Raw genomic sequence first — 286,223 nt, forward strand, 5'->3', positions numbered from 1 at the left:
AAAAACAACTAAATCAATTCTGCTGTTTCTAAAGGAGGGACAATTTTGAGTTCCCTCACTTGAGTCATCATAAACTCAGATCGTTAAAAGCGTGGCAAGAATCACAAACCTCAGTTACTAAAACCAATGATGCCGGTTTTCATCTGACAGAGAAGCACCTGCCAAGAACAGAGAAATGCTGTCTGACATCCTTACAGCATAGAAAAATACTATACCAAATACAAATATATTAATATATGTAAGAATCTAAGTATTATGTATAAAGACCTACTTCAGCTGTTGGCTTACAACAGGTGACAAAAGGCATCATTTCACACAATTGCTGAGTGCCCTTTCCATGAGCTGCCCCTGAAGGTTGCACCAATTGGGTTTTTGATGCTACCCTCCGTGTAGGCACCAAAACACTTTGTTCTGATCACTGGGAGGTTCAAAGCCAGCAGTGAACAAGCAAAAGCTTGGTACAATCTTCATTCAAGTATGGTGATAAGTGGAAGGTGTTGCCACTTGGTTGAGATAACATTGCAAGTGTAAACTTACTTTGGTACATGATGGACAAAATGAACAGTGAACATCAAGCATTGCCCTCTGCAGCATATGGCTACCAAACAATACCCAATATAATCTACTTTATTACCAAAGTATGGACTGCAGTGGCAGGCACAGTTTTAAAAAATCAGACTTTCCGTTTGATATGTGTATTGGCTATAATCGGAAATGTGAAGTCATAAGAAATTCCAAAAACCCTAATTAGTTTATTTTGTGTAATTGAACTTGTTTAGGAACCTTACAAATGGAAGTTTAAAAGCTGCACATTCTCAGTGTGAAGAAAAATACATTTAACATTCTTGAGGTTTCTATAATAAATAGAAATGAAAAATACTTAAGATGGCAAAACCAGAATATGAAAGAATGGCTGCAGATTTAAATGGCCCCACAGATCCTGTTATGTTAACAGAGTTTCATGCTGTACCTGTCTGCAAAAGTCACCAGTCAAGGCTTTTAGTACTAGCAAGGCAACTTATGCCCTGCTGTCATGTAGTTTCTGTCTCTTAACCTGCAGCAATAGAAGAGTTAGCAGGCTCTGCATGACTAGCACACACAGAGATACAAGGTGGGAGCCCCTGTAGAAGCCCCTGCAACTAGCCATCCATTTGATTCTCTGCAGGAGCAAAGGATAGCCTCCTTGCTGCTGCTTTTACCCAAAATATAGTGTATAGTTGAAAACCTGTGCTTCTAATAACCAATTGTTTTATACTAGGTGGTATCCTGAGATGCTACCCTTTTATTTCTCCCATATCCAATATACCTCCTAGAAACCTGCAACCTTGAGATTACATGTACCAGATGCTTCCAGGCAAGTAGCTCTACCTTTTAGGAGGGAAACTTCCCCCTACCATAGGAAACATGATCCATAAGTTTCAGGGAACAAGCATCTGGCTGAGGTTGCCCTGGAAACAAGAACACATGTACAGCCAAGGCCTCCAGGCTTGTACCGGAGAGCACGTTGTTTCTCAGCAAGTGGATTCTGGCATGACTACTGGGTGAAAATTCTGCATCCTGAGAATATCTCAATTTTTTTTGAACAAAGTTGTTTCAAGCCTTCAAGTGTCTCCTACACACTTTAAAGCCTCTGTCTGATGGAAGTCTCAAATACCCAGGCTGGTTAAGTAGCATTTCCAGTGGTTGGGACATGGCAGCTTCTGTGTGCTATTTTCTCCTCCCAACCAAGAGAAGCAGAGCAAACTCTGCAAATAATCTTTAGATTTGCTTAATTAACATAGTGCATATAGATCAGAGATATTAACTTTTCATGTGCAGAATTTGAAGGAATCTGGCTTGGTGTTTCTCCCCCCACCCCACCCCCCGCAACTCTAATGGTTTTACTTCTAATTATTGGTCAGTAGCTAGTGATGATAAGTGCAAACTACTTTTTCTCTGCAAGAATAAGTTAGATCAAAAGTGTCTTTGACCAATTTGCAGCTCTATTGTCCAGGGTCTAGCATAAAAACTATCAAACAGGGATTTGGAAACATAGCAAGAGAAGGTACTGTCAGCTTAGTTTATTTTAACTGCCTAGATCTTAAAGAGCCATCTTATTTCTTCTGATGCTGTGGCCCAGGCCTAACCCCACCTGAGCAAATAATCTATAGCACTTGCTTTGGAAGCCTGTGCTTCAGCATTTATTGCAGGCGGTGGCTGATGTACCCAACCCCACAACCTATTACAAGAGGGCAATGGTAATTTGTGGGTGGGCCTGGTGTATGAAGAGTAATGCTACAGTAAACTGAGTGCAAGAGACACATGCAATTCATTCCCCCCCTCCCGTTCTAAAAGGCAGGTGAAAGTGAGCATGATGGGTATGAAAATGATTATTCTCGAGTTCACAGACATTGGGTTGCAGAACAGGCACCACTTTGAAAATATCCAGACTTTTCATTACAGCAAACCAGATGGCATTTGGGCAGGAGACCGATTTTTGCGGTGTAGAAAGGCAAGGATATAGGCAGAATCAGAGAAAACTACGTCTGTCCCTGTTGCTGCCCTCAAATCATGGAGATGGCTGGCTTTATAACTGGGGACATGAAAGTCTCCCTGTCCCATCCAGCAGAGGTACAACAGGAAGACTGCTAGCCAAGGTTTCTCCAGCCCTCATGCAACAAGATCCTACACATGCTTACTTGGCAGTTAAGTCTCATTGTATTCAATGGTGCTTACTCCCAGCTAAGTGAGTATAGGATTTCAAAATTAGGGAAGTGGTGATAAGTCCTATTAATGCTGGTGGATCATTCAATGTGGAGCAAGTGTGGCTCCTTTTTGCTATTAGTTGAGACCAGACTGCAGCTCCAAGGTTAAGCTGTTTTTAAATACCATTACCTTGCAACCATCCGGTATAGGAGGCAACTGTTCATACAAACGCTTCCCATTCACCTAAGGGATTTTATCTTTGCTAATTCTGCAGCACACAATCCTCCTGCCTTTGCCCGGGTGCTGCCTCTGCATTACTTGCAATTTAGTCCTATAAACAGAAGATGAGGTTGCAACGAGCAGCCAGTAGAAATAGGAACAGGTGGGTATTCAACAAGAGAAAAAGCAAAACTGCCAAAAGAAAAGGGGGGGAAAGACAGACATGGTGCAGGATAGCAGGGTCTAACACCAGGTAAAATGACAAGATATGAAATGGCAGGATCCCGTGTCTAGGCATGAGCTGTGGACATGGCCTCTCAGGGCACCACACTGGGCAAAACAAACAGGCATGGCCAGGCTTGCTAAGAATCCGTATTGTGCACAAGTAGTGGCCCCAGATAGAGTCTGTGCTGGATATAAATACATCTGTTGGGCTGGATTTCCCAGCAAAAGTCTTCTATCTACACCTTTGTCTGGTCCATCCAGAAGAGCCATTGTCACCATGCCAAAGGAGATGCTCCGTTGCCAAACTGAGAGCCCTGCCCCACCCCTCTTCCAAGCAGCAACAGGGGCAAGAGGAGATGGCAAGGGTGTTCCCAAGGCCTCTGCCAGGGCAGGCCTGGCCCACTTGTCTCTGGCTCCGGCCTGTCCCTTGCTGGAGGCTACATGCACTGGGAACAGCCGCATTTGCTGGGTTTTTCCACCTCCTCCACAAAGGAAGAGCCATCGCTGCACTCAAAGGTGTATTTCCTGCGCTTGAGGCGCAGTCCTGCACAGCATCCTGGCCCTGGGCACGATCCCCGGCACTCCACCCAGGAGACAGGCCGGGTTGTCTGGCAAATGGCATAGCCTCGCTGGACCTGGTGGAAGTCTCGCACGGCCTCACCCCGACACTCCGACTCTAGGGAAAACATTAGGAAGAGGCAAGTTAGGCAAGGAGGCTCCTCTGCGAAAGCCTTCATTATACATTATGCTTGGGGTTCTGGTAAAGGTCAACTCAAAAAACTGGGCATTCTAGTATGTATAAGCATACTATGACGAATGATCTTGCCTTCTGAATGGTTAGGGTCAGGTAGAACAAAATCTTATCTGTCCCTTATCTGGTTGGCTGGGGGTCCTGCGAAACTGGTCTTGCTTTTTGTCAATGGAAGGAGAGGACAGAGAGGCAGGACGGGGTGGGGTGGGGGATGGGAATCAAGAATTTGTGGCTCAGTTGCTCATGCTCCCTTACCAAAGTTGTGGCCATAGTGTCTGGAAGAAGAGTGCAATGGTATTGTACTGGGATGTACAACACTGGCTGTTCTGTGGGACCATGGAATTTCAAATTCCCATTTATAGCTGGTGCAACAGAAGGGATGGAGGTCTACAGTTGCTAGAAAACATACTAGGGGAAGAGGCTGGGCAAGAAATTGCATCTAAGGACGCCCTGGCTGGGGTTTCTTCTGCCCACGGTGGGCATACCTGGCTTAACACAATACTGGCAGCTTAGGTAGAGGCCTAAGCGTCTTATCAGGGGAGGGCCCTCAGGGGTCCTTAGCTATGGGGCACATGGGAATGTAAGGAAGAAAGGGAGAGGTGCCTGACCTTGGTCACAAAGGTCGCCATCAAATCCCCCGTTGCATTCACAGAAGGCCTCGCCTGTGTCTGAGATCTGGCACTGACCATGAACACACTGCAAGCTCTTGCATGGGTTGTGGAGTTCCCCTTGCTGGTTGCACAAGGCTCCCTTGTAGCCATCCTGACACTGGCAACTATAGGAGAGGGCATCAAGGGGCATGCAGATTCCATGGATGCACCTGTAGAATGAGTGAAACATAAAGCTAAATATATCTGAATTCAAAAGGTTGCAGTTAGGCCACCATCTTCTAGAAGCATCATTTAACATAGGAAGGACCTGCAAGATTCTCTGTGCACCCTGGCTTCTCCAACATCATCTTAGGAATGCAAAGAAGTGAGAGAGGAGGAGCGTTCTCACTGACTCCTCAACTTTCCTTATCCTCCAAACACACAAGTACAGCTTTATTGAGGCTGCTTTAAAGGTGAAGGAGGAGTTGGCATTTGGTATGTGCTGTTGTTCTTGAACGCTGTTCCCAAACCTATGCCCCTGTGCTGGGCTTTAAGTAAAAGTAAAGGTACCCCTGCCCGTACGGGCCAGTCTTGACAGACTCTAGGGTTGTGCGCTCATCTCACTCTAGAGGCCGGGAGCCAGCACTGTCCGCAGACACTTCCGGGTCACGTGGCCAGCGCCAGAGCAGCAGACAGAAACGCCGTTTACCTTCCCGCTATAAAGTGGTACCTATTTATCTACTTGCACTTAAGGGTGCTTTCGAACTGCTAGGTGGGCAGGAGCTGGGACCGAACGACGGGAGCTCACCCCGCCGCGGTATTCGAACCACCGACCATGCGATCGGCAAGTCCTAGGCACTGAGGTTTTACCCACAGCGCCACCCACGTCCCTTATGCTGGGCGTCCCTTGTGCTGGGCTTTAGAGGGAACTAATTTCTGTTTTTGTTGCTTCAGTCATAAATGCCCTGTCTGCCCCGCCTCATCAGAGATGAGCAAACAGGAGAGGCAAAATACTGCCCATCAGAGCCCACAAGATGCAGTTCCAGTCACACTTAGGAGCACAGGGAGCTGCCTTATACCAGGTCAGACTATGGGTGCGTCTAGCCCAAAATTGTCTGCTCTGACAGGCAGTGGCTCTGTAGGGTCTCAGCCAGAGGTCACTCCTGATCCTTTCAAAGTGGAAATGCTAGGGATTGAACTTGGCCCCTTCTGCGTGAAAAGCACATGCTCCACCACTGAGCTGCAATCCCTCCCCACACGCTCTCCATCTTGCACACAGCACTGCAGTGAGAGAAGAAGCCCACAAGGAAAGGGTGGATTCTGCTGCTGTGTACTCACTTGTGGCCCTGGCAGGGGTTGCTAACGGGCTGGTCGCAATGGGGCCCGACCCAGCCTGGATCACAGTGGCAAATGGGGCCATGAGGGGTGTTGGGTTGGCAAATGCCATGCAGGCAGTAGAGCTTGCGGCAAGGCTCACACCCGGGCACCACCCCTGGCTTCATCTGTGTCTTAGTGAAGTCCTGCAGCTCGTTGTTGATGTAGAGGTTGCGGATGCAGCCATGGAAGCTGGAGCCATTCAGGATCTGCCAGAGGCGGAAGGCGGCAGAGTTCACATCCACGGGCATCCCTGCGAAGGGGAGAGCCAGAACAGCAAGGTAAGGGACTGGAAGAGGAAGGAAGAGCAAGGTCCTGGGGCAAAGAGAGATGGTGCTGGTGGAAGGAAAAGAGCATTCCTTATTCTGGAATGCTGTGTGGAATGTTAAGAGCCACATTCTTCCATTTCTCTCCCCTCTCCCCACTGCCACAGCACCCGTCGCTCCTCCTCAGTTTGGCACGTGGCTCTTAGTGCCCTGCAGTATGAGCTCAGACACCCCACCCTGGAGAGGAGAACAGAAACATTCCTCTTGCATCACTACTATCCAATGGACATGAGCGAAGAAGAGTGAAGGAGTTCTCCATTCAGTTAGTGCCCTCCAGGTGCAAGTATGTAGGTGACAAAGATACCAGCCTCTCTCACCCCCTTCTCCCCAACTGGACTGGGCCCAAGTCACAGTCCTACCCCCAACATAGAGTGGAGCCTCAGAGTTCAGCGTGTGGGCCTTGCCAAAGCCGTCCATGGTCATGGGGTCTCCTCCATCGATGGAGAGGTTTACCATCCGCTCAAAGGTCACCAGCTCTACAGTGTGGAACTGCCCGTCATTGATGGTCTCTGCACTAGGGAGAGAAGGGAGGTGTGGGATGGGAAAGGCTGGTGGCACCCAACCTTTGGCCTGATATCTGGCATCCACAGCCATCTGGACCCATCCAGCATGGAAGTGCAGCACCCGTATCCACTTTGCCTTGTGTTCCTTGTCACTTCTGCACTAACTCCCCACGATCCAGACCCCCGAAACCTTCCTTTTGCCTTCATGGTCAATGTGCAGCTTTGCTCAATGACTGAGGGTACTCTGAGCTGGAAGGAGAAGCCAAAGGCAGAGGGCTACCTGTAAATGGCAGAGCTGGGGTAGGTGCCTGGATCATAGCTGACGCGCACATGGCCTTGGTACAGCTCCACCGCCATGTGGTCAGTGTCCCCATTATATAAGAGGATCCCATTGTCTTCAGCCGTGGAGACCTGCAGAGAATGAGGGAATGAACAAGCAAGGGGCAGAAACATGAATTCTACAATCCAACCAGTCCCACAAATGGCATGGATGAAGAGTGTGGGCAGATGCCCGCTCTTGGGGTGGCGGAGGCGGCAGCCTTGCTCATCAACACTTACCTGCAAAGTGATGTTGGCACTGGGCCAGTTTTGCAGGTCAGTGAACTGGAGGTATGTGTCCCTGTCCACAAAGTTGACACTCAGCAGCTTCTCGCATTTGGGCCCCCCAAAGCCAGGAAGGCACTGGCATAAGGCACGACTGCCTAGCTCCACACAGTTGGCCCCATTCTGGCATTCTGCCCTCTCGCATGGGCTGGGTTGGAGGGAGCCATGGGGTGGAATCTCACAGAGCTGGCCGCTATGATAAGAGGGAGAACACAACAAGGCACAAATTGCGGGAGGCAACTTGGGGATAACACCACAGGGTTTTAGCAGGACCACAGCTGGACCCTGCGGCACTCATACAGTTTTAAGGCAGTGTGCACTCTCCTCTGATTTTCCTCTTCCCAGAGACTGAGTAAAATGTGCCTGGAATCACATGCATGTGTGTTGCCCCATGATCTTTCCTGGTCCTTGTTTGTGCCTGCAGTAAGAGCACTCCAGTTCACTGAACTGGGGCATCAAGTGAATGGGACAAGGCAAATACTCAAGTGACATACAAGTCATCACACTGCCCTGAATCCCAAGGGAAGACTGACACACTTTACTCAGTTTGCTTCTTCACCAATAAAGACAACCAGAATATCTTTGGCCAGGGGTGTCCTTATGGGGTGGTCCAGCAGACAGGGCCAGCCCAATACATTTTAGCACCTGAGGTGAACCACAAAATGGTGTGCTCCCCACCAACCAGGGAAGAAAGGGTAAAGATCTGCATCAGGAACATAGAGAGTATCAAATCAACCTTACTGGACAGTTGAAGTGGGACTCAAAGGCCATTGTGGGGGAGGGGCTCACTCTGAATCATGCCCAGAGGGCAGCCCCCACTATTTTCTCCCTAGTCACTGTAGAGGTGGCATGTGGGGGGGGGGCTGTTGAGGAGGTGGCAGATCTGCCCTCCAAGGAGTACACCATAGCTGTTGCTGCCACCACAGCATCCCTTTGAGGCTGAATCCACTGCCCTGTGGATCCGGCCACCTGAGGCATTTGCCTCACTTTGTCTCATGGGCAAGCTGGCCCTGCCACCCTCTTAATTTGCCCAGAGGCATTCTACATTTATGCAGGTTTATGTCATGGGCATGTGCCCCAAGTCTTTTAAGCTGTCCTCAGCTGCAGGACAGAGCTATGTTGCATATCTCTGTACATTACTTCCCTATATACAGGAACTACTTTTGCCAGGATGTTCAGAACAACTTGTCTCGACTCCTTGGTGGGCAGAGCAATTCACACTAGGCATGTAACTCCTTGTGTGGTACAAAGTCCCAGCAAATGTGAGATGCATTCTTTTAATCTCATAAGCACAGTCAAACAACTCTGGAAACAGCCAGGGTCTTAAAACTAATCACTGTTTGACACTTCTGGTAATAACTGATCACTCTTTTCATTGTACCTCTTTCTCCCAGCCACCCTTGTGGAAGAGGAACTCTTCCAGTAGAGGGCAATCCCAGGTGTTGAGATTTTCAGGTAGCTTAGAATGAGCTGAACTGGTATATACTCCTGCCCATCTCACAACCTTACCTGTAGCCTCCGGTACAAAGGCAGGAATACCCATTTGGCTCATCAAAGCACTTGGCGTTGTTCTGGCAGCGATGGTCTAGGCAGTCGTCATAGTCTACACTGCAATTGTCTCCCACAAAGCCGGGCATGCATTCACACCTGTAGGCAGGGACAGGGAGAAGCCACTCACTGGCTGTAGCTGCATCCCTTTCCTATCCACTTTAGAAGTCTGCAATTCCCCTGGTTTGCTGTAGGTTTAAATTTTTCTGCTTCCCCCCATGCCACCAAGGTAGCTGCTAAATCACTCACTTGGGCCCATCAGGGGTAGCCCTACACACTGCATCATGTTGGCAGGGGCTAAGCTCCAGGGAGCAGACATCCATTAGCTGCTCACAGTAAGTCCCTGCAGGAAGGAGAGAAAAGTAGAGAGAGGCAGGCTCAGGCCCCATGTCCCCCGGGCCCAGTCTGCATGTGGCTGAACCAGCTCCCCCAAGGAAAGAGCAGGGAAGGGAAGGAACGAGGAAGAACAACCTTTGCTGTCCCATCACTTGCATCCGTGTAACAGAACCAATAACTTATGGGTGGGTTTCCATATCCGGACCGGCAAAGTTATTGAGCTTTTCTTACTTTGCCCAAAGTTGTTGAGCTTTTTGGGCAGATTCACATGAAGTTTTTAAGTTACTTTTTAAGAAAATCAGCAAAAACGATGCTGCCAACATGGGCTGCCATACGTCCAAATTTTCCCGGACATCTTAGCAGAATGTACTACAATATTCCGGATATGTCCAGGAAATTCCAGACGTATGGGCAGCCCACTAGAAACACTGTGAGATAAGGTATGGCAAACTTTCATTCATACAATAGGTGCCAAACTACTTTGAGGGGTGGTTTTTCTTTTAACAATAAATTTTATGAAATAATTTAAAATAAAATATTTATAGTCTCATGCTTCAGCCCAGAATGCTGTTATTTGTATCTGACTCCCAAACCCATGACTCAATATTCAACCAGAGTATAGGTGGATCTCCTTCTATTGTTCAGGGAAAGACACTATTGTTCATGGGCTACGTACTAACCTGGCAAGGAAGGGGGAACTACTACTTGGGAAGCTAATGCATCAGGGTATCTTCAGGTATTGGTGGAGGAGAGGTGCTACCACTAAACTAAAAAAAGTAAATGTTGGGCACTGGAGTCAGATCCTTAGGATAAACCTGCCTCTGGCACTGACCAGCTTAGAAGTTTGTGCTTTGCTACCTTAGCTCTCTTCTGCTTCTCTTCAAGTGCATCTGCCTCCATTACAAGCCTGGCCCTACCTGTGAAGAACGGAAGGCATAAGCATGTGTAATTGCTGGATCCATTAATGCATGTGGCACCGTTCTTGCAATTGTTATTGTTGCAGTTGTTGGTCCTTAGGCTGCAGGTTGGACCTTCAAATCCATCCATGCAGGAACACCTGTCGAGAGGGAAATGAGGGTTGTTTAACAAACTGAGAGGTTAGAAGCTGCTCGCTTTGGGGCATTTCAGGGGTTTTGTGGGTGGTTTTTCTTTATCATTCTCGAAAAGAGCCCAAAGAAGAGTGAAAGGAAGTCAGGGCTTTGCCAGAAAAACATTCAATGCTCCGCCAATGGTTCTGAATATTGCACTGTCTTGAAACTGAGACACTTTCATCTCTGATTGGCAGGATGTAGATGGATCCACTTTGGAGGCCACTCGGCATAGAAGGGATTAAAGAGATTATTGTTTCCAGGAGAGTTCTGGGGCAGACACACTTGGAGCATAGCTGTCAACATTTCCCTTTTTTAAAGGGAAATTCCCTTATTCCGAATAGGATTCCTCACAAGAAAAGGGAAAAGTTGACAGCTATGACTTGGAGGGGCTTTAAGTTGAGTAGTGGAACAGGCAAGGGAGGGGAGGGGTTAAAGAAGAAGAAGAAAAGAGGACCCTTGGGATGGGCAAGAAAAGAAGGCTATGAGGATATGAGACTCAAGGTTAAATGAGCCTAAATGTTTGTTTAAGTATTGTCACTTAACTGTTTCTTGCTACTCAGCAGTGGTTTCGGGTGTGTTTACTGTATTTTTCTCTGGTTGTTGAATTTTTTAATATAAACCACCCTGAAATCCATTTTCATGAAGGGCAGTATACAACTATTTTAAATAAAAATGTAAACCAGCAAATAGGCAAATAAAATCAATTTTCAAAGCTATACCTATGGCTGCATTTGCATGCCCAAGCTAGATCAGTGTGTGTGCTGTATCTACAGTTCTATGCACATAATGCATGTGGTGCTATGTATGCATGCATGTGCCTGGTTGTGCACTGCGTGGGTCTGAACTTGAGATTCATTTACGTACACCATGTCACATCTGTGCACACATCAGGAAAGGGACACATTGCATTCACATATATTTGCATGTTGGGGGGGTGGTGTTGTACTAAAAGCACAGGTGAGTGTGTGCTGCATATGCTGTCATTTCCATTTATACTGCCTGTAGCCTATTTAGCTGGAAGAGGAAGCAGAGGTGGAAGAACTGATGACCTTCCGTCTCTGGCATATTGAATTGCTCTGCAGGCTGAGGGTCCTGATATCCTTTCCTAGAGGGCTCATCTCCCTGCCTACTACCTTTCCCCAAAGGCAGAATCTAGTCTGGCATGTGCAGGCAAACAGCTTTGTCAACCCCCAAAGGACATTATGTGCTGGCTTTGAAGATGCTGGGTTGTTATGGTGACGGGATGAGAGGCCATTTAGCATCTTGGCAATTTGGGTACACAGAAAGGGCTAGGGCCCCATTCTCTCTCTACTGCCTGTGGTTTATTTTCAGCCACTAATTATGGTCTGTTTCCCAGAAAGCCACCCACACTGTACTCTGGAGAGTGAAGTGGGGAGGAGTCCTGTGCATTGAGGCCCAACTGCAAACCAGAGCTATAGCTCCCCAAGAGGCTGTAAACGTCTTAAAAGGTTTCCCCTGCTGGGTCCCAACCCATTTTTACAGAAAGAAACTGACTACGGCTTCCAGGATTAGTGATTGTGGTGGTGGACAATCTTGGTGGAGGGTAAAGAATGCCTTTTTGCACAGTATCAACAGAATGCTTCCCAAATTTCCCCCCCAAATCTGTTACAAAGCACCCCTAAAAACATCCAGCTTTTGTTATGATGGCCTGCACCTCAGAAGGACGTTGGTTTTAGTCTGGAGAGGCCTCAAGAGAGACTCCATTACAGAAAGCCAAGCTCACATGTTCCAAGCAAGCTGAGCTGCAAAAGCCCCTGGCAAATTCATTGTCTCCTTTCACTGTAAATCTCTGCCATTCCTCCCTTATAATTTGTAAATTTAGAAGTAAACGAAAGAGCACCATAAACAAGGATATGGCCAACAAAATATCACTCTCACGATTACTAATCAAGAAGTTTTGATCGCCTGAGGCTCTTGTCTGCAGAGTCCAAAAGATACATTAATCTCTTTTCTCCAACTCATATAAGCAGCAGATTAAGATGCATTTGTAAGAAGCCATTTTGCAAACATCTTAGACACCATTTTAATTTCTTTATACTCATTCACTGGCAGGAAGACAGGTTTTGCCTTCTTTGCTTTTATGCTAATTTTTAAGCCCAAGGTAAGCATAAAAGGTGATGCTTTTTGCCTTAACAATTAGGAATCCTTTGGATATCAAAGAGACCTCATCTCTTTGGCTATCCTTTGGATATCAAAGAGACCCAGTAACATCCCTAATGGACTCCCACATCTCATCCTCCTCCTCTTCCCTTTTTTTTACTGCTGAAGAGGTGCTCTCATCTCCACCACATACCACCAAACCCTCACAGAACAAGGTATGAAACTCTCTCAAGCCCATCAGCCGGCCAACCCCCACTCCCCTTCCCCCTATTTTCTCCTTTCAAGCCCCATCAGGTTCCTCTTTCCTAGGAAGACCTGCTCTCTTTATTCTCCTTGTCATGCCTCAAACTCTTCCTTTTGCTTTCTTCTAATTCTTGCCCTAAACTCTTCCCCAAAATCCCTACCGAAATCTCTACCATTTCCCCCCCATTTGAGAACCTGAGCAGCCACTCACGTGAAGCTGGCTTCACTGCCTTCATGAGACAGGCAGGTCCCACCATTCTCACAGGGCCTGCTGGAGCAGCCATCCACAGAGAGTTCACAGTTTTGGCCCTGGAATAAGACAAGGAGAAGTAGCAGCCACACTACAAAAAACAAATTATAAAGCTCTGGCCAGGACGTGAGGTTTCTCAGTCTTAGGTCCTTGCTCATCAGCAATAAAAGAACAAAAAATAATAATAGGAGTTGCTGCCTATACATAATGCAGGCTGTCCTTTTTGGGATTGCTTGTTTTCGCCACCAGGATTTCCTTTATAGCTATTAGTCAAGAGCTGCCTTCCCAACCAAGCGTCCTCTGTAAGTTTTGAAGTTCAGTTTCCATCATGATCAGGGACAATGGGTGCTCTAGTGCAAAACATCTGGTGAACATTCAGATGAAACAGCGAGTTCCACATTCTCCACCCCACCCCCATAAATAGTGGCAGCTCTAGGTCCAATCAGTAGGGACTGAGAGTGTATCTCGCCCATTCCTGATGGCAGTGATAAACTAGGCTGGTTGTCAAACTGGAGAATGGGTTCCTTCCACCATGTCTTGGTCCTTCTCTGAGTCTTTTTCTTTTGGTCGACACAAGCTGTCAGAGGCTATGGTCCCCAAAGCAGGGAGAAAGCCCAATCCTTCCCTTTGTCAATGATCCCTTCACCCTCCCTAGTCACCCCTCTCCTCCTCCCCATCCCTCTTCTCACCTTGTAGCCACTGGGGCAGATACAGCGGTAGGAGTCCAAAGGGTCTTGTTGACATGTGCCCCTGTTTTGACAAGGACTGGAGAGGCAGGGGTTACACTTGGCTTGGATGATGAGGGGAGGAGGCCCTGCATAGATGAAAGAAACCAGACAACTAGGAATTGGGGTCAGAGCCAAAGAATCATTGAACGGGAGGGAGGATTTCCACACATCCTCCTGTGAAGACTGTCCCCCTTCTTGGCCAGAATCTTTTGCAAGGCACTTGCCAGAAACATAGAGGAGATCGCAAACGGATTAATGGTGGAGCTGAATATATATTAACAGATGGAGGAGTTCTGAAACGAGAGCCTGCCCACCCCACTCTGTGGCACAAAGCCAGGTTGTGCTTGTTTTTCTTTTTTAAATAGTAGGCCCTGTAGTTCAGTGCTGGGACACATGCACTGCATGCAGAATTTCCTAGGTTCAATCCCTGGCTCCTCCAGTTTTTAAAAAGGGGGGCTGGGTGGCAACTGATGGGAAAGACCTTTGGACGATGAACAAACAGTCGAACGTGGTTAAGTGAAGTGGCTTGATCATTCCAGCCCTACATGGAACACCTGCCCCTTCCTTTGCCAAATAGAGAGGCCAGGAACAGGCTGGAAGATGCGAACAGTTGGAGTGCTCCTGGATTTGGCTTTAGTGACTTAGTTGGATGAGAAGGCTATGGAAGGAGGAGGCAACATAGCCTCCAGCCTGTGTCCTTCCTCCAGGTCTTCATTCAGAGTCTGACCACCAAGACACTCATCTTACCTTCTCAACACTATGGACCAAACATGATAGGAGTAGCACAGGTGTGGGCCAATGTGGTGAGACACAGAAGTTGCACAAGCCTTGCCACAGTTCCAATCACTAGCAAAAAGCCCTTCCTTTCATCTCCCCCTCCTTGCACATTAACAACCCTCATGCTCCCTCACTATGTGCCTCATGCTCAACCAACAGGCCCAAGCCCTATAGTACTTGGAGTTACCCAAACTGTTCGCCTGACCTGCCTTGGAGCTAAGGTGCCTCAACCTTGGTCCCAGTTTGGTTGGGAAAGGGAAGAGGGCCAAAGAGCAAATGGGCAGGGTAGGGTGGACCAGAAAGAGCCATTGTTTGGACAAAGCTGGTCTACAAAATGAATAAAGTATAGAGTATCCTATGAAGTATTCACTTACCTAGGCACTCAAACTTCTTGGCAGGAGTGGTGAGCAGCAGTTTGCCCTCCATATCTGCAGGGCCAGCACAGCGGGCAATGCCAGGCTCCTTGTAGCCAGTTTTGACCCAGCCTGAGAGCCAGCGCATGTGGCAGTCACAGTGCAGTGGGTTGGCACCGATGGCTCTGTGAAGCAGGGAGAACCAGAATCTCTACATAACTCCTTAAGGTCTGGAGGGGGGGGGCTGTCATTCATTGCATTTGATCTCTCTGGCTGCCTCTAGTGGCCCTGGAACTGATTAATAAGTAAGGTTTCTATTTTCAGACTCTGAAACTGCCCTCATAGAGCAACATAGCTGCAATCTGAGGTAGTCTCTCTCTTTCTTCATAATGTTCTTAAAGGTATGATTCACACATGCTGGCTTGCAACTTGCTATCTCAGTTCCTGATGACATCACTCAATAAGATGCAGCAAAATGTGCAAATTGCGGCCACCGAAATGCCGGGTTTTGGTACCACTCATCACTTCAGGGTGCGGGTGCTGAGTGATGAAGACACATAGAGGTAGTCCCTAGGGTTGCCGCCTTTCCTGGAGGTGCTGCTTATTAGCATATCTAAAATCTTTTCAGATGTATGTAAATTGAGAAACAATTTACTCTGAAGGCTGAAATTGCTCTGCAGGCTGAGGGTCCTGCTGGGGGAAAAACCCCCTAAACAAAAAACATACCCTAGTCTTCCCCCAAATGTACCTTTCCCCATCCTTCTCCTTAGATTCTAACCCAGGTAGAGTCTGTTGCAGTGCTTTATAGTTCTGAGCATTGGGGTGCTGGTCTACGCTGGTTTCTCCTGCATTATTCTGAAGTGCAGTAGAAGACAAGCGGCACAGCACAACTTCCTCCCCAACTTCCTTCCCCCACCCCACCCACAGTCAACTGGGTATTAAGAGCCACTACAGCCTGGTGTGGGTGGGTGTGTGTGTGTGTGTGTGTGTGTGTGTGTGTGTGTGTATGCATGCTAACTCCTTTGCCTTACTTAAGAGGTGCAAACTACAGGACTGCATGCTAACTCCTTTGCCTTACTTAAGAGGTGCAAACTACAGGACTGCAAGCTTAGTTGCTGCCTCCTGATAAAAGGTGCCAGGAGGAACTTCAGCAACATTGCAAGAAAGCAGAACCAGACCAGTTCCTGCTGCTGTTCAGCATACAGAGCACACTACGTCTGCCATCATGTCAGCCAAGGCAGCCATCACACCAAAATGAAAATAGGCTTTACCCCTGCCTAGCATCATTCTCTGAACTGGTGGATAAACAATGGGAAACAAAGGATGCTTTCTAGCTTTTGCCTTCCAAGTACTGTCCCACAGAGCATCAGGTAGTAGTGCCAAGCTGGGATTCTCATGCAAGAGGAAAGAATGGGTGTTCAAACTGATGCAAATACTCACAGGTGAGATAGGGAGATGACGTCAGCAAATATCCCCTCAGGAAGTGTAGCAATATCATTTCCATGGAGGGACCTGTGCACAAAACACAAGTAGCATTCTCAGTGTCCTGGACCGTGAGACCCACCTGTCTTACTTGTTTTGATGGACCCTTTAAGAAGGTTAGGGGAGCATGATCTGCCTAAAACCAGGGAAGTCAGGAATTGGGGTTTTTAGACTCCTCCCCCCTGTATCATCTGCATCATATGTCAAGCACTGGATTACGAACCCGCAGACTTATGATAGACTGCCTGCTCTATGCCCAGATGATGTGTGGCTGAGCCCTAACTGTCCAAGGAAACAAGGAAAGCAAAATGAATGTCCATATGACACATAACACACACAAACTAAGCAAGTGGAGGGTCCCTCAGCCCATTGTTCTCCCTCCACTACCAATTGCCTGGCTGCTCACTTCTTAAAGTAACAGTTTAAGGAACAGTTTAGGCCAAAGTCAGACTCCAGTGAGGGGATTCTCCTTGAACAGGGGCATAGGGGAATACATGAATACAAGGTACCTACAGCAGCCGTAGTGAACGGAGACCCTCAAAGGCCAGGGGAGGGATACACTGCAGGGCATTGTAGCTGAGGATCCTGAGGGATGGGGAAGAGAAGAAAGAGTTTGAATCATCACACATTCCTAAAAAAAAACCCCAGCCCACATACTGTCTGATATCCCTCCCCCAGCCCCATATTAGTTAAAGGAAGGAAAATTTCCTCCCTCCTGCTCTCTGTGCCCATCAAAAACACTTTTCCTGCAGGTGGGGTGGGGGGTCTCCCTAAAATTGGACTCAGATCCTAAGGTAAGCTATGAAAATTCACAGAAGGAAACCCTCCTGGCCTTTCCGCCCCCAGCAAACCACTGTGCCCAAACCCCCATTGTTCAGGAGACACACCCACCAAGCCTACCAACAGGCTTTTTGCAGGGCACAGTGGGGGGGGGGGGACAGGAAAATTTCCTTCTGTGAAGTTCCCTAAGTTAGCACACCTTAGCAGCCAAGCCATTGTTTCTTTCAAGATTCTCTAATGGGCAACTCACATAAACTGGGGCACAGTGTGTTCTTGGGGTATGGTTGGATTCCACTCAATGACGATGCTAACAACCCATGAAGTTCATACTCTCTCCAGATTCGTCAAATAGTTGGCACGAGTCTAAAATTGCAACTTTGATGGCAACACAGAAAATAATAGGGTCTGCTGGTCAATGAAGGATTTTTACTTTCTACATTACTTCTATTCAACTCAGTTCAACTATTCAGTTCAACTTTTTTTTTTAATGGCTAGGTGTCTTTCAGTTAAATAGCAGTGACATTCTATTTACTGCTAAGATGATTTTAAATATATTATCAATCAACAATATGTGTCACCAGCCCCCTTTCAATTGGGATGACTGAAATCCCACTAAAATCCTGTTATTTCAAGGCTCTGGCTGCCAGAAAACAATTTAATTGTATTTATTGACTGAGGCGTTCAGTCCTACATTTGTCTTTTAAATGAAAATAAGTTTCCAGCCCTTCTGGTTGACCCTTAAGCTTGGAACTCAGAAACCGAACACCACAGTCAATAGAACAGAAAGAAACCTCCTAACCTAACGTTTATGATGATGTAGCAGCTTTAGGATTTATAAGCTAATATCAGAATGGGAACAGACGAGTACATGTGTATGGGTCACATGGATTTAAGCAAATTCCAGATTATAAGTAGTTGTTGTCACAGAACACCTTGTAGACAAGAATGAACTGCAGGAGGCATGCATTCCTGTTTAGTTAGTTGGAACCAGCAACTGACACCCCATCAATTGATGTTCTCTTTGGCCAGGCAGTAGACCCCAGGGATCAATGGCATTTCTACCCTGCTTTGCACAGTATAAGCCAGTATACTGTAACATCAGTCATTTAAAAAGGCATTTCTCTCCCTGTAGAGGAGGCCTCTTTTTGCTGGAGGCAGTAGGACATCCTCCCTTTCTGATCTGCTGTTCAAATGCTGTATTGGGCACTCACAGAGTGGTGAGCTGGCTCATATTGGTGAAGGATGAGTTGCTGAGAGAGCTGATCTTGTTGTTGCTCAGATCCCTGTAAGACAAAAGCACTGTGCAAGCTCACATCACATTTAACTCTCTCTTCCTATAGAACAGACCCTCCAAGTGTCCCTATTTTCCAGGGAAGTCCCTGATTTAGAAAAGCCGTCCTGGTTTCTGATTTGATCCCAGAATGTCCTGCTTTTCTTTAGGATATCCCTATTGTCATTGGAGAAATGTTGGAGGGTATATGGAGTTATCCAACCCCCAGGCCACTGGAAGGCAATCCTGTACAGGGAAGATTATTTTTTAAAAAATAATGTTTTATTATGGTTTTATGTATGTTGGAAGCTGCCCAGAGTGCTGGGGCAACCCAATAAGATGTGTGGGGTAAAAATAGTAAAATAATCATTATGGAATGGGATGTCCCTATTTCCATTGGAGAAAATAGGGATGGAACAATTCTGTCCTTCCCAGATTTCTGCATTCAAACTCTACAGTCTTTTGCATATCTAAGGACACTCTCATGTGAACAGTGGCTTCACAGATTGAACATCCAGCAGATGCAGCGCTGGTGGCACCTTCAAATCTGCCTTCTCCTTTGGCAACAGCTCTGGGCTGATGACTGCATGTCCTCAGCTAATTCTTCTAATCTCTTCTCTGTCTGGTGCTGCTAGAAAGGAATCTTGATAAACTGTATCATGTAGGAAGAAGGAAATCTAGCAGTGCACATGCTCTGAAGGCCAGGGAAAATCACAAGATGACCTGCAGAGCATGGAGTGAATCTTGGAGTCAGTGTGCTTAAGACTTAGACTCAGCTGCATTTCAACAGCCAGCAAATAAAATAAACTGCAAAGGGTCCTTTGGAATTCCTTAGGCAGACAGTAAACAAACATTTGAGATGAAAAGTCAGTGAGGTGGGGTCAATGGGGCAGGGGAAAAGGCTATCATTCAGAAAATTCCAGGAACCACATATGAGAGAGATGCCAGAAGGGTAATCTACCTCTTTGGGAACTGAAATCAGTTCCTAAAGGACTCACAGTGCCTTAGCAGAAAAGCAAAGCTATTCTAATGTCCAGGGAAACCAAAGTAAATAGAGAGATGGATGAACTCCAAATCCAAAGTCAGATGGACTAGATGGCGTTTTTAGAATTATTTACTTCACCCAATATCCTGAGCTGAGTTAACTGCACCTTGCTCAAGAGAATCCAGCTTTTTTAGTTGTACGGCATTTGCATTTTAGCGACCCCATAACCAAGGCGGCTAAAATCTAAAAACATTTAATGGTTAATTTTAATGCTTTATGCTTCTCACCTCCTCTTCAGCTGTACAAGCTAATATGTTAAGCATAATTTTATGTAATTCAGAATGGGTCCTATGCTTCCTCTCAAATTCTCCCTTAGACAAAAAATATTTCTTATCCTCCATGCTAGCTTCTTTGACCATCCTCTTCTTGTTTTTCAGAAGCTTCTCTGTTTCCATATAGCTCTATGGTATGTGTGTGTTTTAACGAAAAGGCTTTTTTTTGCATTTTGATGGAAGAACCAGGTGGGAGATACAACATCTGGGTGCCACTCAGCCTTTCTGCACCTGCTTTATTCTCTTTGGTGCTCTCCTGGGAGCCTGAAAACAGAATGGCCACCTGATTCCACAAAGATCTCCTGTACCCCCAACCAGCCCCTCTGTACTGGTGAAAGGCTGATACCATGTGAGCCAAATCAGTTGATCAGCGTCCACTGAGGGATGAGTTGCACCACTCCCCACCTAGGCCTGGTCTAAAAATTTCCACAGACATGCTGCACAAATGTCTGAGAAAAGGCCACAGCCCACAGCCCATCTCCTGCCTCTCTGAAAAAAAGACTATGGCAAGCTCTCGGGGACCCACGCGAGGCCACTTCTTCTCAGATACTTACACCAGCTGTAGGTAACGGAAGGTGGAGAGCTGTCCAGGAACCAGGGTGAATTGGTTGCCATCCAAGTAGCTGCAAGGACAATGAAGGATGCATCAGAGGTCACAGCAGCAATACAGGAGAGGACTGTTAAACTTCCAACAATGGTGTTCAAAGGACTCTAAACCTAGAAGCTATAACTAGTGATAAGCACTGTCCCTGCTCCTCTGTTAATGGTGCCAGCTAAGGGAAAACCATCAGAGTTATCTTGTAAGTGCAAATGCCTGTATTTCACGCCTGTATTTCTAACAGGGTGGCATACGTGCTCTCCTAAATCTGAAACTATGTTTGTCTCAGGCTGCCTTGCTTTCTTCCAGTTTTCCAGATGTTTGATTCTAGGGTATCAACATTGGATTCATTAACACTGCAGAGTAATATAACAGTACCACAGGCCCCTTCCACCTGCCACAGAACTCATTCCCCTAAATAAAAAATCCCTTCAGAGTTCAGTGGAATCCAGTTTTGAACCCACAGAGAATGTGGCATGCACTGGATCAGTGTTTAGCTTTTGAGGATGATCTGCTGAACAGTGCAAGGTATAAAGCTGCATGCCTCTCACTAGGCTGGTCCCAGCCCCTTCATCCACGGGTGCAACTTGCCAGTGCCCACATTGCCCCTTCTTCCCGGATGCAGCGTCAGCAGAAGGGCCCAGGCAGCATTACTCACAGCTCTGTGACGTTCTTGGGGATCCCTTTGGGGAGGGATTTCAGGTGCTTGTTGCTGCAGCGAACAACAGTGTCTAGGCAAGTGCACTCCTGGGGACACTGAGGGCGTGGGAAGCAGCTTGTCTCCTCCTGACCTGCCAAGGCACAAGCCAAAGGGTTCAAAGTGGAAAGAGACGGCATGGTGATGGAATAGGAGATCTTGAAAGCAGACATTATCCTATGTTTCTCCAGGGAAATCTAGATTTCAGTCTGCCCTTATATCGCCATTATAAAGTGTCCCACTTTATCAAAGGGCCAAAGGCATCAGCAGCAATTAGAACTGAGAATATTAATCAACTGGTGTGATTAATTCATTGCAAATAAAACACCGCTCTTAATTGGAAAGAGTGTGAAAGGTCCCTTTGACATCTATGTCCTCCTATTGATTTACACAAGGGTTTCAATTCTCAGAAGCACATGGGAAAAGCTATGGAGCTGTTAATTCCCCCCCCCCCGAACAGCAGCCACCCCTCCACACCCTGCATAGATGCACCATATCAGAAGCTGCTGTTTGGACCAGGGCCAGTGGCTTAAGATGATTTGCTAGACAGTTAATGATTTACCTATTTAGTAAAGTGACGCTGTGTTAAACATCTCCAAAAATATTTCCTGCATTAAGATACTGTACTTATTTATACTGAGTGGTTAAATAGCTGATTAAATTGCCTTGCTTTTAACCAATTAATTGACTTTGGGGGGGGGGACCTTGAGACCACTCCTAACCACGGCGGCACAGCCCCTTACGTAAGTGTGGACCTGCTGCATGCCTGACAAGATTTGTGCTATGTTTCAGTTTATGTCTATAATAATAATAATAATTTATTATTTATACCCCGCCCATCTGGCTGAGTTTCCCCAGCCACTCTGGGCGGCTCCCAATCAGTATTAAAAACAATACAGCATTACATATTAAAAACATCCCTGAACAGGGCTGTCTTAAGATGTCTTCTGAACGTCAGGTAATTCTTTATCTCTTTGACATCTGATGGGAGGGCGTTCCACAGGGCGGGCGCCACTACCGAGAAGGCCCTCTGTCTGGTTCCCTGTAGCCTCACTTCTCGCAATGAGGGAACCGCCAGAAGGCCCTCGGCGCTGGATCTCAGTGTCCGGGCTGAACGATGGGGGTGGAGACGCTTCTTCAGGTATACAGGACCGAGGCCGTTTAGGGCTTTAAAGGTCAGCACCAACACTTTGAATCGTGCTCGGAAACGTACTGGGAGCCAATGCAGATCTCTCAGAACCGGTGTTATGTGGTCCCGGCGGCCACTCCCAGTCACCATGGGCACTGGTCAAGCTCAGCAGCAATTACATTGACATGCCTAGCAGTTTTTGTATTGCCTGGTGCCTTCAAACTAGACATGGATGACCACTGCCTACAATCAAGGTGGGGTAGCAGACACCATGTAGACAGCGCACCTGGTCCTTCAGGGGCACAGTTACCCCATTCAGGACCAGGGAATCCTCCACACCTGCCCGCCTCCTGACCCCCAAAAGCAGTACTTCTGTCTTGTCAGGATTCAACCTCAATCTGTTAGCCGCCATCCAACCTCCAACCGCCTCCAGGCACTCACACAGGACCTTCACCGCCTTCACTGGTTCTGATTTAAAGGAGAGGTAGAGCTGGGTGTCATCTGCATACTGATGAACACCCAGTCCAAACCCCCTGATGATCTCTCCCAGCGGCTTCATATAGATATTAAAAAGCATGGGGGAGAGGACAGAACCCTGAGGCACCCCACAAGTGAGAGCCCAGGGGTCTGAATACTCACCCCCCACCACCTTCTGGACACGGCCCAGGAGGAAGGAGCGGAACCACTGTATAACAGTGCCCCCAGCTCCCAGCCCCTCTAGACGGTCCAGAAGGATGTTATGGTTGATGGTGTCAAAGGCCGCTGAGAGATCCAGCAGAACCAGGAAACAGCTCTCACCTTTGTCCCTAGCCCGCCGGAGATCATCAACCAGCGCGACCAAGGCAGTTTCAGTCCCATGGTGAGGCCTGAATCCCGATTGGAAGGGATCCAAATGGTCCGTTTCCTCCAGGCGTGCTTGGAGTTGTTCAGCAACCACCCGCTCAATCACCTTGCCCAAGAATGGCAGATTTGAGACTGGGCGATAGTTGGCCAAATTGGCCGGGTCTAAAGATGTTTTTTTAAGAAGCGGTTTAATGACCGCCTCTTTCAGCGGGTCTGAAATTCACAGAGGGAAGCATTCACCACCCCGCAGATCCCATCGCCCAGCCCTTCCCGGCTCGCTTTTATCAGCCAGGATGGGCAAGGATCAAAGAGACAGGTGGTCGGTTTCACTCGTCCAAGCAGCCTGTCCACATCCTCGGAGGTAACAGATTGGAATTGATCCCATGTAACAGGACCAGACAGAACTCTAGCACTCTCCCGCCCTGGCCCTGCTCCCACGGTGGAGTCTACCTCCTTCTGAATCTGAGCGATTTTATCTGCAAAAAACTTTGCAAAAGCATTGCAGGAGATCTTGGGGTCCCTACCAGGCCCCGGTGGTACAGGTGGTTCTGATAGATTGCGAACCACCTGAAAAAGTCTCCTGCTGCTGTTTTCTGCAGATGCAATGGAGGCGGTGAAGAAGGCCCTCTTCGCCGTCGCCATTGCCACTTGGTAGGCTCGACGTTGAGCTCTAACCCGTGTCCGGTCTGATTCAGAATGAGTTTTCCACCACCGGCGCTCTAGCCGTCTCAACGATTGTTTCATCACCCTCAGCTCCGGGGAAAACCACGGGGCTGTCCGGGCTCCATGCAATCGGAGAGGGCGCTTCGGAGCCAGACAGTCAATAGCCCTGGTTAACTCCGCATTCCAGCGGGCCACCAGGGAATCAGCTGAAAGGCCATCAACTTGGGATAAAGCATCCCCTACCACTCTCTGGAAGCCAATTGGATCCATTAAGTGGCGGGGGCGGACCATCCGAATCGGTCCCACCTCCCTGCGGAGGGGAAGGGTTGCGGAGAAGTCCGGTTGCACCAGGAAGTGATCTGACCATGGCACTTCTTTTGTTTCGCTTTTAGTTAATGTCAGATCACCAGCATCCGTAGAGGTAAACACCAAGTCTAAGGCATGTCCGTGGCTATGAGTTGGGCCAGACTTATTCAGGGACAGCCCCATGGAGGCCATGCTTTCCACGAAGTCCCGAGCGGCCCCTTGTAAGGTCGTGTCGGCATGGATGTTAAAATCCCCCAGGACAACCAAGCTAGGTGTCTCCAGGAGCATATCCGCCATGACCTGAAGCAGCTCGGGCAGGGAATCCTTGGTGCAGCGGGGAGGTCGGTACACCAATAGGAATCCTGTACTGCCCCTATTGCCCAACTTCCAGAACATGCACTCAGAAAACTGGGTCTTCCCAATAGGACGCCTGGTGCAGACTAATGACTTCCTAAAAATCACTGCAACCCCCCCTCCCCGCCCACATGACCTGGGTTGCTGTGCGTAAGAGAAACCTGGTGGGCAAGCAGCGGCAAGGACAGGCCCATCTGCTTCATCCAACCAAGTCTCTGTTACACATGCCAGATCAAATCCTCCATCCATGATCAAGTCATGGATGGCAGTGGTCATCCATGTCTAGTTTGAAGGCACCAGGCAATACAAAAACTGCTAGGCATGTCAATGTAATTGCTGCTGAGCTTGACCAGTGCCCATGCTGGGACAACAAAAAAGGCCATCCCAACTGAGGAAACAGTATGAGAAGAAGAAGACTGCAAGACATACATGCATGCATACATAAACACACACACGCACCCTAAATCTCCCACAACTTTTCAGAATGGGGCGACCACATCATTTCATTAGTGGCTGCAGTCTTCTTTGCCCTTTACAGCAGCCTTTGGGTTCCTCCCACTTCAGCTGATCTGTGTGAGGAAACTCATTTCCATGTGTGAACTGCGACTGCAAGATTTGAGGGCTGAGGCAGTTTACACACACAGTGCAGCCTGGGCTAATGGACATTCAGCGTTTTCAAAATCTGGCTTAATACATGGCACTCCCATTTCCCGTAATGACTTCCTGTGTGCCCTCTGTTGGTTTAAATTCATATTGCAACAACTCTGGACAGGGAAAAGGGTTGGACATTTATGGCTTAATGGGAATATCAACCTCGTTCAACCACAACAGCCTTCCCAACTATACTACACTGGTCTGCTAGCGGAAACTCAAATAGGGCCTTATGTGGGTCTGTGGGAAGATACACCTGCTATACAATCATAGCCTCAGTTTGCATAATTGCTCCCTCCCCATCTTCCTCATCCCCACAGAGAGCCTGTGAGTTACCTTCCTCACACCTGAAGTCGGGGAAGGCCACATCCTGCAGTGGGATTTGGCGTAGGAAGTCCGGATTATTGCAGCGGGGGTTCCCAGTCACAATCTTCCTCCTACGAAGCCAGTCGCCTAACCAGGCCAGGCGGCAATTGCAGTTGAAGGGGTTAGCCAGCAGGTTCCTGGGTGGGAAGGGTACAGGAGGGAGATAAATAAACTGGGCAAACACAGGATAATCTAGCAAAGGCTTGTAGGTAGCAGCCCTCCAAGGTCTTAGGGACAGATTTTTCCAATACTGCTACATAGGAGCGCTTTTGAGAAGCCAAGGATTAAAGTAGGGACCTGCTGTATAGAAAGCGTGGGTTCTACTCCTGAGCTATGGAGCCTCCCTACAATCAAGGTGGGGTAGCAGACACCATGTAGACAGCTCTCACCAAGGGATAGAGGACTGAGCGTGTTCAGAGGTTAGTTAATAGGTTAGAATTTCCCCGCCTCGCAACTCACAGTGTGGAGAGCGACTGCAACGTGTCAAAAGCCCCAGGTGAGATGGTGCTGATCTGATTGTCGTACAGTGAGAGGAGGCGCACATTGCGCAGTCCCGTGAAGCTGTCATTGTGGATGCAGTTGATGCGGTTGTTCCTCAGCATCCTGGAAGGAGGACAGAGAATGGGAAGAAGCCCGTTCTACAAACTACCCCTGGAAAGCCAAAGGAGACTGACAGCATTCTCCACCCTGCTACTCCTCCTGCATACTGACAACCCACCACTGCTGCTCTCTCCTATCTTCCCTACCCCAGTTAGGCCAACAACCCCCGTTAGGCCAACTTACAGGGTCCGCAGCCCATCGAGGCCCCGGAACATGGCGCTGCGCACTGACTCCAGCTGGTTAACCGTCAGGTGTAACTCACTGACTGAAGCTGCCCCTTCAAAGGCCCCATCCTCAATCTCTGACACCTTGTTGTTGCTCAGGTTTCTGGGAAAGCAAGGAACATGAAGTGATAGTGGAACACAGGAGCAGGCAGAAAGTTTTCTCAACTCAGTGCGCAGCCTACAAGGAGCATTTCTCTCCAACAGAGACAAATGAAGAATATTTGTAGTAGTTCCAACAGCGCTGGTTTTATTTTGCTGTCTTTAATTCTTCTGCAACCTGCGCCTGCTGAACCCACTTTGAATGTATGCCATATGTTTACTCTGAAGCCTTTGACTTCCTCTAAAAAAATTGTTTCTGCTTCTGAAGGCCCATCGAGTAGCCCCTGGCAGTCTTGATCAGAATCTTCTCCCTCCCGTGCCTGCTCTTTGCACTGAAAGGAAAGCTCCCACTGATGTCAATGGAAGCTTTATTCTCCTTGTAAACAGCAGTTGAGGTGGGGCGGGGGGGGGGCAATTCCAGCACTGGGTCTAAGCTCCCCTCACTCCACACCATTGTCCTGATCTGGTTGGCCCCCCTATGCCAGCTGTTCAACTTTTAAAAATCAACTATGCAACACCAAGCAATGTGACAAAGGTCATCTCTAGTTTGGCCTTTCCATTCTAGGCATACATGTCAGCCTCTTGCATTAGAAATATCTGGCTCCTGTTGGAATACTCCTGCACTCTAAGCCCTGTTCATATTGCCGCCTCCTTTCCCCCAGATCTTGTGTGCACAAGAGGTCTTTGGAGTATCTCCTCTGCTATGAGAACCCCTTACCCACACACTCACATTTTCTTTAAGTGTGGGAGCTTCTTAAAGATGCCTGTGGCCTCCAGCACTGTGATTTCATTGTTGTTCAGCCGCCTGCAACAGAAATAAAGGATTGTAAGCATACAGCTCGGAAAGCAAAGCAGTGAATAAAATAAAATATATGTGTATTCTAGGCCCATCTCTGAAAACTAACTTTGCATTGCTTAACACATTCTTTCCACTCTGTACTGAGTTAATCCCTGTGTATAAAAATGTGCATATGTATCAGAATATAAAGTGTAATCCAAATGGATTGTTCTGCCAGGAGTAAGTATATGGCTTTGAAAGCCAATACACACCAGCTTTCGAAATCAAGCATCTGCAGCCACTTGTCCACATGAACAATGTGCCCTTTTCCTACACACAGATAATTTCAAAGTATATTCTATATAGAATAGAAATAGAAGGTGAAATGGCCCAATGAAAGACTCAGTACTGGATAGGGCCAAGGGCCATTCCACTGTGCTTGCATGGAGAATAAATGCTTCATATAAAAGGCTTCAGATACCCGTTTAGTAAACAATATGGGATGCTGGGTGCAGTGCAGTGCACTACAGAAGGGAGAGGCACTGGAATGAAATACGCACCAGAAATAGAAGTTCTAAGCTTTGTCAGTGTGTAAGATGAGCACTGGGTACAGAAGTTAGGAATCTTAGATGAGTGGCTGAGGCAACCCAGTCAGATGGGTGGGGAATAATAATAATAATAATAATAATAATAATAATAATAATAATAATAATAGAAGAAGAAGAAGAAGAAGAAGAAGAATTGGACATACTGCAGTGATTCAAAGTATGAATTAAGTATGAGGAGAAAAAACCCTTAGACAACAAGGAGTTTCCCCCTCACTTCTATTTTCACCTTAAGAAAAAGAACTGCGAGAATTGTTGGAAAAGGTAATAAATATTATTTTTTTTAAAAGAAAGAAAAAGAACTGCGAGTTTCATAGATTCACGGTTAGCAGCAAGTATGTAGGGAACCTTTTAACCTTTACCTCCACTGTCAGAGGCAGCATTCTTCCAAATACCGGTCCCTGGGAATTACAAGTGGGAAGAGCACTGTTGTGTCAGATCCTGCATGCAAGCTTCCCATAGGCACTGTGAGAACAGAATGCTGGACTAAATGGACATTTAGCCTGATCTAACAGGGCTCTTCTTATGTTTGTTGGGCTCTATAGAGTTAAAATGAAATCCTGCTTCACAGATGGCAGCCAGTCTGGGAGGTCAGGTGTGCCTCAGCAGGGGGAGCCAAACAGCAGGCAGGTCCTTCCATCTCAATGCATGATGGGGGAGGGGGGAGGGCAAACCCCAAAACCATAGAGAATGCCTCCGTGTCCCTGCCACAGAGATCAGTCCTCAAAACCCCAGCAACCCTACAATAGCAACATTTGCTATCCACAACTGTGTAAATAAAGCCACACGGAAAGCAAATAAGAGTACTTGGTTTTTGATAGTGAGGAGGGAAGTATGGTTCTTAGATATGGCCAAAGCATGCTGACTTACAGTTCAGCTGTGGCTTGAGGGAGGCGCTCTGGGATCTTTGTCAGCTTCAGGTTGGAACACTCGACCACGTTGGCTTCACAGCGGCACTTGGGGGGGCAGACGACGTCACTGTGACATTCACTGTTCAACTGGTAATCTTCCGTACCTGCCACCAAGAGAAAGCAATGAGAAAGAGTGCACACAGAGGTGTGTGTGAATACTTGGGACTGTTGAATAAGCATATTCTCTAAGGGGATTCCTTCTGTCTGGGGGCATGAGGCCTCACTCTTCTCCCAACATTCCTGCTCACCCAGTCCCAGACCTTCTCCTGTTGAAGGGAGCTTCTACCATGGCTGCTTGAAGGTGAGTAGAAGCCACCAGGCAATTGGGAACTCTGCTTTATCAGGGATCCCAGTTGAATGCAGAACTCATAAATAAAAATATATAAATCCTCTGGCCAGCATAATTAAGCCAGAAATTTCTGTACATAGAGTAAGGCTCCAATAAGTGGCACCACCATCAAGTAGCCAGAAGCAGTGGAGACTTGACAGATTGAAACTGGCTGTGAACCACCTGTGGCCTGTTGAGTTCACCACTCCTGTGCTACAGCAAATGGAGAAGGTAGATATGAAAGACAGAGACTGGTTGATCTTGTTCTGAGCCTCTGGAAGGACCACAGTGCCTGCAAACAGTCCATGCCACCACTGCTGGATCTAATGCAAGCCATTAAAAACACATCATAACAGCAATCCTGCAAGGCTGCAACCTCATTCTGCCAGTAGTGCAAACATACCACGAACATACGCATGCAACTCACGTGCAAATTCTAGCATCTCCATACTGGCTCCCTTACCTGGGATGAAATACTGTTCTTTGGCTGTGAACAGAAATATGCGGAGTCTTAATTTGAATGAAGCAAACTTAAGATATTAAAGGCTATGCTGCTCATAACTTCCTCAAACATGTATGAACAAGTATATATACAGCAGTGTGAATGAAAACAGAATGCATATTTCTATCCAGATACATATGCTTAGAAATGACATCATGCATATTAACTTAATATGCATTTCTGATGAAAAATAGACATATACACCACCAGCCATCAATGTGTGCACAAGATGTAAGAGTTAATTTTTAAAATAAGAGAACAGAAACACTGCAGTTTTTCAGTGGGGGGGGGGTGTTTCTACAATATCTTCCCCTAGATTTCACTGAGGTGCTAATGTCAGGATCCCTGAATAAGTATGCAATGAAGTGCTAGGGAAACATCCAATATCTGCTCTGTCCTGATCCCCAAATCTATACGCAGCCCTACAGAAGAAGATCATTCGTACGGGAGCAGCGGAATTTCTTGCTCTTGATCTGTCCAATGCGCTTGTTGGCGAGGCGGCGGGGGCTGGCACAGCGAGCACCACTTGTTTCAATAGGATTGGCACGCAAGAAGTCTGCCAGCCACTTCAGGTTGCAGTCGCAAATAAAGGGGTTCTGGGCCAGATGGCTGTAGAGGGAAAGAAACAAGAGCAGCTTGAATTTCAGAGTTGTTCTGGTGGCTGCTGTCAGAGCAACCTTAAATCTAGCAACCAAGATGCTGCTTCTAAGCTGGCATAATGCTGAATGCTCTTGTAGGCACCCTGAAGGCAAAGTGGTCCATTTCCTTGTGACTTCACTTTGGTGCCAGGATGCTGGGCTCTGCCAATAGCCCTGGGCCAGCCTCTACACTCTAGGGCAGTCTTCCCCAACTTGGTGCTCTTCAGATATTTTTGGAACAACTTCCATCCTTCCATCAGCTCCAGTCAAGTTATGGGAAGACACCCAGTTAGGGAAGGCTGGTTTTGAACATGGTTGCAAAGGCATGGCCTTGCAAGGCTTGTGGCTCTCTTTCTATGCCCCTGTGGTAATCTCCTGCCTTGGCCACAGAATCTTACCTGCCTTCTCAGTGGGACCCCAGTGTTCCAAGGGCGTTTCCTCCCTTCCTCCCACAGAACCCTGTTCTCATTGGACATATCTTCAGAGAAGCCAGCACTCACAGAGTCTGGATGGCTCGCAAGGTGGCAAAGGTGCCCTTGGCCAAGGTCTGGATCTTGTTGTCGTACAGCGAGAGCAGCGACAGGTTCTGCAGGTCAGCAAAGGCATCTGCCCGAATGCAGTTGATCTTGTTGGCATTCAGGAGCCTGGAGTGAAGGAGCACAAAACACCATATCAGAGTGTGTGTGTGCACGTTGTGGTAGTTGTAGTGGTAGTGTCTGTCACACACACACAAAATATTCTTGGCCATTGCTCACAGTAGGGGATTTCGCAGATCCCACCCACTCAACTAACACCCAGCATGTTACTCACACAGCCCAGACCAAGTGACAGTAGGTCAGAGAACAAAATGGCCACAAAGAAGACAGGTGAGGAGACAGGATACCCACAACCCTTCCCTGAATCTGAGGTGGACAGAAGGGAGGGATAGCATAGATCAGGGGTTGGCAAGGTTTACCTCGCCTGGGATGGTTCACTCCCGTGAAGATTGCTCCATGGGCCAGATCGCGCCTGCGCAGATGAGATTTTTGGCATCTGAATCTGCACAGACGCGATTTCTGGCGCAGCAGAAGCAAGTCCCCACTCCGCACTGCTCCAGTTTAGCACAGTGCACAGGGACTCACCGAGCAGGTGGCTCGTGGGTTGTTTAAACAACCCCCATGGGCCACTTGTGGCCCATGGGTTGCAGGTTGCTGACCCCTGGTATAGTTGAGGAATATAGGCAGATGAGGAGGGAAGCAAAGATTAAAGCTGGGGAGAAGACAGTAACTCTAGATGGGATTGTGGAGTAGAAAGACACAGGGGACAGTGAAGCAGGCTGTGTGGAAGATGAAGGCAGGAAAGAAGAAAAGGCTTGTTAAGGAGAGTTGCAGGTTCCAGGGAAGAGATAAAGGGCTGTCAGGTTTGTACATAAGTATGCTGAAATTGTATGGGAGCCAGATGGGAGGTCTGGAGCCCCTTTGCCATCTGGATCAAGGTTTCCACACTGCCACTCGCCCCCTGCTATAGTGATGTCCAAAGGGCCCTCTAGCTATCCCTCTCACTTGTGCTTACAGTAGTTGCAGTGCATACAAGCCCCCGAATACCCCTTTGGGCAGCTCTGTGATCTTGTTCCCGTACAAGACTCTGGAAAAGAAACAAAACCAGTGCTCGAATTAGTAGGGTCTCTCGGTGGTTAAGTCCTGATGTATCTTGAGGAAAGAGGCCATCTTGAACAACTGAACCCAGGCTCACCCTTCATACATAGCAGACGTAACGATAATGAGACTGTGAGGTGGCAGCTGGCTTATGATGCCAGCGTCAGGGAATCTGTGATTTAAGTCCCCACTGAGGCCCAGTTCATATATGCAAATGGCCATATGCAGCCACTTGATACAGCTAGGTAGGCGCAGCTCCACATGGCAAGCTGCCTGTGTCAAGTGGCTCCCCGCAAGGTTGCAGCAGTTTCGCTCATTCCATTGCAAACCTTCAAAAGAGAAGGGTTAAAATGGTGTGACTGAAATTGCCAAAGGTCCATGGAGAACTATTTCATGCAAACACTTGCCATCTGGAGCTGTGCCTGCAAAATTGCATTTCAAGAGACAACCATGACACAGATTGCTCTTTGGAATGGAGCCACATTAACTTGCTAGTGCAGTGGGTGGTGGGGGAGTGTGGTGGGTGGGGCAACTCACATGCTAACATTATCGGCAGCAACTGGGAATTAGAAAGGCTAAGCAATATGTTGGCCAAGAGGGCAGTGAGTTGGAATTGGCATATTCAGGAAGCCACAGCGCATAGCCAGTGGTAGAGCTATGTGTGTGGAGCTTGTGCAAGAACATTCTCATGCTGCATGCAAGTGGCATTTCACTTCCCCACCTAGACTAATGTCTGCCATGCTTGCTCCTACTGAGGCTACTCACAGAGAGTTGAGTGAGCGCAGGCCTTGGAAGGCATCAGGCGCAATCTCCAAGATCTGGTTGTTGCTCAGGTCTCTGAAAGGCAAAGACAAAGTTAACGCTCCTACGCATGTAGTCACAGCTCCTTCCTTTTCTGAAGGTGCCTCTCCCACCTTGTGTTCTTTATAGAGTATAATAAAGGCTTCACTCCTGTTCCTTAGCAGGACTGAGATGAAGGTGCACATCAGCCAATACAACTCTGTGCTCCCTCGAGTACACCTTGCAATGCAACACCTGCTTCCCCTCTGCCCATATCACATCTGGACAGAAGGTATTGCCTTAGGCCTGCACAGACTATTTGTCCATCAAGCCCAGCATTGTTCACTCTGGCTGAAGACACTCACATCCTTCGTAGCTTCTTATATGATGAGAAGGCTCCAGGTGGGATAGACTTGATGCCATTCAGTTCTAAGCGTCTGCATGGGAAACAGAACACAAGAAAGCAAATCAGCTTGACTGCACCATGGGAGTAACTGAAGTGCCGTCTCTTCCAACAAGGATGCCACAGAGATCAGGCAGGAGGTAGTCCCCAAGAGTAGGCAGACAGCTGTATTCCTGGATTCACTTTGACACATCTCCCCCAGTTCTCTGGAAGCAGAAATCTCTGATCCTGGTACAGCTTTTAGCCACAAAAGGGACTGGCAAAAACTAGAGTCATCTCCGCATAAGGGAGGAGTGGTGAAGCTTTATGGACCAGTGGACCACATCTTTATCTCCCCCTACCCTTGTGGGCCAACTTCAACAGTCAGTAGGGCCACCCATATGCCAGTCACCTGACACATAATGGCATCAGGTGATCGACACCTGTCAAAGCTTTGCACAGCACTTCCCAAATGCCCAAACCAGGTGATTGTCAGATGTTTGGGAAAGCACTGTGCAGAGTGCTTTGCTAGTCACATGCTTGGTGCTTGGGAAATGCTGGACACACGCCTCTCAAAGTGCTTTGTGCTTTGTTTCCCAGACACATGGCAACTGGCTGATTGTGGGGTGTTTGGAAAGCCCCTTTCAGTCATGCCCTGTCCTCACATCATGCATATGGCTTGAGTGAAATGGCTTGGCAGGCCAAATCTGGTCCATGGGCCAGAGGTTCCCCACCCCTGACATAAGGTCACAGTTGAGAATTGCCCTATGGTACTCCTTAGGCAACAATATATTCCCTGTTCCAATACCAGCCAAAGGAGACAGGATCACCCAAGCAGAGTAGATGTGATTAGGAAGGGTGCTAGTGCTCAGGTCCCACCACCCCCTGCCTTCCCACCATGTTCCTAGTATCCACTCACATCTCAGTCATGGTCTCAGGCAGGTTGGCAGGGATGGCTGTCAGCCCCTTGCCGCGACAGTCCACAATGCCATTGCTGCAGGTGCACATGGCGGGACAGGAACCTGATGAAAAGCTGCAGATTTGGGTCCTGGTAGCATCCATCTGGCCTGCAGAGAAGAATGCAGAAGCTTAGTGCATCCTCTTTGCATAGGGCTTGCAACCCACGGCACTGCAGGGCATCCCTAGCCCTGCCTACCTGTTCTTTGCTTGTGGAACATTGTGGTCTCTTGGGGTTTTGGAATGTGTACTTTCTTCAGGGCAGCTAGAGAGCCTTTGGGCCACAGCATGCCCTCCTCTCAGCCCCTCTCCACAGATGTTTACACGTAGAGATAAATACATATGCAGGCATATACATATGCAGAACTGCTACACAGGTTGATAGTTCAAATCAGCAGAGACAAGAAACGGACAGTGTGATGGGGAGGGCAAGTGCACAAATGAGCATGAGACAGAAAGGGCAGCATGGTGCACCATTTCACAACGCTGAGGAGGAAAACTGCATAAAGAGCACAGGCTGGTGCAGGGAGCAAGCGGGCATCTTTCAAGATGGCAGCTTCCAGCACTAATGGTTTGATAGCTTCACACTGTCAGAAATAGAAAAATGCAGGATAAAAGGAGACAATGCTTTTAAAAGAATTTCTGTAGAATGAAAAGCAATTTCTGCAGTCCAGGCTGCAGTCATGCAACCACCATGGCCTGCACACGAGACACAAGAGCTCCCGAAACTAATGTGTCGTGGTAAGAGGGTCTGTGTTCATTTGAGAGACCAATGGTCTCTTGTGGCAGGTTTCACTTTGGTTCCAGGGCTGATATGCCTTGAATCTGAGGGCAGAAGGGGCCTCTTTCTGGTGATTCTGGGGGTCTGCAAAGCTTCCTGGAACCCCATAGATGCCACTCACCTGAACAGCTGAATTCATTCTTCTGAATCTCTGCAACATTGAGGCCACGGAGGGCAGCAGGGCCGGCACACTGTGTGAAGAGCCCAATTGTGGGGCGCTGGCGCAGCCACTGGGAAAGCCAACCCAAATGGCAATCGCAGAAGAGCTGGTTGGAGTGCAAGCGGCTGTAGGGACCCAGGGGAGGAAAGGTTGGGGGAGGGGGAAGAAACATCAATCACTGTCTTTCCACAGCTACCTCTTGAGACACCTGCATAGATACTGCAGGTAAAGCCATTTCTAGAGAGACAGACTTAGGTTTACTGAGCTGGAATGAAAATGTGGGGACATTTCCTGGGAAGGAGAGTCCAGTCCAATAGGGATCTGAAGCTGTGGGATTTGGGCCTTAGTACTGTGCATTCTGGGATACGGGTGGCACTGTGGTGTAAACCACTGAGCCTTGGGCTTGTCGATCGGAACGTTGGCAGTTCGAATCCCTGCGACGGGGAGAGCTCCTGCCAACCTAGCAGTTCGAAAGCATGTCAAAGTGCAAGTAGATAAATAGGTACTGCTCTGGTGGGAAAGTTAACGGCATTTCCGTGCACTGCTCTGGTTTCGCTAGAAGCGGCTTAGTCATGCTGGCCACATGACCCGGAAAAACTGTCTATGGACAAATGCCGGCTCCCTCGGCCAGTAAAGCAAGATGAGTGCCGCAACCCCAGAGTTGTTTGCGACTGGACGTAACTGTCAGGGGTCATTTACCTTTACCTCTTTTTTTACTCTGCATTCCATGGACTGGATTGCTCTCACCCAGTGTCCTGCCCACCACATTAATGCCACCCCTTTCTGTCCCATGATACACCTTGTCATTAAAGGAACCAACAACTCTATGAACAGAGCTGTGGCTCTTTCTGCCATTGGGGGGGCAGCATCCCACATCTTTGTAGGGCCCCAGGTTCTTGGGATCCTGGGCACAGGGTTAGGCATTACCTACTATGAAAACACCAGTGCCAAGAAGGGAGATCTGCAGGACCTAAAAGTGAAAAGTTGCCACCAGGATTCCTTGTATGGACTGGTAGCTCCCAGCCCACCATGCTTTATGAAATGTCCAGTCTGCGGTCTTCCACCCCACCCCCAATCCCACCCCACTCTTGGGCTGCTTCATCATGTGCTCACAAGGTGCGCAGTTTGGGCATATGGTTGAAGCTGGAGATGGGGATGGTGCTGATGTTGTTGTTGTTCAAAGTCCTGCAGGAAGGAGGAAGAGGAAGAGCATCAGTGAATGCTGGAGAGAAACATCTTGTCCTTTCATCTGGCTATGTGTGCAGTGTACACACAAACAAACAACGCTCACAGAATGGCATGTGACACTTCTCAGATTGACAGCACATCTTATTTTCAAAATCATTTGCAGCATGGGAGAAGCAAGGGCCAGTTCTAACACACCCCTACAACAGAGGATCTTAGAATGACAGCTCAACAGGTGAATTTTAGGGCACCCCTTAGCAAGAAAAGTTACAATGACTAATAGGCCAGCTTCCCCAGGATTGCATACATATTACCTTCATCTGACCCAACACTCCCCTCAAGCTTGGGAGGAAGGCCCCGCTGACATTTGTAAGCTCAGGACCAGGCTCCAGTGGTTTGCACAAGGGGAGCTACTGGGCTTTGGGTGGTCACTTGATCACTTTTGAAACCAGACCAGGTATAATGTTATTTGTTTTGCTTTGTTTTCACCACTGGGATTTAAAAAACCCTGTTAAGCTACAATCCTATGCACAATTGCATAGTAATATGGTAGGGCAATTATTACTAATTATTACTGTTGTTGTTGTTGTTGTATTGATTTATCACCCGCCCTTTGAAAACAATTTAAAATTCAACATTAAAAACAGTTCAAAACAAATTAAATACTGAAGCTAAAGTGACCTATCAACACTTCTCTAGGGAGGGTATCCCATAAAGTAGGGGCCACCACTGAGAAGGCACTGGTTCCTGGTTCCCACCAATCTAAATGATCTCAAATGCAGGCCAACAAGTAGGGCTTCTGATATCCACCTTAAAGCAAAGGTAGGTTCATACAGGCACAGCTTCTCCTTCTAATAACTTAGCCCCAAACCAATGAGGGCTCTAAAGGTGGAAAATAGCACTTTCAGTTCTGCTGGGAAGCACTGCGACTGATACAGAATCGGTGTAATACCAAAAGACCTCCATCTTTCTGGGGAGATGGAATGCTACCTGGACCCTATATGTTACCAGCATGGGTGGGAATCTCAGGATATAACACTCTAAGTTAAAAACATCTCTGGTGTGGCCTGGTGCCTACAAATGAATAGTGGCCAGGAGTGGGGTGTTGAAGGGGAGAAGGCTATGGCCACCTGAGCCAGCAGATCATACACCAGTGATAAAGCTATAGAGAAAAACAGACTCTTTGCCCACATTTAGGGGTGGGCACTGTTTCTTGTGAAGAGTTAGCCCTAACCCCAGGGTGCTTCCAGACCACCCTCCCATCAACTGAGCTGGATTCTACCACAGTCATGCTTCTCTAGGCAGGCTCTCCATCCAGCCCGATGGGACAAACGTTCTACAGAGCCCTCCCAGAGACACTTACAAAACTTCCAGGCCACGGAGAGCACGGAAGGCCCCTTCCTCAATGCAGCTGATGTGGTTCTTGTCCAGTTGTCTGAGTGATGAAAGAGGAGATTAATATACCTGTTCTCAATAGCTGTGCTGGCAGACCAATATCTAGGAATCTCGACACAAAGACCAATCTGCTGCACTCAATGAAAGGAGAAGAAATGCCGGAGGACTTTGTGGTATGCATAAGTAGCACTGGAGAACGGCAAGTAGCCAAGAGGAGGAGAGGGATAGGTATGGGTGGGTGGGAAATATGATTTGGGGCACAACAGGCACTGCATTGTATCTGTGGGACACGTTCCCACTGCTATTATCCTATTAGTATTTGCTGTTGTAGAAGGAACTTTTGAGATCTTCCTCTACGCAGTTGCTAGCCCTATGACCTCAATATGTGCATGCATGAAACATAATGCCAATCTCTCCAGGCCAATGTGGCATGCTGTGCTTCCCTATCCACTGCCCTGCTGGGCCTGGTCACTCACAGGTTCTTGAGATCAGTAGCTCCGCGAAACGCCTTCCTGGGAACAGCCAGAAGGAGGTTCTCGCTCAAGTCCCTGCAGATGATAATTTTAAGAGAGCCATCTGTCAGTGGAGAGACAATGAAGTACGGGGGGTTGGCAAGGTAGTGAGGCATCAGGTTATGAGGACTAGCAGGGGAATACTAAGCAGCAATGAAGAAATATTCTGCACATGTTCAGATGCATGACCACCCTTATTGTTTTATATGCACCAGAGTGAGCTCTGGCACTGAAGAGGTGCTGTGTTTGGCCCAAAATACTGCTCTTTTCACCAAACACCCCCCAGGACACTGGCACAGCAAACAGCATTATATTCTGTGCCCCGTTCATATAATGAATGGTTCATCTCATGCCACTTCTGTCATGGCAGCAAGATGAGATGACTGATTGTGGTTTGAATACCTTAAGCAATTTAAATAAGAATGCATGTTTTCAAACATCCAGTGTCCACCTGATTTACGGCAAGGTACAAAAGCAATCCAGTAGTCCATTTTAAAAATAGCAAAGGAGGTGACCTAATGGACAATGAAGATGCATATTCCAGTCTCTGGCATCTGCATGCAAGAAACAAGGTGAGTCACACCGCGGTCTTATCAGATGCAAAACCTCTTCCAGCTCTTCATTCCACAGCATGCCTCATCCAGTATCCCTGCTGGCCCCTTGTATCTCACCAAGAGTCATGAAGGGGCTGGGAGAAGGGAGTGGACAGTTGACACTTGCCTTTCCCAACCCTGGGAGTAGAGGCATCCTCAGAACAGAAATGCCCAGTGACTGCTGATTTATTAACAAAGATACTTGGCAATTCTATGCATCACACACCACACACACACACACACACAGAGAGAGAGAGAGAGAGAGAGGGAGAGAGAGAGAGAGTACCTGAGTGGAAACTTAAAAGAGCACAAGCTGTGATGGTTTTTAATTGCCTTGCTGCCATTTCCTAACTTCCAAATTGTTTCGTGCAAGCCTGTAATGGCTGATGCTTATCAGTGAGGTGCCTTCTGATAAATTTCTGTATCATGAGACTAACACACACACACACACACACACACACACACACACACACATGTGCACACACGCTATTGTGGACACAAACACACAGCCTGCTCCACCACCCTTGCAAACCTTTTTTGAAAATAACAGCTGCAATCTAAGAGCAGGAAGAAAGTAGGATTGCCACAGTACAGCTCAATCCTAACCAGGAGAGGGCAGCAGAAGCTCTTTCATTGCTGACTGATGTCACCTCTTCAATCTGTTACCTCTGAGACAGAACAGCAGTTCTTCAGACTTGACACATAGCATTGGGGAAAGGAAGTGTGCATGACATCCTGGTTTCTTCTCCACACTTCTGCTAACAACCAACCTCTCCAGCTAAGTGGCATCATTAAAAACCCTCCACTGTTTATAATGAGTGTCCAACACTCCTTCAGACTGGACCCTTGTGTCGCTACAGGCAGCGGCTGTGCAACTTTTGCCCGCAGAGCCATGTTTCTCTCAGAGGACGTGTTTTGGAAGCAACTTTCTTCAGCCTCCCTCCCTCTGGCCCACACCCCAAGATCCCACTACAGTGGTACCTCTGGTTGTGAACAGGATCTGTTCCGGAGCCCCGTTCGCAACCTGAGCAGAATGCAACCCGCATCTGTGTGTGCGCGGGTCGCGATTGGCTGCTTCTGCACATGCGTGTGACGTCATTTTGAGTGTCTGCGCATGCGCGAGTGGCGAAACCCAGAAGTAACCCTTTCCGGTACTTCCGGGTTGCCGAGGGACGCAACCTGAAAACGCTCAACCTGAAGCAAACGCAACACGAGGGATTTTTTTTTAATTTATTTAATCATTTTTTCGATACAAACAACCACAAAAAACTACAACAAAAACCATAATAACAATAATAACACAATTTGACAATTCAGATTTAAATACACTGATATACCTATGACTGCTCCCTTTTAACAATATTTTCCAACCTCTCTCTCCGCCCCCACTTCCCTCCACTATCCACCTTATCACTTAAATATTCATTCCAGATTTCTTCATATTTATCCATTCTTAATTTGCGTCGACATACAATTCGTTCATATGTAGCTAATCTGTCCATATTATCAATCCATGTGCTCAATGGAATCTTTTTGCCGCTCTTCCAATTCATCCAAACAAGGTGTGTTTTTTTGCTTGTAATATAGCATGGTACATCCATTCCTAATTTTTTTTAATGACTGTAATAATAATAATAATAATAATAATAATAATAATAATAATATATTATTATTATTATTATTTGTACCCCGCCCATCTGGCTGGGTTTCCCTAGCCACTCTGGGCGGCTTCCACAGAAACCAAAAATACAGTAAAATCACACATTGTACTCCTTTTCTAAGGAGCATGAGATGAAAAGGCTTACAGCTGAGAATATGTTCATCTTCGTATTCCTCTCCAATTCATCTCTGAAACATCTCTCTAACCCAGGCACTGTGGGGTTATCAGAGGCTTGACAACTTCCTGGTAATATGTGAATGTTGGGGGCGACCAAAACACTTCCAAAGATTGACACATTTATTTATCTATTCATTCAGTTTATTCCACATGTGAATGGTGTATGCTATAAAGAGGCAATTTACTATTAGGAGGTGCTAAAAATAGCACTATCTCTATGTAGCAGCAGCAGCAGCAGCAGCAGCAGCAGAGACCATGGTGGGGCCTTCCAACAGTTCAATTGCTGCTGCCAACTGGGAGGGGTGAGGCAGTGAAGAGGCTGACATGGTGCAATCACATCAGCTGTGCCAACCTGGTCCTACTGCTTTGGAGCCAATCTGGGGTTTGGACCAAAACACCTGGTAAGCAGCAACAACAATTCAGCTGTTGGGAGGTGAGCATCAATGCCCCACCACACCATCTGCCTTTGATATATAGATCTATTTACCTAGGCAATTTAAAAAAGAAAAGAAAATCCAGGCTCCATTATCACTTTTCTAAATTTCTTTCAGGATCACCTTAATGGCAATTTTTGACAACTAGCTAGTGAGAAGTGTTTGTTAAACTTATTCCCATGTATTCCCTAAGGGGAATTGTTTTTCCCCCCCATTTTTTTTATTGATTTTCACAAAATTATAGAAAAACAGACAAATACACAAACAAACAAACAAACAAACAAACATAAATCATAGCCTTATTAAAATTACACTTATTAACATGGTTAAGTGACTTCCTCGCTTCCCCTTGGTTGAGTTTCCATGCATATCCTTTTAACAGCTTTCCAAACCTAAGGGGAATTGTTTCTAGGGTCTCATATGTCTGATTCACATGTGATGTTTAACATTAACCATAGTTAAAAAACAAAAACAAACCATAGTTAAAGCTGTTTTGCCACTTTACAACTGCAGATCTGTAGCTTTTGGGACACAATAGCTCCTTAACCATATTTAAGACAGAGGTCTAAGATCACATACAGGACTAAGCTTAGTCACATACAGGACTAAGCTAAGGCTAAAACTACAAACCTTGGTTAAGAAGTGACCTTAAACCATCAATGAAGCGGCTGGACTAGGTTCACACATAACACTAAGCCATGGCTTAGCATTGTATATGAACTAGCATTGTATATGAACTGGCCCCCATTCACACAATCCTATAAAACATCCATTAGGTGCATTTGGCCAGAGGCACTTGAAAATCCAAGGAAAGAACCTTTGGGAACAGGGAGCCAACATTTCTCCTTTGAAAGAGTGCATGATCACAAAACTGTTAGAACAACTATGCCCTTGTGAAAATGCCAAAGCACAAATAACATTCCCATCTAATGAGGACTTTCAGAGTTCTAGACAACTCAACATTCTGTGTTGTACCGTCCCATCTCCCTTTTAAATGTGGATTACAAAATATTTGCAGATGTTTTGGCAAGTAGATTTTAAAAAGTTCTAAATGAAGTAATTCATAAAGACCAGGCAGGCTTTCTCCCAGGTAGACACATGTTTGCTAACACAAGGAACATTATTGACATCTTGGAACTTTTGCAAACAGACATAAACACAAAAGCAGTGCTAATCTTCATAGATGCGGAGAAGGCCTTTGATAATATCTCTTGGAAATTTATGAAGGGAAATTTAAAAGAAATGGGAGTGGGACGAGGTTCTGAAAATGGGATTGAGGCAATATATTCAGAACAAAAGGCTAAATTGATAGTTAACAATGTGGTTACAGAAGAGTTCAAAATTGAAAAAGGAACACGACAAGGCTGCCCGATTTCCCCTTTGTTATTTATCTCGGTTCTGGAGGTGCTCTTAATTATGATTAGAGGGGACCGGTTGGTGGAAGGGATTCAGGTTGGAGCGAAACAATATAAACTTAAAGCTTTTGCAGATGACCTAGTTCTGACCCTGCAGGAGCCAGAATCTAGTACAAAAAGATTATTACAATTGATTCAAGACTTTGGTCGGGTGGCGGGATTCAAACTAAATAAACAGAAAACTAAGGTGTTGGGAAAAAACTTGACAGATACAGAGTCGGAACGGTTTCAGAGAGAGACAGAACTAACTGTGGTTAAAAAAGTAAAGTACCTAGGGGTAAACATAACAGCAAAAAATCTGAGTCTATTCAAGGATAATTATGAAAAATGCTGGTCTGAAATTAAGAGAGACTTAGACAGTTGGACAAAACTAAAACTTTCTTTGCTAGGCCGAATTGCCACTATTAAGATGAATGTATTGCCAAAAATGTTATTTTTGTTTCAAACGTTACAGATTGTGGACAAGACGGAGTGCTTCCGGAAGTGGCAGAGAGATATTTCTAAATTTGTCTGGCAGGGCAAAAAGCCCAGAATTAAGTTTAAGATATTAACTGATGCGAAAGAAAGAGGGGGCTTTGCCCTGCCAGACCTAAAGCTGTATTATGAAGCCGCAGCTTTCTGCTGGCTAAAAGACTGGCTACTTCTCGAAGACACTGATGTACTGGACCTGGAAGGTTTTAACAATGCTTTTGGTTGGCATGCATACTTATGGTATGATAAGGTTAAGATCAATAAGACCTTTAAGAACCATATTGTCAGGAAAGCAGTGTTTAATGTCTGGATAAAATATAAAGACTTATTGGAAAACAAAACTCCAAGGTGGCTCTCACCTCTGGAAGCTAAGGCCCGAAAAAGACCCAATATGGAGGCCAAATGGCCAAAGTATTGGGAAATACTAGAAAAAGATGGAGACAATTGGAAATTGCAGAGTTTGGAGAAAATGAAGGATAAAGTGCGAGACTGGTTACATTACGCTCAGATTAAAGAAGTTTTTAAAAATGATAAAAAGTTAGGGTTCCAGGTGGAGAAATCGAAGTTGGAAACAGAACTGTTAGAACCTAAGACTAAGGTACTTTCAAGAATGTATAACTTGCTGTTGAAATGGAACACACAAGACGAAATGGTTAAATCGGCTATGATAAAGTGGGCAAAGGACATTGGGCATAACATTATGTTTGAGGACTGGGAAAGGTTGTGGACCACTGGGCTGAACTTCACTGCATGTAATGCTCTGAAGGAAAATGTAATGAAAATGATATATAGATGGTACATGACCCCAGTTAAACTTGCCAAAATATACCATTCGTCTGATAATAAATGTTGGAAATGTAAAGAAAATGAAGGAACATTCTTTCACCTCTGGTGGACTTGCCCTAAAGTGAAGGCCTTCTGGGAAATGATATATAATGAGTTGAAAAAGGTATTTAAGTATACCTTCACTAAGAAACCAGAGGCCTTCCTTCAGGGTATTGTCGGCCAGAAGGTACTAAAGAAGGACCGAACATTTTTTATGTATGCAACAACGGCAGCAAGGATACTCATCGCTAAGAACTGGAAAACTCAGGATCTACCCACACTGGAAGAGTGGCAGATGCAGCTGATGGACTATATGCAACTGGCCGAGATGACTGGCAGAATCCGAGACCTGGGAGAAGAGAGGGTTGAAGAAGACTGGAAGAAATTTAAGATTTATTTACAAAAATATTGTAATTTGGTTGAATGTTAAGAAGGATGCTAGATCATAAATAATTGTCCACCACTAAATTAGATTTGAATCTGACGATAAGTGAGATTAAGGAAAATATAAACCTTTTGGAGAACTGCTAGATTCTATTTAAATGAGCGGATATAAGATTGTAAACAAGATGGTAATTTGCTTGAAAAAAATAATTTTTAACGATGTAAGTGGGAGCGGGAGACGTGAGGGAGTCCAAAGAAGTGATAAAATTATGTTATGATATAAGTAATGTTGTTTATTATTTATGTATCGGTATTCAAAAAACTTTAATAAATATTTATTTTTAAAAAAAGAAAGTTTTTAAAACCCTAGTTCTTCAGAAAGTAGGAGTTCCAATCGCTTCATCCTCAGAATTAAAAATCTGGGAATATTAGAGATTATTAGGAACTTCAAATCTTTCTATAACATTGTTACCACAAATGACTAGGTTGGAGTCCACCAGCTCTTCACAGTGACTGATTCTATCGCTATTTTTATTCACTTTTGGTTCTTTTCTTCTCCATAGTCTGGTCTGTCCCCAATCAAGAGGACTAGCAACCTGCTGCACAGATGTTGAGCCAGAGCATACTTTGGAGTAATGTAACCTTCCACCCTCCCTGCCTTTGGAGAGTTCATATTCACACTCCTCTCTTCAGGGAGGCAGCTGCCCTAGAGGTGAGTGGAAATAATGGAGAAAATCACCCTGTTCTCTCCCTCTTGTACATGTATGGACCTGTTTTCATTCAGTATCACAGTAACTCCAAGGAACATTAAGCTGCCAGTTTCCCAGACACAAATTGCTCCAGTCTTGATGAATGACAGCTTGTAGCAACAGCTTTGTCTGGCTTTAGAGGAACGTTCTGACCATTACTTGCACCATCCTGCCATCCATTTATGCTGAGTCAGATAAATTGAGACCCCCAAGAAAAGCAGCCTTATGAAGGTTCATCTCTTAGTGAGTGAAAACTAGGGGACCCCATAACCAGTATGCATACAACAAAGTTATGTTTCAAGCAATGCAAATACAGAGCAGGGCAAATATCCCCCAGGCTCTTCATCTGACTTTGAACTAAATGCCCTTTAATAGCAACACAAATATGTTACTTTTTACTGCTCAATGTTAAATAGGCAATAAACAGGGGTGGGTGGGTTTCCACATGTGATGGGAATGCTCAGTTTGGACAAGGGTGTTCCAAGAAACCTCTTCCATTCTACCACAAATAATTCCAACAGAACCCCAAGTCAGCCTTATTGTTTATATTTCCTGATACAACGTGAAATGCGATGTGCAAAGACTTAAACCACTTTGTCCAGAAAACATGCTGATTTCCTTTAATTATCTCTGCATTTAGTTTAGAAAAGATTAGCTCATCTCTTTCACCTAATGACTCCTTTAAAACAGGCATGACCACCAGCCTCTCCAGGGCAATCTGACCCAATTTCCAGTTTCAGTTGTGGTCGCATCCCATCACCAAACAAATCATGACACCGAGAGAGTTTTCCCGGCTAGCCTGCACCCTTAACATTGCATCCTCTCTTTGGTCTTTGCCTCAGCCATCCCTCCTCCCCTGTGTGCCTTGGACATGAGCCACTTGGAGGGATCCCTCGCTGGGATTGGTGCCTCGATTGTGGGAGCAAGCGAGGCCTCCCAGTGTGAGATCCTGGCCAGCACTCAGCAAGTAACTAAAGCCAAACTGTCTGACATCCATAGGACACAGCTTTCCCAGTGGGGAGCCCACTCAGGCAGACAAGCCAAGCACTTAATCTCCTGCCCTATGGGCCAGGCCGAGCCTGGTGCAAGCAGGGGGTGCAATGGTATTATGAGGCTCTCATTCTCTTGGCTAATCCCAACTTCACACTTTAACCTGATTGAGGCGTGTTTGGCTTGCCAGCCCCTCGTGCTGTTTGAGGGGATTAGGGTTCGGCTCAGCGGGATGGTAATTGCTTCCTACTGCTCCAGACCATCTTGCCCAGCCTTTAGCCATGCCATGGAAAATCCTGTCTTCATTGCCCAGTCACCAGCGGGGAGATAATGAACCTGCAGTGCAGAATTTGCTCCCCAGACTCCCCGCTTCCATCCATACCATAAGGAGGTATGAGGCACATATATATTGCACCCACAGAGGAAGGATCTGCCAGTTTGTCATGCCTGGATTGTGTCTGCTGCATGCTGTATGTTGGTGACACTCAACTCTCTCTCTCTTTTCCATCTTCCAATCCAAGAGAGGTTCCTTCGCTTGTCACACTGGGAAGGAGGAGGTCTAGCCAACTGAGGCTGAATCAAAGAAATACAGAGGTCCTGTGGGATGGGAGACTGACTGCTCTGGAAGGAGGTTTGGAGCTGGTTCTCAATGGGGTGGCGCTCCCCTGAAAGACTGGGTACACAGTTCGGAAGCACCCCTGGACTTGGTGTGACCTATGTATGTTCAGGTGGTGCTGGTAGCTAGGGGTGCATTCTTTGGCTGATATGCCAACTGCAGCCTTATCTGGATAGGTCTAACTCAGCCAAAACATTTTGTGCCCCGCTCGCATCCAGGCTTGACAAGTGCATTATGCTCTTTGTGGGACTGCCCTTTGAAACTTAAGTTTTGATAGGCATAAGGATGTCAGCTTCAGTAATATATCAGCTAGGAAGTATATAAATAAAATCATGCCCAGCCCATTCTCTGTAGAAACATTGACTTCAGAAGAGATAAGCAACCTTACAGATATACAGGGATGGCATGGAAGTTTTAAAACACAAAACTTTTGCCCCTTTACACCAGCCTTTCTGAACAGCCACCACAGTGCCTGGACACAGTTCTCTTGCTAACAAGTGAGGAGATACCAACAACCGCATTCCTCATGTTCAGCCTCTAAAAACTTCCAGACTGCCAAAGTGATCGCCTGTGTGCAAGTGACTGTGTTTTTCTCTCTCACTCCCACCTCCATTTCCACCTCTCTTTATCGCCTTCTAGTTATCTCCTTTGCTCCATTCAGATCTGCTTCTCCTAGAAGACAGAATTCTGATTCCTTATTAGAGTCTATTGTCGGCCTCATTTTCCTCTGGAGACTACATAGCTAAGTGCTGGGCTCTCTCACGCCACCGTGCTATAAGTTAAATGGCATTAACCCTTCAACCAAGTGCAGGTTCTACAGATGAAAGCTTGTTGGTGTGACATTCACTAGGTAGGCTTCCTGAGGAGTGTTTTTGCTTTAATTTATCCATGTCACATAAGTCTTGAGCCAGTTGCAATCAACTGCTGGTGCTAAGCCTAAGCCTTTCCCGGCAAACAGAGGTTTTCTGGGACTGAACATGGTGGCTCCCAGACCTATGGTGTACTGGGCCCAGCTTGCTCTGACATCTGCTGCCACACCTCCAGAGCCTCCCAGATCTGTCTTTATCCCAGCCATCCCTGACCTGTCAGTCTGTGATGTCCTGTGGTGCACTAGACTCCAGCTGCATCTTGCCAGGGTTGGGAGCAGAAGAAACTCCTATGGGGCCAAGTAGGCCCCGTGGATTTTAAATGGCACCACAGCCACTCCCACCAAGCTGGTCGCCAGCACCACCAACACAGCATGCATCCTTCAAACACCTCGCCCACCATCCCTCCCTGTTGCTTGTGGGCAGTAATTAGCACCAAAGTGGCCTTGGATCCGGCCCCTGGGAGTGACGCTTCCACAGCTGCTGGCCTTGCTGTGCCTGCTGGAGGCATGCAGACAACAGCCAGGAGACAGGTAGGATCAGCCGACAGCCAGCGGGTGGTGAAAATGGATCGCATTTCCCAGGGGAATACCCTGCACTTGTGCCAAAGGGAAGCACACTTGCAACTCGGCTCCCCTTTGACACACTTATTTAGATTCAAAGCAGGAATCTACACCTGTGGGTTAAGAACATTGCACAAAGCACACTGGATGGCATAGAATCAACACCAGTTGTTTTGTTCTGGCCTGCCATGGGGTGGCAGGCTCTTGGAGGGCATATTAAAGATGCTACTCATTATATCGGACTGACAACACAGACTCCGGAGGTGTCATGGCAACACTTTAAAGGTAGAAAGAAAGAAAAACCCAAAGGATTTTAAGCATCACAGTGTTCTGAATGGGCCTTTTAAAAAAGTAATCTCCCTCTGTCTCCCCCCAAAACACATTCAAAACTGCAGGCCAGCAGGCAGGTACTTGTAAATTCAAATGCAATTTACTGCAGCAGCAGTTGCCTCCTTCCTCTCCCGCTGTGACTGGAAAGCTGAAATGTATTTAGCCCCCTGCATGCAAATGAGATACTCTGGCCAATTCAATCTCTGTGGGATGGAATATCAGGGAAGGATCCTCAGACCTTCACCCATGTATCCCCCCCTCCCCCCCGCCATCACTGCTCCATTTAGAAATTAGATGAGAGAGCCTGAGAGTCACAGACAATAAGGGTTCAAATCTGTTTAATGTCTTAAAGAGAAGGGTGCAATGGAATTAGTGCATTGGCAGATACCTTCCCAGGGAGAAGAAATTGAGCACTAAAGAGCGAAGGAAGCACAACAAGAACTGACAGCTGGGAGGTGAAGCATGACACATCCCACTTGGGAACAACAATGGTTATGAATTGGATTAAGCACTGGAATAAGCTGCCCAGGGAAGGGATGCATTTACCATCACTCCTAGGTTGCAAAGCAAAACCAGGAGCTTTCCTAGAGGTGACACGTGTAGCCAAAGACAAGTTTTAAAAAAATAAAAATAGAATGGGCTTAGTGTTAACAAGAGGAAATTCCCTGGCCTGTGCCAGGAGGGTGGGTGAGAGAAACCCTTCTCATCTTGCAATTCTTCTTTGTGTTTTGAGACAGCGTTTTGTATATTAATTTGGTTTATTGTTGCTGTTTTCTGACCCAAGGACAGCTATGTTTTACAGTGTCAGGCTTAGAGGCAAACTTCAAACATCCAGACTGAGCATAGACAATACTGGCTCTGGAATTTGTAGAGGAAGACACTCACAACAAGCCCTTTGATCATGATTCTAATCAATTCAGGGCTTCCTGACAGACAGGATACTGCAAGGAATTTGATGGGTTTCACATATTCTCCCATTTCCTGGTTCCCAGATTTGATAAAACCCTACATATTAAGTTTTCTCTGTAATTTGAAATGGTGCAGAAACACACTTGATTTGCTTCCAGAATAACAGGACTCAAGAGATCACTAACTATATACAACACCCACCCACCCTGCCGTGTGTTCCGTGAAGGAACAGCAAATAGGGCGACTGGATTGCACAATACCAGGAGCTGTACAGAGCAGCTTCAGATGTGACAGAGATGCAAAGAAAATAGGAAGCCTCTGCACCTTGTGCTTCTGAGGCAAGACCAAGACGTGTTTGCATGCTGCTTATTGTACCAAGGTCTTAAGAACACCCACTACAATGGGTGGGAAAAAAGTCCAATACCAGCTGCAGGGAAAAGAAGAAGCACTTTAGGTTATGTGACCCAGAAGAAATGTCACAGCTAGGCAGTGCTGCATGACAGGTTTAATCCAATATAAGGAATGTCTGAAATTCTTTGCAGGAACTTTATCCACCTCCCTGACCCAGACTGCACGTACAACCACTAACTAAATTCCAGGTGAATAAACAATGAGTTTCACTTCTCCAAACACAGTACTGCTGTTAGGGACTATGGTTATTGACCATATTATGAAGGAGCAGGAGCTGTCAGAATGGTAAATGTGAGGCCTAAGAAGAGTGCCATGTTCTAATGGAAATCAATAGGGCAATTAGCACCTTCATTAGGGATGAAAACCTCAGAGAGGATAACTTGCTTTCAAAATTTCTGCGTTACTTCTCAACATGGATTTTCAGAAATTCACAGGCCTGCTCAACTATGTGTGGTGTGAAACGTGAAGCATAGGCTGTGGATGTGGCTGCCACCAGGTCTTTCAGGGATGTTTGCATGAAGAGTACCTAAAGTCTGCCCTCTTGCTCACCAGGATCTCATTTTTCATTAAGGATAACATTTAAACCATTGGCTTCTCATGACCTGCCACAGTGCCAAGAAGTTTTCTCACTACATTCTCAACAAAGCCCAATGCACCTTGTCCCTCTGTTTTTTCATCTTGCCAAGAGAGGCAATGTGAGTGGGCATGTCCTACCAGGGCCATTGAGACGGGTGACTCGTTGCAAACCGTCTGGATCACAAGATTTATAAAATTAGCACACAGAGCAGTTCCTGGTTTCAATCATTTCTTGTTTTCTCCCCAGGGCACAAGTGAGAGCTACTTACAGAAATCAATGGAGAAATCCAGAATTTCAGTGCAGCTGTGACAGAAGACCAACGTGCCACCTCCTAAACAAAAGAGGCACTGCTAATGTACTGCTCTTTATTGTTGTGTTTGTAGGGAGCCATCCTTGCACTTGGGGCCAGGGTAACAGAGGTGACACCTACAGTGGTACATGAACTATCCTGAAGTGGGTCTGCCCCATCCAAATCCCATCTGCCATGTATCCTTCCTCGTGTATCCAAATCTGGAACAAAAAGTGTCATTGGCGAGTGATTGAGAGAGAGGAAGTAGTGAGCCCATTTGATGCACCTGAAAAAAACCCTAATTTTCCTTTCCATCTACTGCTCCCCTTGCAGTATTTCTCAATATAAACTGTTACCAGCATAACACTTCCACCACTGCTACCACTTTGCTCCCCGTATGTTAACTTATTATATATTTATATCTTGCATTTACACCTCCAAGGAGCTCAAGGTGGTGTACATGGTTGCTTCCTCCCCAATTTACCCTCACAACAGTCCTGCGAGGTGGGCTGCCTAAGATACTGTGCATAGTCCAAGGTTACCCAAAGAGTTTCATGGGGACTGGGGGTTTGAACCCTGGTCCTAGTCCAACACTCGAACTACTGTGCCACACGGGCACATATGAAACAGCCTTATCCTGAGTCAGACCATTGGTCTGCCTAGCTCAGCATTTCATACCCTTGGCCAGCAGTGCTCTTCAGGATCTCAGAAAGAGGTCGTTCCCAGCCTGCTTCCTGAAATCCTTTAGCTGATTCTGTGTTCAGGACCTTCTGTATGCAAAGCATGTGCTTGAGCCATGGCCCCTCAAAAATTCAGCGCTGTCTTTCCTGACTCCTCACTGCCAATAATCACAGCCATCCATTACTGGGCAGCTGCTGCCACTGCCAATTATGTGCTGAGTAAATCAATGGGCTGTAATTGCACTATTAAGATCTCATTACGCCCCTGACTCTGCAGCCCCAGCAGCTTGCACTGCGCTGTGACAATTTGGCTCCCACTGCCAAGCGGCCACAGCTGCTGACTCAATTGTTTTTTTGTGGGTTGTTTTTTTTTTACCCACTTCTGGCCACCACATTATAAAGATACAAACAAACTGGAAAGGATTCGTACTAAAGAAACAAGGACAAATAAAAGGTTTACAGAATGCACAACCTATAAAGGGGAAATAGGACAGGCCACATTTAGCTTACGGAAGAGATGGGGACAAGAGGCACTGTCAAATATCTTAAAAGGAGTCTTATTAAAAGAAATATAGTTTACCAGGGAGTGGTTTAACCTTGCTCACGTGATGCAAGGTTAGCATGAACGACAAGGGAAATATGATTCCGGAGACAGATTCATAGAACTGTTGCCTTCTCTTCTGCACCACCATCACAGTAAATTGTATTCTTCTAATCATAAAGATCTACTTGGAATAAGGTTTTTTGAAGGACACACTCCTGTTGGGATCCCAGACAATGAGGCTCCAAAGCCCAGCGCTTGGTGGTCACTTGGCACAACCAAGTCCTAGGTGGACCACCATCACCAAGGGCCTGAAAAAGGCTTCCACTCTGGGAAGTGCTCACTATGGGAAAAAGGGGGCGGGTGATTCCCAGAGTTGCTGTGCTTTCTGCCTCTGATTGGTGTTGTTGCTAATTAACTAATTACCCCCTTATCTAAATATCTTGGGAACAGCCATTTAATTATGGTTCTGAGTCATCATGGATATCAAGATCTCTCTCACTCTCTTTGTTTGGGAGTAAATGACTTTCTACATATCTCAATCCATCCATGTGTTTCTGTCTATCCATTTCTGGTGCAGGAGAGGTGAACACAGCACCTCCCATTGGAGATAAGCAGATTGCTTGTTGTAGTGAAGCCTGTTTGGCAATACAGGGTGCTTCCAGACAGGAGTTTATTGTGAAATGGGTACTGTCATGCATACAAGTCTTTTTTGTGTGATGTCCACATAAAGCTGTAATCATTAAAATACCAACTCATACATTATTTTTTTACACTTAATCTAGATTTCCCCTTATCACATAAAATCCTACAAGTAAAAAAATAACCTGTTCTATATCTTCCATCATTGTTGCTGGTGGTTGCTGGGAATCGCAAGTGGGGAAAGTCCTGTTTTGAGCTTCCCATTGGCATCTGGCTGGTCACTGTAAGAAAAGGCTCCTGGATTGGATAGACTATTGGTCTGATTCAGCAGGCTATTCACTGGTGTGTAAGCTTATTCATGTGTTTGTTGTTGTTTAGGTGGACAGTTTGTCACATTAATGGTGCTGTTTTCGTAAGCAGACTTTAGCACTACACCCCCTTACTTCCATCTGCTCTTCACCTGAACAGAATAGTCATTTTGTTTCTGGTGGCCCAAATGATATTTCCATCAGTTGCTGCATGCTGAAAGCATTCTTGAATGTTAACAACCCAGTTAGAGGAGGCATTCTCTCATGATCCCCACACAGTACATGTGGGGAATTGTTACCTTGGAGGCTAGAATGGCAGTACGTACATTCGGCTTTCAATAATAATAATGATGATGATGATAAGTCTTTCGCAACAATCCCCCTTTGTCAGTCTTGTGCAAGCTTTAGTCAGGTAATTTTCACTCTTGCATAAGACCGCAGTATTAAAAATTAATAAACAAACACAGGAAAATTGATATTGCCCTCCCTCACTTCATTTTGCCCATTGTGAAACGTGGTAACTAAACTTTTGGCTGTTGGGCTCTTGCACACTTCCTGCAGATTCTTTTTTTCTAAGGGACAATGCACAGATTCAGAAATACCTATGTGAATGCCCAAAACAGAAATCTGTAGAGGGTGTGGTGGAGTAATGGAGGAGAGGGACAAAAAAGCACAAGAGCCCAGATATATCCCATGAAGCACCACCCACTGGTATAGACAGCAACAGCAGAATATCAATTGCTATCCATGACTTTGGGACAAAAAGAGGAATGTGTGGAAGCTACAGTGCCTAACATGCACAAATGGAATCTGAACCACCCACTTTTGATAGAAGGCTCCCATCTGGAAGCACCCCTAGATTCAGTGCTATGGATCATGCCTTAGGCCTGGAAGGCTTTGCACCTAACAGAATCCTCATTTGCCTGACCTTCGCCATCAAAGGGGAAGTGATAACCTGCACTGCTCCAGAAAGGACTCCAGGAGGCACTGTGTCTCAAGAAGACCAAATAACTTTGCACTCTGTGGTTATGCATAATAAGTTTCATCATTGTCTCTTCTTCCAGCCGGATAGGATAGCTGGCACTAGGCATATCCCTGTCAGCATGGAGCTCCTTGTTTTTATAGACACTCATCCAAGGTGAAAATGAGAAAGCTATGGTCTCTTTCTTCCGTGCTGGTGCTAGTTCCCACAGGGGGCTTTTCAGGGATGGTGTTGTGCTCAGAATTCATTTTACTCCCACTGCGATGGCTTTACTTCACTAATAAGTGTGAAGTGGGCATTCTCACCTGTGCAGATCTGAGAAAGGTGAAGATAAAGCTAAGCCAAGCTGAGAATTGAGTCCTGTTTGTACTGGGATTCTGCAGTCAGCCCACTAAGAGGCAGAGAGGCACAGGCCTGCAACACTCACTTTATAATCTATTCAGTGTGTTATACAGGTTTGGCTGAATCCTATGGTTTGCGAAAGTACACCCCCCCCAATATCTTCAAGGAAAAAACCCTGTGGTGGTGGGGAATCCTTCCCCTACAAAAGCCCAATAAGTAAGAGAGTGCTCAGTAACCGCAGAATGCTGACTTACTATTAAGCAGGTGAAATGGAGGGTGGGAAACTGGATGGGAGGGGGAATGGATTGGGTTATTGTGGCACTGGCTGGCTGGCTGGAAGAGTGAACAGGAGGAGCAGGATACAGGTCCCACTCATGCAATTCTGTGACTACACTTGCAACATCAGATCACACAGCAACAGAAGACCACAATATCTTTCACTGCAAGCCTATGTCATTCTTATCTTACAATATGTTATTACGGACTGAGCACAAAGCTCAGGGTTTTTCAGGGCATTAATAAAAATTACCAGAATACATATTTTGTACAAATGAGTTCAGAAACTGCGAATTCTGTCCATAAATTGCTAATTTAGTTACATAAATTAAACATGAGAAATTTTGATCATGTTTAAATTCTCATGTATACGATGGCCCCGCGTTTTAAAATGCCTCCTTTTCAAACTATTGAATTGTTAAGGCTGTAGACGACAAGTGCATTTTCAAGTACACCCAAGTAGGAAATAAGTGGGGCCTGTGGGATAGCTGGGTCAGTGGAATCAGGTTTCTCAACATCATGAAAGCAGAATTTAAATTTGGCTAGGAAGATGGGGAGGGGGAGTTAATGGGTGTTATAATTAGGAATTTGTGGCTTTCGGACATTGCCAGCCGTGTGTGTGTGTGTGTGTGTGTGTGTGTGTGACACAGATGGAGGGCGTTGCAGGGTGGTGGGAATTGAGTGCAGGATGCAACACAATACAGTTTCTTATCAGCAACAACAAAGATTGGTGGGTAGCTCTATTTGTAGCCTGAATCAGCTGTATGGTGTGCAGCAACCTGACAATGTAACCTGAGAACAAGAAGACCTGCATCAGATAACTTTGTCCTCCTTCACCTTGCGGGGAAAATTCCTTTTATGAACCCTCACATCATACAATGGTTGGGACAGTGACACTTTAAAGAGAGAGAACTGAAATGCACTATAAATGTGAAAGAGAGGCCTTGCTATTAAAATAGTAACCTTCATTGCTTTACTCATATCCCACCTCTGATTAAAACACTCCAGACAAATGTTTTACATGTGATGAGTTTCTGATTAGCACACAATCTATGCATATCATACAGTTTAAGGAACGACTCCATTCACCTTCTGCATTCCCACCAATGGAAGTTAGCTCATTTTTTTTTAAAGGAAGTCTTCATTTGCACAAAAACCAGAGGTTGCACTGAAAATCTCTAGGACCCAATGGAAGAGACACCTTCTCAGAATGAATATCCTGAGAAATGAAAGCCTGGTGGGTTTATTTTTATCAGTTTTGACTGAAGCTGGTTTTCTGTTGACATTTATACTCCTTCCTCATTATCGGCTCCCTGCCTTCCCACAGCCAAGATGAAAGTGAGGAATGAGATTTCTGAATGGTGGGGCCCTGGGTGCAAAAACCTGCACGGAGAAAATGTGTGCCAAATCAACCACACTTACACACACACACACACACACACACACACACACACACACACACACAGAATAAGTGTCTAGGTAATTGCTTGGGTGCAGAGAGGGGTTGCAGGGGACAGTGCTTAGAACTTCTGAAATCAGTGTTAAGAGGTCAGGTATCAAAAGAAACAAAAGCGTGTCCTGCTGCAGAAAGTGTCTCCTACAATGCCTTTATTCTCCATGTGTTTCTCGTCTTCAGAGTCCTGAGGGACTGTTTCGGAGTGAGTGTCAGAGGACAGGAGCAATTAGATAGTTGGATACGAGAGTTCCTTCCTTCACTATAAACATCTCCCAAAGTTCCTTCCTTCTCTATTATCCTCCCAGGTACATAAAGAAATGCGGACAATCAAAGATGAAGAGGACACAAGCACATCAGGACCAACTCTCTACTTTCAAAACTAGGCTGTCAGCCAGTTCCTGTACTAACAAAAGGGCAAATTATACATTACATGCAAATGCACGTAACAACTGCTTTATTAAATGCACAGCAGCAATTTTGAGCAAAGGCATCAGGGTGCTTATGTTCTTCTCTGCTTGGCAGCTTTCATGATCTGGAAACTCTACAGGGGGAAAAGGAAGCTAAGGGAAGGAAATTTTTAGTGGAAAAATTAAGCACTCCTTCCCAACTGCTGCTCAAAAACTGCAGCTTTCCAAATGCAGTCACGTGGAACATGAATGGCTTCCTAGAAAGAGAGGAGGCCAGCCATGTCTTTCTCCAAATAATTGTAGCGCATGTTACCAGCATCCCAAGGAACTGGCACTAGGCATTTGAATAAGAGCTGGCATCGCATCTCCTGCCAAGCAGACAGCAGTTGGCAGGCACAGCATCATTTCTTTGAGACTAGTATCATAGCCTCCAGTCATAGGGTAGGTGGCAGCAGTTCAGACCTTGGTATTAGCATGTCCAGTCAGTGCCTGGGTCTCTGCCACCCAGACAGCCAGACAGCGACCAGCCTTTAGTTAACCAAACAATGATCAAAACACTTCCATGTAAGCCCTTACTCTGCTTTCCCCACTACGGCTTGCTATGAGACACACATCACTTTGGACATTTCCTGAGCTACAATAACCACACAAAAAATGCCTTGCTCATGTTACAAAAACTGCTCCTGATCCCTTCTTATTCCTTTGCAATAATCATTCTACAAGTAGCTCCAGTGAAGAGCAGCAGGAAAAGACCAGGAAAGCTAGATGAGCCCATTTCATAGTCACATTTAGTGGTTGCTTCAACAGGGGCTGCCCAGTTCCCCATGTGTGCAAGACACCACAGGAACTAATAGAGGACATCTCTATTCTGTACTCTGTATTCTGTTCCATGCCTGTTGGGATATCAAACATCCCAACAGGCATGGAAGTAAAGAAGAACTCTGCATTCAACATGGGAGCAATGGAAAAAGCAGGCAGGCAGCTAACAAATATATGGCAAGCAATGCAAACCCATGACACAGAAGAAAGGTCATCTGCAGCACAGATATGATCTAAATATCTGAAGGACTCTGATGAATCCAACACTCGGGGGGTGGGGGGCTAGGATTGCTTCAAACATGAAATGATTTCAGCACCAACAGTACTTCCATCTAGGAAAAAGAATGCAACCCTTGTAAAGACATGTGACGACTGCATATATGTGGCAATAAGAGACAAGTCAGTGAGTATCAGTGGCAGGGAGGGAAGAGCAATGTAGACTGTTGCCCTCACATGTTGTTTGTGGCTTCCTAGAGGCATCTAGTTGGTTGCTGTAGAAATTTATTTATTTATATTTTTCCTCACCAAAGCAACTTGCATATAATTGCCATAAGAAATCAACAAGAATGTCAAGGCAGTAGCAGTGGAGCAGAATGCTGGATTAAATAGATCAGTGGTATGTTCTTAGGATACATGCAACATGTGCTTTCAATGTAGACAAACATTTTTGTTTGAAACGGGCCTGAGATCAGGGATAGGCCATTCTGTGGGCATTCAGTAGCTGTGGAATTCCCAACTCCCATCAGCCCCAGCCAGCATGACCAGGGTTCAGGGTTTATGGTGCAACTATATCTGGATTCCAGCACCCTACAGCCAATGCACATAAGGTGTGAAAATGTGTGTGGGGGTGCAATGTGAAAACGAAAAGACTAAGGACACACACACACCTCTACTTCAACCAAACTGGTGCAAGTTATCATTTTATCAAAGGAACTCTGGAAATTGTAGTTTTAGTTGAGTTCTCTTTATAGATCACTCACTCCTTCACAGAACAAGCTGATGTTGTAACTGGAGAGATGCCCTGATTCATAGGCAAAATTTCTCATTTCTTTTAACTCCTTTAAATATTGATGTGCATGTATTGTACACTTTTGCCACTTTAATTCTCTCTCATTGAAAGTTCATTTCTTAGTGTCCACTTTGGGTGAGAAGAAGGGAAGTTCCACGTCACGACCTAGGAATACTTGGTGTTCTCGCATCACCATAAGATGCTGCTATAAGGCGCCCAGTATGAATGCACACCAGCCCCACAGACATGCAAGACCCAGCTGGTAGGAAGTGGAATACATGCATAGAAATGAGGAAGGGATTCTGCTTTGGGCACCCGCCAGGCATTCATTATGTTCCTGGGTATGAAATCAACAATGTCTAATTAGCAAACACATTTCCTGCCTGGCGCTCAGAGAGCTGTATGCTAATTAAATATTGCAAAGGATCTCAGGGCATTTCTGACACTGCGTTAGATACGGCAGGCTCAGCAAACTAGCCCCTTGTCCACTGACACTGCGGCAAGGAAAGCGTGTCTTTTTGGCTGGGTGAGCAATCTTCATACATCTCTCTTTTCAGACAGGAAGCAGGGCCCCATCTGCCTTCTTGCAGCCATTTATTAGGGTTGGAGATTCATCGAGGGACAGAAAGTGATCAGCTCGAAACGCTACCACATATCACACACACACACACACACACACACACACACACACACAGAGTGTTGTAGCCCTGACACAGCCCAGTGAGCTAAGCAAACACAGTGAACTGTTTGGAGTTTGATTCCTGGCCTCAAGCACTGCATGGCTATTCTCTGAGGCACAGCAAGGAAGGAGCTGTGAGTGCAGCTCAGAGAGCACAGGCGGTTGTCTTTTAGCCTAGCAAGACAGAGGTGGCACATGAAACCACTGCAGGTATACTGTTGTCTGGTACACAAAAGCGCTTCTCGGGTTATCACTCACCTCATAGTTCAGACATGCAAACAAGCAATATACGCACATGTGGCGATGCTTTTGACCACTCTAGTTCCAAAGTTTTGTAGCAGAAAGCTGCACTGAGGGAAGCAAGGCAGAAGCATCAGTGAGGTTGGTGGGGGAGTGGGAGGTAGGAGAGGTACCCCTTCCTTATTACCCTTCTAGCCTGGCTTTTCAGCAGGGAGCAGAGAATCAGTGCTGAGAAAGAATGCAGTGTAATTGCCTGCAAAGTGATAGGGCTGTGGAAGTGAACCTGGAAGTGGCAGCCTTTGAAAAGCTAAGCTGTTTCATCTCTCGGCACTTCTTCCGCTCTCCTTGTCAGGCCCAGGCGAGATAATAAAAAGGCCACGAGGGTTTGAAATTCACACTTCAAAGTCAATATTGGAATAGTCTTGCCCTGTGCTGCCTGCCAGATTTGAGGCAGAGTGAGACTGAAGAAAAGGGGGGGGGGTCATGGCGGATGGAGACGAGGAAAGAATTAGGCTCTCTGGCCTTTGTGCTGCAATCAATCTCTTGCAGTTTTCCTTCTTTTTGCTGCCAGAGATTGCAGTTTGCTCTGGGCTCCAGCTGCCCCCTCACCCCACCACACACTGCAATTAATGGCTATCCAGGCCAATCTCCGGTATAAGATTTTTAATAGGAAATGCACCATTAAATTCAACAGCATTGCATGTAGTCAAAGCCTGCAGTCACCTTTGCTCCAGCAAAGCAGAAGCGAGCAGTGGAATAGCCCCAGGGAGCAATTGTCACAGTCGTTAACTATAACTACTTTTATACATTTATCAGTGGTGCCCTGAGTATTGTACGGAAAGGTGTGTACGACATGGTCTTTCTCCGTAAGGGTCATATAATATCTGCAATAGACCAAAAGGGCAGGAATGGAGAAAGGGCAGGACTATCCATGAGGTTGGTGTAAGGAGTTTGGATTTGATATCCCGCTTTATCACTACCCAAAGGAGTCTCAAAGCGGCTAACATTCTCCTTTCCCTTCCTCCCCCACAACAAACACTCTGTGAGGTGAGTGGGGCTGAGAGACTTCAGAGACGTGTGACTGGCCCAAGGTCACCCAGCAGCTGCATGTGGAGGAGCGGAGACACGAACCCGGTTCCCCAGATTACGAGTCTACCGCTCTTAACCACTGCACCACACTGGCTCTCTAAGGGTGGCTCGGATGGCAGGGAAAGAGCAAACGCAGCTCCCCTTCCCAGGTTGTACAGGCAACAGGGACTAAAATCCTCAAACTTCTGACCATGCAGATACATTCACAAAAGCACAACAATATTAGTACTGTACTTAGCGATAAAGACAAACACATTCAAACCAATTCAGAATAGGCACCTCCATTTACACTTGCGTCTTGCTTATTCGAAGTAGCAAGTTGGCTCCAGTCACATCAAAGTTGAACCATGAAAACACCAACATCAGTTAGGCCATGGCTTCAGTGGCATCAGGGATGGGGGATCTGACACCAGATCTCACTTCAGAGCACTGCCAGAGAGGATATCCAGTCTATGGCTCCTGGGATGCCCTCCCAGGGTCATAGGGTTGTGCCACTGAGTTCCATTGTGTGACACTGGCTCATGTCTTTTTTACTACTCTACACCGCCTTGAGATGATTGCATAGAAGGCAATTAACAAAGCAATAATAAATTATGTATTTTTTCCTTTCATACTTTTGTCCAGATAATATATATAAGCAAGGTTATTTTCCTCCACAAAGCTGGAGTATACCATCCTACCTCCAATTACCATCGTGTAACTCTAAATAGCATAACTCATGGGTAGGCAAACTAAGGCCCGGGGGCTGGATCCGGCCCAATTGCCTTCTAAATCCGGCCTGCAGACAGTCTGGGAATCAGCGTGTTTTTACATGAATAGAATGTGTGCTTTTATTTAAAATGCATCTTTGGGTTATTTGTGGGGCATAGGAATTCGTTCTTCCCCTCCCCCAAAAAATATAGTCTGCCCCCCCCCCCCGAGTTCAGAGGGACAGTGGACCGGCCCCCTGCTGAAAAAGTTTGCTGACCATAACTGATCGTGGAAAAATGATCAAAATATTCTGGTAGGCATTTCACGAAGCTGCTACAATACCCTGCAGTGAAAACATGGCACACAATACCTTTCCCCCAATGCTCACATCCCATTTCAGACATGCATATATATTGTCACTTCGAAAATAATTTTCTAATAAGGCCTGTCTTCAGGGCCAACCTCAATTCTCCCGCTGCCTCCAGAACACACATGTCTCCTTTGCTTATCTACATATTGCTGAGTTTAGGGAGGCAGAACTGCTTTCAGCTACCAGTTTCTACACACTTTGGGGAACCAGGGACACTTCACGTTTAAATATTTACCATCTACTGCATTTTTAAACAACCATAACATTTACACACATTTCAAGAACCACAAAGGCTGGTTTAGATTCTGGAATTCATGGTTATGTATGGAGCAGAGCTGTGAGATTTTGAGCACAGCCTGCTGGAAACATGGTCAGTGCATGAGTGTGCACTGAGGACAGGTCCAACTCCTTTCCCTCTATCCAAAATGTATCAGAAATGAAACAAATGCCCCAATGCCATCCTGGTACTCACCAGGAAGTTAATAACTCAGCAATTCAGGGGCCTCACATTGGTGGTAGGAACCTGGAAACTATAGGCTCTACCTCTGGTGGCTGATAAGAATCCATAGGCCAGGCATGGGGGACCTTTGGTCCTCCAGCTGTGGCTAAACCACAACTCTGATCAGCCCAAGCAAGCATGGCCGATGGCCAGGGATGATGAGAGTTGCAGTTCAGCAACAGCTGGAGGGCCAAAGATTCTGCACACCAGCTGCAGGCTTTTGGACTGCCCTTGGGAAGTTTTCAGAATTAAGACTCAGAAAGGGAACAAGGAATGACAGGCTTTCGGCTAGCGTGAGTCCACAATGGGCTTGATATTGATACACTGGAGGCAGAGCCAGTGAAGGTATCTTTGCACTTGCAGTCTGGGACTTATTTTCATCTGTGTGGTGCTCCCTACCACTTGGGGGTGGGGGAAAAGGATTTAATTACATTGTAATAGTCACTGTAATTGTAAGGTCATTGTAATAATTCATCCAGGGCTGCTTTCTGAGTTGCACAGTCTCCAGAGTCATATTACAGGAACTAGTAGAGTTTACCTCTTCCAGAAGCACATATATTGGTGTAGAGAAGGTAGCTCAGTCAATGGAGCATGAAATTCTTAATCTCAGGGTTGTGGGTTCAAGCCCCATGTTGGGCAAAAGATTCCTGCATTGCAGGGGGTTGGACTAGATGACCTTTCTGGTGCCTTCCAACTTTACAATTCTATGATTATATATGTACAAAAGCAGCACATTAACAGATTCCCTGAGGAATTGCTCCTTCAGACTAGGGAAAAAGCATTTCCACTAGTTGCTGGCTTTCCCTTGGATTCTGCGCCAAATGTGGGCCAACCCAAACATGGATGATTGGAATGCCTGCTGGATCTGTGCCTTCTTCAAGGTCAGTGGTTGGCCAATACAACCCTCGTATGGGTAGTGTGTGTGTGTGTGTGTAGGGGATGGACTGCCCAGACTTCATACCAGACGCCTAGCATCATCCATGAGAGAGAAACAGCAAGTAGATCTACATATTCCAAGCTTTGTGAATTCCTGAACTGACATGCAATGCCTACTATTCCATTTTTCAATTTTTTTTCCAGGAGTTGAGGGTTTTATCCACACAACGCCCCCTTTTATCCTCACAACAGCCCTGTGGGGTAGGTTAGAAGTGACAAACGTCCAAAGTCATCATTTCAAACTGGGCCTAATTTACAAAGAAGAGACAGAACACAAACCAGACACAGCCTTCTGCTAGGACATGGCTTTTACTAATACAGTGGTACCTCGGGTTACATACGCTTCAGGTTACATACGCTTCAGGTTACGCTAACCCAGAAATAGTACCTCAGGTTAAGAACTTTGCTTCAGGATGAGAACAGAAATCGTGCTCCGGCAGCATGGCGGTAGCAGGAGACCCCATTAACTAAAGTGGTGCTTCAGGTTAAGAACAGTTTCAGGTTAAGCACGGACCTCCAGAACGAATTAAGTACTTAACCCGAGGTACCACTGTAATGAACTCCGCCCACCAACAGATCTCCAGAAGGCAAGGTGTTAGTTGCCTTAGCTACCGCAGACAGGCGATCTGAACCCAGGCCTGCCCACTCCTAGCCTGGTACATTAATCACCACGCCATGTTGGTTCTCATCTGATGGAAGTGCTTATTCTGACCAAGCCCTGTATTATGACACCACACTCAAGTGAGACACCTGATCCAAACACAGGGATACTGCGTTACAATAGCTTTTGTTGCAGCTGAGCACCAGTGAGAGGAAATCTTCCCTTGGACCGCTCCCCCCCCCCCACATACAGCAGAGGGGCAGCCCAGCACCTTTACCATCCAAGCAGCCTGTCTCTTCCAAGACCTGGGTTGTCTGATAGCTTATCAATAATTCACAGGTACAAATGATAGCTTGAGCTGTCAGGGTCCGGGAACCACATGCTGTCCCGAGGAGGGGCATTTAACAACTAATGCGCTTCTGAGTTACGGGGGTGGGGGAGGAACAGCGCAGGGGATAAATATTTAACCAAGTGTCGCTAAGCAAACACACCATGACGGAGTCCTGGACATTACCTTACCCTGAGACGCTCCTGGAGAACTGTTAGTGCAAGTGGCAATGGGGACTCTGTTTTCCTGGCCTATGTAGTTTCGTAGCATATTCTGTTTAAGTGCAAGCAACTCCCCAGGATGCTGAGTTAAGACATAAGGTTTTGTTGCTGTTTAGTCGTTTAGTCATGTCCGACTCTTCGTGACCCCATGGACCAGAGCATGCCAGGCACTTCTGTCTTCCACTGCCTCCCGCAAGACATAAGGTTAGGATGATTTAAATGCCAAGAGCCAAAGAAAGGAAATACTGAATGTTAGCAGCCTGTACTCTGAACAGTGAAAAAGGCACTAAAAGCAATGTTAAGATCTCCATAATTATCAATATAAATCATTCATTAACTGGATGCCACTTTTAAGGTTTGCAGATGATAGCATAAAACTATGAAACAAAGTTATACAATTTGTCCCCTGCACGCGCGCGCACACACACACACACACACACACACATGGATTTTAGCTTAATTAAGTATAATACTCTTATTTCCATGTTTCCATTTCAGCAGCTGCCCTCTCTTAATTTGATGCAAACCTTAATTTCTTTTATCCCACATTTCATCAATCAGTCGCCCTCTAGTTCCACAATAGGAGATATTCTCATGAGAAAATGCCAGGATAAAATTGGTTTAGTGCTAAAATACATCTGGGACATGAAACCAAATGGCTGTATATTATATGAAAGAACACCTGGCATGCTTTCTAGTAAGCACATTGATTTGAGATGAAAGAATGCTCTCTGCAAGAGGACTGCTGGGCAAGAGGATTGTTTGACGCCAAGCGACTCTGTTATGCAAAGTGGACAAATGCCATTCTCCCTCTCCTTAGCCTTGACTGCAGCCTGTTTGTTGATGGGAAACAATGCATAGTAATGGGCAACTGAACACAGCTAGAAACCCTTTGTTCCAAGCATCTGTAACATGCATTGGATGGGGAGTCACATCCATCCCTAAAAAGCGGGTTCCAGCTGGGATAGCTGGAAAATAAACATCTGGGGCTGCATGAAACCAAATGACAATTAAAAGAAACTGTAAGGTAAAGAGCTAGTTTGGATTTGGGAATGCTGAACTGAAATAGCAAAAGAGCAGGTACTGCCAATATGCTTGCTTACCATATATCTCCTTCAGCAATTGAATGCTGAATGCATTTATATAATTTTACTTTCTCTGCACTTGAACTTTTACACAGTTAGACTGACAATCCAAGGTGAACTGGCAAACCAGCCAGCAAAGCACTGTAGCCAGTGAGGAGATTTCACCCCTCCCATATCCAAGAATCTCATGATGATCTCTGCTGATTCTCCAGAGAGGAGGGGGCGTGTTCTGCTCTCCACTTATTCAGCTCCAGCACCACATCAGTCAGTCAGTCAGTCAGTCAGTCAGTCAGTCAGTGTGTCGGAGAGAGAGAGACTGAGTGTTAGAGATTGTGTGTATAGATAAGGTTGCTGCTAAGAGCAGCTGCAGGCACTCAGTGTGGTTCAGCATTTTTGCTTAGACCTCATTCAGCTCTGTATATAGTTGTATAATAGTTGTAGATAGAATAAAGAAGATATTCTACAGAGCTGCTCTCCGAGTTGTTTATACTCTGCTATACTCTGCTGTGCGACGACTGTCTTCTTGTGGGAGTGAATCCGGTGCTCACAACACTAAGCTGTGAGTCCACAGCACTTTGACCTGTTCCTGTGCAGAAGGTGGTCTCTGGAAGTGCTACCCAGCTCGCCTAGCCCAGTCGGGGCTGAAATGTATGAGTCCAGTTGGTGGCACTGGCTCAAGGGCAATGCTGACAGCCAGTTCAGCAAAAAGTTCTGCAGGTGCCCAGTCTTAAGAGGCTGGGCAAAACAGGGTTGTAATTTGCCAAGTTTAAGGGTTCGATTGTGTGAACGGTTCATTATATCCATGGGATGGCAGAGCTGGTGATAGCCTGCCTGAGACAGCTTGGTGCTTAGAGGTCCTGTGGATGAGAGAGTCACAAGCTTGTGACCCCATTGGTTGAGAGCAGGACCACCTATATTCGGGGCTGCAGAAGGGGGATTAAATTAAATGGAGATAGAAACAAGCTGGGATATTTCAGCTGAAACCTTCACTTCCTCGAGACTCACATTTAAAGACTTGGATCTGCCACCACTCTGTGCAGTTTGGGATGGTGACAGGCAGAATGATGACAAGTGAGCTCAGTAGCAAAAGAGTGAAGCACTCGTGCCAAAGAGGTGGGGGCTAATAATGACAGACCGCGCCTGTCACCAAGGCCTATGCACTTTAACTTGGGTGGGCAGTCAGGGGCAGTTCATTGTGACAAAGAATTACAAAAGGGACACAAAGGAGCCGCATGCTTCACTTCCTGTGACCTTCCCTGCAGACTGGGTGAGGTCTAATTCTTCTCATGAGCGTAGAGGCTGGGCTTTCTGTGCAAATCCCTTAGCCAGAGCAGCAGAATAGGTGTATTTGTTAGTGGCAGCCTGAGGGGAAATGCCTATCATCAAATGCAAAGATTTTTGGGAAGAGGCAATGAGGAGTGTGTGTGTGTGTGTGTGTGTGTGTGTGTGTCTGCACACAAATACATGCACATGAGGACAAATATATATGAGGACTTCTCAGCTTTCAGAAGCAGGTGTTGGGATAGCTTAGTCAGTAGAGCATGAGGCTCTTCATCTTAAGGTTGTGGGTTCGAGCCCCATGTTGGGCAAAAAGATTCCTGCACTGAAGAGGGTTGGACTAGATGACTCTCACGGTCCTGTCCAGCTCTACAATTCTATGATTCTACTATGCCAAGTGCTGACCCTAAAAGTCAGCAGAGGAAAAGGAATACCCCAAACATCAAATTTTGAGAAATAGCAGCAAACTGCCAGTTATTTAATCAATTTAAATATTTGCACTGTATTTGGGGAGAGGGTGCCACTTTTTCCCTAAGGAGAAGAAATACTTGTGTGCATGTCCAGAACAGGAAAAGGTAAGTGGATGACAAGCGAGTAGTTACTGAGGTGGGGAGCAAAACCACAGAGCATGGGAACATTCCCCACAAGAACGGCCCATTGGTGTAAATGGGAAACTGCTGTATAGCTGTGGAAAGCATAGGACTTAAACTGTGCCTATGTTGAACCTCATATGACAATAGCACAAACAGAAAAATTGGATCAGAATGACTAGTTGCAAGTTATTGCTTTGCCTAGAAGCCCCTTACCACAGACGAACATGGGTAGTACCAGAAGTTGTCACCTGACAACAACTATTAAAACCGCCTGAGAAAGATCCAGCTAGCCTACCATAGTTTGCACACATAGCAGTATATATTAGTTATTATAGCTAAGAATGCAAACCTCACATTCATCTGTTTACCAGACATTGGTGATGCCCACCACAACTGGGGATGACCAGCTGTACCCTGCCCTAGTTGTGGGTTTCTCAGGTGCATGGAGTGGCCATTGCCAGGGCCAGACCAAGACATTTTGGCACCTGAGGTGAACCACAAAATGGCACCCCACTCGCTGCCATGGAAGGAGTGGAGATCTATATCAGGTAACAAGGTGGGGGTGGAGAATAAAGTTCTGCATTGGGAACAAGGGTGGGAGAAGAGCAGCAGCTCCTCCTATTCACCAAGAGGCCACTGTAGAAGAGGCATGGAAATGGCTGCCCAAGAAAATGGCAGATCCGGCCTCCAAGGAGTGTGTCGCAGTCATTGCTGTTACCGCAGTGGCGGCAGTGGGCAATGCATTCCTTGGAAGCTGGATCTGCCATTTTCTTGGGCAGGAAATGATTTATAATGAACTGAAAAAGGTATTTAAATATACCTTCCTTAAGAAACCAGAGGCCTTTCTTCTGGGCATGGTCGGCCAATTGGTGTCAAAGAAAGATAGAATTTTTTTTATGTATGCAATTGGTATCAAAGAAAGATAGAATTTTTTTTATGTATGCAACAACAGCAGCAAGAATACTCATCGTGAAGTATTGGAAGACACAAGATTTACCCACTCTGGAAGAATGGCAGATGAAGGTGATAGATTACATGGGACTAGCAGAAATGACCGGCAGAATCCGAGACCAGGGAAAAGAGTCGGCGGAAGAAGACTGGAAGAAATTTAAAGACTATTTGCAGAGGCATTGCAAAATTAATGGACATTAGAGGGATGTTGGACAGAAATTAAGTGGTTACCAGCTGTAATGTAAAGGTTGAGCAATAAGTTATAATAAGTTATAATAAGTTATAATAAGGATTTGCTGAGTTAAGAATTTGAACTGGAATACAAAAGGGGGAGGTGAGAGGAGGTCTGGGAAACAAGTTAATGGAAATAAGTAATGGAAACTATATTTGTTTTAACTGTTTTTTAATTTTGTATTTGTATTTTTGTTACTTTTTGTTACTTTTTGTTTTTTTCTTCTTTTTTCTTTTTTCTTCTTCTTTGTATAAATTTGGAAACTCTAATAAATATTTATAAAAAAGAAGAAGAAGAAGAAGAAGAAGTTGGATCTGCTGAACCTGTGGATACTGGAGATGGTCGCCTCATCTACCCCATGGGTAGGTCAGCCCTGGCTGCTGCAAAAGACAGAATGTTGAATGTTGACCTGGCCAAAAACTGCTTTTCCTGGGGAGTCCTTCTGAAAAGGGTCTGAGGAGCGATGAGATAATGCCACACAGCCCAGCCCTTCAAAGCTGCCTGACAGCAAATCCGGTTACTCCTGTCACATCTTTTACAACTCCCTTTCATCTGGATTGAATGCTTCCTTCTGAAAGCCTGAGCCAAAGGGCTTCCTGTTTCCGATCCTAATCTATGGCCTTATTTAGCAAGGCAGCACTTATGCTCTTCTTCACAACCGTGTGATGCTCCCTGCCACAGTTTCCCAGTCATGTAAGCATGCACCACCTTATTATAATTCTGAATCTATAGAGAATGTTGAAAAAAGGGACAGAGCTTGTCATTGTTTAAAAAGTTTCTTAGGGGATGTAACAAGAGGAGTTCCGTCAAATCTGGGTGGTCGAAGCCTCAGGTCTCCAATGCAGTCCCCACATCCTCCCCCCGCCCCACATATATATGGGTTGAGACAGCCAGTGTAAAATCTGAGGAGGCCAATCCAAAGTCATTCACTCTGTGTGGGTGATTACATTTCACTATTACATATACTCAAGGGTTAGATTTAAGTTGGTTTAGTAAGCTGAGATAGGTTTGCATTTCCTCTCCTCAGCTGCCCCCGTAATATCTCAGTAAATCCCCTATTTATGTCAGGAAAATCTGTTTCGCTTCTGCTTATCCAGAAAGCACAGCTTTTTCATGCAGTCCTTTGACCCTGAGCATCAGGAGCTCAAACCTTCACTGGCACCGACAGTCTGTTCAGCTGAGTAGCATACTGGCAGTGGGGGGTGGGAGAGCCACAAGGGCAAGGCAAAGTAGCGACTATGCCAAGAGAACAAGGCTATAAAAATGTGGAGATGGGCATATTCATGATGTGTTCTGCTAGGAGTCGCCCAGCAGCCTTTGAAGGCTCCGTGCAGGGCCAGCTGGAGGCCTTGTATATATCCTTTGCTCTTTGTCACAGATTTCCTGCCTGACTTGAGCATTGCCCCAAAGTAGCCAAGCACCTTCACCAGCCACTGTTGCCTCTCCTAGTCAAAATATTCATCACCCTGACCCTCCCTTGCAGCACCAGGTGGCTCAGTCCTACATCTGCTATACATTACAATCCCGAAGCCAAGAGGCAATTATGTGCACACTATAAAACTGAGCTGGTGTGAGGTCCTGTTCCAACTGGAGTACTGTTTAAGCCCCTTATGGAGTCCTCTTACTTGTCTTTAGTTCTGAGTCAAAGAGTACAGTTTTCAAAATCCTGGGGAATCTCAAGACCCACAAATGAGATTTGGGCAGTAACCCATTAGGGACTGTCCCCTACCCAAGGGGCTCCTATGAAAAAGGTTTGGGAGTATTTCTTCCAGATGTCCTGTGTCTGAGCAGGTATCCTATTGTTTATCCCTTAATTAGGGATGTCACCACTCTATAGAACAAAATAGGTTCAATTTGGATCTGACAACCCTGTCAGTTTATTAAGGCACGCCTGAGGCACTCCCAACAATACTAAAAGACATAGTTTAAGCAAAGTATTATGCTCAGCGTAGACTCCTTTATCTGAAAACACTGCTTTCTCCCACTGCCTCACCATCACTGATGACAGCCACCACCCACAAGGCAAACCTCCAGCTACACCACTATGGAACAAGCCATTATCAGGAGCTGAGCAAATCAGAAAGGTTTGCCTCTCTGGTTAAGGGTGGGATAACTCTTTCTGTGGAGACCACCCATCCTGCAGCCACAAGGCCAGTGCAAGTGCTGGCTAGGAGCGGAGACTCCACCGCCAAGGCGTAGAGGAGAGCGAATGTTTGCTTTTTCTCAGGTTAAGGCCCCCAAGCTGCCATGGAATGTCAGGGGTCAGCACCTGTGTAAAGGAAAATGGGCCGAATGAGGTCGGTAATCTATCTCCTGCTTCACCCCCCCCCCCAGTCCTCTGCAGCCCTGCCTCTTCATTCTGCACTATTTATTTTTTTATCATTTATGGAAGGAAATGAGAGAAAGTAGGAAACATGAATCCATGCAACCAGGCAGGCAGCCCAGCAGCAGAATGTCTGGAGAAAGCCAACAGGTGGGCCTCCCTCCAGCCTCAATTTCACCAGCTAAACCAGCCTTCCCCAAACCTAGTGCCCTCCAGAAGCAGTGGCAGACCTAGGGGTTGGCGAAACCACCTGCCACTAGGGGGCACAGGCTGGGGAGGGCCCACAAATGTCACCTATCAGGCATCCTGTATACCTGAAGGAGCATCTCCACCCCCATCGTTCAGCCCAGACACTGAGATCCAGCACTGAGGGCCTTCTGGCGGTTCCCTCATTGCGAGAAGTGAGGTTACAGGGAACCAGACAGAGGGCCTTCTCAGTAGTGGCACCCAGCCTGTGGAACACCCTCCCATCAGATGTCAAGGAAATAAACAGCTATCTTATTTTTAAAAGACATCTGAAGGCAGCCCTGTTTAGGGAAGATTTTAATATTTAATATTTAATGCTGTATTGTTTTAAACACTCAATTGGGAGCCGCCCAGAGTGGCTTGGGAAACTCAGCCAGATGGGCGAGGTATAAATTATTATTATTATTATTATTATTAACATCCTCCCATGACACCTGGAGCACATGCCACCTCAGCTCAGTGCTACAGAAGGAATCCACCAGGATCTCCAATAGGAGAAGCTGCTGCTGCTGCTGCAAGAGGGGACAGAAAGAGGTTCTTGGAGCAGCTTCCAGGCAGGGAGCAGTGTGGGCACCCCATCCAACCCTGAAGAGGCATGTTCCTCCTGTCCAGGCAGCCTTGCCTGCTTTTTAGATTTGGGGAGGGGCAGCACAGATATAGCTCCCTATCAGAGGATGCAAGGGACCCTAGGTATGTCTCTATCCAGAAGTTTTGGACTACAACTCCCAACAGCTTCAGGCAACACATGTGTTGGCTGAAGCTGACAGAAGTTGCAATCTGAATCATCTGCAGGGCACCAGGATGGAGAAGGCTGGGCAAGAGTGAGCCAGAACAAATGGTCCAAACCACCCATTTGTGGTGCTATTTTCTCAGCTAAAAGGCAGAGCCCTGTAGCATCCAAATCAGTCTTCCCAAAAAGGTAGCATTAGCCTTTTTCTTCCACTATATGCTCAACTGTACATTGGCCTAGTACCGTGTACAACACTCTGGAATCTGGCACAGGTTTGGCTCCCTGAGATGTTCCGCTTTTATTTAAGTTGGGTGTGTGGGGAGAAAGCATCCAGAGCTCAGGATGAGAAGAACAATGCAGATTCCATTCTGAAATGGAAGGCAGATTCTAAAAAGATGCTCTTTGATGAACCTTCCATGAATCAAGAAACCATGCAGTGATACAGTGCTCTATTTCTCCTCATATGCAAACCAACAGCAGCCTAAATCCCTAGGTATCAGCGCAGTGGTCAGAGACCAATTCAGTTTGTACACAGCCACAGACACACCAGTTCTGATTTACGGCACCAGAATGTAAAAACTTTATTCTTCTGCACATTTCAGATTTTGGATTTTCTTGCAGACACAGATTCTGAACAGTCTTTGGCACTGGACCATAAAAGGCTGCCCTCCCCCCCCCCAAAAAAAAATGGGGTGGTGGTGCCCTCTACCAATTGGATTGAGATAGCCAATGTGCAGAATGAGGAAGACGTTCAATGACACACTTTGTATCACCTGGTACTTTCCAACTGGATACATACAAATATGTTCAGCTTGTAGGATTATGTTTATGAGATTCACTAGCAAACATGACTTTATGAGTTGAACGCTTCAAAAATACATAAGCAGCAGTTGCCAAGGCAATGTGGACAGCCAATGATTAATACATGAACCTGTCAGATCAGGTGGTAAGATAGGTGGTGATGGGGTGGTAGGCAGAAAACAAACCAAATGGTGAGCAGCAGAAGAAACGACAACAGAGGCAGAGGAGATGCAACAGGGGGCTTTTGAGTGCCACTGTTTTGGGGTAGGAATCAATCACATACAGTACTGGAAACCCCTGTTTTAGGTGTGACTGATATGTGTGCAATTGCACACATGTGCACAGGGCCGAACCCAGAAGTAACGCAGAAACTTCATAAAAGACGTCTCTAAAAGGGCAAGGCAACGGCAGCAGCAAGAGCAGAACAGAGTGTTTCAATTGTATGTGATTTCATGCAAGCGCACAATGACCCGGAACGCAACCCCCGCGCAAATCAGGGGTTGCCTATAATTAATTGGGAGGGCTTGAGCCAAAAACCCACTTCCTCCCAAATACCCCCCCTTTTTTTTACATTAATGGAAGTGACGGGGGCAAAGCAGTGGACTTGCTTTGATGCAAAGTCATCTAACCTCCCTGCAAAGAAATCAGAATGAATGCTCATTATATAGTCACCATCATCTGAATTTCCTGCAGAGAAATAAGGATAAACAAATAGTTCACATGGAAGCACCAACAGAGGCAGGTGAAATAGGCCAACAGCCTGGCAATAAAGAAAAACCAACCAAATCATAAAACAAACAACTTGTTTTTATACTGTAAACGACGCTGTGATGGCAGTATATAAATTTAATAAATAAAAATAATATATACTAAAATACACCACCAAATAAGTAAGGCAGCTAAAAACAACCAAGAAGGTAAAACAATAACCAGTTTACAGAACTTAAAATGCCTGGGCAAAAAAAGCACGTCTCATACCCTCCAACATGTTGAGTCCCAAAATTGGGATGTGCGACTTCCCATCCATGCTTGCACTCAAGTCATGCGACCTGCGTAAGATCACAGACCCTCCAAAAGCATGCTTTTTTGGGGCTGGGCTGTCATGGTGCCCAAAAACAAACAAAATAAAAGGGCACATTCTACTTATGTAAATACAGACCAAATACAGACGAAATTCCTGGACCATCCTCAGGCCGGATTGAGAAGGCAATTGGGCCGGATTTGCCTACCCATGCCCTAGGGCAAGATGGTCCTTCAGACATCCCTGTGGCAGTTGGGGGAGGGACTGGCTTTCCAAGGTCTCAGGCAGAGGTCTTTCATATCTGCTACCTGACAGCCTTTTCTCTGGGGAACATGGACCATGCAAGAGCATATGACTGGCTTTGCCTATGAAAGGAAGACAGAATAATGCATCAGATGCAGGTTGAATAGCCCCCCACCCCTTCCTGGTAAAGAGGCAGAGGGAGGGAAAAGGACTTTGGTTTTTATTCTGTGGCTGCTTTAAATTTGTTTTAGATTTTATGGTAAGTTTTATTGTTATAGTCTTGTATTTTATAGCTTTAATCTCTTATCTTGTGTACCACCCAGAGAGCTTTGGCTGTTGGGCACTATAGAAAAATAATAAGCAAGGAGTTTGCTTTTCTAGTAGAAGAAAACCATTTCGGGGACTAGGATTGGAAGCTGCCAGATGTGTGCCAAAGGTGGGGGTGGGGAGCCCTTTTCAGCAGGAAGGCTGTGTAAATTCTGGGGACACATGACAGTCAGTTGTGATGCCGGGGCAAAGGCAAAAGTGGCCGGAGCAATGAATGTGAATCTTAACTTTGTAAAGCAGGCCAGTTTCTGCACATACATATGCAAACGACAGGCATGATCAGAGTTCAAGGATACATTCCAGTCAGGCAGAAATACTCTGTATGTGATGTTCTCAGGGCCCTGGAGTACCTCATCCAGCCCCCAGGCCTGATGTTTCCCTATGCTGGCCTAGGTGACCCAAGAAGTCTACAGGATACAAGCCAGATACTTGTTTCAGATGAAACAATGGGTCAGTGCACCTGACTGTTAACCAAAAGGCTGGTGGTTTGAGCCCACCAAGGGATGGCTGTGAGCAGGATTCCTGCATAGCAGGGGGATGGATTAGATGACCCTCAGGATCCCATCTCTACAATTCTATGATAGGATATTGACAGCAAGGGGAAAGGATGCCCAGCAGTGCATTTGCCATGGAGCCCAGGCAAATCACACACTGCTCAGGGGGATGTCAGGTGCGTTAACAAACTGGCATAGATCCCAGACTGGCAGGCAGTCTGCCCAGTCTTTCTCTCTTGAACACACACACATAAACACACACACACAGAGAGAGAGAGAGAGAGAGAGAGAGAGAGAGAGAGAGAGAGAGTATTACATGCACAGGGAAAGAGGAGCAGCTGACAAATGACAGAGGAGGACCCAGGACGCCCAGGCAGTTCTGCCGCCTTTATTGCGGCTGACCTAAAACCAAATACCCAGGCCCTTGTCTCCAGGGTGACACCTGAAGGGCCCTGTTCCTTAGCAACGAAGAACAATAGCCCATGGGAAAAACACATGCAGCTGTTTCTTGGCAAACTGCTGGGTCCTGTTCTGGCTCCAGGTCCCTGCTGGCAAAGAATGGGATCCTGAGGACCCGGAACTGTCCTGAGATGAACAAACTAGTCCAGAGAGGCCCTCTTAGGAATGATACCCTCCCGACTCCTGCGGGACATGCTAATCCACTCTTAGGGGCCATAAAAAAGAGTCAGATATGTCCATTAGTTTTTTTCTTGCAGCCAAGTGTGCCAAGCATCTGGGGGTGCAAGGCAATTCTCACGCATAGATGTTTCAGGCACTCCTCAGAGGAGTCACGCAATGCATTTGCAATGTGTACGAGAACAGGCAGAAAGCCAGGACTCCCATGTTTCATTCATTCCCATATCTGTGAGAGGAGTAGGAAGGCGGGGGGTATCAGTTGTGCAAGAAGAGTGGGCTAATATAATGGATTGGGGAGCGGGGAGGATCAGAAGTAGGAGTCACAACTCCTGCACTGACTTGTTTCTTACAGTTAATACACCTTTGAAGAGAAGCTACACATTTACTGAGTGTGTAACTAGTCCACCTACGCCCTCAATAACTTAATAAATCCCATCCCCTTTTCCAGATTCCAAGTAAAGGGGATGGAAAAATTTGTGTCTGCCAGTCAGCTAGGTTTAGTCACTATTCTGAGCCTACTAACAATGTGTTCGCATTTCTGCTCCTCCATGTCCAAGGAAGTATCAGCAATGCAACAGAATCCTCCACACAAATATGCACACATAAAGCTTCAGGAATGTGTTGCAGAACTGAAAGAACAGTGTGCTATTTTTCACAGCAGCCATTCTCTTTATTAGCACTACTGTTTATCTTGTTCCCAGTGCAAGAACTCTGTACATCCAGCAGCAATTGCTTGGGACTTAGGGCTTTAGTTTACTACCCAGATTTCAAGAGATTCATCCTTATCCAGAGCTGTCTATAATCTACACCTCTCTCCCCAAAATTCAAACCCCCTCCCATGAAAGAAACTCACATTTGTACCAGGGGAATTCAAATTCAGCACACAGAATAAATTATGAAAATGGGTAAATATGTAAAATATTTTACCTACGTGCATACACTCTTGAGCTCACTGTTTGAATGGTAAGAGTTGATTGGCAGTGGAAAAGACGCTCACAAGAGGAGGTGGACTCTGCTTCCTGGGAGGTTTTTAAGCAGAGGCCGGATGGCCATCTGTCATGTATGCTCTAGTTGAGATTCCTGCATTGCAGGGGGTTGGACTAGATGACCCCACCAGGGTCTCTATGGTTCTGTGAATATGAATATATATATATGGTTCAATTTCTTTCTTGATGGGAATGATGTAGCAGCAGGAGGAGATTTATGTTTAACTGAGGAAAAGCTATTGGTAGAGGCAAACTTGCGGGTCACAGGTTCCTGGATACTAGAGCCTTTTATAAATACATTGTTGACGTTTCAGATGTATCACCATGACCCCAAGGCATTGAAACATGAAAAATGAGGTTTTGTCACAAGCACCAAATTTTGTATCACATACTAGATTTCATGAGAAATACTACACATATTGAAAGTACAGGTGTTAAACAAGTATATTAAAGGTAAAGGTAAAGGGACCCCTGACCATAGGTCCAGTCGTCACCGACTCTGGGGTTGCGGCGCTCATCTCGCTTTATTGGCCGAGGGAGCCAGCATACAGCTTCGGGTCATGTGGCCAACATGACTAAGCCGCTTTTGGAGAATCAGAGCAGCGTACAGAAACGCCATTTACCTTCCCACTGGAGTGGTAGCTATTTATCTACTTGCACTTTAACGTGCTTTCGAACTGCTAGGTTGGCAGGAGCTGGGACCGAGCAACGGGAGCTCACCCCGTCACAGGGATTCGAACCGCCGACCTTCTAATCGGCAAGTCCAGGCTCTGTGGTTTAACCCACAGCGCCACCTGCGTCCCAAAACAAGTATATTATCTGGTGGTTATTCCAAGACAGGTATATATATCCATCACTTAGGTCCTGAGAATCCTCAGCTACCCCATCTGCCTGAAACAGAAATAAGCAAGTCCCATTTGCATTTACCTGTGTAACCTGCAGCTGTTTGGGAGTAACCATCAGTTCTGCCCATGTTTCCCTGGACCAAACAACAGATATATTCCAAGGATCCAACACTCACTTGGAATCCATCAGAATGACCACAGATGTGACTGCAACAATTCCCATGATACCGTGCATTTCCTCTTCTGCTGCAATTACATGAATTGCTGTCAGCCTTATCCTTGATGACATGGCAGCACACACATGACATTTGTCCATACAACTGCATACCCAGAGGCAACTGGGACTATGTATGTGGATGAAAACAGCGCTTTGTGTGCGAAACTGCCCTTAGAATCCAAAATAAAAAAATTATTTCCAGTAGCTACTGGAAAGCTACTTCCATTAGCGAAAGCGTGCCTCAGGATAAGAACGGTTTTGGGTTACAAACGGACCTCCAGAATGAATTAAGTTCATAACCGGAGGTACCACTGTATATGGTTTATCTTTTTTTTTTTTATAATAATTTTTATTGATTTTACAACATAAAGAAAAAACAAAACAAACATAATGCGACTTCCCCAAACCTCCCCTTCACTGCATCCAAATTTCAAAATTTTTAGCAATTCTTCATCCCATTTTTATATTTAATTCTCTTTAAAAAGAGTTTCTGCTTTATAAATTTCGATTTGTAGCTGTAATTCTTAGTGTCCAATCCCCTGACATCTTAACATTCCGAAATTTTACAACAATTTTTAAGATAGATTTTAAATTTTTTCCAGTCCTCCTCCACTGTCTCTTTCTTCTGGTCACGGATTCTGCCGGTCATCTCTGCCAGTCCCATAAATTCAGTCACCTTGGTCTGCCATTCTTCCAGAGTAGGTAATTCTTTAGTCTTCCAATACTTCGCCAAAAGGATTCTTGCTGCTGTTGTTGCGTACATAAAAAAGGTCCTATCTTTCTTTGGTACCAATTGGCCGACCATGCCCAAGAGAAAAGCCTCCGGTTTCTTTACAAATGTCCACTTAAGGATTTTCTTAATTTCATTATAGATCATTTCCCAGTAGGCCTTAATCTTTGGGCAGGTCCACCAAAGGTGATAAAAAGTTCCTTCACATTCATTACACTTCCAGCAATTGTTATTGGGCAAATGATATATCTTTGCAAGCTTGACTGGGGTCATGTACCACCTATAGATCATTTTCATTATGTTCTCTTTCAGGGCACTACATGCCGTAAATTTAATACCTGTGGTCCATAACTGCTCCCAGTCAGCAAACATAATATCATGACCAATATCTTGTGCCCACTTAATCATGGCTGATTTAACCGTTTCATCTTGTGTGTTCCATTTTAGCAGCAGATTATACATTCTAGACAAATTCTTAGTATTGGGTTCTAGCAATTCTGTTTCTAACTTTGACCTCTCCTTCTGAAATCCTAGTTTTCTGTCCTGCTTAAAAGTTTCATTAATCTGGTAATAATGTAACCAATCTCGGACTTTAGGTTTCAATTTCTCAAAACTCTGTAGTTTCAACTTTTCACCATCATATTCTATAATTTCACAATATTTTGGCCAGTCTGTATCCATGTTCAATCTTTTTACCGCCTTAGCTTCCATTGGTGACAGCCACCTGGGGGTTTTACTTTCAAACAAATCTTTATATCGATTCCATACATTATACAATGCTTTCCTAATAATATGATTTTTAAAATTTCTGTGTACCTTTACCTTGTCATACCATAAATATGCATGCCAACCAAAACTATTATCATAACCTTCCAAGTCCAGAATATCTGTATTCTCAAGAAGTAGCCATGGTTTCAGCCAGCAAAAAGCTGCTGCTTCATAGTAAAGTTTTAAGTCCGGCAGGGCAAAGCCCCCTCTATCCTTTGCATCAGTCAAAATCTTGAATTTAATTCTGGGTTTTTTGCCCTGCCAGACAAATTTAGATATATCTTTCTGCCACTTCTTGAAACAGTCCATCTTATCTAAAATTTGCAATGTCTGGAACAAAAACAACAATCTCGGCAATACATTCATCTTAATTACAGCAATTCGGCCTAACAAGGAAAGTCTCAATCTTGACCATATATCGAAATCTTTCTTCACTTCAGCCCAGCATTTCTCATAATTATCTTTAAATAGATTCACATTCTTAGATGTTAAGTTCACCCCCAGATATTTTACCTTTTTAGTAATTTCCAAACCCGTTTCTCTTTGAAAACTATCTTTTTCCCCCACCGTGAGATTTTTTTCCAACACCTTTGTCTTGTGTTTATTCAATTTAAAACCTGCTACCTGACCAAATATTTCAATAAGTTCCAAAACTCTTTTTGTGCTAGTTTCTGGCTGTTGTAGTGTCAAAACTAGGTCATCTGCAAATGCTCTTAGCTTATAATGTTTAGTTCCGACCTGTATACCTTTAACCAGCTGGTCTCTTCTAATCATGTTAAGGAAAACCTCCAGTACCGATATAAACAATAGAGGGGAAATTGGGCATCCCTGTCGTGTCCCTTTCTCTATTGGAATTTCATCCATAACCATACCATTTACAATAAGTTTGGCCTTTTGCTCAGAATAAATTGCACTTATACCATTTTCAAAGTTCTTGCCTACCCCCATTCCTTGGAGATTCCTCTTCATAAAACTCCAACAAATATTGTCAAAGGCTTTCTCTGCATCCACAAAAATCAAAACAGCTTTTCTATTTATGTCAGTTTCCAAAAGTTCTAGAATATCTATAATATTCCTCACATTGTCTGACAAATGTCTGCCTGGTAGAAAGCCTGTTTGGTCCCTGTGAATCTCCTCTAACAGCACTTTTTTGAATCTTTTTGCTAGAATGTCTGCAAAAATTTTATAATCCACGTTCAAAAGTGATATAGGGCGGTAATTCTTGACTTGATGTTTCTCAGTTTCTGTCTTTGGTATAAGTGAGATGAATGCTTCCTTCCACGATTCGGGAGCCTTTTTCCCCTCCAAAATTTGGTTGCAGACTTCTTTCAATGGTTGTATTAACCAATCCTTCAATACTTTATAATATCTCGCAGTTAATCCATCTGGCCCTGGTGATTTTCCCAGCTTCATATCCTGGATGGCACTCTCTATTTCTTGGTCTGTAATTTTCTCGTTTAAACTCCTTCTATTGTTTTCAGAGATTTTTGATAGTCCGTATTTTCCAATAAATTCTTCTATCTCCTGTTCATTTTTTGGCCCTTGTTTGTATAATTTCTTAAAGAAACTTTGAAAACAATTACTTATCTCATTTGGTTTATTAATAGACTTCCCATCTACTTCGAGTGATGTCACTGTGTTCAATTTTTGTCTCTTTTTCAGTTGCCAAGACAGTAGCTTCCCACATTTATCTGCAGATTCAAAAGTCTTTTGTCTCATTTGTTTAATTTTCCATTCTATTTCCTGGTTCGTCAATTCCATATATTGTGTTTGATAAAATTTTATTTCTCTTAATATCTCCTGGGATTTAGGCTTAGATCTCAATTTCTTCTCCCCTTCTTTTATTAGATTCCAAATTTTCTCTTTCTTCTCATTCTGCTTTTTCCTCTTTATTGAATTCTGTTGTATTAGGAAGCCACGCATCACGGCTTTACTTGCGTCCCAAATGATTCTTTTTTCTGTATCTGATCTCAAATTGATCTCGAAGTAGTCTTTAAGTGTTTCTTGGGCCTTTTTACAAATTTCCCCATCTCCAAAGAGAGTGTCATTCATTCTCCATCTGAAGGTTCCAGCTGTTGTCAGCTTCATTTCCATCTTGACAGCATTATGGTCAGAGCAGGTCTTTGGGCAGATTTCTGTTTTTTTAACCTTTGATGCCAGATTACTAGAAATCCATATTTGATCAATTCTAGTCCATGTCATTTTTGCTTCAGAGAAGAAAGTCCCCTCCCTTTCCAGAGGGTTCCTAGTTCTCCAAATATCGATCAGATCCATAGTATCAGTCAGGTCAAAAAAAGTCTTTGGTAGTCTTCCGTCATTAGATATTGTTTGTCTTTGGGCCTTATCCATGTTTGTAGAGACGACTCCATTCATGTCACCCATCATTATAATTTTAAAGTCCAAAAAGTCCATTAAAGTCTCATGCAACTTCTTAAAGAATTCAGCCTTCCCCTCATTTGGTGCATAAACTCCGACAATCAATATTTTTTCTCCATAAATTTGGATTTCCACTGCCAGGTATCTTCCTTGGTCATCCTTAAAGATCAATTTTGGTTCAAATTTTTCCTTGACATAAATCACAACTCCTCTTTTCTTGACTCTATCTGATGATATAAATTCTTGTCCTAATCTCTTGTTTGTTAAAAGTTTTCTATGTATCCTGGCAATGTGAGTTTCTTGTAAACAGATTACATCTAGTTGTTCCTTCTTTAATAAATGAAATACTTGGCCCCTTTTTCGAGGGTGGTTCAAACCATTGCAGTTCCAGCTGAAGAGTTGCAGAGACATTTTGGTTACTGGGTAGACCTTCCACCGACTGCACCAAGTTGTTGTTCCTCCTCGGTCGGTGCTCGGTTCAGTCCAAATGATAGATTTGAGATGTCCGGTACTTCCTCCTCGCTGACAGTTCCTTTCTGAAGATCCTCTTGATTTCTTTCCAAAAAGATCTCTTTATCCTGGTTTGTTTTTATTTTAATTTTCTTCCCTTTGTAGCTAAAGGACAGCCCTTGTGGAAATTCCCACCTAAATGGGATGTTATTCTTCTTAAGTAGATCAACTAGTTCTTTAAATTGAGATCTAACCTCCAAAAAGTATTTAGGAATATCCTTGAAGATTTGAATCTGAGAATTTTTAATGACCAAGGCCTTCTGGAAATGTAGGTTTAATATTTTGTCTCTTTGTTCCTTTGATCCTAAGGTAATTAAACAATCTCTTGGCTTCTTCCCTTGCTTCCTGCCAATCCGAAAGGCTGAGGTTATCATAAATTCATCTTCCTCTCCATCTAGCTCATCATTCCAGAAGTCTTGAAATTTGTCTGTAAGGAATTCCCCGAGCTTGTCCTCTTCCTCTTCTGGAACCAGTCTTAATTTCAGATTCTTACTTTTCCTTTCCAGTTCTAGTAGGGCTAATGCTGAATCATGTTCATGTACTTTTTTTACAATAGGCGCAAACTTTCCTTTGGTTTCTTCAGCAGTGAACCTAGCACTCTCAGCTATTTTCCTTGTTTCCGTAGATTCTTGAACCAAACGGTTTATGGAATCTGTATTAGATGAAATTGTTGTTGTATTCAGGTCTAGTCTTGTTGTCAACTCCGTCAATTTCTTTGAGTTCTCTGTAGACTGTTTAGTGAGTTCTGCAGATTGCTTGGTAAGTACTTCTAGTGACTGATTTATTTTAAGCAGGGCCTGTGTCATTGACTCCATTGATGCTGCTGTTATTTTTTCTTGTGCAGCTGCTGCTCCTGATAAGGAGCCTCTTTTTTGAGCTTGTTTTTGAGCCTGCTTTGTTTTACTTCTTGTTGAAATCTCTTCTGGCGGGTTGCTCATAACTCAAGGTCATTCACACAGGAAAGTTGCAAGTGGAAAATCCCACTGGATACTCCGTAATGTAGCTAAAGCCCTCTAGAGGAGGAAATTGTAACCATCCAAAGGCACCCAGAACAAAGAAACAGAAAGTCCAAAGGCAAAAGTCCCATTAAAAGTCTTTAGTTTGTAGCACTTTACTGTTGAAATTGTAATCCACCAAAGTCCCGAGTATGTTTCAAAATAAGTCTTATTTTGTAGCCGCTGTCCTTTGACAGCTGACTTGACAGTTCCTTTTTTCAGGCGATCGCTGCTCCGGCAGCCTGACCAGAAGTGTCAGCAGCAGAGGTTTTTTATTCCTTATCCCTTTCTTTTGCAGGTTAAATTAATTCTGTTTCCTCCCCCCCTTCTCCTGCACTACAGGGGGGAGATCCTTTCGATGTCTGGTTTAATAAGAATTAAGAGGAAAGTCCGTTTAATCACAGCTCAGTCTTTCATTGCTCCGTTAATCATGCAGATCCGGGAGGCTGACTTCCTTAATTTTTGCCTTCCCGTTTTCAGCCAAATCTTCTAGATTTTTAAGTCCCGTTTTTAATTTTGCGTTCTTACTCACGGGTATTGTTGTTGCCAATCTTTAGTTTCAGAAAGGAATCGGCGCTCTCCGTTAATGGCGACGCGGCTTCACTCCGTAAGCTGGGTAGCGATCCTCAGCACCGCGCTCACCCCGATGCCGCTCCGGAGCCTTTAAAAAGGCTCTTTCACGATGCCGGGGGGGCGCAAAGGTGCCCACCGAATCTCCTTGCTCACAGGCTTCAGCGCCTGTGATTTTAGGGGTCCCCCGCTTGCCGTAGCGGGTAAGACCCGAACTTACGGAGCAGTCCTGCCTCGGAGCTCGAGGCTAGGACCGCCATCAAACGCTGGCGCCGACCGGAAGTCTGTATATGGTTTATCACACTGTTTTACATAGAGCAGAATAGGTCTGCGTTCTGCACACTGTGGTATTAGAAACTCCTCATATTCTGTTCATAAATAGATTAGGTAGAAAAGCTTTACTATATGTTGCATGCAGTTAAGATATTGTGCTGCCATTGTAAGGAGATGCGCAAGTCTATCATGAAAAGATTAAAATTTGCATGGGGAGACCCCTTCACTGATAATTTGGAAAGGCCCTTAGATTCCTAATCCTGCAGCTAAACCCAGCTCAGTGTGCTAAGCCCAGGACATGCCTTGGAATCCTCTTAGGAATCATGCCACTGGCTTCTGCAGCAGTCTGCCTCCCATCTGAAGTACTAAGAACCCCTTTCCAATGCAATCACATTTTTTTCTTTTTTACATGGTCCCCTTTGGATTATCTCAACCCTAGAAAAGTCAACGTGACTCTCTGCTTCTCTGTACGTCTGCAAAATGTTTCTAACCCCATATCTCTCTCAGACTTTCTCCACTGCCTCCTGTCCTACCATGAGGCTACCAAAGGGCAAAGCCACTTTGTCTCCTTAAAAGCTTCTCCATTAAAAAATACTTGGGGGGGAGTAACTAGTTGTCAGCAAGAAGAAGAAGAAGAGTTTGGATTTGATATCCTGCTTTATCACTACCTGAAGAAGTCGCAAAGTGGCTAACATTCTCCTTTCCCTTCCTACCCCACAACAAACACTCTGTGATATGAGCAGGGCTGAGAGAATTCAGAGAAGTGTGACTAGCCCAAGGTCACCCAGCAGCTGCATGTGGAGGAGCGGAGACACGAACCCGGTTCCCCAGATTACGAGTCTACCGCTCTTAACCACTACACCACACTGGCAATGGCACCTTTCCTCCTGTGCCAAATATTCTTTTCAGGTGGCAACTTTCATTGGGACTACCGTACATCACAGGGCAAAAGTTAAACCTCTTCCCTATGCTTCATGGTCCTGCTACACTTAAAAGGAAAAAAAGCCATGTAAGGACAAGTTATGTGATTAATTATGTAGCATGGAGTTTGGCCTTGAGAGAAAATTGGGTCAGTTTTAAGCCAGAAAGAAACAGCCAAAGTGAAGCTGTAGTATAAAAATGAACAGAACTCTCAGTATCACAATATGTCTTCCCCCCTGCCCAAACACAGGCACATTCGGCCCCATATAACACAGCATGAAAAAACATGGAAATGGAGCTCCCCCCCTTTTAAATAACTTTTTAGGATCTTATAAACAAGGATCATAGCAATACTAAATGACACAAATAAAGAGACCAAGTCTTTTCATGTCATTTGCACATCACAAGAATAGCTATTAGTGGGCAATGCATAAGTTCCTGGTTTGTGAATTGGTTTAAACAAAAACAAAGGGGAAACAGGATAGAACAGAGTTAACAGGTAACATTCAAGATCACATAGCTAAACACCTAATTAGGAGCCCTTGTGATTGTGCTTAGATTAAGTATGAGTAATAGTCATTTTTCCTCTTACGTTACCAATGAAACAGTATATACACATGGAGCTTTCTAAAGCCTATCCTATTCTGGTGTAACACTTGATTCTCACATGGTAACTTTCTGAAACACTCATGAGCATATATACACGTGGGAAATCCATGTACATTTTCTCTGAGTAGGACTCATGGGGAACCTGAGATCCTGTTTATGGAACAATAACCACAGAATTATGTAAACCAGATCAAAACATAATTCTTCTACATAAATCGCATTGCAGACAACAAACATTAATTTAGTATCATATTTTTGTTCCCTTATAAATTTGCACCTGTGTAAAACTACTGTACAAACAGGCATGCTGCCAACCTCCTTGCTTAGAGAAACTGAGATGAAGACAGACAGTTTAAGGTGTGGTGGAAGTAGTCTGAATAAATATGGATACCTGGAGTTAGGGGAGGAAAGATATCACAGCAGGCAGCAGCTTTGCCCCCTCTCATTTAAAAAGCCAAGCTTGACTGTCAGCTCTCTTCCTGGCAAAGTCCAGAGTCAGATGTGAGAGAAGGACAGGGAGGGGGTGGGGGATGCAGATTCAGAGCTATATATTGCAAGCCATCTCTACTGCTGCTTCCTACCACCCAGTGCACAGACAGTGAGACATCTTTAGTTACAAATGGCTCCCTTGGGCACAGTAAAAATTAATCCAGCTTTTCTTGTCTTTAAGAAAAACATGGGCGTAAAATGAGATTGAAGCCTCTAAGGGGGGGGGGGGGAGAGGCAGCCGGTGATGAGACATGCTAATCCAAAGACTGTTTAATTGCTCAAGCACTCTAGTAGACTTTAGGCAAGGGGTGGGGAAGTTAACCACAGACGTCTCAGTCTAGGTGCCTAAGAGCAGATAAGCATGGAATGGTAATTAGCTTAACAGAGACGAGAGGAATGAACCCCCCCCTTTTTCTCCCTAAATAACTGTGGCCCATGCTGTTAATGACAGGGTGTGTGTCTTTGAACACACATGTGCATGTACCCATTGTGGACAACTCGTCCACGAATGAGACACTTCTTAAGAGACACTTATTTTCTCAACATTTATTGATAGCCAGAGCGATTCTATGATCTTACCCTCCTGGGATCCCTTGCACTGCCACCGGCAAAGACAGAAACACGGCAATAGCACGAGAAGCAAAAGCTTACGCAGTGAGACCAGCAGTCACTCCCCAGCACCCTGACAACTCTTGGAGGCAAGTAGCTCACAGAGAGAATGCTACATAACTCCTGGTATTTGCAGGAAGGGCTGGGAAAGGCCACCGTATGGAATCTTTTAGAGCTGCTGCCAGTCTGTGGAGACAATACAGAGCTAAATGAACCCACAGTCTGGCCCAGCATAAGGCAATTTCTTTGTGCCACCATCAACTGCCAATTGTGACGATGCTTGCCAATGGTGCCCCAATATTAGCCATGCACAGAAGACAATAATGCAATGGTTGCTTCCTGGAGCAAGCACATCCCTCCTTCCAGAGGCAATGCACACAGCCATGCTCACAGGAATAGAGGACAATGCTTCCCATATAATGCAGAGGATTCCCAGAAGTCTTGCTGGGGTACCAATGATTCCACACAGCCAATACCAACAATACTGCACATAACACATTTGTACTGGGTCTGAGTGAGAGGGGAAATCTTTACTGAAGGGAGGAAGGACAGTGCTGCGTAATGGTTAGAGAGTTGGTCTGTGACCTGGGAGGCCAGGGTTTGAACCCCCACTCAGCCATGAAGCTCACTAAGTGACCTTGGACCAGTCACCATCTCTCAGCCTTACCTACTTCACAGGGTTGTTGTGAGGATAGAACGGAAGAGGGAAAGACCCAAATGCACCACCTTGAGCTCCTTGGGAGAAAAGGTGGCATATAAATGTAATAAATAAGGCATGATGGACAGTAACAAAAGCAGGGTCATGGGAGGTAATATATCGCCTGGTAACTCAGTGGGAAAAAGCAATGCAATAGGAAACAGAGATGTGGGTGCAACTTTAGGGAGAAAAAAATGTGTCTATCACAGGACAAAGCTTAACTTCCTGGGGCTCTAATGGCAACAATAATTTTAGGTGGAAACATGGAGAGGGAGCAGGACAAAAACTCAAAGAGCAACAGCTTAGCCATACAACCAACCGCTAACATCTTTGCGCTTGTCCAGAGGCCACGTCCACGAGTACACACCACCTGTCACCCGCCAGCTTACCTGTGCATGGAACCAAGAGATTCCAGACCTGTAGTCCAATACCAAAGGAACCCTAACTGGAGCCATGGATCAGTGGAAAAACACAGTGGAAAAGCACAATCTTCTTCTAGATGAAGATTGGGGTTCAACCTTTGGTTAAAATCTCACAGGACAAAGTTCTGGGGCATGTATTCACACCAAAAAGAGTGAAATGTGATAGCCAACCAGAGTGTCTGGTACATAAACAAATATCCCAAGGTAACCATCTGACTCGTCTGTGTCACAGGAAACCTTTCACTTTGCTAGCCTCCTTCATTCTATTCTGCAACATGCACTTGTTGGGATGACTGCCTGTGCCTGCCTTTTATTTTCCTAGGACATATTGCTATCCACCCAACATTCCTCATCCAACCAGCTGCACTGGTTCATCTACATCTGAACAGTATCTGAAGGCAGGGGGTGAGAGATGTCAGCACTGTGCTACTAAGACCTCCATTTTCCCTTGCTAGTGTCCCACTGGGAAGGCTATAGGCAGGCTTCTGATCCCTGGTGTTGTGGTAGAAGATTAAAGATACTTTTTCCCATTAGTGCGTCCCATTCTAGGGTGAGAAACATGCAGGTTCCCCATCAATTAAAGAGAACAGAAGCACAGCTAAAGTGGTCACAACTTTTATTGAAGAACATTGGTTCTGTAGTCTGATCTGGCTTCATCACAGAAGAATGGAGGGTTGGCATCATCCTTTATCTTGCAAGGCCCCAATGCCTTTGGAAGCTGCATGGCAGACAGTAGAGTGAACTGACATACCTCTCTCCATCACAGCATCTCTACCCTGGGTAATGCAGCAGTTTATACATTGCTGTGCATTGTACACTCTGGAAAGGCACAGGAGCCCTACTAGAAATAAAAATATGGTAGCCCCACAGAGAAACTTCTTACTGGTTACTGCTGCTGAGGCTTTGTCTGCCTAGCACAGGGAATCTGCCTCTTGAGTGTGTTGAATAGCTGCCTTGTCGCCTGCAGAGAGACAAGAGACTTGAGGATGGTAACAGGCATTAAATTCAAGCAACCATGTGCTACTTTGGGACTGTCAAATGAATAAAGGAGGGGAAAATATCACCCTAGGTACTGTTCATGCCTCACTCTGGTCTCCCCAATTTTCCACTGGCAATCCACTTGATAACTGCATCTGGATGTTCACTTCTCAGGGCAGACAATATTCAACCATCCACTGCAGGGAGATGCAATGAAGTGCCACCTGTAATTTCTGTTTTCTGTGCTCATGTGCCCTGCAAAGAAAAACAAGCTGTGTTTGGCCAGCAGTAGCAAGAGGCCAAGCAAGAGTGCCTTGTATTCACCAGCAGAAGTAACTATATTTCCCATTGCCCTCTCCAGAGCACGGCAAGCATCCCCTTGCATTTGGGGAATTTAGGAGGAGGGATGGAGGAGATGCAGGTGTCAAGCTTTAAAGCAAGGACCTTGCCCTCCAGGTGAGTCCTCCCTCATTTGCTTACCTGCATGGGGTGTCTTGTCCCTTTAGGCCCAAATGCTGGGGTGGAGGGAAGGATCTTGGTGTATGTTTGTGTGCAGATTCCCAAGAGACAGAGTACCTGTAAGGGCTTTGAGAATACAAGTGTTATTCATCTGACCTTCCTATATCTATTGCTAGCCTCAAGGTCTGTGCAAGTACCCATCTGCTAAAGCTTTGTGAGAACAGTACTGTACTATAGACACAAGGGCACAGTGGTGTATCCCTGTGCTGTCTTAATGTATCAGCTCTTAATGTATCCTTGCTAAAGTTTATCTACTCCTGCTAATATGCCACAATTGTCTGCAGAGTTAGTTAGAATCCTCCCCTCCATTATGGCTAAGGTGGTGGAGGAGCAACTGTTTGGAGCTGTTGAATGACTTGGGTGTTTTTAAATTCACAACACCACTTTCACAGGTATTGTGCTTCACTGTCATCAGGTGTAGCATCAACCCTTGTGAGCACATGATCCCAAATAACTTCTACTTGACTTCATGGCTCAGAGGTGAGAGCACTGGTCTTATAAACCAGGGGTCACAAGTTTGATCCTTGGCTGGGGGCTCCATGTTTCTCCCCAAAACAGCCACTTCAGGAGCACCTGAAGGACTACCTTGCCCTGAGGAGGGGAGAAGAAGCAGTAACAGCTCCTTCTGCACAAACATGTTGTCTTACCTATTCTATTGTGACTTTTTAAATGCATTGCTTATTGTTTTAATAATCTTTTGTAAACCATTTTGTGAGGTCTGCCTGAAAAGTGGTATATAAATACTGCAAATAAGTACTTCTGCAAAGCCCCCCAACTCTACTCAGTTTCCTTCAGCTAATAGTGTTTTGGGGTCAATGCAGATTCCTTGTTTGTGCCTCTGTGGCCTCTGCCAATGCTAAGAGACTTTGGAGTGACCTTATTCACATCTAGCTAGTGTAAACTGGAAACAGGACCACATACTTTATCAGGTATTTCTAGCAGTGTGTGAATCAAAACCAGACTGTCTTTAATGATCCCCGCCCCATATCTTTCATCATAATTATTTAACTACATTAAGAACACATATCACATACACAACAATAATGTAATGTTAGACTGACATGAAGCTAAATCTCTTCCTTTCTCAATATTCAACCATATTCAGTTTTCTAAAATGTGAGGTGTTGTGGGACACAAACCTGCTGCCATGACCACTTGCAATGAGCCCAGACTTGAGCAGATACCCTCCAGCAGTGGAATGCGAGTGATTAAGCAAGCACAATTGATAGGGATTTGCCTAGACACTGACATGAGTCCCATTGCAAACACAGGCAGGCATAATTGGAAATGTCACCGCATGTTCAAAACTACAGGCAGCACAAACAGGGTGGGAAAGAATAGTACAAGCAGGGTATGCACAAAAAGAGACAGCAAAATCAACAAAAAGAAGGGGTTCTTATTAAGGGTCTGCTGGAACAAAGAAGCCACAGGTTTTGCTCATCAGAAGTGGATCCAGCAGAGATAAATCAATGGACAAAAAGCAACTAGGGCAAATGTGCTCAGTATTAACGCATAGCTATAGGGCAGCCTGTCATCTCCGCAAGCTTCATACCTACCAGCCATTCCTAATAATCCCCACTTAAAAGCATCCAGTAATAGCCTTTACTTCTCTATTTTCCACAAATCGAATTATCCCAGATTGATTTGCTTAGTAAACCATTGGCAATTTTATTTACTTCTGTTAATTGCTTTGACTTATTTTTATTATATGGATTGAGCTAAACCACATTAGGAGGATGGTCTTTTTAATTCTGCTAATAGCATCTAAACCCTCAAAAGGATTATTTTCTGTGGCTCTGCTGGTGAAATAACATTGACCAGCTGGATAGATGGAATTCTCAGCAGTGTTCAAGGGTAGTACTCAGAGCTCCAAACTTTTGCTTAAAAAAACATGAATTTTGGAAACTGATAAATGGTGGGCTATTTGCACTGACACAAGAAAAGGGTGGGGGAAGGAGAAGCTGCCTTTTTCTACGCAATGAAAAACAATAAAAGTTACCTTATCAATATCTGGGAGAATTGCTAGGATCCCTGCCCTTCTTCCAAGGAGCTCAGCGTGGTGGCAAATGGGTATTGTCCAATTTTATCCATTTTGAGATGAGTGAAGCTGAGAGGTGGGCTGTCCAGTGAGCTTCCTGACTTAAGTAGGCATGTCTACTCAGAAGTAAGTGCTAGGTGTGTACAGGAGTGCACCATGAATGGGAATTTGAGCCCATTCATGCTCAGCACTCCATGCACTACAACATACAGTATAGGTCATACCCTAGGCCAGGAAGTGTAACACCAGCAGTCTCAGTCCTGGAAAATGTTTCTGCATTCTGTGCTCAGTGGTAGAGTGTCTGACTCGCATGCAGAAGGGCCCAGGTTCAATCCCTGGCATCTCCAGGTAGGGCTGTGAGAGACCCCTCCCTGCAACACTGGAGAGCTGCTGCCTGTCGGTGTAGGAAATACCAAATGAGATGGACCATAATAAAGTTGCTTCCTCTGTTCCATTCGTTGATTGGCTATTCATGCAGAAAATTAATTTCATCATGCACAAGGACAAAGTTGAAACTTTTATGCACATAAAGCAGGGGTGCAGATTGAAGCCTCTTCCACCACACAGCCAAGTATAGCTATTTCATGCCAGCTCCTTTTGGACTAAGTACTCTGGTGATCCTCCTCACCCATTAGCACCTCATTTGTTATCACTGTCACCCAGCCACACTGACTCTTTGTTGCTTTGAGCTCACCCCCCCCCCATCCCATCCCATTTTCCTGTTGATCACTGTTGACATTAACCCTGCATCCACAACTCTCCCCCTCCTTCCAGGCTGAGTTGCACAGACCCAGACACACACTTTCCCCCACCCCACCCCACCCCAACCATTTTGGCAAAGCAAATTTCTCCTCCTTATTGGTATTCGGCAAATCACTCTCAGCACCCAGCCTCTTGCCTTCTTCCCACAGAAGGGTCTTTTGTCAGTTATGCCATTTAAGCACACACACTCCCCTCCCCAGCCCTGTGGGGTTGTGGTAGAGAATTGCAAATGGTAAACCCTGACATGTCTGGTGACAAGACTTGCCCCCTCACTAGGGGGGGAAAGCATAAAGGCAGGACAACTCTCACCTCCCTGGAAGCACTTTGCAGGAATGTTACATCCAAGAAAAAGAAAACAGGTCAGGTCCAAACCAGCACCAAATCAACAGGTTGTCACTGTTCAACTGGGGGTTGAAATGCCTATTCACTGCATTCCTGATGGCATGAGATAGCTCAGCTGCTTAAAGAGTGGTTGCAGATTCAATCACCATAAGGGAAAGCTGCATATTCCTGCACTGCAGGGGGTTAGACTAGATCAGCGGTTCTCAACCTGTGGGTCCCCAGATGTTGTTGGAATACAACTCCCATCATCCCTGAGCTCTGGCCTTGCTAGCTAAGGGTGATGGGAGTTGTAGTTCAACAACATCTGGGGACCCACAGGTTGAGAAAGGATGGATTAGGTGATCCTCAATATCCCTTCCAACTTTACAATTCTGTGATTCAATGATACTAAAATGGGAAGTAGTCATTAGTCTTATGAGGAGCAGTTGAGGGAGCTGGGTATATTTAGCCTGGTAAAAATGAGACTGAGAGGAGAAATGATAGCCACCTTCAGAAATCTAAAGGGCTGTCACATGGAAGATGGAGCAAACTGGAATTCAAGTTACAGGAAAGGGGATTCTGACTAAACACCCAGAAGAAACTTTCTGATGGTAAGAGATGCTTAACAGTGGAGCAGACTTCCTCAGAAGGTGGTGACCTCTTCTTCCTTGGAGGCTTTTAAGCAGAGGCTGGATGCTTTAGGTAAGATCTCTGCATTGCTGGGGACTTGACTAGAAGATCCTCAGGGTCCCTTCCAACTCTACACTTCCATGATTCTATTACAGTGGTACCTCGGGTTACAGACACTTCAGGTTACAGATGCTTCAGGTTACAGACTCCGCTAACCCAGAAATAGTACCTCAGGTTAAGAACTTTGCTTCAGGATGAGAACATAAATTGTGTGGCGGTAGCAGCTGTTCGCCCCATTAGCTAAAGTGGTACCTCAGGTTAAGAACAGTGTTAGAACAGATTAGGTGGTACATGACCCCAGTCAAGCTTGCAAAAATTTACCACTTATCAGATAACAAATGTTGGAAATGTAAAGAAAATGAAGGTACATTTTTTCACCTCTGGTGGACATGCCCAAGGATTAAGGCTTTCTGGGAAATAATATATAACGAAATGAAAAAGGTATTTAAATATACCTTCTTGAAGAAACCAGAGGCCTTTCTCCTGGGTATGGTAAGCCATGTGGTGTTAAAAAAGGACAGAACTTTTTTTATGTATGCTACTACAGCAGCAAGGATTCTTATTGCAAAGTATTGGAAGACACCAGATCTACCCACCCTGGAAGAATGGCAGATGAAGATGACAGATTATATGGGACTGGCAGAGATGACTGGCAGAATCCGAGACCAGGACAAAGAGACAGTGGAAGAAGATTGGAAGAAGTTCAAAGACTATCTTAATAAACATTATAAAATTAAGGAAGGCTAAAAAGATATGGGTTTAAAAATTAGTGGTTTGCAGGGGCGTTGATTAAGGAAAAAGAATAGAATTATCAAAAACTATGGGAAATATGGGAATGGATTTGCTGATAAGATAAATGAGATTAGAATACAGAAGGGGGAGGTGTGAGGAGGTCGGGGAAATTAGGTTTAGAAAATAAGGTTTGAATTTATACTTGTTTTTGGTTTGTTGGTTTATGTATGTTTTTATTGTTGTCTGTGTTTATATGTGTTTATTCGAAACTTTAATAAATATCATTTTTTTTTAAAAAAGAACAGTGTCAGATTAAGAACAGACCTGCAGAATGAATTAAGTTCTTAACCCGAGGTACCACTGTATTCATTTATCTTTAAGAGCTCACAAAGAACATAGCTATGATAACATGCTTATGTATTATATTATTTATTATATCCTACTTTCTCCCTTAATTCAAAGTATCTTGGACCCAATGGGTTTTGTTGTTGTTGTTTTTTTAAAAAGGAAACTTGGTGTAGATCTGATTGCTCTGACAACACATAAAATGACTGACACCTGCTGCTTCCACAGATGGTCCTGATTTGTGGCACTACATGGAACACACTGCTGGGGGTCTGTTCCAAGTTTGGAAGATGCTCATTGCCTCATCAAACATACATATTTGCAACCAGGAGAGAAACTATGCATCTCCAGCAAGTAGTCAAAGCACTGAAGGGTGTGTGGGGGGGGGGGGACAGGACGGACATGCACTGCATCTATCCTAAGGCAATAAGTCAAAATCTGCAAATTAGGTCAGTTTGTATGCCACTCTAGAAAGCCTTAAACATGCATTGTCAAAATGCAAATAGCCTTTGTTGATAACTTTGTTAATGAAATATACTCAGAGTCGCAAAGTGATTTCATGCTCTTTATTCAGCTCATAGTGGTGAGGAAGAATGAATGAATGTCCCCTCAAAGTATCTGCTTTATATACATTATTTACACAATGGGCTGCACATGATTGGCTAATTCCAGGATTCTACTGTAGGCCAATCAGGTTGTGGATTCACTTCTATCTGGAGCATGATTGGGTGGTTCCTGCTAACCAATCATACTGCTGCATTGTTCTAGGACCAATCAGACTGCTGCATTCTGAATCCTATTGTTCTAGGACCAATCAGACTGCTGCCTTTTGGAGCCTATTGTTCTAGGACCAATCAGACTGCTGCAGTTTGGATCCTATTCAACTCAGTACATAACACCCCTCCCCTCTAAGTTCCAGTCCTGCCCGGAAGGTCGCATTCATAGTCCTCAAGGTACGCCGGTGGCCTACGTGTGCGTTGCGGCCTGGGGTGTTCCCTGGTCCGGGGTTCAGGTTCTGGCTCGTGTTCCAAGGATGGGGCTGTTTGGTCTGGCGCAACCGGCTCGCTCAGTCGTGGTTCTGGTTCCGGTGTCCTTTCGGCCTCGCGGGTCCTCTCTGTATTTACTGATTCTGCCTCTCCTGCTTGCCCCTGCTGCTCTATGGGCCTCACTGCCCCACTGTTCCCTTGGGACTCCTCTGACCTGTCCTCCTCCTCCTGGTTTTCTCCCGGGAATCGTCGCCGTATCTGGTCGCAGTGGCGGCGCCAGCATTGCCCCCCATCTGTTAGCACCTCGTACGACACGGGGCCCGTGACCCTGGTGACTGTGGCAGGTACCCATGCAGGGCCTGCCCCAAAATTCTTTGCGTACACTGGGTCCTGGGCCTCGAAGGTCCGGGGGTTCCTGCCTTCCCCCACCACTACCTCATCCTGAGCTCTATCGGGGTGAAGGCGGTCCAATCTGATTGCAAGGCGCCGACCCATTAGTAGTTCAGCGGGGCTCCGGCCAGTCGTTGAGCTGGGGGTGCTGTGCTGTGCTAGAAGGAATGTGGCAAGGCGGTACTCCCAATCCCCTTGCGTCATGCGGCGAAGGGTGTCCTTGGTGGTCCGCACCATGCGTTCTGCTTGGCCATTGGTGGCAGGGTGGAATGGCGCCGAACGGATGTGGCGGATGGCGTTCTGCACTGTGAAGGTTTGAAATTCTCCTGATGTAAATGCAGTCCCGTTGTCTGAGACGAGAGTGTCAGGGAGCCCGTGGGTTGCAAACAGCCTGCGTAGTACCCGGATGGCTGCGGACGTAGAAGTGGACGGTACCAGTGCGACTTCCAGCCATTTGGTGTAGGAGTCCACCACTATGAAGAATGTTTTCCCCTGAAAGGGGCCAGCGAAGTCCACATGCAGGCGTGACCATGGTGCTCGGGCGGACTCCCAGGACTGGACTGGGGCCCTTGGGGGATCTGGGCGGGATTCCTGGCAGGCCTGGCAGTGTTTGACCCAGGCCTCTATCTCTCCGTCGATCCCCGGCCACCACACATAACTCCTGGCAAGGGCCTTCATTCTTACTACCCCTGGGTGTGTCTCGTGTAGGGCTGTGAGGACCCTTTTGCGGAGGGGCTGGGGAACAACGACCCTGCTTCCCCATAACAGGCACCCCTTGTGGGCTGACAGTTCATGTTTGCGGGTTGTGTAGCCGGCGAATTCTGGCCCGGGGCTGCGGCTGGGCCATCCCCTCCACACCCAGTCCAGGACCCGGGAGATGACCCTATCTTTCTTGGAATGGTGTGCAACTTCTTGTGCCTGAATGGGGCGGTCAGGAAGCAGCTCCAGGCTCATAACCTCTTGTGCAGGTGCTGGGTCGGGGCCTGTTTCCGGTAGTGGTAGCCTGCTGAGGGCGTCTGCATGGCCCATCGCCTTTCCAGGGCGGTGAATCAGTGCATACTGGTAGCTGGCAAGGAAAATTGACCACCTGAGGACGCAAGGAGACAGCACTTGGGGGGTCTGCTTTTCGGGGGCAAACAAGCCAAGCAACGGCTTGTGGTCAGTCACCACGGTGAAGGGCCGCCCGTACAAGAAATCATGGAATTTTTTTACTCCCTTCACGATTGCCAGACCCTCCTTGTCGATTTGCGAGTAGTTCCGCTCGGTTTCGTTGAGTGTCTGGGAAAAGTATGCTACCGGTACCTCTCTTCCATCCGGGAGTTGGTGTCCCAGGACAGCGCCGATGCCATAGGGCGAGGCGTCGCATGCTAGCACCACCGGCAGCCTCTCGTCGAAGTGTGCCAAGACCGAGTTTGAGACAAGCAAGTCCTTGACTGCCTGGAATGCGGCCTCCTGGCGCTGGCCCCACACCCAAGGGGCCCGCTTGTCCAGGAGTCTGTGTAGGGGCTCCGCTACCGCCGCCTTGTGGGGAAGGAAGGAATGGTAAAAGTTCAATAATCCCAAGAAGGCCTGAAGTTCAGTCTTGTTCTTGGGCGCTGGGGCATCACAGATGGCCCGTACCTTGTCCCCAGTCGGGTGAACCCCTTCTGCATCCACCATAAATCCCAGAAAGTCCACTTGAGGCACTCCTAGTAGACATTTTTCCCGCTTCACCTTGAGACCCGCCATCTGGAAACGGTGCAGAACAGTGCGGAGGCGGTCCTCAAACTCCTCTGGTGTGGGCCCGGCAATCAACACATCATCAAAGAAGGGGGTGACACCAGGAATCCCTTTAAGGAGAGAGTCCATTAGATTCTGGAATATGCCTGGTGCCACGCTGACCCCGAATTGCAGCCGCTTTACCCTGAACGCTCCTCTGTGCGTCACAATCGTCTGTGCCTCTGCTGTGGCCTCATCTACTGGCAGCTGTTGATATGCTTGGGCCAAGTCCAGCTTGCCAAAAATTTTCGACCCAGCCAGGGTGGCAAGGACATGGCTGACCACTGGCACTGGGTATGCATGGGCCATGAGGGCCTTGTTTATGGTACATTTGTAGTCTGCGCAGATGCGGACCGAACCATTAGGCTTGACGGGTGTGACGATTGGGGTTTCCCAGGGGGCATTAGGCACCGGCTCCAGCACTCCTTGCTCCACGAGTCGGTCCAATTCCTCGTCTATACGGGGTTTCAGGGCGAATGGGACCCGGCGGGCCTTGAGCCTGACTGGTCGTACTGCGGGGTCAAGCTGTAGAGCAATGGGGGGGCCCGTATACTGTCCCAATTTCCCATCGAAAACCCCCGGAAACTCCTTGCATATGGCGTCCACGTCCACTTGTAAGCTCATGTGGTTCACCCCGGTGATGGCTAGTCCCAGTGGTCCAAACCATGCCAACCCCAGTAAGCTAATGTAGGGGCCCTTGACCACAAGCAAGTCCAGTTGCCGCGTCCGCCCTCGGTATTGCACCCTGAAGGTCCCCACCCCCATTGTGGGGACCTTACGTTTCTGGAAGTCCCGGAGGGTGAATGGGGCCGGCCTGAGTTTGGGACCCCCAGTAGGACACAGTTTCCTTAAGGTCCTTGCCGAGATTATGGATAGAGTTGAACCCGTGTCAAGCTCCATGCGGCATGGGGCCCCCTCTATCTGTACCTCTACATAAATTTTCTCTACGTTGGGGTGGGGCAACTGGTATACCTGGAAGTCTGTGAGCTCCGTCGAGTTGCCTTGGTGCGTTGGGCCCCGGGACCTGGGGCTCTTGGATTGGTCATCTGATGCCTGGCTTCGGGTGGGCCGAGCCCGACACACCCGGGCGATGTGTCCCAATTTTCTGCACTGCCTGCACTCTGCGTTGCGGAAACGGCAGGTCCTCCTCTCGTGACTTTCTCCACAGCTTGCGCAGTTCCCTCCTTCTCGTCGAGGCAGCTGTGGTATGTGGGCTGCTTGAGTGCGCTGCTGTACTCGGTGCACCTCCTCCCTGTCGGATCCCGAGTCGTTGGTGAGGTCTTCGTGGTGGACCCTCGGTTGGGACGGCTGGCTCAGCCGTGCCTCTTGCGTCGACCTCTCAGCAGCTTCCGTTGCCAGGGCCTCCTCCAGAGCGACCTGGAACGTTAGGTTCTTCTTAGCGTAGAGGCGTCGTTGCAGCTTCTCATCCTTCAGGCCACCGACGAGGCGGTCACGAAGCATGTTCTCCAGCTCTGAGAAGTTGCAGAACCGGGCAGCTTGGCGGAGAGAGGTCACAAACCCAGTTATGGTTTCCCCAGGGGCTTGCCGCTTTGCGTAGAAGGCATTTCGACGAGCCACCACTGAGGGCTGTGGCGAAAAGTGCCCCTTCAGCTGTTCCATTATTGTTTTGTATGGAACAGTAGCGACGTCTTCAGGCGCAAGGAGAGCCCAGGCGATTTCAAATGTCTCCTCTCCGCAGACGCTGAAGAATATTGCCCTCTTCTTGGCGTCTTCTTCATCGGTGACCCCTTTGGCTTCTAGGAGGAAGGTGAAACGGGAGGCGTACGCTTCCCAGTCTCCAGATGCTGGGTTGAATGGCGAGAAGCTGCTGTCAGTTGCCATTCTGAGTTCCTTGTGTCCCGGAGCTGAAGCCTGGATACACGGTGCGAGGCAGCGGTGCGGCAGGTGGCGGTGCTGCGGTGCTGTGTGTGGCAGTCAGCTCAGCGGGATCCCATCCTCGTCGCCAGTGAAATATACTCAGAGTCGCAAAGTGATTTCATGCTCTTTATTCAGCTCATAGTGGTGAGGAAGAATGAATGAATGTCCCCTCAAAGTATCTGCTTTATATACATTATTTACACAATGGGCTGCACATGATTGGCTAATTCCAGGATTCTACTGTAGGCCAATCAGGTTGTGGATTCACTTCTATCTGGAGCATGATTGGGTGGTTCCTGCTAACCAATCATACTGCTGCATTGTTCTAGGACCAATCAGACTGCTGCATTCTGAATCCTATTGTTCTAGGACCAATCAGACTGCTGCCTTTTGGAGCCTATTGTTCTAGGACCAATCAGACTGCTGCAGTTTGGATCCTATTCAACTCAGTACATAACAGTTAATAACCAGGATGGCCAGCAATATATTGTCTCTTCATCTATTACTTCTTTATTGCCTAGAATACATTTCATATGTGTGCTATGGAAACTGCATGCCAAAAGAGGATTTGTTATGAAAAGTGATGGAACTGGAGATTAATGGAAAGAGATTCTTCGACTGCTGCCTGAATGAAAGTTGGCAAGAGAACCATCACCATATATCCCATGCTGTTGTTTTTAGTTGAAAGCAGTTGTGGTATTTGGGGGTGGGGGGTGGGGAGGCATCAACCTGCCTATTCTTTCCTGCAGAAATGATGAGATGGGGTTCGAGGCAATCTGCCATTCAGGAACTGACCAGACCTGCTTAGCTTCAGAAAAGTGGCTATATTGCCATGTGTCCCCAATTCTACAATAAAACTATATCCTCTTAATGGAACTGGAGGTTCAGACATTTGGTATACTAAACCAATTGAAATGGCAGCCCAGTGACATTTATAGGCTTAGTTAACCAGGTTTCCTATTTGCTTCCTTTAAAAGGAACTCATTCTGGTCATGATAGTGACAAATTGTATGGATTCCAGAACAATAATCTTAGAAGTCACACAGCAGACTGGGTTTGTTTGTTTTTAAAGTAAAAGAATAAAAAGGAGTCAGAGGCGGCTGCAATCTTCAGTGAAGATACAGCAAGGGGAGGGAATGCTTCACCCTTTGCCCTCCAGCCATTTTCCCCATTCAAAATTACCTCTCCTGTGATGAAAAGAGGTATCTATGTCCTTTCCCCCTAGGTGGCAAAGCTGCTGAGGAAGGGTGAATCTTGAGCAGAGGGAGAAAAGATTAAGCAGACCCCGCCTTGCCAGTCCTTTGCTCGAACATGAAGTCTCCGTGGTTGATATAGCTATATCCATTCTATCTGAGAGAAAGTGACTGTTACGCAAGTCTGTGGTATAATGAGAGTTTGATCCTTATTTGGAAGACTGTGAATGTGGACAGCAGTGCTGTGAGTGTCCACAGAGATGGAGGCACGGTATTGTCCTTCACATGGTGTGGACGAAAACAGTAATGCTGCCTTGTATAGAGTAGCTGGATAAAACAGCTGTAGAGTCAAGAGAACAAGGAGACAGACGATCATACTCTGTGGCCAGGCCGGCAAGGAATAACAAGCAACTTGTATCTTGAAACCTACATTGTTTTACCCCCACAATTTTCTCTCCCTGTCACCACTTTCGCCTATCTTTCGGACATCACTGTGGGTCACCAACTATATGCATAGCAAGGAGGAGAGCGATGGAAATGTATTTGGCTGCATGATTGCCAAGGTCACCTTCCCGCCTTGGTAATTTTCCTTGATGGGAAACAAGATTCATTTTTAACAGCTCTTCATTTTCACAGTGACACTGCCCTCCTGCTAGTGTGAGACTGGGGGGAAGTGGGGGAGGCCTGGCCCTTTGTTCCTCCGTCCAGTGCTGACAGTTTAATTAAACCCCATTTGAGGCAGGGTCAGCAAGGTCAGGTGCTCTCCAGCAAAATATCAACTAAGCACCATTTTCAGGCACCAAGGCTACTTAATGAGATACTCTCCAGAGGACAAAGAGCATAGGTTTAAGGACACCTTTGGTAAATCACCACCTCTCAGCCTAACCTATCTCACAGGTTTCCTGTGGGGACAAAATACCATAGACCTATATATGCCATCTTAAAGGGAATGAGGGACCTAAATCAAAACAACTACACCACACATAAACCATGAAGATAGTCAGTGGTGCAACAGCAGTTAGGAAAGAGCAACTTCGGGAGAGGCAGCCATGATAGTTTGAGGCATGGAAAACGACAAGTCTTTATAGTGCTACAGGACTCTCTGGCTGTGTCCAAACAACAGTGTAAAGTGGATTTGATGCACCCCACGTGTCCATATCTTTTGCGTCATCCATACAATGTTGCTCTTATTCAAGTAGTATTCCATACTCTCCCCACCCCACCCCATTTAATTTGGATTTTCCTAAGGAGGGAAATCCAACATAAAATTGCATGTTACCCAGCTGTGGATGTATGGAAGCACATTGTGTGGGTAGGGTGTTTTCCATCACCTATCACCACACCCCCTGTTGGTGAGTCACTTCTTTGTAGGCTGTTGGTGGGGCTGGTCAGGACAGACACATATTTACTTTGTATTCTTTTACCCACTATTTTGTACCCATGATACCTGTGTGCACACCCACAATGGACTTCAGGTTTCCAGAACTCAGAGAGGGTGGGGCCAGGTCAGGCTGAACATACACATGCACACATAAACAAAACAAAACAAAACAAAACAAAACAAAACAAAACAAAACAAAACAAAACAAAACAAAACAAAACACAAAACACAAAACACAACTGTAACCCAGTATTTTGGGCAAATCTGGTATGTTGGAAAACCTGTATCTAAAAAAATAAAATAAAAATTAAAGTATAGATGAAAACACATAAACAAATGCCTTCATGCACGCCCACAATGGACCTCAGGTTTTCAGAACTTAAGGAGGGTAGGGAAATACTAACTGAGGGGAGGGAACGGCAACATCATGTAAATACACCTCATCAAGCACAGTCCACTAGTGCAGATTTCAGTTCAAAGCATTCATGCATATGCAGAGATGAATGTACGCAAAAGTTCACATGGAAAAATCTGTGCAACCCACATGGGCATTAGCACTAGATGAAATATGCCTTGTAGAAAGAATGCCCAAAAAGACATGTCCATATCCAAATCCAGACATGCAGACTGGTGAATTCTGAGTTCAAATGCAGGTTACTGATCAACATTAGTAGGTACCCTTCCTTGGAGCTGATGACTTGAGTCCTGCCTCAGATCATTTCCCCCAAACACCATCTTCTCTTCACACTGTGCTTTTCCCACTGAAACTTTTCCTTTAATCTAAACACGCCACTGTCTTGCCCATTAGTTGACACAGCCTGCTCCCCCACAGTGGTACAGCCTTATACAGGGTGAGTCCTTTAAAAGGGGCCTCATGGATACAGAGTACAGATGTTCCACGGGGCCCTCTTTTAAAAGACTCACCTGGAAATGCCCCCTTGGAAGGAAGTCCCATTGAGTTCTAGTAAGTGGGTAGTTGACTGAAGTCTTAGTCCTTTTACACAAAGGTCCATGAGGTGGAGAGAGAGAAATTCTCCACTGCCACAACACGCCCTCTCAACCTGCCTACCTGGCCACAGCAAACAATCACAATTACAGGCCAAAGGCTTAGAGCAGACTTCAACTAATGGGAGCCACATACACCAGTGCTTTTTTTCTTTAAAAAATATGTTTAGGGGTACTCTCATTTTCCTACTCATATTGAGGCCAAACTTAGATTCACAAAATGTTTAGGGGTATGTGTTCCCCTGCATTCCCCCCCAGAAAAAAACCGCTGCCTAGGACTGATTTTTTTTTTAAATGTCATTTGCAAAAGAGATCATTAAGATTACATTACAAATCTCAACAGGTTTTGAACTATCATGATTTCTCCTGTGAAATGTAATTTTGTATAGATGCTGGGAATTCTTCAAGAACACCCCGAAGGTTTCTTGAGGGAAACTGTTACAGTCAAACCAGCTTGTTTGCCACTTAATAATAGCCTTGAGAAACATTTATAACTGAAAAAGGGGGCATCTTTTGTATTCAAAGAGACTGTGAGGATTAAAGGGCCATCCTCTAAAACGAGACTCGTAAAGGGCATGGGAGGACAGCTGGCTTGTAGGGTGACACCACTTCCAGCTGTGCGACCAAGATTTCCCATGCAAGGCATTGTAACCGCAGTTTAAGGCTGTCATTCCTGCTAGTGCTCAGAGTTGATTTAAATGCACCAGACTCGGTTTCACCCTAACCGAATTCATCATCGTCATGGTGGGAAAATACTATTTGTGTTATAGGAGAAAACAATAAACTGCAGAGGGCATTTTATGACTAGTACGGGATATTAAGGCTCGAATGATCCATAGGAGAGGAGACAGGACTAAACATCAGAGCAGAACTCCATACACAACTCACTGAAAGTCAGAACACAAGGAGTCACTCCAGGCTTTGAGCCTGGCAGCACATCGGGGTCAGTATTATCCTCCTCATATTATAAATGCGAGTTGGGGGACAGTAGCGTTTCAAACTTGGAATATTGTAGTGGCCTGCTTAACATTACCCAATATATTCATAGCTGCGTTGTGTGCTAAACTAATGAATTTCTGGGCTCACTGCTCATTTTCTTACCACGGTCTATGTAGGACGTTGCTTTTCTCTCTGCCCAGCTCTAATATGTTGGACAGCTTGTCCTTATGACGGTCCCAATTCCAAGGAGGATTTCCACACCAACAGCAAATACTTGCAGAAACATTCAATTAAAGGCATGGATACTCTCCATGTAGTCAGGAGAAGTCAATATAGAAGTTCCAAGCACTGTACATAGTTGTTCTGTGTAAAAGAATGACACATAGCTTAAAATGTGACAAGGAACTAAAGGTGATGTGGGAAATGGTCAGAAACTGTGAAGAGCCAGATCTTCTAAGACTAGGATCCCTCCCCTACCATCCACTCCCCCTTGCCTCTGTCTAGCTGTTTCACCTCTTGGCCAACAAAGGAAGGAAATACGAGGGAGTCTCCTAAACATTCCTCCCTCCCACATCCATCTTCTGTTGATGAGATTTGGGTTTACAAGGATGGCATTAAAGATAGAGCCGATTAAGGGAGGGGGCAGAATTCTGCTCTACAATAATTATCTTAATTGTTTATTTCTAATGTAAAAGCCAGAGGTGACCTTGATGCAGCATTAGTTCCAGCAGCATATACGGTACTTGTGTGCCATTTCCACACACATCTATGACCCAAGACCTATAGCAATGTCTGTAACTTAATTTTAAAGAGGTACCATTACCAGACTGTGGGCATGCTGTCGCACAGCTTATGCATTTGGTTCCTCTGACTGGTTGAGCCTATGTCCTGAAAGTGGGAGACAAGGTGTGGTAGTTGTGGGGAAGCTACTCTGTGACCAGCCAGAGAACTGGGCAGTGTTTCTCCACAGGCCACTGCCTACAGCATCCCTGGCATCCTTCTTTCCAAAGCGACTCACTCAAGTTCAGTGACTGAACTTAAATATCCCACAGCACCTAAGACACGGGGTCCAGCTAAATATACATCAGCTAATGAACTGGTATTGCCACCAGGCCTGAAATGCCCAAAGGCAAATAATGCACCACACATGAAGACACACATACTCAAAGCCTTTTCTACATTTGAACATATATCATCATTAATCTCTCAAGACTGGATGTTTTTCCATCTGCAGTACTTGAGGGTCGATTCCAAAAGATCCCACCTGAGAAACGTCTTTGCCCCTGTGGAGATCGTAGCACCGAAACAGCGGCAGACGTCCTCCTGTCTTGTACTCTCTACAAAGACCTGAGGAACGAGATCATCACTCCACTCATACTAACCATCCCAGGGCGCTCAGCCCCTGCCACAATGTCCTTTCTTCTATCAGATCAAAATGAGCAGATAACAGCAAAGGTTGCTAGGTTCATAGCAGGGGCAATCAGAATAAGGGCCACTAACTGACAGCTGATTTAGGACTTTAAATTGTGCTCTTATATCAAATTTCCTTTTCTGCGTATATTGTAATGTTTTACTGTTGCTATGGCCATTGGTTAATGCGAATAAAGTTTTATCGTACCTATCATTAATCTCATTTGGGGATCTAGTTGGACTGTTTATATTAATGTTTAAAGCAGGACTGACGACTTATTATTTTTTGCTAATGTGAGCTAATGGTGTTGGTTTTTCTTTTTCTATTTGCATTTTTTAAGAGAGAGAGGGACATAATTACAAGTCTGTTCTGTGACATCCTTAATATCTGAGACTGAAGCATATACAAGAATGTCCTATTTTTTTTAAGAACTCGCCTCAAATTGGTAAGATTTTGTATTCCAGAGATACCTTAAACACAACAAATACGGAAGAAATACAACAACCAAAGGAGTCCTTCCAGGGGAGGGAGCATCATGGCCGAATGAACAAAGGTTCTCAAAGAGCTATGAATACCCGAAACACCTAAAGAAAAGTACCCATATTTATGAAAGACACACTTCTGGCAGCATCAGTTCTTGTACAGCACTTCCTAGTGTGATCTGTGTGTCTTTTTGGAAAATTATCAGACTGTGAAATATGAATGTTGAGTTCTACAGTTGTTCCATGGCAGCAAACATTACAAAGTCCTCCAATACTGAATTTGAGTGGCCCTGTGCCAATGACTATGAAAGCATAATGCTTCTTCCTACAAACAAATCAAAGGTTACAGCGTACCCAAGGGAAACTTAGGTATGTGGAAGCTCATGATACTTAACATTTGCCCCCCAAACAGGGACAAAATCCCCCCCCCCCAGGTTGTATGTGCAATTCTCAGCTTATTTGACCACTTGCATTCCTTCATTCTAGACCAAGGGCTTATGCATGCACATCATTTTTTAAAAACTCAGAACCAGGCAGACATGGCTGGCCCACCCCTACAATAAGGGAGGGAATCCTCTACCTCCCCCGTCACCATTTCCTTGACACGGGGCACCATAGCCAGCAGCTCTTCTATTTCATCCCAAGTTTTTCAGAGCTTTGTAAATTAATACAAGAACATTGAACCTGGCTAGGTAGCAGATAGGCAGCTTCTGCAGAGATTTTAACAACAGTGTAACATGTTGTCACCTATCTGCCCCCATCAGCAGTTTAGCCACCACAGACGAGGCCCAAGGGCAGCCCCACGTACAGCATATTGTAGTAATTAAGACTTGAGGTTACCAACATATGAACTACAGAGGTCGGCTGTCCCTGACCAGGAACGGCCATACCTGGTGAACCAGATGAAGCTGGTAGAAGGCACTCCTAGCCAGACAGGACACTTGAGCCTCTAGGGACAAAGATACATCCAGGGGTACCAAAAGAGCCTCCATCTTCTCAGGATTCCAACACAATTCATTAGCCCTCCTGCAGGTCCACCACTGCATCCAGACACTGGCCCAGAGCTTGCACAGCCTCATATCTGATTCAGATGTCACCAAGAAATAGGGTTGTGTGCCATTGCCTTTCACTGAAATGCCTTGTGATATGATATAATATAATGAAATAATATAAATATTGTGTGTATCTGCTACATCTAACAGAAGGTTGAAAATTAATCACATCCAGGCCAGATCAGGTAGGGAAGAAGTAGCTTTGCACTGCAGGGTTTAATCCATCCAGAACTTCATAGTTAGCGTGACACCCTGGTTTTATGTGTGGGTTTGTGAGTGTGCACTTGTGTGCACATACGCTCTGGAGCCCCTCATGCAAACTCACAAATGTCTACATTTTTATTTATGGAAATTTGCATCCAACTAACCCATTCTCAGAGTAGATCCACTGAAATCAATGCACTTGCCTTAGTCAAGAACAATGATTTCAATGGGTCTGTTCTGAGTATGACTTGGGGATACATCGTTCTGGGAGGGGGGGGATACACAGTTGTGGGGGCACACTGTCCAACAACAGTGAATAACTGTTTAACAGCTTGAAGAAGCAAAGTCGACAGTCAATGGCAATAAGCTAGATCAAGCCATCAGCTGCCATGGTAACGGCTGCCTCAGAAACCGTGCCTTTTAGGGGGCTTGGCACAGGCCTATCCCCTCTCTTGTCCTTTTATAATCACATATAAAACAGAGGAAACCATCTCCTTGGTACTTCCTTTCACACTCATTCCTAAGGTCTTGCATCTGGATGAGAAGCATGTCCCGGAGAGCAGTGGGAAATATCTGCACATGCCTCCTGTCCTTGTTCTTGGGATTGGAGCCCCGAACAAACCAGGCCAAGCTGACATTCCTCAGGAATAAACCTGGCACTCCTTAAAATGTTGGGAGAGGGAAGGGAAGCAAACACTTATTCTCTGAAACCTCTGCTTCCCTTACACGGCTGTGCTCTTTCTCTAGTCACAGAATGCCACCCACTGGCTGAGGATACTGTGCTATGATCGTGTGGGCTTCCCCAACTGGGCTTTTTTCCTCTTCCCAATATAATTCCAGGCACTCTGCAGAGTCTGGTTTGCATGGGTAAAAATGAAATGACAACATTACTGTGTCCAATGGCTTGTCTTCCTTAGCTCTGACAGGGGTCCATTTCAGACACTTGATCGGAAGAATATGGCTTTAGACATCTGTACCCTGCCACATATTCATAGCCTCCAGCAAGGAACAATGTAAGTAAGCATTTGAAGCTAATATATGTTGATTTTCTGATCTTCATGAGTTTTTAATCTCTCTAAGAAACTCATATGTCATTAGAAAGGCCATTTGTAAGTGAAGGATACAAAATGAAGATAAAAATTACCGGTAACTACTCTCTGATGCACTGCAGCCCACCCCTTCCCCTTATAACTCAGGTAGACAAAATGGCACCTTCCCAATGTTACCATACTCCAACTTCTACCAGCCCCAGCCAGTGTAGCTAATAGTCAGGAATGATGGGAGCTGTAGGCCAGAAATATCTGCAAAGCATCACATTGGCTACCTCTGACACAGTAAGGACCCTCATTCTCTGTGTGGGTAGGGAGAATGTATACCAGTATATAATTTTTACAAGAACACTTGTGATGATTTAAAATCTTTTAATTGTGGTTGTATGAACTTCTGTTCTTAAATGAGATCTGAAAGTTCTTCCACCAGCCTCTAGAAAGTGGTCTTTAAAAATCAGGCAAGCCTGGATAAGTGAAGATGGGGAAGGGAAATAAGACAGGAAAAATGAAATGACTCATGGTTATCCGCCAACCTCTACAAAAGATAAAAAACAAAAAGTATTCCAAGCCAAAAACTCAGCTTAAGTAATTCATTTGTTTCTACTAGTAGTTCTCCTATTGCAAGCTGTCATCTCTGCTAATGCTTCTACCTTCTGTGTTTGTGCCCACACACACACACACACACACTTTAACAATGCAAGTGCCTTTTTCTGACTAAAAAGCTTTGCCAGAAGCCCTTTTTGAATCCCTCCAACATGTGATAATGAGCCTTGGCAGGTGCCCACCCCCTATGATTTTGATAATGTTTTGTTAGCAGCTGCCGGTGCACAGAGAAGAAAACATGTTATGCAAGTCATTGTTACTTTTGTATTTATAGAAGCCATAAAGAAATACATAATTATAAACACGTTTTATGGGCAACTGCATATTTCAACTTATTAGCACGAGCTTTTAAGGAGGCAGGCCTACAAAGGAAATGTTATTTTATACTTCCTTTTATTAATTATTTTACATGAACATTTTATCTTTAATCTTTATTTTTAAAAGACACAGTTGTTCATTTTCTGTCTTTCCTAGCTCTTGGTAATTAGCAAGGGAGGATAGAAGTGATTATATATTGTCTGTTCAGCTAGGGAGACAAAATGTTTAGATTCACAATCAACTCAGCAAAGCAAAAATCTAAAGAGCTCTCTTGCATCAGTCATCACAGCCCTTTTTTGTGGAGTATACAGGTGTACACAGACACAAACGGATGCTTAATGGTACCTATGCAATTTGGGACGTAGAAACCTCTGACTTCTGCATGTCTGGAATGAAGCCCACGGTATACAAAGGGAGCAGTCACATCTGCTTGCCCACCCACTTTCTGCCTCTGGCCCTGTCCAGCACCAGCAAACAACCCCTTTTGAACATGGCGCTCAAGCTGAAAAATATTCCCCACCTCTTTTACAGGAAAGCTTTCTAGATAAATGTTCAATGATCAACTTCCATATCTCTGCTGCTATTCCGTGTAGGCATTCAGCAGGATTCAGTCCACCTAAAATCTGCAGTTCATGGTGGATTGTGGTCATCTGTGTGCAACACATGACCTTTGAAATGCCCAATACATATAATGTCCTCAGCTTCCAAGTGATATGTATGAAGATCTCAAGAACCCACTAGTCTTTCCATACTGAGGTGGCAATAATACCAGGCTGTGTACACACAACATTTTATTCTGGAATCAATGGAGACTGAGTACTTGTTTCTTCTATGTAGTCCGCATGCAATCTAGATCTATTGCGTATTCCGCCTTCCTTGAAAAACATTGCTTGAGAAGCTGGTTTAATTCAGAGGGGACTGGGACCTCATTGCAGATTGTTTCCATTTTAAATGCAGTGCGTCCATTTGAAGAGAAATGTAAGCAGACCCATGAATGGGGGAATGTATCAACACCTGCCCAATAACACTGTGGGTGGGTGTATACCAAGGCTGCAGTCACCACTTCCTACTTAATTTACCTGGGGCATATGCAAGAAGGAAAAGGCATAGATAACCTAATCAAGGTGAGGGTTTTCAAATGTGTATCAAGTAACCACACACCTCTTGAGAATGGCAGGATCTAGAATCAAAGACCGAAAGCGGCATGTTGATGATGAGGATGAATGATTCTGGACTGAGAAAAACTACATTTTTTGTGTTCTACGAACAGGTTAGGGTGCATGCAGCCTCAATTTGTACCATGCCTTAAAACTCTTGTGATCTGGATCTCAAGATGTGGCAGTTGTGGACTGGACAAAGGTGATCCGTTTCTCATTCTACACATTCAGGGCACACCGCAGATCCACACCTTGATGTTCTGGTAGCCCCATCAGCCAATTCCAGTACACAGCAATTGGTGCACCACACCCAAAACCATTTTCTTGCTGCTTTCCCATTCAAGATTTGCAGTACTCCCTCAACACCATTCTTCAAAAGGGCAGAAAAAACAAAAGCAATATGCAATATATTTCCAGGTACTTACAGCCGAGACAATGCTTGGTTGTTCTGGAATAGGAGCTCTGGCAAAGTGTGCAGCTGGTTCCGATTCAGACGTCTAGGAAAACAGAGGGGAAGGATTCATAAGCATTCACAGACTCCCATCATCCCTGATCACTGGTCATGGTAACCTGGGTTGATGGGAGTTGGGAGTCCACAGGTTCTGCACCTTATTATATGTCCTACAACAATAGCAGCTGTGCTTAAAGGTCACTTGGTTTTGTTGCTGCCACTAGTAGTTTTGTGCCCCAATGATCTCACAGCTTAACTAGAATACCTCCCTAAAACCTTGACCGATATTTTTCAGCCAACTATTCCATTTGCTTCAGCACACCCTTACAGATCAAGAACATAAAAATACTTGTGATAAAAGGTACAAGTGTGTATTTTCAAGAGAAAAGAGGGGTACAAATCCTGTCAAAGGTACATAGGAATGTATAGGTAAACTATACAGATGTGTCAAAATAAAAATAAAAATGTCCAGTAGCACCTTAGAGACCAACTGAGTTTGTTCTGAGTATAAGCTTTCGTGTACATACACACTTCTTCAGATGCACACGAAAGTTTATACCCAGAACAAACTTAGTTGGTCTCTGAGGTGCTACTGAACTTTTTTTTTTTATTTCGACTGCGTCAGACCAACACGGCTACCTACCTGTATACAGATGTGTGCAGTTTTAGTGGGGGGGGGTTTAAATTCAGATTGCAAACTACATGTGTTTTAAAATATAATTTAGTATTGTTTTTAAGGAAGGGGAAGAACAAAGAATCTGAATGGGCAACTGATACAAAGGACCAAGTATCAAGACGCAACTAGATAGAGGTCCAATTGTGGTGTTTGCAGATTTGTACAGGACATGGATAACGGTCAGAGAGTGGCCACAGATTAATGAAAAGGCAATGCAGCCTAAACTTCCAATAATAAATTACCCATGATGCTTTATGGATGAAGATTGGGGTTTCTGTATGATATCTCTATACCGATGAAAGTCCATTTAGCCTGGCATTTGCCAATTAAAGGGGTAGCATGTTCTGCACAATGCTAGGCATGCCAGTCTGATCCAGGACTGCACTGGAACAACCCTTTCCCCCTGGCAGTGGCAGGACAAGGGAAGGATATATTCAGAGACAATAGAAGCACATTTCGCAGGTGACAATTTACAGCTGTTGTGTGGAAAGGAGGCAGACACAGCTTGGGTTGATTTGAACACTGCCCCTCGTTGAATACACACTGCTGAGAATTATTTTAGATCTGAAAGAAATGGTGAACAGACTGGGAAGCATCTGGGTGTAAATGCCAGCCAGGCTGTTCATGTCTGGGTGTAAAAACACTTAGTGTTCACACCATCTGCCTGTGTCAGCAGGAGGGTGGGGGTGGAGAAGCACTGGTTCTTGGTGTAGGTACTGGAGCTGACTGCTTTTGAGCTGTTCTCTCCACCCCTGGCCCAGTCCCACCTCTGAACTTCCTAGGACCAAGAAACCCACCAAGTGTATGATCCTAGGCCTGTGAATGGCCTGAATGGAGGGGAGAGAGAAAACAGGGTTTCTGTTGGGAAATCTCTACCCCCCCCCACCGCGTGCCACACACACATCTTTTCCCTCTGTGTGTATACTTCCCCCACCCACCGCTTCTGTAGTTTGATCAGTTCCCTGAGACACTCACAGTCGCTCCAGCTCTTTCATGTCGTCGAACACCCCTCGCTCCACCACGCTGATCTGGTTTTCCATCAGCTGCCTGAAAAAGGAATAAGAGCATCAGAGCTGGGATAGCAGAAGGGAAAAACAAGAGGATGAGGACAAAGGGAGCCCAGCATCCTAGCAGATGGGAGTTCCTCTTTGTTGGGCTGACTGTGCACAGGATAGGGAAGGGTGTGTGAGTGTTTGTTGAAGGCAAGTTGCTGTACAAAGGCATAAATTTGCCCCCTTTGCTCCTGGCCCTGCCCACTACTACTGGCATGCAGCCCTCAGAAGGTTGCCCAGAAAGAAATGCAGTCCCTGGGATGGAAAAGGTCCCCCACCTCTGAATTAAAGGGAACACACACACACACACACACAGCAGCCCCACTTGGCTTCCGTAATAACAGGGGTGGAGACATGAGGATAGTATCGCTTTGGAGGCAGCAGGGAGAGGCCACTCACAGAACTCGCAGCTGCTTCAGCCCAGCAAAGTCATTTTTGTGGATGCGGGTGATGTTGTTCCCATTCAGCTCCCTGTGAAGAGAAGGACAGAAACACTATAAGTTAGGAAGTAGACACATGGTGCTAGGCTTCAGCCAGGACCAATTAAAACACATTCAGCTGCCTGAGGCAGAGGACAAAATGGCGCCTGTCCACTGCCATGCCATGTAGAGGCTATGACTGGACTAGCAGTTGAATCTTATTCCAAGACTCGTGATGGGACAGTATGCTCAACCGCACCTGAGGGCAGCAACCTAGCTTAGAGGCTGCAGGGCAGGTTATGTGCACAATGCGGAGCTCTCTCCTCTGCTCAGCACCTCCACCTGAGGCGGTCACCGCACTTTACCTAATGGTAGGACCAGCCCAGTGCCAGATCCGTAGTCCCTAATGCAAGAGTGCTAGCCTCCTATGTACTATTTCCACACAAGCAAAACAGAGTTCACCTGTCCTGGACACCTTACTATGCTTTCCACATAGTTAGCACCATATTTCACAAGAGTTCATCTATTGAGAAGCAGGGGGTTGTGAGCCTTTCACGCACGCACATACAGGTACGCATAGATAGGCAGACAGGCAGGACCCATTTTATTCTTCTGACTGTAAATTATTTTAACTAATTTTAATCCTATATGTTATAGCGCTGTAACCCATTCTGCAATCTTGTGGTGAAGGGCAGGTAAGAAATTAAATGAATGGAATAAAAAACAAAATAGCAGCTTTTTCACAAACTTGAGATGGGTCTGAATTCTGACATTTCAACAGCATCTCTTTTCCCTGCCTGCTTCACTGCAGAAAACACGGGGGGGGGGGGATATATATATTCCTCCTCAATCCTTTGCCTCTTCACTGGTATGAAAAACTAGCTCCATGGCCGCCAGTTGCAGTGCATTGATGCCCCTCTCTGACCTTCAGGTCTCTGTGCTACAGCTATTCAGTTTCAAGTTTCATTCTACAATTACTGAGGATGAGAAACAAACTACTCCCCCCTTTCCTCCCCCCTTTTTTAATTGAGCCCCAAAATCAGAATCAAAAGTAGCCAGTGGGAGGACTGGTAAGGTTCACCAACAGAAGAGAGGAAAGGAAAAACCTGACTGGTTTGAGCAGGAGTGAAAACCAGAGCCTGGATAGACCAGGGAGAGATTTTAGATGGGATCTGGGATATACAAAGAGTCTGTGTTGAGACAGCACTAAATATGCAAAACTTTAGGTGTGTAATGTAGAGTGTGGAAGTGATGGCTTTTTGGTATGTATTTAGGGTTCTGGGTGTTCAAAGATATCTTTTCTAGCCCAATGTGGTGGCAAAGGAGACTGACACACAGGGAACCACTAATTACTTGCCATGGCTGGAGGAAGCGCCTTTGTGTGCAATGCCAACTCTCTGTCCTTCCAACTGTGATGAATGTGGAGTTTTGGATGCGTCAGAGCAAACATACACAGCACCAGCTTTTCTTCCCACTCTCAGCTTCAACCCACTGCCTACTGATAGGAGGGTCCTGGGACAATTTCTTTGCAATTCCACCTCAGCCAGACTGTTCCACAAACGGATAATTTGTATGCTTGGCTTGCGTAGGGTCAAGACTATGCATGTGGCTTCGCCCATGAAACAAGCAAGCATCATCCCTCGGAGAGACCTCATTGTCCAGCTGAAATGGCAGCTAATTGCATCCATTCGATCACAAAGATTGCTGGCCTCCTTTCATTATGAGACTGCTTGGTGCGGGTGGAACGGGGAAGCACGTTTCCAAGACACCAGGAAGGACCACCCTGAATGGATGGGGTGAACAAGCATTGCTCCCTGCCCTTTTGTGTCAGGCTGAAACCTACACTCATTCCTGCTGCAATTATGCAAGCTACAATGACAAACATGCATGGCATAATAAGAACCTGAGGCAGCTAAAAGGCTAATTGCGTACCCACCAATACATAGTGGCTCCAATCCGGGACACCATCTTCCAGGAGTGCACTGCTGAGCAAGTCACATGACCCACATGACATCACCCCCCCCAAAAAACCACTTTTCCCAGGCACGGCACCCCAAAATGCACATTTTGGGGTGCCATGCAAAAGCGCTGCCCCGATAAGCGCCTTTTCAGGGTGAGAGTGTGGCCCAAAATTGTGGCGGCCAAAATGGCTGCCGTCCTCTCGTGAGAAAATATGGGATGTCCCATTTTTTTCCAGGACAGTTGATGGAAATGTAATTGCTCAACAACCTGAATAATTTGGAGCTCGATCTTCTCCACAGAAATAGAGAGCAAGATGCAAAAACTTGCATTTTACAACCATCTTTCCTTTCAGTTCCTGAAATAGGGAGCAGCTAAAAGTAAAGGTATCCAAAACAGGGATAGTCAATGTGGTGCCTTCCAGTTGTTTTTAGACTACAATTCCCATCTTGCATAACCAGCATGGCCAGTGAATGGGAGTTGTAGTCCATCAACATCTGGGAAACACCCCTGTTAGCTACCCCTGCTCCAAAAGCGGAAAGACTTCTGTTCTTTTAAGAGTTCTGAGGAAAACATAAGTCAGACAGGTGCAACTTCTCCCATCATTGACATGGAAAACTACACCTACTGATTTGTTGCCTCTTGCTTTTAATGGGGAAGAACTCCCAGTTCTTTTAGGGATATTGTCAATCTAGTGAAGGATGAAAACATACAAGTTGAACGCAGATCACCAAAGGAAAGAACAGCCTATGGTTTTTAAGGCCATGTTAAAAATCTAGCTAGCCGTCGTCGCCGTCACTCCCGCCCCCCCGCCCCGCAACATTTATAAGGCAGGGGAAACTGCCAAGGTAATCTTGTCCTCAAGCGCACAGGATCATAATAACAGTGTTTTGCTGCATGCTGGCATGTTGTGAAGAGAAATTTAAACCGTGCCAATAAAAGGCTCAGAACCTCCAGAGACAGGGAAATCGAAAAGGCCATTCAAGAGAACATCACAGCAGTCAAGACAACTGCCAGAAAGAGAGAGAGAGAGAGTTTGTTGCAGCTGTTGAAACTGTTCTAATGTTTATGCGCCTCAGTGGGTGCCTCGACGCACAGCCCTATGCTCAATCACATATGGAAGGAGGAATAGCAGTTAGAAATCAGGGTCATGTGTTCAAGGGCTTTCTGGGGTAAACCAGCCACTCCAAACAAAATGACTTCATCAGGAAATTACCATTTATATTGCTTGTGGTGTCTAGGGGCCATCTAGGAGATGTGCCTATTGTCTTGGGTGCCACATGTGAACTCAGCTGCAGGTGTGCAGGCAGAAGCATAGACATGTACACACACACAAATGCCAGAGTAGATCATAAGCCGCAACGTTAAGAAATTTACATTTTCAATTACAAAAGCGCAACCTTTTGGCTCGGGGCTCCCAGCTCGGGGCAGCCAGTGCTAGAAGGGAATCAAGTGCTTCCTGGTATAGCTGAATCTTTTTGTTTTACCCCCTCAGTGCAGGCTACCCCCACCCCTCTGCTCCAGTTTCCTATCTCAATGTGACTATTAAGTTACTGGTGTCAGAGTGCATTTCTCTGAAAAGCACCTGATTGTCAATTCAGTAAGGATGCCAAGTGAATGCAGCGCAACTCCTTAGTTTTAGCATGCTAAGGGGGAAGCATCCCATCCTACAGCTCAAAAGGGAGAGGGGATTGTATTCAATGTCACGCTAAAGCACGCTAAGGCATTCTGTCACTAAAAGCATTTCTGACCCTTCAGAGCAGATTTGGGGATGACATAGGGATGCAGGATCCAATTGCACTTGCATCATTGTGCTGGTTTTCACTAATGAAACAATCTGGTTTAATACAGCCCTGGATGTTTTGCTTGTCACTTTCCTTGCACACTGAAATGTCAAAATGAACACCTTTGACAGTAGATTACATTTTGCCAATGATTAATTAGCTATTTCCCGGCTTTAAATGCTTGGGTGAGTCTTCCAGGCCTCAAATATATTTGATGAGAGGCACATCAAATATATTTGCCTCTCTATATAGAAGGCACCTCAATACATTTAAACATTATTACCTCTACAGACATACAAGAGGGATATAGACTGTGAATTCACTGGCTTATTCCTCCCCATCAGCAAAGAGTGTAGATGGATTAATGATATATTTTAGGCTTCCTCCCTATTCTGTGAGCTCAGAACAGGTTACAGTATTTTCAGTTATGAATAGATAGTACCTGCGCTGCTCCATTAATATATCTTTAGACCAGATGTTTCTGTTTAGATCAAATCCATTAGAAGGGACAGACTCTCCAACCTGTGTACAAGACACAGTTTGCCCTTGAGCTGGCCAGTGTCCCCCCAGCTCATTCACAATTCTGTGTCCCTCATATGTGCCCATGACTGCCCTAGATCTGCAGCTCCCATAGCTTCTTTGTTCCATTGAATTATGGCCTTGAGAACACGGAAAGGAGTTAGCAGCAGGTGAACGCTTATCTGCAATGATGTTACAACAACAGGGCTATTTAACTCAATAGTGGTTCTTCTGCCTCCAGGTCCCCATCAATCTCTCAGATATTAATTATAGTCCGTCAAAGTCATACCTCTACCACATCACGAATTCTCTGCCTTGACCAAAGGTGGAGGGTGGGTGGAGGAAGCCTTTTCTCAAAAACATGTAATGAGATTCAGGAAGCTCACAGACACATCGAGAGCCTGGCAACTTTGGTCTTTGGCTATGAAACGAAGCAACAACTTCTCCATAGAAGAAAAGGATGTCAGACTTTGCTGTCACTAGTGGTAGAATCTTTGCTAACTGATTCAGAAAACTACCTCTCAATATGCTGGCACTGGCTTGGCTTAATCTCTTATGCTCCAAAGGGAAATTGGGAATGAGAAGGGGTTGCAAGCTGTAAAAGGAACTTGCCCTTTAGCATATGTAAGTCCATTTCAAAATGCTTTTTGTAGTGGCAGCATCATTGCTAGCCCTATCAAACCCTTGTGTATAACTCAGGAGAGTCTTCTTATAACAACCATTATTCTTGATATTTCTCAAGAATACCAAAGCAGCAACCAGTCAGCTGCTTCCTAAAATATAGATGAGCTCTCCAAAGGGCACTGAGAATTTTCCCATGGATCAGTTCCCTCATTATTATTTTTCTCTGATGACGGGGCTGGTTCTTCCTCTCTAATTAACCATCAAGACCATCTTTCTAGCTGATTTTGATGTAGCCCAATTTGCTATCATCCAGAATATTAATAATTAATAACAATAAATGGTTTTATTTACAGAACAGCCTTCTATTCATGGCACTTTAAAAACCCCAACATACACAAGTTGAAACCTTTTCAATGCCATTTTAAAAAACATTTAAATAAGAGAAGGGCACGTGGCACAGAAACCAGTTGCAGCCACAGCAAAATTACCTGATTATCGAGTAATCAGGAAGTGCTGCAAGCATTTCTTCCAAGAGAGAGAAATAAATGAGGCAGGATGGTGGTGAAAATGTGCTTCTCCCAAATAAAACAATATTCACAACATTTGCTCTTGCATAAAGACCATTAGCCCTATAAGGCAGTGTCTGTGGTTAATATCAAAAGTAAAGGCTTCATGATCCAGGGCAGGAGTTTGCAGGAATTTAAGCCCCAGACAGAAAGAGCAAAGATAATAAGAATGAACGTGTGTAAGGAATGAATGTGATGCTGTGAAAAAACTGCAAGAAGGGGGTTACTGCTTTTAGGGGGCTCACCTTTGCCCGCAGTTCACTCACTTGTGAGGGAAGTATCCCTAGTTACAGTATCCCACCGTCCCACCCCCGTATATTACCAAATTCACAACCTTCACTAGCTGCAAAGTGACAATGGGCAAGCAAATGGTAACTGGCAACCACTGAGTACGAGCACACAACACTCCATTAGGTTTTATGAGGTTATTAAACTGTTCCAGCTCTGCCATAAAACATTAAGCCTCAAAAACTGCACCAAACTGTGAGAGCCATAATGGGAGGCAGGCAAGACTTTCTGGTCTCTACAGCTTTTACTACCGGGTTTTCCCACTGCGACTGCAATGCTCTCTGGTGTATAAAGTGACTGAATTAATGACTCTGGCAATTGAGAAAGAGGGGAAGTTGGGGCACAAAAAGGGGGAGTTACTGTGAGACTGATGTTGGCTAGAATTTGTGCACCTGACAAGTTGCCCTGGCGATTGTGGCAGCTCTGAATTCTCCTGCAGGTCCTCCCAAACTCTTGCATTCAAACAGAGACGAGCAGTGATAAGCACAGCACAGACCTTTGGATACACGCTTTAAATAAATCATGAAATTAGCATATTCCAGTTACCCAAACCCATTTAAAATGCACCCTAAGACATGGATGATTAATGAGGAAGGCCTGCAAACCCGCCGACTAACATTACACCTAATATGCAATGAAGCAAAGATCATTCAGAAGTGATAGGTATGAAAAATAGTATAGAGCAAAATAAGATGAAGTGGAGTGTATAACTACAGGAGAGGGAGAAAGGTGACAGAAATTGTCAGCACTCTGAGTGACAGGGAGTCAACTTCACCCCCCAAATTCAAGCTTTTCCAGCGTAATTATTTTAAAGTCTGAATTATAACTGTGCAGCTTTTCATGTGCATACTTTCTATTGTTGCTCTTTTCATCTTAAATTTTTGTAATCTGCCTTCGACTCCTTGGCTATATGGTGGCATAATAATCTTTTCAATTAATAAGCTTCATAGTCTCCTCTGGTTACATTGTACAGCTTTCTGCAAACCGAATAATGTAGTCTAATATCCTTATATCATTCACAGTACTTCTCCTGAAACCACATTAGGATCTGTAAAAAGACTAACATTTGTATCAGTCCATGTCATCCTTTGAATGTGGCAGAGAACAATAAGGATTATCAAGTACACTTCTACAATATGATTCCTGGCAATGAAGTTCTTGCCTTTAGCCTTTCTTTGACTTCAGGGCTAAATTAGACACTATGGTGGACTACCCATGATTGGATGGCTGGTTATATGTCCTACTTTCCACAAGAGAGTCCACTATTTAAAGGGTTGTCAGAGGATAGCGCTCAATTTGAAGGAGTGTCTGGCTGAAAATCCGGTTTGAAGATAATGAGCCATAAGAAGAGAGAGCAAAAGATTCAAAGTGACCCATCAGCAGCTAGCATCTGGACAGCAGATTGAGCAACAACTGAGAACCCAACAGTGCTAAACAGTATCCATTCCCACATAATGCTTGGGAGAGTAATCTTTCTGTAGGAGGATTCCACACTACACTAACTACAACAAATTGATGCAATGGCTGGAGAGAAGAATCCTGATACTGTGGTTTGAAAACTCCTAAGTGAATACTCAGAAAAGAAGCACTTGATGTCTGGATTCCACAACAACTGTGCAATGATAGGGGTAAGGCTCCCAGATAATTCTGGAGGACTGATCAATGTGCACTAGGACAAGCTTATTTGATCCTCTAGTCGAGGGAAACACAATGTGATGCCTTCCAGATGTTGTTTGACACCAGCTCCCATCAACCCCTGCCAGCATGGTGAACAATAAAGAATGATGGGCAGTGGCGTAGCGTGGGGGGTGCAGGGGGGGGCCGGCCGCACCAGGCGCAACATCTGGGGGTTAGGGTTAGGGGGCGCAAATCCACGGATTAGGGGGCGCAAATTACTTGCCTTGTCCCGGGTGCTGACAACCCATGCTACGCCACTGATGATGGGAATTGGAGGGCACAACATTGGCTGTCCTTACTATAGACATTCCAACATCCAGCACACCAACTCTTAGGCATGTCACTAAGCATCAAACTTTTCTAAAATGTGATACCAAGAATTGGCCAAACTAAACATGATTCAGGAGAGTCATTTTTTATTTATTTATTTATTATTAATTCAAGGCAGCTGAACATGCTTTCTTTTCAGAGGTAGTGACTGGCCCAAGATCTCCAATGAGCTTCATGGCTGTGAGGTTCTGAACCTGGGTCTTCCCGGTTCTAGATCAACACTCTAACCACTGCACCACAATGGCTCCCATTTGCCTGGTGCCGAGGGAGGCGATGTTATGTCTTCAGTCTCCAAAGAGCAGCAAGCATAACAATCTCTGTCTCTCTCTCTTACACGCACATTGCTGTCCTATGCTGTACAAGGGAGGCATGCTTTGAAATAGCTACCCTTCCCTTACAGCCCACTGCCATTCTCCCCCAACAAACCCGGGGATTAAACCAAAGGTGTTAACAAAAGCCATTGTTCCTGCTCCCTTACCAAGAGAGGTTGCATTCCAGGAAGTAGATTAAGCAAGATTATATCAGATTTGGTTGTCTTCTTGATCTCCCTATCATTAAGTAACTGCAGAAATGTTTGAACAAGTATCATTCACAAAATGCAAGGAATTTTCAAGACGGCAGATTGTGAACCATTTTTTTAAAAAAATGGATGCAGTTTATAGATTCATCTCGCCTGGATCACTTCTGCAAACTCACTGAGCACTGGTGCCTCTGAAGGAAATTGCACTTGCAGAATAATTTCTACACACATACGCACGCACGCACGCGCGCACACACACACACACACACACACACAACCTCCCTAGCCTACATTCACACATGCAAGAGTTACTATCAGAGCTCAAAGATACAGACCTTGTGGGCATTTGCAGAATCAGAGTTCACAGACCTCTGCTGAAGCTGAACGTTGAAAAATTCGGGGCAGATAAAAGAAAGAACTTTTTTCTGCAGTACTAGGGAACTTGCTCCCACAAGAGGTGGCTTTATAAGAGGATTAGGCAAAGTCATGGAGGACAAGACGATCAATGGCTACTAGCCATGATGGCTATGCTCCACTTCCAGGGACAGATGTCAGATACCTCTGAGCCACTTGCTGGCAACTGCAAGTGGGCAGAGTGCTGCTGCTGCTGCTGTTCTCCATTACTTGTTTGTGAGCTTCACACAGGCATCTGGCTGGCCAGGGGACTCTTCTTACATTACACTTCAACCAGGTCAAAGCACTTCGGGAGTCAAGCAGGGCCTGTGAGGCGTGTGGCCTGGGGAGAGTTCCAAGGGCCAGATAGACATGCCTGGAGGGCCACATTTCACTCCTGGGCCTGAGGTTCCCTGCTCCTAGTTTAAGAGAACAGCAGCTCTACCCTTGTCTCCTGAGGACTGAATGACCCTGTCCCTATGGCAACGAGGCCCTAAGAAGAGAAGACCCTTAGGACCCTTGCATGTTTTGCCCTGCATGGGAAATGGCAGGTTCTGTTCCTTTCTCTCCACCTCAGCACATTTTGATCAGGAAAATGGTTCCGGGAGGGCATTTTTTAAAAAAACACCCTTCCAGAGCACCATGATTTCAGTCCCCTCCCCAAAACAAACATGCAGAGCGTCTTTGATCTTTTTTCTTTTGAAACCCTCTCAAGAGATCCTGTTCACATATTTCCTGCCTCACTTCTCCTTTGGCCCTCTATCTCTGTCCATATCATGAGAAAGTGGCAGAGTTAAGAAACACCCCATCCAGAAAGCCTAAAACTATCCTTCCAGAGCTCTCTTTGTTCTTCCTTCATCTCACACATCTTCACAAGGAAAACTAATGCTCTGGTTAGCTTTTGTTTCAGAGCTGGAGTCATCCACATGCAATGGGGATGCCATCAGTTGAGCCCAGACACACAAATGCTATAAGGTATAATGGGTCTCACAGCTATGCCTCTTTCCTCTGTTGCTCACCTCTGGCAGTTCTCCAGGGAACAGATAAGCCTCCAGTAAACTCTGCATCTGTTCCTGTCTCCTGCCTAGTGACACCAGATGCTTAAAAGCCATTTGCACTTCCCCATCTGGCCAATGAACTTGTCTTCCCCTTGACTGCTCGAAAAGATTCCACCTCTCCTTCTGATTTTGGCAGTTGAGACTGAGTCACTCTCTGCGTACAACGCTACTGCTCTATTTAACTGGGGTTGCTCTTCTGAAGTGCTCGCTCCACTACCAGAATCCCTAATAGAAAAAAGCCACTGCATGTGACAAGTGTCTGGAGTTGCCTCTTTTATGCTCAGGGCATGACTGAGCAGCAAGGACTTCAGACATTGTGTTTAGTTTTTGGTGCTGTTTGACACCAGACAGAGAACCACCCACATGCACCTGGGCCTTCTTATAGAAGCTAGTTGATCTCTTTCTGTCCAGTGATTTTGTCCTTAAGTTCAAGTAGAAACCACTGCTCTAAACCACATTGCAGCAGACCTGCTCTCAGCCCAATAATTTTTCACTTCAACAACAGAGAAACTAAAGGTTGCTATGCTTCAGGTTTGTTGGTCTTCTCAATCTAGACTGAAGCTCCTTTCTACGGCTGGCTGCCTTTTTGTCTGTCTGCTCTGGGCTAACAGCTACAAGTACAATCTCTAGAAGAGAAGAAGAAGAGTTTGGATTTGATATTCCGCTTTATCACTACCCGAAGGAGTCTCAAAGCAGCTAACATTCTCCTTTCCCTCCCACCCCCACAACAAACTCTCTGTGAGGTGAGTGGGGCTGAGAGACTTCAAAGAAGTGTGACTAGCCCAAGTTCACCCAGCAGCTGCATGTGGAGGAGCGGAGATGCGAACCTGGTTTACCAGATTACGAGTCTACCGCTCTTAACCACTACACCACACTGGCTCTCTAGCTTTGTCCAAGGGCCTGCGCCAACCAGCTAGTGTCAGAACCCAGAGTTATTTAGAATGACTCCATCAAAGGTAGTTGGTGTGAGGAGTAAAAAGTAGGGAACAGATCACATCCAGGCAAGGAACACTCTCCTTGACTTTGGAGATATTGTTGTCACCATGCCGACCTAAACTTCTGCCCTTTTTAGAACGTTACCTGGAACTCAATGTCTGCAGGTAAGGAGGGAGCAACACTGCCATGGCAGGCAGCTCACCAGACCTGTGTGCGTCGTGAGCTCTGCACATTCAGCTGCACATGTGAGGCTCTCTGCACATGTTGTAATGAACTTATAATAGAGAGCCCTGCTTATACAGCTGCACTCTCAGGACGCACATTATAATGAACACACCTAGGTTGGGAGAGCTGCCTACAAATAGTGTGAGTCATTGTCTCACACTAACCTACCTCACAGGGTTGTTCAGAAGATAGCATGGGGAGAACCACCACGTGCACTGCCCAGAGATCTTCTGAGGATGGACGGACTATAGATAAAATATACTAAATAAATGTCAGAAAGGGGCTTTTGTAAAGCAGAGAGATAAACACATACAGTCACACCTCGGAAGTTGAACGTCTTGCAAGTCGAACGTTTTGGCTCCCAAATGTTGCAAACCTGGAAGTGACTATTCTGGTTTTCGAACATTCTTTTGGAACCCGAATGTCCGACGTGGCTTCTGCGACTTCCAATTGGCTGTAGGAGCTTCCTGCAGCCAATCGGAAGCCATGCCTTGGTTCCTGAACATTTTGAAAGTCAAATGGACTTCCGGAACGGATTCCGTTCGACTTCCGAGGTACGACTGTATAGGGATTCTACACACTCCACTCCCCCAACATCCAATAATTATATTGTATATTATAATATATTATAATTATTACCCCTGTATTGGGAAGTTTCTAATATTTGATGTTATATTATGTTTTTATATGTGTTGGAAGCCACCCAGAGTCGCTGGGGCAGCCCAGGCAGATGGGCGGGGGTATAAATAATAAAACAATTTTTTTATTTATATAGAAGTAGGGAGTATGGTAACGGGACACGGGTGGTGCTGTGGGTAAAACCTCAGTGCCTAGGACTTGCCGATCGTATGGTCGGCGGTTCGAATCCCCGCAGCGGGGTGAACTCCCGTCTTTCGGTCCCAGCTCCTGCCCACCTAGCAGTTTGAAAGCACCCTTAAGTGCAAGTAGATAAATAGGTACCGCTTTATAGCGGGAAGGTAAACGGTGTTTCCGTGTGCTGCGCTGGTGCTGGCTCGCCAGAGCAGCTTCGTCACGCTGGCCACGTGACCCGGAAGTGTCTCCGGACAGCGCTGGCCCCCGGCCTCTTAAGTGAGATGGGCGCACAACCCTAGAGTCGGACACGACAGGCTCCGTACGGGCAGGGGTACCTTTACCTTTAGGGAGTATGGTAGGGATAATTGCTTTTCTTCCAACTTGTTATTTCTGCTGCAAGCGGCAACTAAAGTCCCATTCACTGAGAAGCTCAAAATCATTGGATAAATGCCTGGTAGTGTTGCTGTAAGAAATGGTGTAGCAAACGCACTCTGCAGCAGTGTCACAAACTGCCACGTCTGGGGACCACAGTATCTGCTTTGTAGGTAGAACAGCAGACAATAGGTCCGCAATATTCACCAAGGGCTAATTTGGATGAATGAAATGTTTACTGGAGCCATAGGTGCAATAAAATCCATTACTGATACAAATAAAAGTTTTATTATTTGGTAATGGTACCATACATACATGCGAGCATACACATACACATGCACTGAGAGACAGAGATTATGACCGTCCACCCACAGAAAGCTCCTTCTCTGTTGGCTCTCCCATCACAGCTGCTTCCCCTTGGCAATCCCTCCCTGGAAAGTGATCACTGTTACCACCCCTCCACTCAAAATCCATCCAGATCCTCTCCCTGTGCAACACACACACACACACACACACACACACACACAAAACCAGGCTAAGTAGCAGCATTCCCTCTGCCAACATGTGCTTTGACTAGCTGTCTTGAATGGCGCAGCATGGCCAGTATAGAACTAACAGATTTTCTCAGTTTGGGGGGATGCAAATGGAGCTGAAACAGGCAGTTTAAAGAACCAAGCTCCTGCTTCGAGAAGTTGAGCTGGGGCAGGTTGTGTGTTTATTTACCTGCCTATGTTGATTTTCTTGTATGTTTTCAGAAAAACTGACAAAACACATTTCAAAAAAGAAGAAGTTGGGGGAAGGCTTGTTGATCTATTCTACAAGCAACTTTTTTTTGCTGAAATGGAACGAGCACTGAAAAAACATTTAAGAAACAATGTGCGGTTCAGTGGCTAAGAATTCTGTTGGCTCATCACTTTGCTCAGCTATAAAACCCAGTGGGCAACCTTCAGTCTATGATCCCTATTTATCAGCCCAGCCTAGCCCAGAGGGTTGTTTGTGGGCTAAGAAAAATCCTGTTCTGAACTCCCTAAAGAATGAAATACAAATAATAACTAAACCCCTTTCACACTTACTCAAAGTACTTGCAGCTAAGCTACATTTACAAGGGCCACTGTGGCACACTTAAGGCAAGTATATATCTATATTTTAAAATGTGCCATAAAACAGAGGGCAGAATTGTATTTGTAGGGAGCCTCTCGACCTGCTGCTGGGAAGTGTCCCCTGGAGGCAAATCCTGCTGCTTTATGGCCCATTATTGGGGCTTCCTTCATGCCTGGGATGATCCATCCCTGCTAACAACCTCGGCTTCCATCAATACAAACACTGCATAGTTTTTAAACTAATATTTTTCCAGCATGCAATTCCATGGAGAGGCGAACACAGCGTTGCCATGGCAATGCATAGACAGCATCTGCCTGGGAAGTAGCTGAAGGGAGAAACTGGAATAGAATTGCAAATTCCCCACAACCCAGGGAAGGATCTGAAGGAAAGGAAATGCAACATGACTGCCAGTGTGATCCACCACAAGCCTACCACGCTGTTTCAACACAGGAGCACCTTCTGCCAAGCTAGGAAGCTCCCTGGTGGGATCTGAACTCCCATTTCAGCTAGATAAGCTAGATGTACTTGCCTGCCTGCCTTGTCCGTCTGTCTCACTCACTCACTCACGCACGCACTCACTCACTCACTCACTCACATAAAGTCCAATAAGAAACCAGAGGGCCTGTTATTCATTTGCTACTTGCGATGCCTAGCTTACTGCAATACATCAATGTGAACATATGTGAGCGAATACCGGGAAAGGGGACCTTCTCTTGGCTCCTAACCATTGCAATACAAACTCTCCCCCTCCCCAGTAGTACCACAAAGCAACAGAAGGGAAAAATGAGGAAATATTTCCCTTGAAATCTGATCCATTTACCTAGGCGCACAATACTAACAAGCACAGAAATTCAGAACTTGCGGGCTGTGGCAGTGCTAGCAAAGCAGGAGCCCAATGCACCTCAACCAACTCTTTCCCCCCAAGCGGCTTGTTTAGAATTGATGCCAGCTTAATCCCTAGGCGGCTGGCATGCCATTGGCAATCCTGTGCCCAGTTCCAAAGCAATATGAGGAAAGGGCCAGAAACCTCAATCATCTGGGAGGCTAAATGCTATCCAAGCATGCTCAGCCTTCACACTCCCCTCTCTCTATACACACACACAAAAAAAAACCCTTATTTCTATGTTTTAGGTTGCAGGCTGGAGTCTGATAGCTGCCAAAGCTGTGAAACACTTCTGGGTTCGTTCCAGCGCCACACCTGCCATTCTGCTCTGTACAGCACGGCTGGCATTAAATGTGGGCAGAAGGCAGTTTTTTACCATTTCAATTTTTCTTCCCATGCTTCCCTTTTGAGCAGTATCCTACACTCTGTGGATTTCTTGCCTAATCCACCCAGAGATGCTGGATTAAGGAGACACTCAACCCTCCAAGTCTCTGCAGCAGCCCTTCACTATTCAAACAGCAAGCAACTTGGAATGGAACATACGGGGATCGGTGAAGCTGCACGATAAGAGACAGCTTTACTCTGACAAAAAGGGAGAGCGGGAACATACTGCAACTGTTGCCTAGATCAGGGGATGGCTGTGGCAGCGCACATATTGCACAAGGGAAGCAACATGCCATGAAGCAGGGACACAAGACAAGAGGAAAGGGTAGGAAAGAGAGCTTCGCTAGACTATGGAAGTGACAGGTGTGAATCTTGGGGAAGAGGCTGCTCAGTTTTAAACTCTTGAGAAAACATGAAGTGAGATCATAAGAAGGTCCCTGCTGGATCAGGCCAAAGGCCTGTCGAGTCCAGCAGTCTGTGCTGATGGTGGCCAACCAGGTGCCTGTGGTAAGCTTAGCAGCATCATGGCACTTCCAAAGGGCCATCCCTTCCATTAGGCAGACTGGGGCAATTGCCCTGGTCAGCAGTCATTTTTCATCCCTCAGACGCTTGCCTTGCTACCTGCCCATCACTGCCACCCGCTTTTCTTTTGGGGGGCTCTCCAGAGTGCCCACCGCATCCCTGGACTTTGCACTGAGGCCACGTGCTCCAGAGGGATACATTCAGTGTAAAACAGGACAGAATGGGGATGAGTTCAGAAGATACATAACACAGATATGTGGACAGGGCAGAAGAACCTACGTGCTTAATTTTCTATGGCAGTGGTTCCCAACTAAGTACAGAGAACCCCCCCCCCCCCGTTTTTCATAAGCCAAGCTATGGAACCCCTACTTTTGAAAATGCTGATCTCTCTGTGATAGTTTCTGTAATGTGAATGGTGCCACCATACCCTCCAACACATCCTAACGCAAAAGCAGATCGTGGGTCTTCCAGACTACATTCCCACATGAGTCATGTGAGCCATACAAGAACATGGTGCCCCAAAATGGGATATCCTAGCCAGTTGATGGGCATGTGCCACAGACCTATTGGGGTCCTCAGACCGCCAATTGGGAACCACTGGTTGATGGCATAAGGTCGCTTTAGGAGAGAATTGTTATGTATTTTTATTCTTGCATTATATAAAGAACATCTATATTTGATGTATCCCAAAAAGGTATCCTTTGGTATGCCTGGCCGATTTCAAATGAGAGTCTTTGTTCTGACAAGGCCATCTCTTCTACATGAGGTTTAATTTCCGTAATGTACAAAACCTAATTTACACATGTGGGCCATTTCAACATTTAAATATTCAAGTCCTCTCAGCAGGCTGCCATGATTTAGAGAACAATAGGCATCAAGAACAGGCCTCAGTTAGACAAACACCTTCCGTGTGAATCACAGTGAAATTTGAAGAATTTCTTATCTTGAAAAGCTTTTGAAGTACACACAGCACGATGATTTACATGAACAAAGACAGTCCAGGGCTGAATAATGGTTCAATGTATATTCTTGTCCTAACAGTATGGGGACATAGGAGTCACTTGTAGCCTGGTCATTTCCCACACCTTTCTGGCAACATGCAAAGAGAAGAAATGCATGCACAGGCCGCCTGAAAAATGGCCACTTCCCATTCTGACATTGCTCTGCTGGTGACGCCGCAGAGGAAAGCTATCATGCCCATTGGCCTGGTTGTTTCCTTTCCACCACTGCCAAAGCAGCATGAGGAGCACCACAGCACAGTGGGTCTGCCTCCTGTCCATTTAGGTTTTAAAAGAATTGGGCCTTTCACAATGTTTGGGTTTTGTTTCGAACAAGGGTTCATTTTTCACTTGATAAGTTGTCAACTGACCATGTGTCATGCATGCCATACCTCTAAGACCAAAAATACTGTGTCACAGGCTCTGCTTCTGACCAGAACTTCTAGACTGAGTGTAACTTCCCACACCATCTGTGTCCTGCCATTGTGCCTGCCAGTGGTGGCTAAGGCTGCACTCCTAGGTCCAACCACTGGGGATTAAGCCCCACTGAACTCAAAGGGACTTACTTCTGAGTAGACATGGATAGCTTTGCACTGCTAAGTCAAAACTTAGGGTGGCATTCAATGCTACTCTTACTCAGAAAAGACCCACTGAAGTCAATGAACATGACTTTCTTAAATACAACCTAAGAGGGAAGAATTCAACATTGCACTAAACCAATTTCAACCGCACAAGTATTTTTGCTTGCCCAGCAGAAGAACCTCCCCCCTCCTCCCCCTGCACACTGTTCAATGGATTATCCTGACCCCAGCAGGACTGATTTGATGGAGTTGCCACACAGGGAGAGAGTGGAAAGCCCTACTGCTCTAGGGGGAGCCCTTGCGAGGGCTCCTGCTAGCAAAACTACTCATTTGAATCTGGTCCTTAGTGTTTAGCCAATAGCATATGTTTGCATTATTTTATTTTCTGTGCCTGGTTCGCTGCATGTCAATCTGTGTGGGTACTGGGTACTAAATTTAATTTGGTTTTAGTATCTTACAGAATGTAGTTTGTTCCGAACGGCATGACAACATCCTGAGTTTGTTGTTGCTTCTCACATGCATTGCTTTCCTGCCAAAATATTGCCCTTCACACACCTTTACAAGCTTGAGATTTATTTATTTCTAAAGACAGACAACATGATGGCACACAGTTTTAAAGAGTGGATCCCATATATTTTCATCACTAGGAAACAGTCAAAGAGAAACAAAAAAATATATATGTAAGCGGCACTTAGAGATCTAGCTTCAGTGATCAGAAGCCATTTCTCTCAAAAATAAAAATAAAACGTGCACAGTGCAACATTTTAGCTGCCCAGCAATATCCAAGGCAGGACAACAGTGGCAACTGCCCAAAGAACTAGAGAAATATAGGATTTCAAATCAGGCAAAAGCAGGGTGGGGTGGAGAGGAAGTGAATTTTATCTCATAGATGGTCAAAATTAGGAAGTGTTTGCTCAAGGCTCAGCAGCTTTCTAAATGGTGAAGAGCCATTTTTAGTCAAACTTTCAGATTGTCACCATTTAGGGAAGATTGTTCCTCCGCTGCAAAAATGCAAAACTTGGACCAAGGGAAACCAACTTAAGAGTTATTGGTTCCGTTCAGATATCACTCCAAACCATTGATTGTGCTTACCATAGTTTAGAACTCAAACTGCAGTTCAAACTTCAAAATGTACAACAAGCAAATCATGATGTAGAAATGCTTGTCTCCTTTTGTTATCCCCCCCCCCACACCCCGACACATACACACAGCTTCATAAATTCCTAAGTTCACTCCTGTCTCCATAATGCAGCAAACTCTCTATAGACAGACTGATGACCATAACTATGGTTTGTAAATATAAATATGCCAGGCCATGGTTTAACAGCCCACTTCAAATCATTGTTTCTGATTCTGGTTGCTGACAGATCACAAGCCATGGTTTGTCCAGTAGCCGAGTACATGCTGAGGTGGAGCTTTGAAGCCACCATCTAACACTAGTGCTGTTGCTTTTTGCCAGGACAGAGAGGCAGTGAGATTGGGAATGTGTGGCTGCAGCTGAAGCAGTCTGAGATGGGTGGCAGTAGTCCCACTGATGCAACCACATGTCCTCAGCCTCACTGCCAACCCACACCAAACCAAATAAAGCAGTAGCAATGCCATCATCAAGAGGATGGTTCTTCCCCACCACACAAGCTGCTACCGAGTTTGTAAATTCAGACATCAAGACAAACCATGGTTAAACTTCATTAAGCATGGCCTGGCATGATGTCTGAATTGTGCCACCATACCTTGAGCCTTGAGCCATCTTTTCATCGCATCAGACCAAGGGCTGATTTCTACAACACATTTCCTTCTCAGAATAAACACCTGCATTCTTTTTCAAAGTATGAATCTGCATGGGCATTATAGCATGTTAACAGGCCTCTGCAGATTCAACCAGCAGCAATTACAGCAACTGGGGAAAGTGCCACTGTGATCACAGGAATTGCTTCCAGCTGTATCCATTATTACTAAATTTATACTTTACATCTGCCCACGTGGTGGTGCTTTTTGTTTCTGTTTGAGAAGAAAAAAATGCTTTATTTCATAAGCATATTACAATAAATTACAATGCATTTAACAGTTAAATATTAGATTTAGCATATATTAAGAATCTTAGGATGGATTGTATAAATATATAATAAAGTGAATAAAGAAGCCATCATTTTTCATCCAAACCTTTCATGGATTATGAACACCTAATTAACTAAATAAATGTATAAAATGTACACCTTGCCCTGAAATGTGTAATTTTCTCTTCAGATATTGAGTTACCAGATATCATTTGTCCAAAATTGTGTGACAAAATGATTTCTCTGCACATACATCATTCCACATCGTTCAGTTAACTGTGTTGTGTTTCAATCCTCTGTCTTGACAAAGGATCCTTAGAAGTTTGAACATTTACAGCAAATCAGAACCAACCAACTATAATCCTGTCTGCTATGGTTGTGTACACACACGTAGCCTTTGAAGTGCACAGGGATTCCACCCCCCACCGCCCACCCCACACAGTGGACTTTTGTACATTACGGTTCGCAATTGTACAAACCTTCACACAACAAATGTTATCTAAAGTGGCAGTTATCATCTGTGCTATTTGTACAGTGTTAGAAACTCAAATATATAAGCTAGGTGGCAAATGGCTCCTTAAACCAGGGTTACAGTCACCAAAACAGAATGCCTAGTTGTTGTTTAGGGCTAGACAACTCAAAAGTTGTATTTTTCAATACGACTTTTTGGTTCCTGAAATTCATTCTGATTGTGTGGATAAAATATAACAGATAGAATTCTACAGGAAATGTTGCTAGTGTTTGAAAATAGTCATGACCCAAGGATTCCCAGGCATGCGCCTCCAGATGGTGGAGACGTCTAGAGACATCGTAGCGCCCAGGCACCTTCACTTCGTCACAAGTGGCTGATACCCAGGTGCAAAATGAGTTTGGTGCCTGGCAAATTTTGAGTGCAGGTTGGGCACGTTTTCAGACTAGTGCTCAGTAGTGTTCTCTACACCCCTCCTGTCAATTAAGTTTTTCCACAGACCTTTTTTCAAAGAATAAATATTTTTAACCGCCTTTTGAAAGAGAGGGGCTGAACGCTGGTATGATGATATTCAGAAGATATATAAGTGTATAAAGAGACAGCTAGGTTGCTGTCCTGTTTCCTATTTGCTTCTTTCATTCATAGACAAGGTGAGCTTGATGAGGGGGAGGCAGCCCTGCAACAGCAAGTAGGCCTGCCCCAACAGGTGGCCTGAGAAAGCGCTCTCTTGTGCACACATGCATGCTGCAAGCACTTGAGAAGCGCATTCTTGGTACAAAACTGTTTATAGCCATTCTGGTAGAATGTGCTTTAGGTTGCCATATAGTATGGGACAGGGATGGCATTGTAATGTGCAGCATTACGAAAAGGCACTTGCATCCAGCATTGAATGCACATTATTGTACAGTGTGTACACACCCAAATCTTTCATTGGCTAGGATCAACAGGGCAAGGTAATGCCTCTGGATTAGAACCATAGACTCTGAGTATCATCTAGTTCAACCACCTGCAGTCCAGGAGGATGCAGCTGCTACATATGGGGACCGAGCCTGCAACCTTGGCGTTATCAGCACCACACTCTAACCAGCCGAGTTGGAGATATCTAATGGTCAGATTTCTCATCAGATGGTGGAAGGAAGTTTTCAGTGCTTTTGTAATCCTAACACCGTTCCCCATCCCATTTCTTTCTCAAGGAGAGATGTCGGTAAAACTTCTGGGGCCAGTCTATGTGTGGGGTACAGGGAAGATGTATTCCTCTTTATGCCCATACAGAATGGGCAGGTCTTACCCTCTCAATGGGCTGTCCTGCCCACCTGTCAAAGTTAGTCCATGGAAGAGTGAGACAGATAAAGAATCTGGCCCTCTTGGCCAAAAAGATTCCCCACCTCTGAAGTAGGATGACCATGAGAAGTAGTGCTCCAACTGCGAGTGGCAATTGAGGTCCCTCTTGTCAAAACAGGAATGGTAGCCCTTCCTGGTGTTCTGGCATTTTCAGATCTGAGCCAAGTTTCGTGCTTGTGGGCAGCACACTCATTCTGTACTCACAAAGCAGCTCCCCATGGCTGTGCCATGATAACAACTTCAATGAAGGTAATTAAGGTGCCAGAGAAGGAAATGCCGTTAAAGAAGGTGCCCTTTTAAAGAAGGTGTCCCGCGGTGCTACTAACTGAGTTCACCAAGCTTGCTTTGTTGTGCATAGGAGCATCTACAGGGCCCTGACCTAATTAGGCTCACTCTGAGGGGACTAATTGGTTTTTAGAAGAAATGATAATAGGAATGGGTGGATTGCCTTGTAGGAGATCCTCACGACACACAACGGACCAGGCCCGCCTTAGCACTTGGGATATGGCTTCTGAAACTCTTAGAATCTGCAGTACTTCAAGGGGAGGGGGGGACTGTTGTGCTCCCACTGCACTGATGCACTTGGAGCTGGGTAGATGGATCATATCTCCATGCCTGGTCCAATAATGAGCTCAGACGAGAGCAAAGCAGATGATAGCCAGAAGCAGGAAAGCTTGGGTGCCTTGATGTGGAGTTTTCTTGTACCATGCTGACCAGAGACAAGATGTTACCCTCACAAGAGACCAGGAAAAGGGCTGCATCTAAATAAAACTGCTATAATTACCCGCTGCGAGAATATTCATGGTACTGCCTTTTATGCAAAGTTGCTTAACTTCAGGTTCAGCATCTCTCTGGGTAGCTAGGAGAGCACCCCCTGCCCACCAAGTTTCTGCTGCACCTGATGCTCATAGGAATCTTCCACATTCACATTTTACACCACATGCCATCCCCATTCTTTTCTAGGTTACCCTGCAGTCAAGCATAAATCTGAAAGAGTATCCTACACATGAAGCCCTGTCCCAGCCTGTCTGGCGACAGAGGCAGACATTCCTCAGAGGAGATCAAGAGACAGCAAATTGGGTGGTGGTGGTGGGAAGAGCAGTAGGTCAGCCTTCCTCCCCCTCCAGATGTTTGGGACCGCAACAAGCTGTACTTGTCCGGGGCTGACGTGTGTTGTAGTCCAAGCCATCTGGAGAGCGCCAGGTTGGGGGAGGCTGGAGGGAGGCTAGGAACAGAGACTAAGGGGCTTGAGCAGAGGCTCTGGGGGAGCCCAGACAGCAATCGCACAGGAGCTGCAAGGCAGGCTCAAGGGTCCTGAATCTCTCCTACAGACTTTGTCCGTTCCGTTTCAAGCTGCTTTCTGCGTAAAAGCAGAAAAGAAACGGAAAGAATCGCAAGGCCTTAAGAGGTGCAAGGAGGGAATATCCTGCTTGACTGCAATAAATCCAACCACTCAGCCCCCTTGTTTCCCCCCAGCCTAAACAGCACGTTCCAGTGCTGCATTCTGGTGAATTATTTAGCATCTCCTCCAGCTTTTTACTTCCCTTTGCACCCCCCCACCAAAGCAATGGACACCCTCAGGCTGCTGCTGCTGCGGAGGAATGAGGAGCATTCCAGCCAGCAATAAGTAAGTGTGTAATGAGGAGGGGTCTGTGTGTGCGTTAATGATCAGCCCCTGTTCCAGTTGAGCTCCCATTCCCTCCCCTCCCCTCCCCTCCTGCCTTTATTCTGGATAATTCAGAACCTCACATGCAGAGATGAAAGGCACACAGTGCCTGAGTTGCCATTCCCTTGTCTGTCTCTTCCACCCCGTGTTCAAACCCCTCCCCAATTGATCTCCCCTTTATCTGCCTGGTATTCTGCTTTTGCCATGGATATTGCCTGAGTGGGAAGGGTCTTCCCACTTCCCATGGATCCTCTTTCTTCACCCCTCATTAAACTGTCGAAAGAGGGGTAAGAGGGAGAGATGGGAAAGGACAGCCACCAGGGCTGCAGGCTTGGCTAGAGACAGCAAGCCCCCTCCTGTTGGAAGAGGCGGCAAGGGACACTCAAGACTCCACGGTCCAGATTCCATCCTCCACACCCACCTTCTCTGGCTCCACAGAGCTGTCTCAAAGGTCGCATCCTCAGTTCAAGCCCATTTCTTCCCTCAAAGAATCCTGGGAGCTGTAGTTTGCTAAGGGTGCTGGGAATTGTAGCTCGGGGTATGCAATTTGCAGTTCCCATGATTGTTTGGGGAAAATAAATGTATAGCGTGGGTGCACCCTTATCGTGTCAGATACACTTATGTGGTGTGGCCAGTAGTTATACAAGGGGTAGGAAAGGAAACTCTCCTAAAGAGGACTTGACCCTCTCCTCTCACTCGTAAGCTCCCATTTCCAAGGACGGGCCCCCCAAAAGCATCCATCCATCCACAGAAGAGGAGGCAGTTTCCCCAGACAGTCTTACTAGAGCGGACAGAACACGAACACACACACACACACACTGCATGCAGATAAGTGGAGAAAATAAGCAGCCCCCGCCAGCCGGCCCACAGGAGATTCACACCCGCGTGAACGCGCCAGCACACGCATACACGTGCACGGTGCGTGCTCCCCGTTTCTGGAACCTAGCCGAGCAGCCAGCTCGTGCAGCTAAAGTTAGCCTGGTCCCGGGCATCTCACGCGCTGCAAGGAGGCGCAGCGCAACGGCCGGATCGCGCCCAGCAGGAATCCCGCGCCCCCCCCCCCGACCCGCGCTGCTCTAATCCGGACCCGGACCTGCAGGCCACCGGACTCTGGTCCACGTGTGAGAGGCGGGGTGGGTTGACGAGACGTTACACACCCACCCAATGGTTTGGGAGGGGGGCACAGCCGCACGGGCGCGCGCCGCAGTTCCCTAACAAAGGCAATCGAGTGATTGTTCCCGGAGACTCCGAAGGGATCTGCGGCGGCTGCCTCAGCCCGACCCAACTCCCTCCCCACGTCCCGACTTCCCCCAGAGGGATCATTGTCTGCCCCCCACCTCGGACCGTCTGAGCGCGTCTCGCAGCGGCACATCCTAAGCGGCGGGGCTCCATTGTGAGGGCGGGAGAGGGGGTGTGGCGGCCGGCACCGGCGGAGCCCCTGCCCGAGAGAGGGGCCACCCCCAGGACCCCCGGGGTCGCAAACGTCTCCCCCTCCGAGGCCCGCGATCCGCCCCGCCCCCCAGCACTTACAGCCTTTCTGCGCTCCTCGGGATGTTCTTGGGGACGCTGCGGAGCCCCAGCCCGTGACAGTCGACGGTGGTGCCGCTGCAGGCGCACGGCGCGGGACAGGCGCTCGCCCGGACCCGGCAAAAGGCCGCCCAGGCCAGGAGGCAGGCTCCCGCCCGCAGCCACACGCCGCCCGACGCCGCTCGCTTCGCGGGAGCCATGCTGCCTGCGCTGGCTAGCGAGGGGCTGCCCCGCACATGATCGCACGGCGCGCTTGCCGAGGCGGCGTGGAGAGGCTGCCTTCTGGCGCAGACGGGCGACTCCGGCTCCTGCTGCTTCCACTTGGCGCCTTCGTCGCCTGTCCGGGTCGCAGGAGGAAGAAGCTGCGGCCGCCCGGGAGGGTGAAGCACGGGAACACGCGCTGCCTTCGCGTCTCGCTGCCTCGCTCTCAAAGACACACATCGGGAGCCCCCGTCTCATCCATCAAGCCCAGACAGCAGGAGCAGCCTTGGCTCCGCCCCCGTCCCCCCTTCAGTCTCCTCACCCGCCTCGGGCGCACAGATCTCTCCCCGCCACCGCCACCCACCCACCCTCTTCTCCGACAGAGGGCCGGGAGGGGGCGAAACGGGACAAGAAAGGCGCGCACTGTCTGCCCAGGGAGCAGAGAGGAGGCTCCCACATAACGCACTCGCGGAACCACCAGCCAATTGGCAAGACACCTCCGCGGAAGAGAGAGCTGAGAGAGCTATACACGCGCGTGTACACACACGTACGTGTGTATACACACACACCCAGCGAAGCACACGCTCTGAGAGTCTGTTGTGGAGAGACGCAGTCACGCGTCCTGTAAAGATGCACACACAGAAAAATTGGCGAAGAGCGTCCGAAAGTAGCAGGACAGACACACAGGCCCAGAGAAGAAGAGTCGCCCTCCGTACTCAAGACACACACACAATGGGATTGAGGGGTCCTTTGTGATAAACAGGTTTTTGTTTGTGTGTGATTTCTGCCGATAGGTTGTGTTTTGATGTAAAACTCTTTGAGGTCACAATCCGATCTATACAAGAACACAAAACAAACCATATTGCCTTTTTCCACCATCTCACCCCATCAATGAGTCGACCCAACTCCCCTTGAATAAATGAATGCTTTTAAAGGCTTATTAGCTCAATTGCCAGGGTGGTGTAAGTTTCAAAGGAAGACTCTTCGAAAGTGAATTGGCAAGCTAGGGTGCCATGCCCTTTGGGGAACAGAAGGGAATCTGAGAACACCCTGAGCTTTCAGTATCAATGGGCCTGAAAAACAAAGGGATGTAACCTTAAGATACCTGGAATCGCATCAGCTTCTCATGTGTAGTAGGGTGTGTGTGGGTGTGTTTAATCTACAGGAAACTAGACTATCCACAGCTGCTGGGGTTTGGAATTTAACTTGAAGGTGGTCAAACTGATGATGAGAGAATGGGGTCCACATATGTCCTTACCTTACCCTACCTATATATGACACTACCATTTGGATATTCACATGCAGATGATTGTTCAAGCCCAATATCAGACCACTACTGATTATCTCTTGTCTACTCCTATATTGACTGTTGATGTCTATTACAGACAGGTAACACTCCCACCTTGGCATGCTGGTGTCCCCCCAATAAGAGTTTCCAAGCACCAGTCTAATACCTCAACCTCCTCTCCAGATTCAAATGGACTAGAATCTGGTGCCATCTGCTTATTGATGGCAATTCACAAAAAATCTCCTAATGACAGCTCCCAGAAGCCTCATATAAATGTTAAATAGCATCGGGGCAAGATGAAATCCAGTGGGACAGACACTACAGGACACCTCCCATCATGCCAGACTGTAGCCCCCTATATCTACTTTCTGGAAAAGGTCTAGAGGTAGGAGTGCAACCAGTGAAGCACAGGGCCCTCAAGCCCCACCTCCTCCCTGAGATGCTCCAGAAGGAAACCATGGTTAACAGTATCAAAAGCCACTGAGAGATTGAGGAGAATGAGGAGGGTCATACTCCCCTCACATCTCTCTCCTGACAAATGTTATAAACCAGGGTGATTAAGGCAGCTTAAGTGCCACAAGCAGAGACTTGCATGTCTCCAAGTAATCAGTTTCTCCAAGCAGGCCTGAAAGTAGACTGGCAACTCTCTATTCTCCACGGCAATAACTGTTAACACTTCTGGGTCCAGAGAGGTCTCCTTAAGGATGGGGCAGACCACTGCCTCCTTCATCTACCCCTTCTCCAGTGAAGTATTAATCAGTCCCTGAACCCACCTAGTCTACTCCCTACGACTAGCTCTAAGAAACCAAGATGGGCAAGGCACAAGGAGGCAGGTGGTTGGCTGTACTTCTTGAAGCAACTTACCCACATTCTCAGGCTGCAATAATGTAAGCTAATCCAGTATAGATGGAACAGACAGTACTCTAGACATCCTCATTGGACTTGTTCAAATTGTAGTATCCAATTTTGTCCAAATCTGAGCAATTCTGCCTGTAAAAAGCAGCAATAACTCTTCAAATGCTGCTGATTGATCCCATCTCCAAAGGCCCTGCTTGTTTGCCACAAATGTTGGTCTCCACAACCAATCCATGGGTAGCATTCTGCTTACTATTTAGGGTCATTCTGCTTACTATTTAGGGTAGCCCACAATTTATTTGTCTGTTTAGGTGTATATTACATCCCACATACCTATTCATTATGCAAAAAGGCAGACTCATTCATTAGGCAGTCTTAGATTCTGACTGGTGGTAAATCTGGAGCCTACGGTACTAGATTTGGCAATCTTTTGGTACATTTTCCTTACTAGAAGCAGGTGCAAATTTGGCAGCGAGGAGAAAACATCTATTTGCATGCAATGCAGATACAGCCCCAACTTGGAAGTCTTCCTTAATGACAGCTAGAGAGAGAGGCTAACCATATGCACATGTGTAGGTTTGAGAAAGACACAGCCAACTTGGTGTTATCACCTCAGTCAACAAAAAAGCAAATTCTAGATTAAACTACTGAGTTATTATTTTGTTGAATATGACTGCCTGATAAGGCTAGTGCCATTTTTAAGGTGCTCAAAACACAAATAGTGAAGCCGTTCTACCAATGAAGGGACAGGATATCCAAAGAGGTATTCACATATACAACAATATATAGCTTTCTCCACTTTTTATTCTGTTTACTCTAAATTGCTAAGGGCTGTCCATTTATCTTTAAGCACATGGGTATCCTAGGTACAATTAAGGTGTATTCAGCATGCATAAAGACATGCATAATTTGAGCAGTAGGCTCACTGTGGAAACACGCTCACTAATTTTTATTCTGCGAAAGGTACCATTTTCACTCCCAGATCAAGCTCAAAGAAAACTCATCATTGTTATACTTTCCCGGGTTCAGGGAGGTCTTCTTGAGGAAGGAGTACAGCACTGCCTCTTCCAAAGCAGTTGGTACATTCCCTTCCTGAAAGGTGGAATTAGCCACCTACAGTCATTCCCCCTTGACTAGCTCTTACAAGCCAAGTGCAAAGGTTGAGATTTCAGGTGGTAAGCCAAACACTTTAAAGTATCTTGTCTACAAACTTGAGCCTCATCAAGAGAAACTCATCCCAAACCAGACGAGAGCAATCTAGACCAGTAGTCTAGACCTTTTCAGGCCCAGGATCCACTTTTAAACCCAACATGCATTTGGGGACCCATTTCGTAATCTTGTACCATATATTTGCATGGTGGTAGAGGGCTCCTGCTGCAACCCACCTTGGATTAGGTTGAAGACCAGTGCTCTAGACACCCCACTAGACCTGTCATAAGCTCAGCCCAGATGTGAGCAACTTTACCACCAAAGTGCCTAGCAAACCTGTCTCAACAGGAGTCAAAGGGTTCCAGTCTATTGCCCTTTGGGGAAGTTCCCACCAACCCCATCACCTCTAAGAAAAGTTCTGCTCGAGAACTTCTCAAGGACACACTAGTATCAGAGAAGTAAACCTCCTTCACTGCTGTGTGGTAGGCATGATTATGCAATCTTGCTTATGCTTGGTTGCATTTGATACAATATTTGTACCACCTTAGCCACCATCCTGCCTGTTTCATCCGTCAGAGCTCCTCCACACTGCTGGAGAGTGCACCCTCATGAGCAACTATGTTAATGTTTCTCTTACCATTACACAGCAAGACCAGGGCCAGTCATGGAGAATTTTCCCATAGAATTCAGCAATCCCTTGGCTTCCCCAAGTTTCTGGGAGCAGCCAGTCCTCCACACTGCAAGGGGGGGGGGGAGGACTGCCGCCATCAGTCCAAACCTTACTAGGAAATAGTCGGTCTATGACACCAAGGTAAAACTTGTGGTAGAGCACCCAACAGCAGCAAAAGTGAAATACATATACAACTCCCAGCCCACCTGTTCCTCTGAACCTTAGGTGAGGATGATTTTCAAGGCTATGAGTAATTACTTTGAGTTATGGGAGGAAAGGATGCATCCAGCCTACACCTGTCCTTCCCAGGGAGCAGTGGAATTGGCTTCCTCCACAGTTCTCCTGTGACAGGTGTGCAAAGCTTGAGAGCAAAGTGATCTAGGCACAGTGAAGGGAGAAAACCATTGAAACAACGAAACATAATTACGACATTCAAAATTATCAACAAATTTAACTATTCAGCTCTTCTTTGACTTACCACCTAGCACTTTCACCTTTCCAAACTAGTTAAGAACTTTGCTATGCTATGGCAATACAGTAACTTACCCTAAATAGTAAGGAAAGAATTAAAAAAGATTAAGGCTACCAACCAAGCTGAGGTTCAAAGGAACAGGTTTCTGTGGACTCGGAGGAGTGTTAAGAGATAAATTCTAGATACTTTGGTAGGATCTAGATAAATGGGTTTTTTGTGTTGTTTTTTGGGGGAGGGAAAAGGCTGAATAATAAAATGTTTACGTTTAAACCTCACCAGCAAATAAGCAAAAATAAAATAAGAAAATTGTGTATATAAAACTTAAGATTGTTCATAAACCAAAGCCCCAGCCTCAAAGGACTGGTTAAGAAGGAAAATGGCCAAAATGGCCAAAGCAGCTCCGAATCTGAAGAAGGGACAAATTTAAAGCAAGAAATCCCTTTTCTTAAAGAGAAGGCAAAATAGTAAATGAAAGGTCATGGGGCAGACACCTGCAGAAACAGGTTTCCATTGTTCTGAGGAACTGGCATGTCTTTGAGCCTTATCAGGGCACAAGGAGACTTGTGAAGGTCACTCAGAGCTGCCAGCTGCAATTGAGTAAAAATATTGTAACTTCTTCACAATGGTGTATTTTCTTAATTTGACTAAGGCCTTGTCAGCAATTTCTATTTCTTAACATTGCAGAAAACAGGCAGAGGACATTTCTGCCCTCAAGACAAAACATTAGGCCTGCTTAAACCATGACCAAGTTTTGCCTCTACTCCACAGCTTTTTGGAAAATGTTGGGATAGGGTCTGACTGGAATCCTAAAGAGATAAACCACTTTTTAAAAAGAGATCCCACTACTTATTTAGGAACTTCATAAAAAAAGAATGAACACTGTAAAGGGAAAATTAGTATTATATATTATAGGACATCAAATATTATGCTAAATATAAGATTTTTAATCAGACTTGTAGACTATATTATGTTTTAAAGAAATGTAATCTGAATCCTGATATACTGTTCATGGGGGGAGGGGCAATTTATATTCAATATTTATATTTATATTTATATTTATATTTATAATATAATCAATATTACTTTTGTAACACAGCTTGGTTGGGAGAATTAAACAAATTATTAAATAAAAAATATTTAGGAACTTCTGTCAGTCAAAATCGTATCACCACAACAGTAAAACTGAGGCGTGGGAGGAGGGAAAGAGCTTGACTTGTTAATTAATTAATTAATTGATTAAATTTTATCCTGCCTTTCCTCCAAGGAGCTCAGGATGGTGTCTGTGTCCCACTACTCCACTCATGTAATCTTTACAACAATCCTGTGAGGTAGGTCACCCAATGATGGCTTCATGAGTTCTTCCACAGTTAGGTGAGAAGCAAGAGAACATTATTAGCCCACTTCAGCAATGGCAGATCCAGAAAGAGACAGCAGGAGTTAGCCAGGATCTCTCCCTTTAATTGCTGCAGAAGGGTCAATGGGTTTGTGCACTATCTGGTTCCATAGAGAGTTTTAGAGGCCTTGCTGCTGTAGAAAATGTAATTCTTAATCATGGAAGTCAGTAACTCTGCAGAAGTTCAGTTAGGGTGGGCTAGACTCTTTTTTTTTTGTCCTGAAGGCAACACAGAGTGACAGCATGAAGAAATACAGCAGGCAGTTTTGGCAGCAGCAAGTAGAAAGCTAGTCTATTAATCAGTAAAATAACCCTGCAAGGCTTCTTTGTTGGAGAGAACCCAACAGAACAAGCAATATAGAGAGAAAGGGACCTGGGAGGCAAGTGGGACTGAAACAGCTGAAGTCTGAACCATCAGCTTATAGTGGCTCCAGCCCCAAACCTCTCCATGGGCCCTTGGTTTGAATTATTTGCATGGCAAAAGAAAATATTAGAGAGTGTGCACAGGAGTTTGCTGTGTTGGATTTCAGTGCACAAGGGAAGGAAATCTGTTAACTCCTGAAAAGGCTTCTGTTTAGAATATGCTATCATTGTTAAAAGATGCTAAATATTCAGTACTTACCTTCCTCTCTTGGGTGCACAATCTCCTATCTCAGACTCTGGGGCAGCTCTTCTAACATTAGGCAATTAACTACCGGTAAGCAACACCTTCCCACCCCTTTCATTGGTGAGTAGCCGTGCTATTTTGCTTTCCCACTTCCATCTCTTAATAAAAACGCTGGAACGTTATGGAAGGAAAGGTGTATGAGGAAAGGCTGGAATGCTAAGCCTCATGCACAATGTTCACAAACGCTGCAGCCAAAGAGAAAACTGTTTGGGCCTTGTTGCACCATGTAACTACTACAACACAAAGGTAACACAACTGGCATGCTTTGCTCTTGGTCCCTGGGGCCAGCAACAGAAATTTGGGAGTCTAGCTACTCAATCTTCATATTTCACTGCTTCCTCAACCTTGGGCTTCCTACTTAGGTTTCTGCACCCCAAAACTTTCCTTGATAAGGAAAACATCTCAATTCCTACAAGCCAGTTTAATGCTGCTTCTTGTTGAGATAACGATCTTTGGACCCCGATCTTTGAGCCGTGGCCTCTGATAGGTTTACGATCCCAATCAGTCTTTTACTGCGTCCGGCACACTTCCTTCCTAGCTGCGCAACAAATTCTACTGTCTCTTTAGCCACGGCTTAGCAGAGTAGCATACAGCGGTGTAAAGCAGTCTTTTTCTCCCTTTTCTCCATGCAAGCATACACAGACAGGTTCGTCTATTTACAGCTCTTTATTGGAACATTTGTCCATCACTGCTTGCAGCCATCTCTCTCTCAAACACAGAGAGAAAACATGTCCGTCTCTCTCAAGACACACAGAGAGAACAACAAGAAAGTACAGTCTCCTCCCAGACTCCTCCCAGCTTTCAAGCTGACGTCAGAAAGTGACGCACATCTCAGAACACTTAACCAGTTAAGTTCTGAACTCTCACACACCCCCTTGCGTTGCTTTCTGACAAGACCTGTGTAACATCTTCAGCAACACCCTGTGAGATCAATCCCTTCCCCAATGCCTTGCGCCCTACCTTGGCGTACCTGTTTGGCATCTGTGGAATCACCTCACAACTCTCAGAAACGCACTGTGCGAAACTTACCCACGCACCTGTGGACTGGTACCTCTCAGGTGGAATACCCTTGGTTGTGCGACTGGATCGCCTGGGCACAAACTCTGGTGTTTCCTCTGGCTCACTGTCACCAGCAGATGTGTCCTCTGCATCACAGGATTCCCCCTCTGACTTAAAGCGTCTTCGAATCCTTTCCATTACACTCACAGGAGAACTAGGCTCACTCTTGGGCTGTCCTTTTCTAACAACTTGTGGAGACGCCCCATCCTGCTCCTGACCTTGGTCAGTGACCTGGTCGTCATCAGCAGACTCAGCCTCTTCTTCCTCCTCAACAGAACTGTCCTCTGGATCAGAGAGACATTCTGAAAGAACATCACGCTGTGCAGAAATCTTTGGCCTTTCATCCTGCTCAAAGAACTCAGCGTGTTTACTGATCAGCACCTTACTCTGATCACCTGACGGGTAAGCAAATCTCCAAGCACGAGCGTCTGGCTCATACCCACAGAAGATCATTTTCTGGACTTTGGCTCCATCTGGCCCTTGCAAAGCCTTAGGCACAGGGACAACCGCAGGAGATCCAAACTTGCGCAGAAAGTGAACCTGGGGTTTTCTGCCATTCAACAAAGAGTACGGTGTGTCACCTACCAGTGAGTTGTAGACACGATTCCAGGTGAAAGACACACAACGGATTGCCTCCAGCCAAAACTTTGGAGGTAACCTAGCTTCTGTCAGCATCACCTGTGCAGCCTTAACCAGAGCTTCACTCCTCAGCTCTGCCACCCCCCTCTTACTGGGTGAAGTAACTGTGTAACGTATCCCTCTTTTGTGAAAGAACTGCTGCAAAGCAGAACCAGTGTACCTAGCATTTCTGTCACTGACGATTGCTTTCACCTTGGTGGAGAACCTTAGTTCCACCCCCTCAATCCAGCTCTTGATCAGCTGTGCTGCATCCTCCCTGGATTTGAGACCGTGAGTCCAGGTGCTCTGCGAAAAATCATCCTGAAACGTTAGCAGATACCTGGCCCCCCCCAGACTCTGTTCCCTGACAGGACTGAACAGATCTATGTGTACCAGCTGAAAAGGTTTAGTGGTTACCCGTTCCACCTTTGGGTAACTGCACCCTTTCTTCTTCGCCTGCTTGCATGTGTCACAATTAATGGCACGTCCACAATCTCTAATTTTACACCCTCTGGTAACCTCAGGAAGCACTTGCAGTTCTTCTAGAGAACCATGAAAAGTCCTCTGATGCCATACACAAGCACATTGAACATGAGTGGGAACTGTAGCACGCTGCGCCTGTGCTCTCTCAACCTTCCCCTCACCCCCAAGAGACGTTTTAAGAACGAAAAGATCATTCTGCCCCTTCTTAACCTTGGCAAGTACCCTCTCCCCTTTGGAGATTGTGCAGACATCATCCTGGAAACAAACCTGAAACCCTTTTTTCAACAAATAAGGCACAGATAACAAACAGTGATGCACCTCTGGGACAATACAAAACTCCATCCTTTCCTGCAAAACAGAAAGATAAACATTAGTAAACTTAACAGTCTGTCCCTGTCCTTTTGGAACTGCCGTGCAATTCCACATCTCGACTGCAGGGGTCTCTGGAACCATGTTGCGGTTAGCTGTAGAGTCAATAACAAGATTCAGCTCCACACGGCTGTCTTCAAACAAAGCCATGCTAGCAGTTACTTGATAAGACTCTTCCTGTTGTTCACCACGTCGGCCGGACTCAATCCCACGCCTGCCTGCCTTTGCAGGCTTGTTGCCATGGAAACCCGGCTGGTTCCCATGAGAAGTGTCCTTCACAACATCCTGCCTCGGCTCTGTGCTCCGGTGGGGGCAACTGCCACGCAGACGTTGAACTCCAGTGGAAAAACACTGCCCGGGGCTCCTCCCAGCTGGCCTGGCCTTCCTTCTCCTGGAATGGCGCCTCCCACCAGCCTGGCCCCCCTTGAAGCTGCTCTCCGCTTCAGCAACAGTGGAAAGTTTCTTAAACTTGCCTTTGGAACTCTTCGCCCCCCCGATCTGCTCACCAGCGCTCCTAGAGGCCGATACATCGGGAAATGGGCCTGCCAGTCCAGCGTCTCCAGGGCTCTGGCCTTCTGCTGAAGCTTCACACAAGCCCTTCAGCACATCCCAGGCAGCCCTTGCTGACTGTACACCCTCCAAATGGGGTTTCAGCGATGCATGAATGCATGCTCTGAGCATATCCAGCTCTTGTTGCGTTTTCTGCTGGCCATCTTCCCAGCTAAGGGGTGGTGCTTTTGGCTCCCTCTGGCTTGCTTCCCAAAGCCCATGGACCAGGAACCAGCCCCTTACTCTTCTGCTCCAGGTTGCCCAACTTTTTAAAGTGAGCTCTTCCACCGGCATATCCTGGCTCTCTGCCATATTCTCCCGTTCTCCCAAGGTGCCCCACAAGCTGTACTTACTCAGTACCAGCTGATTCCGGCTCCTGTACGTGGAGAAACGGCCCAGCTGCTCCGGCTCTCCCTTCCGTGGAGGAACGATTTCAGCTGCTCTTAGCGTTTAGCTCTGTCTCTCAGCAGCTCTCTTGCCTCTCAGAAGCAGGCAAAAACTTCCTCTGCTACCCGGCACCAGGCTAGACTCACGGAATGCAGCTTCCAACCTCCGGCTAGCTTCCGTGCGGACTTCAAAGCATTCCAGTGGCTCAAAGCCGACTGTTTTACGAGCGTTTACTGACCTCCATAACCTGTCAGATAACGATCTTTGGACCCCGATCTTTGAGCCGTGGCCTCTGATAGGTTTACGATCCCAATCAGTCTTTTACTGCGTCCGGCACACTTCCTTCCTAGCTGCGCAACAAATTCTGCTGTCTCTTTAGCCACGGCTTAGCAGAGTAGCATACAGCGGTGTAAAGCAGTCTTTTTCTCCCTTTTCTCCATGCAAGCATACACAGACAGGTTCGTCTATTTACAGCTCTTTATTGGAACATTTGTCCATCACTGCTTGCAGCCATGTTAAAACATGTCCGTCTCTCTCAAGACACACAGAGAGAACAACAAGAAAGTACAGTCTCCTCCCAGACTCCTCCCAGCTTTCAAGCTGACGTCAGAAAGTGACGCACATCTCAGAACACTTAACCAGTTAAGTTCTGAACTCTCACACTTCTTCCTTACCTGGTACAGTGGTACCTTGGGCTAAGAACTTAATTCGTTCTGGAGGTCCGTTCTTAACTTGAAACTGTTCTTAACCTGAGGCACCACTTTATCTAACGGGGCCTCCCGCTGCCGCCATGCAATTTCTGTTCTCATCCTGAAGCAAAGTTCTTAACCCGAGGTACTATTTCTGGGTTAGTGGAGTCTGTAACCTGAAGCGTCTGTAACCTGAGGTACCACTGTATATATAGACAAGCACACACCATTCACTCTGAAGGGAGCTAGTGTAGCACCCTGCTCGTGGTTAACGCTTAGCTGGAATGAAATAATCAACGCAGCAATAGAGAAATTAAAATAATAATTTATTTGTCAGACTAATAAATGACAGGCACAGTGGTATATGGTTACCAAAGCTCTGCCCACTCCAGCCCTGATGGCCAGCACTTATATTTCCTCAGCCCAGCCCCCTTGCTCCTCCTTTGGCTGCCTCTGTCCAATCAGCCTGGTTGAAATTCCTATTGGCTGTTTGCTAGAACCAATCATAAAAGATACACCCATTTCCTATTACCTTTTATGGGAGACAAAGAGCTATATTTCCTTCTATCCATAAATGGCAGACAAGTAGCCATATATCTTACATTTGCCTCGACAAGGCACCTTAATTACCAGATCACCTTTTGCCCCTGTTGCCCCTGCATTCCAAAACAAATGGCTAAAACAGATGGCTCATGGTATTAAGTTCTATCTAAACAGAGATCTTACTATTTACCAACTCTTAATTAGTGTTTTTGCAGCTTGATTGTATTCTGTAATATGTAGGGTCAGTGTAACCTTTGCTCCCAGCCTGTATTTCCCTTTTTACAACTTTGAGAAACTTGTCTCCTGCTTCTGCTATAAATCGGGGGGGGGGGCTGTTCAGGAGGATAAACAACTGCCAAAGTACTTAGCCAGCTGCTTTTCTGCCTGGCATGAAACATTTGCAAATATATATTTTAAGCTCATTTTAAAATACAGGCCTTGATCAGATGCCTCACTAGTTTGCAGGAATATTCACACTATACATTTAAAGCACATGGCTTCCACCAAAGAATTATGAGAACTGTAGTTTACCTCTCATACAGCTACAGATCCCCAGTACCCTTAACAAACTACCATTCCCAAGATTTTTTGGATGAAGCTATGTGCTATAAATGTGTGGTGTGGTTGTGACCTGGAAAATGGTGTTGGTGCTGGGATACAGTAACAGTGGACATTATAGAGAAGAGGGAACCAATTGCATTATCATTACATAATCAGCTGTAGGCTGGACAATAGGTTTGGGCATAGACACAAATACTATGCACCTTGAATAGGTCGCTAGATAGGAACAGATCTCTCTCTCTCTCTCTCTCTCACATACACACACCCAAAAACATCTCCGAATAACTATTTGTATCTGCAGATTAAGCTTCCTCGTGCAGTTTAGCATTTTGCAACAGTCTTCCATCTCATTTATCCTATCCAACCATCTCTCTTCCTATCTGATTTGTTATAATTGGACATGGAGTGCTGTGCGGTTAAGGGGGAGGGAGCTGAGGCAGATTGGTCAAGTTTGTGGGGTACCATCTCCATGGAGACTGCATTCTTTGTTTAATGCTTCTGACACACTTCAAAGGGCTTTGGGTTTGGAGCAGGCCCTGCTATGGCTCTCGAGATGTGGGAGGGGAAGCTGTTCATGTGCATATCGGTGCAGCTGGAGTCAGAATAGCAACATGTGGGACAGGCCCCATGGAAGCTCGCTGGTCCTAACTTAGAGAAACAAGGAGTCTGACCTAACCTGGGATACCAGAGGGACTGGGGCATGTATACCCCCACCCACGCTTAACCAGATCCTTGAGAAAATTCCTTCCAGTAGCACCTTAAAGACCAACTGAGTTAGTTCTAGGTATGAGCTTTCGTGTGTATCTGAAGAAGTGAGTTAGTTCTAGGTATGAGCTTTCGTGTGTATCTGAAGAAGTGTGCATGCACACGAAAGCTCATACCTAGAACTAACTCAGTTGGTCTTTAAGGTGCTACTGGAAGGAATTTTTTTATTTTGTTTTGACCATGGCAGACCAACACGGCTACCTATCTGTAACCAGATCCTTGAGGACTGAGCTTTGCGGTTACCTAGCAACTGTAATACACATTCCCTTGCTGGGCAGCACAGCTTCAGAAGTCAGTGACAGTCAGGACAAGGAAGGGTGTGTGTGTGTGTGTGTGTGTGTGTGTGTGTGTGTGTGTAGAACCGGGGAAAGCAGAGACCTAAAGCTGAGGATGGGTGCAGAGCTATTTTTCCTCCAGGGCATATAATCCTCAGGCCAGCCCTGCCAGATGCTCAGGACTCCTATACTCCCCACAGTGGATCTATGAACTATTCCTGCCTTACTGATTATGGCAGTGTTTCCCAACCTGGTGTCTCCAGCTGTTTTTGGACTACAACTCCCATCATCCCTAGCTAGCAAGACCAGTGGCAAGGGATGATGGGAATTGTAGTCCAAAAACAGCTGGAGGCCCAAGGTTGGGAAACACTGGATTATGGTGGGTGTCCCTGTCTGTTCCCACCAGAATAAAAGAAGGGGGGGTCACTGAGGATTTCAGGGTTGAAAGTAGGAATGTTGAGGAAGCAAAAAGCATGCTGAATGTAAGAGGCTACTCTACCCTCCACTTTCAATCAGAACAAGCAGCTGCTTATATTGAGATGCGGCCAATGGATTTTCATTTATTAATTTTTAAATTTTACATCCCACTCTTGGTCAGAAGACCTCAGAGCAGGTTACAACACTAACAAATAAGAACTATCAGAAAACTATAGACCAACTATTTATTAACAACTTTAATAAGCTTTTGGATTAGTAAGTGAAATTGAGCTTTTTGTCTATCAGTTACCAATTTTGGATTGGATTATTACAATGTAATTGGAAAGCCTTCTGTAGAAAAGCCAGCAAGTCCTGCCAGAAGCTCAGAGAGAGGTCTGGCTACCATTCACTGCACATACTGCACATTTTTCCACTAGGCTAATCCATCATTGTTTCCTCATGTTCAACTTTCAACATGCATAACAAGTGGGTCACAAAACCTCTGCTTGTGATGCATCATCTGGAGATAATGAAGACCAAGATTCAAAAGTTGTTGAATAACAATATTAGTATCAAATAGCTCACATGCAGATAGATTAGACACAAGTAGAACTGAAAGTCACACAACACAGCACATGTTTTCTGCAGTAATGTACCTGGCTGTAGATCACCAAGTCTTGATTGTAGCTACAGACAAGTGGCTTGTTACTGATTTTTTAAACTCATGATTGAAATCCCTTTGCCACTAGATGGTCTTTGTGAAAGAATTAAGATTTGCTAACCCTTCAGTGTTTTCTGATGCAGGAAGTTTGCCAATAGCAACACACAGATGCAACATTAACCAAATCATTAAGTATTTAGTTGACATGGGGTGGTGGAATAGTCTGAGTGCTGGACTTGGTCTGGGAAGATCCGGTTTCAAATTCCCATTCACCGAAAAAGCAGATTGGGTGACCCTGGACAAATGTATTGTGTACTGTGCCTTGCCTTGCTTTTTCATTTGCTTCACACAAGACCAGGTACTGGATCTGTATTGATCGATCAAATCCTTTATTCTCCCACAAGACTAACATAATTCAAAGAGATCCTCAAAAGCTCTGAGCCCATTTTCCCCGTCCCACCAGTCATTATCCACATATTTACCCCTTAGTGAAACCAGTGAAATCAATTGCTTTTTACGACAGAAGCAGAACCTTGCTTTCATATTCAACTAGGGCAGTTCATTATTCCTCTCTCATGTTCCTGGCGGAGGCACAATTAAAATTTTTACAAATTTTAGTTCTCTTCATAATTTATTATAGAAATCTCTTCCCACCATTCCTTTCCTACAAAGTCTCTTTATAGAAGTTTGAGATGTGTCATTACATGACTATAATTTGATTGCTGCCTTAATGGAATACATCAGGCTCTACATTATATGCCATTAGGAAAGTAATTTCAACAATCATTACCGCTATTCATTTTTTTGTCTTGTCACACCAGCACCCTCTTGAGGCTGGCAAAATTATTGCACACAACGTTCTCTATAAAGCAGGGGCAGTCCTCCAGGTGTTGTTGGACTATGACTCCCATCAGCCCCCACCAGCAGAGGCAATGATCAAGAATCATGGGAGCTGTAGTCCAACACCATAATGAGAACCACCCCTGCCGTAAAAAGATACGGAGATGGAATTTTAGCCATAGCATCCAAGATGGACTCTGAAAGTCTCTCTCCTGATGAAACAACAATGACTGAGAAAATGCAATGAAAGGTGTGGCTCAAAGTCCTCTGTTTATTTGCAAGGCCCCCTATCATGAGCTCTTTGTGTAAAAGGTTATCTCCAACAACTTTGACTTACAGCTACTAACACAGAGAACCAGAAGATGTCAAGGGGAAAGCATCTCTGAGCACTTGTGAGCAGCATGGTATGTGCGAGAAGACAGACCAAATAAAAGGGGCTAGAAAAAGTAGGACTTGCCTGAGACAGGGATCAGTTCTGGAGTCTTTTTTCCAGTCCTAGGCTGAGCCTTGGAACATGTGGCTAAAACACAAAGTGAGTGCTGTACCTGCAGGATAATTTCTCTCATCACCCTGAGCTCAGATATAAACAAGACTTCCAGCTCAGAATGTGCAGCTTCCACAGTTCATGGTCACACTAACAAACGTGTTTTAGCTGCCGCATGAACCACTTTGCTTTATGTCTATAAGGTGTGGCATATTGCGTACCCATGAGAAATGTAGAGGAAGAAAAGTAGGTAATAAATAGCAGAAAGGCTCTGGGTGGCCTTAGAATTTGGAACTCCCTTCCAAGTGAGACCCATCTTGCCTCCTTTCCAGTGGCCTCTAACCACTAGGGGATTTGCTCGTGTCCTGCTGGGTTCTGAAAGAGAGTACATTTTTCAAAATATGTCTCAATTCCAGCCATTGGTTGCTGATTCGACATGGTGGCCAACAACATGTGCAAGTGTGGAGGTGGAATTTACATATGCCCTCGAAAGGTAGGTTAAAAGCATTCATAGTAACTGCTAAATACTTGGATTTTCGCCACCTTTAGTTCTGATATTTTCAAGTCAGAGGACACACAACACCTCCCCCTTCCAATATGGCTTTATTCCAGCCTTTAAAGCCATCCAGAGTTCCATAATGCAGCACATTATTGGTTACAACGGAAGCCTATTTTGGTCGTAGCTTCTGGGATTTGTTATTCGGTCCTACCAAGGGCCTTCACGGTTGTTTGGGTAATTGACTGTAGCAGTCTCCCAGCCCAGAGAAAGTATTTATTTGTAATCTTGATTCTTAGTTTATTTCCTACGGGCAAAAGGAAAGATCCCACCACTTGGGTGGCTCAGGAAACTGGCTTCAACTGCAGGTACGTGGACTTGAGATGGTTATTGTCCTGGAACCCTCAGAGACTCTTATTACAATAGCTTTCCTAACAGATGCTGCAGAATGTGCCAGCTATTCCCCCACCGCATTCTAGCCATCGTTTACACAAAATGGATCAAATTCCACACACATGTGACAAATTTGTGGGAATTTGGTTACTGTTCCATGTAGAATCTCTAAGCCAGAGACGCTGTTTGTACTCACTGTTACACTTTCTTCCTCTCTCTCCCTCTCTGTTCCTTTACTTGGAGAAATTCATTATCCTTCCTCGGGGAAAGAGTAGGATAATTTACTGCTTATTAGGCTAACTTTCCACTTGCTGTTGCCAAGTATGTCTGGCATATTTCTCCATAGTGTCAAACACTGCAGTTTTACTGCAATAAACTCATGCCTCTTTGGAGAGGACTTGGTTCCCAAGGGTTTTTCCTGATTGCCTTGGCTCCCGGAAGGGGGCAGGAAGGATTCAAAAGGAAGTACACTGGGCATCGCATTGCTTCTCTTCAACTCCATTTGATTTTCCTTTGCATGGAGCCCACCAAACCCTTTCCCTGGCCCGACAAGAGAGGGAGGCATAATAGTCCTGTCCTGCTTTATTGATAGAGATGCCAAGGAGTTGTCTTCTCTGTATTTATGGCTAGCTAGAAGGTGGTCTTGGGATGGGAGTCATTAATAACTGCTACAGGGCTGTTGCGTTTCATCTGCATTAGGAACTGCATTACAGCATGTCATCGGGTTGGTGTGTGGGCCCCATTTTGCTTGGCTTAAGGAATCTGGAGCAGTTTGCATCAAGTGAAGGCAATGGAGAAAATAAATCACAGGGCCCCATCTGCTAAAACAGAGAAAACTGGCCAAACCAAGAATGAGAATAGCAATCCTTTGCTCCATCACCTCTCATGTCACAATCCCTTTCACCTACCAGCTGATCATGCTAAGGTGTGTAGACAGGAAATCACAAGGCATGGATGAACAAATAGCTCCCTCTTGTGGCTCAGTAGCAGAAGTTTTTTCCTCTCTTTACCAAGAATAAAGTACTGTTTGCTTAGATTTCAATATCGGAGAAAGGGAATTGGCAGACAAGGATCAGGTCCTTCCACCAGTTATAGACAGACACTTGCATGCATGGGAAGGCAACCAGGTTCCACATCCTATCATCACTGTTGCCGTGACTTTTCAAACTGTCAGAAAATTTCATTTTCCAGGAAAATTAGCTTTGAGACCTTTCCCAAGGTCAGTCTCCAGGGAAGTAGTTTGAGTTCAGGATCTCTCTGATTCCCTCAGTTTTGACTGTCAGCACATGGCAACAAATAGCTTCTCTGGGTTTTAACAATGTTAATGCTTCAGAAGTAGCATTGCCTACATGGGTTGGCAGAAGGTAGTTATTGGTAGCTTGCTGGATGATTGCAAGGTATAGCCTCTTCCCCATCACTTTGTTCTGAAATAACTTGGATGTAGAGCTGCCTTGAGCCAGAGAAATGGTGCAGCTAGTCCAGCATTGTCTAGGCTGACTGGCAGTGGCTCTCCAGGGGTTTTCAACAGGGGTCAATGCCAGCAGGAAGCCTAACTATGCCTTCCCCTCTAATTAAGCCTTGTGGAGAAGTGGGGTGGATTCTGACTGCATTGTTGTCTTGGTTCTCTACTCCATTAACTCAGTCCATGGGAAGAACCTTCTTTCCATAGTGATCATCTAATACAGGCTCCCTCTTTTCCCAAATGTCTTTTCAGAAGCCCTTCTACAGAGGATGGGGAACCAGTGACCCTCTAGCTGTTAGTGGACCACCATGCCCATCAGCCCTGACCACCGGCTGTGCTGGCTACAGCAGATGAGAGTTGTCCTCCAATAACAGAATGGAGGACCTTCCGTTTTACAATGTCTATGAGGACTAGTGTGATGCCCACTTTCTATACCATTGTGGAATGATGGGCCAGTAATGGGAAGAATATAGAATCATGGGAAAGAGCAAGAGGAAAAGAAGTGGGTTGTTGATAGTTGAAAGGGAACGGGCACAGGAGTCCCCTGGTCAAGCCCAGCTCCAGAAGCACACACTTTTAAAGTCATTATATTTATGGTCACAGACTCTCCGTCTCTTAAATCCGATCTCCATTCTGCATAAAAAATAAAATTAGCCAAGAGTCTGTTAAGAAGGCACCAATAACCACCAGTATTTAATGTAGGATTTTCACATTAACAGAGGGCAATACACCACAAGAAACAACATATTATTTTACTTACGTCACTACATTGCATAAATAAGTAAAGGTTGTCCACATAAGGATAAGTTAAGAGAACAGTAAAACATGAAAAACAATGGGGGCAGTCAGAGAACCTCCACAAGCAACACTGACACAACAATGGAGGCAGTCCTGCTTTCACTTACAATACCGCTAAGATTTGAATGACCCAAGCTTAAGATCTAGAGTAACCGAAACTGGTTTTGCCCACTATGATTGCTTCCCTTGACATTTTTTTGGCACTTTTCAGTCTTGCCTATGACCTCCCAAGTGTTAGCAGTTTTCTACTTCTTTGGCTGAAGCTACATACCAGCTTCGATGATGGGGAGATGAGGAACATAGAAGCAGCTAACCTGTGAGCCTCCAGGTGTGGTCGGACCCCAAACTCTTTATCAGCTCCAGACCATATGGCTACTTGTTGTGGGTGACAAGAGGTTGAGTTGAACACCACCTGGAAGGCCACAGGTTCCCCATACCTGCTTTAACAGGGGTGTATACATCTCTACACATCAGAAGACCATTTGACAGGGTCCCTGACACAGATTTACGACAGTCTTTTTAGAATAATAAAAAGAAGCTCAATCCTCACATATTTAGGAAATTCAAATATACAGTGCCTTTGCAAAAGCCTTTGAGCCAAATCTATCTGAGACTAAGGCAGAAGCCAGTTATCAGGAATAGTAAGTGGCCCTCCAGATGTTGTTCAACTCTGCCACATTAGCTGGGGCTGATGACTGTATACTGGTAATAGGTGGGAGTTTTAATAGGCGTTTTGTCCAACACAACTTGGAGGGCCACAGGTTCACCACCCCTGACCCAGACAGACACTTGTTCCTTTAGGTGCAAGGGAAAGCTTAGCAAATACAGAGCTGCAAATAGCAGTATTGCTATAGCATTGCACTACCCTCCCACCTGCCCTCTTCTCGTTGATGGAAGGAAACAGGAACATTTCTTTTATTCATCTTGACAGCCTCTCCTCCTTTCCAGGGAGCAAGTCAGTTAGCCTTCTGTATTTGCAAGTTCCTCTCTTTCAGTGCATTTTCAGCAGATTGTTAGTCATTAAACTGTCAGCCCCCTGTCCTGCCTGAGCAACGTACATCAGAGCCTGGGCTACAGACAATGGGAATGTGACAGGTAGGGGGCAGTGAAACAGACTCCATCAGGCAGAGCCTCAGCCAAAACGCTGTCTTGGCAATCAGCGCTGATGGAAGAATAATCGTAGCAGACGGAAAGCAAGTGTCTGTGGCAACAGAACTGGCGGCCTTTTGAGGGGAGAAAGATGTAATCACATTGCAGGTGATTCACCAGACATGCTAGAATTCAGGCAAGGAGCCCTTGGGCTCTATTTTTTTAAAGGGGCAGTTTGCAGAAATTCTTTCCTGCTACCGCTGCTCTTAAATGAGGGATATTGCTGGACTACAACTCCCAATCATCCCCAAGAATAGGACATGCTGGCTGGGCTAACTGGAGACTGAATCCAACAACATCTGGAGTGCCACAGGCTCCCCGCATCCCTGGTTTAAGATGTCTAAGTTCAGATACGTCCGACGCTGGGATTTGTGGCAGATAAGCCACAGGCCTGAGGGAGATCCCTGCAATCTGGGAGAGGCAGCTAAGAGCACAGCTACTTCTCAAATCCTATCAGTAACCACAACAGAGAGACTTCCATACAAAGAGAGGCCGAGATGAGCCTAGCTGCCAAGGGGATCTGAAAGCTTGACTCTACTGTGGATGCTAATGGGAATTGCAGGGGTAAAAGAAACAGTGTGCGTACACACTAAAAGCCAAAATCAAAAAACAAACAAACAAACACCAGCCACAAAACAGGACAGTGTAAGCCAAGTCCCAAAGAACTGTTAGAAAGATGGACAGCTGAGAGAACAAGGCATACAAAGCAACCTCTCCAAAGAGAGGCTATACTGCAGATACTGTCCAGTCCGTTCTCAGGCTAGACAAGTGGTTGAATAGTGGTTTCCTCATGTTCAATGGAAGAGTCTGTTATTCTGGCAGACACACAGTTGTAGGCCAGGCTCCAATAAGTGAGGTTAGAGGGATAAGCGAGTCCTGACTCACAGCTTGGGAGTAGCAGGCATTATCCACAGAGCTGCAAGTCTTTGCTGTGTGTAGATATATACTGATATAAAGAGAGAGACCGACCATTGAGTGGATCTTCAAATGGAAGACTCCTTTGTCGAGGAACCATGGAATCGAGTATATTTACGGGAGTCCTGTACCAGAAGGAGAATAATTAGTACATTTGTACTGAGCTGTGCTTGCAAGCATTAGGAAAGGAAAGGAAGCCACGGACACATTTCGCCACATTACACCTCTGCTTCCTGTTGAGAAGACCAGATTTAAGGCTAAGGACCATTTTAACCCACTCTTCTAGCTTGGTTGCTTCTCTGCACATCTTCCTTTCATTAACGGATGCTGCCAACAGAAATAGCCTATTCAAGGCAGTTTGAGGACTAACATTAACACTTTAAATCTATTCACTAGTTTTATCTGTCAGATAAAAGTTAACTATCCTGACAGCAGCTTCTTGGTTAATTCTTGGCAATGAGTTTAGGCATCAAGCTATAGAAACACATCACACACTTAAAAAGAATCTTTGCAGCCTCTGTGGTGCAATGGGTCAATGTGTCTGGATGTTAACCAGAGGTTGATGGTTCAGGTCCACCCAGGGGTGGCTGTGGGCAGGATGCCTGCATTGCATGGAGCTGGACCAGATGACCCTTGGGATTCCTTCCCCCTCTACAATTCTATGATTCTATTATTCCAAAAGGCAGTTCTGTAAGTCCATAGGCTTCATACCAAAAAGGAGAACATGAGATTGCAAGCTGCTGCTGCTTATACATGGTAATGTATACATACAGAATTGAACTCCCCTTTCCTGTCCTCAGGGGACCTAAGACTTGCTCAAATCACATTGATGGCTGGAGAGGAAGCAGGTTTCTGTAACTAGGGAAGATGAGAAAACTCTAACCTCTGAACCTTGCTGTCACTCTCTAAGATAGGATGGTTCAGTTGCCAGCAACTGGCCTGCCTAAATTCAAGTCAACTTCTAACATGATCTTACTCATGCTGCATAGATTTACTAGCCTGCCGTGTCACACACTTGTCTGCCAAACTTCTGGAAATTAAGCTGCTCCAGAAAAAAATATGGAGCCTTAATTCAGAAGGAAGGAGCATCCAAATGCAAAAATGGCCATCAGCCAATAGGAGCAGAGGCATCAAGTTCAATTCCCCAGATTTGGAAAGGAAAGAAACAGCCTTTTGTTACACTGGGAAAGAAAGAGTTCAACTACCTAAGAGCAGCAGGGCAGATGGGCTTAGGACTCACTCCTACACTGGATCAGGGGTTACAGGATTCAGTGGAAACCCTGCTGCAATGGAAGAATGCCACATGTGTCAGCTGGCAGAACACTCAGCCAGTGACATACGCATCTGGAAAGCATCACAGCTATGGGCAACAGAGACAAGCAGCACTTATGCTGGATCCCGTACCCCTTCAATACACATCCATGTCAACATCAACACCAACACTTTATACCAAACATGGCACAGAAAATTTCCCTTCCAGTTGCTCCTTTGTAGGGTTGGCCACTCAGCACAAAAACTCTGCTGGGATGATTGGTCAGTAACCATGTACATGCCTCTTTATCTTTTCAGATCCACTCTGTCAGGTGTCATTGAATAAAAAAAATCAATGTTCCATAAGTATTGAATCAGGTTCAAGTGGCTTTAGGATGCAACTCTTGGAAGGAGGGTGGGTAGGGAGGTTGGATGTGACTTGGGCTCCCTCACTTCCTGTTTCCTCTGGCTCCACAGATGGGTCACTGAAAATGCACCAAGGGGCTGAGTGTTGCTGCCAGGGGATATGAGGCAGTCAGTGAGGGATGGGATGCTACCTGCCAGAAGGCAGAGCCATCAGGCACAGGGTGGTTGGGGGTTGGTTCTATGGGCTGCCAGGGATCTGAGGCTGGGGGGTGGGGTATTTGAGGTGCTGGATCCCTTTCTACAAGGCTGCCTGGGGCCTCTTGGGAGCTGTGCTACTGAGGTTTACATGTTGGGATGCTGTGTACTGAGGAAGCATGGTCGTAGCTAGCATGGCTCCACTCACAAGCCTGCCAGTGTGGTTTGGCTCCCTTTGTTTCTGGGCAGCGTGGGAGGTATCATTTCTACCACATTCTGAAACTGGTGGACAATAGCAGTGTTTCCAAGGAAGTTGGGGTCATGGCTGGTGTGTCTTCCCTCCATTCCCCACTCATGTCCAGGGCTGAGCAGGTACTGCATTTAGTAGCCATTCCACTCACATAGCAGTGGCATATTCCAGGCCCCAGCACCAACACAGCTTAGGGCTGCTCCGTTAGTCATGTGAGTGATGCATCTAGAGCTTTAGGCTTATTCCCAGACTTCCTGTTGTGTTCAGGATTATTTAGGGTGCCATATCAGTGCAGACGGATATGAACTGCAGGCAATAGCTAGCAGCAACCCCCTTCATGAACCAACCCCATTATGAGTGCACAGTGATTGTTCTTCCAGCTGGCCTTACCATGCTAACATTCTCCTTGCTGCCATGCTTCTGCTCTTTCATGCCCGCTGATTCCAAAACTGCATCCTTCCCTTTTTTATCCAAAGACCCTTGACTCCCCAGCACCTTACGCTGTATGAAGAAAAGGAAAACACTGGGATTGTGACTGGGGAACGGAAAGAAAAAGGCAACAGAACAGAATAGGGTTTATTTATGAAAGCCTGAATATGTACACCCCATACTATCAGAAAACTTATGCATCTGGACAGCAGACAATATGCCCGATACATACACCAGCGAGAAGTAACTTGAGCAGCACCACTGCATCCGAAGTTATTGTTAATGGTAGAAAGAGCCATACCTTGATTAAGCCACTGAAGGAACGAGTGCGAGCCCGCTTCTGGGTCCGCGGTGTGGGTACACCTGCCTGAGGAGTGAGAGCTTCAGGGTGCTTCTGAAACTAGAACACACACTTTATAGCTTAATTAACTCTGCAGCATTGCCCATCTATCCCAAAGATTGATCCTGGTTTCCATTCCAAGCACAAAGCCCCATTCATGCCTCTTTGCTCCAGTCAGTTACCCAAGTCTCCCTTTTACCTGTTGAATGAGCTTCTTTTTCTTGGCAGAGTCTGGCATATTATGAACATGGTGGAAGAGCTCTTTCAGTGCTTCTTCTGTATGTTGCTGTGTGTCTTCTTGGTGGGCAGAGGGATCCACCAGTCCTCGCTTCTTGAATTTCAGAAGCTGGAAGTCCTTGAAATTCCGGGGCACAGGCAAGTCCAAGTCATCCTGCAAAAATTCAAAAGAACCCTCTGCACTTCAGACTGTTTTGTCCTATAAAGACCATTAGCACCCCACTCCCAATGATAGCTATCTTGCCTTTCATCACACTAATAAAGGTAGTCTGAGCTTCATATCCAGTAGCAAAGTCAGACCTGGGTGAACAGCTGAGGGCCCGATCTTTTCCTCTCTCCCCAAAATATGCATGTGCTATAATAATGTTGTTCTATTTTTGACAGTTAAATGAGAATTTGTTCCATTCTCTAGAATTTTAGCCTAACTAGAACACATTTTAATAGAGGGGATATGTAGCAGTCCAAGTGACAAAACTGGGGTCAAATTACGTCTTTTCTGCCTTCCTAAGGAATAGATTTCCCCCAAAGAATCCCTTATTGGAAATTCTCATGAACAAGACTGTTTTAGTTATCAGTTTGCTGACCTGCTGGTGCCCATGTTGGGTGCTCCCTTTCATGACCAATGTCATGGACTGCTCTTACCTTTGAGGCATGTGTTCTGGAGTCCAAGTAATGCAGCCTTGCACATTCCCGGATATATGAGGGAGCCTTGAAAGGAGAGTGAAACAGAAGGAGTCAGACACAATTAAGCCAAAGTCTCCCCAATTCTGAGGTTCCATCCTATAGCAGTTGCTCCAGGCACTCACCCCGCCAGACCAGCAACTTCATCTTTGAATGTAATCCATGCAAAATCTTCTGAAGCGTGTTTCCTTTATAGGTAGGAGGGTCACCAAGGGCAAACATTCAGTCCTTTATCATCTCAGATATGTTGTATGCTACCAGATGCTTTAGGAGTCTCACTTTTTGACAATTAAATGTGAACCTGCCTAGTTTTCTAGAGATTTTAGCCATTAATAGGGATATTTATTAAGCTAAATGGCAAAGAGGGACAGATGAGGACCCAGAGAGCAGCCTCAGAGACCATGATAGTAACTGATCAGGAAAGGGGCACTGTCTGGTTAAGGCAGAGTTTGGCACGGTAACTACAAGGACACTCACATGTGCAGGATATCCTGCCATTTAGAATAGGAGGCCTTGTTTTCACATATCAGTGCCACTTGTGATCTACCCAGCAAAGGGAGCAGGCACAGTACACAGCACCTCTAAGGAAGTAATAGATAAAAAGATGTCAGGCTTGACAGTGTCAGGACTGTGCACAGAACATATTTCCCCCCAGGAGGGGACAGCCTGACACATTTGCTAAGCAGATACTGAAAGAGAGATAGAGATTGTCCCTTCCTTTTGAAGCACTTACCTTGAAGAGCTTCTGCGAGTGCTTGATCATAAAAGCCATCCCGTTATTTAGCTTGGGAATGTTTTCCTGTAGGTCACTGGCATTCACCTGGCAATAGTGGAAAACACCAAAGCAGAATTGTTAGGAGAGTGTAGGTAAGATGTAAGATCCCTGGTAGAGGTAGGTTTATTTTCAGGAGTTAGGACACAGCAGCCAAGCTGGGATAGGACAGATGAACTCCTTCCCAGCCTGGTTTTTTGTACTGCTGCCTAAAAATGTAACACCACTTACATTTCGAGGCCACAAAATGTGAGGTGAAAACATAAGAGCCAGGTTATGAGCTGACATCTTGTTCCTGTCCTGCTTTTTGGCTGTCTGATAAAGCAGATCCAACAGCAATTTGAGCAGGCTGCGATTGGGGGCTGGCAGGATCAAGAAGAGGAGCTGCAGTGCTTCAATCTGACGCTGCTTATCGGGTATGTTGGTCTTGTTGCCCTTGTCATCCAACAGCATCAGATCTATTAACAGGAAAACATCTCAAGAAACTTCATCTGCACACACATTTCAGGAAACTATACACTATTTTATCAACTGCCCATTCCCAACTTGCCATCACACTCCTTTGCACTCTTCTTTTCCTCAGCATAAATCAGAAATCCCAAAGATTTCATGCTTATATATTTCTATTATGACATGGGCAGAGAAAGTAGGCCTTTCTCTGATCCTAACCCAACAGCTTTATCACTGAACAAGGCAAACCCCAAATTATTGATGCTAACATCCTGTGGGCTGGTTCCCACTTCCCTCCAAGGCTGACTCACCTGAAATTTTGAGGTGTGCATGGAAATGTTTATGGGTCAACAAAGGCTCTGGTAATTCTCCCAAGAACATCTTCAGCAGAGTGGCCACATCATTGGAGTGAAACTCCCCTGAATCCAAGTCAATTTCTGTCCCACTGTTCAAGGCTTCTTTCAGGTTCTGCTGCCTGGTACTGTTTCCTGGTACTCGGAACAAGCCTTCCACCCGCAGATCTGCACCATGAGAAGAAAGACAAGAGTGGTATCAAGAATATGTTAGATAAAATGTTGTCCTCTTCTAGTATATTGACAAAGCTTCTTAACCTTTTATACTTTCCTTTTCTTCCTGCCACATTATCTGAACATCCTACAGAGGTCTAGTACAAAAAAAATCACTAAACATTTGATCTGGGGGGGGGGGGGGCAGGAAAAGGTTAGTGTCTAGAATCACATAGCTCTTAGGACTTCCTCAGCTCAGAAATGAGTTAAATCTGTGCCCCCAGACCAGTCCACTATTCCTTGACTAAACAACGACTGAAAGGAAACCACAAACCACTTACTCTTATGCAGATATTCTATCAGTTGAGATATTTGAGCAATACCTTCTTCAGTCAGTGGAGCTCCAAAAACCACCCCTTTCTCTAGAGATGAAAAGGAAGAGATAATGAGTAGCCAACATCATCAACTGTTGTGAGACCCAGAAATGTGCAAGCATTTCCATACTATACTGAAAAGGCAGAATTAAAAAGCCCCAGTTCACTGTGTGTTCACTTCAACCCTTTTTCTTGCAAATGCAACTCCTCATCTCCTCAGGTTTTAAAAAAAGCAAACAAAAAACGCTTACTGTGATCTGGAAAGGAAAGTATGCTGTAAAACAGATACAGGTTTTCTAAACTTGGATCTGTTTCAAAATGACCCAAAGGAACAGATTCCACAGAAGGATAGGCAATATATAAAAACTAACTTCCTGGAGCAAACCCGAAGTCCATCTTGACAAGCATTCTGTTTCCAGCAGGCCTAATTGAACATTTCATAGCAATGATGGTCTTCCCTATTTGTCTCCATCATCTGGAATTCATAGGTACACAGCCTTAGCACATGGAACTCCATTTAGATACCAGTAGGCCGATGTTTCTCTTCTCTCCTCACATGCCCCAAATTCTGTTCAATGTGTTCCCTCAATTCTCTGGAGCAGTTCTGGGGAGAGTGTGGGGAGCACATGGCGGAGGAGGGGTGGGAGGAAGCATTAGCAGAACACTGCCATATACATTTAGCAGCTTTAAAGGGGAATAGAAAAACATAGTAACTTCCAATATGTGATTGGCATTAAAGTAAAAATGAATTTTGATACATGGCCACAAAAGGAATCCATTTGCCAGTCCCATGACATTCTTCCTGCACAAGGAGCTAGACAGGAAGGAACTGGAGGGGTCACCCTCCCACTGGAAGGTACGAGGTACCTCATTTGAATAATTCTGCCCAGTGGAGCAAGTGGGAGGGACAAGCTATCCAAGGATCCCCTCCCCACTACAGGGAAATACCCCAGAACAGGGTGGCTAACTTTATTTGGCATTGAGGGGTGGACACCCCTTCAAGGGCCACATGACATGTGTGCACATCCAGTTACACACCATGCAAAATTATTGCTCATATCTAAAATCCTTCTTCCACCCAAATCTTTATCATTCACCTTCCTTCACCTTCCAGTAATCTCCTCCAAATTCATCCCTCTTCTCTCCAGTGTTATACATCACCCTGCATGTTTCCATCCCCCCAACCCAAAGGTTCTTCATTCTTTCATTCATTAAGCCTACTCCCTCCCACCCCAATATTCCTAGGGCATAGAACATCTGTATAAAAACTACATCTTAAATATTTGGGCTGATATTTGTAGTCATATTTAGGCAGGTAAAGGATTGTTCAAGCAATCTCACATTTCATCCTTTAAATGTGACGTTAATTATTTTGTTGACAGGGCAAGATGGAAACCTTTGTAAGTTATATTGCAGTGGGAAATGAGGGCTGTATATTTTAATTCAGTTTGGAAGGAATATATCCCTAGATGATGATGAAGATGAATAGTAATTAGTAGTAGTAATAATAATAATAATAATAATAATAATAATAATAATATGCCACCCATCTGATTGGGTTGCCCCAGCCACTCTGATCGTCTTCCAGCAAAATAAATTTGCCAGAAAAGAAACAAGTAGAAATGCAGGTTGAGAGTCCAAGGCTGGTTGTCTACCAGATTTTTCTCCCAACTTAAGTGACTGCTTTCTTGTTGAGCATCTCTAAGCAACACCATAGGAACATTGCTCTTAGCAGCTACATAGGTCCAGTTAAGACTTTGAAGAGGAGATACAAATAAGGGTATCTTCAAAGGGAACTGAGACTGAGAGCCAGCTGAAGCAGGAGAGTTTAGCTATAGGAATCCTCTTGCCTGCTAGTAGCACAGAATGACCAGCTGACCAAAGAATTAAACATAAATGTTTTACAAGTATAGGTGGGAGCACAACATTAATCCAAACCTGGCACACCCAAAAGTGTAAGCAGCACAATGGGAGGAAGAAGGTACACCAGTTGACAGCTGAACTAGTGATTGCTTTTCTAGGTAAGATATAAGGCATAGACTACACTGTTCAGACTATTTGCTCATCTAGATCAGAGTAGACTATTTGTCTGGCTGGCAGCAGATGTCTAGGATCTCAGGCAAACATTTTGCACATTAGTTTTAACTGTAGAAGCCAGGGATTATATGTGGAACCTTCCAAATGCAAAGCGCATGCTCTGTCACCAAGCTAAGGTCTCTCCCCAGCTCTCCTATTCCAGATGAAAAAAGAGGCACAGTCCGTTACTATTGCAGCTGTATGTAGTAAACTACCCCCAAAAGTGGATCTCATGTTGTGGGCAGGCATCTTTGCACACCACACCCTCCTCACTCTCTGCTGCTTTCCACCTCCTCTTCCCACCCTCCATAGAAGCACACACCCATGCAGTTTTTCCCTTTCTTTTCTTTTTAACCTGCTTTAAAAAAAATAAAGATGCATATACTACCTTCTAGCATGGGTGGCACCATTATGGCTGCCTAAACAAGAGCTTTGTCCTCCATAAGAATGGAATTGAAAGGGATGATAAAGAAAACTATGGGTGGAGAACCTGTGGCCTTCCAAATATTGATGACTACAATTCCCATCATCCCTGATCATCACTGGCCATGCTGCCTGGGACTGATGCGACTTTGAGTCCAGCAGCATCTTAGGGCCACAGGTTTCCCACCCCTTGTGTAAATCAAATATTTAAATAAACATTGTCATTGTCTTACAGGCAATGACCGATTTAGCAGAAGAAGAAGAAGAAGAGTTTGGATTTGATATCCCGCCTTTCACTCCCTTTAAGGAGACTCAAAGCGGCTAACATTCTCCTTTCCCTTCCTCCCCCACAACAAACACTCTGTGAGGTGGGGCTGAGAGACTTCAAAGAAGTGTGACTGGCCCAAGGTCACCCAGCAGCTGCATGTGGAGGAGCGGAGACGCGAACCCGGTTCCCCAGATTACGAGACTACCGCTCTTAACCATTATACCACACTGGCTCTGTCCGAATGATGCATGGTCATGCACACAGCGCCAAACCCAGAAGTAGCCCTGAAGCATCATAAAGATTTCCTGAAAAGGGGAAGAACGTGGGTGAAACAGAGTGGGAGTAGAATGGGCTTACGCACGCTACGCCAACAAACGCAGGGGTCCAGAACTGAACCCCCATGTAAAATGAGAATTGCCTGTACTGCCCTTCTTATTTTCTTTTGATAAGGGGCTGGTCAGCACTCTACTTGGACCAGAAAAGTTTTCACATACTTCCTTGGAGTTATTGCCACATATGTGGGACACTTAGCAGAGGCTGTACCCAGGATACCAAGGCTTAACATCAAAAAATTAAGGGGAAAATCTTAGCCAACACATCAGGCTCACCTTTGCGTTTCAGAGACATCAGGGAACGGAAAAACCCTGAGGATGTGCCAGGCAACTGAGGGTCCTCCTGTCCCATCAGCTGGGCTAGCTCTGCTCCAGGCAGGTCAATCAGCCGGGTGATGTTACTGACCACAAGCTCTGTGAATGCCTCAGGTTTCTCATGTCGCAGCTTTTCCACAAAGAAGTCTGGATTGAAGATGATCTGATGCCGTTGAAGGGAGGAGTCATTGCAGATAACTAAACTGCAAATGGCATCACTAGGGAGAGAAACAAAGATACATTACTTTGGGAGACATACCTGAACACAAACTAAAATACTCAGCTACGCAGGAGCCACCTGCAGATCTGGGGTAGGGAACCTGTTTCAGCCCAAGGACAGCATTCCCTCATGGACAGTCTTCCTGGGAGCCACATACCAGTGGAGGGTAGAGCCAGAGGCAGGTATGTGACTTTTTATACAATAAGGTACATCTACCACGTAAAAGTTTCTAAAACACACACACAAAGCTCTGCAGCAAGGCAATAAAGTGATGTTACAATAATTAAGAATAGATTCAACCCAGATAAAAGCACTTGAGGATGCAGGGCTGGTGATGGGCTTTGGCCATCCTGAGAGCTGAATAGAGAGGCTTGGAGGGCCACATTTGGTCCCCGGGGCCTGAGGCTTCTTATCCTTGCTGTAGATACCAGCACAACATGTATAAATCAAGTCAGGTGGGGCTGACCAGATAGCACATCATTTAGCAATCAATTAAGTACAACCTGGAGATAGTCCTTCAGCATGGTCTCTGTTTGAGGGATGCGCTCACCTGTCATATTACACATCAGACCCTAATGAGGGCAAGACCTTATAACTGGCCAAAGTTTGGTATTGAGATCCTAATCAAAATATTTAACAAAAAGACCAACAATTTAACTTACATTCCAAATTACTAAGCATGTATGAAAATAATCTAGAACAGATTTGAGGTAGAGATTGCATCATCTTCTGAGACGTGACATTCTGTGCCAGGTTTCTCTCTATGCAAAGAGAGCAAATTCCTGTTTTATGAGGGGGTTCAGTTGGACTCAACAAATATAATTATCTGTTTTCTTAGAGGTGAAGTATTATGAAAAATTTGTTGCAAGTCAAACATTTAAAGACACACAGGAAGAAAGGCTGTCACATGAATTTAACCAAATTATCTCTTATGCACTTGAATGCCATGATGCAGTGGGATATTTTTACGAAGATTACCCGAAAGCCACCTTTGTAGGTAATACCCTGCTGCAGTGCCAGCCTAGGGGTGAGTTGTAACTGGACAGTAGGTTCTTAATTGGAGCAATTAAGTTGGCAAAATCACTCCAAAAGCAGCAAAGCATGGAGAAGTACCGCTTTCTCCAGCCACTTGGTGAGTTGGCTGCCAAGTGCAGTCTGATTCCAGTGCTGCTTGGTAGACTACCCTGCAGTTTGACGTGCTTAACAAGCCGAGGACAAGATGGAGCAGTTCAGCTCAAGCAGCTGGGAATGATTGTCGATTGACCTCCCACTTGCAGCACATTTTGCTGTCTTATACATGTCAGCCCACTAAGTACATTGTGTCCAAAACACATTGTAATCTAATTAGATCCAACTTCTCTCTACTTGCTTAATGCAGTAGTTAGTGTCTTCACCCAATAAAACGGATCAATCCACAGAATAGCTATGCCAGTTATTCACCCTTCCCTCCCGTGTGTCCCAGTCATGATCTAAACATTAAAGAAAATCCACTGAACTAAATTTGACTGTCATTCATGCAATACCTATTTGTGGGGTTTCAAATCTAAACTTCTAGGAAATCTGATAGCCCCTATTACTTAATAAACACAGAAAGTCAGATTGCTTACACAAGTGCAGAAAGCTTCTGATGAGGCATTGGGAAGCAGAGACACAGTGAGAAGAACTTGCTCCTTGTTTTCAGAAACAGATCTGCCTGCTCCAGCACAGCCTATGCAAATTCCATGCACACTAAACAACACAAAGACTCATTTATTAGCCCTCTTGGCACAAATGCATCAACCTTGATATGGAGCCAAAGCAGAACTCAGGCTAACCAACTTCTTCTCCACTTTTCCTACCCCACAGAAAGTGACAGATGGAATGCTAGGCATGTCACCTGCATCAGACTTGAACACTGAATGGAGAAAAGTGTCCTTGTCATATTCATTGACAGACTCTGCCCATGATTTTAAACAATTACTTTTAAGATTTCTTCAATTTTAAGCAAACCCTCACAATAGTTTAGACATTGCAGTTGAAAATAGCTCTTGGACTCATGCTGGTACATTCCCCTCATTCATGTCCAGTATATTATGTGTATATGCATGGTGTGTGTGTGTGCGCGCGCGTATTCACACAATATATAAACTCTCATCTCTACTGACTTTCCTTCCACATCTTCTGCATAAAATTCTTTTCTTTGCCTTAGTGCCTTCATGACTGTGCCCTACCTACCCTACCTGGTGGATCTGATGTCACTCACTGCTGGAGACTTCCAAAAGCTTGCAACCTTAGCACTTAACCCCAAAATTTTTTACTTCTTCCATTGACTTCACCATTCCCAGTTACTAGAAACCTTTCATGCATCATCTCCATCTAGACTTACCACATTTCTACTTTTCTTTATGCAGACCTTTGGTTGAGTTGATATCCTCCCTCCTCTTCAATTACTATCCTGGGCTGTTGTTTTGTCAATTGCATTACTGATGAATTTTGTGGTTATATTTTTTGAGGTTTTAATACAATTGTACTCTTTTAGTTGTGATCTTTTTCTAACCTGCCCTGGTTAGAAGGGCTGGTGAAAGGCTGGCTACAAGTAAAATAAAAAAATAATTAATAAAAAGAAATCTTTTTAAAATCTCCCCTTTTCATGTTTTTCATTCCCCAGTGTGTAACTACATTGCATAAGATCGCGGGGCAGCCTGCCTCCATCATTTGCCCCACCCAATTTATTTTTAAATTTTATTTTAGGTACTCTCAAAAACCTAACAATCAAAAGAAAACAATACCATAAATAATTAGAGGTTACATCCCATCTCTTCTTGTTGCCTTTTTCTCATCTGAAACCAGCCTGAAGGATCTTTTGAGTACAGCTTTCCCCTTGTTTTAATTCTTTAATCCCCCATGCATTTGGGGCATACTGTAACAAAGAAATGGGCTTGCAGTCCATTTATTGTCTTGCCCTGACGACTAAAATCCAACCCAATTTTATGATTAGAGACCTCACAGTTGGAAACAGCTCTAAACCCCCTTATTCTGTGCTACATTTTACTGGGCTTTGTAGTTTTGAAAGGTCACTTTATCAGCAACACTCCCCCGCACAAAAATATGCCTGCCTATTACAGTATTAACGCTAATGAAATGGAAATGCGAGACAGCACATACAATCAGAACCCTTCTCAGACAGCCCAGTCATGCACAATAGAAAAAGCCCTGTACTGCAGCCATGTTAAAGGAGGAGGAGGATGTGTACAGCCCACTCCCCCAGTTTGCATAATATTAGAAAAGAGCAGTTACTGATGTGGGCAGGGGGAGCAATCTTGTTTGCTTTGCAGCTTGGGTTCTCCGCCGCTTTTATCACAATAGTATTGCAATCATCAATGCAATAACCTTCAGTGTTGCTGCTTTACCCCCTCTATTCTTTGTGTCCAATTAGAAAGCGGGTGTCCAGGAGAAGGAAGAAAAGATTATTTGGTATTTGTTACCAAGGCTGAAGAAAAACCAAATTAGCAAGGGCAATGTTTTGCTCATGAAGGGGTTGGGGTGGGGAAGGATGAGTGACAATGACATGAATGAGAAGACTTTTGTGAATGGAATAAAATCCTCAAGGACTTTGATCTAGTGCCATAGCAAAACAAAGGGGAGCTGGGCTCAATAGAAAGACAGACTAATGGAATTATGTGATCACTTTAACTGAAGCAACATCTAGGCTTCTTATAGTAGCATATAATATTTTTTCAGTCATGCACAAGGCTGAGCCTCTGACAGCTTCCAGAACTTTTAACTTGGTGCTTAGGACCCTGTGCTTAAGTACCTAATACTTGGAGCTGAAATATCTGAAGAGCAGCTCTAATACGTACTGACTCGCCTGGGTGTTAAGGTCTGCAGTGTAGATCCTACAGGTGGTTTGGGCCATGACAGAGTGTGGGGGGGGGGCTTCTTTGATGTGGCCCCCAGCTTGTGCCATGCTTTTCCTCTAAGATGCATCTGGCCGTATTATTGTAACTACATTGTCAGTGGGTCAAGACACACTTCTTTGCATAGGTCTTTGGGGGTACAGGATTAATTAAGAATATGCATTCCACTGCAGTGTTGTTACTGATGCTGCTTGCTTTGATATGCTTCAATATATGGCAAGGCATGTTACTTGTATGTAATTCAACATGGGATTACAAGGTGGAGTAGGCTATAAAATACATATAAATATAAATAAGGTGAAGAACACCCACAAGCATTCGAGGTAAGGCCACAGTAGAAGATGATTGTTCAGTCACGGCAGGTACAGAGGGATATTAATAAGTAGAACAGTTAATTTAACAATAAAAGATATTGCAAGGAGCAATTGGCCCTGGGGAAAAATATTGATAAGAATTGATTAAGCACAGAACAGTGTCTGCTTAACATATAAAATATTGACAAATTGTAATCTGTGGTTTGAACCATGGTATATTTGTATCAGTGCTAGGATGCTTGTGCTATCATCAACTACTGTTTGGAGAATGAGAAGCTAATAATTATTATTGTTCATACTTTTTGCATTTCATTTTCCTCTGATTTTAATCCTCACCAACTATGTGTACATATACCTGCAACTCAGGATAACACTTCATGCATCTGAAGGATTGCAGCCCTTTAAGGTTATGCCATAAAATAAGTGTTAAGAAAACTTTCCTCCTGTAATCTCCAACTTCCAGAGGATCAATATCAGAGCCTTGCAGCACCATATTTCAAGGAATAAAGGGATTAAAAGTGATTGCGAAGAAAGGCCTTTTAACAGTGAAAGGTGGTCAGAAAATAAACTATGGAAGAACCAACTGCTTAATAAAACATGCCTGTTGTGGAGAAATGAATACTAAGCATTCATTTTGGCATTTCTTACAAACAGAGCAGTAGTCATGCTGTCTGTATCAAAGGCCTAAGCTAATGGATGACTTTGAAGATTACACTGTAAGATCAAACAGAATTGCTCCAACTGCAGTTCCTAAAAAAAAGAACTGGTGCTCCCTGAAAAATACAGCAGAAAATAAACTTAACTCTACAGCAGACTCCAGCAAGCTTGAGCAAAGAAGCCATTTAACCTACAGGATGCGAAGAATAAACATGCTGAAGCCCTGAAAAAAAAATCAAAAGCTCACAAAACAAGGAGGATGTTTCTAGAATAGAATTTTTTATTTTATTACACATGGAACTTACCACCTTTCTTCTAGTAGTGGCGCAACTACTCATAGCAAAAATAAACTATAAAAAAACTGCAAAGGACTTGATCATCTACACACCACACAATGGAAACAGAATATGTGGACACTTGCTTTATCTGAGAAATTAACTAAGAGAATACACGACCTGAATGGTACAACCAATATTTTGTTGCAATATGGCATCCTATTATAAAATATTCAAATAAATGCCCTGATGACTGACACCCACCAATTATGCATATAGATTTATGGGAAAATTTGACACATTAGTATTCTATTCTGGGGGAGTGGGGAACCAATTGTTTTGAAAATGTCTTCTGGAAAATTAATAAAATGTATTTTAAAAAAGAAATTTTATTCTGACTTGTTTCTTGCATAGTATTGAAATGTATCGTTCCAATAATGGTTGAAGTAACAACAGTTGTATTATTAACCTGTTAACACATTGCATTTATTTCTTGATATACTGTATTTACATCCCACATTTTCTGCAAGGAGCTAAAGATGGCATACATACTTCTTCCTCTCCCCATTTTATCCTCACAACAAGCCTGAGTAGATTAGTGTTGAGAGAGGTTGACTGGCCCACAGTCACCCAGTGAGTCAAGCAGAGATATGAAGCCTGGTCTCCCAGATTCTAGTCCTACACTAACCAGTACACCACATTAGCTCTGTATGAACACTATTCCTTTGATATTAGGGCAGAAAACCACACTTTGTACTTTAGGTGTGCACACTGGCACATGGAAAGACAGTGTGGCCTAGTGGCTAGTGCCAGACTAGAACCTAGGAAACTAAGGGTTCAATTCCTCACTCGGCCATTAAGCTCTCTGGGTGACATTGTCCAGTCACTGTCTCTCAGCACTAACCTACTTATGGGCTTCTTTTGAGGATAAAATGAGGATGGGGAAGAACCATGTACATCACCCTGAGCTCCTTGGAGAAAAAACTGGTACTGTATATAAATGCAATAAATAAAATAAATATCTAGAAGAACCACATGTCAACTAGACTGGAACATTGACATCCTCTGTATCTCTCCTTCATCCCACCCAACAACCACCCCAAAACCTTTCCCAGTTCCGAATCACTAGGATTTCCCTTCATAAGAACATAAGACGAGCCCGCTGGATCTAGTCCAGCAACCTGTTCTCACAGTGGGAAACCACCGTGAGCCCACTCTCCCCTCCTGAAGTTTCCAGCAACTGCTATTTGGAACCCTTGCTGCCTCCAGCTGTGGAGGTATTGCACAACCACATCTTGGCTGGCAGTCATTGACAGCTCTCTCCTCCATGAATTTGTCTAATCCTCTTTTCCAGCCGTCCAGGTTAGTGTCAATCACTGCCTCCTGGCAGGGCGAGTTCCATAATTTGACCAATTATGACCTGGTCTTTCATCTGTCCTATGTCTTCCAGCATTCAGCTGTATTGGATGCCACTCGTCCTAGTGTTATGAGAGAGGGAGAAAACCTTCCTCTATCTGTTATGCCGCGCGTAATGTTATCAGATTCTTCTGTCATGTCGCCCCTTACTCACTCCCGTCTCTGCTCCACCCCAGGCTTCCTCCTCGCCCAGGCGCGTCTAGAGGGAGAAGGGAGATCCGCCTCCTTCGCTCTCCTCAGCCCCTGGGCAAAGAGCAAGAGCAGACGGGATGGGCTTCAGAGCATTGCACCTCCGCTCTATGAAACAGCTTGCCCTAGAGGCAGGACCACAGGCCTCACGTCCCAAGGCCACACAAATGATTGAGGCACCACAGCGAAAGGCTCGTATACCCTATTATGCCTTGTTTCTGTCTCAACCCCGCCCTCACCTGACCCACTTCAGCTTCTCAAAGTCTTCTGGCCACGCTACCTCGGCCCGCCCGGCGGACACACCAACCACCTACCTGCCCACTCGTTTCTCTCCTCCTCTCCCTCTCACAGCCGACTCCGCCGCCATCTCATATCTGCCGCCTTGCCTTCCGATTGGTCGCTTCAACTGCAAAAGCCTATTGGCTGTTTGCAAAATAGTCCCACCCGCCGCCGCCTCGTGGCCGCGCAGCCATTGGCCTGTTCGAACACGGCAAACGCCTAACGACCATCAGGCCTGGAAGCGCCGTTGAAAACCGAGGAGAGGGGAGGAGAAATACCCCACAAAGACAAGAGGGCGGGGAGAGCAAACTCAGAATGGGGCTTTCAGCTTTCTGGGGCTTGTAGTCTTCTCGGCGACATTTCCAACGCCTTCTTGACAGCTACGGTGTTATGCTGTGACCTAGTAGGCGAAAGGAAGCGCTTTCAGCCCTTACAAGCAACAGCTCTCTCCCCCTGCCCCTCGTATATTTCCTGCGCCCTTAACGAAATAGGTAGTAGTTGTCGCCATGGCAGAGAGATGCAGAGCTGGTGTGGCAAAAGGTCCACTTGTGTGTGAGCTCTCTGCCCTTCCAAGTTGGTAGGTGTCCTAATAAGGTTGCCAACTAATCATTAAAATAAGCAGGGCAGGACTGCTCTTGCACCTTCCCTAGTAAGTTGAGACACAGAAATAGGCTGAGAAAGCACAGCTACAGGGACCAGTTCAACAAATTTGTATTCTACCAGAGTTACGGTCTTTCCCCCAAAAGCTGAACATATTTTAAAACTCTGTGCAGTGCAAACCTAGTGCTACTTGCACTATAAAAAGGGATAGAGGTTCCCCGCCCCCAAGGTATTACAACTCCACATCAGTTAGCTATAACAAAATAGCACAAATTAATTTGATTTCAAATGCCTGGGGAAAGGAAATTTTGTTTTTGTTGAATGCATTTGCACAGGATGTAACTGTTAAATGTCAAAAAAATTACTATGTGCTGCTAGTCAAGGCCTACTGAAGACTCATCTTTTACCCAAATATTAGAATTAAAATAGTGTAAACTGATGTGCTTGTTTCTGTAATGCCACTGGAACTATTCCAGAGTTAGTAGTTTTATCTTTATAGTATAGCTTTTAGGATTAAATCTTCATAAAATCATAGAATTATAGAGTTGGAAGGAACCCAGAGAATCATCTAGTTCAACCCCCTGCAATACAGAGATCTCAGTTAAAGCATCCATTACAAGCATCTACAAAAGGAGGAATTCTCTCCTCAGCCCTCACACCAAATCTGCCTGGCTCTGTATTGTCTCAAATACAAATGTAGCCCTTCACGGCCTAGGACCCTCGTACCTACGGGACCGCCTCTCCTGGTATGCCCCACGGAGAGCCTCAAGGTCCATAAATAACAACACCCTAGTGGTCCCAGGCCCTAAGGAAGTTAGATTGGCTTCAACCAGAGCCAGGGCCTTTTCAACTCTGGCTCCAGCCTGGTGGAACGCTCTGCCTCATGAGACCAGGGCCCTGCAGGATCTGATTTCTTTCTGCAGGGCCTGTAAGACAAGAGTTGTTCCGCTTGGCCTTTGGCTTGGAGCCAATTTGATTCCCTCCCTCTCTTTCTTTTTTCTTTTCCTTCTCCTCCTGCGATGAGGCTACATTTTAATATTTTAATGTTCCATTATTTTAATGTTGTATTGTATTTTTGTTTTTAAGTTGTAATCATTCATCTTGTTTTTATTATTGCTTGTAAGCCGCTCTGAGCCCGGCCTTGGCTGGGGAGGGCGGGGTATAAATAAAAAATTATTATTATTATTAAATGAAATGTCACTGTTGCAAGCTAGATATTAAATGGCAACCCCATCCCTGACTCACATGCATCAAAAAATAGTTTGGTGCATTATGGCTTTTGTAGATCTTGTCAACCTTTGAAATAAGAAAGGGTTGGGTGATTATTGCTCTGGTTAGTGATTCATGAACTGCCATGCAAACTTTTGCTGAGGTTTTTTCCCCTGACATCTGCCTTGCCAGTGTACTCATGGTCCATCCTCAGCTTGTAGATAAGGAGATAATGGCTCCTGTTGCTTTGTCCCTGCTGCTGCCAATCCAGCAGTTCGAAAGCATACCAGCTTGAGCACATAAATAGGTACCGCTGTGGTCATGCTGGCCACATCACCCAGAAAAGCTGTCTGCGGACAAACGTTTGCTCTCTTGTCCCAAAAGAGATGAGTATCTAATTTGACTGGACTCAACCGTCCAGGGATACTTTACCTTACCTTTACCTAATCAATGAAGGAAGTTAAGGATGCTCTGTGCTTTGTGTTTTGTTAATTAATAAGACATGTGAGCAGCGGGGGGGGGGGATTCAAACTCACTGTGTGAAGGGATGTGTGTTGTTGCTGCCTGAGCAACTGGGACTGATTGCAGGAACTATGGAATGATTTTGCATGTGTGTGGGGTGGGCATTCTCTTCATTGTGGATTCATTGGCTCTGTCCCTGTGCATGTGTTCTGACTGGTACACTCCTTGACAGGGATGTATGTAAGCAAGAGAACATATAAAATGGGCACATGGAATTTGGTACAGAATTTCTCATAGCTTTCTGCCTCTGACTATAATACTACTATTTTCTAATTTTCACAAGTACCAACCAGTCACATTCCTCATAGAATAAATCCTGAAATGCAGAGAAATGTTAAACTTCCTAGAAAGTTTAGCATAGTTCCCAAAAGCACAACTATGTTGCTAGTTCTGGCAGTTTTCAAGCCGGAAAAAGTATACAGATGGGGACAGCAGCTTTTACACAACCAACTTCCATTGGTTACATTTATTGCTCAGAAGTTCATTACACTTCTCTCTCTTGCACAAAGTTCAAGGCTAGATGAAGCACACATAGTTGTGCAAAAAAACATGGCAGTAGCATCTGGTGAGAAGAGCCCTACTGCGTAGCTCCATAAATAGTAGAAGGGAGTCTGGGCTCGAATATATATCTTCACCCTTTTTTGGCTGAGTAAAGTATACACTGTAACTTGTGGAATTAGTGATCTCATTCCACTTCCAAAGAGCAGCTCAGGTTGTGAGGTGGCAGCAACCAGATCCAGAGTCAGGTTGCCTTGAAAGGAACTGCACCCCAGAGAGTTTCAAGGGGACCTGTCTTCTTCAGACATGGGGCTGCTTCTTACGATGCCTCTTTCCTGCCTGGGCACCACGTTGGGCCCCCTTCATCAGGCCCTTATACTGTCCTTGAAGTTTTGCGTTTTTCCTGCCAGAAAGAGAGAGAAGAGATTAGAATGAGTACTGCCACAAGCACAGCAGGTACATGTGTAGTTCTCCCACGGAGGCTTTAGGTGCCCTGCTTCTGCAGCAAAAGCAGGTCTGGGATACCAGTGAAAAAAGAAGCTTCAAATCTCAAGAATATCCAGCAGAGTGCTTGAGATAAGAGAACATAGCTGGTTTCAAGCACACACAACTCCATGGCAGCATTTTACAGATAGAGAGAAATCCTGAACAGTGACACTGAGTTGCATCGAGTTAAGTTCTACTCTTAGTAGACCTATTGAAATTAAGGGCCTAAGTTAGTCAAGGCCATTAATTTCAATGTGTCCAAGCAGAACTAACAATGCTCTCCTATGCTCTCCCCACAGCATCTCCATATCATACCTTCTGTTAAGTTTGGCTCTGTTCAGTGGGATGTAGGCATAAGGATCCAGGCGGCCCTTCTTGATATCACCTTTGCCTTTCTGTAGAAACAGAAGGGAATCAGTGCTTAGTGACTGGAAGCAAGACATGGAAAAATGTAGACTTCCACCAAAATGGGCATTCACATCAGCTTTCACAACGTCTATCAATGCCTCACATTCAGATCAATTATTCAAAACCGGATCTAGCTTAGAGATACAGAGATTCGTCTTTAAAAGGGAGCCAGCCTGCAGCCCTGTATTTAGGGTGAGAGTTAATAGAATGCAGTGCTATGTAGAAGACTGCCATAAGTAAGTCAAGGAAATTTCCTGGTAGGAGACAAGAAATCTGCATTGTCTGTACAAGACATCTTTTAACATACTTTGAGACTATGAATCTGTACTTGAGTTGCTTGGTAAGTCCAATAAACAAGGCTTCCTATGATGTGGGGAAAGTGGCTCTATACAAATAATCAACTTCTGGGAGTTATGACAATGCCAGGTCCTAACTATTCACATCATAATCTTACCTTTGCCTTGTATGCTTGCCTAGGTGCTGCATTCTTGCCAATAGGCCGATGGATTCCAACACCTCCAGCTGTGAAGAACAAACAATAATGGAATAGTTTCTAGGCTTCTCTCAGCTGTACAAAAAGGTTTCTGCGCAGTCCTCCACTGGATTGTAAGCTTCTTGTAGTCAACAATGCTTGAAGTGCAGCCAGCCTGTTTGAAACACTTTCCCCACCACATTATTGTGCTTCAGCAGCATGAGAAAGCATACTGTGGATGGGCTATCTGTGTTAAGGTTTAACTGGGAGCAAGACACAGCACTGAGTGGTTTTGTAGGATAAGCACAACACATTATCCCCTGATTCAGAGGTCCAACTGGACTTGAGTAGAAGTTGGCCATGGTGTGGAACACTCTTCCAGCAGAGATTTGGCAGGTATCCTAGCTTTTGACTTTCAGGCATCTCTCATATGCCAGCAGGCCTATACAGCTGCTTGAAATGATTATTTCGTACTCTTTTTAACGGTGTTTTATGTAAACATTTCATTGTATACCATCCTGAAATTTTCTGAGATGGTGGTATATAAATAACCTTAAGCAGTAGCATCTCATTCTCTTTCCCTTCCCTATTACAGGGATATGTATCCAATGTGATAAGGCAGCTAAGTCCACACCACCAGCCTTGAAAAAAGCACTTACCCTTATACTGTGGTTTTGCATCAGTGCCCAGTTCTTCATCATCTGCTTCTTCCCGGAATCTGCGCTTTTGAGCCTTTTTCTGCAACAGAGTTTCCAAGCATCAGCACTTGCTACATGAATCAGGCTTCTCACTAGGGTCCAAGGCCTTCTCCCTTTCCTGCATTATCTGCTTGGTAACAAGAACTGTATTTGACAGTCAAGCTCAGTTCCCCTTTGATTTCAGCAAGCAAGTCACCTTGGCAACTGTGTGGGCCTTTAAAGAAAATGCTTGAAATTCCTATTTCCCCCCCTCCTGCCCGTGTCTCAGTACTTACACTTCGGATCCCGACTTCCTGCATAAGATCTGCCATCTCTTCATCCACTCCTGTAACAGAGAACAAAATTCAGTGTGAGAACAATACATAAAACATCTTTGTAAAATCATTTGCATTTATAGTTAGAAGTATGCATTTCAGCTGTACAATATGTTTTTACACGTTGAAATGATAAAACTTTAATCAGAAGCAAACACCAAAGTGTTCAAAGGAGCTTACTCCCAGAAGAGTATGGACAGGACTGCAATCATGCCACAAGCACACCAGAACACTCTTTGAAAAACTGCTAGTGCTTCATTTTTGTAATAATCCACACACATTTTGGTTGCTGTTTTTTATTACCAGGAAACAATGTAAGTTGGGTTAACATTTAACAGCTGGTAAGCCCTGAGCAACATATTTTAGATGTTCCCTAAGATATTTGGAGGAGGTGCTGCTGATTTGTGTTGCATCCTATGGCACTAACTCCATTTGGCACTAACTCCATCCTATGGCACTAACTTCCATTATATGGAAGAGTGCTTTCTCTGTGGTGGCACCTACATTGTATTGTATGTTTTACTGGACTGCTTTATGTTTCCAGTAAATTATTATATTATTACATTATAATTATTTAATTATTTTAATGGAAGGGCAGTATAAAAATAGTTTGAAATAAATACATATTTAAGGACATTATAATTTTATGTGAAGACAGTGAACAGTCTTAATTTGAAAGGGCTAAAAGTGTCAAAAGCCCTGGAGTGAAAACAAATAAGTCACATGTTCACCAGCCTACATAAAGCCCAAGTTATCTAACTTCAAACAATTCCATCAAAGTATCGGGATCAAAAAACGTATACAATATTGATACTATCATAGTGGAACTGGACTTCACAGCTGGTTAACATAAACTATTGCTTGGATACCAAGCCCAGTCATAGTTTGTAGACCACTGATGGCCAGTTTTCAGCTGAATACATTAGACCAGTACCTTTAGCCCCTTCTTCTTCCTCCTCCTCCTCTTCACATATAATGAGACGGCCATCAGCTGATACCTTGAAGTCATGGCTGATTTTAGCAGCCTGGCCCGTGCCTGGTTTGGTAGCTGCATAAAAGAAGATCACAAAAGACTTACAAGGAGATAGGACAGCCCCTTTATCTCAGCATAAATGATCTCCCACCTTCCCCAAACTGAAAAGGCAGATTGTGCCACTGTCAAACTGCTCCTTACCCAGAACCCTTTGGGCCACATTAGGATCCAAGAAGTTGAGGGGCTCATCGCCTTCTCCCTCCTTAAGCCAGGCCTGGCTTTGTTGCCGTAGAACTTTCCTGGTTTCTTTTCCTTTGTGCTGCTTGATGTCATCTTCAAGATCAGAGTCCGAGTCTGCCAGGACCTCCTCCATACTGTAAACAAGAAGGCAGGAGGCAATGCAAGTAGTACTTACTGAGGGTGCAGAGGAACATAAAGAACACTTCACCTTCTAACGCACTTGCCATGGCAGACACCCCTCCTGCTCTAGCCTTAAAAAACTGTAGCTTTTAGGTTCAACAATGGCATGACATGAAGACAAGACCAGCACTACATCAATACCTCTCCCCCATGGGTCTTTGCGATGGTCCTCCTTCTTCTACAGAAGTGGCTGCTGCCCGTTTCACAGCTTGCCGCTTGCGGTTCCTTGCCTCAGCCTTGCGGATATTCAACAGCACCTTGCGATACGACTCAGGAAGCAAAGCCTGCAAAGGCTCAAACCTGGGAAGTAAAGACGGAAGACCAGTGTCACAGAAATCAGTCTCTCACGTATCTCCCACTACCAGTCATAGAAGTCAGACAGGCATTAGACCAGTGCTTAACCTGTGGCCTTCCTATTGCTGGGACTAAACTTCCAGCTAATCCCAGACCTTTGGCCATATTGGTTAGAGCCAATGTCATTTGGAGTCCAGCAACATCTGGACTACTCTCAAGTGCTTGGTCATCACTCTTAAGATAGGTTTTGTGCGCATGAAGCTGTATCCAAGATGGCACAGTTCAAGACAAGCACATCTAAGAAGCAAGTGCTTTGGAGTGAGCAGTGTATGAGCAATGTGATATAGATCTTAGAACTTTTCCTTCCTGAGCATCACACCACAGGATATCCCCGGTCCTCCCTCTAACCCCAGAACTTACCCAAATTTGCGGATCATTTTGGAGAGGAGGTTTCGCAGCTTCATGCGGAAATGGCGTCTCATGTCGTCTGTCAATCCTCCTATGGCTTCTAACTGTAAGCAGAGCACAAGCTTTAGAATTCTGATGCCGCTGCCCCAACCACACCTTGCATGAAATGAATTCCCTTGGTTCTCTCTCATGCATGTGTGCAAACCTGCCTCCCTCCCCGGGCTTCTACTGCTTCCCAACAGCACGATAAGTGGGACAACACCTCACCAAAGCTGGGAAAAGAGTGGATCATTAATTCCAATATATACCCATGAACTCTTGAGTCAGGAACTAGACAAGACAATGGGCAGAAATAGGTTCCAACAATTCAGGCACCTTTCTGCGTCACTCCCTTTAAGTTACGCAAACTAAGCTACTCTTATTCCCAGAACCTACCTTCCTACAGGCTGCCCTAGTGTATTCCCCCTTCTCACCATGGTCTCCAAGTGCCGACTCAACAGTGCCGTGTCCAGGAGCAAGAGTGCGACCTTGAGGAAGCCCAAAGCTGACTTGACGACATCCCGCGTCCGTGAGCCTACCATGAGGCAGACATGCTGCATGAGCTGCTCCAGGGCATCTGACCCAACGTGTTCTGCAGTAGAGTAAAGCTAATCTTAGACATACTTCAATTCTTCAGACTGTACTGAGAGCCAGACAACACAGGGCTCAGATTACTTTCAGCAAGTTTTCTGCTCAGCAGCAACCCAGCCAGCACAGGCCTCACAGTGCTTACAACTGGTGTGGTGCTTGGAACCCAAAGGGCACAGAGCTCTCTGCTCAGGATAGTGAATACAACCATTCATGTTACCCTTAGACATATTCATTAGCATCCATGCAATAAGCTCAGTTCAAATAGTCTCCAAACTCTGTTTGGTGCCTCCCAACTTTTGGTGCCTGCCAATTGCAGAAGAATTCTGTGTACTAATCTACTGAGGCTATAAGCATTATCCAGCAAGTTTTTGGCATTCAGATCTCTCACCTTTGAACTCAAAGAGCAAACGGGCAAGAGCGAGCACCGTGCAACTGATCATGGTGACTGAACCAGTCAAGCCCGCATAAACCAGGAGGAGATAACGCTGCATTCCATCTGGAGGGAATAAATGCTGGGGGTTATTGCACTGAAACTGCTAAAAGTAAGATACCAACTATACCAACACAGGTGGGATTGGGGCTGAAGAGGCTCCCCCAGAAAATGCCTACAATGATGCAGAAAACCCAATGTGAATGAAAGGTTTTCAAAAGTGGAACCCAGGCACTATGGAGACAATACTAACATCCAGGTCTCTGAGTTAGCTGGAATATCAGAGACCAAAAAGACAAGAGTACAGATATCAATAGTAGATAGGCAATATTGGGAAGGGAACAGGCAACAGTTATAATACACTGAATTAGGAAGGACAGAAAAGCCCCCATGTTCTGGCTACTGAAAACCCTTCTTCTGAAAGCAGGAACCAATCTGAAATGTTAAATATGTTCTGCTTTATACAGTGCAAGGGTGGAAGACTGGGATATTCAAAGCCTCAGTGAATCTGGGCTAAGTGAATCCTGCATTTCTTTAATTAGTGTGGAATTTAATATCAGATGCCAAATTTAAAATTCTAGTACTTGTGATTCAAGGATAATCTGAAAAATGTGTAGGCATTGCCTGATGAGATCTCTGAAACAGGAGAGAATCAAGGAGGATTTCTAGTAGTCAGGTGGTTAGACTTCAGTACCCTGCACAGATTGCCCTTTGCTAAACAGAATTACACACAAAAAATCAATATGTACAGATTTTCAGTATGCAAAGTTCATCCAGGTCTCAATTCAGCAATTAAATGCAAAATTTGGCAAAACTCAGAAGAGGTTATATGGACCAGTGATAAGAGGAGAGTTGACTAAAATTACTGGAATAAATGAAGCAGAGATGGAAAGCAATGTAAGGTAGTCAAAAATAGAAGGGGTGTACATAGGAGCCAACACAGCATTTGACAGAAAGATAGGGGGCACAGGGCAAAAAAGTCCATCTCTTTTTGGTAACAGCCCAATGTGGCCAAACCAGGACTCACCGTTTGGTGTCGGGCCAAAGCGCAGGAAAGCATGACCAATCTCTACAAGTAAGTTGTAAGCGTTCTTGCGGGCACCCACCGACACCTCCTTGGTGCAGAGTATGACCTAAATACAAAGGTACCTGTTACAGATAGGTAGCCGTGTTGGTCTGCCATGGTCAAAACAAAATAAAAAAATTCCTTCCAGTAGCACCTTAAAGACCAACTGAGTTAGTTCTAGGTATGAGCTTTCGTGTGCATGCACACTTCTTCAGATACATGTATCTGAAGAAGTGTATCTGAATAAGTGTGTATCTGAAGAAGTGTGCATGCACACGAAAGCTCATACCTAGAACTAACTCAGTTGGTCTTTAAGGTGCTACTGGAAGGAATTTTTTTATTTTGTTTTGACAAAGGTACCTGTCATCACCCCATACCACCTCTGCCTCCCAGTTTTCAACATCACTGTATTACCAGCATCAGCTTTCAGAGAGAACTGAAATATAAGCCATTGGTCTAAAATGTATTACCAGATCAGAGCTCCAGCCAATCTATGACTTTCCCAAGCACAAAAACTACAGTCATCAAGTTGACCTATAATCTTTTTAAATGTGTGACAACAGACAAAACACTTTCAGCAGTAGGGAACTTCTTCTTCTGAGGATTTCACAAAGGCAGTAGCTATCTAATCCAGATTCAAGGAGAGAGAAAACATTTCTAGTTCGTTGCTTTTAAAAAAGAGAGCAAATCAGGTGAACCTGAAGATGGAGCACTGCAGAGCAGGCAGGTCAGAAACTGGCAGTAACTTCCAACTGTCAGGGACTAAGACAAAACTGCATAAGCCCTGCCTGTTGGAGTAAGTGGGAGCAACAACCCACTACAGGGTATCATCCTCCACAGATGGGAGAATATATTTATTCCCTCATCGCAAGGTAGGAGAAGCAAAATTCCTAATTCTGAATTACAACAGCTTATTCACAGCATGAGAACAAGATGTTTGTAATGCAAAAGAAACAAGGCAAGCAAGGAATGAGAGAGGATTTCCATGCTGAATAGCTACACTTGCCAAAGGGCTTGAGTTTGTTTGCAGCAGGTAGGAGAGGATAAAATTCCATTTATGGGCCAGAAAGATGTGGGGATTCAGAATATAGTGGAACTTGTACCATAACTTGGCTCTGTTTGGAGATGAAGATTTAGTTCCGTGCATGCTCCCACCTCTAGCCCCAGAAGTACTATTTCTCCCCATCTTCTGCGGACACAAATGCCCACCTACTTTCCCCATTCCTTGCCTGCCACTGCCTTTTCTGCTCACCTCTGGCACCAGGGCAGTAACGAAGTCCTCATGCTCCACTGCGAGCTGCTTGACAACATGGAAGAGGCACTTCAAACGGGGCTGGGAACAAAGAATGGGAGTGTGGAGTTAGAGGCAGGCAGGGACAGCAATCTCTTATTTCTATCACCACCCGTGCTTCAGCACCCTACCCACCACAGGGGGGAAAGCAACAAGTGTCTTCTCCCCAGACACCTTCCTTACCCTCTTGGCAGGTGAAGTGGCACTGGGCAAAGAGCCTAGCAGGGCACTCTGTAGCTCCTCCAGATGACTTCTAACAAAGTTTTGACAGGCAGGCCTCTCAGAGGCACATATTTCCTCCAGCACCCGATAAGCCTTCTTCTGTATCCTGTGGTCTTTGTTCTAGGATGATTATACCAGACAAATTAGTTAGCAAAAACAAACTGCATGCACACAAGAACAGAGGCTCTCAGCCTGCACAATATGGAAGTTGGGGGAAGAGTATTCCAGAAACCAGGTAGAGGCCACATCTATAGAATCATAGAATTACAAAGTTAGACGGGACCTGAGGACCATCTAGTCCCTTTTAGATATTTTAGTTGCATAGGAGCTGAATATCTGTCAGTGGTTTCCATGTGGTTGAGAGACTGTTTAAATGTCACAAGCGTATGGAATGTGAGGGTCAATTACATGAGTCTTTTGCACAGAATCAGCATCAGTTGGATCATCTGAACATTCTCTTTGCTACACAGAAAATGTTCAAGGATAAGCAGCTCCCACGCAGCTGGGAAAACACCTAGGAGGTTACCCCTGTGGCCAAGAAGATGCAAGGATAGGCACTCAACATGAAACAAGGACCATAGGGTTGCCCAAAGCAGACAGCTAGGTTATTATCTGATTATGCCTGACCAGGATAGCAATGGATCATAGACAAACATGCCCTATTGATTCCACACAACTTTGGGAGCAGAAGCCAAGTAATATGGATAACGTCAAACAACTCTGCAGCCTCCTTCTGAACACTGACTCCCTAAATATAATAGCTAAACTGATTTTAAGGATGTCAATATGGCACTCTCAGGAAGAGCAGGGATCATGGTGGTCAAAGCTAGCAGGCTTGGAGCTTGCAATGTTCCACAGCATACACTCCAACAGCCAACTGAAAGGCAGCTCACCTGTAAGGAGGATTGGATGGTGCTATAGAGATCATGCAGAGATGGCTCATCTGCATAAGGGGCCATGGCTACAACAAGGTCCAACACAGAAAGCCTGCAACAGGAAAGGCACAGTTAGCAAGCGTGAACACAAAAGCTAATCTTTAGGACTCTGCTTCTCCCTGGGAATAGTACAAAGCCAACTACTTATTAATGCAAACCTACCAGATTCCACAGTTACTAGGGCCAGGTGCATCCCACTCTCTCTGCCTTCTCTGACTTGCAGGGAGAGGGGAGCACCTGGGAGGAACAGAGGAAAAAATCAGGCCTCCAATGAGGTGCTCTGGAGCTTAACAGGAGTGGGGCAGAGAGGGGCTTACTCCACAGAAAGATGAAAACAATACTGATTTACATAGGCCTATGCACATAGGGTTAAACCACTGAGCCTAGGACTTGCTGATCAGAAGGTCGGCAGTTCGAATCCCCGTGACAGGGTGTGCTCCCATTGCTCGGTCCCTGCTCCTGCCCACCTAGCAGTTCGAAAGCACGTCAAAGTGCAAGTAGATAAATAGATACCACTCCGGCGGGAAGGTAAACGGCGTTTCCGTGCGCTGCTCTGGTTCACCAGAAGCGCCTTAGTCATGCTGGCCACATGACCCGGAAGCTGTACGCTGGCTCCTTCGGCCAATAAAGCGAGATGAGTGCCACAACCCCAGAGTTGGTCACGACTGGGCCTAATGGTCAGGGGTCCCTTTACCTTTATGTAATAGAAAAGTGGGTAACCCATCTGAGGATACTCTTCTCCACTGGAAAAAGATGGATCCAAACTCTGGGGTGTCCTTACCTAGTGAACTCTGAACTATCAGAGCTGGTCAGTTTTTCACTAGCTTTCTCTAGGAAAGCATGCACCATCTGCAATAGAGATAAAGAGAGTGTCATCCCCAGAGCTTTCCTTTTGCACCACACATACATTGTTATATTTGTATGCTGTCTTTCCATAGTTCAAAACATGCGCAAGGCAGCTCACAGCATGGGAAAACACATAATTACAAACATAACCAAACGCAGTCATAAACAATAAATAAAACATCAAAAAGTACACAAATTGAACAATTTCCACATAAATGCTATTATAAAATCTTTAAAAGGATACAAAAAAAATCAGTATCAATAACAGTAGCACCCTGCCCCAACAAAAACCACTGAACTGAGCAGCCTCAGTTTTTGTAGGTGTCAGCAGTCAGAGCCCCATTCTCCTAGCCCTAATGGGGAAAGGCCTCCCTCCCATGTTTGAGATCCACCCAGCTACAGACACCTGCCCCTCTCTCTCTCCTAGCACTGGCAGACCTTAGAGATGTGACCAGCTTGTATCCAGTTTGTCTGAAGCAAGAAAAAGTGCAATCATATTGGATCTGACAAAGCCTAAGAGAACTCAACTATAAAACCTCCTGCGTGAACACTTCAGGGTTAAACAATATTTTCATTTGTGCTTTTGGAAGCCATACTAGCAAACACTGCAGTCTTTCAGTTCTCTGCTATGACCTTGAAGGGTGAACATTCCAAAGCGGCAGATGAGAAGCCTTTCTAGCAAAGGGCTTTTCATTTTGAGCTGATAGTCAGTGTTCTGCACATCCACCCATCTGCTTTTATATTAATATGTGGGACTTACAACAGAAAAAGAAAATGTATTTTATGTGTATAGACTGTTGCCCATCGATCCATCCTGTTTTATCACTACAAAAATATATTAATTATATTAAGAGGCTAAAATAAGGAGAATGGCCCTTGTCCGAGGTCCAGCTTCGAGGGCCTTCTGGCAGTTCCCTCCCTGCAAGAAGTGAAGTTGCAGGGAACCAGCAGAGGGCCCTCTTGGTAGTGGTGCCAGCCCTGTAGAATACCCTCTCATCAGATATCAAGGAAATAAACAACTATTTGACTTTTAGAAGACATTTGAAAGCAGCCAAGTATAGGGAAGTTTTTAAGGATTGATGTTTTACTGTGGTTTTATAATTTGTTGGAAGCTGTCCAGAGTGGCTGGGGCACCCCAGTCAGATGGGTGGCATACAAATTATTATTATTATTATTATTATTATTATTATTATTATTATTCCTAGCAACGTTGTTCACTTATAGAACTGGCCCACATGAGGTGAATGATATTGCTATTACAATCTATTACTCACCCTTCAATCCGAGGTCCCAGGGCAAGTTACAACAATTAAAACACAATATTAAAAAAAGTTTAAAATAAGCCCTGAAAACCAAGTCTTGAGAATTTGGAAACTAGTAACCCTGCTGGCTTCCCACTTTCTAGAGGAAAGGTGGAATGACAAAGCAAGTGGTGACGATCTCAGAAGTCTGGTCTTGTTCACAGAGCTTTGCTCACCCCTGGCTCCGTCACAGTCAAGTAGGCCCTTATAGTGTCCAACACAGAACGCCGCTGTACAGGGCTTTCGCTGACACCACCCTCCTGGCTATAGGCATTGAATAGAATGGGCAGGAAGTTCTTTGCAAAACGCCCAACTTCAGCACGCTCGGCCTCTGCAAAGAGAAGCAAATATAGAGAATGGAAAGAAAGAAAGAAAGAAAGAAAGAAAGAAAGAAAGAAAGAAAGAAAGAAAGAAAGAAAGATGCTGCTGGTAAAGCATGCTTCCAAATGTTGGAATCGGCAGAAGACTCCTGCCAGGCACTCTACCCTTCTTTCTCCCCTCTTGCATCCTCAGCAAGAAGCAGAACTAGCACAGAAACAGCTCCAGCCACAGTAACTTAGCTAGAGTAAACTGAGCAAGGGTCACTTCCACGGACAGATCTTACCTGTTTGACAGCCTTTGTTAATTAGCCTGCGCAAAGCTTGGCACACAACGAGCCGCAGATCAGGGCGATCGCTGATGGCCATGCCCAAAGTACGTGCCAGTCCTTTGAAGGAGGATACCACATCGGTAGGCTGGCTGCAGAAACCAGGCAGAAGGGTCCAGATCTGAAAGACAGAGAAAGGAGCATTGTTACAAACCACAGTTACTCTCCAAACCTTTTAAGCACAGGGTGCCAGACCTAGATGCAGAAAACACGCAAAGCAAAACTGCTGGGGTGCTGCCTCACCTGCCACTGCAGTGTATCGTAGATCTTGGCTTCTAAGTTCCGTTTAGCCTCGTCAAGCTCTGTGGCTGGAGAAAGGTAAGAGAGAGGTCTGTGACTGTAGCTTAGTATATATGAAGAAGTTAACCTAAGGGGAAAATGAATGCACTCTGCCTGTAGGACACCTGGAGTTTGCACATTATATAAAATCTCATGAAATTAACAGGCAACTGCTGTCATGATGCACTCCATACAATAGATGACCCATATATTTGTGCAGATCTAACCCGTATCCAAAGCCACAATTGGTGCAGACCCAAAGGATGAATTTCTGCTTGCTGAATGCAAACAGTACTGGTATGCAACAATAGACTATAACTAAATCCCAAGACGGAGACTTCAAATGTGGAGCTTTAACATCTGTATTTTTTTTCATTCTGTATTCCCAAATACCCCAAATCTGGTACTTGCTGAAGGATAGGGGAAATCTCATTAGAAGCTGGATTTTGTTTTGGGATGTATGGTAGATTTTCTGATGGATTCTCCAGGTGGAATGTACCACAGCTCTACTGCAATCTTAAACACTAGAGATGGAGCTGTTGTCGTGCTCTTTTAAGGTCCAACACTCAGGTCTGCTGGTATGTGCTCATGGTCTTGCCCATCTACACTGTCAGTTACCTCTGTGTTTTAGAGTGGCAGCCAGTGGCAGGAAGTAACTGGAGAAGAAGGCAAGGGGTGCATCTCGGATACTGTCTCGGAGTACAGGAAGGAGCCAGCTACGGGGGAAATCCAGTGTCTCCCTTGTGGAGGAAGCAGAAGAGAGAACAAATGACAAAATGAAGAGGATTGGGGAAGCAATGTACCTGCGTATGTTGGATTTTGGTGCCGATGTTCCTTTGGGAGTACTTTCAGCTACAACAATGCCGTAAGATACCTTCAGCTACAACAATGCCGTAAGATAGTGGAAGTGTGAAAGCCCCAAGTAGTAAACACCCAGCTCAGCCTACAATCCTGTCCAAGAATTTCTGGTCTCGGAGCATCCAACTAAATGGCAAAGGCAGATTCAAATGCGATTTTGCTAACCCATTCTAAACAAGAGTTTGCAACATGCAACAGGATTCCTAATTAATGGAAGAGTATGGGATCCCAACTATTCTTTTCATATGAACCCTGATGCAGATGTCCATTCAGACAGTCACATTTCTATCCTATTCAGGTGGTAGCGAAATCCGATTTGAATCTGCCTATGGCCACTGTTAGAATAGGATGTTGAACTAGATGGCTTGATCCAGCTGGGCTTGTCTTATGGGAAGGTATAGAAACATCAGAAACCCAGAAAGGCAGAGATTATACTCACTCTGTGCCATCAATATCTAGGGGCACAGCCTGGAGAACCACCTCGGGGCCCATAGTGGTCACTGCAGCCCCTAGAGTCTGGTCGAGCAGCACGGTGTGAGGAAAGTGTGGGGAGCCACGCAGGTCAGCTAAGGACTGTAAGCACTGCAGAATAAAGAAAACGAACGAGAGCATCACACAAGTAAGTATGTGTTATAAAACAGCCTGCCCTCTTACAATGACTCCTATCACTGACTTCTTTATATCCGCTGTATAACACACATTTATGCATCCATGAATCTCCAGCTCACGATCCTAAGAGCTCTAGAAAAGTTTAGCAACAATGCATCTCAGAAGTTTGCAGGGCCTCAGTGTCCAAATGTTCTTTTGCCATGGGGATTCCTTCTTGTCTCTTGTGCAACAGGGCTGTCACCACAGAAACTCATTTACCTTACACATGGCGAGATGGCACTGATGCCCACACACTTCAAAGAAAGTCTTCAGAACCTGCAACACGGAGGCCCATGCCGCATGGAATCGGTATGTCAAGCCCTCTTCCACTGCCCTGCAAGGAGAAAAGCAAATAGCTATTCAACATGCAGCCTTTCAAAACCAGGATTTTGACCTCTTTCCCTCAACCCGCTGGGCCACTTCTTCTACCTGAACATCTTGCAGATGTGAGCAGCTGGTCCAGAGGGGGTGGCAGAGGAAACCAGCCCCAGCTCTGCCATGTGGGGGGCCACGCATTCATTGAGCAAGACCTACAACAAGAGGCAAACACACACACATAGACCTTTAGCACTAGCCCACTCTCCTTACAGCAGGGGTGGGCAAAGTCCAGCATGTGTCCCAATTGGGCCCACAAGGCAGTTTTCCTCAAACCATGCCCTCTTACCCACATGGTGACATAGATGCCAAACAATCAGGAGCATTAAAGTGCTCCAGTTATTCCTTGCCAAGAGAAACTTGTGCTGCCAGCTGACTGGCTATACAGCAAGCCTGCAGTGATGGACTGTGCTAAGGAGTTCCCCACCAGCACAGCTGATGCCTCCTTAAAGCAGGCTTTCGGTGCTTGCAGCAAGCTGGCTGTAGGTCCAAGTATCCTGTTACATCACGGGGTCGAACTGAAGCTGGCAATGCAAAAGTTCTCTGTAGGTGTCTATTCACAAAGAGGACTTTTGGGGAGAGTGGGGTCACTTACTTTCACTGAAATGCCAAACAAATCTTTATTTCAGCAGCACACAATTCTTGACAGCCCTACATGGTACACTTGGGAGAAAAGATGGGACAGTACCTTTAGGGTTTGAGCAGCAGCAGCCGCCACCTGTGTGTGAGGAGAAAGGAAGCAGTTCATTGCCGCACTGAAGAGGCGGGAAAGGTGAGCCCAGCACAGATCCCACTGCAGCCTAGAGAATGGAGAGACCTTTCGTTATGGACCAGCTGGGGAGTAGACCCAACACCACCCATCCATCTTCCACACTGCTCTCCTCCTTACTTTGCCAGATTGACATGTGCCCGCTCCATGACAGATAGCCAGGCCAGCAGAGGCTGCAGGTCATTTTCACTGGGTAAATAGTCATATAGGGCCTGGTAAAGCAGAATAGATAGCGTTATTAGTTGTTTACTGAATCTGCATTGTTTTAAAGTTGTATTGATACTAGCTCGTGAACTGCTTTGAGAAGGGTTTTTGCCTTGGAAAGTAGGATATATATGTACCAAAACGAATAACTAAATATTTGAGCCCCCAGGGCTGGTTATGCACCTCCCACTCATCTAGCCTGACTCTTACAGTACTCACCATGATGATCTGGGCATTGAGTTCAGCTGGCAGGCAGGATGGGGGCGGCTGGGCAACAAAGAGGCTGTGGAAAGCTTTCATAGCACATGCTGTCACTAGCTAGGGGGTGGAGAGAAGATGTGTAAAAATAAGTTCTTTTAAAAGCACCAGATACATTGGCTCCCCCACAAAAGCCAGTGTGCCAAATATGGTAATGGAGTGTCCCTCCTAAAGTGACAGGGCAATTATTTCCCATCCTCAAGAGGGACTTTAGGTACATAGGTAATTCATACCAAGCCCCCATTGGTAACAAACAAAGACTATTCATGCTTTCATTCTTACTGAATCATGTTGGCTCTCCCCACTGGGCGGTGTGGCATCCCCAGAGCAGAGGCAGCACCACAGAGCCACTGTTAACCAACAGAAGAGAGCTCACCACATGGCTGAGGGTCATAACTCGAAGGAGGGTCTCGCAGCAAGATTTGACAGATGGGGCAGGCAGGCAGGGCAGCAAGTCACGCAGCAGAGTGAGTACATGAAGAGTGGTTGTGGCCTCTTTGGCACCTGGAAAACCAAAGAGGTCTAGCATTGCTACCTTCTCCAACAGAGTTTATTATTATAAAACTCACACCCCACCCTTCAGGGAGATTTGTTCCAGAGCAGCTTGCAAATATTAATAAAACACAACTCATGAATCTCCCGTCTCCAATACCTCCAGCTTTCTCAATCTCTTGCACACAGAACTTGGCAGCAGAAGATGCAGCTGGGTGATGCGAGGGAGCCCCATCCCCAAAGAGGAATTCACTACCTCTCAGGATGGAGCAAACACCATGCTGAGCAGCCTTGCGGACCTGCAACCGAGGAAAGGGGAGGGAGAGAGGGTGGTGAGCTGGGCTGTTTACTTCATGCCCAACTCCAAGCAGTTACATACTGGAAATGGGCTACATCGCTTATTACACTTTATTGTTAGCCCCCATAGGCATTCCACATGGAAAGGTGGGACATACATTTAACAGATGAAACAAAAGTGAAAGTTACTGTGGCAGCGTAGGGGTGCATGCTGCCAAGTGCAGTGAAACTGACTGGTTTGTGCTGAGCAGGGTAGGTGATGTGAACTCACCTTGGGCTTGACATGGACAGTAAAGCTCAGAATGCCATGAAAAACTTGCATTGTCACAGGGTAATTCCAAGCTACCAGGTTCTGTCTTCGCAGCAATGTAGCTAGGCAGGAGAGCACCTGAAAGGAGACAGATTAAGCAGACAGTGCTATCACTATGCCAAGAAACATCCTTCCATATACACGAGTGAGCCCTTAAGCCAGGGGTTCAGTTTTAAATTTCTGATGCATCTGACACCACTACCTACGCCCTTTATCTTTGGGCCTATCAACAGGATTCATTCAACCCAGCACTGCTCCTTGCTTGTGGGGGTGGTGGGGTGAAAAGCAATAAACCAAGAAGCTATGCAGAATGGCCCCTGACTCCGGGATGTGCATTTTTAATTCATTTATATTTCATTTCTGCATTATTTCCAATGAAACATCACAAAGGGATTTCACAATACAATCACAAGGGCACATCACACTACATAAAGGATTCCATTAATCACAACAGCTGCCTACACCCAATATCCAGATGTCCCTCCTGCTCCACAGTTAGTCCTCTCCTGAAACACTTACCCAGCGCAGGGCCGAGGTGGAGTCTCCACAGGCTTGGGAGCCTAAGATCCCCATAAAGGCCTTTGATGTATCAGAGAACTTCTTGATCAGCACAGGACCTGGTACCCTATTTGGGAGTTAAGAGATAGGAGGAGGCATCAATGTTAGGCAAAAACAATAGCAAGTACAGTCATACCTTGGAAGTCGAACGGAATCCATTACAGAAGTCTGTTCAACTTCCAAAATGTTCAGAAACCAAACTGCGGCTTCTGATTGGCTGCAGGAAGCTCCTGCAGCCAATCGGAAACCACGGAATCCCAGAATGTTTGAAAACCAGAACACTCACTTTCGGGTTTCAATCATTCAGGAGCCAATTTGTTCGGGAGCCAAGGCATTCAAGATCCAAGGTATGACTATATTCCACTACCCTTTGCTTCCAAGGAACTTTACTCTCTTGCAGCTAGGCTTAGTTTGGTAGCACCCTATACTTCTAAACTCCCAGTACATGAATCACCCACTCTATTTCAAAAGACAAGAGAGTCACCAAAGGCCCAGACCAGCTCTTGTACTTCATCACTTGCACAGTTATCCACTGTCAAATGTAAGAGCAACAACATCCACACTTGGGTCATGGTGGGGAATTCTGGTCATCTTATCTAAGTGGTAAATGTACACAGAAGTGCTTGAGTGATGAGGGCTGCAGAAAAGATACCAGAAAATGAATGTCTAATAGATTCAAGATTTTTTATCATTAAGGACAGTTTAAAAGGTCAGGGACAAAAAATTGCTAGGGGACTTTTATTTCAGTAACACATCATATTAATGTGTCAATCAATTAAAAAGCAACAGCAACACAAAGTGGAAGGATATTTATCTTGAGGACTCATTGCCAAAATACAAGAAAAAAGAGGTCAAGAGTGTAAATGGATTCACAACAGGGCCCAACGCATTCAATAGCTACATCCAGATCAGCCTTTGTCCGGGAAATAGTCAAGATAGCACTGAAGGTTATGCTTGCATCCTCAACTGTTCTAATCCTTTTCTAAAGCATCCTGATGTGGGCCACTGGTTTGGTCCAGAAGTACTTTTCTCATGTTCTTCGAACTCACCTCTTCAACACCAGATTCAGCAGGTAAGCAACAGCAGCCAGGGATTCTGGAGATTCCACAGCTTCCAGAGTAGTCATCTGAGGAGACATAGTATGGTGCAGGAAGTAATTAGAAAGGATGTTGGACTCCCTGGGATTGCATCTTGAAGTCTAACGGAGCACCTTTAGGTTATTGGTTTGTTTTTGCTCTTATTATGTTTATATTACCGTATTTTTCGCTCAATAACACGCATCCGACCATAACACGCACGTCGAAGAGGAAAACACAAAAAATATTCTAAACGAAACAGTGGATGTCTGATTTTTGTGGTTCATGCTGTGGCCACAGACATGTGATTTGACGTTGAGTTTGGAGTAGCCCAATGCAAAAATCCTGAGGATCCATGTGGATCCATGTTTGTAACCACGTTTTTGCACCACTGTGGCCCCAGGCGACAGTGGGTGCGTGATTTTTTTGGTGCAAACTGTAGCCATGGACATGCTATGTGATCTGATGGTGAATTTGGGGTGACCCAGTGCAAAAATCCTGAGGATCCATGTGGATCTGTGTTTTGTAAAAACGTTTTAAGTGGGGAGGAAAGGAAAACCACTCCAGGGACAAGGAGCACGCATGGGGTGTGTGGAGAAGGATGCTGCTAATAATGCAGAAGAGGAGTATAAGGGGAGAAGGCTCCTCTCCTCTCCCGCTTTGCTCCTTTAAAGCAAGCAGTTTCTGCTTCTCTCCCTCCTCCCCCCGCCCCCCAGCGAGCTGAAAATCTTTCCTGCTTGCTTTCAATTAGCCAACCGGACAGGAGCTGCTTACACTTGTGTAAGCGGCTCCTCTCCTCTCCCGCTTTGCTCCTTTAAAGAAGCAGGCTCTCTATCCCTCTCTACTCCCCATTCAGTGGCTCTTCTCCCGCTTTGCTGTTTCAAAGCGAGCCACGGAGGAGGGAAGCATTCGCTCAGTAACACGCACAGACATTTCCCCTTACTTTCTAGGAGGAAAAAAAAATGTGTGTTATGGAGCGAAAACTACAGTATGTACTTGGTGGTTTTATTCTGTATTTTTACGCTATGAACCACCCTGAGATCTTCAGATGAAGGGCAGTATCCAAATTTAAATAATAATGATGGCAACAACAACCTGGCCATATGCTGGCTCATGTGACAATCTTCCCCCACCTCCCATCTTGTTATGATAAAATGCAGGATATGCTGCAGGGAGCACCCAATCATAGCATACGCATAGTATATGAGTGTCAGAAATATAGACGAGGGCTGTGTTGTGGGGCTCAATTGTTATCATGAGTTCATTGGCTCCCTCTGCAGTTGCTACCATGGATGCACCATTTTGCAATTTTCTTAGTGGTATATTTCCCTGTTCCCTAGGCTGAGTGCATATCAAGTGGAGCCTTATCTCACCACCACCACTCCGACTGGTGTTTGGAATTGTTTCATCCAGTGGGATTGGTGTTGGTTGTGCTTACTGAATTTTATTTAAGCTTCCCTGAAAATTTTCCTTGAAGGGCAAGATGTAAACATAGTAATAAAATAAATAAGTAAAAAGCATGAAGGGAAGCAAGATAAACTGTTCATGCAAATGCTACAAGGTCTTGCCATTACTTCCTGTCTGCTATTTGCCCTATGACGGTCAAGTCTGTTTGTTTATTGGGATTATTGGTGGGTACTGCGATCACAGCAGTTGTTGGTAACCACACTCAACTGTACATATTAGTGACCTGAAACCTCCAGGTAGCTCCTGCCTGCCTCATTTCACAGTACTGGTACTTACCAATGCACCAAAATACTCTGTCTCACTCTCTACGCCACCCTGTGCTCGGATCACCTCGGTGACAGCAGCCAATACCGCACATATCTATCAAAGAATACAAGTGTGAGAGTTCAGATTAAAGCCCAAATTAATTTAACATTCCCTCACAACATGCCACCCCAACACCTACATGTAAGTATTGTTGTCCACCCCTATGAATGCTTCCGGGAGAGACTGAAAACTTCACCATTGATTACTGGTCAGCATGATTTTGACATAGATAAGCAAATAGCTGGAAGAGCAGATCAGCTATCTATAACCACTGTGCTGGGCTCTTGAGCTGACATGAGAGTAGGAAGGTTGTGTCTGAACTACAGATCCAGGGAGATGAGCGGTAGATTGACATTCATTTCACTTGCTCCTTCAATCTGGAGATGGAGGCACAATGCCCACTGTTCTAATTCTTGCAATCTAAGTATGAATTCAAGTTCTGCTTTAAATTTCCAAAATGGCATAGCAATTCTTTCTCCATTTCCCTCAGAACAATGAAGGCATCAAAGTGCCCCCAATATGTAGCAGGAAGCCAGTGCGTTCATAATGTGCCTCTGAGGGTCCATCTCTTACATTATTACCAGACAGCCATCAACTACAAACTGTTCAATCCGGAATAACAAATATAGTGCACAGAGTTCTCAGTTACGAACGGAGAGAGGCAGACTGGCAACTCTTATGAATATGATTACAGTGGTACCTCAGGTTAAGAACTTAATTCGTTCCGGAGGGCCGTTCTTAACCTGAGGTACCACTTTAGATAATTGGGCCTTCCGCCGCCGCCCAATTTCTGTTCTCATCCTGAAGCAAAGTTCTTAACCTGAGGTACTATTTATGGGTTAGCGGCGTCTGTAACCTGAAGCATCTGTAACCCGAGGTACCACTGTATTACTTATTAATATTGTAGCTTTAGGGTAGTTAACAATGAGATAACAACATAACTGCTGCTTGTGTGACACACTGTCAGTTGACTGCTGTAACTTCTTTTAGTCTATCACTTTGGTTGCTTGGTATCCACTTTTCTGCATTCCTTCTAATGTATTGTTTACCCACTTTCTTCTCTGCTGGCCTCTCTTCCACTCCATCTCCTCTTACAGTCAAAAACTGACTTTTTCCTCTGCGTGCTTTCCCCCAATATTCTTTGCCCCTCCCTTTCACTGCCCTTGTGACTTCCTAGGAGTTGGCATTCAATTACCTCCTTGTGAGCCGCAGAGTTCGACTCCCAGAAACGCTGCACTTTACTGAAGGTGAGGCTGGTGCAGTCACTCAGTCCACTCAGGAAGGTGGCTGAAGATTTGTGGGTCTTAGCAGTTTCGGCATTGTCATCCTCCTCCATGCGCAGCTGACTCCCTTCCCCATCCCGTGAGGCAGGCAGGGGTCCTGATGACTGCAGTTCATTGTGCAGTTTCAGAGCATCCACAGTCAGGTTACTGTTTTCTGTAAGGGAAAGACAAACCTTCAATCAACACTGGGGAGGGAACACACTTCATAACGGATTGCTATGAGGTTTCTGTCCATATAAGGCCTACCAAGAGAGTCGCAAATGAAAAGCCAAGTTGTTTCCAGGCAATCCAGAAAGGAGACTAATCCACAACAGGCTGGCCATGGCTTTAGATAGCTACTCACTGGCTTGGTATCAAAGTTTGCACAAGTATCCTTCCACAACTATTATTCCAACTTAACCATCAATGAACAAGCACTACAGACAGCGGTACTTCACCCATAGCAACAAGGGTGGCTGCGGAAAATGAAATGTCACACTTAATAGAAAATATATACTTCTTGTCTTTTGTATTGTGTTATGGGGCACATAAGATGTTGACACCAGCTATATCACACAGGGTGGGTACAGGAACTCATTCATGTCGGACAGTTCCACAGTTTTAACGTTCAATAACGTAGGATAACTAAACAAAGTACATTTCTCCGGGTGAAGAATGCTTTTCTTCAACCCCATGACGCCATAAGCCCTTGTAGCAGATTTCTCTCTCTCTGAATCCCTTCTATTCCGATCCCCCCTCCTTCAATAAGTGCATTCTATTCCCCCACTTATCCTGGCCGCACATACCGGATCGGGGAGCGAGCAAGCGACCCCGGGCAGCCAGGCGGTAGCGTCTCCCCTCCGGGTTACTGTCGCTGCTATGCCCCTTGCGCCAGCGCTTGAGTTTACTGGCAGAGCCAGAGCGCAGCTTGCCCGAACGCCCCATTCTGAACGGCGCAGGCCACGAGAAATTCCACGTGCAGCTCCTCAGTTCCGCCTTGTTTTCCAAGTACTTCCGGTTATCCGCCTCCGTGCGGAGAATCAACTTCCGCTTTCCCTTCAACGTTTTCCGCCGCTATCCAAAGAGGTAAAGGGGAAAAAATACAACATCCACTTCCGACCCCGTTAATAACCCTCCGGATGCGACGAAAGGGTAGTGGGCGTAAAAGGCCGGGAGTAGAATCTTAATGCTGCCGCAAGTCCTTGACTCACCAGATGAGTCTATTTGTCTGCTATGGCAGCAGAAGGTGTTTTCTTTTTTTAAAAAAGGTGGTTAAATTGTTCACGAGCGTGGTGAGGTTTGATAGCAAAAATTAGATATAAAGCGGATTTCGATCTTGTGTTTTTTTTTTAATTAACTAAAACTATTGTTTAATGCCATATTCGTTGATCCCATTCCTTCTTGACAATTATTCGCAGAAAGGCATGGGTTCCAACTCCATCTTGAGGCATCTAATCATAAGCCTGCATTTTTATCAAAGCTTCTATATATTTCAATCAAGGCTTGTATTTAAAAATGAGCTTAAAAAAAGGATTTTCAAATGTTTCATGCCAGGCAAAAGACCAGCTGCCTAAAAGAACCTTGGCAAGATGTTTTTCCTCCTAAGACAAGAAGGGCCCCATTGATTTATAGTAGAAAAACAATTCTCAAAGTCATAAAAAGGGAGAATTACATATGCTGCCCCAAGGCTGAGAAAACACCATTAGGAATGGGGAAGATAATACCAATGTGCCTCCCAGTAAAATGAGCCAGATCTTCTTTCTAAGGTTAAAAGGCCAGGAGCAATGGGGAGAAACATTTAGCTGGAAAGAGAACATTTTTGGGGGAAGTCTTTTTCTAAAGCTGTTTCTTAAACTAAGAGAGTTAAAAAAGGTTAAAATGTGTTAAATGTTGGAAAGGCAACTGGCTAGGCAGAAGAAGCAGCTTCTTCCTATTTTATTTTGAGGCTGGAGAGGAGGGGGAAAGGGGGAGGTGCAAACTGAAGAGGCTTCTTTTAAAAGCTGTGTTTTATTGAGTTCCTTCCTTTTTACTTTGAAAAGCTTTATTCTTTTAAGAGGCTACCTATGATAAATGTATGAAATATATTAGCTTAAATATATTGGCTTAAATGTAATTATGCAAAGGATTTAAGGAATGCTAGATTCTTATTTCATATGGTTGTAAGAGTTGTATTTATCCTGAAATTAAGTCAGCCACCAGCCCCCCCCCTGCCAGACAGAAGACGCCATCCGGGCAGTCTTGATATATGGTTGTCAGGCATTTGTTTAGAAACATTAAATGAAGGAAATCTTTCAATGTTGATGTGAAACTCAAGATCCTTGACATCTGTTGAACATAAAATGTAAGATTAAACCATTTGTTTTAGAAGGCAATAGGGCAAGAAGGGCAAGAGGTGAGCTGGTAATTAAGATTCCATGTAAGATATATTATTACTTATTTGTCATTTATATATAGCTCTTTGTCTCCCATATAAGGGCAAGGAAATGGGTGTATCTTTTGTGGGTGTATCTTTTGTGATTGGCTCTAGCAAACAGCCAATAGGAATTTCAACCAGGCTGATTGGACAGAGGCAGCCACAGGAGGAGCAAAGGGGGCTGGATTAAGGGAATATAAGTGCTGGCCAGAATGGCAGGAGGCCAGGCCAGAGCTTGGTAACCACGTACCACTGAGCCTCTTATTTATTTGTCTGACAAATAAATTACTATTTTAATTTCTCTATTGCTGCGTTGAATATTTCATTCCAGCTAAGCGTTAACCACAAGGAGGGTGCTACATTTTATGGTGCCGTGACTCGGATAAGTGGTCTGCTGGAACGCAGCCCCTTCGCCCTACTGGGCAGGGTACAAGAGAGAGGACAACTGCTTACCCAAAGCGCGCACTGGTAATTTTTTCCAGGGGGAACGCAGAAGACTCGTCTGTCTGATACCCTGCTCACTGGCGGCGACGGACCGGGGGAAACAGGGAACCAACCAAGGGTAAGTGCACAAAGGGATTTTTGGCCCTCCAATTAATTGGGAGGAAGAGAAGTCTTGATCAAACTTCTGCGTCTCAGTAAGGGGAAACTGAGTACGCTAGGTGGTTGGGTACATCAGATGGTGATCTGGTGTAGGGAAAGGGAAAAATTGGGAGGTAGAGTGTGGTGAAGTATCCAGCGCATTGTATGTGTGAGAAAGTACAGAGCAATCTGTAGCTGACCCGAGTGTGGAGTGGGCAGTACTTCGATTCCTAGTGAGGCGACTCCATCTAGGCAAGGAAACCCACGAAGCGCGTCTGTGAGTGACTGAGTGGATACTTCACAGGGCCATACAATGGGAGTTGGGGGTTCAAAGGGGGAAAATACACCTCTTGAGTGTATGTTAAATAATTTTAAGAAAGCCTTCTCAGGGGCATATGGAGTCAAAATGACGCCAGAGCGCTTGAGAACGTTATGTGAACTAGAATGGCCAAAACAAATTACTGGATGGCCATCCCAGGGAACCTTTGATATAAATTTAGTAAGCAAACTTTGGACTGATATCGCCAAAGAAACTGGAGGGTGCCCAGAACAATTTCCATATATAGATTCCTGGCTGAGCACATTAAATAAAAATCCTCCATGGATAAGGGAATGCAAAGTCAAACGATGCAAATTATTGGCTGTAAAAGCCGAAGCTAGGAAAGGAATCTTGCCAAATAAACTCAAACCCATTTTTGAGGGGCCAGAGGAAGAGGTGCTTCCACCTCCACCCTATGCTCCACATCGAAGGGAGCTTAATCCAAACACTCCACCAGTTGTAACCCCAAGGCAAGAAACTGGAATGAATAATGGGAGTGGAGTCACAGAGCTTGATTCCTTGATAGATTATGATAAATATCTTCAGGAGGCATTGGAGTTCTATAATAAAGCCCAAGCAGAAGTGGTTATTCCACCTGTGACTCCTAATAGACCTCCATCTACAGTCTCCTTTAGTGGAACAACTGATTGCCCACCCCAAACCCCTGTACATCCAAGTCCCAGAGAAATGTTACAGAAGTTACAGGGAGACCTTGCTCGGTCAGCAAGCAATACAGCCAGGCGTATAAAGCTGCTAAAAGAACGCCTTGCGACAGATACCATCCCCTATGATTTGAGGCCCCTAGAGCAAAGTGAAGAGAAAGATCACGTAGTAGCCCCTCTTAGAAGAGTATTTGATGCACTTGAGGAGCCTGCACTGGTTAATGGGCAACCCGGACCACGGCCACCTCGAACTTCGACCCTGCAATATATTCCATTCACAACTACAGATCTGATGAATTGGAAAACACACACCCCATCTTTTGCAGAAAAACCTCAGGCTATGATGGACTTGGTGACTTCAATAGTAAATACTCATAGCCCTACTTGGACAGATTGTCGCCAGCTCCTAAATACTCTGTTCACCACTGAGGAAAGGAGAGACATAATTGAAAAGGCACAGATATATTTGCGTGAGCAGGCCAGAGCGGGAAATATTTATAATATTGACCGTCATCTCCAAGATAACTTTCCCTTGGAAGATCCTAATTGGGATCCAAACAATGCAATTCACCTGGCCAGACTTACCACCTACCGCCAGACACTTGTGCAAGGTATCCGCAGGGCATGCCAGAAGCCCACTAATATGTCTAAAGTCTCAGATGGGTAGATGTGTTACCCGTAACACTGTTTCGTGTTCGGTGTGCACCCACAAAAAGACTTAAGTTGTCACCTTTTGAGCTCCTGTATGGGAGACCGCCCTCCTTTGTTCAGGATATTCCAGCTGACCTTAAACAAATAGGAGATCATGTGACACAGGAACAAGTGCAATCTCTCTCCCGTGTTTTTGTTTCTCTTAACAGGTGGGCCCTCGAGCGCACGCCGTGCAGCATTGCCGAGCCGATTCATCAGTTCCAGGCTGGCGATAGCGTATGGGTGAAAGAGTGGAAACGCGATCCACTTGCACCTAAGTGGCGTGGACCTTACACCGTCTTGCTCTCTACTCCAACAGCGGTGAAGGTAGCTGAGGTGACCCCCTGGATTCATCACTCTCGTTTGAAGAAGTCTGAAGGCAGTTGGACGTGCAAAGGTGACCCCTCTAATCCTTTAAAACTAACTCTCTCCAAAAACCCCTGTATCTAGCCCTACCGGGAACGGGCTAGGTCACGGGCAACATTTGACGACCGGCCTGCTGCAGCCACAACCTGGAAGCTGGCTGACCTGCGCACGCCTGAAGCTTGAGGAGCGTCTGAACCAGCGACTGTGAACGGAAAGATTCTCTAATACAATTGATTGACTGCCCCCCCCCTTGTGGAACAATTATCAGAGATATTACTCATTGGGGATCCTCGGGATATATGTTTTGGTCTTGGTGGTTCCCCATTTCTGTCACTGGGGGAATTATATTGGGGCTAATAATTATTTGCTATCACAATAAGGTAATCTTTTGTGGAAGGAATGCATATACTAGACATCAACATGATTTTATTAATCCTGATCCCTTGGGAAGGGGAAGGGTCCTTGAATCTGACCAAATTGGCTAAATATGGATTCAGCCATGACCACAATATGTGGGTAGGTTTAGCTGAAATGGTAGCTAATGTTGCAAATAGGACCAATTGCCTTGTTTGCTCTCTTGGGCCAGATGATTCAGAGGGAGGTATGCCGTTATTACCGATACCATTAGATGCTATTGGTATGGTAAGCGAAATGCCACACCAAACTGAAATACAGAATTTCCCCGGATGGAACTCAACTAAACCATTACGAGTTATACCTGTACAAGGGGAATTCTGTGTACATAAATCATCAGATGCAGCTGATTCTCCCATGATAGGCTCTTCTCATTGTCACTATACTTGGGATTATAAGAAGAATAGTCATACCTGGGCACACGGTACTACCTATCGAACTCGGAATGCCTTGCCCTGTGCACCTCCTTTTATTCATGCATGGAAAGTGGTATGGAACATAACTGTGACAGAAGAAGGCAATCTAACATACTGCACTGTGAACTCTCTACCCCTTTTGGTATTTCGCCTTCTGTATTCCCCGTACCAAAAACCTCAGACCCGATGGTTGTGGTGGATATGTGGAGAATGGGCATACAAGAAACTCCCTTCCAAATGGAGTGGGACTTGTTTCTTGGGTTGGGTATTACCACCAATGTGGATTATGCCCACTAGTTCGGCCAGGCGAACACGAAGGAATGCTGATATTTCTCATATAGCAGGAGGAAGTACCCAAAGTTGGAGCGGTACTGATGATTGGCCGCCAGAGCGCATTATAGCCTATTATGATCCTGCCTCCTGGAATCCTGGTGAGCTCATACAAGGGGCACGGGATCCTATTTATAATCTAAACAGAATAATTCGATTGCAAGCAGTAGTGGAACTTGTAACCAATGCAACGGCCCAGAGTTTGAGACTTATTGCACAACAGTTGGATGAAAGTAGAGCCGCCATTTTGCAGCTGAAAATGGGAATGGATTATGTACTTGCCAGGCAGGGAGGCCTATGTGGAGTCTTGAATTTGACAGGGAATGCCTGTTGCTTTAACATTTCTGATAATGGTGAGGCAATCCGTGTGTTGGCCACAAAGATGGAGAATATAGCACATGTCCCAGTACAAACATGGGAAGGATGGGATATGGGATGGCTCACCAATTGGTTACCTAATGTCACAGGACTCAAAGGGATACTATTGTCTTGCTTGTTTTTCTTGACAGTAGTAGTATTGGTTTTATGTATGATGCCATGTATCATTTCATGTTTTAGAAGTACAATTAGCAAGATGGTTTCAAATGAAACTCTACCTCATATCATGGCCCTATACAGAGCTTTACCTCAGGAATATGATGAAGGTCAAGCTATCAAGGACACTTGGGATGAAGGTCCTTGAGCTTGAAAGGGGGGAATGAGGCATCTAATCATAAGCCTGCATTTTTATCAAAGCTTCTATATATTTCAATCAAGGCTTGTATTTAAAAATGAGCTTAAAAAAAGGATTTTCAAATGTTTCATGCCAGGCAAAAGACCAGCTGCCTAAAAGAACCTTGGCAAGATGTTTTTCCTCCTAAGACAAGAAGGGCCCCATTGATTTATAGTAGAAAAACAATTCTCAAAGTCATAAAAAGGGAGAATTACATATGCTGCCCCAAGGCTGAGAAAACACCATTAGGAATGGGGAAGATAATACCAATGTGCCTCCCAGTAAAATGAGCCAGATCTTCTTTCTAAGGTTAAAAGGCCAGGAGCAATGGGGAGAAACATTTAGCTGGAAAGAGAACATTTTTGGGGGAAGTCTTTTTCTAAAGCTGTTTCTTAAACTAAGAGAGTTAAAAAAGGTTAAAATGTGTTAAATGTTGGAAAGGCAACTGGCTAGGCAGAAGAAGCAGCTTCTTCCTATTTTATTTTGAGGCTGGAGAGGAGGGGGAAAGGGGGAGGTGCAAACTGAAGAGGCTTCTTTTAAAAGCTGTGTTTTATTGAGTTCCTTCCTTTTTACTTTGAAAAGCTTTATTCTTTTAAGAGGCTACCTATGATAAATGTATGAAATATATTAGCTTAAATATATTGGCTTAAATGTAATTATGCAAAGGATTTAAGGAATGCTAGATTCTTATTTCATATGGTTGTAAGAGTTGTATTTATCCTGAAATTAAGTCAGCCACCAGCCCCCCCCCTGCCAGACAGAAGACGCCATCCGGGCAGTCTTGATATATGGTTGTCAGGCATTTGTTTAGAAACATTAAATGAAGGAAATCTTTCAATGTTGATGTGAAACTCAAGATCCTTGACATCTGTTGAACATAAAATGTAAGATTAAACCATTTGTTTTAGAAGGCAATAGGGCAAGAAGGGCAAGAGGTGAGCTGGTAATTAAGATTCCATGTAAGATATATTATTACTTATTTGTCATTTATATATAGCTCTTTGTCTCCCATATAAGGGCAAGGAAATGGGTGTATCTTTTGTGGGTGTATCTTTTGTGATTGGCTCTAGCAAACAGCCAATAGGAATTTCAACCAGGCTGATTGGACAGAGGCAGCCACAGGAGGAGCAAAGGGGGCTGGATTAAGGGAATATAAGTGCTGGCCAGAATGGCAGGAGGCCAGGCCAGAGCTTGGTAACCACGTACCACTGAGCCTCTTATTTATTTGTCTGACAAATAAATTACTATTTTAATTTCTCTATTGCTGCGTTGAATATTTCATTCCAGCTAAGCGTTAACCACAAGGAGGGTGCTACAATCTCTGCCGCGTATTGGTGTATTGACTACAAACCCCCAAATTTAGAATCCCCTCCATACCAGTGCCAACGTTTTGCAATCGTTTTGCAGAGTTTTTCAGCCCAATTTTAAGTTTTGCAGTGGCCCCCGAACTGAGAAATTGATACATCAAACCAGGGGTCATGGGTGTCACCCCAAAACCTAATGTTGTCCGATACTCTCCAAACCAGTGCCAAAGTTTTGCAGTTGTTTTGCAGCAGAAACCTCAAGCTTTGCAGCACTTTCCTAACAGTGTTTTCTAGTTAACAGCACTCAAAACCCCAGCTTGTCTAATTTACTCCAAATGGATAGTTTGATGTATCTGTTTCACAGTTTGGGGGATGTGGCAAAATGCCTGAATAACTTAGGCACCGGTTTGGAGGAGATCCCAAGTTTTGGGGTTCATTGTTAGTGAAGCTAGATGTAGCACTCAAAAGTGCTACATTTTGTTTTCAAGAGCAAGGCTGGTGGAAAATATAACACCAGTTTGTCTTGTATGAAATTTGGGTAACCTGGAGGCACAGTGCCTTCTTAGGCATCATTGATTAGTGTCAACACTGTGACCAGGTGCCTTGGAGGCCATTTATGGAAGAGTGTGCCTTTTGGAGGTAAAGTCAAGCCATTGGAGAGTTACAGCACCTGCTGTGTCTCTAGATACCAATACAGGAAATATATGTTTTATTGCAGGTGGGACAGAGGAAGCAGGAGTGCCAACTTGGACCTGTGACCATGGGTGCCCGGGCCCATGGTGCCATGCAGTGTGCATGGCCCTGGCAGCAACATTTGTGGGTGCCAAGCCCCTTCATGGGGAATTTTGTGGGTGCTCATGTTGGAGTTGGCACCTGTGAGGAGAAGACATCCATTACAGGTGCACTGTGATTTTGCTTCTCTCTGTGCTCCTCCCAGCGGTCATTCCTCCTCTGGTCCATGCTGTGGATACACAATCTGTCTGTTTCCAGGCACTGTGAACATCTGCAAGGGATTCCCACACTGCAAGATTAATGTTTCCAGGCACTGTGAACATCTGCAAGGGATTCCCACACTGCAAGATTAATGTTTCCAGGCACTGTGAACATCTGCAAGGGATTCCCACACTGCAAGATTAATGTTTCCAGGCACTGTGAACATCTGCAAGGGATTCCCACACTGCAAGATTAATGTTGTCAACCTTCATGTTGAGTTTGTGGACATCTTTGTAACACAGAGTTGGTGTAGTTTAGAGATCCTTGGGGATCCTGCCTGTCTGGTCATGTGTACATGACCAAGGCTGCTAAGACAGAAGTGCAAATAGGCTGGGAATGTGGGCTTGGGAGAGCACATCTTTGTTTGAGACTCTGTCCTGCCATGTGATGCCCAAAATCTTCCTGACGCAGAACATATGGCATTGGGGTGTCACTCCTGCCCATGACTCACTTCCACAAAGCAGCACACTCAACTTGCAAGCCTAGAAGACCTTCATTTTGGTATTGGTTGTTAGCATCACATTTTCTCATACACTTTTGTGAAGATTTTGTCAGGCCAGTATCACTTTAGCTGGGGGGGGGGGTCAGATATCTGCCCTGCTTTGAGCACGACAGGAAGAAAATAAGGTGGGACTTTCATTCCTTTACACTCTAGCTTTCTAAAGGCAGAATTCCCTGCCACAGAAGAGGAACATTCAAGCATGCAAAGTTGCAAACCCCTGATGCCTGGAGTGGCTATGAGCCTGTGCTATAGGTGTTAAGTGTCTACTGTTCACTAGCATGTGGCTGTTCCAAAGCATTCATCCTATGCAAGCTGGTGCTCATTCTGAAGGACCCCATCCGGAATTTATGGCTTCGCTTACGATACAAGTCTAATCTGCCCAGTCTGGCTCCTTAGGGATCTACCCTCCTTGGTGTGTTAAATAACATATTGAATTAAGGGTGAAATTTAAAAACAGAGCAGTCCACGGGGATGAAGGGGTAGCACCAGATGAAACGGGGGAGAGAGACAGAGAAGAAGCAGAGTATATTTCTGGATGAGCAAGTTGTGTCCTCACGTTAAGATTTCTGGCAGAAAAATTACCGTAATGTTAATGACAGGTGTCTAGCAGCTGAAGGGGATGGAGTGAGGGCGAGCTCATTAATTTGGGGGGGCACTCCCCCCCCGCGCCCCTTCTAGCACTGCCCATGTGGGATGCCCAGGCAAATTGCAATGGTGACCATCCCAGCGGATGAAGGTCACGTTGCCCTTCGCGTGCGCTTCGTGAGCGCCGTGCCGGAGGGAGCGACCAGGCGCCTCCTTCTGGACGCATGCGCCAAACCTTCATAGTTCCTCCTAAAAAACGCACGTATGAATTCCAGTCTGAGACACAGACTGCCGGATCGAAAACCAGAGCATGCGCAATACTGAATCCGGAGGGAGGGGTTGAGTGGGGCTAGAATGCCCATAGAGATTGTAACATTACAGAGGTACAATTCAACTATCTGGAGGCAAACTTCCTGGCTCCTTTAAAAGAGGTTTTAGTTTCTCCTTTTTTAAAAAAATAATTTTTATTAATTTTCATAAACAAAAAACACACAAAGAAAAATATTCACAAACAACACATGACTTACCCATACCTCCCCTTCACTGCACCCTTATTTCCAATTTTTTAGCAATCCTTCATTCCATTTCTATATTTAACTTCCCTCAGGTTCTCTTAACTTAAACATTTACAGCTATAATTCTCTGTTTCTTACCCCTTGACATTTTATCAGTCTGAAATTTTACAGCAGTTCTTAAGATATATTTTAAATTTTTTCCAGTCCTCTTCCACTGTCTCTCTCCTCTGATCACGGATTCTGCCGGTCATCTCTGCCAGTCCCATAAATTCAGTCACCTTCGTCTGCCATTCTTCCAGAGTAGGTAATTCTTGCATCTTCCAATACTTTGCCAAGAGAATTCTTGCTGCTGTAGTTGCATACATGAAAAAAGTCCTACGTATCTTTCTTTGGTACCAATTGGCCGACCATACCCAAGAGAAAAGCCTCCGGTTTCTTTGCAAATGTCCACTTAAGGATTTTCTTAATTTCATTATAGATCATTCCCCAGTAGGCCTTAATCTTTGGGCAGGTCCACCAAAGGTGGTAGAAAGGAGGTTTTAGTTTCTCCTGGGTTGGAAGAACTGCTCAGAGAAGTCAGTGAATGGAGATATTAAGAATTTTTATGTAGCGTGCTCCTTTGTAATCCAGATCTTATTTTGTGTGGCAGGTGCTATTTAACATAGTTTCAATACACTGACAAATTGCTCGGCCATTAGCCAGTTATTTCATATAACCCCTTAGGAGCCCACTTGCAAACTAGAGATGGGCCTGAGCCTTGTTTCCAACAACAACAACAACAACAACAACAACAACAAGCTCCATAGAGAACACTCTTAAGGTTGCCACAAACATACTTTAATTATCCCCTCCTCGGACTTGTTCACAGCCGAAATTGGCGATCAACTCTGTTGACTTGCATAAAGACGCGCTGCGTTTAGCGTTTAGAAAGAGGTCTTAAATATGATTTTCACACGAAAAGTTCTGCACACCTATCTTGGCTGCTGCGTTTGGCGAGGGGGAAGCTCTGCTGCCCAATCACAACTAAGCCGAAACCTTAGCTTTCTTTCTTTCTTGATGGGCAGCTCTCATTTCTCTTGGGTAGAAAAACGTTATGCGAAAAGCGAGCCCGGAATTTGTCCGCTGCCTGTCTGAAGGGGATGCCTGAGATGCGCCATCACAGAGGGCTGGTCTTTGGGCGCACGCCCCTTGCCTGGCCCAGAGTCTCCCGGTCGGTGGCGTCGCAGTGTGCAGAGTGCATCCGCGGCGCTTGCATCGCATCCCAGCTTCTCGGTTCCCGCCATGGCTGCTGCTTACAGGCTAGTTTTGGTTCGGCACGGCGAGAGCGCCTGGAACCTCGAGAACCGCTTCAGCGGCTGGTACGACGCAGACCTGAGCCCGGCCGGGCAGGAGGAGGCGCGGCGCGGCGGAGAAGCGCTGAGAGGTGAAGGAGACCGGGGCGCGGCGCGAGGGCTGGGGAGCCGGGAGGCTGCAGCGGGCGGAGCGCGATGGGGATGCTTGGAGGCTCTCACCCCGGGGGAAACGGGGAGGCGGGCCGGAACTCCGCGCAGGGGTCGGGAAGGTATCCGAGCAAGGCCAGAAGATCTTGCGGGTCCTCTTTGGACCACGGAGGGTCCCAATAGCTGGCGATGAAGGAGGTTTGGGCATGCGGGTGTTCCCTTTCTCCGGCTTTAGCCACGTGGTGAGCTTCCGCGTTCTCTCCGCGCAAGAATTGGGTGCCTTGCATTTTTTTGGGACGGGTCTCCTGCTAGATGCCTAACTACGTCTACAGTACAGTGGTACCTCGGGTTACATATGCTTCAGGTTACAGACTACGCTAACCCAGAAATAGTACCTCGGGTTAAGAACTTTGCTTCAGGATGAGAACAGAAATCGTGCTCCGGCGGTGCAGCGGTAGCGGGAGGCCCCATTAGCTAAAGTGATGCTTCAGGTTAAGAACAGTTTCAGGTTAAGAACGGACCTCCGGAACGAATTAACTACTTAACCCGAGGTACCACTGTACTCGGAAGTAAGCCCCGCTGAATTCCGCATCACTGGCTCTCCAGGAAGCCTGCATGGAATTGGCAAGGATGCTCTCCCCCCCCCCCCAAGGCTTACTCATGTTGGGAGGGGAATGGAAGGCCAGAATGGGTTTCTGGGCTTTCGAAGCGAAACGGGGAGTTGGACACGTTTCTGGAGGCACATGCGTGTTCTCGGGCGTTTGAACGGCAAGTCTCTCTCTCGGAAAGATGTAAAGTAGGACAAAGGAGAGGTTTCCTGAAGCTCGTGCATCGGCCTCGCCGCTGAAGAATCGAAGCGCAGCTCCCTGCAGCCGGCACTGGGGTGGGGGCGCCCTAGGCTAGCCGGAACTCCGGCCTTACTCCTTTCAGAGATTGTGACGCCTCTTGGCCCCGAATAGCCTCGGGCTAAATCTGTGCCAAGCATAACAGGGATTTCATCTCACTCCTCTGGGCGGCAGGATGAATTGACTGAAAACGTGCCGCTTGCTCACTCGCCAAAGGCGCCACGGCCTTCATAGAGAGGGTGGCATAGGCTGCTCTCCCGCTGTGAAAAGGGGCAGCTGCCTCTTTAGCTATGTTCCCCCACCCACCCCGCTCCAGCTGCGCGACCTTGGCTAGGTCACTTTTGCGCATTTTAGGGTCACTGTTTCGGTCTGAATCAAGGCATGCCCCCATTGCCTCTCAAGGAAATCTTCACAGCAGCGTAATATTATTTATTGAATTTCATCTAATAATTGCTTCTCATGGAACATCTCAAAGCTCTTTTGGAATAAAAACAACAGCAATAATAAAGCAATAAAACTACAGCAATTTAAAAGGCCAGTTAAAAAAATTAATGTCCGATACACGGTGAGATAAAGATGAAAGGTTTGCTGGAAATAGGAGAAGCCTTCATATGGCATGAGAGTATCTCTTCCCTGCATTCCTTACACATGCACCCTGCGTGGCCATCCTGCAGGATTGCATTCGCAGTCTTGCTGGGCCTTTGATATGGAAATATAGCAGGAGCTGCTGAGTCATTCTGTCTTGGAGAGAGAGAGAGAGAGAGAGAGAGAGAGAGAGAGAGAAGGGTTACAGGAAATTGGGGCTTGCGGGGGGGGGGGGGAGAGAAAGAGAGAGAGAGAGCTCCAGGAAGCAACTAGGGACCGCATGTTTTCTGCAGGCTCAAGAAACAGCCCGCCCAGTTCCAGTTTTTGTGCATTATCTCTCTGGGTGTAAGGAAAGAGAACAGAGTTCTACCCTTCTCTGAGAATTGTGTAGAGTGTTTGATGTAAGCAGAATAAAAGCCCTGCATTTAAAAGTGTCCGTTATTGTTCATTTCTAATGCTGTTATTGTTAATTTCTGATGCCCTCTTAAGGGGTCATCCTGGGTTGGGTGGGTGCATGCAATGGTACATGACTTGCCCTTTGCTTGCCTTTGTCCTGTTTCATCTTCCGTGTTGCACAATTACTGCTTTCCCCACCCTGACATTGGTTGGCATTATTGCACAGAACCTCTCTTCCTTTCTACAGAATGGGACAATCAGGCACATGGGAGCAGGCAAATGATTGTAAGGACGTGTTGTTAAGGCTATACTACAACATAACCTAATTTAGATAGAGGTGACTGGTTGTTTCCTCTCGGTGAGCAGAGAGAGTGGCTGCTGTTCAGATTCCTCCCCCACCCCAATGATTACATAAGCATTTCATCTTTCCACTATACTGGGTTTCAATGTAGCTGGCCAAAAACGAGCCAGCTACATTGTAAAATGGAAGATGCGATACGCTGAGTTTGCTGCTAATTTCAACACTGGAACTTGGTAATGGTAACCTCAGGGCTTGCAGCATATGATTAGTAAACCTACCTATTTGTTTGTTACCCCTGCTATTCCATCTTCACTTTGTCACATTTTGTTCACATTTGCTGGATTCTCCCCCAACCGCCTGGATTTAGTGGGTGACTACCTATGTCAGTGAAACATTGAGGGGCTTCCACACTAAGGTGTTAATATGTTACAGAGCATTTGGGATAAAGCATGCTTCAAATAAGCATTGTACAGTGGTACCTCTGGTTGTGAACGGGATCTGTTCCGGAGGCCCATTCGCAACATGAAAGGAATGCAACCCGCAGTCTGCACACACACGGGTTGCGATTTACCGCTTCTGCGCACACACGTGACGTCATTTTGCATTTCCGTGCATGCGCGAGCGGCAAAATCCAGAAGTAATCCTTTCCGGCACTTCTGGGTCGCTGCGGGATGCAACCTGAAAAAACGTAACATGAAGTAAACATAACATGAGGTATGACTGTACTCTCTGGGCCCTTCCAGATGCTGGTTATGAGTTCGACATCTGCTTCACATCTGTGCAGAAGAGGGCAATCCGCACCCTCTGGACTGTGCTGGATGTCATTGATCAGATGTGGCTACCCGTAGTGAGGACCTGGCGCCTCAATGAGAGGCACTATGGTGGCCTGACAGGCCTTAACAAGGCTGAGACGGCAGCTAAACACGGTGAGGCCCAGGTGAAGATCTGGAGGCGTTCCTTCGACATTCCGCCACCTCCAATGGAGCCTGATCACCCTTTCTACAGTACCATCAGCAAGGTGAGCTGGGAAACTCTAGTCCATTAGTGGTGTGTGGGGCGGGGGGGGGGTGGATCATTTGGAAATTGTCATGCAGCGGTACCCTGTGATGTGACTTCTAAAATACCTTCCTGCTTCTGCCCATTGTTGCCCCAGAACCATGGATTCATTGGACTCCCATTTTCATCCATCTTCTCCATCCATTGCTTGGACTTTTGCCCTTACATTACTCTCCCTTTGTCCAGTTATTTTGGGAGTCCTACAGTTGTCCTTGCTAATTGCTGCTTTTATACGGGATGTCACTCCTGAGCTGTTTTGACAATTTAATAGAACTTGCCCCTTTCATGCAATTAATCATTTACATTGTGCCCTTTCATGGATGTTTGTACTGCATGGTGACAACAGTCAAGGTTATTCGTGGAGGGGCTGGAATCTTCCATCTATACAACAACATGTTTGTTAATGGTTTTACTACACGAGATGGTCAGATCGCAGGCTCTAGAACTTGTTTCATCTGATCACAGTAGTGTGGATTATAATACCATCTGCAGGCACTGAAAAGCTAAAACAGCTGTGTACAATAGGCAATGAAATTGAAAATAGGCAATGAAATTAAAAAGGCCAATCAGGTTAAGAACAATAGGCATTTAAATTGTGATTATGGCTGTAAAAGAGGCAACTTCTGTAGAACAGGTTGCTGAAGAGCCAAAGCAATGTGTAGAAACTGCAGAGAAGCGGATTTTGGCTAAATGTTAGGAGAAACCTTCACACAGCACAAGCCGTTTGACATTGCAACAGATTGCTATGGGGAAGTGCTGGATTTGCACACCCTGGAGGCATTTAAGCAGAGGCCAGATGGCCATCTGCCAGAGATACTGCAGTGAGTAGGAACTAGATTATCTTTAGGGTACCCTTCAGCTCTGTGATTTTCCAAACATTAATAGTTTCATACCGTATTTGGGAGGATGAATAGAAAATGTTGGTTTGGGCAAATAATGATTATTTAAGGCCTAGCATGCTGTTGATATGAGAGGTAAGGAAGGGCCACTGACCAAAGACCAGAGGAAAAACAAATGCTTAGATGGGCTCCTGTAAAGTGCCTATTTTAAAATGTCCAGTAACACAGGCAACCAGCGAGCATGGTTCACAATTCTTCCAAAGAGAAGGTGCTTCATAGATCTCCCTGAGCATCTCCAGGATGAAGCAGAAATCGTGTCTTAAATGCCACTCCATATTCTTCCGCAGGATCGTCGCTATGCTGACCTCACTGAAGATCAGTTGCCTACATGTGAGAGCCTGAAAGATACCATTGCTCGGGCCCTGCCCTTCTGGAATGAGGAAATTGTTCCTCAGATCAAGGAAGGCAAGCGTGTGCTCATTGCTGCCCATGGCAACAGTCTCCGAGGCATTGTCAAGCATCTAGAAGGTGAGTCTGCTTGTGACTTGAGACAAGCCTGGTCAAGTCTAAAGGCAAGCTCCATGAGGGTTGCCTTCTAACAGTCCTTGGGATGGGCACTATAACCAAGCTGCTGGTGTGATTCACCCCTTGCTCTTTGCAGGAATGTCTGAGGCAGCAATCATGGAACTGAACCTGCCCACTGGAATCCCCATTGTCTATGAGCTGGACAAAAATCTGAAGCCCATCAAGCCCATGCAGTTCCTTGGGGATGAGGAGACTGTCCGCAAGGCCATGGAAGCTGTGGCTGCCCAGGGCAAGGTGAAGAAGTGAAGGCAAACCCAAGTCCTCAGTAGAAGATCTCCCCCTCCCTCATCCCTTTCCTTCCCAGCACATGCCTGCCACAGCCTGAGGGACTGGGCAGACGAGCCAAAGGAGGTGAAGCTTCCTGGGGCCACCACGTTCTTTCCTTCAAGACCAACGTCTTTCCACATTCACTTTACCCCCAGCAGGATATGGCTAGATACACTAGGGATGTGGACCACAGTCCAGCACAGGGGTCTGGCAGATGAGCAAACCCTAGCGCCATGGAATGTGATGCTGCTAAAGTGAAGGGGGGGAATCCCCATGCATTCCGAAGAGAGAGCCCCTCCTGCCTTCTTTCCATTTTATGTGGCAGCTGTAGTAGTATTGCTCGATTTGGTTTGGTCACTCGTGATTAAGGCTAGCTAGGGGTGCTTCAGACAGCACAACAGGGATGCTCAAGGACCATTTATTTTTTATGGGTCTTTTTAAAGAGAGCATGTAATTTTGCTAAAGAGTCTTTTTTATTTTTAGTTGTCCCTGGAGTTACGTCTGATTCTGTATTAGGTAACAATAGCCAGCTCGTTATTTCATTGCCTTCAAAACGATTGTAGGAAGGAGTGAAGCTAGGGGAAGAGAAAAGGGAACAGCACCCACCCTGGAATCTCCAGCTGCGATCCCTTAAGTTTGCTGTGTAGTGCCAGTAAACCCAGATACTGTGTATCATCATGTGTTGCTTTTCTGCCCCACAGTCTGTGTGGTATCCCTGCCTGATTTTAGGGCAGGTTTACACTGGAGCTCACTTCACTGTACAATGGCTGCATTTGCCCTAATCTCAGTAAAATAAAGGAATTATGTGCAATAGCTCCTGTGTCTGTACAATCTTATTGATTCCAAGAAATAGTGTTACTTGTTGCCCCCCTAGTCACAGTATCTATCCACTGCAAGCAGGTCTGAAAAGGACCCAGGTCATCTTTTGTTCCATCTTAAAACTACTGGCTGTGGAGCCCATGTAGGTAAAGTCCATATAAGGACAAGTCTTATGTTCTTCTCTAGCTGATCCCCAAACCACTCCCAAGGTGAGCACTGCAGGTGGTTGGTTGTCCCTGTTGGCTTACACACACACAACTGCTACTGATCAACAGGGAAGTACAGTTCCCAAGTACGGGATTCCCCTTCCACATGGCCCTGCTGGCAAAGAGAGAGATTCAAACCATTATGTTTTCCTTTCCTTCTTTTTTCAGATTTGGTTACTAGTTTACATGTGAATGTCAAAACATTGCAATACTGTGGATACTAAACATAAGCCAGTACTGTATACAGAAAATGTGAACACAAGAGTAATAGGAGGGAACACAAAGGTCAATCCTGGTTTACTTATATTCAAACATTAATGTTTAGATAGGAACAATATCAAATTTCCTTTGTTTGTGACTAGGCATTCATTCCTTTGGTTCTCCCCCTCAAGTGCCTTGGAGCTATCTACTTCAGAACTTGGGCACTGCCTGGGATCCTGCACACCTAATCACCACCCTTGCTTCTCCAATAACATATCCTCCAACAAGGGCAGGTGGTTCACTAGATCAAACTATCTAGGACTGAATGTAAAAAAGGTAAAGGGGCCCCTGGCCATTAAGTCCAGTCGCGAACGACTCAAGGGTTGCGGTGCTCATCTCACTTTACTGGCCAAAGGATCCGGCGTTTGTCCGCAGACAGCTTCTAGGTCATGTGGCCAGCATGACTAAGCTGCTTCTGGCGAACCAGAGCAGCACACATTTACCCTCCCACCGGAGTGGTACCTATTTATCTACTTGCACTTTGACGTGCTTTTGAACTGCTAGGTGGGCAGGAGCTGGGACCGAACAACGGGAGCTCACTCCCTCGCGAGGATTCGAACTGCCGACCTTCCGATCGGCAAGCCCTAGGCTCAGTGGTTTATAGACCACAGTGCCACCCGCGTCCCAGGACTGAATGTACCCAAGTTCAAAGGAGGAAGTTAACCTTCTCTAGAGAAAAACTTTTATATCGCCTATAGGTGGTATTTATTAAAGATAAAAAACAGTACTGCTTATGGCTCAGAAAGGAAGAATGGAAGACAGTTTTATTTGTCCTTTTCCAGGTGTGAAGATTAAAATCAGGCAGAAAAGACAGGGACAACAGGGAAGAGTTGGTTGGTTTATAAAACAGTACAACAGCAATATAAAATTAAGAGGAATCCGGACTTGTCATCAACTTTTCTTTCCCAGACCATTCCAGAAGCCAAAGTGACCCAGCTCTGTTTTGCACCCTCATAAGGTCCATTCACAGCAACAGCAAAGGAGGCTGCTTCCATGCCCCTCTAAGCATGCAAGATGTAGCAAAGCCTTTTGTGTACTTGCTGTGCATCTTTGGGCATACACCAGTCACTACGTCTGCAGAAACTGGGGCTGTACTCTGGCTACCTTGCGCAGTTCCTTGCTATGTGTACCGGGGCACTGCATTTCACACCAGCTGATTGGCACCATCTGTACTCCTGAAATCAGAACAGAAATCCATAGTTACACAGACACCGTTCCCAGGGAAAGAAAGATTCCTCCACTCATTAAAGGTGCCTTGCAACCACACTGACACCCCCAGATATAGGGAAGTATATAAATTAAATTAAAATAAATAAATAATAAATATACCACTACCTGGCTCTCTGAAATTTAGTTATTGCATCCATAAACTGCCCTTTTCACTTTACAACCTAAGTGGATATTCTATATTATAGAATGTCTTCCCTCAATAGTGATGTTACTAATGCTTCTTCCTTAATCATACATTTAAGAAGTCCATAATATGTTGGCATGTTCAGTAGATTTCAGCATTATGTACAACCTGCTTGGAACGAGACTGGTCTTACCTGCTTCACTATGAGCCACCACTACCCCCAGCTCATTTTCTGCTGTTGTCAGCAAATAGTTGGACTGTGCATCACCCAGAGAGATCTAGCCCCACAGGTTGAGTTAAGGTGCAATGCCTAAAGATTTCTCTTCCAGCTAGCACATACATACACAGCACATAAAGGCAGAAACAAGAAAAGGATACAACTTTGGCCAAAACAATATCTCCTGGGCGGAAACTCTTGTAAACCTCTACCTGTCAACCATGCATGAGGTGGGAAGGAAAGAGAAAGTGTAAAAAGCAAAATACTGAGACAACTTCAAGGGAAAGTGTGCAGTGAAACATGGCCGATTTCAACATGAAGAGGACATCCATCAGATCTAGTGCTAAGATGTCCTTTATCCAGAAATCGCCTTTTCTTCAACAAATGTACAAAAAGAAGCATTGCTAAACGTCCTCTTGCCCCAACAAGGTTTTGCTTTTCCTCAGGGAAGTTTCCCCAAGAGCAGTAATGATTTTATTATTTTTTTATTACACGGTTTTCTCCAATGAGCTCAAGGTGGGAAACCCACTTGTCCCCCTCTCGATACTGTCTTCACAGCAACCCTGTGAGGTAGGTTAGGCAGAGAGATGGTGACTAGCCCAAGGTCACCCAGAGGGCTTCAAAGTCTCCCATGTCCTAGTCCGCCACACACATGTATGTATTCGTGCCAGGAAGAAATGCTCCTGGCTATGCGCATTAGGTATACTACCGATTCCCATCACATGTAACCAAAATGTTTATTCCACTGACCTTGTCTTTCTCTGTAGCTCTGACATCTTCTCTCCTGTAGCAGGAAAAGAGAAGTTAAGAGTTCACCCTAGTCCTCCTCTCCCTCCCCTAAAAGAAAACTTACTATACTGACTCGGCTATGAGTGACTGCCAAAGAAGAAGAAGCAGCAGCTTTTTGAGGAAGGGCTGGCTAGTTTAGATGAAAAACCAAGAAGTCTGAACATGAGGCCAAGCACCTTACTGGATGAAGTACAGTGGTACCTCGGGTTACGTACGCTTCAGGTTACATACACTTCAGGTTACAGACTCCGCTGACCCAGAAATAGTACCTCGGGTTAAGAACTTTGCTTCAGGATGAGAACAGAAATCGAGATCTGGCAGCGCAGCGGCAGCAGGAGGCCCGATTAGCTAAAGTGGTGCTTCAGGTTAAGAACAGTTTCAGGTTAAGAACGGACCTCCGAAATGAATTAAGTACTTAACCCGACGTACCACTGTAGATCTGGGTCTTGCTAGTGGCTAAATGGATGACTGCCTGGGATCCAAACACTGCCTTGGGTTCCACAACAGAATTATATAAATGAAAGGAACATAAATATAATAAAACAATTCCCACTAGCGCTCAAGTGCTAATGATGAGAGTAGAACAAAATATTTATAAGGGCTGGCCTTATCTCCTCTCTAAAAGTGCAGACATCCAACACCTCAGAAGAAGCCGCCACAACAAAGTTGTCTTCCTACCGGATAGTTCCACGGAATGGGGATTTTAATGGTGTAGAGCCGACATACAAGATGTGCACCTTGGCAAAACGAGAGTTAATGCTGCAAACCTGGGTGGGAATATTGGGGGTGGGAAAAAGGGGAGAGAAAACCATAACTGAATTTCAGATTGGACATATCTAACAGAGTAATCACAGGGAACAGTAACTTCAATGCCTCAGCAATTCCCCCTCCCACTTTTCTAAGTAACGAAAGTAATTTTGGGATTGCAGTCGATGATGCTTTCTGCTCTGTGGAGGAAAAAAAATCAAAGCTAGTTTTTGAGATGAAGTACGTGCTTCTTCCTTTCAATCAACAACACTTTGTTCTGGCGAGGGCAATGCTTGCAAGGTTTATACTGGACTTGGTAATGAAGGAACTTGGGCTTCTGGTATTCGGGGGCTGAACAGACCAAGAGCCCTGGTATTTATTACTAGGGGCTGAGCTCCTGCTCACTGTACTTGCCAGCTACACTCACCCACTTGTCAACCCCCCTCCTCTTATGCCTCACCAAGTCAACCCCTCCCATTAGAGCCCATCAAACCACCACTACCTGCTCCCATTAGTTTGCCCTCAGCTCACCTAGGCTTCCCCCCCTCCAATTCTCTTATCCTCTGATGTTGCTAAGGCCGAAATGGTGTCACTGGAGAGACAGGAAGCAGCAGAGCAGGATGGTTGCTGGGCTGCTGCCTAGCCCTTCCTGGCCATTCTTCCATGGTTCGACTGGGCCAGACACCTGCCTCCATCTCTCTCCTCCTACCACCTTTGTCTCATCCCCCAACACTGCTGTGATGGGCAAGTAGCTCTCAGAAGTCTGTTGTCACACTGTAGTTTGCAGTGCCAAAAGCCAAGCAAACTGCTGTGTGAAAACATCCATACCATTTTATTATATATCAAGACATTTATATCCCACCTTTCCCCGCAAAGCTAGTCAAGGTGGCAAACATGATTCTCCTCTCCATACTATCCTCATAACAACCCAGTGAGATAAGGGAGGCGAAGAGTTGGTGACTAGCTCAAGATCACCCAGTGAACTTCATGCCCGAGTCGGGATTTGAACCCTGGTCTCTCAGGCCCTAATCAGACACTTTAAGGAGTACACCACATAAAAAGATGTAGAAAACATTGCTCAGCTGCAATAGTCAGGCTTGTGGCAAACAGCTTCTATATCTGGTTCACAGCCAAACCTGTTGCTTTCCTTGGCCCACCAGTAGATGAATCAAAGACAATTCTATTGTGCCAAGATAGAAATGAGGTTACCTTGCACGTCACTATAGCTCCCACATCAGGAAGAAGCTGAGATTCCACGTCCCTCATCACAGAAACCACCGGGAGCTAAAGAGAAGCAAAGAAGACTAGTCATGATTTATTTGACGCATTGCTTTAGAGCCGTGCTCATCAACCACAGGTCCTCAGGTGTGGATGGATTAAAACTCCCATCAACCCCATCCAGTTTAGCCAATGGCCAGGGATAACAGGTGTAGTTCAACAAATCTGGGGGACTCATGGTTGAAAACTACTGACTTACAAGTGTTAGGATGACACTATAAGATAACCATGTCTCAAAACTTCTTGTGGATTACCAGCTGACCATACACTTGTTGTTGTTGTTGTTGTTGTTGTTGTTAATATTTATTAAATTTGTATACCACCCTATATCCACAGGTCTCAGGGCGATTCACAGGATAATATAAATGTAATCTTCTAATCACTACAGGTGCCACAGTATACATTTCAGGCTTTATCGGGTGTCATGATTATGCACCATCCAGTTCACATGACATGAAGCTCACCTGCCTTCTTGCACAGACCCACCTCCAGTCAAGAATCTGTGAGACCTAGAACAGCTCCACAGCTATTCACAGAATCATGCTGTAGAGTTGGAAAGGACCCTGAGGATCATCTAGTCCAACCCCCTGCAATGCAGCTGTCCCATACGGAGATCAAACCTGTAACCTTGCCATTATCAGCACCATGCTCTAATCAACTTAGCTATGTTGACTCATCCAAGGTCACAGTTATGCACTCCCCACCTCCCCAAATCTGTGACTTGGTTCCTCTCTTGGTCCTACATTATGAACTAGCACTGCTCACATCAAAGCATTCAGTCCTTGCAATTCCCACTACACCACCCCCTCATACTGTTGCCCAGAGGTTGCTTCAATCTCACCATGCCATTCTCACTTTTCTTCATGAGACAACCAGCCAGGGACGCATAGATCGAACCATGACGGGTGTAGGTGCCGCTTCCAGGGGTTCCTTCCTCTAAGCTGCAGAGTCTCTCTCCTGCAGGACAGAATGCAAGTCAAACATCTCATTGCCTAGAGTTGACTGTCCTCTCAGACAGTAACAGACACAGCAGGAGAAGCTGTCATAGTGAAAAGCAGGACCAACTCATGTACCCCCAGCCCCATTTATTGACTCCCATCATGCTGTTAACAGGTGCGTATCAAACATGAAAAACTTTCCTATGGTTTAAAACGGGGGCAGGAGAGGAGGCACAAATCCTAACATTACCCGACTGCGCAACTGCGTTGTAGTTTGCCACAGCTGCCATCCTGAACAGGGACTGTCCTGATACCTCTCCCATTGAGCTACCTGGAGTTGAAAATTTTTACACATCATTTGAGAAGACAGGCGAACTAATGCCAGTGTACTGGAAGAAGCAAAGATCACCAGTGTCGAAGCAATAATTCTTCAACATCAACTTCGTTGGACTGGTCATGTTGTTCAGATGCCTGATTATAATCTTCCAAAGCAACTGCTCTATTCTGAACTTAAAAATGTAAAGCATAATGCTGGTGGTCAACAAAAGAGGTTTAAAGACTCTCTCAAGGCAAATCTTAAAAAATGTAGTATAAACACCCAGGGCCCAGCGCCCCCAAATTACCGCAGATAGGGGGGGGGGGCGAACGCAACTCTCCCCCATGCTGCTGCAAGAGAGCATCCCCGCAGAGGCTTGGGAGGGAAGCTGTGCACCCGCCAGTCATATGGTTGGTGGGGTGCAGCTTCCATCCTAAGCCTCTGCGGGGATCGCTCTCCTCCCGCGGAGGGTTGGGAAGCAAGCTGCACGCCCGCCAGCCGTATGGTTGGCAGGGCATAGCTGGCGGGTGTGCAGGGAAAGGGGAGGCCGCTGGCAAAGCCGCGCAGCTCCCCAACTCGCGGGGGAACCCAAGAGGCCCTGGCGCGATGCACCACTAAGCCCTATGGGAAAGATGGACAACTGGGAAACACTGGCCTGCGAGCGCTCCAAATGGAGAACAGCCTTTACCAAAGGTATCATGGCTGGAACTCAGGACGAAAGGGAGCAACTTGCTAAGAGGAAGGCACGCTTGGCAAATCCTCACCTTGATCAACTCCTGCCTGGAAACCTATGTCTCCACTGTGGAAGGACGTGTGGATCCAGAATTGGCCTCCACAGTCACTTAACGGACTCACCGTTAAAACCGTGTTCATGGAAGACAATCACACTCGACTACGAAGAAGAACTTCAATAGCGTTTTTGCACCCAGCCAGGACGCCTCCCTCCTCCCGCCCCGGCTCTCCCAGTCACCCACCAGGGACGCAGTACCGCGCGGGAGCCATCCTGCCCGGGGCGAGTCTGTGCGGCCGCCTCTCTGGAGGGAAACGCGCCTTCCGAAGCAAGTCTCCCCCACCGAAAACGGGGCGCTGAGCCGCTGCCTCATTGGCCAGCTCTGTTGTCACATGACTTCCTCCCCGCGCGCATGCTTTCCTCCGTGGGCGGAAGAGCTATTATAGAAAACGGGGGCGTGCGGGGCACACAGAGGGAAAGCCATAGGCAGAGGGCGCGAGGAGCCCGTGCGAAGCGACGCGCAGTGGGTGACGGGAATCGTAGTTCCGCTTGGCGCTCGCGGCGTGGAGTCGCGCATGCGCACGGGTGAGGGTGGTCAAAGACAGGGAGCAGGATGCCTCGGTGGATGCGGTAACGCGGGGAGCGGGTGGTAGTCTCGGTTTGACTACACCCTGATCATGGCAGCACCAGGTAAGGCGAGGGGGATCCCTCTGACGCGCGGTGGTCCTGCGGTGCATGCTGGGGCAGACCTCGTTTCCCCTGCACGCTTTGGGAGAGCCGGTGCTCTTTCGCCGCCGGGTAGCTCCTCTTCTCCATTGCTGCTTAAGGGCTTCGCCTGTTTGCTAAGGCTGCCGTGCCCGGTCTGGGCAACAAAGCTGGCGCTCGGTGCTCTTCGCTTTCCCAGATATTGCTTAGCAGCGTCCCGAATGACTGCATCCTTGGAATGCACGTTGGAACAGACCCTCCCCGGGAGGCATGGCTAGAGAGAGCCGTGAGCCGCTGAACTCGGTAGACACGCGCCTTCAGGTCCCCACGCCTTTAAAGAGCTTTCGTGGGATGCATACGAATGGTGCTTCTTTTCCTGTCCCCACTCCTCTCTGGGGTTTGTTCCCGCGACCGCCTCTGGGGCTGTTATGCCTAGAGCAGGCGAGCTGGGGCTCACGCGGAGGTGGAGCTTTAACCTCAGCTGATCTCCTTTTTCTTAGAAATATAGTGGAGACAAAATCCCATCCCCCACCCCACTGGGAGCCCATTGACTCACCCACGCAGGTCTCGCTATCTCATAACCATTTCAGTGCTTAATCTTCCCTTGTGTGACTTCTGCTGTTGCTGCCATCTGCTAGAGGGGCAATGCTGCCTTCAGAAATCACCCTTAATCCGTGCTCAGGAAGGATGCCAGCTCTGCTCAACTGGCAGAGAATGGGCCGAGCTCTGGGTGCATGTGACTACCGGCAGAGACAATGCTTCTCTCTCTCTCTCTCTCTCTCTCTCTCTCTCTCTCTGTGTGTGTGTGTGTGTGTTATTTTCTGCTGTAATGTCAACACAGACGGGCTGCTGTGTGTGAACACTTTTATCATCTAGCTGCATGTGAGCTGGTACACTTTGCCGGAAAGCTCTAATTTTGACTCTAAATGTATTGCCTCATGAAAACTAATTATGTGATATTATTATTATTATTATTATTATTATTATTATTATTATTATTAAATAAATCTCAAAGTGGCTTACAACAATGCATTCTGTTGTGGACCAAGTAAAATAATCTGTTTGCCTTGGGGGTGGGGGAGAGACTTGGAGGTGTTCTTGCTATTTATTTGGCTACTGGGCAGAGCGCTGCAGGGATTCTGCAACATGTTGCTCAATTTTACCAAAGTTTCTACAGAAGCAGAATTAAGAAGATCCAGAACTATGCTGATCCTCTCCCCTCCCGTCCTTGTGAAAATACATTCATGTGTGAGAGGCTGTGAGGTATTGTCCCTGTTTAACATGCAGCTATAACTTACCCTAAGATGAACCAAAATAGGGTCACTTGTGTTCAGACTAACTACAAGGAATGTACTCTGTTGAGAGCACCAGAACACCTTTCTGAGGCAAGTAGAATTTGAGTGGAGTGAGAGGTTGCTAGTACAATAAGATGTAAGTGGAGATTGGGCATAATGGTTGCTGCAGAGTCAGCCATAGGCCTACTTTCCTAAGTTTAAAAATCATAATTTGATCTCTCGACAGTGGTGCCAAATTCCTTTTTAGGTCTCTTTGTTTCATTTCTGCACTGTGACCCCCTTACTAAGTTCCACCTTGCTGGTACTGTCACCACCCCTGAGGGGTTCGTAGGGTCACATTCTCGGTTAATATTAATTGGCCAAGATCAGCTTTCTCCAGAGCTGGCCTAGCTCAGGTTCCCTCTTGCTCTTAGATTAGCTGCAGCTTGATGCTGGAGTTCTGCGAGCAGGTAAGTGCCATCATTTCGTTCCTCCTCTTTTATCATTTTGGCCTCCTTAGCCCTGCTAGCTTTAGTAGACAGGTCTAAATTGGATGTTTTCCCCAACTGAGGCAGAGATGTCAAGGGAATATGCTGAACTCTCTCAAGACCAGGACTGGGTTTGGGAAGGTATCATTCTTGGCTCCCTTTCGCCAGTCAATTCTTTCTCAACCCAGAAATATTTTGCAGAGATGAAAGGATGCATGGCAGCAAGGATTCAATCTTCTCCCTCCCTGCATGTCAGCTCTCTAAATCTCTTTTTTTTTTAAATATAATTTTTACCAATTTCTTTTTTAACACAATATTTCAGCATACCAATAACAAAACAAATAAATTCTTTGCTCTACTGAGCTCATGACTTCCCTCCATCCCTTCAACTGGTTTTTAATTTTCAAATCTTTGTGTCGCACTTTATATCCTCTACTTCAGACCTTTATATCCTTATGATCAACTCTGTCTCAATGGTCTATAAAGTTTTGTGATTTAGAGTTTCTTAGTTGCAGAATTTATATCAATCCCGCTAGTATCTTCACATTTTTACAATAATTATTCATATACTCAATAAATTTACTCTCTTTGAAACTTTTGGTCGTCTTGGTTCCGGATCTTGCCTGTCAGCTTGGCCAGTTCCGCATAGTCCATCATCTTTGTCTGCCACTCCTCAATTGTTGGTAGTTCCTACAGTTTCCATCTCAGCTCTCTAAATCTCATAGGTGCTCAGCTCTATATGGGCTTGTCTTCTGTTTTGGAAGGGTCCATCCCTAACTCAAGGTATCTCCCCTACCCTAAAAATTCTGGACTATACCACAGCAAACAACTTTGGGGAAAAGGCACTGTATCCCCGCCACTCAGGAGATGCCTCCCTTTGCTATGAGAGCTGAAGAAGAGTCTGCTGGATCGTGCAATGACCTGTCTAGTTCACCACCCTGTTCTTACAGAGGCCAACCAGATGTCTGGGAGGAACCTGCAAGCAGGACCTGAGCACAGAAGCACTCTCCCCTTCTGCCCTTCTGCAGTTTCCAGCAACTGGGATTCAGAACTGGGGGCAGAGTGTAGCCATCATGGCTAGTAGCCATTGATAGCTGTTTTCTCCATTATGTTGGGAAAGGAAATCCAAATGCAAACTTCATAGATGTGCCTCTTTGGGGTGCTGTGTGTGCTCTGGGCAATCTCTTGCCCTTTGAACTCAGTGTATATACATTCACGCAAGGAGCCTGGTTATTCCATCTCGGAAGATAGGCAGGAGAATTGGCAGAGCCACAGAGGGGACACGTTCAACTCTGGGTGCATTCTACTAGCTGTCATTACTCACACGGACAGCAGTGGGTGAGCAAAACCTTTCCACCAATGCTGCACTGGAGTCATCTGAAGTGAGAGTGACTCCTCACCCTCAGCACTATCCTATGATCACCCGTGACTCTTCCACCATCCTACATCCCTTAGCATCGTGATTCTGGAGCAGTAGACTCAACCGCTGAATATTTGGCACCAAGCCTTTGCCCTCCATCTAAACCCGATGTCCAGTATCTACTTAACACTGCTTCCTCTCTCCACAGGCTCTGAGTGGCAGAGATGAGGAGCCGCCAGAGGATGTATTCTGCTGTCATGCGCTTCTTCCTGAAATGCCTGCGGATAGGTCAGCGGCGTCGGTTCTGGCTGACTAAGCATGTGGGGCAGCTCTGGCTGTATGGGCGCCTCTGTTTGCGCTCCCTGGTGTACAACTCCTTTGCTAATGGTGACACTGCTCTCGACGCCCTCTTTGAGCCCATCTACTGGCTGGTGGATCACGTCACCCGCTGGTTTGGGGTGGTGAGTATCTCGGGAGGAAAGGCAGCAGAGTGCAGCTTCAGGCCCACTGGAGACATGTTCAGCTCTAGGAAATAAAGAGTTTGAGCCCCAGGCTTCAAGCCACCATCAAACATCCAAGCTGGGCAAGGAGATACATGACCTTGCAGATGTGGGAGGAGATGGCACTGATGCTTTGCAGAATTCTTTTGTGGTCCCCCAGCGCTGCTGTTTTCTTCAGAGTATGGGGAGACCAAGTTGGGTTTAGCGTGGGGATCCATCCACTGGAAACATTCCTTCATCGACAGGGCTGAGACTTGTCTGCAGTGTGTTGGTGGCTCAGACCCTTCCCTCTTCCCCCTCAACAGGTGTTTGTGGCTCTGGTGATCACTCTGACCAGCTCAGTGGTGGTCATAGTGTACGTCTGCCTCTTGCCGCTTGTCTTGCGAACCTACCCCCTTCTTTGGATCTTCTGGCATTTCATCTATGGTCACTGGAACCTCGTCATGATTGTCTTCCACTACTATATGGCCATCACTACTCAGCCCGGTTTTCCTCCGCAGGTAGGGTAGAGGTATCAATATCTCTGATTTCACTTTTATTAAGTTTATTTTTTAACACTGAGATCCATGGTAGGACATGATTTCCTACCACTTCTTCTTTCACTGGTGACTCTTACACAGAACGTTATGGACAAAGGGCTGATCTCGAGTTGCCGCTGTGTGCAAGCTCCAGAGGGCCCATGTCCAAATATGCTTGACCCAGTGTGTTTTGGGTTAGTGTAAGGGCAATGGCACTCTTGCAACCACGCTAAAGGCTACCGATGTTCCTTCCAGCAGCAGTTGAAGAGCGATGTCGCTGCTGTCTCCATCTGCAGGAAATGTATTGCCCCGAAGCCTGCCCGGACCCACCACTGCAGCATCTGCAACAGGTGGGCATTCCCCTTGTATCAGACCAGTGTCACGTGTGAAAACCCGAACCCTTTAAAGATGCTTTATGGGCAGGCAGATAACCAGGGTCATTTATCTTTCACATTGTATGTGAGCATGAAATGTCTTGTGGTAGCTCATGTAGAATCCTGTGTCTGGCAAAGACTCCTGAAAATTTTAGAAAGCTTTTTGAACTCCACATTTCCCTCTTGGCATATACTTCTTGTGATTCTCTCTTATATTTTCCATAAATATCCAAATACTTGTTTCAGAATAAAGCACGAGAATGCAGGAAGCATAACTCCTTGACTTATTGCACACTTTTGTGATCTTCATAATTTTGGATATGGAGTGAGAGTTTCCTCTGATGCAGAATTGCAATGACAATAATAATCTGGACATAGATGAATTGTTGCCTGTTTTTCATGCTGAAGTCTTGCAGTCCCTCTTTCAGCTGAGATATAACTTGTAAGAACATCAACATAGTTTCTCTGCACTGAAAAAGAAAGTACAGTAAATAGAGGAAGGGCGGCATGGGAGCGAGGGAAAATAAAATTGTGTGGTTTTAATAAATTAGGCAAATATGTTCAGTCTGCAAATGTCTGTTTTGCATAATGTCTGCTACCTGTGGGATTAGGGATAAAGGACTATGCAGAACATCAGAGCTTGGGAAATGCTGCTCAGTCCTCCTCCTCTTTGAATTTTCTTTGCTTTCTCCACTCACTTTAAACCTTTGGTTTTATTTCCCAAGCCATAAAGGTTAGAAACTTGCCTTTTTTAATGAAAGGAAACATGCTCAAGAAGCTAAATTCTGCCAAATGCTGTGTAGCCTTGGGGTGCATCTGTGTACCTATAGACTATATGCATCTCTACCTTTAGGAACACCTGCAAGTTTGTGCAGAAGTCTCCTTACACTAAGGTAACATTGCCAAAGACTGCAGAGGGCTTTGTATTGAGGCCAGTGAGCAGCCAGTACCCAGCTCTCGCCAAGCAGCCTTCAGCCGGTCTCTTGCTTGCATGCACATTAAGGGATCGAGTGGTGACTTGTTCTTGTTTTTCTTGCCTTGTGTTGCTGCACCGTGTCATGTTCCATAGCTGCATCATTTCCTTACTATTTAAGCTGTGCTGCGCTGTCAGCACCCCATTTTCCTTCTGTCTCACCTCCAGTGTGCAATAGCGCCCTAACGCAAATGCTATTTCCCTTCCACAGGTGTGTGTTGAAGATGGACCATCACTGCCGTATCCTTCTGCAGGCCCATAGCTGGACTGACTTGGGGGTCTCCTGTAAGGTCACTTATCCCAGGAACGCGATGATATATGCAAAGTGATAATATATATCCCCAGGGAAAGTAAAGGATGTCTTGAGATTAACTGGTCCAAGGGGGTAAACTCGCAACATTGAAGAGGAAAAGTATTTGTGCCGATCTCCTGTGAGGCATGTCTCAGTAAATGTTTTGGGAACAATCAGCTGCATTTCAGAGGGGGCATTCCTGTTTCAGCATCAAAGCGAAATGGTTCTTAGGCCAGAACTATTATTCCTTCTATGTGAAGCATCATCCCCTGTTCTTCTTACCTGCTGGGTTATGGTTTTATTAAAGTGTGTCCTGAGTAAGCAGATCTCCTCAGTCCCCGAAACTGAAAGGAGCAGCAAAATTGGAAGGAGCCCCAACAGGTGGCATGGTATTAGGTGGATCAATTAAATCACCAGTACGGTTTGGGTGCAGATCCAGAATTGGCTATCCCCTGTTACACGGTGAGGAGGGTTGGGGATTTTTGCCTGCCTTTACAGACCTTTAACCCCAAGGGACAGCATGGCTGAACAACTGCGTGGGGCACTTCAACCACCGCTACTTCTTCTCCTTCATGCTGTTCATGACCATGGGCTGCATCTACAGCAGCGTCAGCGGCTGGGACCTATTCTGGGAGGCCTATGCTGCCATTGAGGTGAGGTTTCTGGCTGAACTGGGGTCTGTCTGGGCACATGGTGGCATGGGAGGGGGTGGGGCTCTTCCTCCTGGCCTGGATAACTGCACAAGGAGTTACCTAGGCCGAGGAGAACTGAGTGTGTGTAACTGGCAGCCTCTTTTCCATCCGATAGAAAATGAAACTGCTTGACAAGGGGAGACTGCACGTGACAGCCAATCAGGTGGGGTACCTGCTGCTCCGCTGCTCGAGTCAGGGACAGGGCAGAGCATGGCAGGGGAGCTTGCTGCTCTGCCCCAGCAATTGACTCTACAGCCGTGGCTGTGACTGCTCAGATTCCCTTTCCTGGGCAGAATCACTCCTTCCCTTCTTCCTCCTAAGGGAGCCCGAGCCCATTCAGCTGCAGTTGGTTGTGCCATCGAGGGGAGGAACTGTTTGCACAACTGGCTAAGTGATGCTGTAGTCTTGTCTTCCAAAAGAGATAATGTATGAATGGGGAGTAAGGGAAGTGAGTATTGAACCCCAGTACCCATGCTCTGCCCCATCGCTGATTCATGATCAAGACCCTTGCCTCCCAAGAGGTGTCTGTCTTGTGCTGTGCTGTCTGTCCACCCATTTGTCCTTGAAAGACCTCCACATCTCATTGGTTTGGGGTCACAGCATCCTCCGCTGCATCCTCGCATCTCTGGCCACCGCAACATCTGCTTTTTCCTTGCAGACTTACTCTCAGACACCACCACCCACCTTCTCCTTCCGCCAGAGAGCTTTCCACAAGAGTATAGTGTATGCCTGGGTCCTCTGCAGGTAACTGATCTGGTTGTTTGGTGCTCATGGGGAAGAGGAGGGGCAAGTCTCTCCGGAATGCTTTGAGAAAGCTGCCAAGTCAGCCTCTGGAGCACAGAGCTTTCTAGCTGTCTTATTCTCTGCTCTCTGCAAAAGCCTCATCCAGCTATCAGTGAGAGATAATAAGCTACTTGCTCCAGCTATTTCAGCTACTTGGTGTTTGTCCATCCGCTGCAACATGCCTCTGTTCATTTCCCTGCAGTTCAGTAGCCTTGGCACTGGGCGCTCTCATGCTCTGGCATTCTGTCCTCATCACTCGTGGTGAGACCAGCATTGAAAGGCACATAAACCGCAAAGAAAGAAAGAGACTCCGACTAAAGGGCAAGGTAAGGAGGGCAAGGCTCAACCTTCAATGGGGGGGGGGGGGGAGAAAATGGAGGCAGAACAGCTGAGCTCACCTATTTGCTTGATGTGTGTGTCATGCTAAAGTTCCATCAGTTCAGGGTGTTTAGTTAGAAAAATAGCTAAAACAGGGCCTTTTCTCCTGCAGCCCCTTCCTATATAAACAAACTTCCTCTTGAGTTGACCCTGTTTTTCTCCGGATTCCAGAAAACACAAACTATTTTTAATCAGGCATGCATTTGAATATTTTTTTTAAATATATATTTTTTGAATTAATTTTAATACATTATATAGAACTCAGCTACGTAAACAGGGAGACTTTTTTTTTTAAGAGTATGATTCCGTCGCACTTATTTTTGACCATTTGAATAATTCTGAAGTTTGACCATAGTCAGATTTCCCCAAGAGGGGTTGCTATGCAGAATGGAAGAATGAATAAATATGCCAGAACCAGGTCCTAGCAGAATATAATTTCATGCTACTTTTCCATTGGCCCTAGGTCTTCCAAAACCCATACAACTATGGTCCTTTGGGAAATTGGAAGGTTTTCCTGGGTGTGGAGACACAGAGGTGAGAACGGGAAATGCGCAACTGGTATACTCTACATTTGCCCTGTCTTTTGGATAACAGGGTGGCTGGGGTTGGCTGGATCTTGACGAAGCAAGGTACTATTAGCACAGCTGAAGCTTCTTATTTTGCATTCCACAGTAATGCTGTAGCCCTCTAGGTTCTCTGTAATCTGGAAAATGCTTGGGCGGAATATACTAGCAAGCCTGTAAATGTCTTCCTGTGTTCCATTTATTCATTGAAAGATGTTCTCTTTTCTAGGCACTGGGTCACCCGAGTTCTACTACCCTCCACACACCCACCCTATGGATCTGGCCTGAGTTGGGAAACTCCACCCTGCATTGTGGAACAGAAGACTCCTCTCTTGACAATTTGATTTGATAAAGGGCAGAGTTGACCAGCTGCCGGAAGACGGGAAACCACAGGCTGCTTTCAAGGGGCAGCATAATGGACAGCACAGTTCCCCGAGGTGCTGGTGACGTCACATGCCACAATTGCACCAGCTGCAGCAAACTGCTCCAGCAGTCTTAGGATGAAGGTGGAAGAGCCCCCCCCCCAGCTGCAGGCAGCTGCGGTGAGACAGCAATGTCTTGCCCACATAATCCAGCCTATGTAGGATGAAGTATTGGTATTCCTGGTAGTGGAGGAAGGCGCAATATGCCCCCTGCCCCACCTGAGGACCCTGGCTAGTATGCCAGGGTCTTGTTACTCTTCCACTATGTAGGCAGGGATTTTTTAAACGAAAATAAAAATCATTTTAATATGGTGTGGCATCTGTTCCTCTTTAGCAGAAGAGAAGGCACAATGGTGGCAATATCTTAAGAAACTGATTGATCTCTCTATAGCTCACAACTGTCTTTTCAGAACAGATTCCAGGCAGTGCTGTTTTTACAGATAGTTGTAGGTCTTAAGAGATTTTGTTGGTCCCGGCCATTAGGTGTAAGGTCTTGGGGTGAAGTCTAAAAATATCTTTCAAAAGCCACAGATTGTCCCTACTCTTGTATATGTAAGGGCAAAGGTAAAGGTACCCCTGCCCGTACGGGCCAGTCTTGACAGACTCTAGGGTTGTGCGCTCATCTCACTCTAGAGGCCGGGAGCCAGCGCTGTCCACAGACACTTCCGGGTCACGTGGCTAGTGTGACAAGCTGCATCTGGCGAGCCAGCGCAGCACATGGAATGCCGTTTACCTTCCCGCTGGTAAGCGGTCCCTATTTATCTACTTTCACCCGGGGGTGCTTTCGAACTGCTAGGTTGGCAGGCGCTGTGACCGAGCGACGGGAGCGCACCCCGCCGCAGGGATTCGAACCGCCGACCTTTCAATCGGCAAGTCCTAGGCGCTGAGGCTTTTACCCACAGCGCCACCCGCGTTCCCAACCTTGTATATGTACCATTGCCAATTTTCCACTCTGTTGACCTCTCACCAAACTGCAGGTTTCTGTAGCCCTTTCAAGGCAGCAACATGAGAAGTGATGCTACCTCTCAGTGTTCCGCCCTTCCATGTTTTTACAAATAATTTATGAGTAGTCCAGAACTAGTGGTGCATAGTAGGATTAAAGGGGGTGGGCTGCTATGCAGGACTGGTTTTGTTTGACTACCTGAAACTCAGCTATGGAGCATGTATGAAAAGCAGCCCTGAAAAGTGTATGGTGGGGGGTTCTGTTATAATAGTCATGGGACATATGCCATTAAGCACTGCTTTCTTTGCAACCATCTACTTAAGAAGAGTAATTAGGCCTTCAACACAGCCCCAGGCCCCACCATTAATTCAAGTTAAGGTGTGGTCAATGGCTAGACCAGTGTTTCTCAAACCTGGATCCCAACTGTTGGTGGACTACAATTCCCATCACCCCTGACCACTGATCCTGATAGCTAGGGATGATGGGAGTTGTAGTCCAACAGCTGGGGACCCAGGTTTGAGAAACGCTATTCGAGAGTAGGCACCTTGCCAGCAAACGTCTTACACCTAGGAAGGGTAAAGTATGGCCTCTCTACCACTGAGGCTCAGCTGTTTTCTAGCATGTACAACACTCTATGTCATGGCCAGTCATGTACTTTCATTGATTTTCAAATGCAGTTCTACTATGTTCATTAATGAGGGTTGTCACTGGAAAGACACAGCAGAGGAACAAGGAGCTGTAACCTTTAATGCCATGTATAAATTTCAGATGGGCAGCAGTGGCACTCTTTAAAAACTTTATTTGTAGAACACTTTCCAAACAAGCAAACTACCACCTCATTGCAGAATGCCACACAGGGGCTCAGGTGGATTTCTGAACTCATTTTACTGCCAAAGGCAGCTGCAGCTTCACCAGTTTAATACCAGTGGCTGATAATCAAGAAAGTAAACAACCACCAGCCTGCACTTACAGAAAAAGGCATACCAGATCAGTCAGTATCTTCCTATGCTAAGTTTGCTAGATATCTCCAGCAGGTATCACATCAGACAGAACGTTCCTAGACACCTAGGCTCAGCTCTTGCAACTTGTATTCAGAAATATTCTGTATTAAAGTAATTCACTGTTTGATCTTTGCATGAGAGGTGCTAAGTTCATGCAGGAGGCTTTAGTTCTATTAGCACATGAAAAATCTCTCTGTACGCAGACACCATTATGGCAGGAAGGTGGGGAAGCTGCACTTAATATAAGGTGAAGGCAAGACCCTTATTTCTACTACTTCCCCACAAGAAGCACTTTTGCCAGAGGCTGTTAGCAAACAAGTTTTTATTCTTCTGGCCCCATACATACATAATATATGGGGGTCCTGCCACCTCCACTCACTACCACGCTGCAGCAGGAACAGGGGCCGGCTGTTCCTTCCTACTGAACGCTGATGTTGTGATTAGGAAAGGGCAGTCCACAAAAAAGTCCTCTTCTGCCCAGAGCCTTGCTGCTTTGCATGGAAATCTAGGCCCCAGGACATCAAGGCCGACAGCTTACCAGGTGAGTGGGGGCAGGTGAGATTGTCAGTCAGGATTTGCAGTGTGAACCTTCACCTGGCAAGTGTCCCAAGCAGAAACCTGAAGAAAAAGACCACCACAGCGGGCTTTAGCAGCAGCAAGGCATGAACAAAAGGAACCCTTTTAAAAATTTATTTATAAATAAAGAATTACCATTTTTTTACAAATTTAAACACAACTTTACATCCAAATATCCTTGACTTCCCTTCCCCCTCCTCCCATCCCTGGTTCATTTTATTAACTCTTTTATGCTACATATTCTATCCCCCCCCCATTCTCGTTTTCCCAGTTTTATATCAAAATATTTCTTACTGCTGAATTTATTCTATTACTGTTAACATTTTAATGTGTTTACAATAATTCAGATATTCTACATTTCTTTTCAAGTCTTCCTTATTCTTTTTTTTCATCCTGATTGCTTAGTCAGAACCCAAGTTATTAATCCAAACCTCTACGCTCAATCAAAATGGCTTCATCACATCTGTACAAGGATATGTCAACCTACCTCCAATTTAATTACAGTGAGTCTCAAGGACAGCCAAGTCGAGCACCTACAGTGTATTTAAGTTGGTACTGTTTTTTCTACGCTGTCCCCCAAGAGAAAGAGTCCTGCTCACCATTCTCCTCGTGCTGCCACAGCTTCCTTCCGCACCAGCCGCTTCTTGTCATCCAGGGGTTTGGCCAGGGCTCGAATCACTCGTGGCTTGTAAGGTATCACCTGGTAGCAAGCAGAAGCCACCATCAATGAGGTTCCCACAGTTCCCATGGAGGTCTTAATACCTGTTCATGCTAGCAACAGGAGACAAGTAGATCTTGGCACAAGTAAGGCAAATGTTGGAGCATCTGGCAAGCTTATCGGGCAGATCCATTACTTACCACCGGAGTGGGGAGGGAGGCAAGTGCATGGAGGCACTGTAGCGCAGCAATGCGGATTGCCTGCAATATAAATGGTAGATTTAGTCTTCTGCTGATCGTCCAGGAGGAAACCGGGAGTATCCAGCTGCATAAAGAGGCTACCCAGTACTCACCATAGCAGGGTTGTTTGTCAGGCTGATAAATTTGCCCACGAGTGTGTCGATGTGCAGGCTCATGACGTGCGGCGCCTCTAGCAACAGTGGCTGTAGGCAGTGCAAAGTTGAGAGCTGCACCACAAGGTCAGGACACGACAGAGCTTCCAGCAGGAGAGGTAGCAACTGGGGGATAAGAGGGTAGAGTCATGAAATCAACAGAATTATAGAGTTGAAAGTGACCCTAAGGATCATTTAGTCCAACTCCCTGCAATGCAGCTGTCCCACACAAGGACTGAGCCTGCAACCTTGGCACCATGCTCTAACCAACTGAGCTGTCCTAGCTGAAAAAAGGGGGGGGCATCATTCTTCTCCATAATATGCCCCACCCACAAAATAATTCCCAAGAGTTCTTAGGGCCTGGTGCTCGGCACAGCTGCACACTCACCGTAGGCAGCTCTGTCACTAGCACTGGTTTGGGCAGGTGGTTCAGTATGTGAGACAGGCCTTTCAGGTAATTCGCCTTCACATCTAGGAAGAACAGAAGGGCAAGGCTTAATCCTGTGGCGCTGAGGAGACTCATCCGAAAAGGTTATGACCGTTTAGAAACTGAATAGCAAATGACATCTACGGAGCCTACAGTGAAGAAAAGCCATTTGTTTGTCCCATGTAACAGGCAGAGTAGGCGAGTTCAGTTTTGAGCTCTCCTGCCCAAAATCAACTCCAGAAACTCCGAGGGGTCCGGGAAGAGGAAGAAAAAGGCGAGAGGCTCGGACTGCTCCTCTTGTTGTCGAGGGTTCAGAAGCTCCTACAGTCCAAAGAGGGCTACAAAAGGCAGGTCATGCAAAGAGTCCACAATTTCTGCAGACAAAAAAAATGCTAAAATGCTGCAGTAGCTTCCTCATTTCAATTTGACCATTATTCCAACTGTGCTCCTCCTGTTAATTCCGATGCTTTCCGTAAGAAATGGGACAAGAGGAAATTCTTACCAGGAGCTGCTGTGTGGAAACCCTGCACCAACTGCGGCACACACTCTGTGAAGAAGCGCTGGCGGAACATGAGGCGCACCTCAGCGTGGCAGCTCTTGCCCAGCACGTCTGGGGAGTCGGCCATGAGCAAGGCAAGGCCATCGCCCACCGCAGGGCCAAGGACCGTGTCCCCCAAAAGAACGAGGAGCTTTAGGGTAAAAGACAGGAGCCATTGAATGTGGTAAGGGCACAGTAGCCTCCCTGAGGGTCCCAGGCCTTTCCCAGAAGCTCACCTTGTCCGTCAGGTGTGTGGTTAGTGGGTGGTAGCGTAGCAACAAAGCCTTGCTCACCTGCAGGGCAAAAATAAAGGAACATTGAGCTTTGTTTCTGGCAGAGACGGGAGGGATGGGGCATGGCAGAAACTCACCCAAAGCAGCAGAGTGAGGGCTTGGCTTTGATGAGGACCCTCATTTAGGCCATGCTCCAACTTGTTCATGGCCAGCTCCAACAGCTCATCTAGCTGAGGCCCTGGAAAGGGTAAAGAGACTGGCTGTTGTTCTGGGCAACTTCTTGCATTAGTCAAGCAGGGCATCACTTAACACAGCCCAGCTCTGAGGTTTCAAGAGCCTCTGAACAACATCCCCAGCCCTTCAGTCCTAGGACAGACTCTATCGGTTACCTGCTGGGTGCTTGTTAACCAGTCCTGCAAAGCATTTGGCAGCAGCTGTGGCAGTGAAAGGGCAGTCACAGGAGCAGCTCAGGGCTAGCAGTTCACGCAGCAGGCGGTCTTGCTGAGGAATTGGAACCTGAAAGGAAGCCAGAGCGTGGGGAGGCATGGAGGCAACAGCAGAACTTCAAGCTGCCGGTTCCCAGCATCACTTGCCTAGGGATCAGGCACACAAGGCAGGATGGGTAGATCTGTTCTCTCAGCCATGAGGCAACCTCCCACCGTCCCCATCCCCCCCCCCCAGATCTTCCCCAGGACTCACATTCCTTGGCAGTGAGCAGACAAACGCCATGAGGAGCGCAACAAGCCTTCTCTGGGCTGCCATCAGACACTGCCCATCCTGTAAAGGAAAAGAAATATTGTTTCCACTACCAAAGTCTCTGGCCACATTTCCCCATATGCAGCAGCAGCAGCGCCTCACTCATACAAAATACCTGGAAGGGCTGGAAAGTGCTGGGAAAGGTGTTTCCAGGTTGGAAGGAAAGGTCTCCATCCAAGAAGAGGGGAACCACTTTGGAGACACTCTGGGCAGCCTGCCTGCCAGGAAGAAGAAACAAGAACACTGGATTACAGCACATAATAATATAACAATTCATTATTTATATGCTGCCCATCTGACTGTGTTGCCCCAGCCACTCTGGGCAGCTTCCAACAAATTTAAACATCAAACATTAAAAACTTCCCTATACAGGGCCTCCTTCAGATGTCTTCCAAAAGTCAAGATAGTTGTTTCATTTCCTTGACATCTGACAGTAGTATAGTATATTCCCCAAGGGGGTATAGTATATTCCCCAGTAGTATATTCCCCAAGGAGGGGAAGGGGAGACTGCCTGCACTTCTGTTCACCGAGTCATGCTAGAACCTGACCTTATCCAAAAGCACAAAGATTGTGCATCACTACTTGTCACTCTGCAGGGACAGAGACCACAGGATGGCAGCAGCTGCTACTCACTCTGGTCTTAAGTGCGTACACGCACTGCTGATGACCGATACCATGGCTGATAAGGCTTCTTCCTTCAGCAGCACACTGCTTGGCAATGTATGGGAATTCTCTGAAAATAGTCATGAAAAAAGGGGGGAGGGAATAAATGTGAGGGGATGGAGACAGTTCCTGGAATCCCATCAGCTGCCTTTCAGCTGGGAGCCAGTGTGGTGTAGTGGTTAAGAGCGGTAGTCTCATAATCTGGGGAACCAGGTTCGCGTCTCCACTTCTCCACATGCAGCTGTTGGGCCAGTCACACTTCTTTGAAGTCTCTCAGCCCCACTCACCTCACAGAGTGTTTGTTGTGGGGGAGGAAGGGAAAGGAGGTTAGCCGCTTTGAGACTCCTTAAAGGGAGTGAAAGGCGGGATATCAAATCCAAACTCTTTCAGTTTGCCACCTGCATAATGGACACCTGACAGGGACACTGAGATTGGCCCCAAGTGGGTAAAGGCCAGCCCAGCACAAGGGAAAGGTACCTCCCTTTCTCTCAAGTTCTAAAGTATACAGAACCCCACCTGAGCTATGGGTACTGGCCTGGTTCGGGGAGCACAGGGTCTGTGCTCATCTCCCCACCTTACCTTGCATTGCAGCCTTGACTGCTAAGCCCACCAAGAACGGCACCACAGCCTGGTGGAAGTACCAGTAACTCTGAGCATCTTGCTGGCACTCGAATGCTACCTGCTGCAGACTCTGGCACACCGACACCACAGAGTGGGTATCAGCAGGTATACTCCCTGCAAAATAAATAAAAAAATCAAAAGAGCATTCAGGGTGGAGACTACCAGTTCCAATGTGTTTTTCTTTTTAAAAAAATACTAATACATTATCACCAGGGCCATTTAAAGGCATCACATTGTGTCAGAAATGGGTTATGGGCCAAAACAGTCAAAGACTGATGGTCCTAGGCTTCCAACAACAAGCTGTACTTCTGTCCCACTAATGACAGAATTATGGGACTGTAGGCACCTAAAGGTTACCAAAGCTCAGTGTACAAACAGCTCTCTACTAACCCCATCCATAGGAACAAGGAAGCTCTGCCTTACAAGGAGTCAGGCTCCTGGGTCTACCTAACTCAGAGCCGTCTACACTGACTGGCAGTGGATCCTCAGTGTTTCAGAAAGGAAGTCATGGAAACATAAATTGTAGGGTTGGAAGGGACCCTGGGGATCATCTAGTTCAACCCCCTGCAGTGCTGGAATATGCAGCTGTCCCATACAGTGATCAAACCTGCAACCTTGCCATTATCAGCACCACACTTTAACCAACTGAGCTATCCAGTCTTTTCTGGAGATGGCAGGGATTGAACCTGAGGCCTTCTCCATGTTTAGCAGATGCTCTACTACTGAGCTGCAGCCCTTCCCAATCTTACACATCCTATTAATGACACACAGATGCTGAGCCCTTCTTTTATTGCTGTCCCAAGCACTGGGCTAGGTTCCTTGCTTCCGAAGTATCAATAGTTTATCATATACAATTTTTACACTACCTTGCTGAATCTGCTGGAAGTGCTGCAGGAGGACTGGAACTGTTTCCCTCACTATACTAGGGTGCGTGGACACAGCTGCTAGAGCCTGCAGGCGACGTTCCTGCTGGGATGGATTGCTGTCCTCCTGAAGCTCTGAAACAGCACACAGAACACAACAGCCAGTCAATGAATTTGTCCCTAGGGACAGGGCCATGGAGGTACCACCTTCTACCCCTCCACATGAACATGGATTTGGGAATGGTTGATTCTTGGACCTGGAGCTAACCTATCCGTCTGCCCATTTGGCCTTACTCACGTTCCTCAGGGCACAGAGACCACGCAGATTCAAGTCAAAGCCCCCTGCAATGGCTCTGCCTACAATGCAGCTAGCACTCAGGGATAGACACTTTGAACTTCTGCACAAATGCTTAGTAAAGGCAGCATAAGAGAGGATACCCACTTCCCCACAACCTGCCCAACTTGCATGCTGTACCTGATTGCAGCCCTTCTGAGAACTTCTGAACCAAGCACTTGCTGAAGGCTTGTGGATAGAGGGGAGCCAGGCGTCCGGCCGCCTCCATAGCTACCATGCTGCAGGGATAAAGGAGTGTGTAAGGATGGATGAACTTGTTGGTCACTCAATACCGTAAAGCAACTCACAGTTCTTTATGGATTAATCTAATTTTATAATTGTAATATTGAGCTGTGTGTGCACTACATTTTATAAAAATGTTCACTTGATTACAAGAGCTCTTTGGACAAGAACGCAGGTTAGACAGCGATGCAGACTGCCCAGGTTTTGTTAAGCTCACTCCGCCCGGGTTCATCTAAGAACTTATCAGAAGAGGGTAGGATTATCACATCACTATAGAAACTATGAAAAGGAATCACTGGATTTGTTTGGGAACTGTCCTGTGACTCGCACGTTTGGGTGCACTGCGCACTGAATAGGAAATGCAGGAAGGCCAGAGGAAAAGATACAGCACTTGAAATCTTAAACAACAGGATGTTACCAAGCTAGACATTTTTTTTTTTAAAAAAAAGGATTTAAAGAATATTACACTATGAGGGACATTTTTATGGAAGAATGTTTAACTACACTATTGGGTTCAGACTGAAATGAAACTGTGCTAAGAGAATGAGGATATGAGCTCTATTCACACATTAGAACAAAGCATGATAAACCAAAGAATGTTTTAGTACAAAACTTAAGATTGAAAAAAGATCATAAAAGCAGTATTAGTAAAGTCCTTCTCTTAATTAAAACACATGCAAACCTTAACAGATCAGTGTAAGACAACACCAAACAGAAGCAGAATTTTGGATTAGGAAATGAGTAATTCATGAGACTGTATTAGAAACCTTGTCATTTGCCATTTACAGGTAGTGGACTAAAAGAATGTAAACATTTTCAATATTTAGAAAGAGATAAGCCCAAAGACAATTCTGGGAAGTTCAACAATGCCTGCTGTTTCCCTTGCACCCACAGGGTCCAGCTTTGTTTCCACCCCTCACCTGGTCTGGGAATCGTCCTCATGCAAGATTAACTTTGTAAGGTGATCCACAAACATCTCCACATCTGAGAGGGTCAGGAGCCCTGAAACGGAAGAGAGACTGAAGTCCAAAGCCCTTCCTTTCCCTGGTAGTAACACTCTTCTATCAGTGCCAGTTTTACTATATTGCATTCCACTTCCTAGAGGCTGCCTGCAGCCCATATAGTCCAAGTTATGCAAGGTGGGGTGGGGCAGTACCTAATCTGATTCAAGTCCAGCTGTCTGGCTGCACACACATGATGGAAACAGGTCTGTGTGCACGCTAGATGGATCTGTAAAGGAATGCACACCAAGGGGGAAATCTCTAAACAAGCCGCAATTCTTCCATGACTCCTGGGAGTAACCCACAGATCAACACATACCTTGCAGTGATCCTAGAAAGGTCAGAACCCGGATGCCAACCAACTGAAGTTGCACACTGGACTCAGAAAGTGCAGAGAACACCACGGAACACAGCGCGTCTTTGAAGCAAAGCAGTGGACTCTTGTCTGCAAGGGAGAGAAACAGGCACACAGGCAGTGTCATGAGACTGACCACCCTGGGCACGAATCACTAGAAATTACAAGGTCCTTGGTAGGGGCACTTTAACTTTCTGAGAGGATTGTGATCAGAATTTAGATAGTGAAGAATGAGAAACTTCCTAAAATTCTGAGTGGTCAGCAATGGTACAGATGGATTGCTCATTAAGAGCAGTCATCCACCAAGGTTACTCAACTGCAGTCACCATGTCATCCTGCAAAGAGCATTTCTACTTGGTCACTGAAAGCCATGCTCAAAGAAACTTTGGTTCTGGAATATTTGGCTGGAGTCCCAATTGCATTGCATTTAAAGCACTCTCATGCCACTTTAAACAGTCATGGCTTCCCCCAAAGAATCCTGGGAACTGTAGTTTGTTAAGGGTGCTGAGAATTGTTAGAAGAGGGATTGCTTGTTAAACCACTCTGGGAATTGTAGCTCTGCGAGGGGAATACTGATCTCCAAGGTGATATGATACTGTTTTAAATGTGTGCTGTAGTTGGAACCCAACTCTTGTGCATACATTTTCTAAGACTTCTCTCACCAACCACAAGGGCTCGAATTTCTTCTGGGAAGCTATCGTGTCAGACTCTTTGTTTTTCAATTCTGTTGTCTCCGCATTTCTCTTCTCCCTATTACTGCACCTATCTCACTGCCCGCCCCCCTTCCCAGACAGGCCATTGCTAAATCCCATAGATTAAGGCGACTTTTCTCTGCAAACAACTGCTCTGGGCAAGACAGGAACATTGGAAGCCCAGGATGCTGCAGAAGGGCAGCCTTGCTGGTAGGAAACAAGAAGAATGGAGAACCATCTCACCGTCTTCCTCAGGCCCCCACTGTTGCCGCAGCTCCAAGAAACCAAGCAGCACTTCCAAGATTGTCCTGTGCTGGCTACTCTACAAGAGATCAAAAAGGGCAGAGGATGGGTTGAAGGGACTAAGACACAGAAGGAGAGACAAGTTCTGCAGGCCATTGTCCTACATGGAATTTGAGCCCAAGTGTATGCCTGGGGCAGGTATATGCCACTAAACGTCCCTTAATATGAGATTGCAATCACCTAAGCCCCTTTCACTACTCTCCACCACAAGCATATTCCGCTCCCATTTGTCCTCACCTGCTCATGCTTGGTGTACTGTTCCACCAGCAAGGGAAGTACACTGTATGTGATCCGGTAATAGGCTCGCAAAGAGGCCCCTGCAGCCGCCTGCAAGAGTTTGGCACTCGGCCACACCAGCTTCATGTCAGGCTCACAAAGATGGTGTCTGCAATCTGAAACAGATAAGAGCGCTTGGGAGAAACAGTATCACTCCCAATGCCACTGCAGAAATCCCAGCAAGAATTAGCACTACTTAATTCCACCAGCTTGCAAACTGCAAACAGTTTCAAAGCTTAGTGGAGAATTTGCTACCTTCCCACAAGTCAGCTCCAGTTTCCACCCCTTCCCTTCCCTCCAGTCCTGTAAGCCAAATCATGGCTGCAACAGCATGACGAGATATTTTTCCCTTGGGGGAAGTGGTCATTTCCTCCAAGCAGCAGTTTATGAATGAGAAATGGAAGGTCCTTCACAGGACTGGAAAGATGCTAGAAAAGGGATGTTGCTCCAAAGGTTACCTCGCAGAATGCCTGTAAGGAAGGAATCTAAAAGATCCTCATCATCAGAACTGAGCACCAAGCGGGACAGACATGTTGACAGAGCACGCAAAGCAGACAGACCTTCTGCTTCAATCTTCTCACTTGCTGTCTGGAACACCTGTTGAGGAGCAGGAGGAGAATCAGCTGTACAGTGCAGACAATCCTGCAAATAATCCAGTCAGTGATCCCGCAATCCAGCAAGTAATCCAGTGATCCAGCCAGTGATCATAATGAAGGGGGGTTATTTGCTTCTTTACAGATCCATCAAATATTACAACAGCCTGATAATTCACTGTAATGAAACTACTCTATTGGCCCGAATATAAGCCGTGCCTTTAAAATTCAAGGGTGGAAAAGGGAGGGGGGATACACAAATATAAGCCGCTTCCTTAAAATTCTGCATGCACTCACACTCGTTCCATTTTACCGTATATCTGTTTCAGCAGCAATATCGTAAAAGCCAATTTTTGTAAGGTCGCAAATGTAAATTTAAACCACGCTTTAACTTTTCACGGTCGGAAAAAAAGTGAGGCTTATATTCAGGCCAATGCAGTATACAGTGGTACCTCGGGTTAAGAACTTAATTCGTTCTGGAGGTCCATTCTTAACCTGAAACTGTTCTTAACCTGAATCACCACTTTAGCTAATGGGGCCTCCTGCTGCCGCTGCTGCACAATTTCTGTTCTCGTCCTGAAGAAAAGTTATTAAACCGAGGTACTATTTCTGGGTTAGCAGAGTCTGTAACCTGAAGTGTATGTAACCTGAAGCGTATGTAACCCGAGGTACCACTGTATAATGTTTCAAGCAGTCCCCAGACACAGAGAGCAGGAACAATGTAATGGATGCACTTTCACAGAACACCAGAACCACCTCGCTTTGGGAATCCTTGCTCCTCTCACCTCCCTACGCAGGGATGACCAAAGGCTGGGTAGGAATTCCTTCAGCTCCTTCTCCCCATAGATCATGCAGGCAGCATTCTGCAAAAGAAAGGAAGTGGGGAGGGGGGAGAGAGAGTCAGACATGAGTCATCTTGGGTGTGCTGTTAATTTGCAGTCAAGATGCTGCATTACCTAGAAGCAGCACCAGAGCCGCCGCCACCCCTTAAATCAGCTTTGAGGAAAGCTGCAGGAGCAGAGAGGGCTGCATGGCAACCTACTGCGGAGCCTTGATACTTTTGCTCAGTGCTCTTACCAAGGTTTGCAGGGAGTCCAGCTTGGCACTTTGTACGTCAGAGTCCATTTTCTCAATGAGCAATGGGATCAGGAACTGTAAGGAGAGAAGATCCTGGAAATCTCAATATACTTTGCTCAGCATAATTTGGGGTTATAATATACCTCAGAAGATCAGACCAGCAGGCCTCACAAAACAATGTAAAACCCATATAAAGAGCACAATGCAATACTCCCCACTGACAACACCTTGGTGGTGACTGGGTATTTGTGTTAGAATACTGCAGTCTGCTATCATCTTAGCCAAGAGGGGAGTGTCCATCAATGTAGAGGGCCTAGATTCACTCATGCAGGCAGGAAGCTACCACTGGCAGTATCCACTAGAAAGCTCTGAGAGGGTCATCAGGCTCTCAGCTGCACCTGCCTGGAGCTAGTGTAGCAAAAAATCAGGAAAAAACACTCCCCACCTTTTGCATGGCATGGCTTTGGATATGATGCTCAGGTGCTTCAGCTCTGCCCACTGCTGCCTGGCCAGGGTTAAGATTGCTCTGGCAGTTTCTAACTTTCTGACTTTATTCTAATTCTATGAGGGGCAAAATATACCTACCACGGCAGTAATTTGTGTAGCATATGGGCCATTTCAGAGAGCCATTAATCCCAGCTTTTTTAAATAAAAAAAGCAATTATTTATTTATATCTATAAATCAAGCTCTCTGTCCAAAGTCTGATAGTAGTAGCAGTTTGAAAGATCAGTGTTGGGAAATGCAAAAGGACCAGAGAGTAAATTTACTCCCCAACTCATATATCTGCAATAGACTGAAGTCTCAAAGTTAAGGGCCAAATTATCTCTACAATATGCTTGTTCTGGGATTAAATGCATTGTCTTATCCTAATGAAGGCTCTGACAATGTGATGCTCCCATCAAGAGTAGAAGGAATTTTCACCTTGCAACCGCTTTGCCCTTCAAAAATCTTGTCCAGAGCAGCATGAGAGGTGGTGTAAGGGGGAGGAAAGATCTGCAATCATTGTTCCCTTCCCCAACACCTATATATTCATAGAGGGCTTTTTAGGATCCAAATTGCTGTGCACCACTACAGCAACATCTTCTGTTGATTCGGATAAACTATTACAAATGGCTGCATTATGGGCCCCAGTAAGGGAAGTTTTTAATGTTTGATGTTTTATTGTGCTTTTAATTCTGTTGGGAGCCGCTTAGAGTGGCTGAGGAAACTCAGCCAGATGGGAAGTGTATGTATAAATAGGAAGAACCCACAGGGCACAAAAAACAGACTTCAGCCATGATACACAATGGCCCTACCTCAGCAAAAATGGGAGTAGAGGTCAGCACTGCCCGCAGGCTGATGATCAAGTCTTCTCTCTGGATTCCATGAGGATCATTGGAGGGCTGGAACAGAAGCAAAATCGAAAGATTTAGACATGAATGTGCTGAATAAACCCATCTCCATATGACCACCCCCAGTTCCAGGCATTACACAAACTATCCTGCTCCAACACCCATATCCAAGCATTGTGAAGGAGTGACAAAGCACCAGATTTACTCACTCACAGGGGTAAAGTCGATGGGGAAGTAGCAGGAAGTCACCTCAAACAACTCCTCTGCGAAGGGCCCTGAGAGGTGAAGATAGCAGTATGAGTTCTTTGGGTGACCAAAACAGTCACTCACAAGTCTGGACTATTTAGTTGTATCTTATTTAGTGCTACCATTCTCACAGGCCACAGAGAGAGAGAGAGAGAGAGAGAGAGAGAGAGAGAGTGTTCCATGGCCTCAACAGCAGATATAACCTGTGGTTCTATGTTCAATGATTCCAAAGCTATGCACACTTTAACAAGCTCCCCATAGAGCCTGCCTCCTCACACACCGCAGGCATAAGAAGTTTAACCAACCAACCAACCAACCGCTGCCAACATGGGCTTCCCCACACTGACAAGGACTTGGACATACCCAAAGCATAGCCCTTCACAATGATGTCTCGTACAATCTGGAAGGCTATTAACAGGTTGCGTGGGTCCTTCTCTCCATCCATCACCTGGATGAACCCGAAGGTGAAATCGGCACCCAGACCTTTCAGTTCTGCAGGAAAAAGCGTCAGGTAAGGAAATTCCCAGGGTTTTCCAGTAGGGTGTCTGACTCAGCCCCTTCCACAGCCATCCATCTCACCTGCCTCTCGGTTGCTCATGAAGTTAGTAATGATACTGTAGATTGTATGGCGATCTGCTTGCAGCAAAGACTGGAGGATAAGAAAAGCATAGCTGGAAATAAAGCAGTATTACGTGAACCTGTTCCAAGCATTAGAGATTTATGTTTTTGTTCTGATCCTCTCCAGTTCATGCTATCATACTCTGGTCCATAGATCTGGGTGCCTAATTTGCCAGAAAGACAATTAAGATACTGCAGGCAAGTCAGAAATTTACACACACCCAGCTGAAGGCCAGGACCTTCCATAACATCCTCTCTACCTTTATTTTTAGTCTTGCTGAGAGTAGCTCCAATTACCTTAATGTCCCATGTGAAAAATCAAGATATACACATTCACACCGGAACTACAGTGGTGCCTCGCAAGACGAAATTAATTCGTTCCGCAAGTCTCTTCGTCTTGCGAGTTTTTCGTCTTGCGATGCACGGTTTTCCATAGGAATGCATTGAAAATCAATTAATGCGTTCCTATGGAAACCGCCTTCCCCCGACCTCTTCTGGCGGGCGGCATTTTAAAATCGCCCGGGACAGCGGAGGAATTCTCCGCTGTCCAGGCGATTTAAAAGCCCCTGGGAAGGCAAGCAGGGGGGACAAAGACTTTTGCCCCCCGCCTGCCTTCAGAAGAGGTCCAGGACAGGCTTCGCGGACCTCTCCGCAAGCAGCGGGAGCGCTCCTTGCGGAGAGTTGCCAGCGCGCCCAGGCTTCGCGGCCCCGCCGCCCGGCTTCGGGACATCGTTCCGATGCCAGGCGGCAGGGGGAGGCTTTCTCGCCCCGCCGCCCGGCATCGGGACGATGCCCCGAAGCCGGGCGGCGGGGGGAGGCTTTCCCGCCCCGAAGCCGGGCGGCGGGGGGAGGCGTTCCCGCCCCGCCGCTCGGCTTCGGGACATCGTTCCGATGCCGGGCGGCGGGGGGAGACTTTCCCGCCCCGCCGCTCGGCTTCGGGACATCGTTCCGATGCCGGGCGGCGGGGGGGAGACTTTCCCGCCTCGCCGCCCGGCATCGGGGCATCGTTCCGATGCCGGGCGGCGGGGGGAGACTTTCCCGCCCCGCCGCTCGGCTTCGGGACATCGTTCCGATGCCGGGCGGCGGGGGGAGGCGTTCCCGCCTCGCCGCCCGGCATCGGGGCATCCTTCCGAAGCCCGGCGGCGGGAGGTGTCCCCGCCCCGCCGCCAGGCTTCGGAGGAGGTCCGAGGACAGCGGGGAAGACGAGCTGCGCTTCCCCACTGTCCCGGAGATTTCCCTATGGGCTGTCGTCTTGCGAAGCAAGCCCATAGGGAAATTCGTCTTGCGAAGCGCCTCCAAAACGGAAAACCCTTTCGTCTAGCGGGTTTTCCGTCTTGCGAGGCGTTCGTCTTGCGGGGCACCACTGTAGAGGCATTTCACAGCAGAATTTGCATACATTACCACACACAAATGATACATGTGTCCACTCCTTTTATATTTAATTACTCAAGGCTAAGAGAAGTTGCCACGGTCTCATCTTGTCCACCCACCCAACTACTCTTTCAAATAAGGTTATTAATAAGGGCAGTGGGGAGTGGGTAAAGAATGGCAGCTAATATAGTTACTTGCCAAAGGCAACTTAACAAGTCATGATAAATTTGAACCTATATCCAACTCCGGTGACCTATTCCCTCAGGCCGTGTTTCATAGTTTTATTTATTTATTAAAGAACTATCTCTAGCCTGCCTTTCTTGGCAATGGCCATCCAAGATGACTTACAACAACAGCCCATTACAAAATATCAGTAATACAGCCATAAAACCATAAAACAAGATGAATTTTAACAGGGAGAAATGTAAAGTATTGCACTTGGGCAAAAAAAATGAGAGGCACAAATACAAGATGGGCGACACCTGGCTTGAGAGCAATACATGTGAAAAGGATCTAGGAGTCTTGGTTGACCACAAACTTGACATGAGCCAACAGTGTGACGCGGCAGCTAAAAAAGCCAATGCAATTCTGGGCTGCATCAATAGGAGTATAGCATCTAGATCAAGGGAAGTAATAGTGCCACTGTATTCTGCTCTGGTCAGACCTCACCTGGAGTACTGTGTCCAGTTCTGGGCACCACAGTTCAAGAAGGACACTGACAAACTGGAACGTGTCCAGAGGAGGGCAACCAAAATGGTCAAAGGCCTGGAAACGATGCCTTATGAGGAACGGCTAAGGGAGCTGGGCATGTTTAGCCTGGAGAAGAGGAGGTTAAGGGGTGATATGATAGCCATGTTCAAATATATAAAAGGATGTCACATAGAGGAGGGAGAAAGGTTGTTTTCTGCTGCTCCAGAGAAGCGGACATGGAGCAATGGTTCCAAACTACAAGAAAAAAGATTCCACCTAAACATTAGGAAGAACTTCCTGACAGTAAGAGCTGTTTGACAGTGGAATTTGCTGCCAAGAAGTGTGGTGGAGTCTCCTTCTTTGGAGGTCTTTAAGCAGAGGCTTGACAAGCATATGTCAGGAGTGCTCTGATGGTGTTTCCTGCTTGGCAGGGGGTTGGACTCGATGGCCCTTGTGGTCTCTTCCAACTCTATGATTCTATGAAACCACCAAGTCTCAGATTTTCTAATATCATTTAGACAGTGTCAAAGAGCAGGGGATATGATTCTCAGAACTTCTGCCGTGACCCAGTGCTTCAATTCTCTTGACAGCAAGAGAATATCGATGAGCAGGTCTTAGCCAAGAGAACTACTGTCTATTGTCCACCAAGAGGGACCACAGGAGGTACAGGATACTTCAGGAACTAGTTTAATAATAATAATGAGAACAGGAAGGCTGAAGCATGGATGTGGAACACAAAGGCAAAATTAGAGAGTCTATCAGGGCTTCTCTGACTTACCTGGACATGAACCTCCTGGAAAATGGCTTTGAGAACAGACACTGCCAGACCTGGAGCCAACGCCACACACATACTCTAGAGACAAGGAAAGTAATGGTAACAACTCAGTACCCATCTACATGTAACGATGGCTACCGGTTAGCATGCTTAAGGCCTCAGTCTGCCCTGTATGGCATATTATCAGTCAGTGCAATGGAAACAAACAAAAGGAGCCCATCATTTAATCAGTGTGACAGTGACTCAATCATTAAGAGAGAAAAGGGGGGGGGGGAATTCACTGTTAACTAATCCCTATAAATCCCAAGTAGATTCAGAAAAGATTCTTTCTACACCAGCACCTACTACCTTAATCAGCCTGTCTTGTAGCAGCTTTCACTGGTCTCAGTTAAATGAGCCAGAGTTGTCAATCTGCTATCCTTGGGGCACCCCAATTTTCTACCACTGAGCAGATGAATAGATAGTGTCCCCAATTTTGCCACAGATTGCTATCACTAGGTTATTTCTGCAAGGCTTCTTATGAAAATTATTTGCTTTTTTGCAATAATCTTATCAGGTGATCCATTCTGTATTTCTGTTTCTTTAATATATTTTGCTCCAATTTTATTGTGTTATGATGTTTTGGTTTTAACCAAGATCTAGGGCACCACATACATATACTTTTATATTAAGTTGCAATATAGAAATGAATAAACGATAATGACTACCATGAAAACAATTCTTACCAGAGCTTTAAGTCCCTGCAGCACAGAAGAAATGACCAGGTGATGATCTTTCAGCCGGTTCTCATAGAACAAGACCAGGTGGGACACTGGAACAGACAAGCATTATCAGAAACTAGGGCTATGGTGGTAGTTGGGCTTAGCTAACACAAATAGAGATATCCATGGGGCAAATTGGCATCCACATCAGCCTCAGCATATTTGAAAGGATGAAGGAAAATGCAGAATCATTAGCGGCCACTTGGCAATACAGGCATTCTCCCCCTACTCTTGGCTCCTCAGACCTATTTTAAAAAATTCATCTGATGACCGGTAAGTGGTTGCACACAAGCATAAAATACCTAACACTATGACCAAAGAAACAGCAAGAGGACATTCTGAAAGGGAAACTGCAAGGTTACTGAACACTTAAGATCTCCCATCTCATAAGACATTCAGTGGTGCAGAACCATAGATCAGACTGCCACTAATCATGTGTTCTTGGGATTACAGATATTATTATGATTATGATTATTGAAAGTTAACAATGAATATGCTACCCACATAGCTCTGGACCACAGCATGGTAAGGAGGTTCCTGTCAAGCCACTCAAGGATGGGCACTGCTAAGGCTCTGAAACTAGCTTATACTGTACACATTTGGGAAAACTCAGGCAGGAGTCTCAGTATTCCAGGAGAGTCATACCATTAAGTCAAACCCTCCCTCCATGTGTCACCCTAAAATCCATAATCCTCTTGAAAGTACAAAATACATTACTCCTTACTGCTTCGGTAAGGCATTGCCTTCCATCTTCACTCTCTTCCAAACATTTAACTGCTTTCTAACAGAAAGTTACGAGCTTTCAATAAACCTGAGTTCACCCCAGTTACTCAGCAAAGAAGCATATGGCGTGTCAAAAACCACTGAGTCATTGAATCCTGCCTGCCTAACCTCCTGCTGCTAATCACTACCTCGGGCATGATCCCTTGAATGCTGAGGCCAGCTCCTGAAGCAGGACTCTCCATGGTTGCAAAAGAGTGAGGACTGAGCCCATATGTCCTACCTTCCCGCTCTTGAAGGAGGGAGTAGCATTGCAGGAGGACTTCAGAAAGCGTTTGGATGCCCTGTGCACGCATTCGAGGATCTGCATTCTTAAGAGGAGACCTGTATTTATAGACACAAAATGAAGATTTTACAGGCCATAGCAGGAAGAGAAGACAGTGAAATATGCTGTTTTAGCGAGTTTGTTGGGGGGGGCAAAGAGAGACAATATTCTGATTTAATTTGACGATTCAGTTAAGTGATCAGTTTCTCTTCCTTTTGCTCAGGGCTTCATAAATTATGGGCCAACATAAAAGTGATTAGGAGAAAGGCTGTAGCTCAGTGGAAGAGCACTTGCTGTGCAAGCAGAAGGTCCCAAGTTCAATCCCCGGCTTCTCCAGGTAAGGCTGGGAAAAACTCCCTGCCTGAAACCCTAGAAAGCCAATGCAAGACACTGTCAACAATACTGGGCTAGATGGACCAATGATCTGACTCTGCCCAAGGCAGGTTCCTATATCCCTACATTATGTGTTTGGCTTCCTCCCTTTTGTCCAGGGCATCATGATTTATTGGCTGGTTTGGGCTAGTTTAGCTTTAGGGAAATGGAGCCTAGGCCCCACCAGGCTCACATGCTCCATCATCTGACCATTGTCTGGGCAACAGGAGTTCAGAAGCTTTGGCTTCTCTTCTTGATTAACTACACGCTCGCTGCATCACTTAAACCTTGACAAACTGTGGTTAATCTTCACTGTGAGAAGTGGAAACAAGCCAGCTTCAAATCACAGTTAATGAAGTTGGCTTGTTTTCACTAACTATTAAGATTAACTACGGTTTTGGGTTCACATGACATACTAAACCATTATTAATCTAAAACTGAAGTGAAAGTTTTCAATCAAGTGGTGACTGTGCCCAATGAGGCATGGGGGACAGGTAGTGTGAAGTCTGTGGGGAGGCTAGGCTCAATCTAAATTGATTTGCTTATTTATTTTTAATTTGTACTTATAGCCCACTCTTCACCGAATAGCCCCAAAAGTATCTCAATTAAAGCAATATCTGAATGCAACCTATGACTTGGATTTTGTAGCCAACCACTTTGTCATGGGTGCTGATGTCTAACCCTGCCGCAATATGCTCAGCATCAGCTACTGGCACATTACTGCCGATGGAAGACTGCTATACAGTTTAAAGTAGGGATCAGGAAGCTGTGGCCTTCTAGTTGTTCTAAGACCTCAGCGCCTACCAGTCTCAGCCAGGATGGGCCATGGTCAGGGATGATGAAGGCTGCTGTGGTCCAACAACACTGGAGAGCCAAAGGCTCCCTATGCCTGGTTTAAATTCCAAAGAATTCAAGGTTGGTGGGAACCGCAATAATGAACCCAAAGCACAAATTAGATTAATGGTTAAAATGCTTCTGCACTATCTGAGATATAAACACAAAAAACAACGTTTGCAATTGTTTAAAGAACACTGACGTGTCAATATATTCTTCTTTGCTCTGTTCTGGTCCACCACAGAGGTGCTCTTCACTCGACAGACTGCTTCCTTGCAATGAGCAATGACTACATCTGGCAGTCTGACCATCAGGATAAGAAAGGGAGTTTTCATTTTTCCCTTTCAGGCTGATTCCCACCAGAGCAATATACTCATATTAGGAATGCGAAGGGAGTGTGGAGGGAGAGCATTTGAGAGAATAACTACTTGTCTAGTAAATTTGTGGTCAAGGTAAAATTTAACCAATGATTTCCTGGCTTGCAATCCAAATTTAACCTCTATGCTACATTGAGAGGAGGGCTCACCACCACCATTTAATGCAGCCACCAGCCTAGGCCAAACATCTACCCATAAGAGTGCCCTGCAGTTTATCTGGTTGGCTAAATGGAGGTGCTAGCAACTGCTCTGCCAACAATATGTACACCTAACTGCCATGGAGGCACTCTCCTCCCAGATTGCAAGGGAAATACTGGGAAGACCTGAAAGCATGTAGCCCAAAACCTTGAGTTATGCACTGTAGCTGAAATTCATCCCAATGTCAGGGAAGCAAAATGCTACACATTATCACCACCAAACCCATAATGCTATTCCAAAGTTTCAGGATACCCTAATCATGTAAGTCATTTTATCTGAATGGAATTTTGCCCAGCATGGACAAAGGGCGTCCATCAGGCAGGCATTAAGCACTGAACAACAAAATTCTAATGTTGTTGCAGTAGTGCAAAGAGTCATCCTCGACACTGGCATACATACATCCCAGAGCAGTAAGCTCTTACTTACTTACTTAATTACTTACTTACCCCAAGTTTTCAACAACATCTAAGATGGTGCAGGTCCCAGCTTTTACTCCTAAGAAAAAGGAAGTATCAAAAGGTTAAATCACGATAGGTAGATAGTTACACCAAACTAAGCAGCGCTTCTTAAAACAAATTTAGACATGGGAATCCATGTTTCAGGTACAGTGCAACTTGCCTTTCTTGTTTGTACCGCTCAGAGGCAGAGCACATGATCTGCATACAGAAGGTCCCAAATTTCCTTCCAGGCATATCCGGTTAAATGGACCTTTTGCTTGTATGGAGCAATGGCTCAACTGGTATAAGGCAGTTTCTTATACTTCTTATCACAAATTGAAAAGCATTTAATCTACAGGAAGAGGAGTGGGAAGATGAATTTGCCCTCCACATCTCTGCTTCTCCACTACAGTGCTCTCCCCCCACCACGAGCAAGCAACACCGTGCTAGTCTGTCTGTCCTAGTCTTTTGAAAATGGAAGGGTTAGCTAAGATTCCTTGCAGTGCTTCTTCCAGCCAGGAAAATAATAGCCAAGAAGCATACTGCCTCTCTTGGCTAACGGTAGATAACCATGTGGTCTCCAAATGTTCTAGACTAAAATTCCCATTACCCCTAACCATTAGGCATGCTGGATGGGACAGATGGAATCCATAAATTTTAGGAAGTGTCAGGGTGTCTACCCCTGCTCTAGGCCCTTAGTGAGACAGGCAACCTTTCCCAACTATTTGTAAAGAGGTCTACTTGCAAAAGTGAATGGCAAAGGAACATCAATTCTCAAGCTAGTATTGACACATCTCTGAGATACTGTGCAGTTCATTTAATTTATATGCCTTGGACCAAGTAAGACTTAATTAAGCAGGTGCTCATACAGCTACTTAAAAGCTTATCGAGTGCTACAGAAATCACAAAGACAGCATACAGAAGCAGAGCAACAACTGCTGGCAGTGAGCAAGGCACAGTTGACTTAGTTAGCTTTTCATCTGGGGATGGTGCATTCTCCAGGGAAAGTAGCCTGCCAGATCACTATTCAAACAACCTCTTACACAAGCAAAAATGCATGTGTTTGTATACACCTGTTTGAAAGACTGGGATACACAGGTGACTCAAGGCAAACATTGCTTAACCCTGTCCCCAACCCTAAACAGTGGCATAATACACTTTCTTTTTACACCAGAGGAAAAAGCCCCGGTCAGCTTCTGTCCTAATCAACCTTGTGATTAGCAGTTCATGGGTAGCTGCCCTCCTTTGCTCAATTCACTTGAGCACTCACCTGCATTCCCAGTGACAAAGAGGAAAGGGCACCTGTCATTATACTGCACTGTGTTGCTGCATCCCTGCTGGCAACTCCAAACATGAGGACTTTGCATCCCTGCAGGAGTCCAGGAGCAGTGAGTTGGCTGCATCGGGAGAGCCCTTATCGCAAAGGGCTGTAATGAGCCTGAAAAGGCACTGGCTGCTTGGCTCTGTGGAGCTGTATGTCTTTGCCACTTGAGTGCTCACTTAAGGACAACAGCTGCTTGACCTCAGATTATGGCTGTGATGATAAACACACTTATTAGAAAGTAAACCCAAAGAGTCCAATGAGACTAATTTCTGAGTAAGTTTGCTTAAAATTACACTATATAGCCAATACATTTTATATCTAAAGCTTCCCAAAACTTCAAATGACTTTAGTTACAGATAGGTAGCCGTGTTGGTCTGCCATGGTCAAAACAAAATAAAAAAATTCCTTCCAGTAGCACCTTAAAGACCAACTGAACTAACTCAGTTGGTCTTTAAGGTGCTACTGGAAGGAATTTTTTTATTTTGTTTCAAATGACTTTAGTCATCTGCTCCCCTAGTGACGTTATGTATGTATGTATGTATGCATGCATCTCTGGACCATTTGCCTATGTTGCGCAGCTTAATTTGTAGAGTTGCACAATACATTTTAAATGATGCAAAATTTCATCCAGATGCAGAAGATTTATTTATTTCATAACATTTATATACCACTTGATGGCAGAAAAATCTCAAAGTGTTTTACAAAAAGAAGTTCTACCACTGAAATTTAAACTGCCACCCACTTTTCACAAATTTCAATGTTTAAATTGAATTCTGAAAACTTATTTTAAGTTATTCCAAAGCTCAAGTTCAGAAACTGCAAATCAAGAAGCCAGTGGCAACCATCCCATCCCAGCTGAGGAGTTCTCAAATTACCTCATTAGCAGTAGGGAGAGCTGTCCAGCAGCCTCCTTCGTTTTCCCTAGATAAAGGCATGAAACAACCTGTCGCTTGAAAATACTATCTCTCTTACAATTAGAATGGGGAGGTGGGAGGAGACAGCACGGGAGTGCAGAATATCTTCAATCAAGTTTGGCACAATTTGTTAAAACAGCTGATAAAGTGCTGAAAGAGCAGCATAAATGAACCAATTATAAATCCTGCATTCTATTCTTTTTATCAGCATCTCACTCTCAAAAGTACAAGGTGTACTAATTAAAGAGCTGCAAGATTTATTTTCTTAGGAAGCCATTCTGAAAGCCAGGATAACCATATTTCCAAGAACACCTCTATACTTGAAGGCTGGTCCGGAACCTAATTTGGAGAGCCTGTGTTGCTTAAAAGGAAGGTTGTTTAAAAGTTACTGCACTCCTGTCCTCTTCTCAGCTGTATCTGGGGCAAGTTCAGATGTGTTAACTATGTTCAGTATATCATTATTCCCATTAGTAAAGGTGGTGTCCAGTATGCATACACACTGGATGCCAAAATGAGCCCAAAGAGAAGGCAGTGACAGGTTCTTATATACTGGGGGACCCTGAGATATGCAAGACAATATTGGGTTTGTCTTTAAAGATCCTCAGCTCTTCCAAAACACAAGCAGGGTTCAAGGGCTGCACCTGCACACTGCCCCCATGCTGCTCTGCAACACTGGCAACAGAAAGCAGCACACAGAAAAACAATGCCCATAGCCCCTGGAGTTGGGAGTTAACTGAAGATCTATCTGTGCAAGCATAATTTCCTGGTTTATGAAGTTGGAATAAATAGTACAAACATCTAAATGCAGATGACATCTACCGGTACATGTGGATGTCATCTCATTCACACAGTCCCTGATCCAGTGAGAGTTAGAGATATCCACGTGGATCATTGTTTCCATACACAGATCTCCTTAGTTATGTCAGGATGAGGAAGCATGGTGGATTGACAAGAGAAAGGTTTAAAACTTCATTTTGTCCTTCCATCTTCTTCCATTTCCATGAATGTTTTTCAGAAGGCCACAGTGAGTATTTAAATGAAAACAATGTGTTTAGTTTGTTTTTTTGGTCCCTATTTATATTACATGCCTTACCATAAATTATCAATTTTTGTTGCAGGTCTACACTTGCAATACCTATTATGAACCTCACCAATGCTGCTAAAGTTTGCAGCATTGGCAAAAGCTGTAGCTGTGCTACAAACAGCCTTACAAGTACCATTCACCCCTCAGAAATCTAGGAGTCCTGAGTTCCAAAACTCAGAGAGTTATATGGGTTACTGTAACTTGCCTTCATGTGGAAACATGGTAAAGCAGCTCTTCATACAGCTGCAGCTACATCATGATGGATTCCTAAGTGGCTATCACACCACAAATAGTCATCTGAATTATGATAAACCACCTATATTTTCTTATAAAACGTTAAGTAAACAAGCCAGTGTTTCTAGGAAGAAAAGTATGCCTCTTCATGATGATGGAAACTCAAGAACACTTCAAAATCCTTTAACAGTCTTTAAATGATTCATTCTTCTCTTGTATTTTTAAGGTAGCTTGGGTGATTAAGGGTTAGGTTTCCCTATCTTTTCATAGTTTTACAGTAGAGGCAAAGGAAATAAATTAATGAATGGTAGAAAAGAACAGGTCAAGGAAACAGGAAATTATATTGAATATGCCCAGGTCCGTAGGCTCTCTGTTGATCTGATCCCCTGGAAAAGTACATTCCTGCAAACACACATATGGTTTTATCTCTAGTCAGCCTTGCCCACAGCAGCCTCCTGATACCCAACCTCAACACACGCGTCCAGCTCATTATCGTCTCTGAAATAATCTTCAGCAGGCGAAACAGCTCGTTACTTTGCCCCTAATTAATGCCGTGCGTCACACTGCCTCGCCGGATCAACACCCTGCATGCGCCCACCGTTACCGCATGCCCGACTAGCCCTAATTAATGCCAGTACGCCTGATCCCGATGTGGGTGGATGGAATGAAGTTAGGCAGAGGCACTCTGCACACGCCCAGAGAATCTCGTTTGCATTCCTTTACACACTCCCCCGAATGAATTCCGACAGTGAATTCCGATCCTGAGCATAGATCCAACTGGGCGATCTTTCTCCCTGACACCTAATCTCACCTCCTCCTCCTCCGTCCCCGCAGACCACCCCTCGAACCGCAGTTTCGGTTCCCCTCTCGCCCCGCCCGCGGCACTGCCGGATCCCGCCGCCTGCTCCGCGGCCCCGGCCTCTGCCCCCCGCCCCATCCCCACACGCACCTTCCGCCGCCTCTCTGGCCGCGCCTTCCCGCTCCCAGCCCGGCAACAGGGACGCGTCCGCCCCCACGTCCACCTCAGCCCCTCCGGCCGCCATGATAAAGCGGAGAATAGCAAGGCAGGCGAGAAGCGCACAGCGCGCGTGCGCGTCCCCTCTGTCACGTGTGAAAACGACAGGGGCAAAGTGGGCATCACGTGGCAAGAGGCCACTCCAGCAACGGGCGCAGTTCGCGGGGAGGGCCGTGGAAAGGCAGGGGCGCAGCCCGAAGGGAGGCCTGTCAAAGGTCAGGGCGGGCCCCTTAGGCCGGGTCACGGAAGGGGTGGGTTTTGCTTTGCGTTAAGAGGGCGCGCAACACGCGGGAAGCGCAGAAGCGAAGCTCGATGCGGCTTCACACAACCATCCCTCCGATGCGAACAGGCTTCCACGCGCTCGAAGGAGGGGGAGGAGAGCGCTGCGTTGCGTCTGCTGGAGACGTAGAGGCTCTTCATTCTCGGAATGCCATCCCCGGATATACAAAGAATGCCACACGCACTTTTATGATTTTGTTATTAGAAACGGCGGCTTTGTGCCAAGATGCAGCATTGTTTTCCATTTGCTTTAGGAGGCCCAAAAATACCAGGCAAAAGGGCAAAACACGTGCATCCAAGGAAGGAAACACTCAGACCTCTGGTTTCTGTGAGGAAATCGTTTTAGCGATCCACGCTCCAAGTATAAATTATTTTCACATGTATCCGCCCACCTACCCGCGAACTGCAATGCACTTGGAGGAGGAGGAGGAATGCAGTGATCAGGACAGGGATCATTGTGGTTTGGTGTTAGTGGTGGAATGGATAGATCTCAGCATCCCGCTCCACCTATTTATCTTTCAGAAGTCTGTTGTCTTTGCTGGTTATCATTGCCACCTTCATAAAGAAGTCCCATCTCCAGTGCTAAAGAATGAACAATTACAGTACATTTCCAGGACATTTAATGCTTACAGTGTGCAAGTGGTTAGGGTGTTTTTCAGTAGGATAAATATGCACATCTAATCTTTTCCCCTGAGCAAAGGTCAGAGAAAGATTGCCCTCTGAACTAATGCAAGCACCAACACTAATGTCTTGGCATTTACTAAAAACTAATTAATTTTCTCAAGCCTTTGCTGGCTATTTATATATGTTGGTTTTATTTTTTTAAGTTATGTCTGCCCTGGCCTATCAGCTGCTGCTTTATTTTATATTGTAATGTACCGGTATTTTTCATGTATTTTTTTAAAAATGTACACCATCTTGTGGTTTCAAATTAAAAAGAGCGTGTCAAGATTTTAAATAAATAATGACATTTGTTGCTTTTAAAATACATTATCCTTTTCTACAACAAAACAGTGCTTATTCCCAAGCAAATGTATTCTGCATCAGGGCAACACTATTCCTAAAGTTATGATGGTGCTATGATTTAAGTGCTCAAGTTTTCAAAAAGCAAAACTCTGCATGCTCTTTTTTATTTCTTTTTAGTATCTCGATTAGCAAAGTTTTCTCTCTCTTGCTTCAACATAGCAGTTGTAAGGCACTGGTGGCAGTTGGGGTGAGAAGAGGCATGTTAATTGTGTACTTCAACTATCTAAACCACACACACAACTCACACATACTTCAGAAAGGCCATTAAGTCCAAAAGGTCTGAAATTACCTAGCTGCACCACTTGCCAACGCAGCGTTACTTTCAAAGGAAGAGTTATGAGATAAGAGATATAATGGAAGAAGTAGGATAGGTATAACATATCCAACACTCTTGATGGGACTAACAGCCTGAAAAAGTGACACCTGGATTTGAAAGTGTGTGACCCCATTTGGGGTTGGCCAGAATGGTAATTGACACCAGAGATCAGAACAAAATCCTGAACTTGCCAAGTCCTCTCTTCATAGCATCCAGCATTATTATGTAACCATGGTCAGCTTTCCCAGTGGACACCTCTGCCGCACTAAGCTGGTTTCCCAGTGATAAGGCCTAAGACTGACAGGTCAGAGAGAGCATTCGTTTGATCATCACTCCTCAAAAGCAGATACACAGAACCTCTTCGCTGCCAGGCTGTAGCTATCTAAATTGTTCAACTAATACTGTACTAAATTATCATTAATATGTACATCAATATAACACGCTGCTTTACAGAGTAATAAAAGTAAAGGCGCACCCTTGACCAAAGTATTTCCCCAGCCCCATCATAGTAAATTGAGGGCTGAGGGTTGAAAAGCTTCATGAAAAAGGCAGGTCTTTTTAAAAACAAAAACAAAAAACTGAGGGATTGGAAGGAAGGTGGCTCCCTTTCATGTTTTGAAAGGGAATCCTATGCACCCAGGGCAAAGGCGAGGCTCTTCCACTGCCCATAGGGTAGACTGCCATGTCAGTCTTGCTAAATCCAACTCCCATTCAGTACAACAATAACATTGCCTGTTACAGATTATTGCTGGGCAAGCCGGCTCCTCTGCAAGGTAACAGGATTTTGGGATGCCAACCCCAGCAGGGCCGTCCAACTGTTCTGGTATTCATTGGCATATAAAGAGCCAGCCTTTGCAAATTATTATTATTATTATTAATTTCATTTCTATACCGCTTTATATTTTAAAGAAAAATCTCAAAGTGGTTTACAGAATATTAATATACAGCTCATACCAAGAACTAACTTAGTTGGTCTTTAAGGTGCTACGGGAAGGAATTTTTTTATTTTGTACAGAATATTAAAACATCAATAAAACAATCTGAAGAAAGTCAGATATAGAGTATACAGTCAAAGCAACATAATTAACAGAAAACTAAAATATTATCTTAAAAGATTTCAAAATAAAACATTACAAATCTGGCTGCCCTAAATTGGGCCTGGAGGTCGCGCCTCGTGAGAGTTTTAGGAGGCGACTGAGGAGCAAGTGAGCGGGGGGGGGGGGGGCAAGACTAGCAGCCGCCGGCTACGAGCCCAGGCCAGCTCCCGCTGTCGGGGGCGCTGGCCCCGCTCGCTTTCTTCCGCCCCCCGCCCCCGCCCCCTGCAGAGTGGTAGCCCGGGTCACGGACGATCCTCTTCCTGGGGCTGGCAGAGAGAGGGCGGAGCGGAGGCCGGGCTCCTGCCGCCGAGTCACATGCTCACCTGGAGAAGGAGGAGGAGCGCGAAGTGTCTCCCAGGGCCGGGGGATCCTCCCCGGCTCAGATCCCCAGCTCTTCGCGGAGTAGCGGCTGCGGCGGCGACGGCGGCGGAGGCAGGCATTGGAGCCGCTGGGCCGGCCTGGGCTGGATCCAACCTGAGAGGGCAGCAGACCTTAATCGGCGCCTCCCGTTCCGCAAGACTCCAAAGCCCCGTCTGGAGGGAGGCGGAGGCGGCAGCCGCGCCGCACAAAGTTTGCGTGCTCGTCCGGAGGGCGGATTGGGGATCCGGCTCCATGCGGAGCGGCAGAGCCCGGAGCCGGGCTCAGGCGGGTAGATCCATCGCAATCGCAGCCTGGGGTTGTCGCCATGGGCAGCTGCGTGGGGAGGCAACACCGAGAGCGGCCGACCACCCCGGGGCACCCGCGCAAGAGAGCAGGTGAGCGCCGCCGGTCAGGCACCCTCTCGGTGCCGTGGCAGCCGGAACGGGCAAGGGAATCTGGGCCGCTGGAAACACAGCCGGGGTTGGGCCCTTGCAGACACTCCCCTGGGGGCCCTTTGCTGGAGAATTAACTTGTCTCAGATCCCCCACTCCCAACTGCCGCCATAATCGGGCACCGAGACCACTGCCAAGAATGGGAATAGGGCACCACTCTGCAATTGTCTTGAGTGGGCATCGGATCTTTCAGGATTGGGCCCGGATGAGGGCATAGCGGAGCGGACGGTAGTCTATGTGCTTCCTCTCCTGTTAGCGATGGGAAGATTCGGTTTGGGGGGATTTTTAAATGACCTGGATCTACTGGGTGGTCTGTACTTCCTCGGGGAAGCGTGTGGGATGTGTGTTAGTAAATGTATTGGTGGAGTAAGGCTCCCTGGAGCGATTTGGGTTTCTACTGATCCCTTAACTCCGTGTTTAGGAAGAGTGTGTGGGATGTCCCAGAAACTCGCCTACCGGATTTATGTAAGAGCCAGTCCGGCCCGTCTCACCAGATGGGTTGGAAGTGCAAACTACTGTTTCCCCACTGGCTCAGAAGTACAAGTTTGGGCTTGGGGCTGCTCTGAGGTCAGTGGGCTGCCACCTCAGGTTTCAAATCAGAGTAATTTTATTTATTATTGCACATTTACTAAAAGCACTTTTATGCAGCTTTATGTGTTGTTGCGGAAACAAGTAGTGCACAAATCGTAATAAGATGCATTGTAAGCCATACAAAAATAAAAGAGCAATATAAAATCCAAATGATACAGTGTGCATAGATGTGTGGCTAGGTCCTAGCAAGAACATTTCCTTTGCCCTTGCTGCTTGATTGGAAACTTGTCCTGCAAACCATCATCAGGTACTCTGGTACTCTGGTACTCTGCTAGAGAGATTGCAGCCTTCTCTGAACCTAGGTGCGGAAATTCATGTCCATTTCCAGGTTCAAGGGCCCTCCCTGCTAAGTCTCCTGCAAAATGATAAGAATTGAGCTAGCTTAGGCTTTGCTGCCAGAGTCTGTGCATGTGACCCTGTGTGGTGTGTGCCCATGTGCGCAAGACCTGACCTGACTTTTCTTAGTCCAGGTCAGTCAAGAGCACAATTGGTTCCCACCCCAGACGGCTCAGATCAGCCTCACTGCTGGAGCTGCATTAGTTGGATCAATAGCAGAAACCGCTTTAACTCAACAAGCTCATCAGCAGTATTTGGCATCTGCGGTGGTGCACACACACATTGATGCAGGGTTTCTGGAGACAGAACAGTCGACTTTTCAGCAAGAGAGAGGCCTTTGTGGACATGAGAGCATCTAAGGTACAGTCTCTGTGTACGGCTGCTAAGGGTTGATTATGGTTTTTCAGATTATTGGTGGTGCTAGAGCCCTGATTAAAACCATGCGCTTGCACTGCCAAAGTGATAGGTGACACCTCCTCACATGCTTCCTATAAATGGGTATTTTGGGAAGTGTTGTTTAGGGGCTCCCAGGCAGCCACTCTGCAGTTGCTACTCTGATTTCACAAAGAATTGTGTCCTGAGGTGTCCCTCCACGATGCCGTGAGACTGGATTTAACTTTGCTGAGCCCTGCACATACACCGAGACTGGACCCCACCAGCAGCACACACTGTCTGCTCTGATCTATAGTTCATGGTGGTCTGAACAAGGTATGCATCTCTGCATGTTCCCGCTGGAGAACTTTACCCACTCTAATAGAGATTGGGCTAATAGGACTCCTTGGCAGAAACCCTGAAATGCTTTGGCACCATAGTGGCTATTTCACTGTGTGGCACGAAGGTTTATACTTGACACCCTGCTTTATATGATACTTGAAGTGCTCACTTCATGCCTCAGGTATAGGAAGCTGTTGTCTATGAAAGCACAATAAACTAGTCTTGAAAGTGCCATGGCACTTTAAATATATATATATATATATATATATATATATATATATATATATATATTGGTGCTACTGACCTAAATGCTTCCAACTACACTTCTGGAATTTATTTCTTGGAAGACCTGAGCATGTACTTTAAAACCAAAAGTAAACACTTGGCACAGTTTGTAAGTCTTTCTTGGCAAATCGCTCTGGGCAGGAATGCCTAGCTTTTGCTTGTGGGGAGCACTGGCTGGAATCTCTATTGCTGTTGGGCTGGGTTGTGAGAAACAGGAAACACTAGCTTCCTTGTAGAGCTCATGTTTTGCATGTAGAAGGTCCCAGGATCAATCCCTGCTATCTCCACAAATTGCTGGGAAAGCCCTCTGCATTAAATCCTGGAGAACATCTGACAGTAAGTGTAGACAATAGTGAACTTGATGGAGCAGTGCCTTGACTTAATACTTAGTTCCATGCTGGGAAAAGGATTTAAGATTTTGTTAGTCTAATATCTTATACAGCAGGGAGCTGGCACCAAGAAGCAGGATCTTCTGGGACAGGATACACTACTCAAAAAGAATAAAGTTTACCCTAATGCATTTAGTCCTTTTGTTTAACTGTTTTTGCAAGCATGTCGGACTCCTGCTTTTGTTGGGCTGCAGTCCTACCCACTCTTACCAGGGAGTAATCCATATTGAGCACACATCGGGACTTGCTTTGAAGCGAAAATGCATAAAAGTGTGTTCGTTAGGGAGCAGGCTATCTCCCTGCCGCAGAAATCTTGAGCTGCTCTGAGGCTTTGTGGTGGTGTTTACCTTAAGTGCTTATGAAGAGTTGGGCTGGCACTCCTGGTGATGTATTGCTGGCATTTTGCAAACGCAGGCAGTGTGAGCTGAGCTGAGTCTTCAAGAAACAGCAAAAACATGTCCCTGATCTACGCATCCAAGAGTGTGAACTGGAAACTGTGCAGTCAAGTGCAATGCAAGCGTTTTGGCTGATGGGGTCTGCTGAGTTCTGGACTAAGCAAGTGTGGACTTTAAAAATATTTGGGGGTGTGAGTTGTACCAGAAGCTTAGAGACCAACAAAGGGAAGCTCTTACAGAAGGACTCTTCTTTCACTAGAGAAAAATAAAAATAAAAGGGAAAAAGCCCTGATTGGGTTAAGGGCATTGAAGATCCCATGGAACTATGAAAATAATTTGGAGCACTGATACCATTGCTGAACTCCAGCACAAGAATACCCAGCCAGATGGGCGGGGTACAAATAATAAATTATTATTATTATTATTATTATTATTACTTTTTGCCTCCAGTTATGACATAGTGTCAACTTAAAGGCTATGATCTTGGCTTCCGGTCGTAAATTATGGGTCCGTTACTATAAGTCACTGCACTTCATCCCAACAATGGGCTGGGTGGAATGATACTTAAGTTTCCCTATCCCAACTCTCTTGAGGCTCAGGCTGTTTTGGACACTATGTTCTTGCAGCTTCAGGGTTGTTTCTTGTGTCTGCATGCATGGGTAAACATAATATGTAAATTGCTAACACATGGACCTGCTTTACTGATAGGCCTATGAAATCCCATGATGGTTTGGGAATTCTGGTTTTCACAGGTCTTTTGATGAGTCAGGCCCATATGTTACCAATTTACACATTCAATTTGCCCGTGCATGCACATGACGTCACTGAAATGATTCCTACATATGCCACGCAAGTGTAGCGTGTGAACCTACCCTGGAAGAAACTCATCAGCGGGTTTGGGTGTTGTGCAATGTGCAGTTGCCTGGCATGCTTCTTTCTCCGAGTACACCCTATCATAATCAGAAACTGGCCCCACCAAGGGACTGCAGGACTGACTCATGCCTTTGCTCTGCTCATGCAGCCACGGATTGCAACTGCCTGCGTGTTGCTCCCTGCAATAATTACTGTTTTGTAGGAGGCAGAGAAAGGGAAACAGGAAATGGGGAGGGCTGGGTAAGTGGGCTGAGAGCAACACTTGTAAGTTACACCTTCCCAAAGAGGAGGCTGACTGCAGCTGATCCATAAAGAACAAGCAGGGGGGCTGGATATCATATGTAGAGGGAGAGAGGACTTCAGAGAATCATAGGGCTGGAGGAGAGGTGGGCTTATAGGCCACCAGGTCTCATCCCTGCTTGAAGAGACCACCACCACCACCACCTTCCTTGATGAGAATTCTTCCTTGTGTCACCACAAGCGTATTGCTGTTGAGTCTCTTTCTTTTTGCTGGCCCCTGCTTGCCCTGCCTCTGTTGATGTTATTGACTGATTTGCTTTGATGCTGTAGGTAGGCAGGGAGTTGACCTGTGCTGTCCAGGAGGTCATACCTGCCTTGACGGCTGTTGGCTTACCTACTCTGATGTCACAATGAGGCTTGCCTGGCTTGATTGTTTGCTGAGGCCTTGGAATCTGTTGGGTTCTGTGGACTGCAAGCGTCCTAGGTGAGACCAAACTGCTCTTCTGTGGCGAGATGGTCTTTCACGTGATACCATGTGGGTGCTGAGTCAGATCTGTTGAGCCATCCTGGGGCTTTTGAGAAAGAGGGACTTGTGGTTTCTAAGGTAAGGGAAAGCTAGAATGTTAAATACAGTGGTACCTCGGGTTACATATGCTTCAGGTTACATACGCTTCAGGTTACAGACTCCGCTAACCCGGAAATAGTGCTTCAGGTTAAGAATTTTGCTTCAGGATGAGAACAGAAATCGTGCTCCGGCGGTGCTGCAGCAGCGGAAGGCCCGATTAGCTAAAGTGGTGCTTCAGGTTAAGAACAGTTTCAGGTTAAGAACGGACCTCCAGAACAAATTAAGTACTTAACCTGAGGTACCACTCTACATGTGATTGACTCGCGTGCAACCGCATATACGTGTGGTGCCAGGAAATAATTAAATTGTTCAATTCAAATTGGAAATGGTGGGAGAGCTGGAGAATCCTCATGGCTGGAGCCTGAAAAGGACGACAGTGAAGGCAGAGGAAGCCCCAAAGAGACGGGAGGTGCAGTGGCACTTTGTTTACACTGCTCAACCTTCCCACCTAACAGCTGATGTGTGGAGTAGCGCAGCAGCAGCTACTTTCCCTCATGTCCTCCAGCCTCCTACCAGTCCTAGAGCTTCAATTCTAGTTGTGGATATTTCTGGTATGAATTGAAGAAGAGTGGCAGAGAGGTTGTTTAGAAGGTGCTCCCCACTTTATGCGATTTCACTTATGCACACGAGGGCCCAGAACGTAACCCACACATAAATGAGGGGGGTGCCTGTACTGAACTATTCTATGGTGGTACAGTATTTTAGAATAAATGGTGCTGTAATGACCCTACCAGCCCTGCTGGGGTAAGACAATGGATTAGTAGACTGGGAAGTTTTTCCGAACTGGCTGAAATTATGATAGTGGTACCAACATAGTGTGAGCTGATCAATGTGTTCTGATAGGGCCCAGCCCCTGGGCAAGCAGGTATTCTTTATTACTGTCTATTTTCTGCCCTTTTTCATTTGTGTGATTAAATTCCCTGTTTTGGATTGAGCTTTGGTTTGGATTTATTGCCTGGTTCAGTTGAAGGATGGGTGCAGACCCATGATCCTGGTTATCTTTGTGTCCCACGGGTCAGATTTTAACCCCCTGGTTATTTAGTGGAAGTCCCACCCTGTCTGTCTCTGTTACTACAAGAGCATCTTGCAAGGTTGGAAGCTGTGTGTCTCCCACCCTCTTTCTTCTTTGGCATGGTTCAGGTTTTCAGTAAGCTAGCCCTGTTACCTGCATGCAACAGTTCCTCTGGCAGGCTTTAATCTGTGCCCAGCCCCCAGCTCCCAGGCCTGATTGTTTGCTTAGCTCAGAAGGTGTTGCCCAGATGCCTCCCTGCAGAGCAGCTTAGGCAGGAATTCACACCTGGGAGCCTAAGTTTACACTTACTGCTGCTTGAGGGTGTGGCATAGTCAGTGGCCTTCAGAACCGTCAGGTAACAGATGTGCACAGGCTGTCAATTTAAAGGGGCAGATTTAGGGTATCTTATTGCAATGCCCCCTGCCTTGTGATTCATTCCTGTCCTGCTGCATCTTGGTGAAAGACAAGATTGCCTGCAGCTGAGCCCGTTCTGTGTTGACCAGATCAAAATAGGACAGGATTTCTGCACCTTTAATAGTTGTGTGGAGGAGGAAATTTTGATGGCTACAGCTTGTCACATTGCAGAGCTGAGAGAAACTGCACCCAGTAGAATTCTCCTGTCTGCTCAACTGTTTTGGGGCCATATCCTGAGCTGCGTTTGGTTAGCCTAGCTGACTCACAAAGCTGGGGTCCTTATTTGCTGACAGGCTGGCGCGCCACTGCCTGTTCATTGTATTCGTAACCCTCCCCTCTTCTGCACCATGTGGCACTTCCCTAGAGTGCACAGGAAGAGCAGTGCCAACATGACTTCAGTTAATGTGGCTTTTTCAGCAGACTTCTTTTTTTCTTCTACTGTTTGGGCCCTGGAGTCAATTTTGCAAGGCTGGTGCTGGGAGACCGTTCTGGCTTTGCCCAGTCGAAACCAGAATACAGTTCTCAGGGAAACAAATGCCCTTTGCGACATAACCCAGCATGGCTCATAAGAACATAAGAAGAGCCTGCTAGATCAGGCCAACAGTCCATCCAGCATCCTGTTCTCACAGTGGTCAAACAGATCACTGTGGGAAACACACTAGCAAGACCCAAGCCCACCAGCACCCTGCCCACCTGCAGTTTCCAACAACTGATATTCAGAGATTTACTGCTTCTCGCAAAGGAGGTGCTACATAGTTACTGTGGCTAAAAAAGGTAAAGGGACCCCTGACAATTAAGTCCAGTCATAAACAACTCTGCGGTTGCGGCGCTCATCTCGCTTTACTGGCCGAGGGAGCTGGCGTACAGCTTCCAGGTCATGTGGCCAGGTCATGTGGCGTACAGCTTCCAGGTCATGTGGCCAGCATGACTAAGCTGCTTCTGGGGAAACAAGAGCAGCGCATGGAAGTGCCATTTACCTTCCTGCCGGAGCTGTACCTATTTATCTACTTGCACTTTGACGTGCTTTCGAACTGCTAGGTTGGCAGGAGCAGGGACCGAACAACGGGAGCTTACCTCGTTGTGGTGATTAGAACCTTCCAATCGGCAAGCTCAGGGCTTAGTGGTTTACACCACAGTGCCACCTGCGTCCCTAGTTTCTAGTAGCCATCAATTTACCATCTCCTCCATGAATTTGTCTAATCCTCTTTTTAAAACCATCCAAGTTGGTGATCATCACTGCCTCCTTCAGGAACGAGTTCCACCGTTTATGTGCTGCTTGAAGAAGTACTTTCTCTTATCTGTCCTGAATCTTTCAATATTAATTGTACGCCAATGAGTTCTAGTGTTGTGAGAGAGGGCGAAAAATCTTTTCTCCATCCACCTTCTCCACACTGTGCATAATTCTATGTCACCTCCCACTTACCTTTCTCTAAACAAAAAGTTCTGGATGGCCTCATTAAAGGGGGGGGGGGAATCTTGGATGATCCCGCAGCCAACTCTGACATTTTCCAGCACCATGTAACGTAATTCAGGGGGCAGGAGTGTCCTTGGCTAATGCATCATGTATTTACCAATCCTGGTGGTGGTTCCCTTCAGAAAATGCTGATCCCTTCTGTTTTCTTGCAGAATGCCTCTTTTGTGCACAGGCAATTTGTCATCCAAGGGCTCATGCAGGGCAGAAGGGAGAAAGAGAGTGGGCACAGCTGTGTCTGAAGGGCATGTCCAGGCAAGAAACGACAGAGCTGTGTTAACACAGTGCATGGGAGCATCTTGCTTCCAGCAACACAAAAAACAAAATGCTTATGCCCTTTGTGTATCCCCTTCTGTGACCACAGATGCTACGTTTATGCTGTGTTGTCCCCAGATGACTTCTGGATGTGCAGTATTCCAGCCTCCTCTGTTCCTGTCAGGGTGCTTATTAATGTGTGTTGCTAAGGAGCTGTGCCTGCCCACCGGCAGATTCCCAAGGATGGGCAGTTGAGGAGTTGTGATTTACTGCATTCACACAAAACAGACAACACTTGTAGGGAGAGATGTTCAGGATCCTGAGGCTTAGTCGTCATCTTCTGTACCTGGTTCTCTGCCTTGTCCTGGCAGGAACTCTTTCATTCCCAACTCATTTCCATATTTGCCACATGTGGTTTTATGAGGCTCCTAAATCATCCCTCCCTCCCTGTGTTTCTCTGTGAAACCTCTTCACCGGGGCCTAACAGACTGTTACTGATTGCAGGCTGCACACCAGTCTTCAAGTCCATTGAGCTTTCTCCCTGCCTTCTGCTTTTGGTGCAGGAATTGCTCTCTTGTTTCCTTGCTATGCTGCGTGAGGGCACACATGAAGCGTTTTGAAAACAGTAGCGTGCTATATGGAAACCATCGCTGTTATGTATATTTTCAGCTCAGGAATATTGCCGGCTCAAGAATAGCAGGAGGATTAACGTTCAGTGTGTCGTTATCACATGCAGTCTCTACCTTCATAAGGACCTAATAAGAGCCCTGCTAAGTCAGACCTAAGGCATCTGTAGCCCAGCATCCTGTTTCCCACACTGGCCAACCAGATGCTTATGGGAAGGAATCCCACAAGAACTTGAGAACAATACAGTGGTACCTCGGGTTAAGTACTTAATTCATTCCGGAGGTCTGTTCTTAACCTGAAACTGTTCTTAACCTGAAGCACCACTTTAGCTAATGGGGCCTCCTGCTGCTGCCGCGCCGCCGGAGCACGATTTCTGTTCTCATCCTGAAGCAAAGTTCTTAACCTGAGGTACTATTTCTGGGTTAGTGGAGTCTGTAACCTGAAGCGTATGTAACCCGAGGTACCACTGTAGTCCTTTCCCACTGTCGTTTCCCTGCAACTGGTGTTCAGAGGAACTAGAAGCACTATGTCCTGGTGTAGCAAGCAGCCATCATGACTGGTAGACTGTGAGAAGCCATGAATTTATTAACACCCCTTTTAAAGATTTTCAGCTAGTAACCATCACCACAAACACCAGGAAACTAGAGTTTCTTAGGTTCTGCCAGTGGCATTCACAAGGGGTCCTAACATTGGCTTTGAGGGTTTTGGCAATGATATTTGGTACACCCTGAAGCAGTAGAAAGCATGTTGCAAGATAATGGCCCACTGGGCTGAGGATAAATTCTGAGCTCGGCCTTGCCTGTCCTCTCCTTATTCCCTGTCCTGCCCACATCTTTGTGGTCTTGGTGTTAAACAGCTGGTTCCTATTCTGTGCTGTCACCTTCCTAATTCTCATATTTCAGTTGGATCCAGCACATTCCGTTTAACAGTTTGCTCTGTTTTGCTTCTGGGTACTTGGTTTCCAAAGGAATTAAGAATCACATATTCCTACATTGAAGCAGATGCCACCTGACTCAGGAGAGGCAATGGCAGAAAGACCACTATAAGTTGTCTTATGTTGTTCAGACTGGCTACATGGTTCCCCCCCCCCCCCAGCTTGCCTGATTTAGAGTGAGATTTATTTCCCACATTGCCAATGCTCAGTTTCAGAGGGGTAGTCAGGTCAGTCTATACAGTGGTACCTCGGGTTAAGAACTTACCGTAATTCATTCCGGAGGTCTGTTCTTAACCTGAAGCACCACTTTAGCTAATGGGGCCTCCTGCTGCTGCTGCGCCGCCGCTTCACGATTTATGTTCTCATCCTGAAGCAAAGTTTTTAACCCGAGGTAATATTTCTGGGTTAGCGAAGTCTGTAACCTGAAGTGTATGTAACCCGAGGTACCACTGTATTGTAGCAAAAGCAGCAAAAATACCTTTTTGTGGCTGTTGCCTACATATTTGGTAAGAGTCTGCCTCAGTTTTGTGCATTTTATGGTATTTTCTGACCCGAGATCCTTAGTCCAACAGACCACAAACATTCATTTCTTCTCAGTTACACTTGTTTCTTGATTCACCTGTACAGAGGAAGAAAGACTTTTAAAACAGCGTGTGTGTGTGTGTGTGTGTGTGTGTGTGTGTGTGTGTGGTGTGTGTGCGTGTGTCCGTGTCCCCAGCATGAACTTAGTGTAGCTTGTCTCTTTCCTGTGTGCCATTTCACACAGGGATCCCATAAATCTAATATAATGGTTGTCTTGATATACGATCAAATGTTTTAATTCTTCTTTGTGAGGCTAGCGTAGGAGAGCCACTTTATCAAGTCATGAGCTGTTCCTTCCTGTCTCAAAAAGGTAGCTGAAGTCATTTTTTAAATGCCATGGGAAAACCAGTCTAGCAACTTGAAACCTGGCTTCCCCTCACCCACAGAGGAACACCTTGCTTCTGTAGTCAGCTACTGAACCTGCCTTCTCATTCCTTTGTCTAATGATTAAGAGTCCATTGCTTCCTAAGACTGTCCTAAAGACTGTCATGTACTGTATACGTTTTACATTTGGCTCCCTCCTTCACACAGCCTTTGGGGTCACACCCTCCCATAATCTGAGTAACGTTAGACATGCCATCATTTGTTTTGCACTAACAGGATGAACCATTTTAATATCATACCCCCAAGTAACCCAGAAATCAGCATGTTTTCTTTGTAGCGTATAATTATGTCTGTAATTTTGGTCTTGTTTGCCACAGAGATGACTGGGCCAGGTGCAAATGTAAGTCCGGGGTGCTCTAGGTATCAAGCGGGACTGTCAGGCTTGAGGGTGCTGAGTTTGAAACATGGCAGATTAGAGATCTTGCCTGATTCCCTTCTGGCATGTTGCAAACACAGTCCATGTGCTGCCTGTACAGGTGAGCTTCCCGATGGTAGAGCTAGAGATTGTGTTTCTGGGGAATAAAGAAGAAAGAATATTGAAGTGGAGATGGGGGAGGGGTTAGGTTAGGCTTTGCAGAGCAGGAGGGGAGCTCAGCCCATTGTTCTCTGAAGAGGGAGACAGCTGGGGAGTGGGAGGCAGCCCATCCCCACTTAAGCTGGGGAGAGGGAAGTTTGGGGGGGTGCAGACTCAGGTCAACATGTGATAATGTGTCACTTATCTGAAAACACCCGATCAGGAGTTGGTGCGAAGTGCATGTGTGTGTGTGTGTGCAGTCAGTGCCCTCCTCCTGCCTTGGTGAAGGAGCCCCAGTTCCTTTGAGACTTGATAGTGATAGACAAGCAGGCTCCGCTGTGGGGAATCGAAGCTTGTTACAGGGCACAGAGAGAGAGAATCTGACCCACTGCTGGCAATTTCACTTATCAGCTTAGCTAACTTGATATTTCCACACTGCACGAGTGCTGGCTGGGCCTAGCAACATCCTTAGTCTTTTTAAAAAATGTGGTTAGTTTTGCAGTACAACAGGTTCTGCAGAGTGACGATTCCTTAGCATGTTTTTTAAACCTGTTGTCTGTTGATCTCCTCGGATGCCTCCTAGCTCTTATGATTATGATTATGAGATAATAATAGTTGCCTCCACAGGCAAGTGGAAGTTAGGTAATGCGGTGTGTGTGTGTGCAGATCTTGTTGTCTCTTCACCTGGGTTTGAAAAGGACCCGAATATTTCATTAAAGAAAACCAATAAATGGCTGCTGGCACAGATGGGGCGATGCTTTTCCTGAGAGTCCCCTATGCACTTGCACTTCTGCTGGAAATGGTGATGAAATATTTGGCTGGCCGGATCCGTAACCTGATACAATAAGGCTTTGGATACACTCCTCTCTGTAGTGTTGCTGCAACAGCCATGACTCAGTGGTGGAGCACTTCTTTTGCATGTTAGAAAGTCCCATTCCCTGGCATCTCCACACAGGGCTGGGTTTGTTCTCTGTCTGAAACCCTGGACAGCCAGCAGACAATGCTGAGCTTGATGGTCCAGTAGTGTGACACTGTATAAGGCAGCCGTTTCCTGTGTCCTTGTGCCTTCTAGGAGGAGACACCCCAGGCAGGATATTTTCTCCCCAGACTCATCAACTCTGGTACTTGGAGAAAGGACGAAGGAGATTTCACACCACCTTCCACACACAACTGCTGTGTCAGGAATGAGTGGTCCGTCCTGAGCTATTGTGGGATTTTGGGGGAGCAAAAACCTACACATCACAAAAGGAACATCTTGCAGCAGGGTAAGGTGTCTAGAACCTGTGGCTGAACTGGCTGGACTTTGGTGGCAGTGTCATTAAATAGCAGCAGCTTTGCACTTGCTACCTAAGGTTGGTAGTGGTTGCCACTCACTACTTCCCTCTCTGCTTTCTGATCATGGATTGAGAGGCTGAAAACAGTTGTTTGAGATGGATTCCTGTGCACCTTGTGCCTGGTTCTTGAGCTGAGCACCGACTTCATAAAAGACAAAGCAGAGGTCCCGGGTTTGGAAGTAAACTGGATGTCTCCTAGCTCAACCTCTGAACCAGAGAAGGGCAGACCCAACCTCTCATAATCCTGAAGCTCCTTCCGATAGGGACCACAAAGCTGCCTATCACTTTAAGAGCTCGGAGAAAGCAAGAGAGCCTGTGCCAGGCAGTGACAGTGCTTCCTGGGCAGAGGGACCATAGCTGCACACTCTCACTGCCTTCTGTCTTTTAAAGTAGCAGGCAGAATGGCCATAGTTGTTCTGATTAGTGCCTGATTGGCAGGTAGACCTAGAAGCTGTCTCAGGGTTGTCCAATGGGGACCCAGCCTGCTCTGAAAGCAGCCTTTGTACCTCTTCAGTCAAAGACCATTTCCTCTGCGTGCTGAGTTGCCTGGAGCCAAAGGAATGGTGTCTCTTGTCTATGGAGGTGGCTGCTGCCTGCCTCTTCCTCTGCCTACTACTGAGCTAATTGTTCCCACGCTAATCTCCTTGAGAAGCTTAACTTAGCTGGGGGCTGGGAGAAGCCAGGAGACTCTACCTATGGCCTGGTAATGCCAGCGGCTTGCTGTAGAAAGCAGGTGGCCAAAATAAGTTCTGATTTTGCAGTGCAAGTAGAAGTTATTTCCCTTTGCTCCTGTATTACAAGGTGCATAAAGGGAACTGTTTGCCCTTGGGGTTCAATTAGCTCCAGCAGGGGGCCTTGCTAGCCCCCCCCATCCTTCATTACAGAATGTGTCTGCTAAAGATGCCACATAGCTCATTTTAAACAGGCCTGACCTGTTTTTACTTGCCATCTGTCCAGGTTTTTGTTTTAATTCAGCTTTAATGTCGGGCACCAGGCCATTTAAAAAGCAATTTACGTATTAAAATGGCGCAACTACAATAGTTCATATGCAAATAAGCCACCACTCCTTTTGGCTGTGTAAATGTGGGAACCCTATTGCCAGGCCTGCCTCAGGTGCCCCTCCTCCTCCTCCTCCTCCTCTGCAGGTAAAGGACCTCTAACCAAAGTATCCTGGTCCCTTAGTCATGATGGCAACTCCCCCTTCCTATCCGGGGCAGCCATAAAAGGTTGCTACCACCTGTAAGGTATCGGTGGAGCCATCCTCAATGATGCAATGGCCATGTTTGGGGACAAGGGAAGGGCCACCCAAGTTTGGGACTTGACTTGTCTCTTGCTTTTTCCAGCTTTGTTCTCTTTTTCTGAGAACATGTCTTGCCCCTGGCTTTTCTCTTCATCTACCCACCCTAATTAGACTTAAACCTGCAGCACAAGCTTCTTATACAGCTGACTTGAAGCTAAATCCCCTTGCAGAGCCAGCCTGGGCAGGGTCAGCTCAGGAAGCTGGCCTTCTGCTTCCTCCACAGAGAGCGCTGAGCAATGCACCTCTGTGAAATGCATGAGGGGCGAGTGCTGTGGGGAGGCCTCCCCTCTGCGCGCCCCTTGAATCTGGAGGACATTTTCCTGGGGGATGAAAGGGCCACAACAGCATTGGGGGCAGGGCGAGAATTATTGTCTGGAAAACGATGTTTACTCTGTGTGCCTATGATTTCATCTTGCTTGCACTCATGGAATCCGTCACAGAATTTGGCACCCATAAATTCTCCGTTTTCCTGTTAAAACCACACATCAGTTGCTGTTACGGCTGTGAACAAAAGCTGGGACACGTGGGCAGTGTTGGGTCTTCCCTTGGGTGCCTTGCTCCCATCTCCCTTGCATCTGACCATTCCCCAGATCAACTCATTTGAACGTTTCGATCTTGGAAGCAGAAGACAGTATGCGCACACACAAAAAGCAAAATACGTGCATATTTTGCATGATTTCCATAATTTATTCAGGTCACCGAATTTGAACCTCCTTGGTGCAGAAATATACACAGCCCTCATTGTTCGTCTTTCCTCCCAAGTACCAAGGAGAGGTTGTTGCGAGATAAGAGTCAAACAATATTGCATTGATTTTTCCAAAACAATTAGTCTCTATGATCTCTTCTGCTGCAGATAGTGACCCCACAACCCATGAGCAGCTGCTCCATAAAACTTACTTCCTGGTAACCTAGTGGTTACAGATTCTGTGCTGTGGTGCTTTTGTGGTGGGTGGGAGAAGTCAGCTGGGAATGAGATGGCAGCAGAGAGTCACTATTTGACTTTGTCCCAATGGGATCCATGCAGGGCTTGCTCCCTTTGCTAACGTGGCACTTTTATCCAGGATGGGAGGGGGTAGCTTTTACTTTCCCAGCTATTTAGTGGTCTTATGAATATTACATGAGAATTACAGGCTCCTAAGAAGGGGAATGGCTCTATATTTCGCTCCCTGTTCCTTGGAAGCCAGGCTAGTGGCTAGCTGTCCATTCTGGGATTCAAGGGCAGCCATTTCCCCCAGCAGTGTGTGTGACTTTCTGACCTGTTCCAGGGTTGTCATTGGCTAGCAAACTCTCCGTACAGGTTTTATTTCTGCAAATGGTACTGAAGCACTGCTCTTTCTCACTGCTCCCATTAAACTGCAGCTACTTACCCCAATCAATGTCTTCCTGGCCATCTCTAGTACCCCTAGAGATTGTGGCTGGTTAATTACATCCTGGCGGCAGGTATTCCAGTCACCGCATCTCGTGGGGTTGGGCTGGATCAGAGTGCTTGCTTCCCGCACATCTCCCCCTCTCCCCCCACTTTCTCCAGACTGAACATTGCAAGGAGGCTGAAATCTACAGTGAAAAGGACACCAAAGTCTACAGCAAGCAGCAGCAGCATTCTGAGGGGCTGCTTGGGAAGCAGAGGAAGCCTTGCAGTGAAATCAAACCTTTGGTCCATCTGGCTCAGAATTACGGAGGCTGATTAGCAGCAACTCTCCAGGATTTGAGGGCCAAACTGCACACGGCACTGAATGTGTCGCTTGGAATCGTGTCAGGGGTGTTGTTGTTGTTTATTTAATATTGGTGCAGGGCCCTAGTTTTCATCAGGACCACAGTGCAAGGGGTGGGGAGGTTGAACCCAGTTAACACACACACAGACAAACACACACACACAAAACACACTGTTGTTAGCCTAGTAACAACCAATGGTTGGGGGAGTTCATTGGGAATGTGGGGAGGGAAGGAGCCTTCTTGCACTTTACAGTCCTGATAAAACCAGGCCTCCTTGTGCCTGCTTTAAAAAAAAAACCACCACCACAAAGTGTTTCCAAGTGATACATTTGGCATCACTTGCAGTTTGGCCCTTTGACAAGGAATGTTTCCCAGCCCTTCCTGCAGATGCCAGGGGCTGAACCTGGGACCTCCTGCAGGAAAAGCATGGGCTCTGCAACTTGAGCTGCAGCTCTTCGGAGGTCCTGTGCCAAAGAAAACCTCAGGAGACCTTGCTCAGGGCTGCCCTCCGGTTGTATCTAAGATCCGTTTCCTGCTGCTCCTTGGGACCCATTGACATGACGTCTGACTGTTCACCCATGAGTGTAAGACTCCTAAGGACATGGCTCAGTCGGATCTTGTATTGTGCTCAGCCGTTGACCCCTGGTCTTATTTGTCATCCATAAACTTTGGTCTCCAGCTGTTTGGGACTACAACTCCCATCATCCCTAGCTAGCAGGACCAGTGGTCAGGGATGATGGGAGTTGTAGTCCAAAACAGCTTGCGACCCAAGTTTGGGAAACCCTCATACTCACTATTGCAGGCACGAGGAACATAGGATACTGTCTTACACTCAATCAGACAAATGGTCCATACAGCTTAGTATTGTCTTGTCTGTTTGTTTGTACCCTGCCCACCTGACTGGGTTGCCCCAGCTGCTCTGGGTGGCTTCCAAAATATGTATAGAAACAAGATAAGACATTAAACCTTAAAAGCTTTGCTATACAAGGCTGCCTTCAGATGTCTTCTAAAGGTTATATAGTTACTGCTCCTGGATTAACATCTTCCCCATTAAAGCTTTTATAACCCACTTTTTTTTCTCCAAGGAGCTCAAGGTTCTCCCCCTCCTCAGTTAATCTCCACAACAATCCTGTGAGGTAGGTTAAGCAGAGAGGCAGTGACTGGCCCAAAGTCACCCAGTGAGCTTCCTGGCCAAGTGGGGATCTGAACCCAGATCTCCCAAGACTTAGTCCGACACTCTAACCCAGCCTTTCTCAACCTTGGGTCCACGGATGTTCTTGTACCACAACTCCTATCATCCCTGAGCACTGGCCATGCTGGCTAGGAATGATGGGAGTTGTAGTCCAACAACATCCAGGGAACTAAGGTTGAGAAAGGCTGCTCTAACCGCTACATCACACAGACTTAAAATAAAAATAAAAATCAGCATTTTTTAAACTGTTGCCCTCTCCTTTTCTCACCCTCCTGTCCCGCCCCACTCCATTCTCTCATTCCTTTGAATGGTTAAATCAGACAGCTTTAGAATGGGATTGTACTTGTTGTGAGCCACTGTGGCAACTGTAGCCAAAAAGATGGGTGCAAGAAGAAGAAGAAGAAGAAGAAGAAGAAGAAGAAGAAGAAGAAGAAGAAGAAGAAGAAGAAGAAGAAGAAGAACAACAACAACAACAACAACAACAACAACAACAACAACAACAACAACAACAACTCTGAGGCATGCTTGAGTTGGGGACTTTGTCTGAATGCACTGCCATGTGAGAGATTGTAATGTGACTTGGCATTTTCAAAGGTTCTCTCTATATTCCCCTCATACTCTGGAGCAGAGAACATGACTCACAATTCCATCTCTCCCCCCACTAATTACGCTCTTAATGTTAGTGCTCCTTGGCCCCATCATTATACTCAGTGGCGGGTGACATTCACTGGGTTGTTTTGCAGAGCGCCAGTTATATCCTGAGTATTCTTATTTGTGGTTTCTGTGTAGACCCACCCTTGGGCTATGTGCCTCTGCTCATGAGAGCTGTGGAAGTCTGTAGAGCAGGGGATTCCCAAAGAGTGGTCCATGGTCTGCAAGCTTCACTCCGGGAGCTCACGGTGTGTCTGTGGATTTGGGCTGGAGACAGGAGCTGACCCACCCATCACATAAAACTTAAAAATCAATGCCAATGTTTTATGTGATGGGTGGGCCAGCTCCTGTCTCCAGCCCAAATCCACACACACCGTATCTTAATGCTTTTTTATGGCAGTGGTTCCCAATTAGCTAAGTACTGCAGGCCCCCTGTACAGTATTTCAAAAGCCAAGCCAGGACCCCCGACTTTTAAAAATGTTGATATCTCTATGGTAGCTTTTGTTACATGAATGGTGCCATGGATCCCATGGGTGGGTTATGAAACACCAACTGGGAATCACTGTTTTATTGCATTATATTTTGAATTCCATGGAATTCTAATTGAAGTACTGTTGACTCGCAGCTTATGTACATTTAACTTGTGTGATCCCAGCTTTAACTGGTTGTATCCCAGAAGGCAGGGGGATGACAGAGTGTGGGGGGGACCTTTGGCAACCCCACCTCCCATTGCACACACCTTGGGAGAGCCGTTCAGAGGTGCAGGGAGAGTCTGTAGCTGCCTTGGAAGAGAGTGCAGAGGTGCAGGGAGAATGCTGCGCTGTGCTTTTTATGGTTTTAAAAATGTTGTTTTGACTATACACAACTTTGGCTTTATGCGCTATCGCCCAGAATGTAACCCCCGCATAAATTGAGAGTCAACTGTACAATAAAATGCTACATATAAGAGATAAACCTTCAACATTGCACTGTTACCCTCCATCAGTGCAACCATTTCTGGATAATCTTCCCTCTCTTCCTTCTTCCTCTGATTCTCCAGAGCAGATTTAGGGGAGGAGGTGCAGGGGGCCTGTGGAAGGAGGAAGGAAAGCCCCATCATTCTCATGGGATCGTTTGCGTTGGCTTCCGCTAGCACACCAGGTTAATTGAATTTGGGCTAGAGGGTTGCATTCAACTAAGTCTTACTCAAAGTTGAGCCACTGAAACAAATGAACCTGAGTTAGTCATGTCCATTAACTTCAGTGTGTCTGCTGTGAGTAGGACAAATATTCAATACAACCCAAAAGAAGCCATAGAAACCATACAGCATCTAGCACAGCACATTTGCTGCAACAGGCGAAAATAATAATTGAAGTGCTGTGCCTGGGGGGAACGTTTGGGGACATAAGATGAGCCTTCCGGATCAGACCAATGGCTCTTGTAGTCTCGTATCCTGTTTTCACAGTGGCCAAACCGATGCCTGTGGGAAGCCTGCAAGATGGACTGTTCCAGAAAATGAGCTGAGGAAGGGATGTGCCTGCCTCTCGGAACATGCTCCAAGGAGTGTAGCAAACACCTTCCTGTGTAGCCCAGAACATTCCTGGCAATTTCACATCTAGCCCAGTAATTAGGCTCGTAACGTTGGTATTGTTTGCCACATCATTATCCCCAATAGTAGGTTGCAATCCCCGTATTATTTTGCAGAGCAACAGTTATGACCTTCCTGAGCTTGGATATGTTTGTTAATATCTCACATGGCATTAGCTTTTTGTGCCAAATCATCTCAAAAGGTGGCTCATGTTTAGTTTGTCATTCTGTACACACACACACCAAGACTATCCACACAATGCTGCTTCTGCAGGTTCTCTCTTCTTTATAGATGTACATTCTTGCAATCTTTCCAGTGTTATGCTCCGTATGTATCCTATTAAATTTCATCAGTTTTGTGTTCTCGGCACAGATCTGCCGTGTATCGAGAGCAAAAAGAAAGTTTGTCCTCTCCTCCGTGGGGCTTTTAGCCCCCTCCAGTTCCATACTCAATTAAAAGAAAACGTTTCATAGCCTTCTCTGTTTAATGCTGAGTTATTATTTCCCGAGACAGCTTTCCACTCAGATTGTGAGGCTCCCTGCTTTGTATTAGCTGTTCCTCAACTTGGTTGCGTGCACAGTTTTTGGATGACACATTTAGAAAATATTTGGAAGGCCAAAACAAAGCTAAGATGGAGAATGCAAGATTTTGTGCAGAGATAAAAACGGAGGAAATGTGCCTGTTCAGAGAGGGAGATTGAGGAGAGATGTGGGAAGTATTGAAATGTCCCCCTTTTAAATCACTGTTAAGAAAAACGAGTTTCCTTTAGAAGGGAGGTATAGGGGTGTTTGTCGGCAGATATGCACCTGCTGGCTTTGTTTTGGGGTGCCTCGTGGATCTTGCATCTGGTAAAGGAGCAGAACTTGAATAAGACACTCAGGAATCCGTGCCACAATTAGGAAGAGAACCCCGATGAACTGAACTTTTCTCAGAGGAGCCCCTGCCTTGCTGTAGCCCATCCTTTGCCAGCCCTGCGACTCACCAGACTCCAGCTCCCTGGCTTATTCTCTGGCTAATTCCCTGTGCTATAAATACTGCCTGGGGTGAAAAACTCCCTATGGCTCCGGTCAGGGTGGTGGCCATGCAGGAAAAGCTCTGCCAGTGGCTACGTGACTCGTGCCAGGCTATGAAAAGGGCGGGGCAATGGCTGGCAGAGGAAAGAGTCTGGCTAGGGTGAATCTCTTGCTTTGGGACACCCCCATTTGAAGCCTCCCTCTCCCTCTGCAGGTCGCAATGAACCTTTGAAGAAAGACCGTCCCAAGTGGAAGAGTGACTACCCCATGACCGATGGGCAGCTGCGGAGCAAACGGGACGAGTTCTGGGACACGGCACCGGCCTTCGAAGGCCGCAAGGAGATCTGGGATGCGCTCAAGGCTGCTGCCTATGCAGTGGAGGCGAATGACCACGGGCTAGCGCAGGCCATTATTGACGGTGCTGGAGTGACCTTACCCCACGGTATGTGATGGCAGGACGGGAAGTGGGCAAGAGAAGAAATAGCACAGGGCTAGTTCTTTCTGCCTTATCTCTTGCCAGAGGTAGAAATCATGCCCTGTGCTGTGAGCATAAAATGGGAACTTCTATCCAGGCAAAAATCATAAAGCAGGAATAGGCAATCGGTGCTCCTCTCCAGGTTCGTTGGACTGCAATCCCAGAATCCTTGCATGGCTGTTGGCCGTGTTGGCTGGGCTCATAGGAGCTGGGAGCTGCAGGGCCAGAGATTCTCCCATCCCTGTCTTAGGGCCTGAAATCCCTGTTTGAACCCCCTTGCCTAACTGCCACAGTACAAGCACACATGTGCACCTGCAAACCCAAGATAGCAGCAAATGTGCCTTTATCACCATGCATATTATGCAGGTTAGACACACACGGAAGTAATAATTGGCCATGCCTCCCTGCTACTTGTCTCCACTGTGAGAAAGGTGTTTACTGCCACAAAATATATGAAGTGTCCTCAGAGCGGGTACTTCCAGGATTCTTGAGCTCTTTTGATCCCTTCTGTACACATTTGTTCCTGGAATAAGGACAACATTCTCCCAAGACCTGAACAAACTGAGACAGCTTTGCACTGTACCTGCCACGTCACCTTCAGGAGGAAAGAGAAAAAGTGCCAACTTCATCCCTGTTACCCTGTGTTAGTCTCTGTATGGATGAAGCATTTATTTGTTTGTTTATTAACATTGTATGCTACTCTTCATCCCAAAGGGGCAAACATCAAAATGTTAAAACAATACAATCTTAAAAACAAAACAAAAAAACACATTACAACTTTTTGAAACAATTTAAAAATGTCTTAACACATTTAAAAGCAGTCACATAGCCTCACAGTTACTATTTTCAAGGTTGTCATGGCCAGTACCTATAACCCATCAAATGCCTGTGTAGTGGCACCTGCCCTGTGGAACGCCCTCCCACCAGATGTCAAAGAGAAAACCAACTACCAGACTTTTAGAAGACATCTGAAGGCAGCCCTGTTTAGGGAAGCTTTTAATGTTTAACAGACTATTTTATTATTTTAATATTTTGTTGCAAGCCACCCAGAGTGGGAAGCCAGATGGGTGGGGTATAAATAATATATTATTATTATTATTATTATTATTATTATTAAACAGGGAAGTTTTAAATTTCTCCTGAAAGCCAATAATGAGGGAGACAGATTCACTTAATCCTGGAGGGCCATTCCACAAATGGGGAGCCACGAACGAGAAGGCCCTGCCATGGGTCAAAATACCAACTGGGCAGCAGCCAGAATTAGTATGACCTACAGGGCCTCACCTGCCAAGCATAGGGCCTGGGGTGCTTAATGTTGCGCGAGATGCTCCTTTAAATACTTGGTTCCTGAGCTATTTAGGGCTTTGTACACCAGCACTCACATCTTGAATTGGGCTCAGTAACTTGCTGGCAGCTCACTGGCAGCTGGGGTGTGATAGGTGGCTGGGCAAACTTGTTTGGTTAGAGAATTGGACTAGGACCTGGGAGACCAGGGTTCAAATCCCCGCTTGGCCATGAAGCTCACTGAGTGAGTTTGGGCCAGTCTCTTCTCTCAGCCTAGCCTACCTCACAGGGTTTCTGTGCAGATTGAACGAGGAGGTGGAGAACCATGTACGCCACCTTGTGCTCCTTGGAGAGAGAAAAAGGAAATATAAATAAATTAAATAAGGAGAGGAAATTGAAAACTTACATTTAGTTTGGTGGGGAAGAGACTGGGTTCCGTTCCCCCCTGTAAGCCTCTCACGCCCCCTGCTGGCGCTTTCTTTCCCCTGCAGGCTCCCTCACCGAGTGCTATGACGAACTGGGTAACCGCTACCAGCTTCCAGTCTACTGCCTGGCCCCCCCTGTCAACCTGATCATGGAGCGGAGCGAGGAGGAGGGCGTGGAGCCGCCCGAGCCAACGCCCAACACCCGGCGCGAATTCCCCCTCAAAGTCCGCCTCTCCACGGGCAAGGACCTGCGCCTGAGCGCCAGCATGACAGACACTATCGGGCAGCTGAAGAAGCAGCTGTACGCCCAGGAAGGACTGGAGCCCGCCTGGCAGCGCTGGTTTTTCTCGGGCAAGCTCCTGACGGACAGGAGCCGCCTGCAGGAGACCAAGATCCAGAAGGACTTTGTCATCCAAGTCATCATCAACCAGCCGCCTGCACCGAGGAACTGAGCTGGAGGCGGGTGGTGCGCGCCCGGCCTTCAACCCAGGGACTGAGATTGCAGGAGGCTGCTCTTGCGCCTGGAGGGGGGGCCAGCAGGTGGCGCCCTCGGAACCAGGGCCGGAAGGTTCCCCAGCGGCCCCTGAGAAATTGCACACACTCACTCGCTGCAAGAGGCAGCAGACTGAGTTGACAGCGCAGATGGGCAACATTGAAAGTGGTTTATCCCCATGGTTTGTCTCTCGGGGTCCTTTGGGGCCATTTTTTTTTAACTTCCCAGAACCCCAAGGATCGGACCTCCCTCCTCCTCCCAAATTATCCAGGCTCTGGGCTCGGCTGGCACCGAAACACATGCCTCCCCCCCCTTGCTCAGCTCCCGTCCGGGCTGAGCTGCCTGCACTTGAGCCTATATGACGGATTGTGGACGCTGTCTCCTGGGCACAGCTCTTGTCATTTGGGCACTGAAGAGCTGGAGACCAAAGCGTCCCTGACATGAGGGGCCAGGCTGGGCCCAGGGCTGCACTACGTGGGTCAGAAGACCCTGCCGGTTCTGGCTCCCCATTTCCAGGCCACTGAATGAGACCTTGAGTAATGCTGCAGTTGGCCCTCTTTGCACAATTTCATGGGATGAGCCCAGCAAGGCAGCTGCTGCTCATCCTGATTTTATGGGCAGCCCCTCAACCAGATAAGGTGCGATACGGGGGAAGATGGTTTGTATGTATAGGTATTAGTGTAATTTATCAATAAAGCCTTTTCCAACTAGCCTGGAGCCTGATTTCAGCTGGGAACTTGCTTTGGGTGCCTTCGCTTTCTGCAAGCGTCAAACGACTTAAAGAACCGGCCTTATGAACTTGGTAAGCTGGATTTGCTTTTGAAGGAAGAGGTTGTCAAGCAATGCAATGCCTGAGCATCTCCAGAAGGGCAATGGGCAATTTGCATGAGGCAAACCAGGTAGGAAAGGCTGAAGCTCAGTGGTAGAGCAATTGCCTTCATGCGGAAGGTCCCAGGATTAACCCCAAGTGGGGCTGGGAGGGATTACTTCCTGAAGCCACAGAGAGCCTGTCAGTGTAGACAAGGCTAAGTGAAGTAGACCAATGGTCTGTCTCAGTATAAGGCTTCCTGTCTCTCTAGGAACCTGAAACTCAAGTTGAAATATACTCGGAGTCGCAAAGTGATTTCATGCTCTTTATTCAGCTCATAGTGGTGAGGAGGAATGAATGAAAGTCCCCTCAAAGTATCTGCCTTATATACATTATTTACACAATGGGCTGCACATGATTGGCTAATTCCGGAATTGTACTGTAAACCAATCAGGTTGTGGATTCACTTCAATCTGGAGCATGATTGGGTGGTTCCTGCCAACCAATCATACTGCTGCATTGTTCTAGGACCAATCAGACTGCTGCATTCTGAATCCTATTGTTCTAGGACCAATCAGACTGCTGCCTTTTGGATCCTATTGTTCTAGGACCAATCAGACTGCTGCAGTTTGGATCCTATTTGACTCAGTACATAACACCCCTCCCCTCTAAGTTCCAGTCCTGCCCGGGAGGTCGCATTCATAGTCCTCAAGGTACGCTGGCGGCCTACGTGTGCGTTGCGGCCTGGGGTGTTCCCTGGTCCGGGGTTCTGGTTCTGGCTCGTGTTCCAAGGATGCTGGCTGTGATGGGGCTGTTTGGTCTGGCGCAACCGGCTCGCTCAGTCGTGGTTCTGGTTCCGGTGTCCTTTCGGCCTCCCGGGACCTCTCTGTATTTACTGGTTCTGCCTCTCCTGCTGGCCCCTGCTGCTCTATGGGCCTCACTGCCCCACTGTTCCCCTGGGACTCCTCTGACCTGTCCTCCTCCTCCTGGTTTTCTCCCGGGAATCGTCGCCGTATCTGGTCACAGTGGCGGCGCCAGCATTGCCCCCCATCCGTTAGCACCTCGTACGACACGGGGCCAGTGACCCTGGTGACTGTGGCGGGTACCCATGCAGGGCCTGCCCCAAAATTCTTTGCGTACACTGGGTCCTGGGCCTCGAAGGTCCGGGGGTTCCTGCCTTCCCCCACCCCTACCTCATCCTGAGCTCTATCGGGGTGAAGGCGGTCCAATCTGATTGCAAGGCGCCGACCCATTAGTAGTTCAGCGGGGCTCCGGCCAGTCGTTGAGCTGGGGGTGCTGTGCTGTGCTAGAAGGAATGTGGCAAGGCGGTACTCCCAATCCCCTTGCGTCATGCGGCGAAGGGTGTCCTTGGTGGTCCGCACCATGCGTTCTGCTTGGCCATTGGTGGCAGGGTGGAATGGCGCCGAACGGATGTGGCGGATGGCGTTCTGCGCTGTGAAGGTTTGGAATTCTCCTGACGTAAATGCAGTCCCGTTGTCTGAGACGAGAGTGTCAGGGAGCCCGTGCGTTGCAAACAGCCTGCGTAGTACCCGGATGGCTGCGGATGTAGAAGTGGATGGTACCAGTGCGACTTCCAGCCATTTGGTGTAGGAGTCCACCACTATGAAGAATGTTTTCCCCTGAAAGGGGCCAGCGAAGTCCACATGCAGGCGTGACCATGGTGCTCGGGCAGACTCCCAGGACTGGACTGGGGCCCTTGGGGGATCTGGGCGGGATTCTTGGCAGGCCTGGCAGTGTTTGACCCAGGCCTCTATCTCTCCGTCGATCCCCGGCCACCACACATAACTCCTGGCAAGGGCCTTCATTCTTACTACCCCTGGGTGTGTCTCGTGTAGGGCTGTGAGGACCCTTTTGCGGAGGGGCTGGGGAACAACGACCCTGCTTCCCCATAACAGGCACCCCTTGTGGGCCGACAGTTCATGTTTGCGGGTTGTGTAGCTGGCGAATTCTGGCCCGGGTGTGCTGGTCCCAGGGGGGATGAGGTACTATTACCGTAGGCCAAGATCAACAGGGAGCCGGGCGGGGTAGCAGGAACGATGGTAGAGCAGAAGCAGGAAGCCAGGCGAGGAACCGGAACACTGGTAGGGTAGAAGCAGGAGTCCAGGCGGGGAACAGGAACACTGGTAAGGCAGAAGCAGGAGTCCAGGCGGGGAACAGGAACACTGGTAAGGCAGAAGCAGGAAGCCGGGCGAGGAACAGGCACACTGGGAGTGCCAAACAAGGCCTGGGTAAAGCAGATACTTCACAACGACGTTGCTCCCGCAACCTGGGACCGGGCTGCCTGACCTTTATCTTCTTCTAAGGCCGGGGGCGGTCCCGGCCCCCAGAAGCCCCGCCTCTCTTGGCCTTAAGGCGAGCACTCCTCCTGGGAGACACCAGTTCCCTTCGCCTCTCTGCCCTAAGCCTCTGCAGATCAGGAGAGGCCGAAGGGTTACTGGGCCCCGGGGGAGGCTCACCTGTAGCCACTGAGTCTTCCAGCACCTCTGGGGCCTGAATGATTTCACCTGGTGCCTGCTCTTGAGTTTCCTCAGCAACTAGGTCTTGCCCCAGTTCAGCCGGCCCTGGAGGCGGGGACTCCTGCGCCGGCTGGGATTCCTCCGGATCACTCTCAGACTCGGAATCCCAGGCCATCACACCATCCCCCCTCCCAGGCCCCCCCCTCACTTGAGGGCCCGGACCCGGCTTGCTGGGATACGCTGCATGAAACTCCCGGATGCAGGCAGGTGCGTGGACGTTGACCGCTGGTTCCCAGGAACGGTCCTCTGGCCCATACCCCTTCCAGTCAATAAGATACTGCAGCCTTCCCCTGCGGTATCGGGAGTCCAGAATGCGTTCCACCTCGTACTCAGGCTCTCCCTGTACCAAGACTGGCTGCGGTCGGGGACGGTCCGGGTGGAACTCGTCGGGTGGGGCCACCGGACTCAGAAGGGACCTGTGGAATACCGGGTGAACCTTCAGGTTTGCTGGCAACCGGAGACGGAATGCCACAGGCGAGACCTGGTCCACGATAGGGAACGGGCCGGTGAACCGGGCGTCCAGCTTCCGCGAAGGTCGAGAAGGGTGGAGGTGGCGAGTGGAAAGCCATACCAAGTCACCGACGTGAAGTTCTGGCCCCACCTGGCGGTGGCGGTCGGCCTGGACCTTGTACGCCTCCTTGGCCTGGTGCAGCTGCTCCATCAACAGCTGTTGCTGGGACTGGAGCTCCTGAAGCCACTCTGTCACCGCAGGGACCGTAGATGCCGGCAGCACATCCGGAAACAACCGTGGATGAAGGCCATAACTGGCTTGGAACGGGGTCTGCTGGGTGGACGCATTCACCGCGTTGTTATAAGCGAACTCCGCCAATGCTAGGTGGTCGACCCAGTCGTCCTGCTGGTAGCTGCAGTAACACCGGAGGTACTGTTCCAGTACCGCGTTCGCCCGTTCCGTCTGGCCATCAGTCTGTGGGTGGTAAGCAGATGAGAGACAGACCTCTGTTCCGAGGGCCTGGTGCAAAGCACGCCAAAACCGGGACGTGAACTGAACGCCGCGGTCGGATACTACACGCTCAGGTAGGCCATGCAGGCGGAAGACATGCTGAAGGTACAGCTGCGCGGTTTCCTTAGCTGAGGGTATGGATGGGCAGGGGGCACAGTGCACCATCTTCGTGAAGTGGTCGGAGAAAACTAGAAGGCAGGTGCAGCCACGAGACGGGGGTAACTCCACTACAAAGTCTAGAGAAACTGTGTGCCAAGGACGTGGTGGAACCGGCAACGGCTGAAGGAGGCCGGGGGGTCGCCCGGTAGGCCCCTTGGCCCGCCTGCAGACGTCACAACCAGCGACGTAGCGAGCCACGTCAGCCTTTAAACGGGGCCACCAAAACTCACGGCTTACCAGATGGGTGGTCCGATACCGCCCAAAGTGCCCCGCCGCTGGAGCGTCATGGGTCATCCGGAGAACCTCAGCCCGCAGCGGCCCTGGTGGGATGTACAGGCGCCCGTAGTGCAGCAGAAGACCCTGATGCGAGACCAGCCCTGGATACTGAGGGCATGATCCTTCGGCCAGTTCCCGGAGTCGTTCCTGGGCCCAAGCGTCGACCCGCTGCTGTTCCCGCACCCGAGCCTGCAGTGGCTCGACCTCCTGGGTGGCCAGGAACGCAGCTGGTGGTAGGATCGTGGTGGGTGCTGCTTGCTGAACCGTGTCTG

At 46.1% G+C, this 286,223-nt stretch overlaps 8 protein-coding genes and 1 long non-coding RNA gene across 16 annotated transcripts; 4 read left to right on the forward strand and 5 right to left on the reverse strand.

Annotated features, from left to right (window-relative positions):
• Positions 1 to 732: 732 nt before the first annotated feature.
• SLIT1 (slit guidance ligand 1) lies at positions 733 to 134,938 on the reverse strand. Its single transcript, XM_081863861.1, has 37 exons — positions 134,384 to 134,938; positions 110,771 to 110,842; positions 110,295 to 110,366; positions 108,618 to 108,689; positions 37,615 to 37,686; positions 37,107 to 37,178; positions 35,672 to 35,743; positions 34,520 to 34,683; positions 33,580 to 33,727; positions 32,644 to 32,715; positions 32,264 to 32,335; positions 31,416 to 31,487; positions 30,365 to 30,508; positions 29,672 to 29,835; positions 29,188 to 29,211; positions 28,356 to 28,500; positions 26,833 to 26,907; positions 25,963 to 26,106; positions 25,639 to 25,782; positions 25,150 to 25,316; positions 20,829 to 20,961; positions 20,127 to 20,195; positions 18,197 to 18,268; positions 16,719 to 16,790; positions 16,164 to 16,235; positions 14,745 to 14,908; positions 13,555 to 13,679; positions 12,827 to 12,924; positions 10,078 to 10,217; positions 9,074 to 9,167; positions 8,786 to 8,923; positions 7,232 to 7,469; positions 6,954 to 7,084; positions 6,530 to 6,684; positions 5,809 to 6,097; positions 4,489 to 4,700; positions 733 to 3,805 (listed from the first exon to the last, which is right to left on the reverse strand). Exons 1-37 carry the CDS (start codon positions 134,578 to 134,580, stop codon positions 3,567 to 3,569), a joined length of 4,605 nt encoding a protein of 1,534 aa, XP_081719987.1. The 5' UTR covers positions 134,581 to 134,938; the 3' UTR covers positions 733 to 3,566.
• Positions 134,939 to 152,791: 17,853 nt separating this feature from the next.
• Positions 152,792 to 171,684, reverse strand: ARHGAP19 (Rho GTPase activating protein 19). Of its 4 annotated transcripts, XM_081862935.1 has the most exons (13): positions 171,535 to 171,606; positions 166,839 to 167,042; positions 166,081 to 166,181; positions 164,215 to 164,471; positions 160,807 to 160,887; positions 160,271 to 160,480; positions 159,741 to 159,967; positions 159,471 to 159,557; positions 158,699 to 158,764; positions 158,019 to 158,210; positions 157,781 to 157,879; positions 157,441 to 157,551; positions 152,792 to 155,113 (listed from the first exon to the last, which is right to left on the reverse strand). In XM_081862935.1, exons 3-13 carry the CDS (start codon positions 166,107 to 166,109, stop codon positions 155,057 to 155,059), a joined length of 1,416 nt encoding a protein of 471 aa, XP_081719061.1. In that variant the 5' UTR covers positions 166,110 to 166,181; positions 166,839 to 167,042; positions 171,535 to 171,606; the 3' UTR covers positions 152,792 to 155,056. The 4 variants fall into 4 exon arrangements, with proteins under 4 accessions (XP_081719061.1, XP_081719063.1, XP_081719060.1 ...); XM_081862937.1 differs by lacking the exon at positions 166,081 to 166,181; XM_081862934.1 differs by lacking the exons at positions 166,081 to 166,181; positions 166,839 to 167,042 and having other exon boundaries at positions 171,535 to 171,684.
• A 73-nt stretch (positions 171,685 to 171,757) lies between these two features.
• On the forward strand, positions 171,758 to 189,095 carry LOC309342472. 2 transcript variants are annotated; one of them, XR_014156843.1, is made up of 5 exons: positions 171,758 to 171,902; positions 176,024 to 176,090; positions 187,079 to 187,254; positions 187,765 to 187,924; positions 188,958 to 189,095. It is a non-coding gene; the product is annotated as an uncharacterized lncRNA (long non-coding RNA). The 2 variants fall into 2 exon arrangements; XR_014156844.1 differs by lacking the exon at positions 176,024 to 176,090 and having other exon boundaries at positions 171,765 to 171,902.
• RRP12 (ribosomal RNA processing 12 homolog) lies at positions 174,264 to 196,343 on the reverse strand. Its single transcript, XM_081862933.1, has 34 exons — positions 196,134 to 196,343; positions 195,261 to 195,502; positions 194,036 to 194,119; positions 192,266 to 192,342; positions 191,178 to 191,283; positions 190,620 to 190,736; positions 190,212 to 190,350; positions 189,936 to 190,063; positions 189,521 to 189,619; positions 189,218 to 189,309; positions 189,017 to 189,128; positions 188,383 to 188,483; positions 188,173 to 188,287; positions 187,745 to 187,887; positions 187,066 to 187,187; positions 186,412 to 186,476; positions 186,127 to 186,289; positions 185,699 to 185,853; positions 184,157 to 184,224; positions 183,334 to 183,427; positions 182,402 to 182,560; positions 182,180 to 182,260; positions 180,889 to 180,994; positions 179,820 to 179,927; positions 179,275 to 179,432; positions 178,814 to 178,905; positions 178,241 to 178,399; positions 177,881 to 178,053; positions 177,641 to 177,754; positions 176,668 to 176,717; positions 176,354 to 176,432; positions 175,677 to 175,744; positions 175,130 to 175,209; positions 174,264 to 174,731 (listed from the first exon to the last, which is right to left on the reverse strand). The coding sequence occupies exons 1-34, from the start codon at positions 196,270 to 196,272 to the stop codon at positions 174,629 to 174,631; spliced, it is 3,891 nt and encodes a 1,296-aa protein (XP_081719059.1). The 5' UTR covers positions 196,273 to 196,343; the 3' UTR covers positions 174,264 to 174,628.
• A 10,973-nt stretch (positions 196,344 to 207,316) lies between these two features.
• On the forward strand, positions 207,317 to 213,256 carry PGAM1 (phosphoglycerate mutase 1). Its single transcript, XM_081863887.1, has 4 exons — positions 207,317 to 207,553; positions 210,440 to 210,714; positions 211,939 to 212,119; positions 212,253 to 213,256. The coding sequence occupies exons 1-4, from the start codon at positions 207,412 to 207,414 to the stop codon at positions 212,420 to 212,422; spliced, it is 768 nt and encodes a 255-aa protein (XP_081720013.1). The 5' UTR covers positions 207,317 to 207,411; the 3' UTR covers positions 212,423 to 213,256.
• Positions 213,257 to 214,467: 1,211 nt separating this feature from the next.
• EXOSC1 (exosome component 1) lies at positions 214,468 to 220,494 on the reverse strand. The gene is made up of 8 exons (XM_081863894.1): positions 220,343 to 220,494; positions 218,956 to 219,071; positions 218,046 to 218,120; positions 216,768 to 216,856; positions 216,051 to 216,084; positions 215,462 to 215,512; positions 215,277 to 215,361; positions 214,468 to 214,904 (listed from the first exon to the last, which is right to left on the reverse strand). Exons 1-8 carry the CDS (start codon positions 220,368 to 220,370, stop codon positions 214,798 to 214,800), a joined length of 585 nt encoding a protein of 194 aa, XP_081720020.1. The 5' UTR covers positions 220,371 to 220,494; the 3' UTR covers positions 214,468 to 214,797.
• Positions 220,495 to 220,644: 150 nt separating this feature from the next.
• ZDHHC16 (zDHHC palmitoyltransferase 16) lies at positions 220,645 to 229,732 on the forward strand. 3 transcript variants are annotated; one of them, XM_081863880.1, is made up of 11 exons: positions 220,645 to 220,788; positions 224,134 to 224,386; positions 224,731 to 224,925; positions 225,199 to 225,293; positions 226,502 to 226,530; positions 227,102 to 227,235; positions 227,390 to 227,437; positions 227,933 to 228,018; positions 228,260 to 228,383; positions 228,899 to 228,969; positions 229,228 to 229,732. In XM_081863880.1, exons 2-11 carry the CDS (start codon positions 224,150 to 224,152, stop codon positions 229,340 to 229,342), a joined length of 1,134 nt encoding a protein of 377 aa, XP_081720006.1. In that variant the 5' UTR covers positions 220,645 to 220,788; positions 224,134 to 224,149; the 3' UTR covers positions 229,343 to 229,732. The 3 variants fall into 3 exon arrangements, with proteins under 3 accessions (XP_081720006.1, XP_081720007.1, XP_081720008.1); XM_081863881.1 differs by having other exon boundaries at positions 220,646 to 220,788; positions 225,202 to 225,293; XM_081863882.1 differs by lacking the exon at positions 227,390 to 227,437 and having other exon boundaries at positions 220,646 to 220,788.
• A 1,937-nt stretch (positions 229,733 to 231,669) lies between these two features.
• Positions 231,670 to 255,691, reverse strand: MMS19 (MMS19 homolog, cytosolic iron-sulfur assembly component). The gene is made up of 31 exons (XM_081863862.1): positions 255,526 to 255,691; positions 251,030 to 251,078; positions 248,761 to 248,861; positions 247,722 to 247,807; positions 247,000 to 247,074; positions 244,122 to 244,191; positions 243,906 to 244,034; positions 243,510 to 243,571; positions 243,261 to 243,347; positions 241,965 to 242,039; positions 241,673 to 241,750; positions 240,753 to 240,891; positions 240,256 to 240,410; positions 239,959 to 240,037; positions 238,988 to 239,113; positions 238,588 to 238,669; positions 237,566 to 237,663; positions 237,094 to 237,225; positions 236,186 to 236,341; positions 235,577 to 235,676; positions 235,059 to 235,161; positions 234,887 to 234,964; positions 234,577 to 234,703; positions 234,325 to 234,425; positions 234,191 to 234,247; positions 233,919 to 234,105; positions 233,378 to 233,460; positions 232,951 to 233,115; positions 232,799 to 232,858; positions 232,540 to 232,640; positions 231,670 to 231,982 (listed from the first exon to the last, which is right to left on the reverse strand). Exons 1-31 carry the CDS (start codon positions 255,617 to 255,619, stop codon positions 231,955 to 231,957), a joined length of 3,063 nt encoding a protein of 1,020 aa, XP_081719988.1. The 5' UTR covers positions 255,620 to 255,691; the 3' UTR covers positions 231,670 to 231,954.
• A 2,976-nt stretch (positions 255,692 to 258,667) lies between these two features.
• On the forward strand, positions 258,668 to 281,920 carry UBTD1 (ubiquitin domain containing 1). Of its 2 annotated transcripts, none has more exons than XM_081863888.1 (3): positions 258,668 to 259,064; positions 278,748 to 278,975; positions 280,784 to 281,920. In XM_081863888.1, the coding sequence occupies exons 1-3, from the start codon at positions 258,995 to 258,997 to the stop codon at positions 281,167 to 281,169; spliced, it is 684 nt and encodes a 227-aa protein (XP_081720014.1). In that variant the 5' UTR covers positions 258,668 to 258,994; the 3' UTR covers positions 281,170 to 281,920. The 2 variants fall into 2 exon arrangements, with proteins under 2 accessions (XP_081720014.1, XP_081720015.1); XM_081863889.1 differs by lacking the exon at positions 258,668 to 259,064 and adding an exon at positions 263,386 to 263,548.
• The last annotated feature ends 4,303 nt before the right edge of the window (positions 281,921 to 286,223 follow it).

This window comes from Podarcis erhardii (genome assembly GCF_964252035.2).
Source record: "Podarcis erhardii genome assembly, chromosome: 5".
Lineage (NCBI taxonomy): Eukaryota > Metazoa > Chordata > Lepidosauria > Squamata > Lacertidae > Podarcis > Podarcis erhardii.

Bases quoted from the DNA above. Each gene is read 5' to 3' on its own strand.
- PGAM1 (XM_081863887.1), top strand. From the start codon at position 207,412: ATGGCTGCTGCTTACAGGCTAGTTTTGGTTCGGCACGGCGAGAGCGCC. The intron at 207,554-210,439 runs GTGAAGGAGACC...GGGCCCTTCCAG, and splicing joins CGGCGGAGAAGCGCTGAGAG to ATGCTGGTTATGAGTTCGAC. The intron at 210,715-211,938 runs GTGAGCTGGGAA...ATTCTTCCGCAG, and splicing joins TCTACAGTACCATCAGCAAG to GATCGTCGCTATGCTGACCT.
- EXOSC1 (XM_081863894.1), bottom strand. From the start codon at position 220,370: ATGGCTCCCGCGCGGTACTGCGTCCCTG. The intron at 219,072-220,342 runs GTGGGTGACTGG...TCTGTCCTGCAG, and splicing joins CGCGCGGTACTGCGTCCCTG to GAGAGAGACTCTGCAGCTTA. The intron at 216,857-218,045 runs GTAACCTCATTT...ATTCCCACCCAG, and splicing joins GAGCTATAGTGACGTGCAAG to GTTTGCAGCATTAACTCTCG.
- RRP12 (XM_081862933.1), bottom strand. From the start codon at position 196,272: ATGGGGCGTTCGGGCAAGCTGCGCTCTGGCTCTGCCAGTAAACTCAAG. The intron at 189,129-189,217 runs GTAAGGAGGAGA...TCCATTCTCTAG, and splicing joins GCACATGTCAATCTGGCAAA to GCTGCAGTGGGATCTGTGCT. The intron at 179,433-179,819 runs GTGAGAGATCTG...ACTCTACTGCAG, and splicing joins TTTGCTCTTTGAGTTCAAAG to AACACGTTGGGTCAGATGCC.
- UBTD1 (XM_081863888.1), top strand. From the start codon at position 258,995: ATGGGCAGCTGCGTGGGGAGGCAACACCGAGAGCGGCCGACCACCCCG. The intron at 259,065-278,747 runs GTGAGCGCCGCC...CTCCCTCTGCAG, and splicing joins GCACCCGCGCAAGAGAGCAG to GTCGCAATGAACCTTTGAAG. The intron at 278,976-280,783 runs GTATGTGATGGC...TTTCCCCTGCAG, and splicing joins TGGAGTGACCTTACCCCACG to GCTCCCTCACCGAGTGCTAT.
- ARHGAP19 (XM_081862934.1), bottom strand. From the start codon at position 171,587: ATGGCGGCGGAGTCGGCTGTGAGAGGGAGAGGAGGAGAGAAACGAGTG. The intron at 164,472-171,534 runs GTAGGTGGTTGG...TTCTCTCCCTAG, and splicing joins GGAGAGAAACGAGTGGGCAG to TGATGCCATTTGCAGTTTAG. The intron at 158,765-159,470 runs GTAAGTGCTTCA...TCTCCTTTCAAG, and splicing joins ACTCGCAGAAGCTCTTCAAG to GCTCCCTCATATATCCGGGA.
- ZDHHC16 (XM_081863880.1), top strand. From the start codon at position 224,150: ATGAGGAGCCGCCAGAGGATGTATTCTGCTGTCATGCGCTTCTTCCTG. The intron at 224,387-224,730 runs GTGAGTATCTCG...CCCCCTCAACAG, and splicing joins TCACCCGCTGGTTTGGGGTG to GTGTTTGTGGCTCTGGTGAT. The intron at 228,384-228,898 runs GTAAGGAGGGCA...CATTGGCCCTAG, and splicing joins GACTCCGACTAAAGGGCAAG to GTCTTCCAAAACCCATACAA.
- MMS19 (XM_081863862.1), bottom strand. From the start codon at position 255,619: ATGGCGGCCGGAGGGGCTGAGGTGGACGTGGGGGCGGACGCGTCCCTG. The intron at 236,342-237,093 runs GTAGTGTAAAAA...TTTATTTTGCAG, and splicing joins CTTCCAGCAGATTCAGCAAG to GGAGTATACCTGCTGATACC. The intron at 235,162-235,576 runs GTGAGTAGCAGC...TCTTCCTGGCAG, and splicing joins TGTACGCACTTAAGACCAGA to GCAGGCTGCCCAGAGTGTCT.
- SLIT1 (XM_081863861.1), bottom strand. From the start codon at position 134,580: ATGGCTCCCGCGAAGCGAGCGGCGTCGGGCGGCGTGTGGCTGCGGGCG. The intron at 12,925-13,554 runs GTGAGAAGAGGG...GTCTTATTCCAG, and splicing joins TCTGCCCCAGTGGCTACAAG to GGCCAAAACTGTGAACTCTC. The intron at 7,085-7,231 runs GTAAGTGTTGAT...CATTCTCTGCAG, and splicing joins GTGCCAACATCACTTTGCAG to GTCTCCACGGCTGAAGACAA.